The sequence below is a fragment of the Loxodonta africana genome, chromosome 11 (genome assembly GCF_030014295.1).
Source record: "Loxodonta africana isolate mLoxAfr1 chromosome 11, mLoxAfr1.hap2, whole genome shotgun sequence".
Lineage (NCBI taxonomy): Eukaryota > Metazoa > Chordata > Mammalia > Proboscidea > Elephantidae > Loxodonta > Loxodonta africana.
In genome coordinates this window covers 60,311,329-60,555,121 of record NC_087352.1, presented here as the reverse complement: position 1 = coordinate 60,555,121, position 243,793 = coordinate 60,311,329, and the positions used below count along the sequence as shown (strand labels likewise).

At 42.0% G+C, this 243,793-nt stretch overlaps 2 protein-coding genes and 1 non-coding gene across 15 annotated transcripts; 1 reads left to right on the top strand and 2 right to left on the bottom strand.

Annotated features, from left to right (window-relative positions):
* Positions 1 to 271: 271 nt before the first annotated feature.
* Positions 272 to 75,852, bottom strand: ST8SIA5 (ST8 alpha-N-acetyl-neuraminide alpha-2,8-sialyltransferase 5). 3 transcript variants are annotated; one of them, XM_023543825.2, is made up of 8 exons: positions 75,722 to 75,852; positions 41,519 to 41,626; positions 23,919 to 24,011; positions 13,452 to 13,538; positions 10,319 to 10,463; positions 6,298 to 6,410; positions 2,170 to 2,262; positions 272 to 740 (listed from the first exon to the last, which is right to left on the bottom strand). In XM_023543825.2, exons 1-8 carry the CDS (start codon positions 75,850 to 75,852, stop codon positions 272 to 274), a joined length of 1,239 nt encoding a protein of 412 aa, XP_023399593.2. The 3 variants fall into 3 exon arrangements, with proteins under 3 accessions (XP_023399593.2, XP_003406360.2, XP_023399594.2); XM_003406312.2 differs by lacking the exon at positions 41,519 to 41,626; XM_023543826.2 differs by lacking the exons at positions 23,919 to 24,011; positions 41,519 to 41,626.
* An 8,752-nt stretch (positions 75,853 to 84,604) lies between these two features.
* On the top strand, positions 84,605 to 84,721 carry LOC111749647 (U5 spliceosomal RNA). Its single transcript, XR_002784848.1, has one exon. It is a non-coding gene; the product is annotated as a U5 spliceosomal RNA (small nuclear RNA).
* Positions 84,722 to 97,068: 12,347 nt separating this feature from the next.
* Positions 97,069 to 221,630, bottom strand: PIAS2 (protein inhibitor of activated STAT 2). 11 transcript variants are annotated; one of them, XR_010323456.1, is made up of 15 exons: positions 221,493 to 221,627; positions 191,010 to 191,484; positions 185,353 to 185,437; positions 179,386 to 179,436; positions 179,169 to 179,259; positions 173,304 to 173,438; positions 171,026 to 171,131; positions 169,554 to 169,627; positions 162,482 to 162,642; positions 155,218 to 155,351; positions 153,421 to 153,592; positions 143,153 to 143,292; positions 134,672 to 134,709; positions 98,664 to 98,775; positions 97,069 to 98,546 (listed from the first exon to the last, which is right to left on the bottom strand). XR_010323456.1 is itself a non-coding variant. In XM_064294564.1 (14 exons), the coding sequence occupies exons 1-14, from the start codon at positions 221,514 to 221,516 to the stop codon at positions 123,652 to 123,654; spliced, it is 1,755 nt and encodes a 584-aa protein (XP_064150634.1). In that variant the 5' UTR covers positions 221,517 to 221,628; the 3' UTR covers positions 121,532 to 123,651. The 11 variants fall into 11 exon arrangements, 10 of the variants coding, with proteins under 10 accessions (XP_064150634.1, XP_064150638.1, XP_064150629.1 ...); XM_064294564.1 differs by lacking the exons at positions 97,069 to 98,546; positions 98,664 to 98,775 and adding an exon at positions 121,532 to 123,720 and having other exon boundaries at positions 221,493 to 221,628; XM_064294568.1 differs by lacking the exons at positions 97,069 to 98,546; positions 98,664 to 98,775 and adding an exon at positions 123,729 to 126,751 and having other exon boundaries at positions 221,493 to 221,625.
* Positions 221,631 to 243,793: the final 22,163 nt, after the last annotated feature.

Genomic DNA, 243,793 nt, shown 5'->3' with positions numbered 1-243,793 from the left:
GTGGCCCAGCAGCACGCTCTCCGTGGGTGGAGGCCCAGGAAGCTCAGTTCAAGCTGCCTGTGCCCCAGCTCCCACCCTTGCCTCCCCGCCCCCTGGGACCCACGCCCGAAGCTTAACTACTGAGGGAGGGGCTCCCTCAAGGGCAGGCCCTGCGCTGCCTGGCCTCCTGGCCTCTCCCTGCCTGGCCTGGGGCTCCCAGTCCCACCAGGAAGGAGAGGAAGGGAATTGTGGTGGCCGTGGGTGGGGACCGGGCAGCCTGGCCGCGCTGCCATCAGCAGCAGCTGCAGGTGCCCGTGTGGACGCGGAGGATGCCGCGGCTGTGCAGGTGCAGGAAGGTGAAGATCTCGGAGGGCATGGCGTGGAAGCCGGGCCGGGGCTTGACGTTGTCGTAGTAGTGGTGGGTGATGTAGAGGCCCGAGGGGTTCATGGGGTAGGCCCAGAAGCCGAAGAGGTGCACCTCCTCACAGAGCTCGAGCGCCGCTGTGGCCAGGATGAGGCCGGTGCTGATGCGCTTGGCGCGCACGCCCAGGCTGAGCCAGTAGCGCGACACGTTGACCAGGTACTGAGGGTGGAAGTAGTAGACCGCCTGCGGCGACTGGAAGTCGTCCAGCACGTACTTGACGCGGATGGACACGTCGGTGTTGCGCGTGTTGTAGAAAGCGGGCAACAGCACTGACGCGTTCTCGTACACTTGCAGCACGCGGTAGAAGGGCCGCCGCCACTTCTCCAGCTTGTGGAACCTGAGGAGGGTGACGGCATCAGGGGTCAGCCGCCCACCCCTCCAGGCCCTGGAGCCCCAGGCTTCCCCCACCCCGGCACCCTGGGATCTTTTCAAAGGACACGGGGGCTCACCACCCCTGCCTCCTCTCACCTCACTCACCTATCATGTAAACACCTGGCCTTTCTCAGCAGAGTTGTATTTTGTAAGTAGGTATTGGGAGGAGGACAATCAGAACTCAACTGTCCAGTGTTTGACCACAGGGATCGCTCAGAGGGGAAGCAGTTGGGGGAAGAAGGCTTTCCCTGGAGCCCCCACACCATTCACCTGCCCTGTCTTCCTCAAGATACCCAGTGACACACAACAAATGCAGCTGCCCTCCTGTCTCAGCCCCTCCCTCCCCCAGCCTCCAGGTGCATCTCACAGCCTTTCTTTACATTCAACAGCCCTCCCTGCTCCTAGGGCCCTGTGCCCCTGGCTCACCTCAGACCTCTCTCAGTGCCCCTTCACAAGTGACTGCTGACTGCTTCCATCCCACCTCTTAAACAGGTGTTCCCTGAGCATCTGATCCAATTCAATAACTCCCACTGTCCCTTCCTCTTACCCTCATCCGGCCAGGATGGGGTGACTCTTCCCAGGGCTGGGGTTTCAACACATTAGCCCCTTCCTCCAAAGCCTCCAAGACCCCACAAGGGGAGCCAGGATGGGGGTGGGGGGGGGGTGGTCAGGATCTTTGCATAATGACACCTGGACACACCCTGCAAAGGGGGCTGCTGTGCCCCTGGTCACACACTGGAAAACTCTCTGACTCAACTCTAGATGAAGACAGCCTAGACCAGTGCTCTCCAAAAGAAATATACTGCAGCCTACACATGTCATTTTTAATGTACTAGTAACCGCTGTTTCTATTTAAATACTATTCAATAAATATTTCCTTATATATATCATAGGTTCCCTGGGTAGTCCAAACGGTTAAACACTTCACTACTAAATAAAAGGTTGGAGGTTTAAACACACCCAGAGGCACCTCAGAAGACAGACCTGGCAATCTGCTTCCAAAAGGTCACAGCCTTGAAAACCCTACGTACGGAGCACAGTTCTACTGTGCACATGTGGGGTCACCAGAAGTCACAATCCGCTCAACAGCAACCAACAACATATTAAATAAATATTTAAATATATGCAATATTTCTATTTAAATAGAAACAGGTATAATTTTTATATTTTATTTAACCTGATATATTCAAAATACTATTTTCCACGTGTAATCAATACAAAAGATTAATGAGGTATGTTACATCCTTCTTTTCATATGAAGTCTCCAAAATCCACTGTCCGTTTTACAGATAACACATTTCGGTCTGTACCAGCCCATTTCAAGTGGTCAGTAGCCGTGCTTGACTAATGGCTACCCTATTGGATGGTGCAGCTCTAAAATGAGGACTACTGACCTCTCTGTGATGATGCTGGGGTTCACAGTGACCACGTCTGTCTTTACTCCCACGTCCACGGTGTACTTCTCCGAAATGGGGGGTAGATTGCACCTGCAGAAGAGACAAGGTCAGTAAGTCTACAGGTGATGCCGGGAAGCAGCTGACGGTGAGGGGAAGGAGGGATGGTGATCATAGGACCAAACCAAAAAAAACCAGTTACCATCAATTCTGACTCACAGCGACCCTATAGGACAGAGTAGAGCTGCCCCATAGGGTTTCCAAGGAGTGACTGGTGGATTCAAACTGCTGACCTTTTGGTTATCAGCCAAAGCCTTAAACATTGCACCACCATTGCTCTGATCACAGGGCAGAGGGCTACAAAGGTAGCTGTTGTTGTTGTTAGGTGCCATTGAGTCAGTTCCAACTTATAGCAACCCTATGCACAACAGAATGAAACACTGCCCAGTCCTGCACCATCCTTATAATCATTGTTATGCTTGAGCTCATTGTTGCAGCCACTGTGTCAATCCACCTTGTTGAGGGTCTTCCTCTTTTCCGCTGACCCTGTACTTTGCCAAGCATGATGTCCTTCTCCAGGGACTGATCCCTCCTGACAACATGTCCAAAGTATGTAAGACGCAGTCTTGCCATCCTTGTTTCTAAGGAGCATTCTAGTTGTACTTCTAAGACAGATTTGTTCGTTGTTTTGGCAGTCCATGGTATATTCAATATTCTTCGCCAACACCACAATTCAAGGGCGTCAGTTCTTCTTCGGTCTTCCTTATTCATTGTCCAGCTTTCACACGATTGAAAATACCACGGCTTGGGTCAGGCGCACGTTAGTCTTCGAAGTGACATCTCTGCTCTTCAACACTTTAAAGAGGTACTTTGCAGCAGATTTACCCAATGCAGTGCGTCTTTTGATTGGCTGTTGATTGTGGATCCAAGTAAAATGAAATCCTTGACAACTTCAGTGTTTTCTCAGTTTATCATGATGTTGCTCATTGGTCCAGTTGTGAGGATTTTTGTTTGCTTTATGGTGAGGTGCAATCCATATTGAAGGCTGTGGTCTTTGATCTTCATTAGTAAGTGCTTCAAGTCCTTTTCACTTTCAGCAAGCAAGGTTGTGTCATCTGCATATTGCAGGTTGTTAATGAGTCTTCCTCCAATCCTGATGCCCCGTTCTTCTTTATATTGTCCAGCTTCTCATATTATTTGCTCAGCATACAGATTGAATAGGTATGGTGAAAGAATACAACCCTGACGCCCACCTTTCCTGACTTTAAACCAGTTGGTATACCCTTGTTCTATCTGAACAACCGCCTCTTGATCTATGTAAAGGTTCCTCATGAGCACAATTAAGTGCAAAATTAAACAATAAATCACTTAGGGATATATCTACATGTGATAAAACCATTTTTAACAAGTAAAAAATTCAGCGTGGTGATTACCTCTGGGCAAGGCAGAGGTGGGATGGGGAAGGAGCATACGAGTTGATTAATGGCTTTGAGAATGTCTGGGTTCTTAAGTAGTTGGTTCACAGATATTCATTTGATTACTTTCCTTCGTACTTACCTATGTGGTACAAATATTTTTCATATGTATCAAATACTGGATAGTAAATGAACTAGTAAGTTTTGAAAATGAGCAGATGTTAACTGGGCAAATATGAAGGTTATAAGCATCTGTGCAAAGGCCCTGTGGTGGGAGGGAGCATGAAGCATTCAGGGAATGAGTGGCTGAAGCCTTGTGGCTGGAGCACAGAGTGAGGAGAGAGTGGTTCAAGTTGAGGTCAGAGACGGAAGAAGTGGCCAGACCATGAGGGACTGGTCGCCATGTTAAGAATCTGGTCCTTCATTCTTGGGGAAACTAGGGGTTTAACAGGACCCTTTATTCAAGGAGAAGCCATGAGTTTTGTCATGGATTGAATTGTGTCCCCCGCCAAAATGTGTCAACTTGGTTGGGCCATGATTCCCAGTATTGTGTGGTTGTCCTCCATTTTGCGATTATAATTTTATGTTAAGAAGATTAGGGTGGGATTTTAACACCACCCTTACTCAGGTCACCTCCCTGATCCAGTGTAAAGGGAATTTCCCTGGAGTGTGGCCCACACCACCCTTTTTCTCCCAAGAGATAAAAGGCAAGGGAAGCAAGCAGAGACTTGGGGACCTTATACCACCAAGAAAGCAGCACCAGGAGCAGAGCGCGTCCTTTGGACACAGAGTCTCTGCACCTGAGAAGCTCCTCGACCAGGGGAAGATTGAGGACAAGGACCTTCCTCCAGAGCTGACAGAGAGAGAAAGCCCTCCCCTGGAGCTGACACCCTGCATTTGGACTTGTAACCTACTAGACTGTGAAAGAATAAATTTCTCTTTGTTAAAGCCATCCACTTGTGGTATTTCTGTTATAAAAGTACAAGATGACTAAGTCAAGTTTCTACATGGCCTTTTCTAACAGGGCCAGGACCATCACCTGTCTCATAATGCAACCCCACCCCTGTCTATCAGACCATCAGGGAAGGCAGGGTTTATATTTCTCTTAAAGACAAGGGATGAGTCTGCAGATGACTACCGCTTATCGAACATCTATGACATGCCAGGAACTTTCATAGGATTAAACAAGAGATCAACAACCTTTGCTGTTGCTGCAGGTGTCATTTTCGACTCACAGCAACTCCATGTGACAGAATAGAAGTGCCCTATAGGACTTTTTAGGCTCTGACCTTTAGGGAGCAGATCTCCAGGTCTTTCTCCCACAGAACCATTGGGTGGATTTAAACAATCAACCTTTTAGTTAGCAGCTGAGTACTTAACCATTGCACCACCAGGGCTCCTTTCAATAATTGTTGTTGTTGTTGTGTGCTGCTGAGTCAATTTCGACTCATAGGGACCCTATAAGACAGAGTATAACTGCCCCATAGGGCTTTCTAGGCCAAAATCTTTATAGGAGCACATCACCAGGTCTGTTCTCCCGCAGAGCAGTTGGTGGGTTCAAATTGCTGACTCTGATTAGCAGCCAAGCACTTGACCATTGCCCTCAGCAACCTTAAAAAAAAAAAAAAAAAAAAAGCCCAAACCCATTGCCGTTGAGTTGATTCTGGCTCATAGCAACCCATAGGACAGAACAAAACTGCTCCATAGGGTTTCCAAAGAGCAGCTGGTGGATTTGAACTGCTGACCTTCTAGTTAGCAGCTGAGCTCTTAACCACTGTGCCAGGTGGTAGATATTAGAGTCCCTGGGTTGTAAATGAGAAATAAGACGTTCAGAGAGGTCAAGGGACTTGCCGCTATTAGGTGGTTAGAGACAGGTGCAGAACAGGCTGGTCTGGCTCCATCAGTGCTCTTTCCTGATACGATGCCATCCAGTATGACAATGCCTGGAACATGGTGAGGACTCAACAAGCTTTGGTGCACACATAGCAGGCACTCAGTAAGGCTTTGCTACTGCTGCTGCACTGCTGTTGATGACAATGTCTGGAGAAAGGGCCCATGTTACCTCCAAAACTATGTGCAAATAACTATGGACTGTAACATATCTTAGGGGGGATATTTGCTGTTATATTTACAGAGTCACACAGATAACATGGTATAGCCCCGGTGGTGAAATGGTTAAGTACTCAGCTGCTAACCAAAAGGTTGGTGGTTCGAATCCAACCAGCAGCCCTGCAGGAGAAAGTTCTGGCGATCTGATTCCATAAAGATTACCCATTGCCATCGAGTTGATTCCAACTCATAGCGACCCTATACAACAGAGTAGAACTGCCCCGTAGGGTTTCCAAGGAGCACCTGATAGATCTGAGCTGCCGACCTTTTGGTTAGCGGCCAAACTCTTAACCACCACGTCACGAGGGTTTTCCCATAAGGATTACAGTCTAGAAAATACTATGAGGCAACTCTACTCTGTCACATGCGGTCGCTATGAGATGGAAATCAACTCAACGGCACCCAACAGCAGCCACCTGATTTGATTAACTTCTTCATTTAATCCTCATACTAACCTCATACATACTGTTACCCTCCTCATCTTCCATTTCAGGAGGCAGAGGCATGGATGGTTAGGTGATATACCCAGAAGGGGGAAGGGCACAGAGGAGGAGGAAGGGGCGAGGCAGAACTGGAAGGTGCAGACCCAGGGTGACCCTTTTACCGGAACACAAAGTCAGCGCTGTTGATCTCCCGGCCACAGCGGCTGTTCTTGAGGATGCCTCCGTTGCCCACCACTGCACACTTCTTAAACTGGGACCGGTAGTAAGGCATGTCCTGGGGAGAGAGACACAGGCAGTGTCAGCCTGGCCGCCTTCATCCGGTGCTCACTGTCTGTACCACGTGCCCCTTTCATCCTGGCTCATGGCTTCACGGGACAGCCTCATAGGGAATGTGGGAGCAGAACGCTTCTTCCATTTCCCAGATGAGAAGAGCAGTCAGAGACTTGTCAGTTACTCAGGTGATGAGTGAATGTGCTGTAATTGGAGCCCAGGTCTCCATGGCCTCTTTCAATAAGCCCTGGGAGCCTTGGGTTTTTAGAAAGAAGAGCAGACAGGTTATGGCCATCCCCGCTTAATACTACAGCCTTCGGTTTTCCTAGTGTTTGAAAGGCTCAGCTCTCTTATGCCTCCGCTTATACATTTTTTAACGGTTAATGCAGATGTCCTGGGGGCAACAGCAGCAGACTACCCAGAGACAAGGTCCCTAAATCTGCCCCTCACCCCTTTCAGCTCAAGATAAGGTGCAGACCCAGCCTCTGCTCCAGGCGGAAGACCCAGGCCCAGGGCAGAAAAGTCACACAGGCGGGACAGATGCTAGGATTTGGCAGCAGCATGGGCAGGGGACCAGGGAGTCAGCAAGCAAGGCTACCATGTCAGAGGAGAGCGGTGAGAAGCTGGGATACCTGGGGTCTCTGAGGTGAGAGCTCAGCGCGGGGGGGCAGGTGTTAGCATGAGTGATGGAGGCATTCACGGGAGCACCGGGAGTGACCCCCACATGGTGCTCCAACCTTCTCACATCTCGACTGGCAGGGTTACCTTGGTCTGGGCACTGGATGCTCCCTGGGCATGCTCTCCAGGTAAGTTGGCAGGAGAAAGAAAGTACCAGCCTGAGCGTAAGAAGGCCTGGTTCCACCATGTCCCTTCTAGACCACAGTGGCAACCTGAGGCAGGTGGAGCAAGGCAGCGACGTGGTACAGGGATGAACACAGGATTGGAGTCAAGGTAGGGGGTGACCAACCATCCTGGTATGCCCAGGCCAAGGGGGTTCCTGGGATGCCAGACTTTAAGTGCTAACACAGGAAAGTCCTGGGCAAACCTGGATGAGTCGGGCAACCTAGTCAAAAGACTCAAGAGTAGTCCTGGTTTTGCCCCATACCAAATTGAGGAAACCACGGACAAGTGGTTTGAGCTCTCAGAGACTCGGCTTTTCCATCTGTAAAATAAGGATAATATCATGTGCATCTCATGCGAATCCAATAAGATTAGGTAAAGCAGAGTTTCTTAACCTCAGGACCACTGCCATTTTGGACCAGATAATTCTTTGCTCTGGGGCGGGGGGGGTGCTGAACTGTGCATTGTAGGTATTTAGCAGCATCCCTGGCTTCTACCCTCTAGATGCCAGTAGCACCCCTCCTAAGTCGTGACAATCAAAAATGTCTGCAGACATTGCCAGGTGTCCCCTGGGGTACAACTGCCCCCAGTTGAGAACCTCTGGTATAAACCAAGAGTCTACCCTGTGCAGTGCCAGGCCCAGAAGCAACTCAGCAAAGGGGACCAGGTTGTTATTATTATTAGATGGCCTTAAGGTCCCTTCCAGTTCTGACACCCAGGAGTCTGCCAGGCAGCTTTCCTCCTACATGTTCCAGCTGGCCAGCCACCACCTGAGAGGGACATGGTCAGCACCCTGAGCCTCCAGTGGGACCAGCTGCCAGGACAGGGTCTCACGGAGAATCACACTGCAGTGGGCTTACCGTTAACCACACTAAATCTAAAGGAGAAGCTCCATCTGCCTGTGTCCTTATTCATGGCTCATTTCCCCTGGAGGGACCAGCCAAGGGGGCCAGGGAACAAGGGCATCTAACAAGGGCTGATGGAGAAGCTGCACTGTTTGACTTTGACCAGAGAAAGGAAAAAAACCAAAGTCATCTTTGAAGAAATCACCAAAGGCTTATTAAGTTCTAGTCAGTGTTTCTCAAACTTCTGTAAGTTAAGAACTACTTGAGATACTTTTTGAAAACACAAATTCTAGGGCCTTTTCCCAGAACCTCAGAATCACAATTTTCAGGGTGGGAGTAGGAGCCTGAGAAGCTGTATTTTTTACAAACCCAAAGGAACGCCTGTCCTTTGGGCCACTTGGGAAATGTTATTCTACGCCACAATGCTCTAATTCAGGGGTCGGCCCGCTATGGCCTGTGGGACAAATCTGGCCTACCGCCTGTTTTTGTATGGCCTGCAAGCCAAGAGTGGTTTTTACATTTTTAAATGATCAAAAAGAAAAAGATTTCATAACATTTGAAAATTATATAAAAATTCAAATTTCAGTGTTTAATAAAAACAAAACTTTTTCTGGAACACAGCCATGCCCATTTGTTTATATACTGTCAATGGCTGCTTCTGTGCTGAAATGGTAGACTTGAGTAATTGCCACACAGATAATACGGCCTGCAAAGCTTAAAATACCACCTGGCCCTTTCCAGAAAAAAGGCTGGCGATCCTTGCTCTAATTCAGGGGCCTCAGGAGTCTATGCCTGTGGCCCATTGGACCTGTATGTCATAACCTGACTGTGTTTCACCCACTGGCATTGCCCACATGAGATGCAAGCTCCCCTGCTGTCACCAGCCTCGTGTTTCAGGCCTTGCAAATCCAAATTTGTAAAGAGAGCTCACACCCCATCAACCTTCAACAGTGACGATGTGGGAAAACATGGTTGATATCTCTCCACCTTCAGGGCCTCCTCCATACCCCCAAGTCTTACCAGTGCACCCCAGTATGACTGGCAAAATGCAGTGAGCCATGCTGGGCTTTGCTTTGTTAGCACTCCCCAGAGGAGCAGGGCAGCCCAGCCTCAGATTTCACCCACAAAGACCTGAACAAGTCCCCACTCCACATTTCTACACACTGACCCACTAACTGCTGCCCTGGGCCTGGAGCACTTTAGAAGCGGCTATGAACACCTCCCATGGAACTGTCCTTCCTCCTCTTCAGAAGCTACACCGCCACTTCCCACATGTGGGTAACCATCAGGATCTGCTAAAAATACAAGTTCTAGGTACCCATGCCCCTGAGAGACTGATGCAGCAAGTCTGGACCACAGTCAACCCAGAAGTGAGTGCAAGCACCTGAATTTCCTCTATCTGGACAGTTCACACGTGGACCACTCGATCTGCAGTCGATGATGACCAGAGAGCTGCCATGCTGCCCTGAACAGCTTACCTCCAGACTCCTTTCATGTAAAAGGGAAAAAATACATTTCTATCTTGCTTACGTCTCTGATGAAAGCCTTGGTGGCGTAGTGGTTAAGTGCTATGGCTGCTAACCAAAAGGTCAGCAGTTCGACTCCACTAGGTGCTCCTTGGAAACTCTATGGGGCAGCTCTACTCTGTCCTATAGGGTTGCGATGAGTCAGAATTGACTCAACAGCAATGGGTAAGTCTCTGATATTTTAGGCTTTCTGTTATAAGCAGCCAAACTAGCCCAACACCAATGTTACAGACAAAGAGACTGAGGCCCTGAAAGACAAAATGACCACCCAAGGTCACCCAATGTGAGAGCCACCTTTCTGTGCATTGATTTGTATTGGTTTATGATTTCTTGTGCACGCAATCTTTGCACATATTCTTTGATTCTCGTACCACCTCAAGGACACATGCCTGAGTTGGGAGGACAAATGCTTAATCATTCCCTCAGGTATCTGCAGGACGTCTTCTGCAAGCAATGCAATAACCAGACTGTTATAACCACTTTATTGTCAAAAGTCACTCAATAATAGCCAGTTGTCACTCAGTGTGCTCAGACAGGCCCCCAAGGAAACCCAGAGGGTGTTCTACGAGACCTAGAAATTGACCAACCAGGGACAAGACGACTGGGCTCAGAGGCAGAGAGTGAGGGGCGCACCACCACATGGCACTGCTCCATTGCCCCCACCCCAGGCCGCCCCTTTCCCCAGACAACGGGAGCAGCACCTTGGGGAACATGCGGAAGATCTCCTGGTTGATGTGGTAGATGCCGCTGGTGTCCACCTCATACTTGAGCTTCGTCCCCAAGGGAGTGTTCTTCTGGGTGGTGAAGAGGAAGGAGGGGGCATTGCAGCACCTGGACAAAGTAGACCTGCCGGGCAGGGAGGCAGATAGGAGACACTGGTGATGAGGGGCAAAGCAAAATCACGCAAAGAAGAGAAGGGCCATGAACTGAGGCGCCTTGGGTTTACCAGGGAGCTCCGACTAACACCAGGTCTCTGCCCGGTCCTCTTCCACCCTCCATTCCCAGGACTGTTCCCTCCTCCACACCTTTGCGTGTGCTGTTCCCACCCCTTTCAGTACTCCTTCCAGCGCCTAGGCGGGGCCTTCCCACCTCTCCTGATGCTGCTCATTCAGTGCCCAGGCCTGGTCTCCCTCCCATGAAGCTCCCAGCTGCTTCCACCCCAGCCCCACTGACCACACTCCCACTGAAGGTGTAGAGCACAGACTGTGCACCACTCACTGTCTGCCACATCCCTCCCTAGGTGGAGTGAAAGCCCCTTGATGGTGGGGACCATGACCTCTGTGTCCCACAACGCAAGTTACACGAGGGTTCAACACGCAGTTTAACACATAAGGCTAATCACCCGTCACTCAGGCTTCCTCAAGATCTGCTAGCATCCTACCACTTCCCAGAAGTGCTCTTTTGCTACAATCATCCAGTCCTCACTGAAAGCCCAGGGAAGCAGGGCCCGTCCTTAGCTTCCTGCTCCCCACAGCAGACTTGAGACAAGGTGTTTCCCATCCGGCGGGGCACAAATGAAGACACAGAGTCAACAAAATGTGTGGTCTCAAGCATTTTGAAACTGTTTTAGAAATAGGGGAGGGCCAGGAATTGGGATGGGGGGAGGGGGTTGATACTGGATGGCTCCCTGCAGAAAATGGGCTGTGGCTTCTAAAGAAGTACTTGTTAGCTGCCATTGAGTCAATTTCCACTCATGTGACTCCATGTGTTAAAGTAGAACTGCTCCATAGGGTTTTCTTGGCTCTAATCTTAACAGAAGCAGCTTGCCAGGCCTTTCTTCCATCACACCACTGGGTGCATTTGAACCTCCACCATTTAGGTTAATGGTCAAGCACAAACCGCTTGCGCCACCTAGGAATCTTTAAAAGAAGTACTTAAGAGTTTGTTTTGTTTTTTTTTTGTTTTAATTCCCTGCAGTTTTCACTCACAAAAACAAGCCCTGTTGGCACAGAGGTTAAAGCACTCAGCAGCTAACCAAAATGTCAGTGGTTTGAACCCATCAGCTGTTCCTGGGGAGAAAGATGTGGCAGTCTGCTTCCATAAAGATTTACAGCCTTGGAAACCCTATGGGGAAGTTTACTCTGTCCTACAGGGTTTCTATGAGTTGGAATCAACATGATGGCAGTGAGTTTGGTTTTTTCCACCCACAAAAACACACTTGAACATGAGCTACAGGACTGTTAAAGCTCAGATGTAGGCTTGCTTTAAAAACAGCCTCCAAGGGAGAATGTGCTTGACAAAGTGGGTTTGGGAGTCAGCCGGCCAGACAAGGCTGACTTTTCTCTTTTCTGCAGCTGGTGTTTCACTCTGCACACATTCTCCAAGGCATGCCCACAGGGCTCAGTGATGAGGGCAGATCCTGGGCATATCTTGCTCCCCTGCCCCTGGGAAACCAAAGTCCTCCACCCCAGCTGAGAGGACAGGATAGTGCCGTCAGCTCCCTGCCGAAGGCCCCCACACTGTCCCCACTTTTCTCTTGCAGCATCATTTTTCTGTTGCTGTGTTATTTCTTTAGATGTGCTCAGCCTGGACAACACTCTAGTGCCACTCACTGGCCTCAGCCATGCCGAGTGTCTTATAAGCCGTATCCTTTTTTTTCAGTGTATACAGCCTTACCCACCCCAAGCCCACACAGAAACACTTCATATGGGGCAAATCTTCAGTTGCACCTGCATCAGCCTAGACCTGCTCCCCACTCCTCCAGCACTTCACTCAAGCTCATGCTCTATTTTTCTGACAGGTAGGTCTCTGCAAACTACGGCTGGGCCTTGGCTAGGTTCCCACAGCTTCACAAATACCCCTAGTACCCCTTTTCAGGGGTTATCACTTTAAACATTTCCAATTCTCAAAATGTGCATCTTAAAACAACTACTCTCTCTAATAGAATGGTGACAGAATGTGAGGTATGTAACCCATGTCATTGAATCATACATGTCAAATTGTGAATAGGTGTATATTTGGTTGTGTACATTGCAGCTTAAAAAAAAAAACAAAACCCAACAACTGTTATTTTCTCTCTAAAGGTGGCCTGGAATTGAAGCAAACTGGAACCACTGATTTATAAAGGAAATTCAAACTACTTAGTGATATTCACTTTCCATAACCTTCCCCCATAGAGGTTAAACTAGGCCCAGTGTTGCCGAAATCCAGTTTATTCACAAATTGCCAGGATCACATCTATTCCATGAAATAAAGTCTACATGCCCTAAAATAATACCCTAAACTCAATGAATGGTAGAGATGGAAAGGACCCTAAAGTTCACCGTTAATCAAAAAGAATTGCTGGACATTTGCTATCTGCTTAGCTCAGAGACAGGAGAACTCTGGAGTTGCCTCTGTCAGCTCCGGTTAGCAAGCAATCAGAAGGTAATCTGAGCAGTGCTTGAATGCCTGGTGTGGGCTGTGAGAGCTAAGGAGCTCTGAGCAGGAGGGAGACTGGCTGCATTAGAGCCGCTGCCCCAGATGGGGAGGCCAGGGCAGTGATGCTCTGGAGGACTGTTTACAGCAGAGGCTTCTGGGAGCTCTTGAGCAAATCACTTCAGTGCTATAAGCCTCCATTACCCGGGCTGTATACTGGGGTGATGCCACCAACCTGGCAGAGCTGCTGCAAGGCCTAAGGGAGAGAATGTGGAGGAAAGCACCTGGCCAGGTGCTCACCTCACCCAGTGTGTTGAGGCAGAGCCTCCCCACAGCCCAGACTCCAAAGCCCAACCCAGGCCATCTCTGGGGAAGACGCCTGATAAGAGCTGGCCTGAGAGCATGAGGGAGGTCTGCAGAGGTGGGAGTGAGGAGCACCACAGCAGGGGCTGGGGAGGACAGGTGACTCATAGATACTTGAACTGGTTGGCTTCCGAGATGTTCATCGCCCACGTGCACATCTGGAGGCTCTTCCACCTGTCAAACAGCTCCGACTGCTTCACCCTTCAGGAGTGGAGACAGAGAGGGTATGAGAGGGCCGAGCTGGACAAAGTATCATCATTCCCAAAAATGCACCCTTCCTGCTCACCCATATGCCAACTCCTGGGCTGGTGTCTCCCCACGAGCCCATCCCCAAGGTCGGCATGCTTCCCCGGGAACATCTACCTAGAAGAGGAAGACCTAGCAGGCCTGTGAGAGGTGAGTGTCAGTAAAACATCAGCACTGTGCTCAGCACACAGTAGGGCTCATGACAAAGACATGCCCTTCTCCTTCTCCGTTCTAGGGCAGATCACAATTTCCTAACGGCAGAAACAGAAGAGAAATCCGAGACGCGCCCCTTTTCTCTGAACGACCATGCGTGAGCTTTATCCTAGTTGGTTTTTATGTATCTCCGCACTGTATCAGCCTGAAACACTCTCAGCAAAAGGAACACCTAACTCAGGTAGGCGTCTCCTTTTGATTGGAACTGGCAAAAAATAAAAATTTAGTTTTTGAATTATAAATTTATATCGATATATTTATAATTATACACAGGGTCGCTAGGAGTCGTAATTGACTCTATGGCAATGGGTTTATAATTGTTTCATGCTGCACCCCCAGCTGCTAGAACAGTGTAGAGCAAAATAAATATTTGTTGAATGAATGAATGAACCAAAGCAAAGACACAAATTCCCCTGAACACTAGCTGACCAATACGAGCTCTGTGTACACATTAACTGCAAACAGTCGCTACCCTCCCTTCTCATGAGTTTCTCTTCTCTTTTTCGGACATCACCTAAGCCCTAGGGCCACATACCAAGTTCCCTACCCCTCTCTCCCACACACACTTCAGTGTCTCTGTTACTCTTTCCCTATCTTTGGTTACTTCCACCCCATTTCAGTCAAGAGCTTCTTCATTGGGTCCTACCAAATCCCTTCCTGCTTTCACTTACACTTTAGTTTTGAGGGTGATTCTCCTGTTCTATAGAAATGCCCAGCATTCTCTTAGTCTCTGAGGGTTCCAGTGAGGCCTTGGCCTGGCAGGGGTCATAAGGTTCAGAAGAACCAGGGGATTCCCTCAACAAAGCCACCACTCACTGCTCCTCTGTGGGAGGCTGTCAGGACATGCCAAACGATTGAGCGGCTTCCTTTTGGGCACTAGACCCTCAGCAAGGAAAACTGGCGCTTCTTAGGGGAGTCATAGGGGAGGTGGGTCTCCCTTAGGCCAGCCTAGGCTCATTCAGCTCTGCTCCCTAAGGTCCTCTGCCTATATGGTCACTGTCTCAAACACCTCCCAGAAACATGGCCCTGGCAACACTCCAGGTCAGGGGTCCCAAGAACTCAATGGTTACCAAAGTATGGGCCCCTTCTCTGTGCCTCCAGTGCCCTGTCACCTACCGGACCAAGGTCAGGGCCTGGATACGGAGCCTCGAATCCTGGCTCCGTCCTCAACCTGCAATGCTACCTCACACAAGTCACTTAATCTCTCGGAGACTCAGCTGCTTTATCTGTAAGATGGGTATAACGTCAGCCCTGCCAATCTCAAAGGTTGTCAGAGAGATCAAACAAGACAACATGCGTTAAAATAGTTTATAAACTGCTTTGCAGAGATCAACTTTATTTTAAAGGTAAAGGGCTGACCCCAGACACTGATCTCTTTTCTCTCTAAGATGCCACTAAAACTCCAAAAAAGGAAGAATTTAAAAAAGGCCTAAAGCCACCAGATGAACAGAATGATTGGGCGGGGCGGGAGGGGGATCCCTCACTGGAAGAAAGAGGTCGACAGGGTTATGGAAAATTGGAGGGGAGGTAATGCAAGGAGAGGATGGCACAGTCCCCTCAGTCGTCTGCCCGGAAAACTCGGGGCGGCGGGCAGGGGGGACATGGTGCTGAAAAGAGGACCAACTGGGAGTCTGTATCCAGAACTCAGGCACCTGTATCCAGAATATCAAGTCCACCCTGACAGCAGTCAGTCAAATATTTAATGTGCAGCAGGAGTGGGAGGAGGGATGGAATCCAAGTTTGTTCCTCTCCTAAAAAATAATAATCAGTTCCCATGGGGGGAAAAAAAAAACACCCAGGCATTCTAGCAGCAAAAGGGCCAGCACAACTTGAACAACTACTTTCAAGCAACTACTGCCAGTCGACTCCCCTGCGCTCAGACACAGAACTCCTCTCAGGTTTTTATTGTTTTAATGTTAAATACGAATAGACAACCAAGGGCAACCTGGTCATCCTGAAGAAGACCAAGACAAGCCACCAGATAAAATAACCACAGAGAAAAATGACTGGAGGAACAAAATAGAACTTACCAAAAAAATTCTACTTGGTCTCCTCAGAGATATTCAAGAAGACATTACATTCTTAAAATAAGAACAGACTGCTTTGAGAACAAAGAAAAGGCTCTTGGGGGAAGAAAAGTTCATTAGAAGGGCCAGAATGTAAAATCAAGGGATTTTCCCAGAAAGTAGGAGCAAAGGACAAAGAGAAAGAAAAGATGACAGAAAAATATATGAGTGCTGGAGGAGCAATCCAGAAGTTTCCATATACAACTCTTACATGGTCTAGAGAAAGAAAACATAAAAAACAAAGAAGAGGAACTATAAAGAAATTCAAGAGAAACTTCAAAAGTTGGACATGAGCTCCAGATTGAGAGGTCCCACTGGGTGACTATCCTGAAGCACTCCACTGGGACACTTCAGAACTGTCATGATCTGAAAAGATGCCAGAGAAAAAGCAGTGAGCTTCTATTCATGGTGACAGAAATTTGACAAATTGGTGATGATTACACAACACGATTACTATAACTGATGTCATTAAATTGTACAGGTGAAAAATGTTAAACTGGTAAATTTTTTATTATATATATTTTTATCACATTAAAAAAATAAGTCATGATGGAGATGAGTTCCAGGAGAAAAAGGCAACTCCAAGAAAAGACAAAAACTGCAACAAGAAAGGAGCTGGAATCATGTACCCTCCCAGCCTTGCGGTGAACAATAGGTACATTGCCCAATAATGAAAACATTGTTTGCTGATCTTCAAATTTTAGAGTTAACCTTCAGAGAAAGCCATCAAAAGGCTTATTATGGTTACAAATAGGATGTAAATATTATCAGCACTGACATTTTAACAGTAAACTCAAGGATGATTGAAGCCAGAGGCTGGAGGGGAAGCTGAAAAGTAGGGGTGATTTTAATAGCCTCCTCTAACAAAGCACAAGGTCAAAAGACACTGTCTGTATTTGCTAGAACAAGAAATTCGGTTATTAGGTAATCTATAGATATACCTGTTGCCGTCAAGTTGATTCCAACTCCTGACAACTCACTGTGTTACAGGGTAGAACTGCTCCATAAGGTTTTCTTGACCACTGTCTTTACTGAAGCAGATTCACCAGGACTTTCTTGCAAGGCTACACCGGGTAGCTTCGAACTGCCAACCTTTAGGTTAGTTGTTGTTGTTCGGTGTGATCGTATAGGCTGCAGCTCACAGCGACCCCTACGTGCAACAGAATGAAACACCGCCCAGTCCTGCACCATCCTCACAATCATTGCTATGCTTGAGCCCACTATTGCAGCCACTATGTCAATCCATCTCGTTGAGTGTCTTCTTTTTCTCTGACCCTCTACCAAGTACGATGTTCTTCTCCGGGGACTGGTCCCTCCTCATAACATGTCCAAAGTAAATGAGGCGAAGTTTCGCCATCCTCACTTTTAAGGATCATTCTGACTGTACTTCTTCCGAGAGAGATTTGCTCGTTCTTCTGGCAGTTCATGGTATATTCAACATTCTTCGCCAACACCATGATTCAAATGCATCAATTCTTCTTTGGTCTTCCTTATCCATTGTCCAATTTTAGCATGCATATGAGGCGACTGAATATACCGTGGCTTGGGTCAGGTGTACCTTAGTCCTCAAAGTGACATCTTTGTTTTTTAACACTGTAAAGAGGTCTTTTACAGCAGATTTGCCCAATGCAATGCATCCTTTGATTTCTTGACTGCTCCTTCCATGTGCATTGATTATGCTCCAAGTAAAATGAAATCCTTGACCACTTCAATATTTTCTCCATTTATCATGTGTTGCTTATTGGTCCAATGGTGAGAATTTTTGTTTTATGTTGAGGTGTAACCCATACTGTATGCTGTAGTCTTTGATCTTCATCAGTAAATGCTTCAAATCCTCTTCGCTTTCAGCAAGCAAGGTTGTGTGATCTGGTTATTAATGAGTCTTCCTCCAATCCTGATGCCACGTTCTTCTTCTTACAGTCCAGCTTTTTGGGTGACTTGCTCAGCATACAGATTGAATAAGTATGGTGAAAAGATACAACCCTGACACACACTTTTCCTGTTTTAAACCATGCAGTATCCCCTTGTTCTGTTTGAACAACTGCCTCATGATCTATGTACAGGTTCTGCATGAGCACAATTAAGTGTTCTGGAATTCCCATTCTTCACAATGTTATCCATAATTTGTTATGATCCACACAGTTGAATGCCTTTGTATAGTCAATAAAACACAGGTAAACATCTTTCTAGTATTCTCTGCTTTCAGCCACGATCCATCTGACATCAGCAATGATATCCCCGGTTCCACGTCCTCTTCTGAATCTGCCCTGAATTTCTGGCAGCTTCTGTCGATGTACTGCTGCAACCGTTTTTTAATTATCTTTAGCAAAATTTTACTTCTGTTTGATACTAATGATATTGTTTGATAATTTGTGCATCTTGTTGGATCACCTTTCATTGGAATGGGCACAAATATGGATCTCTTCCAGTCAGTTGGCCAGGTAGCTGTCTTCCTAATTTCTTGGCATAGACAGGTGAGAACTTCTAGCATTGCAACCATTTGTTGAAACATCTCAGTTGGTATTCTGTCAGTTCCCGCAGTCTTTCTTTTCAACAATGTCTTCAGTGCAGCTTTGACTTCTTCCTTCTGCACCATTGGTTCTTGATCATATGCTACCTCCTGAAATGGCTGAACATCAACCAATTCTTTGTGGTACAATGACTCTGTATATTCCTTCCATCTTCTTTGATAGTTCTTGCATCGTTCAATATTTTACCCACAGAATCCTTCAGTATTGCAACTTGAGGCTTGAACTTTTTTTTCTTCAGTTCATTCAGCTTGAGAAATGCTAAGCATGTTCTTCTCTTTTAGTTTTCTAACTCCAGGTCTTTGCATATTTCCATTATAATACTTTATTTTGTCTTCTCAAGCCGCCCTTTGAAATCTTCTGTTCAGCTCTTTTACTTCATCATTTCTTCCATTCGCTTTAGCTACTCTATGTTCAAGAGCAAGTTTCAGAGTCTCTTCTCGCATCCATTTTGGTCTTTTCTTTCTTTCCCGTCTTTTTAATGACCTTTTGCTTTCTTCATGTACAATGTCCTTGATGTCATTCCACAACTCGTCTGGTCTTCGGACATCAGTGTTCAATGCATCAAATCTATTCTTGAGATGGTCTCTAAATTCAGGTGGGATGTACTCAAATTTTACTTTGGCTCTTGTGGATTTGTTTTCGTTTTCTTCACTTCAACTTGAACTTATACAGGAGCAATTGATAGTCTGTTCTGCAGTTGGCCCCTGGCCTTGTTCTGACTGATGATATTGAGTTTCTCCAGTGTCTCTTTCCACAGATGTAGTCGATTAGGTTAGTAGTCAAGCTGCAAACCATTTGCACCACCCAAGGACCTTCTAATTTATAGCTGGAAGAACTAAAAACAGCAATATCCCTCAACTGGGGGAAATGTGGGGAGGGGATTGGGTGTGCTATAAAAAAGCTGAATCCTTATCCACTAAAGCAGGGCATCAGTAAAATACTGTGTAAAAGTGGGAAATCTAGAAATAGCAGGATACAGATATTATTGAGAGATACAGAGGCAATTATCAGAAGAAACAGCTAAGAGCTAAAAGAAGCAGGGTAGGGGGTGACAAGGCATGGGGCAGGGTATTGCTGCTTTTTACTATAAGCTTTGGTGCTCTACTTGATTTTTCTAACCATGAGCAAGAGATGGTAACAATGGCATGATAATGATGCCCCACTTGTTTACTGGTTCCCTTCTTTTTTCTCCCCCTTCTTGTCCACGGCCTCCTGTGTTTCCACTCATTCATTTAACAAGCACATCCTGGGCACAGGCTCTGGGCCAGGCTCCTTGCCTGTGCAGGGTTCCCAGGTGCCTGAGCCCCACTCCCAGGCCTCAAGGAGCCCCAGCCTGGCAGAGGAGACAGACTCCTGTACATTGCGGAGACCTCAGCTCTACAGGCACGAAGGGCCTCCCAGCCCAGAGAGCGGCTGTCTGCCCATCCGGCCCTGGCTCCCAGCTTGTCTCTTGGCGCGGAGCTCCCAGACCCAGGAAGATGAGGAAAGAGCAGGCAGGAGAGGCTCACCAGGTGAGCTTCCAGGCATGACCCCCAGCTGGGCGTGAGCACAGGCAGCAACTGGGTTAACAATAAAGAAGATTTTAACATGTATTAGCGACTATGCGTTTTCATAATAAATCATCACAGAGTAACTCCTCATGTATTTGACATTGTCAGGTAACAAGGCATTTTTTCCATGTGGGAATTTTCCAGCTGACTGACTTATACCACTGATTTGAGCAATTTTGGATCAGAATCATTCCCAGTTGAATCATACCCCTCCCTGTCTTCACAGACAGAACACCAGCTGACATTCTGTTCGCCTGGAGGGACGCAGGTGCACCTACCAGCCCCCGGATTCACAGATGGGGTTTAACCTTTTCCCAGTGACTCAGGGTCCCCACCGTGAACACTCCCCATGGTGCTGGGCTGGAGCACAGGGAGGCCCACAGGGCCCAGGTGTCAGAACAACTGGGATCAGAGGTCAGTCTCTGGGGTCTCTGATTTCAGCTCTGGAGGACCCAGCTGACCCCCGAGGGCTCTAGGACTCAGGGGAGGAGGAGTTGGACTTGATTCTCCCCAACATCCCTCCAGGCCCACACTCTGATGCCCCACCACCAGCGCCGGCCAATCCACCCCGCTGCAGAACCCCAGCACTGCCAGGGCTTGCAGACACAGAGAGAGCAAGAGACAGGCCATGTGAGACCCAGTCAGGTCAGAGGCCACCAGCCAGGATGACTGCTCAGCCCAGGAGTTCAGTCCTAGGGAACCAGAGAAGGTGTTCCAAAGGCAGAGATGAGAACTAAAGCCAAATGTGTTGTCGTTGTTAATGGGTGCTGTTGAGTCAACTTCGACTCACAGTCACCCCATGTGACACTGGAAAGCTGCCCCATAGGATTTTCTTGGCTGTAATTTTTACAGGAACAGGCTGCCAGGTCTCTCTCTCATGGCTCCAAATACCACCAACATGAGTCCATAACAGGGGGCAATGGGTGGGCACAGGTTAAGGGAAAATGTAAGGTTCCCCTCATACCCCACAATGTTTGTGTTTTAGGCTGGAAACTAAGGGCCTGAGTCATTTCTAATTTGGTCCCTCAATGGAACCCCTGACAGGAAATGAACATCAACATACGGAAAATGTCAGAGGAATAGGAAGTTATCTGGAAGGATGACCAACACATGGCCTTAGGGCCCACACAGCTCCTAAGAGCTTCCTGCCCAGACCCTGAAGCAACCATGAGGAAATTGTCTACATTTTATAATCAAAAAAAGATCGGTTACCCTTTGAAAAATCTAAGATATGTTCCCACCAAGGGTGCTTTGGATTTCTAAAGTAGAAGAAAATATTTAAAGACCTGAAATATTTGAATTCTGAGAAAAGTTAAAGGCTCTTTGCTTATGAGTCCATGAATGTGGCTACTGACTGAGGTCTGCCCACTAAATCAGAACTCAGTGGTGGAGTGTTTCAAAACACCAATTGGATAGTGTCCCCACCCCTCTTCCTTTGGTTCAAAATCTTCCCAAGGGCTTTCTTGGACGAAGATAGAATCTAAATCCTGATCTGCAAGGCCCACATGGTCTGGCCCCCACCTGTCCCTCTCGCAACATGGCTTCCATCTTTCCCCCTCACGCTGGCATTCAAGCTGCCGAGATCCTTCAGGGCCTGGGACACAGCGATCCCTCCTGGCACAGGGCCTTTGTACAAACTGTTCCTCCATCTGGAATCCTCCTGGCCTAGTTGGCGCTGATCACCCTTCAGACCCCAGCTCCAGTGTCCCTTCCTCAGGGAAACATTGTCTGATACCCCACCCCCCGGCCAGGGTCACGTTCCCTGTCACACTTGATGCCTTAGGATGTTCAGTTATTAACGTCTGCTCCTGCTGTGGGTCTATGAGGTCCACGAGGACAGGGACCACGGCAGCGTGCTCACAGAGGGCTCAGTGGGATTGCTGGAGGGGTGAGCTGCCTGACATGTTCATCTCTAGGTGCTAACAGGGCACACAGACCACTGGTTGATAAGCGAACCATGAACAATGTCGCTGATCCCAGTCGGACATTTGCTTGCTTCCGTGGAGCTTTCCAGCAGCTGAGAAGTTTTGGAGTCTGGGAATGACAGCCTAGAAAAGCTGCTGCTGCTGCTGCTGGCTCCAGAAAGGAGCTGCTGAGCTGTCTGCTTCCACAAGCCAATCTATAAAGCAACCCTTAAAAAAAAAGCTGCCATCGAGTCGATTTGGACTCAGGGAGACCCTGTGTGTGTCAGAGCAGAACTGTGCTCCATAGGGTTTCTAATGGCTGATTTTTTGGATGTAGATCACCAGGCCTTTCTTCTGAGGCACCTCTGGGTAGATTTGAACTCCCAACCTTTTAGCTAGTAGCAGAACCACTTAGGGACTCCTTGTTGTTGTATGCCATTGAGTCGGCCCTATAAGACAGAGCAGAACTGCCCCAGGGGGTTTCCAAGGAGCAGCTGGCGGATTTGAACTGCCGGCCTTTTGGTTAGCAGCCTGAGCTCTTAAGCACTTCACCACCAGGGCTCCAGTGACTCCTTATAACCCTTAAAAGGTAGGTAATACTGTCCCCATTTTTATAGCTAAGGAAGGGCTCAGAGAGGTTAAGTAATTTGCATAAAGATACAGCACTAGTAAGGCCCAGAGTCTGCTTTCCATCTAAGATCTACCTAACCCCAGCGCCTATGTTCTTCCCATTACCCACATTACCTGGAAATCCTGCCACAGGCTCAAGAAGCAGTGTCCCTTGCCCGTGGGCCATGGGCAGAGGTCCCAGAACTAGTCAGGGGGCCCTGAATCCATGCAAGCACCCCAACATGGCCAGACTTTGAATAAACTCTATTTCTTTCATATCCAGATACAATTGTTTTCAAGTAAATATAGAACCTCTCATGACTAATACACCACAAATTCCTCTAAACAGGTTGACTGAATTCATGGCCATTATACTAGGGAGGGTTAAGCACTCATCTGCTAACCAAAAGGTTAGCAGTTCAAACCAACTCAATGGCTGTAACGGAGAAAGACCTGGCAAACAGCTCCCATAAAGATTACAGCCAAGAAAAACCCTGTGAGACAGTTCTGCTCTGTCACACGGGGTTGCTATGAGTTGTAATTGACTCGACAGCACCCAACAACAACCTACCAGGGAGGGAATGGTGAGGTAAGCACAACACATAGAAATGCTGAGCATTTAGTACACTTTCTTCCCAGAGGTTGTAAAAGAGGTATAGGTGATACACTGCTGAGTAGGGGAGAAGCACAGTTCTCTTACCATTTGTGTAAAAAAAATTAATGACTATCCACACACAGATGCTTGTGAATACACAGACCCTGAGAAGATACACAGGCTTTGGTTCCATCTTGCCTCTAGGAAGGAGAACGGGCAGCTGTGGGCAGAAATTTTCACTATAGACCCTTTTGTACCACTTTAATCTTGCATCATTTAAGTAACAAAAATAAATTAAAAAAAAAAAAGAAATGTAAAAAGGCTATTGCAAGAGAGTAACACTTAACCAGATGAACAGAATTTCAGGTAAGACATTCCTGGGCCCTCCTCTATTTCTGTACAGGAAGAACAGTGATGATAATCAAGGAGATGTAACTGAGCCCGGTAAGCAAACACCTGAGCTGCCAGACATAATCTCGCAAACTTGGCTTTTTCTCATACAAGGTGCACAATCATCACTGCGCTCCAGCCCTCCAAGGCTTTCCAAATGCCAAGTGGCCCCTGAGAAGGAGACTATGCTGTCTATGTCCTTCCACCCCGGCCTCCACCCCAAGCATCGTGCACTCCACCCTGACCCCCGGCCCTGCCCCGCACTATGCATCATGTACCCCTACCCTGATGCCCAGCCCTGCCCTGCCCTATGCATCGTGTACCCCTACCCTGATGCCCAGCCCTGCCCCGCCCTATGCATCGTGTACCCCCACCCTGATGCCCAGCCCTGTCCCCATGCATCATGCACCCCACCCTGACGCCCAGCCCTGCCATGCTTCACGCACCACACCGTGATGCCCAGCCGGCCACACTCACATGGACAGCACCTTCACTTCCAGGATTTCGTGCCTCAGCTCCAGGCATCTGGAGGAGTTATATTCAAAAGGCCCCTTGTAAAATTCAAAGTACCTGGGAACCAACAGGACAGAGGTTACACAGAGAAGTAGGCCGGGCTTTGTGGGATGAGGGGGGCTGTGGCGGCTCTTGGGGAGGAGTCTCTCCTGGTCAAATGAATACAGTACCCCAGCCCTGCCCCACCCCAGCTGGTGCCCTGATGCAGGGGCTCTGGAAGACCATGGGGCCCTCGGGCTTGACATCCCCAGGAGTGTAAGTGTTGACAGAAGAGCAAACTCTTTTAAGCAAATAGGGAAATCCAGACGCAAGTTTGGCTCCTAGTCTGTGGCTGTGAAGGAGAGAAAGAAGAGATGTCTGTGCACTATCCTCTCTCTTCCCTGTGACCAGACAAAGCAGAGAAATTTGAGTGCAGGAGGCCGCACTGGGAGTCTGGGGCGATGTAACTTCAGGCCTCCCGATCCTGCCCATGCCTTTTTTTTTTTTCCTGCCTCCTCCTCTTGGGAAAGTGTTGTACACTGACAGCCACAATCACAGCTGAGATTTCTATAAAACATTTTTGTTTCATTCGCTCACATGATCCTCACACTCCCGTTTTGGTGTACATGAGATGAACCTTTCTTTCTCGTTGGGCAGCTGAAAACACTGAGGCTAACCAGTCCGAGCCCCAGGTCATGCTGTCAGTGCAGGGTAGGGCTGGGGCTTGGCCTTTGTCCAACTGCAGAGGAGCCCAATCCCCTTCCAGCACCAGCTGGCTACAGGCATGTTACCAGCACTGCAGGGTACAGCGCGGTCTCTGGGCCCCTTCTGCCAGCTTTATACAGAAAAATAATAACAATTTCAGCCAACACTTGCTGAATGAGCCCTTACCACATGCCCAGTGCCAGGCCATGCTACAAACGGGTGAGCCTTGAGATTCTTATGCTAAGTGAAAGAAGCCAGTCACAAAGGACACATATTGTATGATTTCATTTATATGCTATGTCCAGAACAAACAAATCTAGAGACAGAAAGTAGATTAGATTGGTCATTGCCTAGGGGTAAGAACATGGGGGTAATGAGGAGTGACAGCTAATAGATTCAAGGTTTCTTTTTGGGGTGATGAAAATATTCTAAGATTGATTATAGTGCATAACTCTAGAACATGCTAAAAGCCATTGAACTGTACGCTTTAAATGGGTGAATTATAAGGTATGTGAATTATATATCAATGAAGCTGTTATTTTAAAAAGTTAGAATGTGGCTATTGTTAAGGGGTAGAGTGGCTGGTGTACCCAACACCGTTTCCAATACCCTCTACAGCGGCCTTCCACACTATAATGGCAGGAAAGCTAAAAACTACCTTTCCCAGACTTCCCTGAAGCTAGGGTTCTGGATGTGATTTCAGTTCAACCAATCTGAAGTATTTACAGAGACACTGACTGTGTTCTATGAGAAGAGTGGCAATGTTCAAGGCATTGTTTTGCTGGTGCAGAATGTGGCAAGGGTGGCATGGCTCTTGGAGGCCATCATGGTGGCAACAGCTTCCTGATTCTATCAGAGGCAGCAACTTTCAGGGTGGCCCCATTTCACAATGCAATCTTGGAAGCATTCCTGAAAGCTCAGCTAGAGTCTTCAGTCTTCCCAATAATTCTGTGAACTATCTGTACCTTTAATAAATCCTTTTCTACTTTAGCAAAAATGGATTCTGTTATCTGCAACTACAAACTGGCCCCATGCAGGAGGTCAGCCTAGGGCCACAAATAAAGTCCATGACTTTGGCTCTAACTCACGTAGTTTTCTAGTCACATAATGATAAGTGAGGCCTGGTGTCCTATCACAAAGATCATCATCCTCAACAATGTCCCTCTGGAATCCATGGGGTCTGCTGAAGTCATGATTCTAGGCTGCTGCTAAGAAAAGCTCCAGATTCCAAAGGTGCAGAGATCCTCAGGAGGAATTTATCCTAGAGTTCACAGGGAGTTAGGAGACTTGCAGTCATGTCTCGGATATGCCTCTAAATCAGCTGTGTGACTTCAGGTAAATCGCTTCCCCTCTCTGGGCCTCATTTTTCTCCTGTTTGATAAGGGGCACTGAGCTTCTGTTAAGGGTGATGAAAAAATTTGGAAATGGAAAGTGTTGATGGTCATACAACATGGAGAACATAATTAACATCACCTAATGGTTGAGATGGCAAATGTTTTCTTATATATATCTCACCATAACAAAAATTTTTAAACAAAGCTGTTTGAACTAGGTGATTTCTAAGGCCCATACGGTTCAAAGGTTACGTCAGTGCTTCCCACTCACTCACTCACAAAGCCAGAACAAAACAATAAATTGATGATCCACAGCAAACAGGAAGAAGATAGCTCAAAGGAAGCTAAACTCAAGTAGCACCTCCCCTGGGAACCCAGCCCCTATGTTTCCTCCACAAAGCTGGCCCTGACTTGCCTCTTCTGGCCTCCACTTGGTCCCCTCATGACAACTGCATTATATTGTCCCATGTGTTTGGTGGCTGTTACGTGGCAAGGCTGTTGGAACTGGGTTTACAGCCCTTCTCTGACCCTCATTAGCTGTGTTAGCCCTGTCAATTTTCTGAGCCTTAGTTTCCTCATCTGTAAAATCCAGATTAAAGAGACGGTACAACAATGCACAAACACCAGGAGATCAACTACTTAACTGGGAGCTCTTAAGAATTAAACATTCATGCTCATGAAAACACTTCACCAAAAGAGTAAAAAGAGAACCTACAGACTGGGAAAAAGTTTTTGACTACGGCATACCCAACAAGGGTCTAATCTCTGAAATCTACACAATATTTCAATACCTCAACAACAAAAAGACAAATAATCCAATTGAAAAATAGGCAGAGGATATGCATGGACACTTCACCAAAGAAGACATTCAGACGGCTAACACACACATGAAGAAATGCTTGAGATCACTTGACATTAGAGAAATGCAAATCAAAATTACAAAGAGATACCATCTTACCCCAACATTATTGGCACTAATCAAAAAAAACAGAAAATAACTAGTGTTAGAGAGGTTATGGTGAGATTGGAACTCTTATGCCCTGCTGCTAAGAATGTAAAATGGTACAATCACTATGGAAAACAATATGGTGCCTCCTTAAGAAGCTAGAAATAGATACCAGACGATCCAGCAACCCCTCTACTAGGAATATATCCTAGAAAAATAAGAGCCATTACACGAATAGATATATGTACACCCATGTTCGTTACAGCATTATTCACAATAGCAAACTAACTAACTGCCCAACAACAGATGAATGCATAAATAAATTATGGCACATATACACAATAGAATACTATGCAACAATAAAGAAAAATGATGAATCCGGGAAACATCACACAACGTGGATGAATCTGGAGGGCATTATGCTGACTGAAATAAGTCAATCACAAAAGACAATATTGTATGAAACCACTACTATAAAAACCCAGGAAAAGGTTTACACACAGAAAAAAACGATCTTTGAAGGTTACAAGAAAGGAGAAGATGGGAAGGGGAAATCACTAACTAGACAGTAGACAAGTGTTATCTTTGGTGAAGGGAAAGACAACACACACTATAAGATGTCAGCACAACTTAACAAAGGCAAAGTCATAGACACAACCAAACACCTTGAGGAACCTAATTACTGGGGCTGAGGGCTGGGAACCAGGGTCTTGGGGGGACATCTAGGTCAATTGGCATAACATAGCTCATAAAAAAAAGAAAAAAAAAAAAGGTCTACATCCTACTTTGGTAGCATTCAGGGTCTTAAAAGCTTGCAAATGGCCACCTAACATACATCTATTGGTTCTATCCCGTCCAAAGCAAAAGAGAATGAAGAAAACCAAAGACACATGGGAAATTTAGTCCAGAGGACTAGTGGACCACAGTACCACAGCCTCCACCAGCCTGAGCCCAGAACAACTAGATGGTGCCTGGCTACCACCACTGCCTGCTCTGACAGGGATCATGACAGAGGGTTCCAGACAGAACAGGAGAAAAATATAGAACAAAATTCACACACACACACACACACACACACACACAAAAGACCTGACTTACTGGTCTGACAGAGACTAGAGGAACCCCCGAGACTATGGCCCCCCAGACAGCCTGCTAACTCAAAACTGAAGCCATCCTGAAGTCCACCTTTTAGCCAAAGATTAGACAGGCCTACAAAACAAAACAATAACACACATGTGCTTCTTAGTTCAGTCAAGTACATGAAACCAAATGGGTAACACCTGCCCAAAAGCAATTAAGAGAAGGCAGGAAGGGACAGGAAAACTGGATGAATGAACACAGAGAACCTGGGGCAGAAAGGGAAAGGGGGAAAGTGCTGACACAATGCAGGGACTGCAACCAATGTCACAAAGCGATTTTTGTATAAATTTTTGAGTGAGAAACTAATTTGTGCTGTAAACTTTCACCTAAAGCACAACAAAATTAAAAAAAAAAAAAAGGCAGTACGTGTGTGACAGGGTTGAGTAAGATACTGATGTGAATTTCAGGGAAAGCACTAGCACAGTGCCTGGCACACAGGGAGAGCCCAAGAAATGTTTGTTCCTTCCCTCCCCCTTCTCCTGTCACAAAAGGACATGAGCTCCAGTGGAGGGTGCAGAGAGGCCCAGCAAGTCAAGACTTGCTCACAGTCTCCCAGCTGGTTGACAGCAGAGCTGAGTCAGGGATGAATAATTCAGGAAGTTCCTCCACCCTCTAGACTGGCTGGCATCCTCCATCTGTTGCTGTTAGTGAGCCTCTCCCCTGCCAAGAAATACAGCCAGAAACAAGGATGGCAAGACTTCATCTCACATACTTGGGACATGTTACCAGGAGGGATCAGTCCCTGGAGAAGGACATCATGCTTGGTAAAGTCGAGGGTCAGTCCAAAAGAGGAAGACCCTCAATAAGATGGATTGACATAGCGGCTTCAACAATGGGCTCAAGCATAACGATTGTGAGTATGGCACAGGACCGGGCAGTGTTCGTTCTGTCGTACATAGGGTTGCTATAAGTTGGAACTGACTCAAGGACACCTAACAACAACAACAAGTTCTGCTCTGACTTGGGACTGCCCTTGATCACTCCATCTCTGCTGCAGACATCACCTGGTACCTCAACCAAGTCATTAAAACTGCTCCATGCATGGGTCTGAAACCCCAGTTTTCCCATCTGGAAAGTGGAACTAACGGCCCTTGCTTCATTCTCCATCTTACCAGGGCTTTTGCTTTTTGTGGGTTATACTGCTCCATCTCAAGCAGTCCCTGCATGGCACAAACGGCTAAGTGCTTGACTACTAATCAAAAGGTCGGCAGTTCGAACCCACCCAAAGGCATTCAGAAGAAAGGCCTGAAAATCTGTTACTGAAAGGTCACAGCCTTAAAAACCCTATGGAGCAGTTCTACTCTTCACACATTGGGCCGCCATGAGTTGGAATCAACTTGACAATAAGTGACTTGGGTTTTTTTTTTTTTTTGGTCCCATCTCAGTCTTGAGAAAATAGGATTACGAGAAGCACAGCAACGCTAGGCCACTTCTAGATTTTGCTTCTGACAGGACGCCAAAGGACTGCATTCTGGAGTGAGCCACAGCAATCCTTCTTAGCTGTGGATATAGGTCATTAGGCAGACATCAAAAATTATGCTTCCTGTGAGCGACCATCTAAGATGCTCAACTGGTCTCACCCCTTCAGGAGTAAGGAAGAATGAAAAAAACTAAAGATATAAGGAAATATTAGTTCAAAGGACTATTGGACCATGACTACCATGGCCTCCACCAGACTGAGTCCAGTACAACTAGATGGTGCCCAACTACCACCACTGACTGATCTGACAGGGGTCACAATACAGGGTCCAGGACAGAGCTGGACAAAAATGTAGAACAAAATTCTAAACTCACACAAAAAAGACCAGACTTACTGGCCTGACAGAGACTGGAGAAGCCCCAAGAGTACGGCCCCTGGACACACTTTTGGCTCACCAACGAAGTCACTCTTGAGGTTCACCCTTTATCCAAAGATTAGACAGGCATATAAAAAACAAAATGAGACTAATGGGGCACACCAGCCCAGGGGCAAGGACTCGAAGGCAGGAGGGGACAGGAAAGCTGGTAATGGGGAACCTAGGGTCGAGAAGGGAAAGTGTTGGCATGATGTGGGGTTGTTAACCAATGTCATAAAACAATATGTGTACTGTTTAATGAGAAACTAGTTTGTTCTGTAAACCTTCATCTAAAGTACAATTTTAAAAACATTAAAAAAAAAAAAGATGCTTCAATTTTTTTGTGTGTAACGACATGGGAAGATGCTCACATGATAATGTTGCTGAAAAATGCAAGTTACAAAACTGCACTATCTCCAAAAAGAATTATACACAATAAGCGAATGTATGGGAAATGGAAGCATTATAACAGATATTAACAGTGGGTTTCTTTGGGTGATGGGATGATGAGTGATTTTTAAAATACTTTCCTTTGTCTTTTTTAAGTTTACTGTAATGGGCATATGATTCTTATTATTGGAAGTTACTAATAAATGCCCTTTTCTCTTGAATCATGACCTCCCTCCAAATATTCTGAACTTCCCCTGAACCTGCTAGACACGTGAGAGAAGCAATTTCTCTGCCCTTCTTAAGCTCTATCAGCCTCCAAGGTGAGTTAGTCACCATCTCTTCTTTCAATACTGGAAAGACTATCTCTCCCCAGTTCTAAGGGGAAGGGATGCTGGCATCACACTCAGGAATCTGACAGGTATAAATAGTCCCACGTGGTCATGTCAGGAGCCCAGCTCCTCTCAGATGCCATGGGACATCCAGCAGCCAAGTCAGATATGGGCACCAGGCTGCACTCGTCCTGCCCCCTCTGTCTCTGCACGCTCGAGGCAGGCTCTGGCTGCCTTGATCAGCAGGTGCTAGGCACCACTAAATAAGAAGACAAAAAAGGTGATGGTGGTGGTCCTGGACATTAGCTCCCCTCTTGTGGGCTTTAGCTTTGCAGGTTGAGGAAGCCTCATTTCACCCGTCCAGGGTCAAGCCTGCAGAGAGCCTGGCTCTGTAATTCCTACCAGCCTTTCCCCAAGAGCTTGTCCCACAAACAGCTCTCCCCTCTTGGCCTCATTCCCTCTCCAGAGCTTCTCCAGGGCCAAGAAGTCTTCCATGGGGCCACAGTACTCTGGGCCCCAACAACCACTGGCTTGTACAAAACGAGGCTCATGCATTCAGCTTTCTATCTCACCCTTCCCACTGCCCCCAGCCTCTAGGTGCTGCTGCTGCTGTTCAAGAGAATGGGAACACAGGGAGGTGACTGTATCACACAAGAGCACACGTCTTAGACCTCCACCAGCCCCTGGGGTACAGGAAAGCTGCCCTGGTTTAGGAACCTACACCCCAGACTTCTTTCAAGCCTGGTACAGACTCTCAGAGAACACCAAGACCTGATATTCATTCCACGCTGGGTAGGAACACCAAGAGCCCACACCTCTATTTGCAAATTCACCTCTTCCTCCAGGTGAACTAAGCCACATGACAGGCACATGGCTTGTGAAGTGAGAGTGTGCTGGATTTCAGCCTCAACTGCCCCCATAGCTGAGTGTCTTTGTTTAGTGCCCAACCTGCACAAGTGTATGTGGCAGCCCTGAAACTAGATCCTTTAGCTTTGTCTCATTTAATCCTCACCACAACCCCATGAGGCAGGCAGGTATTATTTCCCCATTTTATACCTGAGACTCAGACTGTAAGAGGTAAAGTAACTTGCCCAACAACAGTCAGCTAGTCAACAGTGTTGTTAGCTGCCGTCCAGTCGCCCCCCAAATCATGGTGACCCCATGCACAATGGGATCAGACTGTTGTGATCCATAGAGTTTACACTGGCTGATTTTCTGAAGGAGATTGCCAGGCCTTTCTTCCTAGTCAGTCTGGGTGCTTCACTGAAACCTGTTCAGCCATGTGGCGGTGCATGAGGTGCACTGGCTGAGAACTGAACCCGGATCTCTCACATGGAAGGTGAGAATTCCACCACTGAACCACCAATGCCTCAGTAAATGGTAGCACTGGAAAATGGACCTCAGACTTTTGAGACCCCGGAACACATGCTCTTAATCATTTCAGCACACTCATTCTCCCTGACTGTGACAAGCCAGGTTCTCTGGGGGTTTTCTCAGTAAGCACCCTCTCCCCCCGATCCCAAGGGCAACAGCCCTTCAGTGAGCTCAGTGCTATTTCTAGAGACACAACAGCTGCTGTCTCAAGATATCACGCTACCCATCAGAGCAAACGCGCAGGAATCAGAGTCTAAAAATTGCAGCCTGACAATTCAAAGGAACTGAAGTATCTTCCCAAATAGGCACAGAGAGAGAGGCAAGAAGGGCTACACCGGTAACAACTGCAGGTCCCAGCTGCCAGGAGAGACCCTTCTCAGAGGCCCCTGGTGATGCCACACTCTGCTCTGTGGCCCGGGATGTCACTTGCCTTCCCTGGGCCACGGTCTCATCAGTACAGAGGAATGACTACAGATGTTTTGGGCTATCAGACTTGAAAGCTAAAGTCTGATGCTCTAAATGCAACCCCTGCTGGCCCTGTGGTTAATCCATCCAAGTGTGAACTTCACTTCAACCCTGAAATGTCATTCCCGGGACGTGGTGGGACAGAGTCAGGAGCAAAGCCTGACGCGGAGATTCACTCCTCTTTCCTCCAACCAGCCATTCTGCAGGGCCCCAGATCTAGTGTCTAGCACATTCTCTGCAAGAGCACATATGAAATGGCCTTATTTTCTGGGCCAGACCAGGGAGACCTGCAAAGCTCTCCTTGGTAAAATTCAGCTTAACAGCCTGGACTGCACTGGTCAGCATTATACATTCACCGTTGAAGCTGCTGCTGGTGGCTTCTGGCCACCATCCATCCCCCCAGGTGCCCAGGCCAAGACCTACATCCTAGTTGCCTCTCCCCACTATGCCTCTTCCCAAATCTGGCCACTCCTACTTCCTCAGTAGCCCTCTTCTCCATCCCAGGGCCAGGGGCATGGTTAGGTCCTCTGCTGTCACCTGGGTTAGCCTCTCAGTCTGGAATACTCTTCCTCGCTGGGTCTCACCCATCAGAAGTCAGTCCAGGTGTCAGCTTCCTTTGGCAGCCTCTGACCCTCCCTCTGAGAGCCCCGCCCCCGGGCACACCTCCAGCCCAGCCCTTGTTATACCGAGTTACCTATGACTCTTCTGTTGCCTGTGTGTAACCCTCAATGGGTGGGGAGGACTTTTTTCTCTTTTACACGTCAACGATTTACTGATCATTTACTATATGACAGGTACTGTCTTAGGTAAGGACACACTGACTAGTCAGGCAAAGTCCCTGCCCTCATGACAGGAGACAAAATATTTATTCACGATAGTGCCAGGTAGTGATGAGCACTGTAAGAAAGTAAAGCAGGATAGGAAATCGGAGGGTCCCTGGAAGGGGTGGGAGGTCGAGAATACTTGAAGAGGGGGCACTTGAGCAGTGCCTTAGTTACTTAGTGATTAGTTATGTGTGGCTACCTGGAACAAAAAACTGGGACGGCCTTTAAGTGCCTTACCCTGTGAGTGTCCCCTGATTATCAGGGGGACACCTGGTCCTCCCAGGCCAACCCCATACCCCTTTTCTTTCCATTCTCCATCTATTCCTCTGCTCTCTCTGTCTTGCTCCTTTCTGTGGCCTCCTGCCTTTGCTAAGGGACTGGTATAAAGTGTTAAGGACAGCTGGAGGCAGCAACCACAGAAGCCATGAGGAAAGCTGCAACCCCCAGAGGAAGGGAGGAATGGGGTGTTCGGGAGCTGACCTGGGGTGAGGAAGGGGTGAGGCCCTGACAGGAGCCCTCAGTCATCAAATGGAAACTTCTCATTTTACAGAGGAGAACAAGGCCCAGAGAGGGAACGGCACATGCTCTGGATGATACCATGAGTTTGGGCCAAGCTGGGACCAGGCTCTACCTGGGAGGTTCACCCAGGGGTCCCCAGTGGTGACTGAGCAAGGCAGGAGGAAACCTTCATGCTCCTCTCAGCTCGGCTGGGGCCCATGTGGGTGCTTTAACCTCAGTAACCTAGAGCAGCTCACAGGAGAAGAACCCTTGGCCATCTAGGTCACCTGCAGAGCACGTAAGTGTCTTTTACCTCCTTTGTGTCAACCCGAGAAGTAGCTGGGATATGACTCCAGTTCTACAGATGAGAAAACTGAGGCACAGAAAAGTTTGTGTAAGTGATTCTTTGCCCAGGAGACTCCATTTGGTGCTTCAGGGCAACAAGGCATGGGGGCCGTGGGAGCTCACAATGACACCACCTGAGGAGTCTCACACACCGACGACCCTGCCTCACGGACAGCCTCCTGTCTGAAACCTTACTTCTGTCAGTCAGGCCACGAGAGGCTCCTGTCAGGTGCACGAGGAAAGGGGGAAGCCATGCCATTTTTGCTTGGCTTTGTTTTTCCAGCACCGGCCTAGAACAGCCTGCCAAACCTGACTCCCCAAATTCTTCCAGCTGGAAGGAGCCCAAGAGTTCTACCCTCCACCTGCTTTTTTTTTTTTTTTTTTTTTGTCCTTTTCCACAGAAGTGAAAATTGACCAGATAGGCTTATGCTAAGCCAGCCTGCAGGCCTTAATGCAGGAGTACACGCCCAGGGCTGTGCCTGTCCCTCCTTCAACAGCTGTCACCTCACCTGAGATTTCACCATGAAAAACTCTTTCTCTTGGGGTAATTTTGGGGTACTGGCACGTCTAAGGAAACCCTGGTATAGTTAAGTGGCTACGGCTGCTAACCAAAAGGTCGGCAGTTCAAGTCCACCGGGCGCTGCTTGGAAACTCTATGGGGCAGTTCTACTCTGACCTATACGGTCGCTATGAGTTGGAATTGACTCGACAGCAATGGGTTTTTGGTTCAGCGCTCCTAAGGAGCCCTGATGGCACAGTGGTTAAGAGCTACGGCTGCTAACCAAAAGGTTGGCAGTTCAAATCTACCAGTCACTCCTTGGAAACCCTATGGGGCAGTTCTACTCTGTCCTATAGGTTCCTGTGAGTCAGAATCGACCAGACAGCAAAGGGTTTTTGGTTTTGGAGTTTGGCACCCCTGGCTCCTCTTTGGAATTTAGAATTCCCAAGAGCAGGTGGAACACATCATTTTCAGTGATAACAGTCAGGAAAGCACTAAGCAAGGGGCAGGGGGGTGGGAAGCCGGGAGAAGGCACAGAAGATGAAAAGTGGGAAAGGGGGAGATGAGAGACATAAAAGATAATTCTGCCTAAGCCCAGCCCTGCAGCACTGACAACAATATGGGAAGGGAATATGCACATAAATTAAATTAAGTCAATATGGTCTTTTTATTCCAGCTTTTTTTTTTTAAACAACCAGGAACTAAGGGCAAGAATGGAAGTAAGAGAGGGTTTAGAAAGGAAAGCCAAGGAGACCTAACCCAGGCCTGGGTGATCTTCCTGCATCCCAGAATAATCCCTCTGTCCAACACACCAACACCTCCATTAGCACTGGGACTCGAGAGTCACACCGCATGGGGTGTGCTCCAACTCCACCACTTGCCACCTGGAAGTTACTTAACATTTTGTGATTCAGTTTCTTCATCTATAAAATGGGGGTAATGGCAGCACCCACCTCAGAGGCTTGAGAGTGAGTATTAAATGAGACAGTACAGGTAAGACGCCCAGCACCGTGTCCGGCACACAGTTAGCACTCAGTAACTGTTGGCACTGGCCGTCAAGATCCAAGCCAAGTCTCACCCCTTCACGGAAACGCCTCTGACTTCTACACTGAGCTCCCAGCACTCTCACCATCTGTACCACACAATTTATTACCTAATTATACACTTTCGTGAAATAATTAGGGAACAATTCAATACACCATAATAGAGTGCTAAACTGAATTCAGTGAAGTTCCTTCCAGCTCTAAAATATGACAACTGTAAACCCCATATCGCATGGAACATGCTAGACACATACTACCCAGTCCTCAACTCAGAGAGCAGGCTCTGGCCTGGGCACTCAACACTCACTTGGCTCATGATTCTGCAGACAGTGCTTTCTTGTGTCATCAGCTTGGGGCTTGCTCTTTTCCCCTGTGTCTGGTGCTACCCTCCCACTTAGGAAGTCACCTGTACCCCAACCCAGAAATCCACCGGGATAGACAGCTTGGGGTGGTGGGCAGCCTGGGCCAGCTCTGCTCTAGTCAGAAAGAAGAGTTCCTGGGGTTGCCTTTCCACATCTCCTCTTGCCAACCCCGTGTAAGACCAGGAAGGCCAAGGTTGGTGTGGAGCCTGGAAGAAGGAGCCAATGAGACCAGCCAGCAGGCCATCTGTGGGCTGTGCCTAAAGCTGAAGGGGCCAAGGACCTTGGAAATGTACTCACAGGCTCTCCAGCCCAGTTCTCCAGGGTGAGGGGCTGCTGGGGGTACAAGGGACACCTTAGCTAACATGAAAGGTCCACGTGTATTGGACAGAGCCCTGGTGGCGCAGTAGTTAAGAACTCAGCAGCCAACCAAAAGATCGGCAGTTCAAATTCACCAGCTGCTCCTTGGAAACCCTATGGGGCAGTTCTACTCTATCCTATTAAGTCACTATGAGTCAGAATCAACTCCATGGAAATGGGTCTGTTTGTTTGTCTGCTTGTTTGTTTTGGTAATGACAGAAACAGTCCTCCATGCACACACGTCTTACAGAAGGTAGAATGAAAGGGGAGCCTGGAGGGCTGGGGCTATCAGAGAAGGCTGCAAGGAGGAGGTGAGGCAGGAAGTGGATGCTGATGGAAGGACAAGGACTTGGACATGAAGTATGTTTAATGCGGCTGAAGCACTGTGGCCATGGGCCAGGCTGAAGGTCAGCTCTGGCTGTTAGGATAGACTCCTACCTCAGTTTCCCCCAGCCCCTGTGACCTTCCCCTGGGATGTCCTGAGGCAGAGGATACCAAGGGCGCTGCTGCCTCCCTCTGCCCTCAGAGTGTCACTGGACAAATGAGGAATCAGGACAGGCTAGAGGAAGCCAGCCCAGGGCTGGCCAGGGAGGAAAAGCATGTTCCTCACCTCTCCCACCCCACCTACCTTTCTCAGGATCTCCATGTCCCATGGGGAGGGGGGGTGTTTGGGAGAGTTTCCCAGTCAGTTATAGCACAAGTATACCATCTATCTTCACTGGCCCCTCTCTACTTTTTATACACCACCCCCCATCCTTCAGTCTCCCTTTTCCCACACAGCTGCCCCCTACCTGCTCTTCTCAAGAGAAAATTCTCTGATAAATCCAAACTGTGGATGAGTTAGTTTATTATTCCAAAGCATTCCCTCTTTCTGGGGATTAATCTTCAAAGGCAGTGCCAGGAGAGGACAAGGTTAAATCCAATGGAATAAGTGTCTAATGGAGATTCAGGGGTACCAACATTGAAGTTTGCTTTCTTACCAATAGAGTCCCTGGGTGGTACAAAGGGCTAATGCACTCAGCTTCTGACCGAAAGGTTGGAAGTTTGAGTCCACCCAGAGGTGCCTTGAAGAAAGGCCTGGTGATCTACTTCCCAAAAAATCAGCCATTGAGAACTCTATGGAGCACAGTTCTACTGTGACACACGAGGTCGCCATGAGTTGGAATGAACTCGACAGCAACTGGTTTGGTTCTAACTAATAATCTTTACTATTTCCCTGGTGAATTCATTCTTTTATTCAATTAATGTTTTTGAGCACCTACTACATGGCAAGTGCAATACTGGGTTCTAAGAATTTAAAGAAAAGAAGTACAATAGCTGTCTAGTGAAGGGCACAGAAACATAAACCCGTAATTGGAACATTGTGATGAGTACTGCCTTCAAAGACCCTCCTACTTGTTCAAAGAACCTATTTCAATGGAAGCATTTGCTGATTAAAACTATTTCTATCTGTTCATTAAAGCAGTTCCTCTAAGGGTACTTATTGGCAACCCTTTGTAGACCCCCACTTAAATTAAGGCCATACGTCAATGCATATTTCACAATTCATTCATTTTCCACTTCAGCCTGGCCCTCCGCCAGCCCTTCTCCAGTGCGAAGCTCTGACTCCAGCCTATGAGCACTGTCTGGCCTGGATTTCCTTTGGGGTCTTGTTTAGCGTTTTCCAGGCTGACCATTTGTACCTGCTCCTTCTCCTTATGGCTCCTGGTGAGAATACAGTTTATGAGTCATTTGCTTTTTTGTCCTTCTTTATCCTTTGGTTACATTTGGTACCTCCTAACTTTCCTTCAGAGCCCTGGTGGCACAGTGGTTAAGCACTCAGGTTAAGTGTTCAGTTGCTAACCAAAAGGTTGGTGATCTGAACCCACCAGCCCACTTCCCAGGAGAAAGATGTGGCAGTCCGCTTCTGTAAAGATTTACAGTTTTGGAAACCCTAGCAGGTCCACTCTGTCCTACAGGGTCGCTCGGAGTTGGAATGACAGTGGGTTTGTTTTATTGTTTGACTGTTTTTTCACTTTACTTCCCATTAATAATCAATGATACCAGGTTGCACTACACTTCAACATACCACACAACCACAGATAGCAAAATATAGCATGCACTGAATTATTCAATAGGTGAAGAATACTGCAAAGCTCTTCACGTATTCCAGGCACAGAAAGTTGTTAATTGGGATGATGCGCTTTCGCTCGGCAGAGCACTTTCCATGGTGTCCTCATTAGGTCCTTCCCTAAGCTTTGCAAATTTGCTGCCAGGAGCTGTTTCACCCATTTTAATGACGCAAGAAGTCGCCCATATACCAAGGTAAAAAAATCTCCAATATAGGGTTCCATTCTAACTACATTACCCATTGTTTCCCACATGTGGGAAATATATGTATTGTAGTCTCTCACATATGTAGGTGCTTTTGGAAACAACCAGGAATTGGGATTTGAAATGGGATTGTCCCAGGAAATTTGAGATGTGTGGTCATCACAATTATTCTGTGACTAAGGGAGCCTTGGTCAAGTGGCAGCTTTCCAGAAGGAAATCAACTCAGCTGGTACCAATGTTTGATAAAGGGCACCTGAATTCCAAAACCAAGCTGGCAGAGGCCAGCGAAGTTTCTAACCCTGAGCAACTGAGCCATCTCAACTGACAGGGCATGGGAGGCTGGCCTGAGTCATTGAGAGAGGCGGAGAGAAAGAGAAAATAAAGGGGAACAGAGATAAGAAAGGGAGTAGGAAGTGGAGGTGAGAGGAAGGAAGACAAAGAAAGTGACAGGAATAAAGGGAGAAAAGAAAATAGGCAGAGCAAGAGGGGAAGAGAAGCAAGAAGCAAAAAAGGGGAAAGAGGGAGGAAAGACAAAAGGTGCTGGCAGGAAAAGAAGTTAGAAACAGAATCTAAGCAGTGGTCTCGGCAGCTATCCAGGGACATCTGCCCAGAAACAGCTTCCCAGAGGCCTGTCCCATCTTGCTCACTTGACTAGTATTTTCTAGCCAAAACCGCAGTGAACTTTTCAAGGAGTTTCTTCACATTAGTTTCCTAGGGTTGCCATGACAAAGTACCACAAACCAGGTGGCTTAAGATAATAGAAGTTTATTATCTCACAGCCTAGAGTCTAGAAGTCCAAATTCAAGGTGTCAACAGGGCCATGTTTTGTCTGAAGTTGCAGGGGGAAGATCATTTCTTGTCTCTTCCAGCATCTGATGGTTTCCAGCAATCTTTGGTGTTCTTTGATTGGTAAATATATCACTCCAACCTCTGCCTCCATTTTCACGTGGCCATCCTGCCCTGTGTCTGTGTAAGACCAGATTAACCAGTAAGCAAGGTATGCATGCGTTGACAATAATCAAGGTACGCATGGGATTACTTGTGTTTGGTGCACAATTTCACGTGGGTTTCACCATGTCTTTGTAAGTAAGCACAAGTAAGCCCGTGCCTATCTTGCTTATTGAGCAATCCATTCCTGTGTCTGTATCTCTTCCTTTCTTTTATAAGGACACCACTCATATTGGATTAGGACCCACCCTACTCCAGTATGGCCTCATGTTAAATTACTGAGAGCATCTTCAAAGACTCATTTCCAAACAAGGTCACATTCACAGGTATGGAGGGTTAGGACTTCAACTTATCTTTGGAGGGGCCACGATTCAATCCATAACCAAGTCCTTCCCAGGGAGGTATACAACACATCCTGAGAGGCAGATACTTGCTGACTTACCTAGCTGCCAGGTAACTAAAGGGTATGTTGAGTGAGTGGGCGGGTCACCCAGTAAAAGGGTCAACGTTAGAAGCTCAACATTTGGAAGGAATAGCTCTGTGGATGCCTCACTCTCCTAGTATGACACTGAACAAGGTCCCAGAGGCCAACCAGCTGTCCAGGGCTCCTACCACAAACTTTCCAGATGGAAAGAACTGGAGTCCTAGCAAGCCATAAGAAGGTCCCTTAAGCCTGGGCCGTGGTGTGCAGTGATCTCCACACCCTCTGGCCCGTCTGTGAATGCGGCCCCTATTGGTTTCTGGCATTGGATCCATACCTTTACTTTTTCAAAGCATTGAATGAAAATACCACGCATTGGGGGTACCTGAAAAACACATTACTTCTCCTCTGCAGGTTAATTTAATGCTTTGGGGTCAAAATTAATAGCATGAAAACTCAGGCCTCTTTGCTAGGGAAATGGATCCGAAAGTTAACCTGTACTTTGAAACACAGGACAAAACAGCTTAATCAGCCCCTGGAAATCCCTTAGCTGGTAGGTTCCAGCCATATCCAGCTCCAAGCAGAAAGGGCATCCTGCTTTGTCTGTGAAAATTCCCCGCAAGGAGTGTGCTGCCCCACTTGAGAATATTCCACTCTAATTCATTCAACACATAGCCACTGAAGTCCCACTCCTGACTCTATAGAGTGCCCTTAGTTACTACTCTTAGCTTCAAACACTACAACAGATCAAGAGAAATGACCACAGATGGCCTGAATATCAAATCTCAGTGCTGTCTTGATGGAAATGATGCTTCCCCAGCCAAGGTCAGCCTCATCTGTGGGCACAGCAGGCCCTGCCTGTGCAAGAGGATTTCAGAGGAGCAAGCACCCACCCCAGCTGCCCAGCACCCACCCCAGCTGCCACCCACACACACCCACACACATTTGCAAGCTGGTGCCCGAAATCCCTGCAACAGGGGGCAGTGCTTCCGCCCCACCTCAGGTGGAGGCTTGAGACCCAGACTCCCCACCCCACACCACCAGTGCTGACAGAGAGGGCACCCAGAGACTATTACGCACAAGAGAATTCAGCACCCACCTTCCCTGACAGCAGGTGTGGCTGGGTAATCCTTTGTTGGGATGGGAACACACAGGACCTTGGGCATAGGCAAGGACAGGAAGAGGTTGGAAGATGTTCCAGAAGGGCAGGAAAAAGGCTGTGAAAGGTGGCTAAAGACACCAAGAGCGAACGTCAAGGTTCCCTACCTTGCTGTGATTGCACCCTTCCTTCACCTTCATGACCACTTACCCCTCATGTCAAAGAAAGCAAGGTGGGGTCCCCACATGAGGTGAACTTTGAGTCATGGTAACAAGCCTGGTCTTCCCTGAAGGCAGCTCTGTGGGGTAGGCAATGAGGCGTGGCTTCCCCCCTCCCTGGCCATTCATGGGGTCAGTACCTGGAGCTGGAGTCACTGCCGCTCTGCACTGCTTGATCATCGGTGATATTAAAGAGCCCCGTCCAATTGGCCAGCGGGTCGTCACTCTGCCAGCCAAACTGGAGTCCTCTGGCAAAAAAATGAGGCAGTCGGTACTCGGGCTCATTTGTGGGGTTGTATCTGTCTACCAGAGAGCCACATCCTGTCACTGTGCCCAAGTGACACAGCACCTTGACCATGCACCTAACGAAGACGAAGTTGACGACTCCAACCCTGAGGATGACAGCGGCCCATCACAAAGTTCTCTGCTCTTCTGAATCCAGCAACTCATCTCACCTTTGCAGGCAGAGCTGAGATCACACCTTTTACACAGAAGGAGACCGAGGCTGAGAGAGATTAAGTCACAGAGCTCTTCAGCCCCCATACATTGCTTCCCCACTGTCCCTGAATGCCTGCCTTGAAAAAGACTTACACCAGAAGGGCTTGAGTTCTCTAGCACTTTCTCCTCTAATTCAGAAGCCAGATGCCTTTCAAAGCTTTCAATGAAATCTGGAGTTTTCCAACATGTAAGGACACTAACCCAAACTCAAACCCACACTGTCGTGGAGTTGATTCCGACTCATACAGACCCTGTAGGACAGAACAGAACTGCCCCCATAGGGTTTCCAAGGCTGTAAATCTTTACAGAGGCAGACTGCCACATCCTTCTCCCGAGAAGCAGCCAGTGGTATTGAATCGCCAACCTTTCAGTTAGCAGCTGAGCGCTTTAACCACTCTACCACCAGGGCTCCTTATTAGGACACTAAAAAAAAAAATTGCCATCAAGTCGATTCCAAATCATAGTGACCCTATAGGACAGAGTAGAACTGCCCCATAGGGTTTCTAAGGAGTGGCTGGTGGATTCAAACTGCCGACCTTTTGGTTAGCAGCTGAGCTCTTAACCACTGCACCACCAGGGCCCCAAATAAGGACACCACTACTGGTTTAAGATGAGAGGCTGAACACACATCTTCGCCCCCTCCCCAAACCTGACTAAAATGACAGCAAAGGAATAAGTAAGGCCATGAGCATGGGAGAGTAGGCAATAGAAGGGGCTAGTGACAGAATGTTGGAAGATGAAAAACAGGTGGGTAATGACATCGCCCAGAGACAGTGGAATCCTGACTGCGTATAAAGGAGCAAATCTCGACACAGCGTACAACCCCAGTAAGGCTCAGGAACTGGACGCACCAGGCGCCACTGGAGGCAGGAGTGCTTAATGGAGCTGAAAGCGGGGGAACTGCCTGAAGTTTATATAAGAAGCATTTAGACGCCCCCGACCTGAGGCCCCTTCCCAAGCTAAGCAGTCCAGTCACTCCCCTGCCCACACACAGAAGTCAAGAGGTTTGCTTTCTGCGGACGTTGACTCAGAGAAGTTCAGCACTGTTCTCATCAAACCCAGTTGCCGTTGAGTCAATTCCGACTCATGGTGACTCCATACGCTTCAAAGTAGAACTGCACTCCACAGGGTTTTCAACAGATGATTTTTGTGGAAGGAGGTCAACAGGCCTTTCCTCCAAAGCTCTTTGGGTAGACTTTCGAACTGCCAGCCTTCGGTTAGCAGCTGACCACATTAACTGTTTGTACCACCCAGGTATTCCTCTCCCTATATACTGAGACACTAAAGTGAAAATATCTGGGTTTACCTGAAAGTCTGCTTGCTGAATGCACCGGCTTCAGAATGCTGGTACCACCAATCCAGTCCCACAGGTGAGTGTACAGGCTTCTCAGGAGAGAAACTGATTAGCTCAAAAAAAAAAAAAAGACTATGGTGGAAAGGGCTGGTGTCCACCTGATCATCCTGGGACAGGGTTTCTCAGGTGGCACTACTGATACTTTGGGCTGGACAGCTCTTTGCTGGGGGATTGTCCTGTGCATTACAGAATGATCAGCAGGGTCCCTGGCCTCTACCCACTAGATGCCAGTCGCATCCCCCTGCTCAGCTGTGACAATCAAAAATGTTTCCAGACGTTGCCAAATGTCCCCGGGGGACAAAATTGCCCCAGGTTAAGAACCACTGTTGTAGAACAATGCCTACCACAGAGCTTCCAGTAACCTTCTAGTGACTGGCTTGCCCTTGGTTTGCCCTTAAATATGAACAAGTGGTCAAAGACCATTGGCATATAAAGTTTTAACTCGAAATCAGAGAGTAAAACAAATAGGGAAAAAAAAAAACTTCAATAAATAGCCTGTAAGCCCTGGTGGCGCAGTGGTTAAGAGCTCAGCTGCTAACCCAAAGGCCAGCAGTTCGAATCCACCAGCCGCTCCTTGGAAATCCCATGGGGCAGTTCTACTCTGTCCTATATGGCGGCTACAAATTAGAATTGACTTGATGGCAACAGGTTTTGGTTTTTTGGAAGCTAAGGGATGGGACAGAAGATAGGTGTTGGAGGTGCCGTTGTATCTGCCACTAATGAGCTAAGTGGCCGGTGTCACATCTTCGCACCTCTCTAGGCCTTTGTTCCCATCTTTCAAGTGAACTTTCTAGGATGTCTCTAAGGTCCTTGACCGAAAGTATCCTGGAGCTGAGTCATTTCCTCCAATGCCCACCCATCTCCCTCCTCAGAAGTTTAATGTCTGTGCTAGCCTGTTCTCCAGACAGATTCAGGGCTGGGGAGGCCCCTCAGGCCCAATTGCAGAGGGCTGCACAAGGAAGGTGCTCCATCAATGCTGGGCCAAATGCCTGCTGACTCTCCCCTCAGACTCTCCAGTCTCCAGGGCAGAGGTGAGCTGGGATGGGAGAGGAACAGGCATAACTCACAGGACGGAGCCTGAAGCCCAGACAAAATGCTTACCTAGTTCTTAGTCCATTCAGAAAACAGCACTGCTCCAGTTTTGCTCTGATTCAGTAGTTATTTATGTTTATTTGCTTGTTTTTTTTCTTTCTTAATTTGAAGGGATTAGTTTCATCTCAGGGGGTAGTTCAGTGGAACAATTCTTGCCTTCCATGAGGGAGTCCCAGGTTCAATTCCTGGCCAATGCACCTCAAGTACAGCCATCCCCTATCTGTCAGAGGAGATGTGTGTGTTGCTGTGCTGCTGAGCAGGTTTCGGCGAAGTTTCCAGACTAAGACGAACTAGGAAGAAAGGCCTGGCGATCTACTTCCAAAAATCAGCTAATGAAACCCCTATGGATCACAACAGTCTGATCCCATTGTGCATGGGGACACCATGAGTCAGGAGCCAACAAGTTTCATATCAGAGATCAGCAAGGTATTTCTTAGAATTTGGGTTTGGGAAAGGAAGGGAAACACCATTGAGCTTTGACTATGAGGCAAGCACTTTACTTTACATACATGACCTCAATTCCTACCACAGCCTCACGCAGGAAGTCTCATTGTCTACATGATACATGGGACTCAGAGAGGTTTAGTGATTTGCTGAAGGTAACAAGGCTAACACACACCCAAGCTAAGAGCTGTCTGACTCTACAAGCCTTTACTCCTAAAAGGCTTTACCAGGTTGTCTCTAAGCCAAGAAAACAATAATATTTCCACCTGGGAATTTGCAGATTAGCCTGGTCAACATAGCACTGTTACTCTCCCACACAGACTTTCCAGTGGTGAGAATCCTTCCCATGCTTGCAGAAGGACGGGCTACTCAGCAAGCATCAGTTACAAACCTTTAGGAGGAAATATGATGACACAGAAAGGTTCTCACAATAAATTCAGTGCAAAAAAAGCAGGCTACAACAGGGATGTGCAGTTGCTGTTTGCCGTCAAGTCAGTTCCAACTCATGGCAACCCCATGTGACAGAGAACTTCCCCATAGGGTTTTCTAGACTGTAATCTTTACGGGAGCAGATGCCCCGGTCTTTCTCCCACGGAGCTGCCAGGTGGGTTCCAACTGCTAACCTTTCTGTTAGCAACCAAGAGCTTAACCGTTGTACCACCAGGGCTCCTTGGATACACAGTGTTTTTGTTGTTGTCAGGTACCTCCAAGTTGATTTTAATTCATAGATACCCCATTTGACAGAGCAGAACTGCCCCCATAGGTTTCCCAGGCTGTAATCTTTATGGGAGCAGATGGCCAGGTCTTTTTTCCTTAGAGTCACTGGGTAGGTTCAAACCGCCAACCTTTCAGTCAGTAGCCGAGTACTTAACCATTGCACCACCAGGGTTCTGTGGATGTGCAGTAGTGATCCCATTTTTTAAGGCTTTCTGCCAAAAATCTGGTTTTCTTTGAAAGGTGGGGTTACAAGTTTATTGCTTCTTTTTTATTTAGCAGCAAAGTTGTCTTGTCTCAAACATACTGTGTACATAATTTTCAAAATTTCTTGGCTAAGTGTAGGAACTGTCCATTTGTTAGTCAAATAAACCCCTATAAGGTTAAAATGGCAAATTTTACCATTTTATTTATTTTTTGTTTTTTTAATATATATTTTACCACAATAAAATTTTTTTTATTGTAGTTTAGATGAAGGTTTTCGGAACAAACTAGTTTCTCACTGAACAGCACACATATTGTTTTATGACATTGGTTAACAACTCCACAACATGCCAACATTTTCCCTTCTCGGCCTTGGGTTCCCCATTGCCAGCTTTCCTGTCCTCTCCTACCTTCTAGTCCTTGTCCCTGGGCTGGTGTGCCCATTTAGTCTCATTTTGTTTTATGGGCCTGTCTAATCTTTGGGTGAAGGGTGAACCTCAGGAGTGACTTCGTTACTGAGCTAAAAGGGTGTCTGGGGACCATACTCACAGGGTTTCTCCAGTCTCTGTCAGGCCAATAAGCCTGGTCTTTTTTTGTGAGTTAGAATTTTGTTCTACATTTTTCTCCAGCTCTGTCTGTGACCCTCTGTTGTGATCCCTGTCAGAGAGCTCAGTGGTGGTAACCGGGCACCATCTAGGTGTACTGGACTCAGTCTGGTGGAGGCCATGGTAGTTGTGGTCCATTAGTCCTTTGGACTAATATTTCCTTGTATCGTTAGTTTTCATCATTCTCCCTTGGTCCCGAAGGGGTGAGACCAGTGGAATATCTTAGATGGCCGCTCACAGACTTTTAAGAACCCAGACATTACTCACCAAAGTAGAATGCAGAACATTTTCTTTATAAACTGTGTTATGCCAATTGAGCTAGATATTCCCTAAGACCATGGTCCCCACAGCCCTCAGCCCAGCAATTTGGTCCCTCAGGGAGTTTGGATATGTCTATGGAGCTTCCACGACCTTGCCTTGTACAAGCTGTGCTGGCTTCCCCAGTATTGTGTACTGTCTTACCCTTCACCAAAGTCACCACTTATCTGTTGTCTAGCTAGTGTTTTTCCATTCCCACTCTTCCTCTCCCTTGTAACCATCAAAGATTGTTTACTTTGTGTGTAAACCTTTTCATGAATTTTTACAGTTGTGGTCACATACAATATTTGTCCTTTTGTGATTGACTTATTTCACTTAGCATAATGCCCTCCACATTCATCCATGTTATGAGATGCTTCACAGATTCATCGTTTTCTTTATTGTTGCGTAATACTCCATTGTGTGCATGTAGCACAGTTTGTTTACCCATTCATCTGTTGATGGGCATCTAGGTTGTTTCCATCTTTTTGCTATTGTGAACATAGCTGCAATGAACACTGGTGTGCATATGTCTATTCATATGATGACTCTTATTTCTCTAGGATATATTCCTAGAGGTGGGATTGCTGGAGCATATGGTATTTCTATTTCTAGCTTTCTAAAGAAGTGCCATATCACTTTCCAAAATGGTTGTATCATATTACATTCCCACCAGCAGTGTATAAGAGTTCCAGTCTCCCCACAGCCTCTCCAACATTTGTTATTTCCTGTTTTTTTGATTCGTGCCAGTAATGCTCGGATGAGATTGTATCGCATTGTGGTTTTTATTTGCATTTCTCTACTGGCTATGATCTTGAGCATTTCCTTATGTATCTGTTGGCCGCTTGGATGTTTTTCTTTGGTGAAGTGTCCGTTCATTTCCTTTGCCCATTTTTTAATTGGATTATTTGCTTTTTGTTGCAGAGGTGTTGAATTTTCTTGTAGATTTTAGAGATTAGACCTTTGTTTGACTTGTAATAACCAAAATTTTTTTCCCAGTCCGTAGGTTCTCTTTTTACTCTTTTGGTGAAGTTTTGTGATGAACATAAGTGTTTAATTTTTAGAAGATCCCAGTTATCTAGCTTACCTTCTGGAGTTTGTATGTTGTTGGTTATGGTTTGTAACCTCTTAATGCTATGTATTAGGGCCTCTAGTGTTGATCCTATTTTTTTTTCTATGAACTTTATAGTATTTGGCTTTATATTTAGGTCTTTGATCCATTTTGAGTAAGTTTTTGTATAGGGTGTGAGGTATGGGTTCTGTTTCATTTTTTTAAAGATGGACATCCAGTTTTGCCAGCACCATTTGTTAAAAAGACTGTCTTTTCCCCATTTGATGGGCTTTGGGCCCTTATCAAAAATCAGGTGATCGTAGGTGAACGGGTTTACATCTGGGTTCTCAATTCTGTTCCATTGGTCAGTGTATCTGTTGTTGTACCAGTACCAGGCTGTTTTAACTACTGTAGCTATATAGTAGGTTCTGAGGTCAGGCAGTTCAAGTCCTCCTACTTTATTTTTCTTCTTCAATAGTGCTTTACTTATCCAGGGCTTCTTCCCTTTCCATATAAAATTATTGATTAGTTTCTCCATCTCTGTAAAGAATGTTTTTGGTATTTGGATCGGGATTGCACTGTATTTGTAAATCACTTTGGGTAGAACTGTCATTTTCACAATGTTGAGTCTACCTATCTATGAGCATGGTATGTTTTCCCATTTATGTAGGTCTCTTTTGGTTTCTTGCAGTAGTGTTTTGTAGTTTTCTTTGTATAGGTCTTTTACATCCCTGGCTAGATTTATTCTTAACTACTTTATTTTTTTAGGGGTTATTATAAATGGTAGAGTTTTCCTGATTTCCTTTCCATTGTTCTCTTTATTGGTGTCTAGGAATCCAACTGTGAATATCAAATTTTAAGTGAAATTATTTTGTTACTTGCTATCGAGTTGGCTCTGACTCATGGCCACAGTAGGTACAACAAAACAAACACTGCCAAGTCCTGCACCATCTTCATGACCATTGACATGTTTGAGGCCATCGTTGCAGCCACTGTGTATTTTGAGTGCCTTCTAACCTAGGGTGCTCATCTTCCAGCACTGTGTTGGACAGTATTCTGTTGTGATCCTTAGGGTTTTCCTTAGATAATTTTTGGAAGTAGATTACCAGGCCTATCTTCCGAATCTATTTTAATATGGAGGCTCCACTGAAACCCGTCCACCATGGGTGACTCTGCTGGTATTTGAAATACTGGTGGCCGAGCTTCCAGCATCATGGCAACATGCAAGCCACCACAGTACAACAAACTGACAGACAGTGCTGGAAACTATTTAAATAAAGCTAATTTTTAATTAAAAAAAAAAAAAAACCCTGTGAGGAGAAGGTGTTTAGATGTATGAAGAAGGATAACAAAGGAAAAATAAGTGTTTTTCACTCATTCATTTATTTAACAAACATGTACTGACCATCTACTGTGTGCCAGAAACTGTGCTTAGTCCTGTGACAAGAAACAGAGAGAGCAAGCTCTAGTTTTCAAAATGCACACCACAAAGTTGAGGTGATTAAACCGACACACAGGAAAATATTAGCAGATGAGATAAGGCAAAATCAAGTGCTAAAAAGGGTGCTATATCTACTTTACATCTAATGTATTTTAAAAGGATGGGGAGAGATTTGAGATAAATACAGCAGAATGTTAACATTGTTAATTTTCAATCATGACTAGATGGTGCCAGCTACCACCACCGACTGCTCTGACAGGGATCACAACAGAGGGTCCAGGACAGAGCTGGAGAAAAATGTAGAACAAAATTCTAACTCACACAGAAAAGACCAGACTTACTGGTCTGACAGAGACTAGAGAAACCCCAAGAGTATGGCCCCCGGACACCTTTTTAGCTCAGTAATGAAGTCACTCCTCAGGTTCACCCTTCACCCAAAGATTAGACAGACCCATAAAAGAAAATGAGACTAAAGGGGCACAGCAGCCCAGGGACAAGGACTAGAAGGCAGGAGGGGACACGAAAGCCGGTAATGGGGAACCCAAGGTCAAGAAGCGAAGGGTGTTGACATGCCATGGGGTTGGCAACCAATGTCACAAAACAATGCACTTATTAATTGTTTAATGAGAAACTAATTTGCTCTGTAAAGTTTCACATAAAGTACAATTTTAAAAAGAGAAAAAAAATTACAAAAAAAGTATTCTAAAATATTTTTTTAATCAAGTTCTTATAACGGTGGTGGAATAACCTAGAAAAGGATAGTGGTGATGACTGTACAACATGATCAGTGTAATCAATGTCACTGAATTGTACAGGTAAAAATTGTTGAATTGGCCAATGTTTTCTTATACCTATTTTTACCACAATCAAAAAATTTTTCTCCCCTCCTCCCCCCACCCCCCCCCAAAATTAAATGTTTAACTCTACTAAACTTGTCATCACTAACAAGGCTTGGAGCAGGCAAGGGTGCCTTCTTGGCCTCAGTCAGCCTTGCAGAATCACCAGCATTTTGCAGGTTCATGCTGACGTTGACTGCTGTCCTAAACCTAGGAAAACAACTTATACGAAGAATTATTCAAATTGGTTTATTTAAGACTGGATTTGGATATTTATAGGCCCCAAGCACTGAAAAGTTTATGGTGCCACCTCATGCCGATACTTACTCAAAAGTTATGTGTGTGTTAAAGTTAAAACAGCTTCCATCCAGACTTCCTGATTATGAAGTGTGGGGTAAATTCACCACAGCTCGGCTTTTCTCTGTTGTTGTGGTTGTTGCTGATGACGACTCTGCTTAGCCCCGGCTCCTGTTGTGTAACCCACAGTCATGTAATTCAACCCCCTGGTCTCTTGGCAATAAATCCTACAGCATCTGAGGGTGGTGAAGGCAGCCTGGATTTCCCAGAGTTCACTACCAGGGAGAGAAGTTCAGGGCAACAGACAAAAATCACGTCTCAGTGAAGCAATTTAAAAAGAGAGGGAATTGCCCTTTAGAGAGGCGGTATCTCCATTAATTATATCCTCCCCAAAATGTAAGGAGCTATCTTATTAGAATTTATGCCAGTGGATTAAAATATATGTTCCAGACACAGGGATAGGCTTCTACGTTATCTCAAATCCTCCTAACAGCTCCATTTTCCCATTTCACAGATGATGCAACTAAGGCTCAGAAAGATTAGATTCATAACCTGCCCAGATATTATAAGGATCAGAGAGAGACCAAATCTGATTCTAAAGCCCATGCTTCTTCCTCCTCCCCTTTTGCCCCATGCTCCCCAGGTTCCTTCCAAAAATAAAACAAGTGACTTTTCCATTATTTCACTTTTGTAATATTATTTGTGCTGCTGTCATGGTTGTGGACCATTTAGTGGCAGAGTCTTTATATAAAACAAGCCATAGAGTGTATTAAGAGGAGCCCTGGTGGCACAATGGTTAAAGTGCTCAGCAGCTAACCAAGAGGTAAGAGGTTTGAACCCGCCTCTCAGCAGAAGAAAAGACCCAGCAGTCTGCTCCCATAAAGATCAAAGCCTAGGAAACCCTATGAGGCGGTTCTACTCTGTCCTACAGGGTTGCTAAGAGAATCAATTCCACACAACGTATAGTGAACATGGCAACAGAGTATAGTGAAATGGAAGGGCGCAATAATCCCTGAGAAGGCCCAAAGTCAACAGATTTCTAACATGGGGCTTCTGACACTGGAGGAGGCCAGCAGAGATTATTTTATGGGAACGGGAGTGATGCATCAGAAGCTCTCCTTCACAGTGTCTTGGCAACTGCCCAATCTGCATTTGCATGTGGCGGGTCTGGGGCCAAGCATCAGGGAGCACCCACCCAGGTGCTGGAATCACGAAGGAACGAACCAGAACATGCTGGCCCTGTGGGGCACAAGATTCCCTGAGGAAACCACACCCCTGGCTCCAGAGCCCAGGGCCCCTGGTTCAGGTGCTGATTGCTCAACCCAGTGGGGCACAGCATGCAGCCCAGATCACCAAAAAGCTGGCCAGGGCCCTCAGTACAAAATGGCAGCCACACCCCTCCTCACAAGCCACCTCTGGGGAGGCCCTGCTTCAGGTCATACAGGGTGGACTGAAGCCACTGCAATGGCTGTATTCTTCAGGACAGGACCGCACAGCAGCTGACTCCTAGCTGGTCTCCTGGTCCCTATATACTCCCAGCCCAGTGGTCCGGAATGGCCATCATAGCAGCTTCCTACCGACTGTGCTGATAGCTCCAGGTCTGCCAAGAATTCCCACTGCCCAATGCATGCAGCTCCCAACCCTCAACTCAGGGCTCCTTTGAGCACCTAGTTCCCCTGCTGCTTCATCCCACTACACCCCATGCCAATCTCAGCCCCGAGAACCTCCACTGGTGTTCCACTCTCTTGGCACCCCCCACCTGCCCTCACCCCATGTTCCCCCTTACATAAATCTAGCCCAACCTGCAAGGTCCAGCTCAAGCACCCCCTCTTTCCTGAGGCCCTCCCTGACCACCTAAGCCCTGCCCACTGGGCTGTGATACCTAGGACCCAAAATCAGTAATACCAGTTGCCGTGTAGTCGCCTCCGACTCATGGCGAGCCCATGTGTGTCAGAGTAGAACCGTGCTCCATTGGGTTTTCAGTGGCTGGTTTTTCTGAAGTAGATTACTAGGCCTTTTTTCCAAGAAGCTTCTGAGTAGGCTCGAACCTCCAACCTTTCAGTTAGCAGTGAACGCGTTAACTGTTTGCACCACCCAGGAACTCCAAGTCTGTACTTACTCTCTGACCCTTCCTGGAACCTTTCATCCTGCCTTGAGTCATCAATCATCTTTGCCTGTCTCTCTGTGTGTTTCAACACCCCTACATCTCTAGGGAAGAAACCAGGTCTTATATGTAAACCTGAGCCTTCCCAAGGTCCCTGAAGTCAGCTGAATTGGAGAGGGGCCAGAAAGGGTTATCTCAAGGCTCTAGAACTCCAGGACCTTGACTTCTGCTCTCTCCACATCCCCCTTAAAGAAAGTTAGAACAGAAGTTTTTCACCTGTCCCAGGGAAGACGAAGGGGAACAGTGGCGGGGGAGGGTCAGCTGGCCACTCACTCAGGATTTCTCACTGAGTCGAGCTCTTGGCTCCTGGATGAGTGAAGGGGTATGGAAATGTAGATTCCCAAACTCTCACTTTAAGAGACAGGTTTTAAAATGGATAACCCAAGCAGCCATCTAAGATACATAAATTGGTCTCAACCCACCTGGAGCAAAGAAGAATGAAGAACACCAAAGACACAAGATAAATATGAGCCCAAGAGATAGAAAGGGCCACCTAAACCAGAGACTCCATCAGCCTAAGACCTGAAAAACTAGATGGTGCCTGGCTACCACCAATCACTACCCTGACAGGGAACACAACAGGAATCCCTGATGGAGCAAAAGAACAGTGGGATACAGATCTCAAATTCTCATAAAAAGACCAGGCTTAACGGTCTGACAGTCATGGTCCCCAGACCCTTTGATAGCCCAAAATTGGAACCATTTCTGAAACCAACTATACAGACAGGGATGCTGGTGAGGAGTGAACTTCGTGGCTCAAGCAGACACATGAGACACAGGCGACTCCTGTCTGATGGTGAGATGAGAAGGAAGAGAGGGACAGGAGCTGGTTGAATGGGCACGGGGAATACAGGGTGGAAAGGAGGAATGTGCTGTCTCATTAAAAGGAGAGCAGCAAGGTGCGTATAGCTTTTATATAGGGACTGACTTGATTTGTAAACTTTCACCCAAAGCACAATAATTATTTAAAAAAAATATGGGTAACCCGAAGAATGTTAGGAAGGGGCACCAGGCAGGGTGGGATGTGGTTTGAAGGGCCACCAGGCCATCCCCATCCCTAAAATATCTTTCCCATTGATGTGTCATGCATACCTCCAAAAGAACGGCAGTCTTTCAATCAATTCTACATCAGTGTCTTCAGCACCATGAGACACTACTGTTGCCCTCAAGCACTGATAATTTGGCTTATCCTTAATGTAAAATCACCACCTGGGCATGAAGCGAGGAGGTGGGGTCCCGGGGGAGTACTGGCCAGAGAGTCTGAACAGGCATAGGGGTGAGTAAAAAGCTGGAGGAAGCTGAGCCAGGGCTAAGGTGACTGTGGTGCCAATCTCAGAAACTCCTAGTGCTCAGTGAGGAGTGAATGGTCCTCAAAGTGTAGAGCAGCCTTCAGTGGGATTTCAGGCACTGGCACCAGTTTGATGAGGGAGAAATTTCTGGGTGAGAAGGTCTTCACAGTGCCTCTCCATCACACACACCTGCAGCTGCTCCAGCCTTTAACAGTGGCCTTGCACAGGCCACCTTCTTTAGCGCTTTGAAAACCATCCAAGCAGGTGTCTCACCCCCAGGCAGCGCTCACTCCCAGAGAGTCCTGAATGGAGCCTCCAGAGCACACATTCCACCATTTGCTAATTGGGCCCCTTGGCGTTTAACCTCTTGCAGCCTCAGTTTCCTTACCTGCCAAATGGAAGGAATAACCCTCGATCTAAGGATTAAACAGACAGTTCACAAAAAGGACATACAAATGCTAACGCATATAAAAAAAAAAAACACATATAGAAAAGTTTAAATTTTAAACTTAAATGCACTTTAAGTCAATGTGTGCTTCCAGAGAAGATAATGGAGAAATTGGTGGACAAGGTAAGATAGTGCCTTAAGCCAATCTCTTTTGAGATATAAAAGAGAAAAGCAAGCAGAGAGACACAGGGACCTCATACCACCAAGAAAGCAGCATCAGGAGCAGAGCATAGAAGCCAAAAGGTTTTCATGCAGTTCCTCAACATGGCAGCAGCAGTGTGGGTCCCGAGCCCGCCCAATAACTGTCCTGTGTGACTCTCTCCAGTATATAACGTGGGGTTCCCGGAACATCCAAATCATGTAACGTCCTACTTTACAGAACGTATCATGGATATTAAACAATGCATACCTGTAATTCGAATACCCAGTGCTGGTCATTGATATAACCTTTCTGGAAGAGAATTTGGAAAAATTTATTAAAAGGCTTAAGAATGTGGTGATGCCCTGACAGGGAACACAACAGAGAACCCCTGAGGGAGCAGGAGAGCAGTGGGACGCAGACCTCAAATTCTCATAAGACCAGACTTAATGGTCTGACTGAGACTAGAAAGACCCTGGTGGTCATGGCCCCCAGATCTTCTGTTGGCCCAGGACAGGAACCATTCCCAAAGCCAACTCTTCAGACATGGATTGAACTAGACAATGGGTTGGAGAGGGATGCTGGTGAGGAGTGAGCTTCTTGGACCAGGTGGACATTTGAGACTAGGTTGGCATCTCCTGCCTGGAGGGGAGATGAGAGGGTGGAGGGGGTTAGAAGCTGGCGAAATGGACAGGAAAAGAGAGAGTGGAGGGAGAGAGCGGGCTGTCTCATTAGGGGGAGAGTAATTGGGAGTGTGTAGCAAGGTGTATATGGGTTTTTGTGAGAGACTGACTTGATTTGTACACTTTCACTTAAAGCACAATAAAAATTATATAAAAAAAAAAGAATATGGTGATGGTTGTACAACATGGTGAATGTGATCCATGTCACTTAATTGTATACATAAAAATGGTTGAAATGGCAAATGTTTTGTTATATACATTTTACCAAAATAAAAAAAAAAAAAGCTTAAGAACTGTTATGGATTGAACTGTATCCCCCCAAAACATATGCTGAAGTCATAATTCCTGCACCTGTGAACATAATCCTCTTTGGAAATAGGGGTTTTCTTTTGTTACGTTAACGAGATCGTAGCAGAGTCAGTTGGCTCTTATAATGGGAGTACAGACAGAGAGAGACACACGTGGGAAGACGCCACGTGAAGATGGGGCAGAAGCATCTATAAATCCAGGAACACCAAGGACTGTCGGCAGCTCCTAGAAGCTGAAAGAGACAAAGGAGGACATTCCCCTAGAGCCAATGACCTGAATTTGAATTCTTAGCCTCCTAAGCTGTGAGGAAATAAATTTATGGTTTTCAAAGCCAGCCATGTGTGGTATATTTTGTACGGCAGCCCTAGGAAACTAAGATGAGAACATTCATAGCTTTGGTCACCGGTGATACCCCTTCTGTCTTAGTCACCTAGTGCTGCTATAACAGAAGTACCACAAGTAGATGGCTTTAACAAAGAGAAATATCTTCTCTCACAGTCTAGTAGGTTATAAGTCCAAATTCAGGACTCCAGCTCCAGGGAAAGGCTTTCTCTCTCTATCGGCTCTGGAGGAAGGTCCTTGTCATCAGTCTTCCCTTGGTCTGGAAGCATCTCAGCACAGGAACTTTATGTCCAAAGGATGCTCTGCTCCCGGCACTGCTTTCCTCGTGGTATGAGGTCCCCAACTCTCTGCTTGCTTCCCTTTCCTTTTATGTCTTGTAAGATAAAAGGTGGTACAGGCCACACCCCAGGGAAACTCCCTTTACCTTCAATCAGTGATGTGACCTTAGAAAGGGTGTTACAGTCCCACCCTAATCTTCTTTAACATAAAATTACAATCACAAAATAGAGGACAACCATGCAATACTGAGAGTCATGGCCCAGCCAAACTGACACACACATTTTTGGGGGGACATAATTCAGTCCATGACACCTTCCAAAAACTTATCCTCACGAAATGATCAAAATCACAAGGAGTTATGAACCTGACTGTTGTCTGGAATCAGGAAACATCCTAAACACCCAACACAGGGAAAGAATCGTCAAAGTTGTGCTTCTAAATCGTGGGTGGCCATGTAGCCACCAAAAGATCATATTTATGAAGACATTTTAAATGACATGGGGAAATCATCATCTAATTTTAAGCAAAAAGAAAAAAATTAGGATACATGTGTGCAAACACTATGATCTCATTTATTTAAAAAATGATTAGAGGAAAACCTGAGAGGAAACATGCCAGTGACTATGTCTCCGAGGGGTGGAATTAACAAGGGATTTTCTTCTTGCTTCTTTTCTGTTTTTTCTAAAAGTTTTAACATGGACATGTATTATTTTTATAATCACATAAAAAATATATAAATGCAAAACAATACAATAATAATAAATAATAACTTGGACAACTTTATGGTTTTTTGAAGGTTCGTAGTGGGTCTCAATACATGGTTCTTGGGCTTTCTCAAATAAGAGACTAATAGATACAAGTTTTCTGGTAAATTGTTGAATGGTGAATAACTATATTTTTGCCAAAGTAAAAAAAGAAAATAAAGCAGGAAAGTAGAAAAGCAAAACAAAAAACTTTCATCACAGTCGTAGGAAAAATAATTTTAAAAAATTGTTGTGAATTTCATGAGGACAGAGACTTTTAACAGCTGAAAGGTCAGCAGTTCCAACCCACCAGCCACTCTGCGGGAGAAAGACATGGCAGTCTGCTTCTGTAAAGATTTACAGCCTGGGAAACCCTACGGGGCAGTTCTACTCTATCCTTTTTTTTTTTTTTTTAAATCCCTAAAACCTAGTACAATGCCTGGCTCAATAAATATCTGTTGAATAAGTTCATGAACATAAATGCTGATCTTGAGAAAATGGTTAAATAAGCTACGCTGCATCTATGTAATGGAATATCAATCTTGTTTTCAGTGGGAAAAAAAGCCTTCTGGTAGCCAGTCAGTGTTGCACACACAGGAGGGGTGGTAATGACAATGATAACTGGCATTCAGAAAACAAAAAATGAGAAAAACAAAGCAGGGCTTTTTTTGCCCCCCCACCCCACACTGAGACTTGACAGGTAGAGCCACACTAAAGCCTCTCCTGCCTTTCTCCAGAGTAAAACCTGCCACCCAGAGCCAATCCCAGCCCTCGGAGGTAGTGTCCCATTATGTGGGTCACCGGCCACAACCCCTTGTCCTTCCCTCGCCCCATCAGGAGGGCCCAGGCCAGTGTGGGGGGTTAGGATACCAAGGATCAGCAGCCAGAAGGGGCTGGAGCCCCTGACCTGAAAGTCACTGTTGACCTAAGTGTTGTCCAAGGGCAAGGCCAAATCTTTTTCCCTTGAGTCAACTCAGTCTCAAGCTAGCACCCAAGTTCATGGTGCTTTTATCTTCCTGATGGTCCCAGAAGATTACCCCGGCCGTGAAAGAGGCCACTCTGACTCTGACATTCAATTAGAAGGTCAGAGATGGTCCCATCATGCCTTTACTTTCCCTTGATCACCACCATCTATACTCTCCTTGGACCTTTTAGCCTGTAGCACTTCCTGGGTAAAGCAACTGTACATTAATACTTCATGTTCCTACAAAATGCTTCACTTCTAGGGAGCAAATTCAAGCCTCCAGGGGCCCGAGAATGAGTGAAGTGGAGGCAACAAGAATTTGGGGGGGAGGGGTGTTCTGCCCATGAGCCAGCCCACTGCCACTACATGGGAAATGGGCCTCGTGTTGCCACATCGTCCTCTCTTCCAGGAGATGCCGGAAATCCTGACGCTTGTTTTTAGTTTCCCAATTTGTAAATGATTTCAACTAATTCAAACACTGCGCAGACCTAATAAACCATGCTACAAGCTGTGTTTGCAGTCTGGGACCCCCATTTTGCAGCCCCTAACTTACAGCATCTGGCCCCGGTCCTGTGAGGGAGGCATAGAGTGTATCATCCATTTCAGCCGAGGAAACTGAGGCAGAGAGTAGGAAGTTACTCCCCGCCAGCCAGCTGATGGTAAAGCTAGGACTGGAAGCCAGAAGTCCTGACTCCCAGTTCAATGCTTTTGCTACCGAAGTCCCAGATCCTGTCCCGGGGTCGGTAGCACCCAGCACACCTTGGAGTCTTTCCATGTTGGGGCTCTGGGTCAGCGACCTTCAGCCTTTTTGTCACATGCACAAGAGCCGTGATTGCTATGGTGACAGGCAGCCCACAGGAAGCCCAGGGGAGCATGGTTCCAGAGCCCTGGCTGTAACTCCCTTTTTCCCTCCCACTCAACACAGCATATAATAGGAATGCAAATGACTGAACACACTATTATTACAAGGATAACCTTGAGTTTGGTCTATTTGAAAAAAATAAAAGAAAATCATTCACAAACATCTGTATTTAACTTTCATGGGAGGATAATCTATTGAATTATTCGTCTGTATTTCCCCTCCCCCATTCCAAAAAGGTAGCTTGGCTTTTGTATTTTCTTACTTTAAGGCTATCTGGGTTGTGGGGGCTGTAAGACTCCCCAGCTCACTGAGGAGACTGTGCCAGGCCACCAAGGATGGGAGCAGGAGGGTAGTGCCATTGGGTCCTGGGAGGGGTGGGGTGAAAGTGGCTGAGGCCATGGCCATGGGGAGGATTCCTCGAAACCAGGAAGTCCACGACCATGGTTTGGTTTTCCTCTCCCCACATCCCCCTCAGAAGGAACAGCAGGTCCTCAGAAAGACTGATTGGAAGGGTGGCATTGGTGGTTCAATGACAGAATTCTCACCTTCCATGTGGAAGACCCAGGTTCACATCCCGGCCGGTGCATCTCAAGTGCAGCCATCACCCGTTTGTCAGTGGTGGCTTACAAGAAGGACTAAGAAGAAAGGCCTAATGATATACTTCAAAAATCAACCAGTGAGAACCCTATGGTTCAGTTCCATCTCCAACCAATAGCATTTTGTTCTACCATGCATGGGATTGCCATGAGTTGGGGCCAACTAAGGCAGCTAAAAGGCCCCTTAGGAGATGGGACCCGGGGCCCCAAAAGCCGGGAGGGCTCAGCCGTGTGGCCAGGGAGCCTCCCCAACTGTTGTTGTTCCACAAAAACTCCCCAGGACCTTCACACAACCCTGAGGGGTGAACACAAGGTGCTCCAATAATAATAGACTAAATTTCCCACCAGCTGTCAGATGAAGGTTAGTTATTTTTCTTTATTAAAAAGATAATAAAGAAATGAGCCATTTCTCGTCAAGTTTGTGAAATAATTTATACAACCATATTCTATTACTAATTAGTAAACTGCTTGCATCATACCTCAGAGCTGATTGAGGATTCCTTTCCTTTATCCATTCATTCAATAAATATTCACCGCACAGCCACTACCTGCCAGGCTGGGTGCTGGGGCTCAACAGAGAACACACTGATGAGGGCGCTGCCCCAGTGGGCTTAGTTTCTAGTAGAGGGAGGCAGGTATAATGACAATAAACTAATAGGCAACAATATACTGAATGGGCCAGATGGTAAAAAGTGCTACAGAAAATAAAAGGAGGAGAGGGGCTAAGGAGTTTGGGGTGGGTGAGGGGTGCTATTCCACACAGGGCTGTTGGGGGAGGCTTCTCTGAGGTGCAACGTTTGACCAGGAAATGAAGTAGGTGACTGAGGGAACCAAGGTAGCTCTCTTTGGAGCCGTGTTATGGAAGATGAAGAGCATCTGCCGAGGCCCTGAGGCAGGAGGTCTGGGCTTATTCTGGGGCTGGCAAGGTGGTCCGTGCACTTGGGAACAAGCGGTAGGTGATGAGACATCAGTTCACAGAGCAAAGTCACAGTCCTGTGGTCCCTCAAAGCCATCTAGGAGGGAGGTGGGCCCAATTTCATCTTCTGAGGAGAGAAGAATTCAGCTGGGCCACCCAGGAGTCTGCGGAGGAATGGGCTGTCTTGGTTATCTAGTGCTGCTGTAACAGAAATACCACAAATGGGTGGCTTTAACAAACAGAAATTTAGTTTCTCACAGTTTAGGAAGCTAGAAGTCTGAATTCAGGGTTCTGGGGAAAGTCCTTCCCTCTCCTTAGGCTCTGGAAGAAGGTCCTCGTCTCTTCTGAGCTTCTGCTCCTGGGTAATCTTCATGTAGCTTGGCATCTCTCTTCCCCTACCTCTACTTCTTTCGTTGGCTTGTGTAATTTCTTTTATATGTCTAAAGAGACTGACTTAAGACACACCCTACACTAATCCTGTCTCGTGACTTAACAACCATTCACAAATGAGGTTATAACCACAGGCATAGAGGTTAGGATTTACAACACATTTTTGTGGGGGACACAATTCAACCTATAACATGGGCCTAGAATGTAGGCCTCCCCACCTCCTTTTCCAATCAGGTGCTCAGATTGCCCTTCCCCACCCCACAACCCCTAGCCCTTCCTAGAGCCAGGTAAGGAGTTTGGGGTGGGTGGTCAGGAAAAGTCTCTCTGAGAACTTCCCACCCCATCAAAGCTGAAATGCCTGCCAGCTGTGAAGCCTTTTCATCAGATTAATGGGCATAATTACCAGGTTCCACCTTCTCCCCTGCTAGTCCCCCCATTCCTGTCCTGACTCACCAAGTGACTCACATTTTTCTCCCTGTGTAGCTCCCTGAAGGTAGCATTCACCCCAGGACCACATCAGGGGGAAAAGGGAGTAGTCTCATTCCCCAAGGTCCACTGGTGGGGGCTTTCGTTTGGGGCAAAATAAAAGATGCTGCAGGGTGGGTGCATCGTGAAGAAGGAAGGAGGTTGGGGAAGGCACTGAGACTGCAGGTTGGACCCTGATGCTCTCCAATCCCAGAGGGGAAATGACAAGACTAGAGGGAACACTGGCAGGCATTGGAGTGGAGGGAGTCTCCAGGCAGCAGGGATGGCCTCCCTGAGAGCCCTGAGTCTGAGTACTGGTTGAACAGGCAGGCATCCTGAATTCCAAAGCCATCCCTGGAGTTAAAGAGCTGCTGGGGCAGGGCCCAGAGGAAGTCCAAGTACTTACAGTGCCAAGGCAGGGGCAGGAGAGGGTGTGTCCTGAGGGTCCCAGCCATGGGAAGGGTCCAGAGAAAAACAGGACAAGGCTCCAGGCAGAGCTCTGGGGCCACCTCACTACCTCCAGCCCCTGCAAGGCCATGTGTTGAGCCTGGACCCACAAGGCCAACCTTCTAGCCCTCCACTGCCTGCCCGCCCTCTCTTCCCTGCTCACCTCCCACAGCTCCCCTCAGGGCCACACAAGTGGGCACCCCAGTCATCTAATGATTCCCTGCGCCTTCTAACTATTGTTTGTTTAATATTAGGCCAACATTTATCTCAAGGAGGAACTGCCTGAAGGCAAGGCAGAGGAGAGGATACGGGCGTGGCACACCAGTAGTCCAGCTCTGATATGGGCGTGGCACGCCAGCAGTCCAGCTCTCCTCTGGTGCTCAGGTCCCAAAGGGTGCACAACAGCCCAGTGTGAGGCCACCAGCCTCCCAGAGCACTAGGGAATAAAAAGAAATTTAAACACCTTCAATGGCTTCCATCACCAACTCCTCCAGCCTCAACACCTCAGCCTGCTCCCCAAGCTCCCCCACAATCCAGTCTCAGAAACTCACCAGTTCTCCACAGCCCAGGTCAGGTCCCACCTGGCTGCTCACAGCTCAGTGATTGCCATCTACTCCAAAACCTACAGGATTTATAGTCTACATCGCACAGTTACGAGTTTATTTGTGTTGTTTGTTGTTGGGTGTCGTCAAGTCGATTTCCAACTCATAGTGGCCCCGTGTGGCAGAGTAGAACTGCCCCCATAGGATTTCCTAGGCTGTAAATCTTTACAGGACAGATGGCCATGTCCTTCTCCTGAGGAGCAGCTGGGTGGGTTTGAACTGGCAACCTTTCAGTTAGCAGCCCAGCACTTACTTAACTGTTGAGCCATCAGGGCTCTTAGCTTATTTATACACTGTCATATATTTCTCCAGGTCTGTCTCTTAGAGTCATCTGTAAGTTCCTTAAGGATATGTATTGTCATGGCTTGAATTATGTCCCCCCCCCGAAAATGTGTGTATTAACTTGGTTAGGCCATGATTCCCAGTATTCTGTGGTTGTCCTACATTCTGTGATTGCAATTTTATGTTAAAGAGAATTAGCTTTGGATTGTAACACCCTTACCAGGTCACATCCCCGGTCCAATGTAAAGGGAGTTTCCCTGGGGTGTGGCCTGCACCACCTTTTATCTTACAAGAAATAAAAGGAAAGGGAAGCAAGCAGAGAGTGGGGACCTCATATCACCAAGAAAGAAGTACCGGGAACAAAGCACTTCCTTTAGACCTGGGGTTCCTACGCAGAGAAGCTCTTAGTCCAGGGGAAGATTGATGACAAGGACCTTTCTCCAGAGCCAATAGAGACAGAAAGCCTTCCCCTGGAGCTGACATCCTGAATTTGGACTTCTCGGGTACTAGACTGTGAGAAAATAAATTTCTCTTTGTTAAAGCCATCCACTTGTGGTATTTCTGTTAAAGCAGCACTAGATGACTAAGACATGTATCATACCTAATAATTCTTTAGTAGCCTCTCCTCTCCTCCAGTGGGGGTGGGCAGGAGGATCTGAATGGATGTTTGTCAATTAGTAGGAAAGTCGTGGGATTCCCTTTGTATGTGTCCATTTATCCAACAATTCATGTCAGGGACTGTGCTAAGTCCTAGTAATTCAGAAATGAATCAAGCATCTCTTATGTGTCTTACAAGGTCTCACAAGATGTGCGGCCTTAAACAAGTTAATCACCCTCTCTGAGTGTCAGCGACCTCATCCATTAAATGAGAATAATTCTACCTATTTTTTAGTCCCTGAGTGGTGCAAACAATTAATGTGCTCAGCTGCTAACTGAAAGGTTGGAGGTTCAAGTCCACGCAGAGGTGCCTTGGAAGAAATTTCTGTTGATCTACTTCCCCAAAATCAGCCATTGAAAACCCTGTGGAGCACAGCTCTACTCTGCCAACAGCAGCTGGTTTTATTTCTATTTCACAGGACTCCTGTGAAGAGTAAATGAAATAATTCTCATTTAGAATCACCTGCTTAGGTCAGTGCCTGGCTCATGAACCCTTAATAAATACTGATAATTAATATCCTCCTGATAATGAATTCTTCACCTGTGTGTATGTGGGGAGTGGGAGGTCTTCCAGATAATAGTGGTAAGAGCTAAATCAGAGAATTATTGGATGAGAAGTGAGTGGACCTAGGTAAGCCAAAGAGAAGAAGTAAATACTCCAAAGAGCAAAATTTCCCTGCAAAGTACAAATGTCAAAAAGAAAAGGACTGGATGAGTGTATGTTAATGAAGGAAGACCCACTCAGAAAAGGAAGATGAGAATGGTTACACAACTCGAAGAATGTAATTGATGTCACTGAAGTGTACAAGCAGAAATTGCTCAATTGGTGTATGTTCTGCTGTGTATATTCTCAACGACAAAAATATATTACACAAAAAAAAGGATAGGAGAGAGAGATGGGCAAGGAAGAAGAGCTGGAATCCTGGAGTGAGACGATAGCACTGTGTTCCCAACAGATATTTGCAAAGGAACAGGAAGTGAAAACCCATCACCTAGTACAGGCTGGGTACACAGCAAGTCAGGGACTAGAGTGAAAGAAGCAAGGTGCCCAGGGCACATAATTTAAGGAGGCCCTCGCTCTCAGGCTTTTGCAAGTGCAGGGTGGACACTTGAAAGTGAGGGCCTCCTTAAACTGTGCACCCTGGACACCTCACTTGCCTCACCCTAGTCCCAACCCTGCAGCAGGTGCTCAATAAAAAAACCCTCTGCCCAGAAAAGCTGCAAAGTTGAAGGTTGTTCTGCGGCATGGCACACGACCAGGCTGCAGTCTCTCAGCATCATTTCTCCTCGCTAAGGCACCCTCGGAAACCCTGGTGGTGTAGTGGCGAAGAGCTACAGCTGTTAACCAAAAGGTCGGCAGTTCAAACCCACCAGGTGCTCCTTGAAAACTCTATGGGGCAGCTTTACTCTGTCCTATAGGGTCACTATGAAATCGTAATCGGCTCGATGGCAGTGGGAAAAAAGGGCACTCCCTGCCCTCATCCAGAACCGTTCTCTGGGTAACACTGGAGTCCCCACAGCCCCACTCTTCTGGGGCTGTGCCTGTTTCTCAGGGCAGTCAAACCAAAGGTTTTAGTTGGGGGGAAGCCTTTGAAGACACACATATAGGCAGCACAAAGTCAGCCTATGCTTTTCCTTGACCCAGTTTCCAATCTTCAAGTCTCAAGCCAGCACCAGCCACTCATGAGCAGCCCAGATCTGCACCCTTGAGGTGGAGGAGAATGAAAGGCTGAAGGAAAACAGAGTGTAAGAGAGTCCTCCAGTGTGGCTCATCCAGCTCAAGATGGGACAAAAGAGGCCCAGCACAAAAATATGAACAGACACTTCACTACGGAAGATATCCAGGTAGCTAACAGATATATGAGGAAATGTTCACAATCATTAGCCATTAGAGAAATGCAGATCAAAACTACAATGAGATTTCATCTCACTCCAACAAGGCTGGTATTAATCCAAAAAACACAAAAGAATAAATGTTGGAGAGGCTGTGGAGAGACCGGAACACTTATACACTGCTGGTGGGAATGTCAAACGGTACAACCACTTTGGAAATCGATTTGGTGCTTCCTTAAAAAGCTAGAAATAGAACTACCATACGATCCAGCAATCCCATTCCTTGGAATATATCCTAGAGAAATAAGAGCCTTTACATGAACAGATATATGCACACCCATTTTTTTTTTTTTTAATGTTTATTGCAGCACTGTTTACAATAGCAAAAAGATGGATGCAACCAATGTGCCCATCGGTGGATGAATGGATAAATTATGGTATATTCACACAATGGAATACTACGCATTGATAAAGAACAGGGAGGAATCTGTGAAACATTTCCTAACATGGAGGAATCTGTAAGACATCACGCTGAGTGAAATTAGTCAGTTGCAAAAGAACAAATATTGTATAAGACCACTATTATAAGATCTTGAGGAATAGTTTAAACTGAGAAGAAAACATTCTTTTGTGGTTACGAGAGAGGGGAGGGAGGGAAGGTGTGAGAGGGGCATTCACTAATTAGATAGTAGATAAGAACTACTTTAGGTGAAGGGAAAGAGAGCACACAATACAGGGGAGGTCAGCACAATTGGACTGAACCAAAAGCAAAGAAGTTTCCTGAATAAATTGAATACTTCGAAGGCCAGCGTAGCAAGGGCAGGGGTCTGGGGACCATGGTTTCAGGGGACATCTAAGTCAATTGGCATAATAAAATCTATTAAGAAAACATTCTGCATCCCACTTTGAAGAGTGGCGTCTGGGGTCTTAAACACTAGCAAGCAGCCATCTAAGATGCATCAATTGGTCTCAACCCACCTGGAGCAAAGGAGAATGAAGAACACCAAAGACACAAAGTAATTATGAGCCCAACAAACAGAAAGGCCACATAAACCAGAGACTACATCAGCCTGAGACCAGAACTAGATGGTGCCCGGCTACAACCGATGACTGCCCTGACAGGGAACACAACAGAGAACCCCTGAGGGAGCAGGAGAGCAGTGGGATGCAGACCCCAAATTCTCATAAGACCAGACTTAATGGCCTGACTGAGACTAGAAAGACCCCAGTGGTCATGGCCCTCAGACCTTCTGTTGCCCCAGGACAGGAACCATTCCCAAAGGAACTCTTCAGACATGGACTGGACTGGACAATGGGTTGGAGAGGGATGCTGGTGAGGAGTGAGCTTCTTGGACCAGGTGGACACTTGACACTATGTTGGCATCTCTCCTGCCTGGAGGGGAGATGAGAGGGTGGAGGGGGTTAGAAGCCGGCAAAATGGGCACGAAAAGAGGGAATGGAAGAAGAGAGCGGTCTGTCTCATTAGGGGGAGAGTAACTGGGAGTGTGTAGCAAGGTGTATATGGGTTTTTGTGTGAGAGACTGACTTGATTTGTAAACTTTCACTTAAAGCACAATAAAAATTATTAAAAAAAAAAAGAAGGCTCAGCCTCAGCTCCTTCTCTACCGTGCAATCTCAGAGAGCATCAGGGCAGTACTGGGCAGAAATGCCCCTAGTGCTAAGTGCTGGCAGCACAGGTGCTATGCATTCAGAAGAGGGAGCAAGCACTGTGGGCCGAGAGCTGGAAGAAAAGTGGGACTGGAACTGGCAGGGAAGGCACCACAGGTGCGGACCCATGGGCAAAGGCCTAGGGTCAAGACAGATATGACATGTGCAAAAGACCCTTGACTGACAGGAGTGATGCACAACTTTAAAAGGGGCTTCAGGCACAGATCGACCATAAACGGTGAGATCTGGGGGAGGGAGAAAAGGGGAGGAATCATTCAAGGACTTGCATTTCTGGCAAAATGGCAGTCTTAAAAATCGTCTATTTTTTTAAGGCAGACACTGTGATATGCCACCCAGATCCCTCCTCAGGGATGAGGAACTTTTTCCCTAATTTCTGGGGTGTCGCAAGCTGACAGCCCTCAGCTCTCAGCCCTCCCTGGGAAATGCCTCATTTGAGACACCTCACTCTGCCAGGGGCAGCCCTCATCCAATGACTGGCCAACACGAAGGTATAAAGATCCAGCCCTCTTACTCCAATTCTAGGGCAACTCTGAAGGCCATCCAGATTCAGAGCTCCCTGAGGGGTCAGCTAAGGCCTTCCCTGGGACTGCATTGCAGCTCCATTTCTCCCTCTGCCCAATCTTACTTCCTTCCTCTCCCTTCCCCAGGTGTCCGTCCGAAGAGCACTCTACAATAAACATCCTGCACTCTAATCTCTGGTTTAGAGCCTGCTCTCTAGGAAACCCAATTTGCAACATTCTCCCGCTAAAAAAAAAAAAAAAACTAAAATAACGGTTACAATATGTTTAAAACGCCTTTTTAAATGAACAATCTGGCAAGAATGGAAGTAGATGTGTTCTAAAGCCAGCAGCTCCAAAGGGGCATCAGCCAGTCCCAGTGACTCCCTTTAAATGACCACAAGGTCCACCCAAGGTAAAGGGTCAGATGAGAAACCTCCACCTAAAGCCACGAAACCACAAAGAAGGGAGAAAAGGTAGGATGGCAAAATACGATGGCAGAAATAAATGCTTAGGCATAAGTAAACACAATAAATGTAAATATACTGTAAATATACCCTCTAGATAAAAGGCATAAAAGATTGTCAGACTAAATATAAAAACTCTAACTATATGCTGGTTACAACAGACACAGAACAAAAAGACATGGGAATATTGAAAAAAAAGGATACATTATGACAGGCAAATACTAACCAAATGAAAGCTGGTGTCACTACATTAATATCACAGAAGGCTTTAAGGCACAGAGTATTACTAGAGATAAAGAGGGTCACTACATTATGATAAAAGATTCCACTGACTACGAACCAAAAACCAAAACCAAACCTGCTGCCGTCGAGTTGATTCTGACTCATAGCGACCCTATAGGACAGAGCGGAACTGCCCCATAGAGTTTCCAAGGAGTGCCTGGCGGTTTTGAACTGCTGACCCTTTGGTTAGCAGCTGTAGCACTTAACCACTATGCCACCAGGGTTTCTGTTGAGTACGAAGACATAATATATATAAACTAGTATACATCCAATCATATCACTTCAATATACATAAGGTAAAAGGTGACAAGGAGAAGCCAATAAATCCACTACCATCAAGGCAGATTTTAACATGCTTCCTTCAGTAATTGACAAGTCAAGCCAATCAAAAAAATATCAATAGGGATATAGAAGATCTGAACAATACAAAACTACTCATTAAACAGAATGTAAGAACACTGCACCTAATAATGAATCACCTATCTTTTGAGCACCTATATAACACTTATGAAAATTAACCATATACTAAACCACAAAACAGGTTTTAAGGAATTCATATCATAAATGCTATGTTCTCCCACCATAAAGCATTTGAGTTAAAAAATAATAACAAAAAGAAAGTATTTAGAAATTTTAAAACATTTAAAAATAAATCACGAAAGAAACTACAAAATACTCGGATTTAAAGGATAAGGAAAAGAGCTCTGGTATTTACTAGCTATGCTATATAACCTTGAACAAATTACTGTGCCTCAGTTTCCTCATCTATAAAATGAAGATAGTAATAGTACCTATGTCGCAGGGTTTTTGTAAGAATTCAGAGCGTTACTATATAAAGCAATTGGACTAGTACTTGGCACAGAGTGAATGCAACACAGTTGTTACTTGTTATCATATCATCATCATCATGACCATCCCCAAACTTAAGGGATATAGCTAGAGAAGTATTTAGAGGAAATTATATAGCCTGAAAAGTTTATATTAAAAACAAGAAAGGCTGGAAATGAAACAGAAAAGTATCCAAGTTAAGAAGTTGGGAAAAAATGAGAGAATAAAACCAAAGCATAAAAATTAATGAAATAGAAAGCAAAGACACAAGAGGGAATCAACAAAGCCAAAAGGTGGTTATTTGAAAGGATAACCTCGGGCAACAAAGGCCATTAAAAAAAATATTGAAAAGAAACAAAAACTTTTAAGACTTAAAAGGGGATCAGAACTATAAATGTAGCAGAGAGGTAGTAGAAATTATTATGAACTTTGTGTCAATAAATTTGAAAATGTTGGAAAAATTACTAGAAAAATAGAATTTACCAAAATTGATTGAAGAAATAGATAACCTAGTCTTATAACCATTAAAGAGATGGAAGTAATCATTTAAAGCCTTCCAACAATGAAAACATTAGGTGCAGACGGCTATACAGGTAAATTATACTGAGCTTTCAAAGAACAAATCCGTTCCCATTGAGTCGATTCTGACTCATAGTCACCCTATAGGACAGAGTAGAACTGCCCCATAATGTTTCCAGGGAGCACCTGGTGGATTCAAACTGGCGACATTTTGTTTGGTAGCTACACCACTGTACCAAACCAAAACTCGTTGCCATCGAGTAGGTTCTGACTCATAGCGACCCTATAGAACAGAGTAGAACTGTCCCACAGAGTTTCCAAAGAGGAATGCCTAGTGGATTCAACTGCTGACCTTTTGGTTAGCAGCTGTAGCACTTAACCACTATGCCACCAGGGTTTCTGAATACACAATCTCAAACTTGTATAAAGAGTTCCAAAGAACAGAAAAGCAGAAACACTTCCAACTCATTTATAAGACTGCTTTTAAAACCAAAGATAGCATGATGAAAGAAAATTATATGCCCGTATCATTCAAGAATATGAGATACCATCCTAAATAGAAATATTAGTCAACAAAATCCCATATCATATAAAACAATTAATACAACATGAAAAAGCAATTTATCCCAAAAATTAAAGGTTGAGCATCTATTTATGTAACTTACTACATCAAATGTAAAAAACATAGAAAAACCACATGATCATTCCAATAAATGTGGGAAAAGCATCTGATAAAATTTGCATACAAATACAATAAAACAAAACAAAACTTCTTAGCACAATTGAAAAGGAACCTCCTTTCCCTGTTAGAGAACATCTACAAAAAGAAAAAAAAGAAAAAACACTAAGCAAATGTCATACTCAATGGTGACTCTACAAGCATTCCTTTAAAAATCAGGATTAATCACACCATATAAAAAAAATTAAGTCATAATAGATCAAAAGTCTCAATGTAAGAGCTAAAACTATAAAACTTAGAAGAAAACATAGGTATAAATCATTGTGACACTGCATTATGCAATGGTTTCTTAGATATGACACCTAAAGCATAAGCACCCAAAAAAAAAAAAAAAACAGATAAATGGGACTTCAACAAAATTAAAAAACTTTTGTGCTTCAAAGAACGCTATCAAGAAAGTGAAAGGACAACCCATTGAAGAGAATTTCTGCAAATCATATCTGATAAGATCCTTGTATTTACAGTATATTTAAAAAAAAAAAAAAAAACTCCTACAAAGCAATGATAGAAATACAAATAACTCACATAAAAAGAACAGGTAAAGGACATGAATAGACATTTCTCCAAAGGGGGATATACAAATGGCCAATAAGTACATGAAAAGATGCCCAACATCATTAGTCACCAGGGAAATCAAAATCAGAAACACAGTGAGATACCACTTCACACTCACAAGGATGGCTTTTTTTTTTAAGTGGAAAATAACAAGTATTGGCGAGGAAGTGGAGGAATTGGAACTCTTATACACTGCTAGTGGGAATATAAACTGCTGCAGCCACTTTGGAAAACTGGCAGTTCTTCAAATGGTAAAACACTGAGTTACCATATGACCCCACACTTCCACTCTTAGGTGTATATCCAAGAGTAATGAAAACACATATCCACACAAAAACCTGTACGTGTATTTTCATAGCAGCACTATTCATAATAGCCAAAAAGTAGAAATAATCCAAATGTCCATCAACTGATGGATGGATAAACAAAATGTGATATAGCCATATAATAGAATATTATTCGGAAATAAAGTACTGATGCCTTAGGCTACCACATGGATGAAACATTATGTTAAGTGAAAGGAGCCAGTCACAAGAGATCACATATTGAAGCCAGTCAAAAAAGATCCCATATTGTATGATTCTACTTATATGAAATGTCCAGAATAGGCAAATCTATAGAGACAGAGGAAATCCCGGTGGCACAGTGGTTAAGAGCTATGGCTGCTAATCAAAAGGTCAGCAGTTCAAATCCACTAGGCACTCTTTGGAAACACTGTGGGTCAGTTCTACTCTGTCGTATAGGGTCGCTATGAGTCAGAATTGACTCGATGGCAACAGGTACAGAGAGAGAAAGCAGATTAGTGGTTGCCTAGGGTTAGGAGGTGTCTGGGAATTGGTGGGGGGAGGTGACAACTCAGAGGAATGGGACTTCTTTTTAGGGTAATGAAAATGCTCTAAAATTGATTTGAGTAATGGGTGCAGAACAGTCAGCATACTAAAAACCACTGAACTGTATACTTTAAATGGGTGAATTGTATGGTATGTGAATGATATCTCAATAGAGCTTTTTTTTTTTATTTTAAGAGGGGGGAAAAAATCAAGATTAATACCGGGATGTTCACTATGACACTTTCATTGAATGTTATATTGAGGGTCCTAGCCAGGGCAGTAAGACAAGAAAAATAAAGGTATAAAGTGGTAAAGAAAGAAAAATGTCCATACAGAAATCCCAGGAAAATCTACAGATAATTTATTTCATTAAGTGCATTATCAAGGTCGCTATTATAAAATCAACATACAAAAAAGTCAAAAATTTATTTCAATATACCAGCTATGAATGCTTAGAAAATAAAAATTTTTTAAAAGATAATTTTTAAAATAGTAGTAAAAATTATGGTCCTAGAAATAAATCTAACAAAAAACATTCCAAACATTTACAGGGAATTATAAAACTCCATTGAATGATATTATAGAAGAACATTCAAGGCCCACACCTACCTGGTGTTCCTCTGAGAACAAATTTAAAAGGTGAATGAGACCAAATTATAAAAAGTTGACAAAGTCCTTTCTACCTGAAGCACAAACAAAACACTGCCCTTTGCTTGCCCCTCTTTTAAAGTGTAAATACCTGAAGTCCATGACACCTTAGGGTTTGTGAGCTGATGCACTAACAAATGAGACTGAGGTCAGAGAGGGGCTTCAAGGAAGAGGGGAACATTTCCATGCTTCCCATTTTCAAAAACCCTTCTTTTAACCCTTTTTCCTTTCAGCACTGACACCTAGAAAGGGTAATCCATGCTCACTGTCCTCACATTCCCTTTCCCACCCACTCCTTCACCTACTGCAATGAGGGTCCTGTCCCCACCACTCTCCCCTAAACTGCCCTGTTTCCAAATCCAGTGAACACATTCAATCCTATTCCATTTGATCCCTCTGCAATGTCACAGATGACCACTCTCTCCCTGTTACCCTTATGCCTTGATTTCTATAACATCTCTCTCCCCTGGTTTCTCTCCTTCTCAGTCCCAGAGCTAGCTCTTCTCTTTGCTGGGCCCCTGGGGGAGTAGGCAGTGCTCAAGGCTCTCCCTGGCCAATCGGTGGAGACGCCACTGATGGAGTGAAGACACCACTCTGTCCTGGGCTACTTCATCTAACCTCATCACTCAGCCCAGCGTTTTCCAAACAAAGTGTTTCAAGCCAGTAAGTTGTGAAGTCAATTTAATGGGTTGCCCCCAGAATTTTTTTTTAAAAATGAAGTAGAACAGAAAATATTACAGCTAATTTCTCATAATAACGCCAAGTGTTGTTTCACCAAATGTTTGTTTCAGTTGGGGACGCATGTGACTGTGTTCTAGGTCCCAGGGTATAGCATATTTCTTTCTGTGGATCACAGTCGTAGAAGTTTGTAAAACACTGATTGAGATGACTAAAAAAAAGTTGCTGTTGGTTCAGAATTGTAGCAACCCTATAGGACAGAGTAGAGCTGCCCTGTAGGGTTTCCAAGGAGTGGTTGGTGGATTGAACTGCTGACCTCTTGGTGAGCAGCCGAGTTCTTAACCACTGCACTACCAGAGCTCCAAGATGATTTGTGGCTCCAAAATGTGCATCGCTAGCCTGGCTGGTCTCCTCCCCCAGTTTCAGAGCCTCCTTCCCAAACGGATGCTGGACAGCTCCACAGCGATAGCCTTCCCACCAGATCCAGACTCAAACTTGTTACTGCTTTCCTCCAGGAATGGGCCATCTCATATGTTCCCACTTTGTTCTCCATACTCTTTCCTGTCTGCCTCACCTTTTCCCCACAGCCACACGCTCTAATACTCCAGCTATACAAAATTACTCAACTCTCCCTGTACTTTTCAACTCTGTTCAAGCCGTTTTATCCCCTTTCCTTCCTCCTCCACCTGGGCCAACAGATCATTCCCCTCCGTTTAAGACTCCCTTCAGTTGCCTCCATGTACCTTGAAGCCATCTGATTTGTTATGGCTCCCTCTCATCCTCAGAGTTCCTTGTCCATACCTCCAGGCGTGCCTTAGATATGAGTTGGGTGCCTTTCTGACTTTCCCACTAGGCTGCAAATTCCCTGGGGGAATTCTGGGACTGTGTCTGTCTTGATCACCATTGTACCCTCAGCACTTCATACAGTGCTCAACACAGAGTAAATCCTCATGAAGTACTTCTTCATTCAGGAACAGACATGGGGAAGCAAAGGACATCAAGGGCAAAAGCATAGCTTTGTTTCTTGCCTTTTCCTCCTAATCCACATGGTAGGTGCTCTCTCCAATAGAGATGTTGTTGTTAGGTGCCGTCGAGTTGGTTCCAACTCATAGCGACCCTATGTATAACAGAACGAAACGCTGCCGGTCCTGCGCCATCCTTACAATCACTGTTATGCTTCAGCTCATTGTTGCAGCCACTGTGTCAATCTACCTCATTGGGGGTCGTCCTCTTTTCCGCTGACCCTGGACTCTGACAAGCATGATGTCCTTCTCCAGGGACTGATCCCTCCTGACAACATGTCGAAAGTATGTAAGACACAGTCTTGCCATCCTTGCTTCTAAGGAGCATTCTGGTTGTACTTCTTTCTTTTGGCAGTCCATGGTATATTCAATATTCTTCACCAACACCACAATTCAAAGGCATCAACTCTTCTTCGGTCTTCCTTATTCATTGTCCAGCTTTCACATGCATATGATGTGATTGAAAATACCATGGCTTGGGTCAGGCGAACCTTAGTCTTCAGGGTGACATCTTTGCTCTTCAACACTTTGAAGAGGTCCTTTGCAGCAGATTTGCCCAATGCAATGCGTCTTTTGATTTCTTGACTGCTGCTTCCATGGCTGTTGATTGAGGATTCAAGTAAAATGAAATCCTTGACAACTTCAATCTTCTCTCCATTTATCATGATGTTGCTCATTGGTCCAGTTGTGAGGATTTTTGTTTTCTTTATGTTGAGGCATAATCCATACTGAAGGCTGTGGTCTTTGGCCCTCATCAGTAAGTGCTTCAAGTCCTTTTCACTTTCAGCAAGCAAGATTGTGTCATCTGCATAATACAGGTTAATGAGTCTTCCTCCAATCTTGATGCCCTGCTCTTCTTCATATAGTCCAGCTTCTTGTATTATTTGCTCAGCATACAGATTAAATCGGTATGGTAAAAGAATACAACCCTGACGCACACCTTTCCTGACTTTAAACCAATCAGTATCCCCTTGCTCTGTCCGAACAACTGCCTCTTGATATATGTAAAGGTTCCTCATGAGCACAATTAAGTGTTCTGGAATTCCCATTCTTCGCAGTGTTATCCATAGTTTGTTATGATCCGCACAGTCAAATGCCTTTGCATAGTCAATAAAACACAGGTAAACATCCTTCTGGTATTGTGTGCTTTCAGCCAGGATCCACCTGACATCAGCAATGATATCCCTGGTTTCAGAAGAGGATGTGGAACCAATAGTGATAGGAGCCCACTAACCATCCACACTGCCCCACTTCCTCCCCTCCTGACCAATGGAGGTGTTTGCAAGATGGGTTCAGAGTTCTGACTGCTTCCAAGGGGCCTTCCCAAAAGTGGCACAGCACAGGGAGAGACCAAGGGTCCAAAGAAATAGATGCACATGGACCCACGCCCCCCAATTCCTTCTGCTGTGAAACATCCCACACCAGCAAAGGCAGAGGCCTCCAGCAGAGAGGAGGACGAATCTTTCCAAGAGGAGCTCTGTTGTGTAGTATTCTAAGGCAGCCCCCCTCCAACTTCAACACCGGTGCAGGTGACCCAAAGCGTCTGCCCTCAGCCTGCAGAGCTGACAAGCGGTTGGCATGCCGGTATATTTTCCACGCACATGGGCACCGAGGCTGCGCCTGAGTTCCTGAGTGACACCTTCTACTGGTCTTTCTCTTAATGGAGTTTTCCTGTGATGGAGAGGGGGGACCCACCAGGGAAGGAGGGACCCACCGAAGGAAGGGCTAACGTCTGCTGCAGCTCTAACCTTCCGAGCTAAAGAAGAGAACCATCTGTCTCTGCAGGGAGCAGGTTGTGAGCCTCACAGACCCAATGGCTATGGAATTATAGGAATTACCACCCCTGTCGCATCTCCCCAGCCCACTACCACCTCCACCTCACTCGACGCTCCGGGGATGGGGGGTGGGGCCTTTTTTCCCTGAAGGGTCTCCACAAAAGTTCAGGGCTCCAGGTAATTCTATCCGGTTTTGCCCTCCACCCTCGGGAGCCTCCCCTCCAACCAAACGGTCATGGAACTCTAGGTTTGGGGAACATCCATTTGACTCCCGCGACCGCTCCTGGTATTCAGAGGGTTTATCGTCAGTTTGGCTGCTCCGAATTCTAACCTGCCTCCCCATTTTTCATAGAGGAACAAAGTTTACAGGCCCCTCCGGCGGGCGCTGGGCCGGCGCTCTCCTCTGGCTTGGAGCTGAGGTGCGCTCCGGAGCGGTGTGACCCAAGCCTGAAGTGGAGGTGCTCGGGCCAAGTGCAGACCCACTTGCTGATGTTTGAGCCAACGCGGCGGCTGCCACCGAGGTACATGGCCGCGGACCCCGCACACCCCCACCCCGCTCGGACTTTCTTACCTCTTGATGTAGTTCCTGCCGTACAGGATCTGTTGCAGCAAGGTCACCAACGCGAAGGCGCAGATGAAGATGAAGAGCAAAGTTCGGTTCCCCAGCAGGTCCCGGTTGGCGGAGGGGTCGGCGTAGCGCATCCTGGCGGCGGCGCGCGCGCGGCGGGGCGCGGGGTGTCCAGGGCGCGGGCGGGCCCGGCAGTCACGCGCGGGGATCGGGGGCCCCGTGGAGCGCGTGTCCGAGCCGGCGCCTCATGGCGCTGACAGGAGGCCGGGGGACTTAACGGGGCAAGTTTCCGGCTGGTGCGGCCGGAGCTGGGGCATGTGAGCGTCCCAGCCGGGGCGGCAGGCAGGGCAGAGCCGGCGCCGGGAGCTCGGCCGCGGCCCAGTCTTCCCTCCGGATGCCTTCACCTCAGAGCTCCCGGGCCGGCAGCCGCCGATTTCCCCGCGGAGGGGCGACGCCAGGTGTCCCGCGCTGGGGGCCGCCCCTCCCGCGGAGGCGGCGGCCAATAGGATCGGGGCCCTGGCGTCGACCGCGGGTGCGGCCCAGCGCGCCGCTCACCCCACCTCTACCCGCTCTAGATCGCTGTGACCTGCGCGCAGTGCCCTGTCGGGTGGGCCACGTCCAAACCCCGGGCCCGTAGCGACGGAGCGCGAAGGTTGGCCTTCAGTGGTGCCGGGAAGTGGGTACCAGAACACCCCTGCAATCTGGCTAATGACGGGGGCGGGGGGGAAGATGAAGCCGAAAATGCCAGGTTTAAATCGTGGAATTACGAAAGGGCGCAGGAAGGGGAAACCGAGGCTGCAGACCCAGGCTCGCTGGAGGGGAGTATTTGCACGCGGCGCGCAGGGCACTGAGTCACTGCCGCGGCCGCGTCCTCTTGCTCTCCTGGCGATTTCTCCGGAGAAAACGGAGCAAGGTCAGCCGGGCAGCCCTCAAGGACGGCGCGCGCGGCGCCCGCATGCTGATGGACTGCCGGGCGGCTCGCCCGCACCCCAGGCACCCCACTCTGCAGAGAGGAAATTCAGGGACTGCCGGCCTTCTCCGCCGGCATCCTCCCCCTCCCTGACTGCAGCGTGCGGCTGGTCATCAAAGACCCTGTTGTCACCGAGACACTGGGATCTCGTCTCATCCTTGAAACCACTCGTAAATCCCAGGTCAGGCAGCCGGTCGCCTTCGGGTAACACGGTCCCAAAAAGCTTTATGTAAGTCACTAAGTCCGGAAAGGGTTGCGCTACAGAAATGCAATGTGAATGTCTTGCTCCTGGAGAAATCTTATCCCCAAATGCGCCCCCATCCCGCCCCCCGCGCGCCGGGCAACAGCCCTGTCATCCTGACACCGTAGTGTCTCTGGGCGCCTGGAGTCACGGGCCCGCGGCATTTACCACCGAGCCCTCGCTGGAGGATTCCAGGGCGGCCCTTCCCAGGACCCTCCAGCCACTCGGGCAGGTTCCAGAGTCGGATTCAACGCTAAACGTGACCGAAGCTCTAACAGCAGGGAGAAAATATTTTGATGGGTTAGCGCCTAGACCCCAAAACCCTCAACCCTGGCATTTAATAGTTTCCCTCTTTGAACTGGAAAGACCAAAGAAAGCATGATAAAATGTCATCATTCGGGTTTCACCAATTTGGAGTTTGTGTTAATTCACCCAAGCAAGGTGGAAATAGACCCTGTGCTATCTATAAGGTGTTTATGTATCAGATAAAGATTATCAGCAAGGTCACAGGTAGGCTTCTTAACCAATGAAATAACACATAAACATAATAATAACCCCTGCATTTGTTGGGTGTCTGATACTTCACAAAGTGCTTGATCCACATATATTAGTGAATTTGAGCCTTCCAACCTTTCCTAACCATTTTACAGTTCAAAGGACCAAAGCTCTGGGTTGTCACAGTAACTCACCTGGCAAGAAGTGTTTGTGATCCCAGAGGTGGCTCCTTCCCCCATTCATACCGGCAGAGCTGGTTTTATCAGTGTGCAACACGTGCGATGGCACAGGACCTGCACTTAGGAGGGCCCCCGCTTGGTTTAATGCTCTGTCCTTTCTGTCTTCCGATTCTTAATAATTTTTAAGCAAGTGGCCCCTGCATTTCACTTCACACTGGGCCAAAGTCCTTCACAAAAGTCCTAGGTTGACAAAGTACTAATATTTGACCCAGCTGGCCCTCACGTGAAGAGTTGAGGAAACACTATCATCATCATTTCAGGCAAGGCGCTCCCTTGTCTTCTTTCTTTTCCTGCTCAGTCCCCACCCTTTAGGCACCCACTCTGAGAGCTGTCTTTGGTTGCATGCTTCCTTGTTAAAACAAATCTATTTTAAATAAATCCAAATTATTCTAAAAGCTTTTTTAATTGAAGTATAATACAGCTACAGCAAAGCATGCAACTCACAAAGGTACTACTCACTGAGTTTTGACAGGCTGAACACACCCATGAAACCAGATCAAGAAACTGAACATTACCAGCGCCCCCACCACCCCAGAACCCTCCCCGGGTGCTCCTTTCCAGTTACTACCTACTCAAGAGCAGCCACTCGCCTGACTTCTAACACCAAAGATCAGTGTTTCCTGTTTTTGTATTTTATATAAATGGAATCATACATTATGTATTCTTCTGTTTGGCTTCATTGGTCAACGTCGATTGTGAGATTCATCCATGTTGTATGTGGTAGTCAGAATTCTACGGTGGCACCCAACATTCTTTACCCTTGCTGTACACACACCTTCTTCCAGTTATTCATTCAAACATCAATCTAGGTGCTCCTGTGAAGTGATTCTGCAGATGTAATTATGGCCCAAATCCGTTGACTTTAAGATGGGGGACTATCTTTTGTGGGCTTGACCTAATCCGATCAGCCCTTAAAAGGAACTGGACTCTTCCTGGGAAAGAGGGCTTTGACTGGAGGAAAATTCTTTGTTGTTGGTTTTGAAGTTAGAGGGGGCCACGGGACAAGGGATGCAAATAGCCTCTAGGTGCTGAGATTGGCTTCTAGCTGACAATTGGCAAGGAAATGGTGGACTATAGTCCTCCAATTGCAAGGAACTGAATCCTGCCATCAATCTGAATGAGTTTGGAAGAGGACCCAGAGCTACAGCCAGCCAACACCTAATTTTTAGCCTGTGAGACCCTCGGCAGAGAACTCAGCTACCTCGTGTGCCAAGATTTAGGACCTACAGAACTGCAAGCTATTTTATGTTGTTTTAAGTTGCTAAGTTTGTGATCATTTGTTTCATAGCAATAGAAAAGTAGTACCTTGTGTGTAGTTAGGTTTGTTCAATCTATGGCTGTACACTATCCCACTTATTTACCCATTCTACTGCCAATGGACATCTGGGTAGTTGCTGCCAGGAACCTCCCAGTGCATGTCTTTGGTGAACATACGCATGCACAGGAGTAAAGCTGCCAGGTCACAGAACGTGCACGGGCCCAGGGGTGGTTCAGTGGTAGAATTCTTGCCTTCCGTGCAGAACCCAGGTTCAGTTCTTGGACAATGCACCTCGTGTGCAGCCACCACCCGTCTGTCAGTGGGGGCTTGCATGTTACTATAATGTGAAACAGGTTTCAGGAAAGCTTCCAGACTAAGATGGACTAGGAAGAAACGCCTGATGGTCTACTTCCAAAAAATCAACCACTGAAAACCTTCTGTATCACAATGATCTGATCCCGTTGTATATGGGGTTGCCATGAGTCAGGGGGGCATAGACAGCAGCTAACAAGAGCGTGTGTATGTTCATCTTTAGTGACTACTGCCGAACAGTTTTCCAAAGGAGTAAATTATTTTTTCATAGGTACTTTATTCAGGCTTGTCATGACCTAATGAGAAATTGGTCTCCACCCTAGCTGACTTTGACATTAACTGGCTGTGGTGTGATGGATCACTTTTGTGCAGGCTTTCTTGCCCTGGTCTTGTAACCCCCACCCAATCACTTGTGCAAACAAGGTAATTGTGGCCCACCAAGGGGAATGGTCAGTCTTGCCATCCTGCTGGGCTTGAAATGAGCCCTCCCAGAGGCAGGAAAGAGAGGATCTCACCACAACCAAGGAAGAAGGGCCAAGAGTGGAGCGCGTCCTTTGGACCCGGGACCCCTGTGCTGAGAGGTTCCTGGAACCAGGAGAGAGAGAGAGAGAGAGCTGTAACACTGAAGACAGCGAGAAGCAGTGGCAGGAGAGACCAGCATGAGACTGTGCAGTCGGCTTCCCCGGCCCACAGAGGGAGAAAGTTGAGTGCCTCTGAGCAGGAGGCATGCTGGAAGAGTAGGGTGCCTGCAGGCACTTGGTGGAGCTAGGTTTGCTGACCCACAGAGCTAGAGCTGAACGCCTTTGGGCCAAGGCTTACTGGCAGAGTGGTGTGCCTTGGTGCACTTATCAGCAGAGCTAACAGGGCTTTGTAACACTTGCCCAAGCAGGGCAGAGGCTGAGGGGCCAGAAAGAGGCGTGCCTGCAAGCATGGCTGAGAAGAGGCTGTCCTAATGGAAGAACTGTCATGGATTGAATTATGTCCCCCCAAAATATGTGTATCAGTTTGGCTGGGCCATGGTTCCCAGTATTGTGTGACTTTCCTACATGTTGTAAATTCTGCCTCTATGCTAATGAGGAAGGCTGGGAGGCAGTTGTGTTAGTGAGGCAGGACTCAATCTACAAGACTGGATTGTGTCTTGAGGCAATCTCTTGAGATATAAAAGAAGCGAGCTGAGAGACAGGGGGACCTCATACCACCAAGGAAGCAGCACCAGGAGCAGAGTGCATCCTTTGGACCCGGGCTCCCTGTGCCTAAGAAGCTTCTCAACCAGGGAAAGTTTGAGGGCAAGGGATCTCCCTACAGAGCCAACAGAGAGAGAAAGCCGTCCCCCAGAGCTGACACCCTGAACTTGGACTTTTAGCCTACTTCACTGTGAGGAAATAAATTTCTCCTGTTAAAGCCATCCACTTGTGGTATTTCTGTTATAGCAGCACTAGCTGACCATGACAGAATTGTGGATAGAAGACTCAGAAGGAAGTGAGGAGAACTGTTAAGACCAGAGAAGGCACAGATGGTGACAAACAGCAGCCTAAAACAAGAACTGTAACCTGAGCACTCCTCGACCTGAATTGTAACCTGTTACTTCCCTAATAAACCCCGTTAATTGTGAGTATTGCCTGTGAGTTCTGTGTGGCCATTGCAATGAATTACCGAACCCAACAAAGAAGTAGAGAGTGCCGTGGGAGGGGTGGTTGGTGTCAGAATTGGTAAAGACGGCAGAGAGAGGAGGCCTGTCTGACCTCTGCCTCATAGGAATCAGCCTTGGGCTGTTCATCTTCTCTTTTCCCGTTGTGAAGTTAGAGGAGGTCAGATACCACCCCCACACCATTTTTACACTGGTTCATCTCAATAGTAAAAAGCCCAGCAAGCCAAGAGCTAAGGGAAAATAACATCTCCAAACCCCAGGGTACTCCTCAATGGCCAGGTCACGGGCATGAATGAGCAGTGAGTAAGACTGATGCTGACATTAGCCACAGTTAGAGCTTTGTGCCAACACTGTAGATGTGATGTCTTTAGATTAGTTAACATTCTCCAAATGATCAGCAATACTCCATTGTGCCTCTGCTGACACTGCTCTCCTAATGCTAATGGCATTTTAACTCTGATTATAATCATATCAAGGAGGCATCTTTAACATACACACAGACGCCCCACAAGCATCTGTGGTGGCATGTGTGATGTCTACCCCAGATCTTGAAACATGGAGGTCTGAAGCCCCTGTTATTACTGTCAGTATGAATCTAGGTTCCATTTTAAGCTGAATTCACATTCTGATTGTAGAACTGCAGCGAGCACTCAGAAGGCCTTGCAAACAAAAGAGTAAACACATGGATAACTGATCACTATGCCAGATTCAGTGAACACTATTTTTACATCCTAATTGCCAGGAACGGGGGACAGCTGCATCATTGTTTAAAACATGCACTCATGTACAATCAAGCCATGAAAAAATGTCAACACTGGCACAATCCGCTGAATTACCGATAACTGATAGGCATGACTCATGTGAGCATTGGCTGATACAAAATAGAAAGAGGTTTTTTATAAAAAAAAAAAAAAAAACTTAGAATTTTCTGCTGGCTTAAGAAGGCCTGTTTTTATATCATACTGCACAACTGCAAACTGCCGGGTTATGTAAGTGACATTCTACCCATGTATTCGAGGAGTCTGTGATAAGTACATGCTGTTCTTGTCCCCTTTACGTTTGTGTTAACAAAGCCTTTGAGAGGCTGGTTCCAGGCTTCGGGGCATTTTGTGATGAGGGTGTTTGCTGCCAGGTGAGCAGAAATGCCCCAGCGATAACTTCGTAATCCAGAGAGACAGAGTTTGCCATTGCGTGGTCTACTGTAGACATTGGACTCCACTTCAACAGTCTTATTTTTATAAATTACTATCATATAACAGAACTATAATTTAAACCCTCCATCCAGCTCCCTTAGGAAGTAATAGTTGGGTTCTAAATAATTTGATAATAACTTACAATCTTAACATGGCTATGAAGGCACCTGTTGGCTTTATATCTCCCCCCTGAAATGTACCTCCTTCTGTCTCAGCACCACCTCAGGTATCCCTACCCCTGCATTTGCCTCAATTTCTCCAGTTTGTTTCAAAGGGTAGAGACACCATCATCATGATCATCATTAATCACTAAACCACCCAAACCAACATATCTCAGCACAGAAAGATTCGGTTCCACCTGGAATGAGGTCACTCCCACTACATTTAAATAACATGGTGGCCCAAATGGACCCTACAGCCCTCTGCTCACCTAAGAGCCTAAGCCCTGGTGTAGATACACTGGGATCAGGTTCTGTTCTTTGAGGAAGAGAACTGATTCAGTCCTGGTAATTTAATGATTAAGCACTCAGCTCCTAACTGAAAGGCTGACAGTTCAAACCTACCCAGAGGCTCTATGGGAAAAAGACCTGGCAGTCTGCTTCTACTCTGTCGCGTGAAGTCACTATGAGTCGGAGTCAATGCGACAGGGCACAATCACCACCCTGATTCAGCTGAGAGGATGTTTCTCATTTCCAATCCAGTTCAGGTCCCTAGACACATTTTGTTGGTGGTCTGTATAATGCTGAGACTTTTGAAAAAAAGCCCTACAAACGTAGCTGCTTAGAAATGTTGAATGTACCTTGGGTATCAGAAAAAGACAAGTGTTCCACTGTGATTATCCACTTCTAAAGCACCAAGGTGGGTTCGAAATCCTAACACTGTGGCCACAACAAACCATATGTCATTTAACCACCATCCTAAGTGCTAAAGCCTCCGAGCGTTTGGTGGATGTGGTGGGACTGCCCCCTGTGAGCCAGGCATTGTGTGATATGCTGGAGGATCGATAAACCATAGTCTGAGTCCTTAAAGAAGCTTACAGTCCAATGAGAAAGACAGACAATACCCCAGAGTATGCCTCTAACCCAAGTTGGGGATGGGGAGGGAGGGGGAGAGATGGAGAGGAAGGTCCCCAGAGGAGGCGGTGTGTGACCTGAATTGTGGAGGTAAGGGTGGTCAGACAGGTAAAGAAAGTGGGACAGGGTATTCTTGGCAGGGGGAGCAGTGTGGCCAAAGGCTGGCAGCAGGAGGTGAGGCACAGTCGGCACAGTGTGGCTGGTGAGATGAGGCTGGGTGGGGGGCAGAAGGCAGAGTGTAGGCAGTTTGGATTTTGACCAGGGCACCATGGCAAGATTTTAACAGGAAATGACATGGTCAGGTTTGCATTTCACATAAACCAAACTGCGGGCTGGTGGTAGAAAACCTGAAAATGTTAGATGGGCCTGACTTATCTCTTTCCCCAACAGCATCATCAGACCCCGCTCCTGCCCCCCGCCATGCACACACTCTACTGACAGACAGCCCCACCATACATCACTCATTATTGCACAAACTTGAGAATTAGTTCACTGCCTCCTTCCAAGGAAGCAGGAAAATAGAGAAATATGATCACTGCTTTATAAAACCAGTCACTGTATTAAGTACATCATCATTCAATTCATTTGAGATTCAAGGAAATAGCTAAAGTATGGTCTGGTCTCCCCCTATGTGCTTATTAAGCAAAGAACCCTGGTGGTGCAGTGGTTAAGAGTTTGCTAACCAAAAGGCTGGCAGTTTGAGTCCACCAGCTGCTCCAAGGAGCAGTTATACTCTGCCCTATAGGGTAGCTCTGAGTCGGAATTGACTTGATGGCAACTTTGTTTTTTTTTTCCCTTTCTTCCAGGGGTGACCTTTCTGAAGCGTATCACCAGGCCTGCCTTCTGAGGAGATTGTAGGTTGATTGCGTATCACCAGGCCTGCCTTCTGAGGAGATTTTAGGTTGATTCAAAAGTCAGCTTTTCGGCTAGAACACTTAACCATTTGTGCCACGCACGACTCCTATGGCCTTAGATAATGGAAGAAATTTTACAAATACTGAGTTTCAACGAATTTCTGAAGCTGGCCAAGTGTCCTCCCTCTTCCCCCACTAACGCTTTTTTCTTCAAGTCTCTCTCTTTTTTTTTTAAACTCAATATAAATTTGTATTGGAGCGCCAATTTTAAAACAGATAAAGTCAGGCGTGCTGATTGGACAAGGCTCAGGTCTGTATCCCTGAAAGTCTGGTCTCCGCTCTGCCCCCTTGTGGCGGCCTCAAGCCCAGCGCGATAACTAATAACCATCGTGGATATTTGCATATCCACAATGCATTGCACAAAGGACAATTTTCGACTTTAAAACAATTAGATCCTCCTTTTCTTATGACCTCAAAATGAGGACACTCCACAGAATTATCAGGAAAAAAAGACAGAAGTCACTAGCTCTTTCGAGTGTATAGTCACCATTAGTGTATTAGGGGTAACAGTTGCCTGAACAACATGTCCCAAGGTTACACTGTATACTCTGGTTTCTCTTCAAATCGTATAAATCTTTCGCCTTTTACTAAAGATTTCCGTGGAGAGGAACAAACCTGAGTTTTTAACCAATTTTTTGAGGCCTTGCTTAATGCAAGGCTTGCAAAGGTTCTTAAAAACAGATTTTACCTGTTAGTTTCTTTCTATGACAGATAAAGTTACCTCCCAACAGTTGTTCCAACTCTGGACTCCTGTAGCACCCCCAAAATAATCCTATGCCCCGTTGGGCTTTGCATAAGGTCAGGAAAAAACCTATGCAAACCATAAGGTTGGCTTTCTACACAACGCCCACCAAATTCTTTCCATTTTTTAAAATAATATTTTATTTTTGGTGTAAGTGTACACATTCCCACTGAGCAACTTCTATGCATATTGTTCAGTGACCTTTGGTTACATTCTTCCCATTGAGTGACCACTTCAAGTGTCCAGGACTGTCTGGTGGCCATAATTCTCCAGCAACCCCGCAAAATCCCAGACCAGGATCTGCCCCCCTTCATCCTCCTCCCACCAAAAGCCACCTGTCTTGGGTCTCACTATCCCATCTCCTTGTCTTAAACTAACGTTAAGTCTGGAATCATGGCAAGAGCACAGGCCTGAGACTCAGAAACCTGGCTGCCTCAATTCAGGCTTGATTAACCCATTGGTAACCTTAGATTTTTAACTTATAAGAGCTGTGGTTTTTAAAAACTTTTCCAGCAGTAAAACTCTGCTTCAAAGCAAGAGGGTGCCCTGTGTCCCTCCTCTTGCCCTCACCCCCATCTCTCCCTAAATGGCAGCCTCTGAAGCACCACCATACAATACAAGGGCTTGTCAGAGCATAGTTTGAAAACTACTGGGCTATATGATCTGCCAAGCTCCTCTAACTCAGTCTCTAATTCAAAGATAAATGGCTTTATGTTAATATAAGAGGTAATGTAACAAATTGCCCTTATCTAGAATCACTTATGTTTGAGTAGAAATCCTCACAGCTGTGTAATCTTACAAATCAATATATAAAGATGGAATTTCAGACACCATGTATGTGAAAGAGGTCCCTGTTGCTGTTGTCAGGTGCCGTCAAGTCAGTTCCAACTCAGCAACCCTATGTACAACAGAATGAAACACTGCCCAGCCCTGCACCATCCCCACGATCATTGTTATGCTTGAGTCCGAGATTCCCTAAAATCATACCACTTGGTTCATCCACTCAGCTTTAATATAAGAGCTAATCTCTTGCAGAAGTTAATGGCATTATTCAGGGTGGTGAATGACCCCTTGGCTTCCCAATGTTGCATCAGATCAAGGGTAAAAAACACCAAGAGATCCTTGGTTAACCATGAGGCCCAAGAGGGTCAAGGAAAGGCCATTGTTCTTTCATGAGGGGAGGGAATAGAAGTTAGAATCATCTTCAGCTATGAAGAAAATAGCCCCCCAAATGACAAGACTTAATAAAGATATTCATTGTTTTCCATGTCATGTAACAGAAGTTCTGAGGTAAGCAATCCAAGGCTATGGGACTCGCTCCATTCTAAAGTCTTTGAAGATCCGGGGTCCTTCTGGCTCATTACTCTGATATCCCAAGGATGTAGTCCTCATCCTCATGTTCCAAGGCGGACGCTAGAGCTCCAGCCATCACATCCAAGGTCCAGTTAGTAAGACAGAGGAAGAGATGATGTAAAGAAGACCTTTCTCTTTTTAAAGACATTCCCAGAAGTCTCACGTAATACTTCTGCTCACATCTCACTAGCTGAATGGAGTCACGTAGTCAACCGAAATGCAAGGGGGGCTGAAGAAAACAGTCTTCTAGCTGAGCAAGGGAAGGAAGAGAAGATGACCAATGGTAGGTTCCACGCCAGGAGCTATTTGGCCACAAGGAATAGTCAGCAATTCCCAGAATTCCAATTCCTGTAATCTGTATCTTGACCTATATTCTTGGGAATTTTACTAGGATAACTTCAGATTATTAAGTGAGGTGAATATGTGCTTTTAACATACTTTTGGATTCAATAACTTTCTTTTTAATCTTTTTAGAATACATAACATAGATACAGAAAAGAGCAAAAATTAGAGTGTTTAGCTCCACGAACTATCACAAAGACACCCACGTAACCACCACTAAAGAAAAAAAACCTCCAGCCCCCAGAACCAATCTTGAGTTCTTCCCAATCTAATGTGCCCATCTTGAATCCTTTTCTCTACTTTTCTTCCCAATACTACCCTAGTGGCCCCTTCTCTTCTGCTCACCTCACTTCCCAGGCCTCCCAGGTACTCTCGGCCATTCTGCCTCCTGGCACAGTGGAAATAGCATGAACTCTAGAGACAGACTTACCAAGATCTAGATCTCGCTTCCTCTACCCACTAGCTTTGTCAGTCTGGACAGGAAATGTAACATTTCTAATACCTACCCCAAGTACAGTCTTGAGGGTCAAGTCTGATGATCATGTATTCACCACAGAACCTGAGGCATGGTCGGCACTTCTTACATGGTGGCTTGTATTACTGTCACCACATTTTTATATTCTTTTGCTTAGGTCTTTTCAAAGCCCTGCGAGGAAACTCAAGTTTCCATTTCACAGGCTTATACCTGATCCTCCAAGGAGGTGAACTGACTTGCCAACATCACACAGTGGCTCAGCAGCAAGCAAAGATCAGGCCCTGGGCTCTGAGGCTTGGCCTTGTGGGTTCTGGAGCTGCCGCCCTCCTGACCCAGAGTGTACGGAGACTGGGGAGGGAATTCAGACCTGCCCACGGCCGGTGGCCATCCACACCCTTGTTGTGCCTGGTTCTTTGAAAGGTTCACTGTCATGCTTACTCACACTTATCTCAGCCTCACCATAATGTTTCCTAAAAAGACACAAATGTGCCAACCTTTAACACATGATAATAAAAATGAACTCCCTTAGCAGGACTGGGTTCCAACGGTCCCTAAGAACAGCTGCAGAAATAAATAATTAGCTGGCCATGCAAACACACTGTGCGGGACCCTCCAGGACGGGACAGAACAGGGGGCAGTCAGGGCACCAGTGGCAGGGTCCGCAGCCAGGGCAGGCAGCAGGCAGGGCCTAGAGCTGGCAAGCATGGCACCAGGCTGGAAGAGGAGGAGAGTGAACCACTCAAAGTCAGGCCAAGCCCATTGGCCACGTGGGTTAAGGTGTCATCACTCAACAAGTACTATTGGCACTGAACCCGATACTGGTCATGATATACGGGCATGTGGTTGGGGGTTCACAGGAAGACTCCTCACCCCTTCCCAAGATGCTCAGACATTTATTTAGAAGGAGTCACGCCTTTCTCATACGCGAAACCAAAACTGACAGGCAAATACCCCTGAGAGGGGAGGACTAGGGGCGTGTCCAGAGTGAGGTACAGGGCTCAGGATCAGGGCCTTCCTTGAGAGAGGGTTCTGCTAAGGGAAGAGGTGCAGCCCTGTGGATTCTCCTTGCCCACTATGGAGGCCTCTTCTCCTCATCTGCCCTCCATATCTTGGTCCACCCTTATCACAGCTCCTTATATTCTCCATGAAGCTTTCTGAAACACTACTGATGGCTCACTGCGCGTTAGGCACTAGGTGCTTCCCTGATGGTAATTCATTCAATCCCACAATCCCGTAAGGTAGGATGAAAACTGAGAGGTTGGAGGTTTGAGTCCATCCAGAGGCACCTTAGAAGAAAGGCCTAGCAATCTACTTTGGAAAAATCAGCTGCTGAACAACTTGTACAAGGCAAGGTCATGGAAGCTCCATAGACATCCAAACACCCTGAGGGACCAAATTGCTGGGCTGAGGGCTGTGGGGACCATGGTCTTGGAGAACATCTAGCTCAAAGGCCATAACATAGTTTATGAAAAAAAATGTTCTACATTCTACTTTGGTGAGTAGCATCTAGGGTCGTAAAAGCCTGGGAGTGGCCATCTGAGATACTCCACTGGCCTTACCCCTTTGGGAGTAAGGGAAAATGAAGAAAACTAAAGATACATGGGAAAGATTAGTCCAAAGGACTAGTGGACCACAACTACCACGGTCTCCACCAAACTGAGTCTACTACAACTCAATGGTGTCAGGCTACCACCACTGGCTACTTTGACAGGAATCACAACAGGGGGTTCCGCACAGAGCTGGAGAAAAATACAGAACAAAATTCTAACTCACAAAAGAAGACCAGGCTTACTGGCCTGACAGAGACTGGAGAAACCCTGACAGTATGGCCCCCAGACACCCTTTTAGCTCAGTAATAAATTCACTTCTGAAGTTCATCCTTCAGCCAAAGATTAGACAGGCCCATAAAACAAAAAGAGGCTAAAGGGGCACACCAGCCCAGGGGCAAGGAGAAGAAGGCAGGAGGGGACAGGAAAGCTGGTAATGAGGAACCCAAAGCCAAGAAGGGAGAATGTTGACGTGTTGTAGGGCTGTTAACCAATGACATAAAACAGTATGTGTGCTGTTTAATGAGAAACTAGTTTGTTCTGTAAACCTCCATCTAAAGTACAATTAAAAAAAAAAAGGAATTTAAACAAGCAACAATAATATGTGGCAATTTCTGACCTACCCAAGTCATGCCACATGCTCAGCCTTGTCTCCCATCTCTCTAGTACCTAGGCAAACTTGCTGTGTCCAAAAAATAATTTTTGAGATCTAACTCCTACAAGAAGTTTACTGAGCGAATGTTGTACAGATTATATGTTCATTGCCTAACTACCTGTGCATGCAAATATGTGAGTGCATGTGTGCACACACTCACGCGTGTGTATGTTTGTACAACACTCCAATTCTTATTTTCAGTAATCCCTCTGTGGTCTAACTATGTTTTAAAGAAATATAAATTGAGGGAATGAGAGAACTTAATAAAGGGTGAAACACTTAAAAAACAAACAAACAAACATGCCCGGCTACAACCAATAACTGCCCGGACAGGGAACACAACAGAGAACCCCTGAGGGAGCAGGAGAGCAGTGGGATGCAGACCCCAAATTCTCATAAAAAGACCAGACTTTATGGTCTAAGACTGGAAGGACCCCGGTGGTCACAGCCCCAGACCTTCTGTTGGCCCAGGACAGGAACCATTCCCAAAGCCAACTCTTCAGACATGGATTGGACTGGACAATGGGTTGGAGAAGGATGCTGGTGAGGAGTGAGCTTCTTGGATCAGGTGGACACTTGAGACTATGCTGGCATCTCCTGCCTGGAGGGGAGATGAGAGGGTAGAGGAGGTTAGAAGCTGGCAGAATAGACATGAGAGAGTAGAAGGAGGGTGCGGGTTGTCTCTTTGCGGGGGGGGGGGGCGAGGAGTGGTTGGGAGTGTGTAGCAAGGTGTGTGGGTTTTTGTGTAGGAGACTGTCCTGATTTGTGGACTTTCACTTGAGGCACAATGAAAATTATTAAAAAAAAAAAAAAAAATCAGCCACTGAAAACCCTATGCAGCACAGTTCTATTTACTTTGACACACATTGGGTCATCCTGAATTGGGGTCAACTCAAATCAACAGCAACTGGTTATTGTGCCCATACACATGAGAAAACTGAGGCACAAAGAGGTTAAGTAACTGTCATGGACTGAATCATGTCCCCCCAAAAATATGTGCATCAACTTGGTTAGGCCATGATTCCCAGTATTGTGTGGCTATCCTCCATTTTGTGATTGTAATTTTATATTGAGAGGATTAGGGTGGGATTGTAATATGGCCCTCACTCAGGTCACCTCCCTGATCCAAGGTAAAGGGAGTTTCCCTGGGGTGTGGCCTGCACCACCTTTTATCTCTCATGAGACAAAAGGAAAGGGAAGCAGGCAGAGAGTTGGGGACCTCATACCACCAAGAAAGCAGCACTGGGGCTGAGCGCGTCCTTTGGGCCCGGGATCCCTGTGCTTGAGAAGCTCCTCAACCATGGGAAGACTGGGGACAAGGACATTCCTCCAGAGCAGACAGAGGGAGAAAGCCTTCTCCTGGAGCTGACACCCTGAATTTGGACTGGTAACCCACTAGACGGCGAGAAAATAAATTTCTCTTTGTTAAAGCCATCTACTTGTGGTACTTCTGTTGTGGCAACGTTAGATGACTACGACATCGCCCAAGGCAACACAGCTAGTAAGGGGTGGAAACAGGATCTGAGCCCAGGCCCTCTGGTTCTAGATTCCAGCCCCTCTTTCTGGTTCAGTCAGAATCTAACTTACCTGGCAGCATGCTGGTTTCCTAGATTCCTGTTGTCTTCCAAGCCCTCAGAATCACAGGGCCCAGCAGCAGGGTTGGTGTGCTCCTGGGCGGCCAGATCCTAAGCTCTTTTATACACTTTCAAGGCTCCATCACCCAGATGTACCACTCTCCCCTTGCCTGGTCCATATACTCAACGTCTAGTACTGTGGCTTGCTGTTTCCCCTCCACCTTGCTTCCTGTCATCATTTTGGAAGCCTTGAACATCCACCCAGAAGATGCAGCTTCGCAGGCAGCTTCCCGGGCTTTTATCTCCTCTGTGCGTGCATGCATGCTTCTCCACCCTTGACCCAGCAGTACCCAGTGTGGTGAAAGGCAGAAGACGGGGAGGTTAAGAACTTAGGCTCTGGAGTCAGACTGTGGTCCTAACGCCAACTGAGCCAGATACCAGTTTCGTTGTCTCAGATAAGTTTCCTGACCTCTCTGAGCTGCAGTTTCTTTATCTATGAAATAGGCTAATAAACAAAACTACCTTCCAGGGTTATGGTGATGAGTGAAATTAGACATGCCAATTGCTGAGAAGCAAGCCTGACGCACAGGAAGTACTTAGGATATATTAGTTCTAATTATTAGTATGACCAAGTCTTGTCAAACTCTGGAACAATAAACTGAGAAATTCTACTTTCTAACCACAACTTCCTGTTTTTCACTTTTTAAGTTCTTCTACCCCCACTAACCTACTCTGCTATATCAGTACCCCAAGGGCTGGAGTCCTGATTCTCAGTGTATCGCCACCTCCTGGCTTCTCATCCTTTTACACTTTGTTAAGACTCTGTGGCCAATCACTTTATTGACATTCACACAATTACCCACAGTTCCATCACACTTGGTCTGTATCTATTAAGATTAGGCTCTGGTACCTATGATAGAAAACCCAAAAGAACTTCTTAAAATGATGAGAGTTTATTTCTCTCTCACATTAAAGAAACCCAGAGGTAGTTAGCAGAGGTGGTTTGGTGGCTCCAAGTTCATCAAGGGTTGATGCTCCTCCTTTCTTACTGTTCATCCATTCTTAGCACATTGCCTCACAGTCCAAGATGGTTGCTTGAGCTCCAGCCATGATGCCTACATTCCAGACAGCAGGATGGAGGATGGAAGAGGAGGGAAGAGCAAAAGGGAGAGCCCCAGCAGCCTAGCCTCCTATTCAGGAGCCTTGCAGCCCTCTATCCAAAACCTTTCTCGTACATCTCGTTGGCCAGAACTCAGTCGCAAAGCCACACCTAGTTGCTGTTTATTTGTTGCTCCAAATAAAAAGATAAAAGGGGTGGATGATCCTACTGCTGTTCTTGCCTTGCCACCCCACAGCCAGTGATGACTTTGCCACCCACTCAGCTTCAGGCTGTCCACACTGCTGGCGAAAATAACACAATTGTGCTGACAGGCCACTCTGCAGACTCATGGTTTCCAGCCCGACTGAGCCTCCACACTCCTGGACAAACCCATTTCCTCTCTCTGGCAGCCTCATGGCCAGTATTCTAGGGATTCAATCACTTTCCTGAAACTGAACTTCCTACAACACTCTTCCACTCCTTGCTCTTGGCAGTAGGTCTTGCCTCCCACCCCTCTCTCATTTGTCTTTAGACTTCCCTCCCATTCCACTGAAGCTGCTCCAGTCCCTACCAGGGGTGACTGCCTCCCTGGCAAGAACAGGCCTCTCTTTCCCCTGCATTCCATAATAATACCTGGCACAGAGCTGAGCATGCAAGCACCAGAAACAAATCTCTGAGAGCTAAGGTGCTTAATAACCAACAGCATAATCTATGCACGCTTCCACGATGGGGATTTGTTTTTTAAACAGAGCCTTCAATGCTTCACTCCAAAGTAGGCACCAGGGGGGAAACTGGAGACCGAGGCAGGCTGGCTTGAGGACACAGGACAGTTCCCCTGAAGAAAGCTCAGCATCATTTGGCTCATCTGTCTGATCCTCTGTGCTCTGGCACTGGCACATGGATATCAGACCTCCCAAAGGAGAAAAAACGACTCAAGAGAGAAGGCCAGTATTTTCTCGTATTCTCAGGGAAAGCTCCCCCTTTGCATGTTGCTGCAAGGAGCAGCCTGTGTGCGGATTCCCTGGGCTTACAGACATGACTGTGACAGCCACTCCATTCTGCAGGCAGTGGAAGGAGACGAGAGAAGCGCTGGCATTCAGAGCCCACAGAACCTCTCCTGCACAGAGCCTCCGATTCCTGCCAGGCAGGAAGAGCTTCCTGGAGGAGAGGACTCAGGCACAGAGGGCCTCCAGGAGGGGAGGACTCGGGCATGTAGGGCCTCCAGGAGGGGAGGACTGAGGTGGGGGCTGCTCTCCAAGAGCTCACACTGGTTCTAGGGCCCCAGCAGCATCCATCCTCCTCCGCTCCCATCTGGGCTAATGAGGGCTTGGGTCAGGAAATCGCTCCAGAGCTAAGGGGTTCCTACTCCGCGTGAAAAGTCAGACTCAGGGGTTGTTATAAAAAGGAGCAGAAATAGCAGATGTGCCTCTTCGTCTGTCTTTTTGTTCCCTGTTTCATTTATCACGCACATCTTGTAATAGCTACTCATTTTCACACTTTCCTCAGTCACTTCCTCCTTCTAAAGTGAATTACTTAAAATAACAACCGCCACTCAAGGTCATCCTCATAGCCAGGCAGAGAAGGCAGCTGCTCCAGGATGAGGACTGAGCCCAGAAGAAGCCTCAGGTGACCTCTTCCTCCTCACTGTCCCTACTGACTCTTAAGCCTGTCTGCTGCACCCGGGTCTTACCTTCCATAGTCAGAGATGGGGCTGAGTGAGGAGGCCTGTGGACTCACTGCAGAAACCATGATAACATTCGAGACCTTCCTAAGACAAGATTGGTTGGGAGAACAAGAGAGAGAACACAGGCCATCTGACATGGAAAGAGCATTTGACTAGAGGAGATAGGACCTAGGCTCTGCTCCAACATACACCTGTCAGCAGGCTGTGTGGCCATGGGCAAGTTGCTTCCCCTCTCTGGGTCTCAGACTCCTCATCTGTAAAATAAGTGTTTGGGAGGGTCCTTCCAGGTCCATGCCTGAGCCTCTCCAACATTCAGTCCTAACTCCTAAATCTCTCTCTTCCAACCTAACACAATTAGGCTTGACAATGCTTTAGTTGTTGCTGTTAGCTGCTGTCAAGTGGGCCCCCAACTCATGGTAACCCCACGCACAACGGAATGAAGCATTGCCTGGTCCTGTGCCATCTCCATGATCAGTTGCGGATCAGACTGTTGTGATCCACATGGGTTTCACTAGCTGATATTCAGAAGTAGATCAGCAAGCCTTTCTTCCTAATGCCTTAGTTAATTCCCTGTTATGCTTGGTTTAATGTAGTAGACTTAGGGCTGCTCTTCCAGTCACCAGGCTCAACCCTTACAATCTCAACATTGTCAAAAGACCTCTCCTCAATGCTGATCTCACATACTGTTTAGAACCTTTCATTTGCTCTCCATTGTAGCCAACTCCTCATTGGACAGGCATGCGAGCATTATCACCAGTTTGCTCTCTCTTTCTATAGTTTGATCTCCAACTAGTCCCTCTCCCTGACCCAGCCATTATGAAGTTCTTCCAGTACAAATGTCCCACTCTTTCTTACCTCCATGATTATTATACACTGTTTCCTTTCCTTTTTCCACTGCATGCTCCCCCCTCCCCACACACACTCACTCCAACTTCATTCACAAATATTTCTTGAGCACGGTATCCTAGATTGGGCTCTGTGCCCCAAAATATATTTTGCAAATCCTGACCTCTATGCTTGTGGTTATAATTTCATTTGGGAATAGATTATCTTTGTTATGTTAATGAGGCAGGATTACTATAGGGTATGTCTCTCTTACAGGATATAAAAGGAACAGATTAAGAGAGCAGAAATGTGGGAAGACAGATGCCAAGCCACATGGAGATCTCCAGGGAACCAGGAAACCGAAGCTGAAGAGACAAGGACCTTCCCTTCAGTGCCAACAGAAAGAGAAACCCTTCCCCTAGAGCCAGCACCCTGAATTTGAACTTCTAGCCTCCTAGACTGTGAGAAAATAAATTTCTGTTAAAGCCACTCATTTGCATTCTCCACTAACAGTTCTTTGTGTCAACAGTTCTCCAATGGCTTTCAAGAAAAATATAATGTTTTTGATTTTCCAGTATTTTCTCATTAATATGGTAAGAACAGTGGCCTTTAGCAACCTTCTGCATAGAGCCCGAAGAAAAATGTCTGTTTCATATGTCTTGATAAGAAGTCTTGGTAGTCCAACAGTTAAGCGCTCAACTGCTAACCAAAAGCTTGGCAGTTTGAACCCACCCAGCAACTCTGCAGGAGAAAGACCTGGCAATTTGCTCCTATAGAGATTTCTGTTAACTAAATCCATTTCTGTCAAGTCAATTCCTACTCATAGCAACACTATAGGACAGAGTAGAGCTGCCCCACAGGGCTCCCAAGGACGGGCTGGTGGATTCAAGCTGCCAACCTTTTTGGTTGGCCGCTGAGCTCTTAACTACGATACCACAAGGGCTCCCTGTAAAGATTACAGCCTAGAAAACCTGATAGGGCAGTTTTACCCTGTCACATGGGTGGCTATGAGTCAGAATCTACTCATAATACCTAACAACACATATGTCTTGATGCTATGTTCCCAGGTACATGTAAATTTAGGATTGTTATATTTTTCTTCAATCACTTTGAAATGTCCTTTTCCCTCTACTAATAACTTCTTGTTTTAAAGTCTACTTTGGTATTTTACTTTCAATCTTTCCCTGTCCTTATATTTAAATTAATGTATTGTTAGTTTTTTTTAACTCAAGGTCAACATATAAAAATCTCTTGTATTTTTTTAACCAGCAAAAATAGCTAAAAAATTAAGTTTAAAAATACCATTTACAATAGCATAAAAATACCAAATAATGAGGAAAAAATTTAATGAAAGATGTACAAATACCTTTACAGTGAAAACTACAAAACATTTCTAAGAGAAATTAAATAATTCTTAAAACAAATGGAGACGTATCCCATGTTCACACACTGGAAGACTCCATGTTGTTAAGACATCAGTTCTCTCCAAATGGGTGATTTAATGCAATCCCAATAAAGATCCCAGCAGGCTTGTTTATTTGGTGAAAACTGACAATCTGATTCTAAAATTTACATGGCGATGTGAAGGACCTACAAGAGCCAAAACAATCTTGAAGAAGAAGGAGGACTTCACTGTCAGGCTTCAAGACTTACTGGAAAGCTACAGCAATTAAGTCAGTGGATATTGGTATAACGATAAACAGACCAATGGAACACAATAGAAAATTCAGAAACAGACAAACATAACCATGGTCTCTTGATTTTGACTAAAGCAACACTTCAATTCAGTGGAGAAGGCATGGTCCTTTCAATGAATTGTGCTGAAGCAACTGTGTATGTGTATGAACATAATGAATCTTGATTCCTGTTTCATTCTACCCACAAAATTAAGTTTATATGACTGAAATGTGAAGGTTAAAAACAATTAAGCTCACAGAAGAAAACACAGGAGAGTACCTTCATGACCTTGGAGTAGGTAAAGATTTCTTAAACAGGACAGAAAAAGTGCTATCATAAAAGAAAAAAAAAATTATAAATGGGACTTCATTAAAATTAAGTTCTGTTCACCAAAAGGTATTACTGAGAAAATGAATAGGCAAGTCACAGGCTGGGAGAAGAAGCTGAAATTCATACATCTAACAACTCAGATCTAGGACACGTAAGGAGCTCTGGTGGTGCTGTGGTTAAAAGCTCAGGCTGCTAACCCAAAGGCCTGCATAAAGAACTCCTAAAAATCAGTTAAAAAGGGGGGTGGGCACGAACAACCCAGAGCAAAAAACTTGAACAGGCATATCACAAAAGAGGAAGAACACTCATATAGCCAATAAGTATCAGGGATGCAAATTCAATTTACGTTGAGTTACCACTACACACCCATTGGAATAGCTATAATTAAAAAAGATTGAAAATACCAAATGTGGGAAAGGATGTAGGACAACTAGAGTTCTCATACGTCGCTGACGGAAGTGTAAAATTGGTTAAACATTAGAAAGTTATTTGTCAGAACCTACTAAAGCAATATATATGTCTCTTCTAAGAGCCAACAATTCCACTCCTAGGTATACCCCAGAAAACTGACTTTATATGTCCACAAAAATACCTGTACAACATGTTCATAGTAGTTTTTCTGCAGAATAGCCCAAGCTAGAAGCAACCCAAATGTCCACCAACCAGGGTTTGTCCATGCAGTAGAATACTACTCAGTAATAAAAACAAATTACTGATACCTGCCACAAAATGATGAGCCTCACAAATATTGAGTGGAGAAAGTTAGACGCAAAGGGCTATATATCATATGATTCTATTTATGCAAAGTTCAAGAAAAGGCAAAACTAATGTATTATGGTAGAATATAAATTTATGATTACTTCTGTGATGAAGTCATTGCCTGGGAAGGTGGACAAGGGAGCCTGTTGGGGCCTAGAAATATTCTTTATCTTGATCTGGGTGGGGTACACCAGTGGATACATATGTAAATATTCATCAAGCTGTGTACTTACGATCTGTGCATTTGTATTTATTATTTTTTAAGTTGGTTCATTCCAGCATTATTTACAATAGCCAAAAGGCAGAAACAAATGTCCATCAATGGATGATGAATAAACAAAATGCAGTATATACATACAATGGAAAATTATTCAACCATAAAGAAAAATGAAGTTCTGATACGTCCTACTACATGGATGAACCCTGAGAATATTATGCTAAATAAAACAAGCCAGACACAGAGGACAAATATTGTATGATCCCACTTACATAAGATATCTAAAATAGGCAAATGCATAGAGAAAAGAGTTTATTGTGACATTGAAAAAAACATTGGGAAACAGCCAAATGAGCAGATCCCCTCTGCTTATCTGTTCATCATCAGCCAATCAACTCAACAGTTCCAAAACCACCTTCAAAATCATCCTCACTCTAAAAAAACCAGTTGCTACTGAGCCAATTCCGAACCATGCTGACCCCATGTGCATCAGAGAAGAACTGTGCTCCACAGGGTTTTCAGTGGTTGATTTTTCAGAAGTAGATCACCAGGCCTTTCTTCTGAGGCACCTCTAGTGGACTTGATCACCCAACCTTTCAGTTAGCAGCCAAGTGCACTAATCGTTTGCACCACCATTCTTCTACACACTTGCTGAAAATGAAGCTCAAGAATCTTACAAAGCATCTCCTGAATTTCTCTGTAGAAAAGGCCACTCAAGACACACTTTGCCATGTCTGTGTAGACAGCATGTAACTATTGGTGAGTCAAATGATGTATAATATTTTAAAGTTTTAATAAATGAGTATAATGTTTCGAAGTCTAGGGCATTCATATGTAAAAAATAAAATGAGGTTTCTCGCCTAGACTTTGTTCGGGTAGGAGTAGGGAATGGGCTGTATAGCTCAGGTGTGTAAAGAAGACCTGGCAGGGTCCAGGAAGATAAGAAATTCCCACGTAAAAACACAGGCTTGAAGGTTGGAAAACCTGGGTCCAAACCAGACTCACTCACTGGCTGCGTGGTTCAAATTCCCAGTTCGACAACGGAGGGAGTGCAGCGATGGTGGAGCTCTACAGAAGGGGATAACTTATCCCTGATGGCTCAGTTCCCAGAGGTTCCAGGTGGTAATCTCAGTTCCAGGTGGTAATCTCAGTGTTAAGTGGTATTTATCTCCAAGAGCTTTTCCAGCTTTCATCTTGTCCCAGGGTCTGAAGGACAAGGAGATTCGTATTTCACTGGTAACAGATCAAAAAGAATCCACAGAGACATGTCAAAGGCTAACTAGTTAGGGTCCAGTGCTGACAAGTGAAAGTGGAAAGTCTCACCCCAGGAAGTCCCCCAGGGCGTGATCCTAGACTGCTTCTGATCCACTCTTCCTTCCCACAGTCCTTGGATCCTGCATCATCTGTATCAACCTTCAGGCCATGTGTTCTCCTGCTGAAGGTAAGCCATGTCAGAAAAGACCAGCATCAGATGAGGTCACTCTGTGGCCACGATGGAGTGAGACAAAACAGGCCCTGACAAACCAGGAAGCTGACCAAACCTTTCCCTCTCCTGGCCAACAGGAGTGACTGCTGCTTCTTTACTAATGACAGCTTCGGCCCAACTCCATTTCTCCTGCTTCCTAGACAAAAATTAAAATACCCAATCACATAGCACAAGTCCAAATCCTAGTCTTTCCTAACACTTAACAGAGACACTTCACAGTGCTCCCTGGTGTCAGGAATCTCTTATTACAGCAAGTTCCCATAAACTACATCGGTGGTGTTGGCAGGCTTTTGCTGACCACCATCAACACAGCCAGGCCTTTCCTAACCCTGAAATTGGACATGCTCTCTCCTACCTGCAAATTCCAATAGCACCTGAAACTCACTTTCAACAGGTATATTCCTACTACCTAGGTGAGGCTGTTATCTATTTCCCCACTAAATCATAAAAACCTTGAGGCAAACATCCTTTTTTTTTTTTTTTTAAATTTCTGTATCCTCCACAGTACCTTGCATACAGTAGGCACTAAGTAAAAGAGTGCCTAAACAGGTCAGTTCACCCATAAAGAAAAATGACCATTCCAAGATCAGAAACTACACAGCATCTTTCTGTCCCTGGTTCACCTTGGCCCACTGTTCTCTATATACGCACATGGGTAGAAAAATAATGAGGACAACAAGAAACTATGACAAAAGTATGAAGTCCCCAGAGCCTTCCATTTATCTATCCTCCCTTTCCTTTGACCTTAACCCCCTCAGTGGCCTCCCATTGTTTCCTTATCTTTCTCTTGGCAGCAGTCCAAAGAAGAAAGGATTCACAAGTGCTTTGAGTAAAGTTTATCCACACTAATGCTTGCCCACTTTCTATGCCATGATTTTCTCTTGTAAAAGAGCTTAGGAGCATTAATAAGAAGATAGGGAAAGTCTTAAGGGGACCTTGCTCTGAAACCATTCCAAGTCTAACATTAGTCTGTGTCTGTTCTCTGAGAAATGTGGGAGGGGTGATAGAGAGAGAGAACAAGAAAAATGAGACATCAGGTAAGAGAATACCATTAATTTGGAGTGTTCAGAAAGGGAGAAGATAAAATTTTTAATGTGTGTTGTCAATATGGAAACCCTGGTGGTGTAGTGGTTAAGTGCTACGGCTGCTAACCAAAGGGCTGGCAGTTCAAATCCGCCAGGCGCTCCTTGGAAATTCCATGGGGCAGTTCTACTCTGTCCTATAGGGTCGCTATGAGTCGGAATCGACTCGTCGGCACTGGGTTTGGTTTGGTTTTGGTTGTCAATATAAAAATAATATTAGCTGCAATTGTTGAGAACTGCTTGCTGTTTTTAGCAAATCCCCATGCAGCACATAAAACCCCCAAAACTAAACCTGTTGCTGTCAAGTCCATTCCAACTCATAAAGACCCTCTAGGACAAAGTAGAGCTGCCCCTTAGGGTTTCCGATGAGCAGCCTAGTGGATTCAAGCTGCGGACCTTTTGGTTAGCAGTTGTGCTATTAACCAGTGCACCACCAGGGCTCCATGCAGCACATAATAGATACATAATTCAGTGATTTTCAGACCACAGGTTTCTCTGGCAATGCTTAAGAGCTAGGCTCCAGGCTCCACCCTGCTTCACCCAGAGCCATGCCTCTCCTGTCCCACTCATAGGATTTCATCTGAAAGAACAGGTTTTACCAAAGATGAAGGGGAAGAAAAGGGACCAGGGGCAGAGGAAAAGAATCTGCAAATCACTTCCAAGAAGGATTAAATCTGGGTGAGATGAAATTTGTTATTTTATTTTATTGAACTTTTTTCTCCAATTCTGGAAAAGAAGCACAAGAGATGGAACTACCTTGACCAGATAGTAAAACGCATTATAAAGCCTCAATAATTAAAACAGCATTGTACCGACACTTGATTACTAATAGAATAGAAAGTACCGAAATAGACTAAAATATGTACAAGAATTTGGTAGACAATGAAGGTTACTTCAAATTAGTGGCAGAAATGATGTATTTAATAAGCGATATTGGGACATTTAGATTAGATATGCGGTAAAAAAGAAAGTTCAACCACGCTTCACACTGTACGCAAGATAAATTCCAAACAGATCAAAGATTTAAATGTAAATTAAAAAAAAAAAACAACCTGAAAAGTACTAGAATAAAATATGAAAGAACTCTTTTGGAGCCTTGAAGAAGGGAAGGGCTTTTTAATTATGACTCAAAGTCAAGCAACCACAAAGATTAACAAATATAAACAACACAAAAATTAAAAACTTGGTTCAGCAATTCCACTCCTTAGTATATACCCCAGGAGATTTGAACAGACATATGCACACCTCTGTTCACCGCAGCACTACTCAAAATAGCCAAAAGATGGAAACAACGTCAGTGCCCATCAACAAATGGATAAGCAAAACGTGGTACATACGTACAATAGGATACTACGCAGCCATAAAGATGAGTTCTCAAAATGTCTTGGGCCATGGATGAACCTATAGGACACTATGCTGAACAAAATGAGTAATTCACAAAAGAACAAATATTGTACGATCTCATTTTTATAAAATGACAAGAACAGCCATATATACAGAGACCAATGTTCATATGTGGTTACAAGCAGTTGGGGAGCAGGGCAAAGAAAAGGATTCATTCTCTAGACAATAACCACTTTTTATTTATAGTGACAGGAAGGTAGCATCATATGTGGGAGAAGCGTGCAGCTTAACCAAGGTAACTGATGCCACTGGGTGATACACACACACACAAAAGATGTTTTGGTAAATGCTACATTATATATTATATATATAATATATATTATACATATACATTATATATAATTTTGCAACCACCACCACCACCAAAATACACGTGTGTGTATATGTAGGTATGCAAATATATGTGTGTGTGTATGGGTGTACATATATGTGTTTGTATGTGTATATATATATATGAACATATGTGTATATGTAATAAAACAAGGGTCACAGAATCTCATACTTCTTACCTGTTCCACTGAGTCAATTCTGACTCATAGCGACCCAATATGGCAGAGCAGAACTGCCTCATAGCTTTTCAAGGCTGTAATCTTTATGGATGCAGACTGCTGCACCTTTCTTCTGTGGAGCTGATGGATTCGAACCATGGACTTTTCACTTAGCATCCAAGTACTTAACCACTGTGCCACCAGGGCTCCTTCACACTTCTTGGATATAAACAATCACCTTATAGGATTCATTTTCTTGGTTTAAAGACTTAGGGTCATAGTCTCATGGGACAACTCAGTCAGTTGGCATAAAGTTTATGTTCTATATCCTAGTCTGATGAATAGCACCTGTGATCTTGAAAGCTTGTGCGCGGCCACCTAAAGTACAACTATTTATCCTTACTCCTCTGGAGCAAAAGAGAAAGAAGGAAACCCAAGATCCAGAGAAGGAACCAGTCTACAGGACTGTCTTCATGAAGCACAGCCTCCTCTACTCTGAGACCATAGGAGCTAGATGGTGTCTGGCTACCAATGGATTCTGATAGAAAGGGAGAAAAATGTGGAACACAACTTCAATTTCTCAAAAAATCCAGACTTACTGGACTCACTGCTACAGGAGGAATCCCCCAGACTATTACCCTGAGATATTCTTCAATATCAAACCAAAACTCTCCCCTCAAGTCACCTTTTAACTAAATAGCACATTAGCTCATAAAGTAATGAATATCACTCTTGAGTACTGTGCTCTTTTAAAGAATCATCTATGTGAGACCAAATGCTCAACCAATACTGTAAAGCATAGATGAGAGGGTTGGGGGACTGTGACACTAGGTCAAGAGGAACAGAACAACTAGAGTGGAAATGAGTGCTGATACAATGTAAAGAACGTAACCAATGTAACTGAACAATATGTGTAGAAATTGCTGAATGGGAACTTGTTTTGCTGTATATACTTCTACCAAAAATATAATAAAATACTATTCAAAAAAATTAAAAGTTACTGGAAGCTCCTAAAAATCAAACACCTATGTTCATCCAAAGACTTCACCAAAAGAGTAAAAAGATTACCTATAGACTAGGAAAAAGTTTTTAGCTATGACGTTTCCAATCGGCATCTGATCTCTAAAATCTACACGATACTGCAAAAACTCAACAACAAAAAGACAAATAACCCAATTAAAAAATGGGCGAAGGATATGAACAGGCACTTCACTAAAGAAAGCATTCAGGTAGCTAACAGACACATGGGGAAATGCTCAGGATCATTAGCCATTAGAGAAATGCAAATCAAAACTACACTGAGATTCCATCTCACTCCAACAAGGCTGGTATTAATCCAAAAAACACAAAATAATAAACGTCGGAGAGGTTGTGGAGAGACTGGAACACTTACACACTGCTGGTAGGAATGTAAAATAGTACAACCACTTTGGAAACGATTTGGCACTTCCTTAAAAAGCTAGAAATAGAACTACCATATGATTCAGCAATCCCACTCCTTGGAATATATCCTAGGGAAATAAGAGCCTTTACACAAACAGATATATGCACACCCATGTTCACTGCAGCGCTGTTTACAATAGCAAAAAGATGGAATCAACCAAGGTGTCCGTCAATGGATGAACGGATAAATTATGGTATATTCACACAATGGAATACTTTGCATCGATAAAGAACAATGATGAATCCGTGAAACATTTCCTAACATGGAGGAATCTGGAAGGCATTATGCTGAGTGAAATTAGTCAGTTGCTAAAGGACAAATATTGTATGAGACCACTATTGTAAGAACTCAAGGAATAGTTTAAACAGTGAAGAAAATATTCTTTGATGGTTACGGGGGCGGGGGGGACTTGCATTCACTAATTAGACAGTAGACAAGAACTATTTTTGGTGAAGACGACACACAATACAGGAGAGGTCAGCAAAACTGGACTAAATCAAAAGCAAAGAAGTTTCCTGAATAAACCAAATGCTTCAGAGGCCAGCGTAGCAGGGGCAGGGGTTTGGGGACCATGGTTTCAGAGGACATCTAGGTCAATTATTAAGAAAACATTCTGCATCCCACTTTGGAGAGTGGCATCTGGGGTCTTAAATGCTAGCAAGCGCCCATCTAAGATGTATCAATTGGTCTCAACCTGCCTGGACCAAAGAAGAATGAAGAACACCAAAGACACAATGTAATTATGAGCCCAAGAGACAGAAAGGGCCCCGTAAACCAGAGACTACATCAGCCTGAGACCAGAACTAGATGGTGCCTGGCTGTAACTGATGACTGCCCTGACAGGGAACACAACAGAGCATCCCTGATGGAGCAGGAGAGCAGTGGGATGCAGACCTCAAATTCTCGTAAAAAGGCCAGACTTAATGGCCTGAGACTAGAAGGACCCCGGAGGTTATGGTCCCCAGACCTTCTGTTAGCCCAAGACAGGAACCATTCCCAAAGCCAACTCTTCAGACAGGGATTGGGCTGGACTATAAGATAGACAATGATATTGGTGAGGAGTAAGCTTCTTAGATCAAGTAGGCACATGAGATTATGCGGGCAGCTCCTGTCTGGAGGGGAGACGACAAGGCAGAGGGGGACAGGAGCTAGCTCAATCGACAGAGAAATACAGGGTGGAGAGAAGGAGTGTGCTGTCTCTTTAGGGGGAGAGCAGCTAGGAGTATACAGCAAGATGTATATAAATTTTTGCATGAGAGACTGACTTGTAAACTTTCACTTAAAGCACAATAAAAATTTTTTTTTTAATTAAAAATTTAGGCTTGACCAAAAAAAAAAAAAAAAAAAAAAGGCCATAAGCAAAGTCAAAAGATGAACTAAAAATGGGGAAGGAAATCCATAACTAGTTTCACTGACTGATTCCTTAAAATACATAAAGCTTCTAGGAAGCTAAGAGATCAAAACAAATAACCCAAAGGAAAAATGAGTGAAGAATATGAAGCATTCACAGAAAAAGAAATACTAATGGTTCTTGAATAAGATGCTCAGTTTTTCTCACAGTAAGATGAATGAAAACTAAAACTACACTGATACCATTTTCAACCAATAAGATTGGCAAAAATCCAAAAGCTTGATAATACTGTTGGCAGGGCCGTGAGAAAACCAGGCATTTTTGTACATTACTGGTGGGAGTATAATTTGATAATACAGATCAATATTATATGTGCACTTCCTAGTGTTTCCATCTCCAGTTACTGGTGGATCAGATTATTCAAGTCAATCCATGCAATGGTAACAACAAAAATGTTGGATTTCACTACACACACACTTGTGCACACACATACATATACACTAAACAGAGTCAGAAAGTACTAGGTCAAATTTTGCCAAAGGTTGAGCCATTTTACGTGGAATGAGATGCCCTGAATGTGAACCTCATTTTCCTCCCCTACTAGCTGTGTGACACTGGGCATGTTATTTGACCTCACCTTAATTTCTCTGTTGTGTAATAGAGACAACAGTGCCTATCTCATAGGGTCACTGTGATGATTAAATGAACTAACCAGTGCCTGGCAGACAGTAAGAGATCAGTAAGTATTAGCTATTTTTAGATACTCAATGAAGGCTAATTCCTTCGTTTTGTGGCATGAACAGGAGGCAGGAATCTGTTTACAGACCCAGCTATTCGTGTTTATTACCTTTAATTATTATCCTGCTTGGAACCCCTTTCCCCCCACCTACATGCAGGCAGAAATTCAGCCTCATTCATACAGAGAGCAGCCCCCAGCTCCTACTGCCCCCCCTTACCCAAGAAGTGCTGAGGTCAGAGAGGTCCTGGGTGTCAGTCATAGGCCCAGTCCGCACCGTGTCACCTTGGAGACACCTGGGTTCCTGCAGGCGGTTCTCAGGCATGAGCTCTTTGGAAACCTCAGGAACAGAGTCTGGCCTGGTTTTAGCCAACCCTAGGCATTCCAGTTCAGTCCTTGGGCAGCAGCCATGAAAAAAGGATCCACCCTCCTCTTCCCCAGGCTTAGAAATCATCTTAGTCTGGGTACCCATTGCCATTAGGTCGATTCCAACTCATAGGGACCCTACAGGACAGAGTAGAACTGCCCCATAGAGTTTCCAAGGAGCGCCTGGTGGATCTGAACTGCTGACCTTTTGGTTAGCAGCAGTAGCACTTAACCACTATGCCACCAGGGCTTCCTTAGTCTGGTAGGGGAAACAACATTCCTCCAAAGGGCTAGAGGGTGGGGCTGCCTGGAAGGCCAGGGTCTTCGGGCCAAGGTAGCTTTCCAACTTACCATGAACTCCCGGAGGTTGGCATTCATTCCAAGACCAGGGCAGGAGTGGAGGGAGGAGGAAGTGGGAATGGAGCTTCAGTGTATATATCTCCTGCCACTCCTATTTTTGACTCTGGTAGGCTTTCCACTGTGAACAGAATTCTCTCATGTAGACCAAAAATTATTATTTTTGTTGTTTGCTGTGGAGTCAATTTTTGACTTATACCTACCCCATGTGACAGTGCAGAACTGCCCTATAGGGTTTTCTAGGTTGTAATCTTTATGGGAGCAGATTATGAGGTCTTCTCTTCCGTGAAGCAGATGGGTGGGTTCAAACCAACAACTTTTCGGACGGCAGCCAAGTACTTAACCGTTGCACCATTTGGGGCTTGTTGTGTAGAGAGGAATAGTTAACCCTCTCTACAGGCAGGTGACTGAGCTTCAGTGAGCTGCAGCTTCCTACAGGTTCATTCACCTACTCATTCATTCCAGATAATTGACCAAAGCTGGCCTACTTACCAGGCACTATGGTTCTTAGCCCTGACTGCACCTTCAAGCCCCTGGGACCCTATCCTACAGACTTAATTGGTTAAGTCATAGGTTAATTTTTTTAAACCTTCCCAGGTGACCCTGGGCTGCAGCCAGGATTAGCAACCACTGGGCTACAATTTATGGATTTCAATGAGATAGGCGTTGTACTGAGGCATCTGAACTCGCCTAAATTCCCGAGGGATAGGAATAAGGATCAGCACAAAGCTGGTTCCTATGAGGTGCAGGTCAGACACATCTCCACTCTCCAACTTCTTTCACCATTTCTGACACCTGCCACCCCTCCTACAGAACTCTACTTCTCTGCTGGGTTTGACAATTCATTGCAACGGCCACACAGAACTCACAGACCATACTCACAGTTATGTGATTTATTACGGAAGTAACTCAGGATCAGGATCAACTTGGAAGTAAAAGGATACAACTTGGGAGACTGGATCAACTTCGTTAGTCAGGACAGCTTGCAACCAGGACAGCACTCAGTCCCTTCCTGGCCCTGCTGGCCGATGACTCTTGTTGGCCAGGCCCACAAACAGGCCCCTCTGCCAGCCATGCAAGTACCCTTCTTAGCCATGCGCACACCTTTCTCTGCTTTTGGTCTCCGTGCCATTGGCCTCTTTTCTGCTAACCAGCCCAACTCATGACTGGTGTAGCAGCCCACTTGGCTGCTGCCCTCCTTTAGAAGCTGCTTTCTGCCATCAGTGCCGGCTCTGCTTCTGGGCCCCTTTTCCAAGCCCTGTCACTGGCTCTGCCACCAGGCCCCTACCCAGGCCATCCTGCCTGGCTTGTTCTCACTGTCTCTATCAGCTGACAAGCTCACTGCCGTCTCAAGTCATCTTCAGCGTTACAGCTCTTGACCCATATTACAGCTCTTTTAAGAGGCTCTCTCCTCTTTTCTAAAAATCTCTGTGGAGTTGTCTCCTTACATAATCAAGCTCCTTGTCAATTTCTAGGCATGGCCCTCCCAGCAGGACCATAAACCAACCAATCTCTGGAAGTCACTCAATCTGATTGGATAGTTTTATGAGCCACTATTTGCATAGCCCGGGCTCTGGGGGCACAGTGGTTAGGCATTCGGCTGCTAACCGAAAGGTTGGCAGTTTGAATCCACCAGCTGCTCCTTGGAAACCCTATGGGGGCAGTTCTAGTCTATCCTATAGGACTGCTATGTGTTGGAATCAACTCGACAGCAATGGGTTTGGTTTGGTTTTTTGTTTGCATAGCAAATCAACCAGTCCCTGCAAGATACGTAAAAAAGAACAATCACAAGGCAGACTGCTGCCTAACCAATCATTTTTGGCAGAATTATAAATCCAAGGCCAGAAAGGCCATATATAAGAGAAACCCGGTACATTGCAGGTATATTATATATAAACACAGACCTTAGACTCTTCTTTGGAGCCTGCCAGCCACTAACTCCCAAGCCTTATGAAGAATGGTTACTGTTCAATCCTGGAGACAGCAGGGCCTAATGGAAAGGTCTTGAGTTGAAAACTGGTTTGGAGTCTTAACTGTTTGCTTTGGTGAGCAAACAGTTTGTCGCTTTGGAAAATGAGAAATAGAAAAAAAAGACTTCTGCCCTGTATTCTTCATGGGACTATGGAATATAGCTGTTTGAGGGAAAATGTCACATAAAAGGCTATTTTAAAAATATTCCTAATAAACTCAGTACCTACTACGCGAAACATCTTGGGTTTTTACACTCTTACCGCTCTTTGGAGTTGACAACACTTTTAAATCTAGTCTCTGAGGAGAACTTCAAAGAAAAGAAATTGGTAGGAGTACTGCCAAGTTAGTAAAGCCAATTAAAATGTAACCTTGGCGCTAGTTTAAAAAATAAGTAAAATGTAATAACTTTTTTTAAAGCAAAAGGTACCCAATTAGAAAATATACAAAAGAGCATCCAATTTAAAATAAAGTCAATTTTAAACCAGGGACTCAAAATGAGTAAAATATCTGGACTCATGTTGACAAATACATTGATGCCTTTGGTTTAAGATATTATTAGCTTGCATTGCTTCACTACTTTTTTACTTTGGTTGTATTCATGGTTCTCCTTAGGGGCAAAAAATGTTAATATTTGAGCTTAATTAGGGGTTTGGCAAATGAGAGCCATTTATTCCAACTTTAAATTTAATAATCAGATAACTTCTGGCTGCTTCCATAAATCAAAAGGGAGTAGAAAAATTGTGCTTAATAAGTACTGGGCACTGTTCTGATCGTTTTACATGTATTTTAATCCTCAAAAATGACAAACTCGAAGGTAAAGTACTCTTATTATGCTCAATTCACAAATGAGGAATCTAGAATAGAGAGTAATTAAATAACTTTACCAAGATAACACAAGCAGTAAATGGCAGAGGAGACAGAATGTGAACCCAAGCAGTCTGGTTCTGGAGTTCATGCTCTGAACCAATACCATGCTATCCCGCCAGACTCTACACTAGGCACCTTAATTTCAATTGCAAGAGACAGAGAATATCTAATTCAGGTCCCATTGATACCTCTTCCTACCGAAACGTCACCCCAAATCACAGAACGCTGGCCTTTTGTGCTTATGATGCTGCTGAAAGTGAATACCAGCCACCAGTTGGTGAACACATTAATTGATCATGTTTAAGTTTGCTATTAATAGTTCGAGGCATTTCATGCATTAATTCATTAAAAAAAATACAGAGTGCCTACTAAGAGCGGCCAGGCACTTTTCAAAGCAGGAGGGTAAAACAAAGGAGGCAAGGTCCTTGCCCTCAGGGGTTTACCTTCTGGTGAGGACACAGCTAAGTAGACAGTTATCTGTCCTGGGCAGCAGGATGAGGGAAGCACTCAGTGCTAGGACAGCTCAGAAGAGAGGGATGTGCCCAAAGCTTGGGAGGGCAGGTACTGTCAGGGAAGTTTTCCTGGAGAAGTGGTTCTTAACCTTGGCTGCATATTAGAAATGTCTAGCGGAGGTTTTAGAAAACTACCAGGCCCAGACTAATTAAACCAAAATCTCCAGGACGTTTTTTATAAGCCCCTAAAGTAGTGGTCCCTGGAAGAGCAGCATCAGCATCCCCTGGGAACTTGTTAGAAATCCCACCCCAGATCTACTATTATCAGCCCTCCAGGTGACTGAAACAAACTAAAGTTGGAGCAGTGGTTCTCAAACTTAAACAGGTCAGAATCCCCTGAAGGGCTTGTTAAAATCAATTCACCCCCAAATCAAAACCAAACCCACTGCCGTAGAGTTGACTCCTACCCATAGCAACCCTATAGGAGAAGGCATAACTGCCCCAAAGGGTTTCCAACACTGTGCATCTTTACAGAAGCAGGCTGCCATATCTTTCTTCCTTGGAGTGGTTGGTGGGTTCCAACCACCAACCTCAGTTAGCAGCCAAGTGCTTAACCACTGCACCACCAGAGCTCCTTACTTACCCCCCAAATTTCTTATTCAGTTGGTCTGGGGTGGGGACCAAAAATTTGCATTTCCAGCAAGTTCTCTTCCTCTAGGAAGGGAGGGACAACTGGAATCTGAAGGATGAGTAAGAGTTAGCAAGGTGAAGAAGGTTGTGGGGAATGGGGTGTAAACATATTCAATCATTTCACAGTACTTCTGAGCATGTGCTATGTGCCAAGTGCTTCAGGAGTGAACGAAACAGGCAAAGTCCCCACTCTGGGGGCCCACCTCCTAGTGGGAGGCTGGGATAGCATCACCGACAATAAACAGACATATCTGAGATCGACAATTACAATAAAGAAAAATTAAGCACTGAGGGGCAGAAAAAGTGGTGGGTGAGAGGCTCTTTTAGACATAGTGCTCAAGGAAGGGCTCTCTGAGAAGATAACCAGCAGAACGTTAGCTGCGCACATAGCAATCCACAATAAAAACTACATTTCTCAGCCTCCTCTGCACCTGGGTGAAGCCATATGACTCAGTTCCGGTCAATGAGATGTAAGCACCAATTTCCAACTTACAGGAACCTTCCTAAACAGAACGGGCCTTTGCACGTCTTTTTCCTCCCTCCATTCAGCTGCTTGGTTTGTGGATGCTGCCATCTTGGACCCTGAAAATGTGGGACATGCCTTGGGAATGGAAGAGCAAGTGGCTGAAAGGAACCTGGGTCCTGTAAGACTGTGGAGCAGTCTGGGTGGCAAAGGTCAGAAGCAACATGCCTCTATATTGTTTAAGTCACTGATATTTTGGGTTGCCCTGATATACGTAAGGAGCCCTGTATGCACAGTGGTTAGGCGCTTGGCTGCTGACCGAAAGGTCGTTAGTTCAAACCCACCAGCCTCTCTGTGGGAGAAAGACGTGGCAGTCTGCTTCCATAAAGATTTACAGCCTCAGAAACCCCATAGGACAGTTCTACACAGTCCTAAAGGGTTGCTATGAGTCGGAGTTGACCCTACAGCAACGGGTTTTTGGTTTGATGCTATTTATAGCTGAACCCAATGCTAACAAATTCAATGACTTTTGAGTAGAGCCCTAAGAGAAATGGGGAAGCAAATCATGCAAATATCTGAAGGAAAGGCATTGCAGGCAGAAAAAAAATAACAAGGGTAAAGAGCCCCTGAAGTGGGATCCTGTTCAGGGTATTTGAAGAACAAGGAAGCCAGGGTACCTGAACTAGAGGGAGAGTGTTGAGAAATGAGAACGGTGAGGTATTTATTGGTGGGGGATTCAGATCATGTAGTTTTTTTGTTTTTTTTTAATGTAAAACTTGTTAAAAAATGTGAACAAAATTATACAAAAATATGTATAAAATATACACATTTTAAAGACCAATAAAGCCAACGCCTGTGTAACCACTGCCAAGGTTAAGAAATAGAATGCTGCCAGGACCTTGAAAATTCCCTCTGTCTCTCTCCATGGTGCATCCTCTTTCCTGCCCCCCAGGAGCACCCATTGTCTTTGATATTTTGAGAGTAATTTCCTAGCTTTATTTTATAGATGCACCACCTATGGATAAAAGAAAAAAAAATTTTTTTTTCCTATGGATACTACCATAAAAACACACTGTTCTATTTTGGTATTTTTGAACTTCATACACACAGAACCACACTACGCTCTTTTGTGACTTGCTCCCTTCTTTTCATTAATTAGGTTTGTGAGATCCAGCCATATTTTAGAAATAGTTGTGATTCGTCTTCTTTTCCTTTCATAGTTAAGAACATTCACTTTGAATCCAGACTATCTGGGTTGAGATCTGAGCTCCACTACTTGCTAGCTGTGCAACTGTGGCAAGTTTACTGTTCTGTGCTCAGTGTTCCCATTTGTAAAAAGGGAGTAATACCACTACCTACCTCATGGGGTTGTTGCGACAATTAACTTACTTTATATAAGGGTTACAACAGTGCTTGGCACATGATAAGTGCCACACGCATCCACTCTGCTATACAGACATTTGTGTTGTCTCCGGTTTGGGGCTATTATGAAAAATGCCATGAACACTCTTGTACACGTCTCCCTACTGCACACAAGCAAAACTACATATAACACATATACCTAGGAGTGGAATTGCTGGGTCATTCGGTATGTTCATGTATAAATTGAACAGAAAAGGGCCAAATTTTTCCAAAACGTCTGCTAATTTATTCTCCCACATGAATGGAAGCTCCTTTTGCTCAACATCTTCACTTGATACTGTCAGACTTTTAAGTAAAAGTGTGTAATGGTATCTTACCTTTTTATTTTGTATTTCTGATTACTGATATTAATCATATTTGCATACATTTATGGAGAATTTCAGATACCTCTTGTGAGTTGGCTGTTCAGTCTTTCATCCATTTCTCTATGATCTTTCTTTTTATTATTCAAGGAAGTATTTATATTCTGGAATCTAGTCCTTTGCGTTATGATTATTCCAAGTATCTCCTCACAACATTAACCAGTTACCATCAAAGTGGATTCATGGCAACCCCATGTGTGTCAGGGTAAAACTGTGCTGCATAGGGTTTTCAATGGCTGATTTTTCAGTAAACCACCAGTCCTTTCTTCCAAGGCACCTGAGTGGACTTGAACCTCAAGCTTTTCAGTTAGCAGCCGAGCACGTTAACCATTCGCACCATTCAGATTCCTCACAGTATAGTTTGTGTTTTCACTCTTTCTGGTATCTCTGGATGAACCAGTCTTAATTTTAATGTAGTCAAGAGATAGATTTATCAGGTTAAGGGAACTCACTTCTGTTTCTAGTTAAATGACTGCTCAATTTTATCAAATACTGTTTCTGTATCTACTGAGATAATCACGTGGTTTTACTCCTTTTATCTGTTAATGGAATGTTGTTAGTTGCCATCAATTCCAACTTTTGGTGACCCCACGTAAGCAAAGTACATTTGGTGGGTTCGAACCTCTCGATGGTTTCGAACCACCCTCTTGGCTAGTAGTTGAGTGCTTAGTAGTTTGCACCACCCAAGGACTCCTCAACACTACTTGTTATAATTTTTAGTGACCCCAATATCTACTTGGATAGTCCTTCCAACCCTGGCCTCAGTTCCTTGGTATCCTCTTCTTTAAAATCTTAGCTCTCCTCCTCTACATCGGCACCTGCTTCTATTATCATACCTTAGGCCTTACCATTAAAAACAACGGCACTCTTAGCAAAGCTGTCAATAATCACAGTTCTACTTCCTCTCCCATCTCACGAGCCCCTCCAGTCGGGCTTTTGTCCGTACCACTCCACTGAAACTGCCTCTGTCAGGATCATCAGTGACTTCTGCACTGCCGAATCCAATGGTCAAGTCTCAGTTCCCATCTTGCTCCATTCACTCCATGACCACAACTTCTGCGAGGCTTTTGGTCCTTTCTTCTTTGGCTCAGAGGTACAGGAGTGATTTAAGAAACAATCTAGCCTCTGACAATTACAGTCTCATGAGGCTGCTTACTTGTGCATCAAACTTTGATATTAACAAATTGCATAAAATTTGGGGGGGGGAAGCACTGTGAGGCTAGAAATATAATTCTCTCTGGTGAAATACGGGCCATTTATCTCTTTAATTGTAATTTGACTTCTATTTTTGCAACGAGTATTACTGTTATATTCAGCAAAGTTAGTTTAAAATATATCTCCTCAGGCAGCCATTTGCATGAAATTGTTTTGAGATTGGGGAGGTTCAGTTCCTTAGTGGGGGTCAGGGTAGATGACGTTAAAGATTTGCACTCATGAAAAATGATCCATTTTTGCCATTTTGAGAATTTACCGTAAGGTTGCTTTGCTCTGGATTGGTGTTCATTACACATGCTCTTCTCTCCTGCCCACCCTGGCAATCTTTCTCCAGTATCACTCACCTCTGCCTTGGCTGTCAGGGAGAAGGGGGTGACAAAAACTACACCAACCTATCTATTCAGAATCTGTGATAAAGAGGGTGTAGACTGAGACTGAAGTTTAGAGAAGCTTAAAAAAAAAAAAAAAGCCACACGAACCCAAACAACAACCCACTACCGTCAAATCAACTCTGACTCATAGCAACCCTATGGGACAGAGTAGAACTGCCCCACAGAGTTTCCAAGGAGCGCCTGGTGGATTTGAACCGCTGACCTTTTGGTTAGCAGCCATAGCACTTAACCACTACACCACCAGGGTTTCCATGTGAACCCAAGATTACCAGAATTATCTCACACAATCTATTTGAGATTAAGCCACTGCTAACTCCTGATCCACTTCTTAAAAACAGTTCTGGCAATTCACAGAAGCAGTTCCCTTAGGAATCTTAGCTAACGCTTGCTATTAGGCTTCTTAACTGAGAAAACAAAACACCCTGATGGCTTTTTTAAAAAATAATTTGAATGTAATTTTTCATAACTGGCCATCAATCCACCAGACTGGCTTGATCAGAAAGATAAGCTGAAATGATGTTGAAAACATCACTAGGGCCCAAATCTAGGTGGAAGAATTTATAATAATTTTAATTTTTCTGTTTATATTTTTATTAAGGGAAAAAAACAAAACTGTTGTCATTAAAATGTTTTTTTAAAACATAATATACAGAAAATACTGCCCAGGGCTGAATATAACCAGACACTGAAATGAAACTCTTGGTTTCAGTTTTGCCTGAGGCCCTTCAAGACAACACACTCTATATTCCAATGGGAGGTGTGTTACTATCACGTAGGACTCACAAAAGGAAATAGCAGAACACTAATTTAGCTGACCTCCCACCTCCAACCTATAGACAAGCTTAAGAGTCCAAGAGAAAGGATTAGAGATTAGAAGTGGATTTTTATTGCAAGCTGTTGGTGTGCACATATAAGAAGGGGAAAGGCCTTGTTTCTCCTTTATCTCAATGACAGGTTTAAGGAGAACACTCAAGACAGCTGAATATGTATCATGCAGGTTAGAGGAATGTGTTGTCTGGTGACTAAAACCTGAGAAAATTAAAGGACAAGTAATGAGCTGGCTAGCTGCTGTGCTGGAACCAGTCAGCCCTCTTCGAGGTTGTGAGAGGAAAGGATGCAGGAGTTCTTCATGAGCGGGTGCTGGTGTGGGGCTGCCCATCAGGATGACAGAACCCCAACAGCTCAGAGAGACATTAGGTAGAGGTGGACTGCTGAGAACAGGATCTAGAGAAAGGCCTAAACGGTCACTAGGGAAGAAGAACTGCAGGTCAAAGCTGCCCAAAGCTGGGGTGGGGAGCAGAGGGGAATACCCCCTCCCAAGAGAAATTTTAGCCATCTGCCAGGCCCAAAGAACATATAGCAGCTCAAAGCCGTATTGACCAACTCTAAGTATGAACTTTCCTGCTCTCCACCAAATGAATACATGGAGCACAGGGCACTCTTAGGGCAGTGAAACTGTACAACACAAAGAGCAAACTCTAAGGTAAACTGAAGCTATTAGGATGGGGAGAATATATAGGAACTCTATACTTCCTGATCAATTTTTCTGTAGACTTGGCTCCTCTAAATACAAAATGTATTATTAAAAAAAAAAAAAAAAAAAAGAAGTATACATTTTAAATGGGTAAATTCCTTTGCATGTGAGTTACAGCTCAATAAACCTGTTACGAAATAAAAACTATATGCTGTCTACAAAAAACTCACTTCAAATATAGTGACATTGTTAGATTGAAAGTAAAAACTCTTCTAGACGCGTGAGGCAGCATAGTTAACAAAAACAAAAACCCTTGCCCTCATGGAGCTTACATTCTAGTTGACTAGTTGAGTGTACCAAATAATGTGGCTCAAGTGCATAGGGAAATGCAGGTAACCAGGCAAGGTTACACCTACATTTCCACTTACAGGGCAGACAGTTGTTCCTGGAGAACATAGAAAGAGAAGCATGTTGTCACTACAGCCAAAGAATGGAAGGGGCTGTGTCAAATGCAGATGACGCTAAAGTAAAAATCAGGTCCATGGGACTTTCCAATTATGAGCATATTTTGTCTTCAGCAAGAGTAAGGAGGGTGAGGGCATCTGAGATTCTACTGTATCAACTTCTACTTGCCAGTACCCTCAAGATGTTATTCCTGTCATTCTTCTATTGCACCCATTTGAAAAAACTCCAAACCTGAACAGCTACAGCTGAGCATTGCTGGTGAGAAGTCCCCAGATAGACTGATGTCACTGTCAATCTATGGTGTCCAGCTCACTGTTTTTCTCTAGTCCATTCTCTGATTCTCCAGGGCCACTACTTTGAACCATCTGTGCTCTCTGCAGACTTCCATTCCTATCCTCTCTCCACTTTCAGAAGTGGCCACATCACTTGGTTCTCAAATGAAAGCTAAACCATCAGATGCAAACTTTCAACTCCTTACCACATGACACACATGCCTGTGCCCATCAGTCCCCCTCTTTCCATGCCTATGATGTGGATCTCAACCTCCCCACCACCATGTTCAGGAACCTTGGTCTAGAAATGGTCTTGGTCAGCCCTTCCTGCACCCCCTGCCCTATTTTTACCTCTCCTCCACTGGTTCCTGTAATATAATATTTCACAAATGTTTGGTATCCTGACCCAGTTTGAAGCCTTGGCTAAAGGCCAGTCAGTACACCTTCTTGAATAGCTGATTAAGTCCTTTCTTCAACCTCTTCCCTATCTCGTTCTCACATTCCTGGGTCACTACACACCCACCCTAATAGCCCCAGGGCCATGTGTCCAACATCCTGGTATAGCCCTTGTACCCTAGAGCCTACAGAATTATTCAAAACACTCAATCTCAGGAAGCCCACCAAACCTAGCTAATCCCATACTGCTTGATGTAATAAACAGTCTCCTACAATTTTATTTTTTTTTTTTTTACAATTCCACCTTGTTGTTGCCCTTTCCCCAGGTTTAACCCCTAATGACGCTGTGTTGTGGTGTGCTGTGAACACCAGAGACTGTGAATATAAATTTTTAAATGTTTCCGGCCTCCCTCTCTCTTGACCTCAAACATTACTATTACCATAAACAAGTTAAAACAGTTCCATCATTCGCTGCCATTAGCATTTAAACGCTGCCATTAGCACTTAAATGTACTCAAGTTCCCTCCATGGTTAAAAAAAAATCCCTCAACCAAACACAATCCTACCGCTACAGCCTCACCATCACAAACTTCTTGAAAGAGTTGATACTTGATGGTTTTATTTATTTGCAGCCCTCATCCCACTACAACCTACATTTATCCTTATCACAAGATATGCTCTAATTGGGAAAGACAGAAATTACCATAATTCTTCAATTCAAAGATGTACATTCCCTCTCCCCCACATTTTAATAGGATACACCTTGGAAATCAATGCAATTGAAAGCAATGGATCAAAGTTAATTGGCAGGTATAGTTCTTGTTTATACAAAATTAACACGTCTTATTAACAGGTATTTTAGATTCAGTCAAATGCCTATTTTTGAAATTAAAAGTTTTAAAGAAATACTTCTTTAATATTTTCCCAGCAGCCTTTTACTTCACTGACCATTCTCTTCTTGAAATACTCTACTCTCTTGGCCTCTGTGATACCAGTCCTGTTTTTTCCTATCTCAGCTGCTCCTTCTCAGTCTCCTTGTTGTGTTCCTTTTCCAGTCCTCTTCCCACTCGGTCTTCCATGGATGAGCTCATTTACTTTCATGGTTTCAGCTCTGCCCATATGCTGTAGGATAAGCCTGTAGCTCATCTAATGGTAAGTGGGTATAACTTCCACAGACATCTGGTTAACTGACTCTTGTGACCTTCGAGAGGCTAAGGATGATAAATAAATGTGTGGTTACAATGATACTGTATAAGTCAATGAATGTGCTGTACCTGGCCAGATGAGGTGGTCCTTAGCACAAAACCCAAAGTACCTTATAGGCAGAATTTCTCCAGCTTTATAGATACACACTAGGGAGTAATACCACTACCTACCTCATGGGGTTGTTGCGACAATTAACTTACTTTATATAAGGGTTACAACAGTGCTTGGCACATGATAAGTGCCACACGCATCCACTCTGCTATACAGACATTTGTGTTGTCTCCGGTTTGGGGCTATTATGAAAAATGCCATGAACACTCTTGTACACGTCTCCCTACTGCACACAAGCAAAACTACATATAACACATATACCTAGGAGTGGAATTGCTGGGTCATTCGGTATGTTCATGTATAAATTGAACAGAAAAGGGCCAAATTTTTCCAAAACGTCTGCTAATTTATTCTCCCACATGAATGGAAGCTCCTTTTGCTCAACATCTTCACTTGATACTGTCAGACTTTTAAGTAAAAGTGTGTAATGGTATCTTACCTTTTTATTTTGTATTTCTGATTACTGATATTAATCATATTTGCATACATTTATGGAGAATTTCAGATACCTCTTGTGAGTTGGCTGTTCAGTCTTTCATCCATTTCTCTATGATCTTTCTTTTTATTATTCAAGGAAGTATTTATATTCTGGAATCTAGTCCTTTGCGTTATGATTATTCCAAGTATCTCCTCACAACATTAACCAGTTACCATCAAAGTGGATTCATGGCAACCCCATGTGTGTCAGGGTAAAACTGTGCTGCATAGGGTTTTCAATGGCTGATTTTTCAGTAAACCACCAGTCCTTTCTTCCAAGGCACCTGAGTGGACTTGAACCTCAAGCTTTTCAGTTAGCAGCCGAGCACGTTAACCATTCGCACCATTCAGATTCCTCACAGTATAGTTTGTGTTTTCACTCTTTCTGGTATCTCTGGATGAACCAGTCTTAATTTTAATGTAGTCAAGAGATAGATTTATCAGGTTAAGGGAACTCACTTCTGTTTCTAGTTAAATGACTGCTCAATTTTATCAAATACTGTTTCTGTATCTACTGAGATAATCACGTGGTTTTACTCCTTTTATCTGTTAATGGAATGTTGTTAGTTGCCATCAATTCCAACTTTTGGTGACCCCACGTAAGCAAAGTACATTTGGTGGGTTCGAACCTCTCGATGGTTTCGAACCACCCTCTTGGCTAGTAGTTGAGTGCTTAGTAGTTTGCACCACCCAAGGACTCCTCAACACTACTTGTTATAATTTTTAGTGACCCCAATATCTACTTGGATAGTCCTTCCAACCCTGGCCTCAGTTCCTTGGTATCCTCTTCTTTAAAATCTTAGCTCTCCTCCTCTACATCGGCACCTGCTTCTATTATCATACCTTAGGCCTTACCATTAAAAACAACGGCACTCTTAGCAAAGCTGTCAATAATCACAGTTCTACTTCCTCTCCCATCTCACGAGCCCCTCCAGTCGGGCTTTTGTCCGTACCACTCCACTGAAACTGCCTCTGTCAGGATCATCAGTGACTTCTGCACTGCCGAATCCAATGGTCAAGTCTCAGTTCCCATCTTGCTCCATTCACTCCATGACCACAACTTCTGCGAGGCTTTTGGTCCTTTCTTCTTTGGCTCAGAGGTACAGGAGTGATTTAAGAAACAATCTAGCCTCTGACAATTACAGTCTCATGAGGCTGCTTACTTGTGCATCAAACTTTGATATTAACAAATTGCATAAAATTTGGGGGGGGGAAGCACTGTGAGGCTAGAAATATAATTCTCTCTGGTGAAATACGGGCCATTTATCTCTTTAATTGTAATTTGACTTCTATTTTTGCAACGAGTATTACTGTTATATTCAGCAAAGTTAGTTTAAAATATATCTCCTCAGGCAGCCATTTGCATGAAATTGTTTTGAGATTGGGGAGGTTCAGTTCCTTAGTGGGGGTCAGGGTAGATGACGTTAAAGATTTGCACTCATGAAAAATGATCCATTTTTGCCATTTTGAGAATTTACCGTAAGGTTGCTTTGCTCTGGATTGGTGTTCATTACACATGCTCTTCTCTCCTGCCCACCCTGGCAATCTTTCTCCAGTATCACTCACCTCTGCCTTGGCTGTCAGGGAGAAGGGGGTGACAAAAACTACACCAACCTATCTATTCAGAATCTGTGATAAAGAGGGTGTAGACTGAGACTGAAGTTTAGAGAAGCTTAAAAAAAAAAAAAAAGCCACACGAACCCAAACAACAACCCACTACCGTCAAATCAACTCTGACTCATAGCAACCCTATGGGACAGAGTAGAACTGCCCCACAGAGTTTCCAAGGAGCGCCTGGTGGATTTGAACCGCTGACCTTTTGGTTAGCAGCCATAGCACTTAACCACTACACCACCAGGGTTTCCATGTGAACCCAAGATTACCAGAATTATCTCACACAATCTATTTGAGATTAAGCCACTGCTAACTCCTGATCCACTTCTTAAAAACAGTTCTGGCAATTCACAGAAGCAGTTCCCTTAGGAATCTTAGCTAACGCTTGCTATTAGGCTTCTTAACTGAGAAAACAAAACACCCTGATGGCTTTTTTAAAAAATAATTTGAATGTAATTTTTCATAACTGGCCATCAATCCACCAGACTGGCTTGATCAGAAAGATAAGCTGAAATGATGTTGAAAACATCACTAGGGCCCAAATCTAGGTGGAAGAATTTATAATAATTTTAATTTTTCTGTTTATATTTTTATTAAGGGAAAAAAACAAAACTGTTGTCATTAAAATGTTTTTTTAAAACATAATATACAGAAAATACTGCCCAGGGCTGAATATAACCAGACACTGAAATGAAACTCTTGGTTTCAGTTTTGCCTGAGGCCCTTCAAGACAACACACTCTATATTCCAATGGGAGGTGTGTTACTATCACGTAGGACTCACAAAAGGAAATAGCAGAACACTAATTTAGCTGACCTCCCACCTCCAACCTATAGACAAGCTTAAGAGTCCAAGAGAAAGGATTAGAGATTAGAAGTGGATTTTTATTGCAAGCTGTTGGTGTGCACATATAAGAAGGGGAAAGGCCTTGTTTCTCCTTTATCTCAATGACAGGTTTAAGGAGAACACTCAAGACAGCTGAATATGTATCATGCAGGTTAGAGGAATGTGTTGTCTGGTGACTAAAACCTGAGAAAATTAAAGGACAAGTAATGAGCTGGCTAGCTGCTGTGCTGGAACCAGTCAGCCCTCTTCGAGGTTGTGAGAGGAAAGGATGCAGGAGTTCTTCATGAGCGGGTGCTGGTGTGGGGCTGCCCATCAGGATGACAGAACCCCAACAGCTCAGAGAGACATTAGGTAGAGGTGGACTGCTGAGAACAGGATCTAGAGAAAGGCCTAAACGGTCACTAGGGAAGAAGAACTGCAGGTCAAAGCTGCCCAAAGCTGGGGTGGGGAGCAGAGGGGAATACCCCCTCCCAAGAGAAATTTTAGCCATCTGCCAGGCCCAAAGAACATATAGCAGCTCAAAGCCGTATTGACCAACTCTAAGTATGAACTTTCCTGCTCTCCACCAAATGAATACATGGAGCACAGGGCACTCTTAGGGCAGTGAAACTGTACAACACAAAGAGCAAACTCTAAGGTAAACTGAAGCTATTAGGATGGGGAGAATATATAGGAACTCTATACTTCCTGATCAATTTTTCTGTAGACTTGGCTCCTCTAAATACAAAATGTATTATTAAAAAAAAAAAAAAAAAAAGAAGTATACATTTTAAATGGGTAAATTCCTTTGCATGTGAGTTACAGCTCAATAAACCTGTTACGAAATAAAAACTATATGCTGTCTACAAAAAACTCACTTCAAATATAGTGACATTGTTAGATTGAAAGTAAAAACTCTTCTAGACGCGTGAGGCAGCATAGTTAACAAAAACAAAAACCCTTGCCCTCATGGAGCTTACATTCTAGTTGACTAGTTGAGTGTACCAAATAATGTGGCTCAAGTGCATAGGGAAATGCAGGTAACCAGGCAAGGTTACACCTACATTTCCACTTACAGGGCAGACAGTTGTTCCTGGAGAACATAGAAAGAGAAGCATGTTGTCACTACAGCCAAAGAATGGAAGGGGCTGTGTCAAATGCAGATGACGCTAAAGTAAAAATCAGGTCCATGGGACTTTCCAATTATGAGCATATTTTGTCTTCAGCAAGAGTAAGGAGGGTGAGGGCATCTGAGATTCTACTGTATCAACTTCTACTTGCCAGTACCCTCAAGATGTTATTCCTGTCATTCTTCTATTGCACCCATTTGAAAAAACTCCAAACCTGAACAGCTACAGCTGAGCATTGCTGGTGAGAAGTCCCCAGATAGACTGATGTCACTGTCAATCTATGGTGTCCAGCTCACTGTTTTTCTCTAGTCCATTCTCTGATTCTCCAGGGCCACTACTTTGAACCATCTGTGCTCTCTGCAGACTTCCATTCCTATCCTCTCTCCACTTTCAGAAGTGGCCACATCACTTGGTTCTCAAATGAAAGCTAAACCATCAGATGCAAACTTTCAACTCCTTACCACATGACACACATGCCTGTGCCCATCAGTCCCCCTCTTTCCATGCCTATGATGTGGATCTCAACCTCCCCACCACCATGTTCAGGAACCTTGGTCTAGAAATGGTCTTGGTCAGCCCTTCCTGCACCCCCTGCCCTATTTTTACCTCTCCTCCACTGGTTCCTGTAATATAATATTTCACAAATGTTTGGTATCCTGACCCAGTTTGAAGCCTTGGCTAAAGGCCAGTCAGTACACCTTCTTGAATAGCTGATTAAGTCCTTTCTTCAACCTCTTCCCTATCTCGTTCTCACATTCCTGGGTCACTACACACCCACCCTAATAGCCCCAGGGCCATGTGTCCAACATCCTGGTATAGCCCTTGTACCCTAGAGCCTACAGAATTATTCAAAACACTCAATCTCAGGAAGCCCACCAAACCTAGCTAATCCCATACTGCTTGATGTAATAAACAGTCTCCTACAATTTTATTTTTTTTTTTTTTACAATTCCACCTTGTTGTTGCCCTTTCCCCAGGTTTAACCCCTAATGACGCTGTGTTGTGGTGTGCTGTGAACACCAGAGACTGTGAATATAAATTTTTAAATGTTTCCGGCCTCCCTCTCTCTTGACCTCAAACATTACTATTACCATAAACAAGTTAAAACAGTTCCATCATTCGCTGCCATTAGCATTTAAACGCTGCCATTAGCACTTAAATGTACTCAAGTTCCCTCCATGGTTAAAAAAAAATCCCTCAACCAAACACAATCCTACCGCTACAGCCTCACCATCACAAACTTCTTGAAAGAGTTGATACTTGATGGTTTTATTTATTTGCAGCCCTCATCCCACTACAACCTACATTTATCCTTATCACAAGATATGCTCTAATTGGGAAAGACAGAAATTACCATAATTCTTCAATTCAAAGATGTACATTCCCTCTCCCCCACATTTTAATAGGATACACCTTGGAAATCAATGCAATTGAAAGCAATGGATCAAAGTTAATTGGCAGGTATAGTTCTTGTTTATACAAAATTAACACGTCTTATTAACAGGTATTTTAGATTCAGTCAAATGCCTATTTTTGAAATTAAAAGTTTTAAAGAAATACTTCTTTAATATTTTCCCAGCAGCCTTTTACTTCACTGACCATTCTCTTCTTGAAATACTCTACTCTCTTGGCCTCTGTGATACCAGTCCTGTTTTTTCCTATCTCAGCTGCTCCTTCTCAGTCTCCTTGTTGTGTTCCTTTTCCAGTCCTCTTCCCACTCGGTCTTCCATGGATGAGCTCATTTACTTTCATGGTTTCAGCTCTGCCCATATGCTGTAGGATAAGCCTGTAGCTCATCTAATGGTAAGTGGGTATAACTTCCACAGACATCTGGTTAACTGACTCTTGTGACCTTCGAGAGGCTAAGGATGATAAATAAATGTGTGGTTACAATGATACTGTATAAGTCAATGAATGTGCTGTACCTGGCCAGATGAGGTGGTCCTTAGCACAAAACCCAAAGTACCTTATAGGCAGAATTTCTCCAGCTTTATAGATACACACTAGCCTGGGTCTACAAGGGGTCACTTATGCTTTCAGGTTTCATGACACCTATTGAACATTATCATCGTCACGATGCAGTGCCTTACCCACCCACCCCCATTCCTGGCCTTTGCTCCTGTAATATTTTAGCCTTAGATCAGTGTGCTGACTTACTCCCAATTCCCCAGCACCTACCACCTCTGCCACTTGCCCCAAACATGCACCTCTTCCTGTTCTTCTTCTAGTATACATGATTTCCAGACAGCACAAGTCAAATACAAACCGTTACCCACCATTTCTTCATTCACAAATATTTATTGAGCACCTACTATACACTGCACACCATGTTAGGTTTTGGGATGCAAGTGACATAAGAAATCACCCCTGCCCTCGAGGAGCTTACAATCTAGAAGGGTAGACAGACAATACACAATGAACCAATACATGAAATAATTACAGGTTGTGATACGTGCCATGTCAGCTATAAACAGGGTGATGTGATAGAGGATAGATAGGGAACACCTACTTTTTAAAAAGAATAATGAGGAAAGGCTTCTCTGAGAAAGTGGTTAAAAGCTGGGTTTGACGCGTAGCTCCCCACTTACACGCTATATGACCTCAGACAAGTCACCCACCCTCTTAGAATCTTGTTTCCACGTTTGTAAAACGCAGCATTTTACATGGACAATCATACCAAACTCAGTAAATGCTCACTACTGCCAATGATCACGAAAACTCAGTATCTTCTGCTTTACAAGGCCTTTCATGATCTAGCTTTTGTATACTTCCTAATATTCCTTAGCAAATTTCTGGCTATTCCCAACTTTGTCCTCTCTGTACTTAACAAAGTTCTCATTAACCCTCATGTTTTTACTCATGTTAATCTAATCAGTTACATGCTCCATCTCTGTACTCCCTGTACTTCACCTTTTCACAATGTAATTGTAACCTATTTCAATCAATTGTAATATTCTACTGGAGGGCAACTTTGGTGAGGGTAGGTACCATATCTATAGTCACAGGGCCTGGTACGAGTTTTGGCACATGGTGAGACCAAAAACCAAACCCACTGCCGTTGAGTCGATTCCGACTCATAGCGACCCTATAGGATAGAGTAGAACTGCACCACAGAGTTTCCAAGGAGCACCTGGCGGATTCAAACCACTGACCTCTTGATTAGCAGCCATAGCACTTAACCACTACACCACCAGGATTTCCTGGCACATGATAGGAACTCAAATATCTGAAGACTGAAACATTTGTAAGCCAAGAGGAGAAGCAGTAGAAAAATGAAGGACATGGAAGAGGGGAAGTCTGGTGAAGGAAGGTCCTTAAGACGGGAGGCAACAAGGGTCAAAGGCCCATGTTGCTGAATTGAAACCCCACCTCCTCCTCTGAGACATAAGTAAATTTAGTTAGAATGAAGGTGGACATAGGTGGAGGGATAGGATGTGGAGAGAAACCATACTGATGGACTGACTCTTTTAATTGTAATAAGGGTGTGGTTTGAAAAGGGACAAGGGGAGTGGTAAGATTTATAATTACTGACGAGGAGAATGGGCAAAGGAACTATGTAATGCCAAGTAAAAAGACTGATAGATGACTGAGGGGAGGGGCTGAGAATACTTAGTTTAAGGTTTGATAATGAAGGAGCCATCTAAGCTGGACAACAAATATAGGGAAAGTACAGGGGGGCTGATGTATGGTGAAATGGTGCTGTGAACACCAGGGACCGTGAACATAACAAATCTTGACATGTATCCGGCTTCCCTTTCTTGATTTGGGGTGACTAGAGGTCTCAATACAAAGAATGCTACCAGTGTGGTTCATTAGAGCAAATACAACAGGTCAAGAACTGTTCTAAGAGGTTCTTAGACAGCAACTCATTCTCTGATCTCGCATGCCACTTAAACTAAACATCAAGCTCATCACTGTCTCCCCTAAATAATGAATCTTCATTCTAAAGGTCGCCTGTCTCTATAAATAGCCTTGTTATCCTCCAAGTTATCCCAGTTTTGAGAAGTAGCCACAGTCCTTATGCCTATATCCACTCAGTCACCAAAGCTGTAGTCTTCCTTTAAAACAGCTCCAGTATCCATTATTTCCTTATTACTATTGTCATCATTTGGACCCAGTTCTCATAATTTTTATGTCTAGTTTCACATACTAGTCTTCTAACTAGCCTAGCTAATTAATGTCACTTTAGTTTAGACAGAGGGCTTCTGAGGCTGGTCGGGGTCAGACTCCCAATTCCTCAACGTATTCACTGTGACTCTGGGATCATTTTACCTAAATCTGTTTCTTTATTTGTAAAATGGGGATGTCACTTTCTTTTGAAGGCTGCTGTGAGGAATGAGACATTCTTGTAAACTTCTTAGCAAAAAGTTTAATTCTAGTTAAGAATTCAATTGATCATAAGCCCTATGAAGTCTAGGACTAGATCTTTTATACTACTCTATCCCACACACACTTATTAACACATACTGAATAAACATTTCTTCAATAGTTTGATGAATGACAAAATAAGAGGTATATTCTATGTGATAACATGACAACACTCTGCACTTAAAAGTTTCCAGAGTGTAAAATAAAGACAGGAAGAAGTAGTAAAAGCCATTCAGAAATAAAAAGTAGCTTGAGAAATAATGAATATGGTATGTCAATCAAGAAAACACTATACCATGAACATTTGAAAACAGCAATCTTTTTCTTTCCCCACAGTAGTCCTTAGAGCACTAAGAATGAGATCTCATTGGAAACATAAAAAAATACAAAGTGAAACAGGCAAAGCGTTCCCATGTTTTTTGTTTTGTTTTATTTAGCCTTACCACTTTTCCAGTTTGGGTTGGGCTGCCTTTGGCTTGGGAGATCCTACTGGCTTTGGGGAGCTCAGAAAGGCCAAGATGGAGCCTACAGGAAGAGGAAAAAGAGAGCTGGCTACTAAGGGCTGGCCCTAGGCACAAAGAGTTAAAAAAAAAAAAAAAAAAGTGACAAGATTTTTTTAACTATAAATGGAAAATGTAGTCTGACAAAGCAATTCGGCTACTTCACAGCACGAGTAAAACTTTGAGAGAAATCATTTGGATAATCACATGTAGATGTTTCGAAACATGTCATGTAGATGTATTTGACACAGAGGTAGCCTGGGAAAACCTCTGCCAGTTACCTCCAAGTCAGTTAACCCAGGGCAGAAGGGCAGAGGGCTTTAGTGCAGAGGCTTGCACTGAAACAGATGTTGCACTTTCTTGGAAAATATGGTTAGTCCAACCAAAAGGAAAGATATGAATCCAAAACTACAAAAATGTTCATACCCTTTGACCCAGAAATTAAACCTCTAGGAATTCACTGCAGGATTATGAGATGCAATCTAAAAAGTCCAATGAGTAAAAGTTATATGAATCATGGCACAGCCATACAACAGAATATCATGCAATTAATAAAGGTTGGCATAGTTCTTAATGACATTAAATTATAATGCCTGTAGGTTGAGAAAAAAAAATACAAAATTATACTGAAAATATATGAAAAACATTAGTTAAAAACATGCACAAATAGCAAAGAGACTGGCAAGAAATATGCGAAAATATTAAAAGTGACACTTTTTTTTTCTGGATAGAACTACAGGTAATTGTTATTTTTCCTTACACTTCCTATATTGTCTAAACTCTCCACAATGAGCACATATTACTGACATAAACAAAAACATTATTCAACCAGGTAAGTATTAGAGGAGAACAGGCATTTTTATACAGCTTTATTCTTCTCTAGGAACAGGGGTCTGGTTCCTAACAAAAATGGCAATTCCAAACCAATCTAACAGAAGTGTCAGGCTCTTAAAAGCCAGAGACATTCTTAAATTATTTTTCACAATTTTTACCATATTCATGTAGAACTGTAGCAGAATAGCTGGTGAATCAGGTTGAATCATCAATCGCCTATCTAAATAACAACTCCATGCTCCCACACGACACAAATCCAGGGCCACCACTCCAATGTCATACCCTAGTTTAAATGGTGCACTGCTCCAAGTTTCTAAGATGGAAAGAGCTGGGCAATAATTCAATGACATTCCATAGAAATATATGTTCAAAGCTGTAGGGAAAATGTTTACTAAAAGCAAAAATTAAACTGTTAAGCGTTTTTTTAACTAGTATCTGGGGGATAGAAAAAAATGACTGGCAAACCTGAGAATAAAGCTAGAGCTTTGTAAATATCAACTTTACTTAAAAAGGCAAAGCGTAACTAATGAATACTTTATTGGCAGAAGAAAAATAAACACCTCGGTTATTAAATGGCAAATGTCCAGGATTGGTCTCAAGGCAAAAGGTCTGAATATCAAAGTTGGAATAGTCTCTGTTCAACAGTTTTACCTAAAATCCAGAGTCTTACTTTACTTCAAACTCCTTGAGACTCCATTTAAAGGAAATTATGCCAAGAGTTAACAGATTAACTTAATTATACGTGGTATCTCTCATCTATGCAATATCACGTTTTCATTTTAGCCTTCCTGAAAAACATTCCAAAAATGAAACCCGTTGCCATCAAGTCAATCCCAACTCATAGCAACCCTACAGGACAGAGCAGAACTGCACCCATAGAGCTTCCAAGGAGCACCTGGTGGATTTGAACTGCCAACCTTTTGCTTAGCAGCTGTAGCACTTAACCACTACACCACCAGGGTTTCCTGAAATACATTATGATCAAATAAATGCCATATAACCTAAATTCACCTCGACTGCTTTATCTGGCCTTTATAATTATCCTATGGTCAGAAGTGGAAATAAAATACTCTCACCTAAGGGTCAGAAAGTGAGCGTAAGCAGACATTTGGCGTGAAGCTATATTCAGCACCAATTACAGTCAGGAGTTACCAAAGCAGGAAAAGCCCTTAACATTTCTAAGTGAAGAAAGATAAAAATGCAGGCTGGTTAAGTGATTTTAAGACTAATAACTCCAAGTCCTTTCCTTGAACAAGATACCCCAGATGAGTACTAGTTGGCTGACTACAATTAACAGCTAAGATGACCCCTTCCAAAACAGCATTAAGCAGAAACCTGTCTCAGCAAAACGAACTGCTAAAAAGTCAGGGTCTTGGCAAAAATATTTAGTGACCAAACTAAACAAAAGATAATAGCTTGATAATCATGACACTGCCATAAGGCCAATGGTATAAAGTACTTACCTTCAAAGTTATGTAAACAATATAAACCCCCATTTTAAGATTATAAACTTAAAAATTTATATAAAGTGTTAGTTGCCTGTATGAGATCAATTAAAAATGTACATGTCAGTTCAGTGTAAAGCACCAAAAATGAACACTAAAACTGTTCACATAAGATAGTGGAAAGGAAACAACGCACGACTACAAAAGCATGGGAATCAGTTACAAGAACCAAGTAAACTAACTTCTATTAAGATTTTCATTTACCTTTTACAACTATGTTGGTTACATGGGGGGGGGTCTCTGAGCATCTAAACGGTAGCAAAATGATAACAGATATACATCATTTCTTTATTAACAAATTATACCACACAAATCAGTTTACTTTTTCTGGTTACAAAGTTAACAGAAATTGCATCTGTATTTAGAGCAGCAACACAAAATCTTACTAAGAAGAAATTCTACATCTAGACCAAAGGACTAGAAATCTGATGACTAGGATGGTATAGTTAGCAACTATGGTGCAACCGCTGCTGGAAGATCCCAATTTTTTCCATGACTTTAATAATCAGCAGCCCTCCCTATGAGATAATACATGAAGTAAGGGAATGATGTAGCCAAAGAAGGGATGATGTAGAAAACCCATGAAATTAAATCAAAAGGAGCACAGAAAGGCCATGAAAACTGAAGAAGGTGCAAAAGACCAAGCAGAGACAAGTCAGCTCCCTAGAGTTACATGGGCCATGAAGTCGTGTGTCCCTGTTCTAACTGAAAACAAAGAGACCTCATCTGGGCACTTCAGTTTGAGAAATCAGTTAGTTGGATAAGTGAAAAAAAAAAAGGGTGTTATTTTTCAAGGAAGTAGGCACAGCTTAGAGAAATCTAAACATCAGGAAAATATTAAAATCTTTGAGAACCCAAAAGTTCTTTAAGAAGGCAAATGAAGCAAACGGAACTTCAGATGAAAATTTTTCTGTAAGCGGAAAAATTCAGCTTCCTCAGTGATTTTTTAAAAGCAAATGCAGTACAGAAGAGTGTGTTTCAAAATGCATCTAGAACCACAGGGGCTCCTTGGAGTGTTTGATGGCAGCACAGAGCAAGACAAGTGCTCTGACCCTTCCTCACTTCAGTTAAAACATTTCTAATTATTTTATCTTTCATGGTTTCAGTAAAGATTTCCTTTTCCAATAATGAGATCTGCTGCCACCCTATTCCTTTTTTGTTTGTTTGTTTTAGTCTGAAGGTCAATTATTTGAGCTTCAGAGTATACTGTTGAGAAGTGCAATCAGTGATCTCAAACAATTTTTCCATGTCAATGTTATGAAAACCTAAAAAGTTTCAACAAATACATATTATTCAGTAAAATAAGTGAACAAACTAAGTTTTTAAGGAGAAATTAAACTGTTATTCCCACCTCCCCTAAATCTGTTCTTTGATGCCAGTAAGCTCTCATTATTTATGGAGAGTGTGACGAAAATTCTAACATTCTACCCACACCTTTCCCGCCAAACATTTCATTCAATGGGTCCATGGAATCTCCTTTTTGAGAAAGCAAGCCTTCAAATTTACAGAAAACTCTAGACTGAGAATGTACAGTTACCAAATACAACACATATTAGGTCAGGGCAGAATCTGCAGAGTGTTCTTCAACATAATCACGAATAAAGAACAGCCAAATCCCAGAACTTCATTCTGCATTCATTAACAATGTCAAAGTGTAAATGGCAATCAGGGCAAAATGCATTATCAAAGGCCATTTTCTTTGATGGGATCAGGGAGAAAACTGAAACTGCAGAAGAAAAGTGCAGCCCAAGCTTTGGCCACTTATCAAGGCTTCATTACTTCAATGAAATCTCTGTGGAAAAGGCCCATTCAGCAAACATAACTCCTTCCATTATTTTTTTTTCTTTCACATCAGGTAAGGAGGCCTGGTGGCACCGTGTTTAGGCACTGGGCTGCTAACCGAAAGGTCTGTGGTTCAAATTCATCAGTCGCTCTTCAGGAGAAAGATGTGGCAAACGTGGCAGTCTGCTTCCGTATAAAGATTACAGCCTTGGAAACCCTGCGTGGCAGTTCTACTCTGTCCTATAGGGTCACTATGAGTCAGAATCAACTTGATGGCCGGCAGTGAGTTAGGGTTTGGTCACATCAGGTTAAACATAAGTTGCTGTCATTCTAGAATAATTACATCTTTTTTTCTTAATTAGAAAAAAGTTTACTTGAATATTTACATACGTTATTGCCATTTACTACAACCAAAAAAAATTTTTTAACTAATTTGTAGAATCCATTCAGTAACATATGAAATTGAAATCCATCACTTAGAAAGATACAGTTATGGCTGAATGTATCTGATGCTCAGGGTACACCATGAATAAGAAATATCCTTGCATGTCGTTTGGTTCTTGCTGCAGTCATCTGTGTTCATCTCTCGGAAAGCAAAAGAATCCATTTGTTCATCTCTCAGAAAGCAAAAGAATCCATGTGAAATTTCAATAAATATCAAAGTAACTGCTCAAAAAATAGGTTCCACGGACCAAAGATCCAATAAAGAGCAGTTGTGATTAATGATTCCTAGAATCCAAGGAGTCCTCCTCAGTCCAATGAGATGATGTCAGGAATGTTACTTCCACTGCTGGTTATGACCCCTGTCTCACTCCTGCTGCTGGATGAGCTAACATGAGTACTGCTCTCATGGGGGCTGGTGGTGGTGACAGACGTACTGCTTGCTGTTAAGGGTGAGGTGAGACTATCCAAAAACATAGGAGGACAGTACTGCTTGAAACAAACAATGATGCCGATGAGGAAGAGGCTACATTGATTTTAAATAAAGAGACTAGAGACGGTTAGATACGCACAAGTGATAGCCACATACTTAAATCCTACTGGGATTTTAAAATTTCTCAAAATTTCACAGCTTTGGGTGGAAGGTGGCATGAATTTAGCTATTTTACATTATTTTGTGAATGCAGCATTTTCTTGATTCTCTGAAAAGTTGTAGAACTTGATGGTTGACCACATACATTGGTAAAAATACAAATAATGTCAATAATAACTGAAGTTAATATTAAATATTGGCCCCATAATTATGACTCATACGAAATCTTAATTTGCTCATTAAATGTATTTAGATGGGCTTTAAATGAACACTGTAAAAAGCTAGTAATTACTTATTTTTAATGGTATTAAGCAAAAATGCTAATGTAAAATTCAAAAAACCTTTCATAATTTAACATCAGTTAGACACTTTATGTGTATGCTCAGAACAATGATCTCATGTAATCATAAAATCTGGGAATGAATCTTAAAGACCTAATCTAATCTTCTTTGTCATGCTTGCTTGACATCCTCCCTCCAAGTGTTCACATCTCAAGTCCCCTCACCATCCTGGTTGCTGATTCCCAAACAAATTAAAAACTGAATTTAATATTCTAACATTGACCAAGAGGAGTAGAGACAGGTAAGTGCCGCAAGCTTAAGTTTACATCGCCAGAGCATATTCTATGTGAGGAACAACCGTACTGATGTTAGCAAAATAAGTGAGGTCTAGTATACACTGTAAGAGATTTCCTAAATTTCATCTTTAGTTTTATTGTATGAAAGAAGAACAGTTAGGCTATTTGATCAATATCTTTCACTCTATACATTAATCTAGCTATCATTGGATATACTGGATTAAAAACTCAAAACCAAACCCAGTGCCGTCGAGTTGATTCCGACTCATAGCGACCCTGTTGGACAGAGTAGAGCTGTCCCATAGAGTTTCCAAGGAGCACCTGGCGGATTCGAACTGCCAACCCTTTGGTTAGCAGCTGTAGCACTTAACCACTACACCACCAGGGTTTCCAATGCTGCATTACAGAACAGGAATTCAGAACTGAAGCTGTTTGGACTACAGACCTTCAAGGCCCATAAAACAGAAACAACCTCAGGTTTAAGCTGCCAGTTAGTGGAAGGCAACAATTAAAATTCAGGCTGCCTTTCAAAAAAAGTAATTTAATGTTTATAATGGGTAAATGTCTTTTGGTTTGTAATAAAATGAGTTCATAATCAAATGAGTGCCACACACAAAAGGACTCAAGTGGGAGAGGTAATTGTTCTTAAAAAGCTTCCAAGGAGCTCTAAATATAATGCATTTGTCAGGTATTAAAATTCTTCTCTTAAAGCAAACCAGTTTCCAACTTTTCACTAAAATTGGAGAAGAATTTGGCAAAAAAAAAGCCCAGTTAAATTTTTATTCCTTCTACCTCTCAAGCAATTTTTGCCTGCCTAGTAATAAAAAGGTCCTGTCTTTGATTTATAAAATGAGTGCTAAAAGCTACAGTCCCACCACCAATGAGCTCTGTGCCTTGAGTTCTTGTAGTACTGGGGTTGCACCCATTGCTCTCTCATCTCACTCTGTATTCCTTATGTGTAATGGGCACGTACCTGCACAAGGACAATGGGGACTATGGGGGCAACACAGGGGTAAAACAAAACAAAACCTAAGGATTCTAAACTAAAGGCAAAATCCCACCCTTCTGCTGACTTACCAAATAAATTAGCTTGCCATTAAGTGTGCCAAATAAAGCTATGAAATTAAAATCCTCTAGGCTCTGGAGCCCTGGTGGCAGTGGTTAAAGTATCTGGCAGCTAACCAAAAGGCTGTAGGTTCAAACCCTTGCTCCACTGAAGAAAGATGTGGCATTCTGCTTCTGTAAAGATTTACAGCCTTGGAAACCCTATGAGGCAATTCCACTCTGCCCTTTAGGGTCACCATGAGTTGGAACTGACTTGACAGCAAAGGGTTTTTTTAAGGCTCCAAGACAATTTTTTAAAAAGGGTTGTTCGCATAAAAACTTTAAGCCTGAAACATCCATTTCCTTGAAAAATACGTAGGTGCTTTTGTTATAGAATCTACTGATGTAACAAAGTCAACTCAGGTGACAAGAAGAAATTCCTCCTTTTGCACATAAGGCCCAAATTTCCCATGCTCAGTCTGTGTAAAAAGATACACAGCCTGAGAAGAGGAGGTTGGTACAAGACCTGTGGTTAGCCAATTCTGAGCACTCCGGGAAGCGGTGGTCCATGGTGCTGCCTCCAACTCTCCCTATAAACATCTCCCTTAGTTTATTTCTCTGTTTACTTTCCCCTTCCCCTTTTGCCATGGTTTTTACGTAAAGCCACCGGAATGCTAGAGTTCCTTATCTGACAGTGAAAACAGGGTGAGATACATAGTAACTACTGGGGTATCCCAAAAGTCCGAATCTTACTGCCTTTAAAATCATTGGAATATGAAACTAATGATACAAGTCTGCTTAATCAGCTATTGATTTTCTTACATATACAATGTGTTTTACAAATTATCTCTGAGAAGATTTAACCTCCAGCCATCTTGCATTGTTTCTCCTCATTCTAATTACTCAAATGCTTGTAAGAAATGACAACTGATTATTAAGCTAAATAGAATGTAATTAAAAATTCAGGTATCAAGGCCAAAATATCATAAACTGAAAAACAGAATTTTTCCTTTAAATAAAACTGGTGAAATATTTATATAGAACTTCCTGTCCACCAACGTAAGTAACTGAGAGTTGACTGTCCTGATTTTATGCAACTGGTCATTTTTAGTTAGTATGACATAATCAACAATCAAATACAAATTAGTTGCTTAAATTCAGGATACATACCTGGGGATCAACTGGAATAAGGGAAAGAAAATCCAAACCTAAAACAAAAATGCTTTGTTAATAGTTGTCTCTTTTATTTTAGAGGCTAGAATTATTTCCCAAAATCATTTCATATTTACGCTAAGCCCCAAAACACTTGGGATATGTCCTCACCACTCTGCCACATGGACAGTTTAGAGCATGACCAGTAATATTTAATGTGCATAAAACCGAAAGATGAACATATTCCTTGACAAAACAACTGGAAAAATCACATCCCAATGACTCAAAGGCAGCAGTTCAAAAATTCCAGAGAAGTAGGACTAGTCAAAGCAAATTTTTCCCCTTTGTCACTTAATAGAATGAGAAGCAGTAAAAATGACAATGATCTGGGTTTAGACCATGAAAAAAAAAACTTAGGCTCTTAAGATACTTGACGTTTATTTTTTAGAAATATACCATATTGAGGTTCATCTAAAATATCACACCTTAAACAGATGTCTATTTCATCTAGTGCTCTCTGCTTCCCGCTCCCACAGCAAGGGTAGTACAAGGTCAATGCTGCACAAAGCAAGCCCCCAGTAACTGCTGCTCACTGTGAGCTAAATCTCACCAAGGTTAACTGGGTTCTAAGCGCACGTAGCTTTCGAAACCAAAGATTTAGGATTCTTATATTACATTTTAGAAATAGTAATGTGGAAAAGGCTGCCTAATAATACCGTTCGGAAGTATTAAATAAAGCTATAACAATAAATAATAAAAAATTTTGAGATCTGCAAAGTTTAATAACAAATCATAAAGTCAGTTCCCCTAGACCTCTCTGAGTAAATTCCTTTAGATTATTTCAAATACATTTTTAAAAAATCACACACTTGGTACAGGTCATTAAGACAGGCCAATTTCTACTCAACTTCAGGAATTTTTATATGCCGACCCTGGATGTCATCCCAGATACAATAACCACACAGACTGAAAGTCTAATACTAGACTGTTACTCGAAATACATAATATTAGTGGGAACAATATAATTTTAATAACCAGTATAATTTATAACTAAAAAATGTTCAAGTATATTCTCCTATCATCTGTAAAGATGTTATAAAAATGCTTATCAAGTGATATAAGCTACAGCACCAATTTTTAAATCAATTCCAAAGTATTTTTAAATTGTTGACAAAATTTTTCATTTCATATATGGCTACCACTAGCTATATGACACAGTGGTTTAAGCTAAGACTTGACGTAGGGAACCGTATCAAGCTTTTCCAATGACCTCCCCATTAAATTGATAATCATTAAGTGACATAACGCAATAACAAGGTTTTCTCTCACATTGTTTATAAAAATTAATCCTCTTTCTGCTTCTGCTGAACACTATTTCAGTTTGTCTAGCCCTTATGATATCTTCTGAGAATCGTATATATTCAATATCTCTATTGTTGATTAAATCACAAAAACAGTTTATTGGGCTATTACATAATTGGCTTAATTTTATTTACATTGTTTTACTTCAAATGGTATGCTTTTCATTTTTATAATAGCTTCTGCTTTTTATAGTTTTATATGGTCAATCATTTTTAATGTTTGTTAGATCAGTCCATTGTAATAATTGAAACTTCTTTTATAAAGCTATAGTAAGTATCTACATTTCTGGTGGGATATTTGAAGCTAAATCACTAAAAAAAAAAAAAAAAAAAGACTCATTTTATAAGCATTTATTCCCCATATCATAATTTCAATTAAAAGACACACAACGTTTAACACATTTCAAACTGTTTTTGCAGCTCTACCACTAGAGGCTGCCCACTGAGGTCCAAAGACTTCCTATTCTCACTATTTCAAATCCTTGCTCTTCAGAAAACAAAAACCCACTGCTGTCGAGTCGATTCTGATTCATAGCGACCCTATAGGACAGAGCAGAACTGCTGCCCCATAGAGTTTCCAACGAGCGCCTGGCGGATTCCAACTGCCAACCTTCTGGTTAGCAGCCGTAGCACTTAATCACTACGCCACCAGAGTTTCCAGCTCTTCAGATACTAGTGTTTAATTCTCTTTGATGATCATTTCATGAGTGGCAACAGTTATAAAAGTCTAGTGAGAAAAGTTCTGAGAGATTTACCTGATCTCTATCTTTTGACAACCTCATCCAGGGATGACTGAATATAATGACTTATACAATGCCATAACAGAATACCAAGAAATTTTCCTAAAATTTTGGTTGAAACTCCAGACCATCTCCCTTTGTACAGGCACTGCCTATACAAAGTCTGACAGGGTTTTATTGTAAATTATTTCTCAATGAAACCATTTTTCCCTGGTAAAGTTTGATACAGTGTTTCAGATGTTATTTCTCCTAATAAAATGCTAAACTATCATCAAAGTCTTAAATTTTATACTTTAAGTAGATTATTAAAACCTACATGAAATAGGTGAGGTTTCATCAATAGTGCCTGAAATGTTACTGCCTTTTGTTTAGCAAAATGCCATTTTCTTATTTCACCACAAATTTCAATTGCAATGACAGACTGTACTGATATATTTTTATCCTCTCCTAAATATTTCATGCTTAAGAATGCTTAAATTATTTTTACCTAATGTTATGGATTGCACTGTGTCCCCCAGAAATATGTGTTGTAAATTCTAACCTCTATCCCTGTGGTTATACTATTTGGGAATGGGTTGCCTATGTTAATGAGACAAGATTACTGTAGAGTGCCTTGAGTCAATTTCTTTTGAGATACAAAAGATATTAAACAACCAAGCTAGTAAGCAGAGACAGAGTGAGACAGATGCCAAGATACATGGAGGTCGCCAAGGAACCAGGAAGCAGAAGCTGAAGAGACAAGGATATTCCTCCAGAGCAGACTGGGAAAGCCTTCCTTTAGAGCTGGCACCCTGAATTAGGACCTCTAGCCTCCTAAGCTGTGAAAAAATAAGTGTTTGTTAAAGAGGCCCACTTGTGGTATTTGTTATAGCAGCAATATATAACTTAAGACAGATTTGTTACCAGAAGAGTGGTGTGCTATTTTAACAGACACCTAAAATGTGGGCACAGTTTTGGAATTGAGTAATGGGTAAAGGCTGGTAAAGTTTTAAGGTGCCTAATAGAAAAAGCCGATTGCCATCAAGTAGATTTCAACTCGTGATGACTCTATAGGACAGAGTAGGACTGCCCCATAGGGTTTCCAAGGCTATAATCTCCATGGAAGCAGACTGCCACACTTTTCTCCCAAGGAGCAGCTAGTGGGTTTGAACCACCAACCTTTCCGTTAGCAGCTGAGCTCTCCAACCACATGAAACCCTGGTGGCGCAGTGATTAAGTGCTACAGCTGCAAACCAAAAGGTCAGCAGTTTGAATTCACGAGGCGCCTCTTGGAAACTCTATGGGGCAGTTCTACCCTGTACTACAGGGTCTCTATGAGTCAGAATCAACTCCACGGCAACAGGTTTGGTTTTAATAGTAAAAGCCTAGATTGCCTTGAAGAGACTGCTGGTAGAATTATGAATATCAAAGGCAATTCTGGTGAGGGCTCAGATGGAAGCGAGGAGAGCCACAGAGAAAAGTCTCTATTGTCTTAGAGAATACACATGGTGCCAGCAACAGAATGTTGCTAGTAACGTGGATGTTAAATGTGCTTCTGGTGAGGCTTTAAAAGAAAATGGTGGATATGTGATTAGACAGTGGAGGAGCGGTGACGCTTCTGATGCAGGGACAAAGAACTTGCCTGAATTATGTCCAAATGTTTGGTGGAATGGAGAACTTGTAAGTGATAAACTTGGATATCTGGCTGATGAGACTTCTAAGCAAGATCTCAAAGGGGACCCATGGTTTCTCCTTGCTGCTTACAGTGAAATGTGGGAGAAAGAGATGGACTTAAAAAAGAACTCTGCAAAATAAATACAGAACTTAAAAGATTTGGAAAATTCTATTGTACAAACTAAGGGCATGGGTCTTAGAATGTTCACCAAGGATCTGACTACATATAATCTTTTGTTACAGAGATTAAGCCTGTGACTGATGGCTCTAGCCAACTACCACAGCTGAAAACTCATCAGCTTAGACTGAAAGGGACAGAGAAAGAACGAAAGGAAGAATGCTGTTTGCCTCTTGGAATTCTACAGGCAGGAAACAGACCAAAGGACCTACATCTGTTGTCCTTCAGAAAAGAAAAGGGCCATCCCTGGAGCAGCTTGGGAACCAGAACTTCAGAAGGAGCATGGGAAAAAGGGCTGCACTGGTTTCAAAGCTGGAATGGAGTCACAGCCTCCTAGAGTCCTTCACCAACTTGGTTCCGGAGTATGGGGCTGTCGTTCACGGAGTGCCGGGGGATGGGGTCACTATCCATAGCTGAGGAGGTGGGGCTGCCATGCCCAAAGGTCAGAAGAAAGGGGCCTGCTGGGGCCGAGGGGGTGAGGTTGTCACTCAAATGGACTAAGAGAAATAGAGCCGCCCAGAGAAGAAGGAAACCCGGGTGGTGTAGAGGTTAAGAGCTATGACTGCTAACCAAAAGGTGGGCAGTTCAAATCCACCATGTGCTCCTTTAAAACCATATGGGGCAGCAGTCTACTCTGTCCTTTAGGGTCACCATGAGTTGGAATCAACACAGCAGCAATGGGTTTGGTTTTTTTTTTTTAAGCAGAGGGAGCAGAGTTGCCAGCCCAGTGGGCCTGGAAGGCAGACTGAAGCCCAGGGCCAAGGGGACTCCACCCAGAATCCAGAGGGCACGGCCAACACCAAGAATCTGGAGGGGAGTACCATTGCCCAGATGGTCTCAGACAACAGAGAATTATTTTCAAGCCTTGAGAGAGAATGTAAATAGTTCTGCTAAGTTTTGGACTTGCTTGGTGTCTTTTAACCCTTTCTTCCCTCCAATTTCTCACATTGTAATGGAAATGTCTACCTTTTGCCTGTTTCACCATTGTACTTTGGAAACAGATAACGTGTATTCTAGATTTCACTGGTTCACACATGAAGAGGAATTTTGTCCCATTATGGAATACGCCTAAAATCTCATCCATATTTGATTGAGATGTTTCAAAATATGAGATTTTGGACTTGGAACTGATTTAAGACTTTTGAGATGATGTGATGGAGTGAATGTGTTTTGCATGTGGAAAGGACATGAATTTTGGGTGGCCAAACAGCGGAATGTTACGGATTGAATAGTGTCCCCTCAAAATACGTATTATAAAATCCAAACCTCTACCCCTGTGGTGCAGGAGAAAGATGTGGCAGTCTGCTTCTGTATAGATTTACAGCCTTAGAAACCCTATGGGGTCGCTATGGCAGTGGGTTTGGTTTTTGTTTTGATGCCTCTGGTTATAGTCCCATTTGGGAATGGGCTGTCTTTGTTATGTTAATGAGACAGGATTACTGTAGGGTACGTCTTGAGTTATATCTCTTGAGATATAAAAGAGATGAAGCAACCAAGTGAGTGAGCAGAGATGGGGTAAGACAGATGCCAAGACACATGGAGGTCTTCAAGGAACCAGGAAACAGAAGCTGAAGAGACAAGGGCCTAATCCCCAGGGCTGACAGAGAGTAAGCCTTTCCCTAGAGCTGCCACCTTGAGTTTGGACTCCTAAAACTGTGAGAAAATTAATTTGTTTGTTAAAACCACCCACTTGTGGTATTTGTTATAGCAGCACTAGATAACACACCTAAAGAAATGTTTAAAACTCTCATTGTACATTCTAAACGTATTTTGTATTATTAACACTGATAAACTTGTGATTTTATTTTAAATGCATAATTATATGAAACTATTTAGTTTTGCTCCTTACTGATGAGAACACATTTTCTCTTCTTGAGCCATAAACTTTTACAGAACACGACTGCTACATGATCAAATATGTAGATGTTTAGCACTTCCAAATTTTTATGATACAACTTTTGAGCACCATTCACACCTGACAACATGGCACTAGCAATAATAAGGCAGTCATATTTTTTCTTGAAATAATCAAGCTGTTTTCCATTCCATAAATACAAATAATCTGCTTTATTTTGTATTCATTGTTGCACAGTATCAGAAGATGCTCCAAGCTGCAGTTCATTATTAATATGATTTCTTCTTTGTCCTCCTGCAGATTCAGAAGATTCATGTTTATGATGTTTAAAAGGAATGTTAAGAAACGTATTAAAACTTTGTCATCTCTCCCATTCTCAGTGTTCAATTTTAGTATTTTATTATAAATCCTTAAAATTTATATCAATATTCTGTACAATATGACTAATTACATAAAAACTACGCACAAAAGTAAAATCAAAGTTATTACTACTAATTACAAAAGAGTACATTAACAATAAAACCAAAGTAAAAGTTAGACTATTTTGATGTAGCAGCTGCTACATAATTCATAGATGACAATAAACAGGTAATTCTTCTAAAGCACAGAGATACACACAAAAACTGTGTGTAGCTCAACAGGCCTTGAACTGGTAGATGGTTTTGTGAATGGTTTTCAGATGCTGCTACGTGACAGGAGGCCCCATCAACAAGAGTCATCATGATATTCTATGACAAATTTGCTTAAATCATTCAGTTTATATTGCAATGCTCAGAAAACAGCTGGTAGATCCTATTCTATTCAGTTTACCAAGTGGTAAGAAAGCCAGTATCACCATACTGGTTTATGCTGCCTAAGTATCAGCCCTGGATGTAGTTAGTCTCATTTCTTCAATTAAAAAAAAAAAAAACAAAAAAACCCTTGCCATTCACTGAGTAGATTCTGACTCATAGCAACACTGCAGAACAGAGTAGAACTGCCCCATAGGGTTTCTAAGGCTGTAATCTTTGCAGGTGCAGACTGCCACATCTTTCTCCTGCACAGTGGCTGATGGGTTCAAACCGCCGACCTTTTGGTTAACAGTCAAGTACTTTAACCGCTGCGTCACCAGGGCTCCTTATTTCTTCAATACTAGCTTGAAATGCATTTTATCAAATACACAGTTCATACATATTTTACCGTATTTTCTCAAATTTATTATTTTTTTTAAAGAAAGACTTACTTTATGCCCAAATTTTGAAACAGTGTAAATCCTTCCAAATGAAAAACTAATAAGCCAGGTTCATAATTTATAGGGCAAGTAATTTGTAAATTGTGTCTACGCTATTGCTAAATGGCCAGGGTCACTTTAGCTAGTCAACAAAAAAGGTTCATTATCTTTTGAATTCAAGGTCTTTAGCAAAAATGTTCTTCTGGAATGCTTGCTTATAGCACATATTAAGATGACACCTGGACACTCTGAAACGTCAATGAATACGAGCCAAGTTACGAAAGCAATACATAGCAGAGTTAGGAATTAAGAATCTGAGTTTCCATCTTTGTCCTGGACCACAAAACCTCACTTTACCTTAGCAACAAGCTTTGTAGACAATAAATACTTCAAAATTGTTGCTAGCTGGCTTTACAAAGAACTTTTGAAAATACCAATTCCCAAACTATACATGGAGTATACATGTAAGTAGCAAAAGATATTAAAATTTTTTGATGGATACTAAAAACCAAAACCCATTGCCATCGAGTCGATTCCGATACTAGTTTTAGTATACTTTTTTCCACTAAACTTTATTCAAATAACCTGAACAAATTTCAAGTAACAAAAGTACACTGGGCCAGCTAACACAACTATCAACTGTTTCAATGACATAAATTTTGCCTAACAGATTAAGTATTATGCTTAAAATAAAATAAAGACCTCATGAAGAGGCTGAAGAAGAAATCATAAGCCAAAATCAACTTCATAACAGGACGAGGGAATTGTACTCAACTAAAAAGGTGAGAAAGGAAATCATGAATGAGAGAGACACTGGGTCTAACTTGCTCAAATGACAAAGTATCTGCCCCCTCCCCCCTCAGTGGCTATGGAGACAGGGAAGAAGAATTGGGGCACGGGAGGGGGGAGTTAAATTTTAAAATATGGCCTTAGTTGCTTAAGTCTTAGTACTAAGGTAAATCAGTAATTTTGAATTTTTCCAACTTTAGAGTTAATACGCATATAAATGGTATCTCTAAAAGTTAATTAAGTACCACTCTGGGAAAACAGTTGGTAGGTCCCGTCCTAATAGTGGGGGAAAAAATCCACAGGGTAAAGCTAGTAGCCAAATAGACCCTACACTATATCATAGCATATTCTGATGAGCTACCAAGAAGTACACCACATATGAGAAAATACTCTCCCTAACCTGTGAAGCTTCTACAATAAATAAATCAAGAAAAATTCTCCAAGTACAAACTCTCCATAAGGGAGAATAAACTCTAAAGAAAATTGTCTTCTATCCTACCGTATTTCCTATCATCAGGATCGTATAGATTGCTCTGCAGTAAAAAGAGGATAATATTTGAACGTGACATATATTAAAACAGATATTACCTTTACGTGAAATCTTTCAAATTTCCTTTGCACTCCTATTCAAAATTTTTAAAACTATATTTGCTCCACAGATTAAGATTAAAAATAAATAATAAAATCGATAAAAAGCAAAACTCTTCACATACCTGGCAAATCTGATGACATGCTTGATATTGGCGTGTGGTGGAATGGTACTGAGTAGTCTGTTAATGAAGGCGGAATAGCAGCAGGATCAACCGAAGTCACACTGGGCACCCTTACAGAAGATGGCTGATACATGAGAACCCTGTTTTAAATAGCATGGGAAATTACAAACAATCTGGCTGTTAGTTCACAGGAGAGAAGGGCTGCACCACTGGGCATTCTCAGTTGTAAGTTCACTAAGTTTTAACATAACTATATGGGAGCTACTCAGTACACAATACTCTACTCTCCTCTTTCATAACAGTCTTCATTTTAACATGAATGTATCTTGGCTCTCACCAGCAGCTGTGACGTAAGAGCAAGTTGGCATTAAAACATAATGTACAGAGCTGGAGTAATACACATTTTCATCCAAGAATAGAGATATACTTCACGTATGTTTTATTAAGGAGTCCTGGTGGCACAACGGTTTACACTTGGCTGCTAACCAAAAGGTTGGCGATTAGAACACACGCAGCAGCTACCCAAGAGAAAGGACCTGGAGATCTGCTCCCATAAAGATCATAGCCTAGAAAAGCCTTTGGGGCAATTCTAATCTGTCACATGGCATCACCATGAGCCGAAATCAACTCAACAGCACTCAAAAGACAACAACATCCTTTCATAATATATGTGTTGACACCAGTAATTTTGTCTAAAAAGAGATTTAGAACTCAAGTTTGTGTTAGTTGCTGTCAAGTTGATTCCAACTCATGGTGATCCCATGTGTGCAGAGTAGAACTGCTCCACAGGGTTTTTAAACAAACCTTTTGAAAGCAGATTGTCAGATCTGTTTCCTGAGGTGCATGTGGTAGGTTCAAACTGCCAACTTTTCACCTACTAGTCAAGCACTTAGCCATTTGCACCACTCAGGGACTCCAGAATTCAAGTAGGGGATTCTTAAGATTTGACTTAAATTTTACTATAGCTCAACCAGAGGTTCTTCAATTCAAACTTAGATTCTAATCTGGGAATCACTTCCTAAAGCCAACCGAACTATGGTGGTAGGCAGCAATCAGAAATTAGGAGGTAACTACTCAAGATTTAATATCTAATATTAAAAACGCTAGCTACCATGATGACATCACCTATTCTTCTGGCAGGGTTTATGACTTTCAAGTAAGCTGTACATGCTAAAGGTACAAATTAAACTTATAGTAAAAAATACTTATTTCAAGAATCAGTTCAATTAAACTTTTTTTTTTTTTAAGTTCAGACTTAAGGAGAAATGATTTTACATCCTTCTTATTTAAATTGCATTTTCTTTTCGCCCAAGGTAAACAACTACAAGTTTACACGAAAAACAACTTGAGTATATATAAGAAACTAAACAGTGTTACTGACCTATGGCTGATGATGGCCATGTTGCCAACACAGTGACTAAATAGGGACTAAAACATTAAGGTTAGCATCCTAAAGCACTGCCGTCAACTACCGGTACTGTAAACCTATGGACTGAGGCACAGAATTCTGCAGCAGGATAGGATGGTTACAAAGATGAAGGAAGTGAAACCAACAGAAACTTAACAAATTAGAATCATGGTCACAAAGCTGTCCTTTCCCTTACTGAAACAGACTATTATTGCTCAAATTACTAAAGAGTGGCAATAAGAAATGATGACATATTTGCATATGTTCTTCATGCCCCAAACAATTGACAGACTATTTCATTACCTCTTTTTAAATCTCAAACTCCTTAAATTACTCACAACCTATTTAGAGTTCTAAAATTGGTCTGCATCGTGAAATAAGGACCTTGTCTGTCGTTCTATACTACCTCTTAAAATTGTGGATGCCACTGAAAATGTGAAAAATAAAGTCATCTTAAGAATACATATGCTTAGGGTGGCAACTGTTAGTCTCAGAAAAAATGAGTAACACAGGAGGCATATTAAATATGTGTGAGGCAATAGCCTAAGTCCGGTACTTCAAAACATCTTCCACACGTAGATGAAGATCAGAGAAGTCATCTTTCAAAGAGGTTAGAATAGGAGATTTCTTGGCTTTCAGTGTTACCCAGAGACCTAAGACTATAAGCAACGGGTGAGCGATGCCAGAAAAGGAAACTCTAAGAGGGTGAAAGAGAGAAACTGGGATGAAATAAAATAAGCTATATTTTATTCAAAGCTCATCTTTTTCTGGAGGTTTGAAAACAGTAGTACTCTACCGTGGTGAAAGCAGAAGGGCAGGGGGTCACCAAAAGTGTTTTCTAATTGCGCATGATCCTACCTCTCACACAGGAGTGCGTGTCATAACACACTGAGGAGGGGAGCATAGTGGATAAGAGAGATGAGGTTTGTGTTAGTGCTGGGGTGGGACAAGTGGCTCTGATTATTCTGGCTGCCTCACAGTATTAATATCTTAAAGTTATTTTTTAAAGATGTTAGAGGCAAACTTTTCAAGACCCTCCCCCCACAATATACATTTTTTTTTTTTTCCACTTATTTTTAAAAGTACCTTTATCACTTTCTCTCAGCCACTGAAAAAATAGAAGAAAAATTTCAGGTGTACAAGACAGAGTCAATGTCTTCCTTCTTCCCATCCCAGCTTCTCTTCCTTTAATATTTCATACTGAAGATTTTCTTTTTGTCAATCTTGAACTGAGCCTTAACTTTGATCACATTTATAGGAAGCAACACAAAGCTCATTTTCTTCCCCCAGCCCCTTCCTTTCCTTACACTTGTAGGGGAGTTAAGTCAATGTACCAACATATTATCACCTTACCAACGACTCATTATTGTATATGTTCTACCCTCATGATATCATGAAACTTTTCTTTAAATGGTTGAGTAATGATTTCTTGTTTCTCCAAAACTAAAATGTTGACTGCCACATCATGAGAAATATCAAAATCCAGTGGGGTTTTAAGTTATTAGATCAATGTCTATAACCTCAGCAAACATTTGAAAAACTAAGTTTAGTGTTGGTTAATTATTACAAAAAAAAACAGTTAATAAGACTATTATTCAAATTTACACACCAACCATTAACACCAAAGATGAAGAAATTGAAGACTTTTACCAACTTCTGTAATCAGAAATTGACCAAACATGCTATCAAGATGCATGGTAATTACTGGTGATTGGAATGCAAAAGGTGGAAACAATTAAGGATCAGTAGTTCGAAAACATGGCATTGGTGAAAGAAACAATGTCAGAGATCCCACGAGAGAAATGTGGCGAGACCAACAACCATTCACTAGAAAAATCCTTTTTCAACAACATAAACAGTGACTATACATCTGGACCTCGTTGGGTGGAATGCGCAGGAATCATATCAACTACATCTTTGGAAAGAGATGACGGAGAAGTTCAACATCATCGGTCAGAACAAGGCCAGGGGCTGACTGCGAAACAGACCATCAATTACTTCTATGCAAGTTCAAGCTGAAGCTGAAGAATATTGAAACATGTCCATGAGAGCCAAAGTATGACCTAGAGTATATCCCACCTGAATTTAGAGGCCATGTCAAGGACAGATTTGACGCACTGAGCACTGAATGTCCAAAAACAGAAGACGACTAGGGATGACATCAAGGACATCGTATACAAAGAAAACAAAAGGTCATTAAAAAGACAGGAAATAATTAATGGTCTGGATGTGACTAGAGGAATCCCAGAGGTCACGGTCCCCAAACCTTCTGTTGGCACAGGACGGGAACCATCCCCGAAGACAATTCATCAGACATGAAAGGGACTGGACAGTGGGGGGGGGGGGGGGGGGGGGGCGGAGAGATGCTGATGAAGAGTGAGCTAATTATATCAGGTGGACACTTGAGACTGTGTTGGCATCTCCTGTCTGGAGCGGGGATGGGAGGATAGAGAGAGTTGGAGGCTGCCAAAGTTTTCGGGAAAGGAGAGACTGGAAGGGCTGACTCATCAGGGGGAGAGCAAGTGGGAGTAAGGAGTAAGATGTATATTAACTTATATGTGACAGACTGACTTGATTTGTAAATGTTCACTTGAAGCTCAATAAAAGTTAAAAAAAAAAAAAAGACAGGAAATAAAGAAGAGACCAAAACGATGTCAGCAAAGACTCTGAAACTTGCTCTGAATGTCGAGTAGAGAAAGTACAAGGAAGAAATGATCATGTAAAAGAGATGAACAGATTTCAAAGGGCAGCTTGAGGCGGCAAAGTATTTTACTGAAATGTGCAAGACCTGGAGTTAGAAATCCAAAAGGGAAGAACACACTCAGCATTTCTCAAGCTGAAAGAACTGAAGAAAAATTTCAAACGTCGGGCAGCAATACTGCAGGATTCTATGGGCAAAATACTGAATGATGCAAGAAGAATCAAAAGAAGACGGAAGGAATACACAGAGTCACTGTACCAAAACGAATTGGCCCACATTCGAACTATTTGAGGAGTCAGTATATGTTCAAGAACTGATGGTTCTAAAGGGAGAAGTCCATGCTGCAGTAAAAGCATCGGCAAAAAGCAAGGCTCCAATTGAGATGTTTCAACAAACAGACGCAATGCTGAAGATGCAATGCTCACTTGTCTATGCCAAGAAATCTGGAAGATAGTTACCTGACCAACAGACTGGAAGAGATTCATATCGTGCCCATTACAAAGAAAGGTGGTCCAACAAAATGTGGAAATTATCAAAAAATAACATTAATATCACACACAAGTAAAATTTTGCTGAAGATAATTCAAAAACAGCTGCAACAGTACATTGACAGGGAACTGCCAGAAATTCAAGCTGAATTCAGAAGAGGACATGGAACAAGGAGTATCACTGCTGATGTCAAATTGATCTTGGCTCAAAGCAAAGAGTACCAGAAAGACGTTTACCTGTATTTTATTGACTATGCAAAGGCACTCACTTATGGATCATAACAAATTATATACCACATTGTGACAAATGGGAATTCCAGAACACTTAATTGTGCTCATGAGAAACCTGTACATAGACCAAGAGGCAGTCATTCTAACAGAACAATGGGATATTGCATGGTTTAAAATTAGGAAAGGTATGTTAGGACTGTATCCTTTCACCAAGCCTATTCAATCTGTAGGCTGAGCAAATAATCCAAGAAGCTGGACTATATGATGAGGAATGTGGCATCGGGATTGGAGGAAGACTCATTAATAACCCTCATTATGCATGTGACACAACCTTTCTTGCTGAAAGCAAAGAGGACGTGAAGCACCTACTGATGAAGATCAAAGACCACAGCCTTCAGTATGGATTGTACTTCAACATAAAGAAAACAAAAATCTTCACAACTAGACCAAGAAGCAACATCATGGTAAGTGGAGAAAATACTGTTGTTAAGAATTTCATTTTACTTGGATCTACAATCCAGGGACGCAGCAGTGGAGAAATCAAACGACATTATCATATAGGGAAATCTGCTGCCTATTTGAAAGTGTTAAAAAGCAAAGATGTCACTTTGAGGGCTAAGGCGTGCCTGACCCAAGTCATAGTATTTTCAATTGCCTCATATGCGTGCAAATGCTGGACAATGAATAAAGAAGACCAAAGAACTGATGCATTTGAATTATGGCACTGGCAAAGACCACTAAATATACCACAGACTGCCGGAAGAACGAACAAATCTTTTTTGGAAAAAAGTACAGCCAGAATGCTCCTTAGAATCAAGAATGGGTAAGACTTTGTCTCACATACTCTGAACATGTTATCAAGGAAGGCTAGTTCCTGGGAGAAGGACATCACGCTTGGTAAAGCAGATGGTCAGTGAAAAAGTGCAAGACCCTCAAGTACATGGATTGACACAGCTACAACAATGGGCTCAAACACAGCAACAATTGTGAGGATGATGCAGGACTGGGCAGCGTTTCATTCCGTTGTACACAGGGTGGCTATAAGCAGGAACTGACTCAACGGCACCTAAACAATTAACAACAAATTCCTATTACCTGATCCTTGCAACCATTAACACAAACTCAACTCTCTATAATATGGCTAAACTTAGTTGTCTTTAATTGTCAAATTCCATACTGGTAGACTTTAACCAAATCTTCAAAATAATCATACTCAGATTAGAAAATGATTCTAAAGCCTATGCAAAAAAGATACATTTATAAATATGGTATAACTGGGACCATGGAGAAATGTAAATGGCTCTGTTTAGTGAAATTATGAGTGTAAAAATGTGATGCTATAAGCTAATGAAAAAAATTTTTTTAATTTGTTACTGCCTCCTCATAGGATTGGCAAATACACACAGAGGCATATATATACACTTCTCATTTAACTATTTATACACAAATTGTTTTGTGACATTTGGTTGTAACGTCTCAATATTCTCCCCTTCTCCACCCCAAGTTCCCCGTTTCCATTCACCCAGTCTTCCTTTCTCTTCCTGCCTTCTTGTCTTTGTTTTTGAGCAGGTGTTGCCCACTTGATCTCATGTATATGACTGAACTATTGTTTTATAGACCTGTCTAATCTTTGGCTGAAGCATACACTTCGGGACTAACTTCAGTTCTGAGTTAAAAGGGTATCCACAGGCCATAGTTTTGGGGCTTCCTCCAGTCTCTGTCAGACCAGTTAAGTCTGGTTGTTTTGTGTGTGAATTTGAATTCTGTTGTACATTTTTCTCCCACTCTGTCTGGGACCCTCTATTGTGATCTCTGTCAGAGAAGCAGGTGGTGGTAACCAGGCACCATCTAGTTGTTCTGGGCTCAGGCTGGTGGATGCTGTGGTACTTGTGGCCCATTAGTCCTCTGGACTAGTATCGCCCATGTATCTCTGGTTTTCTTCATTCTCCTTTGCTCGGAACGGGACAGGACCAATAGACATATCTTAGATGGCTGCTTCACAAGCTTTTAAGACCCCAGGTGCTACTCACCAAAGTAGAATGTAGAACATTTTCTTTATGAACTGTTATTCCAATTCACCTAAATGTCCCCAGCTCTCAGCCCCAGTAACTCGGTCCCTCAAAAGTGTTTGGATGTGTCTATGAGGCTTCTATGACTTTGTCTTGGTCAAGTTACGCTGACTTCCCCTGTACTGTGTATTATCTTTCCCTTCACCAAAGTTACCACTTATCTACTGTCTAGTTATTGATTTCCTCTTTCCACCCCTCCCCCCCTTATAACCATCAAAGATTGTTTCTTTCTACGTGTAAATCTTTTCTTGAGTTTTTGTAACAGTGGTCTCATATATATTTTTTTTTGTCCTTTTGTGATTGACTTATTTCACTCAGCATAATGCCCTCCAGATTCACCCATGTTATGAGATGTTTCGCCAATTCACCGTTGTTCTTTATCATTCCGTAGTATTCCATTGTGTGTATGTACCATACTTTGTTTATCCATTTGTCTCTTGATGGGCACTTACGTTGCTCACATCTTTTTGCTATGGTAAATAATGCTGCAGTGAACATGGGACTGCATGTGTCTATTCGTGTGACGGCTCTTATTTCTCTAGAGTATATTCTTAGGAGTGGGATTGCTAGGTCATCTGGTATTTCGATCATGTGTACATATTTATGTTAAAACTTTATAACTTATGCCCATAATATTAAGACACAAAAGTAAACTAATTGGAATGCTGCCAGTAGCAGGTATTAGTATTCTCGATTGTGATCTAGATAGAGGAACTGCAAGGAATCCATCATACTTGGCCCATATTTAGATATCTGAACATGGGTTGACAGTTCGATAACTTGAATTTTTATTCATAAACCTGGAATTCTCTGAGTATGCCCATTATTACTAATACCTGATGGTTCTTAATCTAGTAACATACACATTTACCTCTATTCTTTCTTTCCTGTCTTTGGAATACCCACTTATTAAGGACAAAGCAATCATTCCGTTACCAGCAGGTGGCATGGGAGAAAAATAATTAAAATTTTTTCAAGGTAAAAAGAAAACTCAGAACTTTCCTAAGAAGTCTTAGATTAATGTACCAGTTTCTTAACTATATAATACCTTGTTATTGTTAGGTGCCATCGAGCCGATTTTGACCAACAGTGCGACCCAATGTGACAGAGCACTACTGGGGCATAGGGTTTTCTAGGCTATAGTACTTTACAGGAACAGACTGCCTGGTCTTTCCTCCCAAGTGCTGCTGGGTAGGTACAAACCACCAGTCTTTTGGTTAGCACCCAAGTGCTTAGCCACTGCGCCACTAGGACTTCTTCACAAAATACCTAACACAAGTATTATTAGTTCAGTATAACTGTCCAGGATAAAATCTATGTTGTTCTTAAACAAACTATGTTCTTCTTAATGATAACAATTCTATTATCATTACAGGTTCAACCACCTTGTAACACACAGAAATGATAGTAAAAAAATTTCTTTGAAAGAGGTTTTTTTGAGTTACAAAATGATAGGTATTATACGACTGCATTTAAATACTACAGGAAGTATTCAAAGAAAGGGGCTAGAAAAATAGCCATCAAAATATTAACAGTGGAATGGCTTTTACTTTCTTCTTGGTGCTTTCTAAATGTTTATAAGAATAAAGTTTTTATTATAATAGTAAGTAAAAAAAGTAGCTGTTCACATAAATTCTGGACTACAAGTCAAAATAAGTTTTCTTGGTTTTTCATTCTCTATTCTTTCATATTTGTTTATAACCACTGACCCAGAACTCCTATGCTAAACCTACACAGCAGAAGAAAACCATAAAATTTTTAGATGCTGAGCCACAGAAGGGATGTGAAAAGGACGACAGAACAAAATCACAAAAGTATTTAAGAGTTTGAAGGGGTCACAGAAGTGATATAAACAAAGCATGAGTCTCCACTATGATTCTGTGACAGGTAGCATTCATTCTACTTCAATGACAAAACATCAACTTTCTTAGTATTCAGCATCTTTCCTCCATTGGACCAAATGTCATAACAAAGAATAAACTTAATCCAGCTAGTCAATGACTTCCTTTTATGGACTATGAAGTTGCTATAGCATATCCTCTCTCCAGGCTTAGCATCGTCAGTCCTTGGACCCACTCACCCACCATATTTACCACCCTGGTCCCCCTCACCCCTTGGGCCTACAATCATTTGTTAATACCCTTCTTGATGATCAGCAATAACTACAATGCTCTGAGTGAGAGCCATCTAGCCCAAAATGGAGCAAAACTGGCATGGTAGCGTCCTGGACCCTGCGCTTTTATTAATGCTGCCTAAGAACAAATTAAGTGCTGATCCCTGCAAACCATTCAATGAATTTTGATGTTTTGAAGAGTTTCTATCAGGAATGATTATTAATTTTATCGAATGCCTATTCAGCATCTATTAAGGTGACCAGATCCATTTTATCAATATATTTTCTAATATTAAAGCATTCCTATGATAAACCCTATTCGGTAGCAGGTGATGTCATTTTAATATATAATTGAATGATTTCCTAATATTGAATTCAGAATTTTCATTTATGTTTCTATTTGAGCCTGTTTCATAAGAGTTGTTCTGTATGGGTGCTGTGTAAATGTAGTTGACTTCATGCAATGAGGTAGATAGCTGCAATTTATACAGACTGGAACACCCAAGTTTGAAAGAATGTGTTCTTGGGATGTCAGGAGAACCTCCTACCCCCTCCTTGTAGGTTTTCAAAATCTCACTGTAAAAACCATTTATTACAAAATACCCAGAACCTGTCAGTAATGGCTTCTGCCAGATGACTCATAAAGAATACATTCTAGAATGCATTTACTTGTCCATATTTTCCCCTGGAGAGGGTGGGAAGGGAAGGGAATCAATTTTTATTGAGAAACTACCATGTTCCAGACACCAAGGCTAAGCTCTTCATTATCTCATTGAAACTTGACAGTAATTCTAAGAGGTAGGCATTATTTAACCCCGTTTTACAGAACAGAAAAAGGAGGCTCAAACAAGTTAAATATTTCATCCAAGATCACAGAATGAGTAAGTGGTGTGCCAGAACTAGAACCCATAACTGTCGGATTCCACACTCCATTACACCAGGCTTCCTCATACTTGTCTGAGATGCCAAATTTACTCCTTACAAATGGGTTCAAGAAAATGACACAAATTTCAAGTATGAAATAAATTCTCAGACATGTTAAAAGAGTGCAAATCTCACTTCCCAAAGATGAAAATATTTTCATCAAATTTGCTTTCCTATAAACAACATGCTTATTTGAAAATATTTCAACCAAACAAAAGCAAATTAAAATTACCTTCTATGGCTAAGTATCATCTCAAAAAGACATTTACAAATCTATCCCAAGAAGAGTTAGTTGCAAGTGTAATGATCAATAGTGAACTATAAATTAACAAACCCTTTGGTTGGGCTGCTTTGTGTTTCTGACATAAAGATGCATTTCCTTTTAGCAGGAGGGTCTTCCTCTTCATCGGAAGAGCTTTCTATTGTTAAGTCAATAACATCCACTTTCTTCTTGCTCGCCTCATTGGCTACAGTCACTGAGCAAGGCTTACTGAGAACACCTGAACCTGCACATAGGGGCGAAAAATTAAGGCACATGTCAAAGAACGTACATACTTTTCATCAAAAGCCAGAACTTCATAAAAATTTTCACCTTGATAAGTTGAAAAAAAAATCCCAACTTCATACCTAAATCATTCAGACACGTAAAGCTTTTCTCATCAATACTTCCTAACCAAATAGGTTCTTCTTTCTGCCCGTTAGAACAGTCTCGCACAACACATCAACTCACCATTTCAGGGAGACTGTATTAGTATAGACTATAATCTGCTTGGAAGCCCTGGCGGTGTAGTGGTTAAGTGCTACGGCTGCTAACCAAAGGGTCGGCAGTTCGATCCGCCACATGCTCCTTGGAAGCTCTATGGGGCAGTTCTATTCTGTCCTATAGGGTCGCTATGAGTTGGAATCGACTCAACAGCACTGGGTTTGGTTTGGACAATCTGTTTAGTAGAAAATGAATGCTAGTTGATAATGGAAACGCAGCAGCAACTAATCATCTAAATCACTCTTTTCCTCAAAGATGACGGAAGCTGTGGTTGCTCCAGTCTGAGATTAAATACCAATCACTGGGGAAAAATTAAAATTGGCATAAATCCTTTATTTTTTTCTCCTTTCTCGCTCTGAACACCCTATTATTCATTATATTGTTTGTTAGAACTTCAAACACAGAACAAAATTCAAATGCAGCTAGTAGAGTGTGTTAGATAAAAAGAAACTTTTTAAGTTCAATTATGGGTTTCAATTACTCAAACTGCCCTTATTTCTCCCACTCAGTGTGGACAGGTGTAGAGTTGAAGGCCAAAGCAACAATCGAATTCCTTCACACAAAGAAAACAGAAGGAAACAATGTGTTCAACTTCTTAGCAATTAACCTGCAACTGTCCCATAATTCCACTAGATGATGAGGCCTATCAAACCACACCTCCATTTGGGGTTCCTCCCACACAGAGTCCAAACAGGTACTCTAAAAACAATCCTGGAAAATTGTCCACAGAAATGTCACCTGTAACTTTTCATTTTATAACAATCATCATATGTTACAATAATTTTAGGCGATTATTTCATTTACTTTACCCATTAAAAATATATCATGAACAGGCTGGTTATAAAATGGTATAAATTTCAGCACATTTTTAAAAATTGTACTTTAGATGAAGGTTTACAGAGCAAATTAGTTTCTCATTAAACAATACACACACATATTATTTTGTGACATTGGCTGCCAACCCCACGACATTTCAACACTCTCCCCTTCTCAACCTCAGGTTCCCCATTATCAGCTTTCCTGTCCCCTCTGCCTTTCCATCCTTGCCCCTGGGCTGGTATGCCCATTTAGTCTCCTTTTGTTTTGTTTATGGGCCTGTCTAATCTTTGGCTGAAGGGGTGAACCTCAAGAGTGACTTCAGTAATGAGTTAAAAGGGTGACTGGGGGCCATACTCTCGGGGTAAATTTTAGCACATTTCTTAAGGAAAGAATAAAATTCATTTGGGGAAAATTACATATGCAACTGATGATCAAAAGATAAAGTTAGCAAACAGAGCACTAAATGGCACTCTAGTGGTCAAAGTCAACGATAAAATTAGTGTTGCACAAGTCTCACGGCTTCGCTCTCCACTGCCACTCTGCACATACTTTCTATTTTTGTACACGACTGACTGGATACTTTCATAGCTTCTTTCTTCGGTCTCATTGGACACCAGGAACCATCTTCTTGAAATTTGATTTCATCCACATCTGAACAGTCATTGAGAATTTCCATAAAAAGCCTATAAACCAATTAAGAAGTACATAAATATAATCAATGGCTTTGATCAAAGGTGAAATAATAAAGTAATACACATTACCCTGGAGGCAAACGTAATGCTATCGCAAAAATTTTTTAAAGTATTTCAATACTGTACACTTTACTACAAGTATTATCTACACCCTAACCTAGGTTTTAGATTTGTAATGGGCAACAAGAGTGTTAAGTGACTTACTGAGTATCATTCAAAAAAGCAGTGGGTAAACAGAAACAGACACCTGGAGTTTCCTAGCTGGGATTAGCCATAAGAACTACCTCAAAGCCAACACATAAAACAAACACAAGCAAACATAAATGTCCCTATACAAAAAGTAATTTAAAAGCTTCATATCAAAAAGGAAGGACCATGATGGTAGAACAGGAAGTGAGGAATGGGAACTCTTGACAACACTACAATCACACAACTTAACTAAAGCCTAGTACACTATGACAATGAGAGAGCTAGATCACTTTACAGCTTGAATTAACATTAGAAGTTAAATTCAACTATAATACTGATGCAAATAATAAAATGATCTAAAATCGCTTCAAATTTGGATTACAGGAAATAAAAATCACTAGGTAACAAAAAGATCTAAAGAAAACCAAACATCTTTGACAGCCCTTATGACCCATTATTTATTAGCTTACAAATAAGAGAAAAATAGAAACAAATTATCGTTAGACTTAACAGTATTTTATCAAAGGACGTAATATTAATTATATGCTAATTTATACTGTTCCCTGGATACTACACTTAACTCTCATATTTGATTTCATAGCCCTTTTGCAGATTCTTCATGGTATCACACTGTAAAGCACAAAGAAGACCCCTAATAGCTATGCTACCTTGGTAATTCAAGCTCTCAAATGTTCGCTTTCGACTAGAAATAAACAACTGTTAACAAGTAACAAAAGAAGTTTATTATTATTATTATATAGTACAGACAATTTAACCTCATAAGAAAACCTGCAAAAATAACTGTGAAAGTGTAAGAATGCATTTGCGTGTGTGAGAGTTGTGTTGAACCCATGCTCTTAAGAGTCAATTTTCTTATCTACAAGGGGAATCAATGGGACTTTACAGTGAAGACATTGTATAAGGAATGAAGGCTGCCAACAGGAATTTGTCCTTATATCAATGTTAACTTCTTAAAATTAGTTTATGGAGGTTATGACGGTGACAAACAAGAATGCTAGTTGACACATTCCAGGTATTTTATTACCAAGGCTTTAAACATCCTATTGTCAACTGTGTCATAGAAAACTTATTAGAACTATAAAAGGTAATCTTTTTACAATTTTCATTAAATGATCAACTAAATTGTTAATACTCGAAGAGTTGAATTATTACCAGAGAAAAAATCTTTTTAAAAAGATTATTACTGTAGAAAAAGCTTTCAAAAGAAAGGGGTCACTTTCATTTCTGGTGAAAATGGAGTAACAGGGACCAAATTTACCCTCTGGCCTTAAACAACTAAAACCCCAGAAAATAAACGAAACAATGAATTTTAGACACTGGACAACAGGCATCACAGAATAGTGGTCCCCTGAGAATGGGGAAATAAGAAATGACCCTACAACTGCCCCTATTTCCTGCTTCCCAGGGAAAGGCAGCCCAAAGGGGACGCTAGTTGTATTCCTAAATTGAGAAGATTGATTTGAGAGTAAATGGAGTCCAAGGCAGTGAGAGTTCACAGCACAGAGTACCAGAGTGAAGAAAGGTGGTCAACAGAGAGAGCTCTAAAGGTCTGTACAGGGTTTACTCCTCAGTCTTCAACAGAGTATTGACCACTGCATGTATGCAAAGAAGCTCCCTGACCATGGAAAGAACAGCCCCCAAGAAGCAGAGAAATAAACCCCTGAGCTCAGACAGGGCCAGGAATAGTTGGTGTTGTCGAAAGCCTGGTGGGAAAATCTTGCAATAGACACTACACTGGATACAGTACTCAGAAGGAAATATACAGGTGTACGACTAGGTCAAAATTTATCAAGTTCTACCCTGTCCTATTGCCTCTAAACTAAAGGGTTTTCTGGTGCCACCCAGAAAGACTTAAAGCAAGCCTTCAAAGAATTTAACTGTTTCCAAGAAACCGTAATACGTCCCATAATAAAGGTGAGAAATTTTTTTTTAAAAAAGGCTACATGAACATCCAGCACCTAACAAGGTCTAGCATCCAATCAAAAATTACCCCAAACCAAAAACCAAACCCACTGCCGTCGAGTCAATTCTGACTCATAGCGACCCTATAGGACAGAACAGAACTGCCCCATAGAGTTTCCAAGGAGCGCCTGGCGGATCTGAACTGCCAACCTCATGGTTAGCAACTGTAGCTCTTAACCACTACGCCACCAGTGTTTCCCAAAAATTACCAGGCATGCAAATAAGCAGGAAAATACAATCCAAAATAGAAAAATCATCCATAAGAAACCAAACAGGTAGTAAACTTAGTAGAAAAGGACAAAAAAAAAAAAAAAACCAAACTATTTTTCAATTAGTGAAGTACTACTGATATATTGACAAATAAATCAGTGCAAGAGAATAGAGCCCATAGATAGATCCACACGTTCACAGTCAATTGATTTTTCAAAAAGGTGCAAAGGAAATTTAATGAGGAAAAGACAGTATTTTCAACAAATGGTGAAGGAGAACTTGCATGGTCATGTAACAAAAATAATGAACCTTGATCTTTACCACACACCATATGCAAAAATTCACTTGATATGGTAACAGACCTAAACGTAAAGCTAAAATCATGAAACTCCTAAAGAAAGCATAGGGAAAATCTCTGTGACCTTGGGTTAAGGAAAAATGTCTTAATATGACACCAAAAACACAATCCATAAAAGAAAAACTATAAATTGGCCTTCATCCAAAATTATAAACTTCAGTTTTTTGAAAGACACTGTTAAAAGACTGAAAAGATAAACCGTCAGAAAATATCTGCAAATCACATATCTGATTAACACACTTGTATCTGGAACATATAAAGAATTTTCAACACTCAATAACAGGGAAATAAACGAACCAATTAAAAAATGGGGAAAAGTATGAGAAGACACTTCACCAAAGAAAACATGCCGATTGGGAACAAACGTGAAAAAATACTCAACATAATTAGTCATAAAACCAAAAAATCAAACAAACCAAACTCATCGCCATCGAGTTGATTCCAACTCATAGCGACCCTACAGAACAGGGCAGAACTGCTTCACAGCGTTTCCAAGGAGCGGACAGTGGATTCAACTACTGACCTTTTGGTTAGTAGCCGAACTCTTAACTACTATACCACCAGGGCTCCAGTTAGTTACAAGGGAAATGCAAATAAAATTCACACAGTATATAAAGGGCTCCAACTATATGCCCTCTAGAATGTATAAAATTAAAAAGACCAACAACACAACAACCACACCAAGTGCTGGTGAGCATGTGGAGCTAGTGGAGCTCTCATACATGGCTAGTGGGAACAAAAAATTGACAGAACCACTTTGGAAAGCTTTGGTAGTTTCTTTAAAAGTCAAGCATAAATCTAACATGTGACCAGTCATTCCACTCCTATTTATTTACACAAGAGAAAAGAAAGCATCAGTCCACACAAAAACTTGGACAAGAATGTTCATAGCAGTTTTATTTACAATAGCTCAAAATGAGAAACAACCCATTAACAGCTAAATGGATGAACTGTGGTGTTATCTATACAACACAATGCTGCTCAACCATAAAACAAATGAGCCATTGGTATACACAGCAATGTGGACAAATATCAAAATATCTAGGCTAAGCAAGAGAAGCTAGACAAATAAAGCACATGTTTTATGCTTTCATTCATTTAAAATTTAAGAAAGTCCAAACTAATCTATACAAACAACATATCACTGTTTATCTGGGGACAGGGCTAAGAGGAGGGATTAGAAAGACACCTAAGAAAACTACGGGTGTCATGGTATGTTCACAATCTTGATTGTGGTGATGATTTCGCAGGTGTACATATAGGTCGAAATTTATCAGATTGTACACTTTACATATGCGTAGTTCTTCTGTTTGTCAATTATATCTCAATAATGCTTATAAAAATAAATAGGAAAAAAACGCCTCCTTCATGAGAAGGTGTAATACTTTAAAGACATTTATTTTCCTGAATTATACTAAAAGCTTAACATAATTCCAATCAAAACCCAGACAAGATTGGTTTGAATAATTTGAGAATACTTTTATCCAACTGAGTATAGCAAAATAAGTTGTGATACTAGTCAAGAAAACTCTGAAAAAGAACAGCCTAATAGATATTAACACAAATCCAATAATTAAAACTTTTGTACTTGCTCACTAATACTTTGATCAATGGAACAAAATAACAGCTCAGAAATTAAATGGGTATACATAAGAATTCACTGTATTATACAGGCAGTATCTCAAGTTTATGGGAGAGATTATTCAATAAATGTTGAAACTACTGACAGGTTTGTGTGATGAGCGGTTCCTACCTTAATGCCTTTCTCTTACCCTGAAGTTTGTTCCACAGTCCCAATTTCTCTCACACAGTTCCATTCTTTACCTTCAGAGAACTTAACACAAGATGTAATTTTTTTTATTGTCTCACACTAGAAATGCTCTATTCACCACTTCAGACTCAATGCTTGACACATAGCAGGTTTTCAATAAGTACTAGTTTGAATGAATTCATGAAAGTACTTGTAAAAAGATAAAGAGAATACTTATATAAAATCTCTGGAACTTTCTAAATGTATTAAAGGCAGAAATCCAAAAGGAAAAGGCATTTGATGAAAACAAAACTTAAAGCTTCTGAATAAAAAAAAAAAAAAATCACAATAATTAAAATGCAAACTGGAAAAATACACTTGCCACATGCTTACAGAGAAATTAGTATCTTTAATATATAATGACCATTTATAAATCAGTAAGAAAAAGACAAACAGTCCCATAGAAAAATGAACAATTAAAAGGGAATTCCCAGAAGATAAAATAATGAAAAACATATGTGTGAACAAATGGCTGATAATACAAGAAACAGAAACTGAAGCAGTTATCTTTTTAACCAGGAAATTTTAAAAATAAGATTTAATAAGTAAGGTTTAGTAAAAGGGCTGACAAATGGACATTCTAACACACTGTTGGCAGGAGAATGAAATGATTTACTATGAGAATAAAACAGTTTCCTCTTTCTAGGACGTATCTTAATAATAAATACTAAAAGCCTTAAAATTATATATTCTGTTTAACTCAGTATTTCTACCTCTGAGAACTTATGTTAAGGAAAACCCCAAACACATACACAATGAATCAGCTTCAAAAATGTTCACCTTACAGGACAACTTAAAATAGAAAAAGAATAGAAATAAACATGATAGGCAATAAAAGGAAAAACGTTCCAGTCATTAGTGGTATATCCATATAATGGTATATCAAGTATTTATGAAATATTTCCTAAAATAAAGGCAAAGGGATAAGACATATGCAACTTGCTGTCAGACTACTCAAATGAATTCGGGGCGGGGGGGATCTCTCTCTCTCTCTCGCCCCTCCCCCCACACACTCACCCACCCTCCCAAAAGTGTGTATATACAGACATATTGAGAGGGAATGTGACAAAACAAACATAACAAAATGTTAACAATTGGTACATCTGGGTCAAAGTTACACAGGAAGCTCTTTGTGCTGCTGCTGCAACTTCTAAGTTTGTTATTACTTTAAAGTAAGAAGTTAAAAAGATTATAAAAATAAAAACACAGCACACCATAAATTTAGAAAGAAAAGTCAGTCACATCCACTCTTCACTGCCCTACTCCTCTCTACAGTAATAAACTCTTTGAAGAAAAAAAAAAGCTCTACAAGTATTCTTAAAAATCAAGGATATTTTTCACTACATAGTGAGTGAAAAAGTAGGTTACAAATCATTACGTAAATAAAGTATGATTTCAATCTTTTTAGTACATCAAAAACAAAGTCATTACTACAGAATGGTATTGATGATTTTTAATCTTTTTATTAATTGTACTTTTAAAATCTTACACTAGAGCATATATTACACATGCAATTTTTAAAAGTGTTATTTAAAAAATGGATATTCCACTTAATTATAATTAATGGTATGATTAATCGCACTGTTTTCTAAATTCTGACATATATAACATGATATGAGATATAATGCCTAAGAGTTTGGGCTTTAGAGTCAGAAAAACCTAGGGGTGAATTCCAGTTTTGAACTTAGCAGCTGCATAATGTGACTGGTCTATACCCTACCACTCCCTTTGCCTTTTTTGCCTAGACCTTAGTTGCCTTTTCAAAAAGTTCTAGGCAAGCAAAATGGTGTCATTAAATGGACTGGGCTTCCTACGGGATATAAAATATTATCTTGGAAAGCAAAAATAAAAGGAAACTACACACTCTTTCCCCCCAACACAAATCATATTATAAAGCCATTAACCAGATTAATCAGAAACCCTGGTGGCATAGTGGTTAAGAGCTTGGCTGCTAATGAAAAGGTCAGCAGTTCGAATCCACGAGGCACTCCTTGGAAACACTATGGAGCAGTTCTACTCTGTCCTATAGGTAGCGATGGGTTTGGGTTTTTGTTTTTGTTTTTTTTAACCAGTTTAAAAATAAGACTGATGTCCTAACACAGCTACAACATGGGATGAACCTCAAAAATAGTGTTAAGTGAAATAAGTCAAACACAAAAGGACAAATATTGGATGGTTCCACTTATGTATATAAGAAAAGGCAAACTCCTAAGAGAGAAAGTAAATTAGACATTACCAGGGGCTGGGGTGAGGGAGAAATGAGGGGTTATTGCTTAATGAATACAGACTTTCTGTTTGGGGTGACGAAAAGATTTTGCAAACAGGTAGTAGCGATGGTTATACCACACTGTGAACGTAATTAATGCCAATAAACTGTACACTTAAAAATGGTTAAAACGGCAAATTTTATGTTGTATGTGTTTTACCACAATAAAATTAAAACAAAAATAAGATTGAGAATAAGAATTAAGCAGGGAAGACATGAACATCTGGGCTTTATGTTGGAGAAGAATGGATATGAGGCTGTAGAGAACAGAGACATGATCAACAGCTGTTAAAAAGGATACTTACCCATCCAATATTAGACTTTCATATGTAGCCTTTTTGTCACACACAGGACAAATCCAGGTGGGCTTCTTCTCATTCATTTGGAGATAAAGAGCAGCATCAAAACACTGCAGATGTGTACAAGTCACTGCACGACATGGGATTGTCAGCCTCATTTTTCCTAACTACAGGACAGGGAACACAACACGAAAAATTATTTCAGCAAAGAGATCAAGACCTCAAAGGGAACACAGTCATAGATCACAGTGAAAAAGAAATCCAAATCAGAATTACTCCCATCAACATCACTACATACTCTACTTCTATTCATTGAGTGCCTTATTATTTTCAAAATATCACTTCACTTTTTCAAAATAGTTAACATGTGTAATTCTACCAGTAGAAAAAGACATTTATGGTGAAAACAAGTCTCCTCACCCAGTCCTCCAGACCCCGTTTAGAGAGAACCACTGTTGTCCATCTTTTGCATTCCCTTTTGTAGACGTTCAAGTGTGTATTTTAAAAAATATTTTCCCATAAATGGTGGCACGCTATACACAATTCTGCACCTTCTATCACATAATGTATCTTAGTGACTATTTCATACTTCAGTACATAAAAAGCTACCATTATATGAAGGTATCAATTTATTTAACCAGTTATTCTAGTGATGGACATTGAAATTGTTTCCAATCTATTATCACTACAAACAATGGTGCAACAAATATCTGTAGGAAAATTCCTAGAAGTGAAATTTTTGGGTCAAAGGGAAAGCATATTTGTGGTTTTTGTCATACTGACAAATACCTTCCACAGTGGTTATACATATGGATTTACACATAAGGCAAACATACAACCATTGCTGTTGAGTCATTTCTGACTCATACTGACAGAGCAGAACTGCCCCATATGGCTTCTTGGGAGCAGCTGGTGGATTTGAACTGCCAACCTTTTGTTTAGCAGCCTGAGCTCTAACCCACTGTACCACCAGGACTCCGATTTACATGTACACATGTATGAATGTGTTTGGTCACCCTTGACCTTGTGAACATAGTCTACTGAATTTTTTGATCTCTGCCAATGTGGTAGGTGAAAAATATCCTATTATAGTTATGAACTGCATTTCTTATAAGCGAAGCTGAGCCTCTTTTTACTACTAAGAGTCATTTGGTGTTTCTAAGAACTATTTATTCTCACTTTTTCTCATTTTTCCATTTGGTTATTAATCTTTTATTATCTATTTATAAGGGCTCTTTATAGTAGAAAAAAATCTAGCTTCACATATGTGATGTGAATTACAAATGTTTCATTTATGAAAATTTTACTTTTATATAATCAAATCTATCAAATTTTCAATATACCTTTATATAACTGTAGTGCTCTGTTCAATTCTTATTCGAACTGGTAGAGGTATACCAAAAACTAAGACATACTCAGACCCAGATTAGATCAGGTGAAGTTTTTCTGTATAACCTTTCAAATCACCCTGTGTATTTCCTTCACAGAAATTATCTGTTGATAAGCACCTCTGCAGTTATTCTGATTAACGATGTATTTCTCCCACTAGACCCTGAACTCCACAAAGACAGGGTCTGTATCTCTGTTCACCACTATAATCCCCTTGATGTGCAGCACAGTACCTAGCACATATTGCATGCTCAGTACTTGTTGGCCGGGGGTAGAATGAATAAAAGACTGGATAAGGGGCAAGGAGAAAGGAAGGGAAGAGGAGAGGACTTTTTCACATGCATTATAACGTCTGAAAGAACTCACAGCAAAATTATAGCACTGCTAACTGTCTGGGTAGTAAGATTTTTCTACTGTTCTTTTTTCTTTTGGCTTATCTGTAATTTCTAAGTTTTCTAAATTGAACATTTGGTTATTGCAGAATTTAAAAAGAAAGCAATTTAGCCAAATCATCACAACAGTAACTGATGCTTACAATATAAGGTTGATATGTTTTATGTTATTAATATTATCCCCGTATCATAAATGAGGAAACCAAGGCACAAAGAAGCTAAGTAACTTGACCAACATTACAAAGTTAGCAAGTGGCAGAGCCAACATCTGAACGCAGAAACTCTGGCTCCAGAGTCTTATCACTGTGCAATATTGGCCCTACCTAAGTGTCTAACTAGAATTCTAAAAGGGATCTTAGAAGTTACAGTGATTCACACCAGTATGTAGCACAATATAGCTCATCATTTAGAACTGAAAAAATAGAACCTGATGCAACTTCCCTTCCTGCAACATTTGCTTCTATATTTTCCCTTCTTTTAATAACAAACGATCCCCTAAATTATCTAGAATCTTACAGTGTTACTAAGAGCTTTCACGTAAATTTCATATAATCTTCATAACAACCCTGTAATTCCAGAAAGGCTGGTATCTATATTCCTATTTTTGAAATTAAGCTCCCGGGGCTACAGAAGACTAGGCAACACATTCCCTGAGATACAGCTTGGAGCTATAACACAAATCCAAACTTTTCCTCACTTTCATGACAATGCTTCTAGTTTTATTACATCACAAATGGTGCTAGCTTTTGGTTTGAATTATCCACCTTTTCCTCTCTTCCTAAGAGTTTTTGTTCTATTAGAAATGAAACTAATGCCTACTTAGCACCTAATGAAGTGATTACAAGTTTTCCTCCTTTTCAGCTATTAATAAGTTTTCTTAAGTTTTCTAGAGTCAAACTATCTTTGCATTTCTAGAATGAAGTCCTCTTTGTCATCATGTATTATTCTTTTAAAATAGTACTAGATTATATTTGCTGGTGTTTTATTTAGGAATTTTCCATAAATACATGAATTTGTTTATAAAATCAGTGCTAGGAAACAACTCACATAATCACTAAAAAGAGCTGAATGATTACTTTACACCACACCCATGCAACAAAATATCTGCAGTTGATCAAAACAGAGCTACACCTGCCAATGTATTTAAGATACACCGTTAATGAAAAAAGCAAGTCACTGAAGAGTACACATAGCATAACATATGTTTTAATAAATATATATATATGGAAACCCTGGTGGCGCAGTGGTTAAGTGCTACAGCTGCTAACCAAAGGGTCGGCAGTTTGAATCCACCAGGCGCTCCTTGGAAACTCTATGGGACAGTTCTACTCTGTCCGGTAGGGTCACTAGGAGTCGGAATCGACTCGACGGCAATGGGTTTAGTTTTGGTTTTTTCGGTATATATAAATATGTATATAGTTAAACCGACAAAGATATATATCACACTATTAGTAACAGCATTCATGCTAAATAGAAAAAACCCAAAACCCACTGCCATCAAGTTGATTCCAGCTCCTAACAACTCTAAGTAGAACTGTTCCATAGGATTTCCAAGCAGCAGCTGGTAGACTCAAACAGCCAACCTTTTGGTTAGCAGTCAAGCTCTTAACTGCTGCGTCACCAGGGCTCCTTCTGAATAGCAGACTCTGGTAAAAAAAAAATTTTTTTTTCATTTTTTATGCTTTTGCTATACTTGGATAATTTTATATTAAGTATTATTTGTCAATTTTTATAATTTTTTTTCTTTAAAGTAATGCTCTAACTCAGCCCACTGTTGTTTTCATAGGCCACTGGTTCTTACACTTTTTTTAAAAAAAAAAAACCTCAAAGAGCTCTTTATGTATGTGGGTTATACTTTTCAGTATTTGCTGTGTTACGAATTAAAACAAACATTTTTAAAACACAAGAACACATTCCGTTAGTCAGCACAGCAATGATATAATCACCTGGCAGGTAGTCTCTGTTAAACATCATTGTATAGTATTGAGAATGAGAGTAGAGAAGACAAATAACGTCTCAGTATTACTATAAAAATAGTTTTGACTTTGTGGACCTCTTCAGAGTCTCAGGGACTCCTGGATATCCTTGGACCACACTTGGAGAACTGCAACCTTTTTTCTTCTTCTCTCCTGTGCTGTCACTGTCTTTGAATTTCCACAACACACACAGTGACAACATTTAGGACTACAAAAGTTGTTGACCCTAAATTTAATTCTACTCTGGTGTCCTACAAGAGTTAATGAGCATTCCCTAAGTGTCTAAGAAGCACTTATTATTCATTGGCAAAATCTGATCGATTTCCTAATACTGACTGATTATGGCACATCTTTAAAAAAGATCTGAATGTGCTAAATTCTAATTTGGTCATGTGATATCTATTTTGAAAGGTATTGTTTTTAATGAATGAAATTGTTTCAGACCAATGTAACACTTTTTTCTTATGTTAAGAATGTTAAGCAGACAATATCCAAATTGATTTTCACTTCATTATGGAATAATTAGTATCAATCTAATTTCGAAAAAGTTCATAAGTAAAAATGGCTCGTCAGTGGTTTTCAAACAATTCTTAGCAATAATTGAACCTTAAATACATATATTACATACTATACGGCACTGGGTTTTGGGTTTATATATAATCATATGTTAGTATATTTATATACTTACATATATACACACATATGTCAGAATCCCAACCTAGCTCTTCATTATATATGCCCCAGTCACCTACCCTACCTCAGTAGGAAAGACTGAAAATCACAGCTGATATCACACTAACAAAACACTTGTATAAAATTCAGATTTTTGTTCAGGAATATAATGATGCAACTCACACGGAACCTGCTTCGATAGCTACTTTAAAATTACTTTTCTTCAGTCCAAGGGCAGAAGTTTTGGAATTTGCTCCCACCATCCATTCACATCTACTCTAAATCATTTTATAAACACTGGGAAGTATAGCTAAAAACATTTCTTGCACCATCCTAGGCTATAGTTTTCTCTCCCTGTTTTTTGTAAAATAAACCCAGGGTTCAACTCTTTTCCTTCCAAGTGTCTGTGATCCATTTTCTTCTTCTCCATCTCCACTGTCACTGTACCTGATTCTGTGTTATTTCCAACATCAACTGGTTGTACTCCCTTCTGCTTTCTTCAACTGATACTAGTATTTCTCTTCTCAAAAGCTACTTGCATCATCTAAGTTCTGTTATCCACCTGTCAAATCAGGTCAAAACACCTGTGTTTGGTGTCCAATTAATATTTATCATATACTATGGTACAGCTACCCAACTTTATGTTCCCACTTTGTTGTAGTGTGCCGTTGAGCTGATTCCGATCACAGCGACCCTACAGGACAGAGCAGAACTACTCCATAGGGTTTCCTAAGCTGTAATCCTTATGGGAGCAGATTGCCAGGTCTTTTCTCCCACAGAGTAGATAGTGAGATTGAACCACCAACCTTTCAGTTAGCAGCCAGGCGCTTGACCATGGCACCAGCAGGGCACTACTAGAGCTCAAAGAATACTGTTCACTCTTTCCTTAGAAAGAATGGCTCTGAAAAAAAACAGGATGAATACCAAGGAAGAGCTCAAGAGATACTGGAAACAGATCTGCTGTCACTTTTAAGCAGAGAAAGAAAAAACTTTAATGAACTTAAAACAAGACCAAAAACCATTCGATCTATTACTTTGCTTCTTCAAATAATTTAAAGTTAAAATTCTTAAAATGGTCAATTTTATTAAGACTGTCATGGTTGAATGAACTCCTCCCTATTCTTGTGTAGAAGGAATAACTATTCCAACATGTCACTTTTCACTATTACTGCAAGTCTGAGAGTTCTTTAGTATGTTTAGCTGTTGTGTTTTGTTTTGAATGCTCTCATGTAGAATGACACGGTCTGTTGCGGGGCGGGGGGCGGCGGTACAAGTTCTAAGAAAACAATACTTAGAGAAAATGGCGTTTTTAACTGTAGAAATACCTTACATAAATTGTGTAGAAGCACTTTCTTCCTGATAGAACAATTTGACATACTAAAACAAAGGTGACATGACCACACGGTGATTGCACCTAGGGCAAAAAACAAAACCTACTGCCATAGGGTGGATTCCAACTCACAGTGACGCTACAGGGTTTCCAAGGCTATAAATCTCTATGAAAGCAGACTGCCATGTCTTTTTCCTGCGGAGCTGCTGGTGGTTTCAAACCGCCAACCTTTCGGTCAACAGTGGAACCGCTTTAACCACTGCACCACCAGGGCTCTGTGACTTTTCTCACAAAGTTCCTCGCAGCTGGAAAGGCTCCCTGCCAACACTGATTTTAAAACCTTCATCCACTATTCCTGACCTCTCCTCTCTTTTCTTTGGTGCTCCAACAGCACAGCTATATTACAGCTTGCTTTTTCCATGTGAGTTCACTGTATCTCTCAAACGAGATTACTAACTTTCTGACAACTTCTTAGCAAGCCTTCAGTATTTTCTCCCACAATTAGCTCAGTGCCAAGCACACAGGAGAATCTCAGAGTTACTGAATGATTCTCCCCCACAGAATCTACATAAAAAATATTGTTAATTTAAAACTGTATTACATTAGCCCAAGACAGGAACCATTCCCAAAGCCAACTCTTCAGACAGGGATTGGACTGGACTATGGGACAGAAAATGATACTGGTGAGGAGTGAGTTTCCCGGCTCAAGTAGACACATGAGATTCTGTGGGCAGCTCCTGTCCGGAGGAGAGATGATATGGCAGAGGGGGACAAGAGCTGGCTGAATGGACACGGGGAATACAGGGTGGAGAGAAGGAGTATGCTGTCTCATTAGGGGGAGAGTAACTAGGAGTACATAACAAGGTGTATATAAACTTTTATATGAGAGACTGACTTGATTTGTAAACTTTCACTTAAAGCTCAATTAAAAAAAAAAAAAAAACACTATCACAAACAGATTAAGCCACACCACACATCCTCTAAGTGACAGAAATTATTAAACCGGGACCATCAATTAGCATGTATTAGGTCCTGGTAATTGCATTGTTCTTTTTCACTACCGTTTATATTCTGATAAAAGGAGCCGACTTTTAATATGTGCGTACTATTTTTTATTAGCTGTGGATTATCTACAGCATTAACTGTGGTAGATTATTTCTAAACCTGAAGCTATCGCCCCTCTTGGACAGACTTCCTTTTAGGTCTCTTTCTCGTTTAGTCATTGCATCACGATATAGCATTCATTCTCAAACTCGTCTTTATAGGAAAATAATTTATAAAAAGTACAACTCCCCAGCATGCTGTGCTGCTTTACTTACAGGACACATCAGGGACACCCGAAGGCTAGTTGTAGCAATTTCGCTATCAGGATCTGCAGTAAGTTTTTCTTTAACTTTAAAAAAGGGGGGAAAAAAATAACAAAAAAAATTTTTTTTAATTAATACTGACACAAGAATGGAATTATAGAAACACATCTTAGTTTAAAATTTCCCAAACACTTAAAATAGGTCAAAAAACTACAAAAAAAAAAAAAGGTAAAATAAACCATTAAATATAGAGGTATTAAAAGCACAATTATACTTCCAGTATTAGCTTAAAAAATTATAAACTTACAAACTCTAAATCTCATGTTTAACTGAATTAAAAAAATTTCTTTTTAAAAGTAAAATTGTAGGTAAGGAAGAATTAAGAACAAAACAACTAGGGAAAGAGCATGGATATACAATAAATACAGCAGCACTCTGAGCGTCAATGCTTTTCTAATGCACATTCCTTACTGTTTTTATTAGGCAGTGCTGGTTGTTTCCAACAACTGTTAAATCTATCAGCAGAAAATATAATAAAAATATTCTTATACTTCCTTTGACAATTGAAAACTAGTAGAGATGTGGTAATATGTCTTGTGATTTATTCACCAGGTAATGTACACAGTTTCTGTATATACAAGCTAATAAACACACACATCTTCTCCTTCAGATACCCAATTCTCGATACCATTGTAGGGAGAGCCTCGGTTAATCTTTCCAGGCAGTGGAATTGGAACAATGCAAGAAAAACTAGGAAAGGGTTTCCTTGGTTTTCAGCTCTGGGCAGGAAGATCAATTGAGGAGATGAGAAACGGCATGAGTATACAAGGCAAAGTACCATTTCAGTAGCCCTACCACCTAGAATCTTTTTTCTTTTTTGGCTAACTGGGGCTCCATTTTCAATCTAGAACTTTTTCTTCTTTCTGGTTACCTCAATGGTATGGAAGAAAAAGATCTCCTTTCCCAGAAAAATGTCTTTTCGATTAAATTCAATAACTGAGTTACAGTATGGGTTACTGAAGGCTTTTTCTCTGCCCATCATTACAAATTTTGAAAGCAAAATTACAGAATTAAACATCTCAGAAGGCAAATATTGTTGATACCAACATCTCTTTTACAAGAAGAGCTTCTTAGAATTTTTTAAATTGCATATTATATTACACACTTGAGATTCTGAAAACTCAAGTTCCTATCCTCAAGTATGCATCAAAACTATTATGCTAATGTTTACCTAAATAAGAATTTTCATAAAAAGGCCAAAGATCAGGCTATTTGGGATTTAAAATTGATCCTCTACAGAGTGCTAAAAGAAGGCCTTTTCAATTTACAAGGCTCCATTCTTAGAGCATATTTTACACAAAATTCATTTTAGGTTTTAGTCATTGCTCCCAAATTGTTACTGTACTGATGTGTGCGTGAGGCTTCACGCCCGTCCCCCCCCCCCGAAACCATCTCGTATGCTCAGTCTTACAAACATTACTTACTCAGCGCTCTGGAATGGTCAGGGTTTCGAATACCTTTCATTTTTAATCTCTGTAATAACATGGCTGATGTGAGCTGCCGTACAAGATATACAGACATGGAATAATTCTACAAAGAAAGGTAATCTGTATTAAAAATGAGAAACAATGACTCTCTATTTACATAAAATAATTGTCTTAGAAACTCTAGTTTCTAAAAGTATTCAAAATAACTTCCACAGGAAGACTAGAAGGGAACAAAATCAACTCAGCTACTTTAAGGAAGACAGAAGCGCAATCATATTAAAGGTATTTCTCAATCACTTATCACTTTTAAAACACACATGTGAGAGATAACAAAACTATAGGCCAGTGGTTTCAAACTCTGTTTCTAGTTTAGCAAAACTGGTATCTTAGCAGCCCCGTGATATGGATGAGTACCATCCATGCCCATTTCTCCCAGTATAGAGTTTAGCTACTTTAAGTAAAGGAATTCTTATATTTTCACTTGAAAAATGAGTTCCATAGTAGAAACTAAGTTTAAACACCAGCGGTCTGAATTAACATTTGGAGCCCAAAGTTCTAAAGTTCTAATTCTGGCAAAGGAGAACACCTGCTACATGGCCTTAAGCTAATCCCTCAAATGAACCCACCATCAGCTTTCTTCTGAGAAAAGCTTTGACAAACTTAGTCCCCAAAATGGAATTCTACTGGGGAAGGGGCAGCTACTGTAGTATATAAGACACACGAGATGACAAACATAAAGATAAAGCAGGGGAGTAACAGTATTCAGTGCCATGCCTCTTAAGTCTGGCTATTAATAGACCTATATCAGTAGATAAGGTATAGTTTTACCTAAATGCTAAAACAATCTATTTTATCATTACATATCATTCAACTGATTCTACAATAAACAAAATACTTTTAACAGCTGCCAAACCAAATATTTTAAATATTATTCTTTTAAAGTCTTGTTAACCAGCAACAGTCTTTTTAAATATGTGAATATCCAATATATTGTGCAAATTTTAGGTCAATTATCATTTTGATTTTAAGAAACTATTATCCCTATCATATGGCAAAATTTTAAGTCTTAATATCTGTAATCATTTATTTAAAAATCCGTAAGTTAACAATCACTTCAAAAAGACTCCTCAGTTCAAATTCCTCTCACTAAAGCTTCAAAGTATTAATGCTTGATTGTTTAATGTCATTTATATTTGTATACAACCCCCACTTTTGAGATTTTACTTAATCTTTATAATAAACTGGTCTCAGGGATTTAATAAGCAACTTTGCCGAAATCAAACAATGGCCAACCTGGGACTAGGTCAAGATTTTCAAAATTATTTTCCAATGTTTTACCACAGCACATTCAGTTCACGAAAATGAAAAATAATTAGGAGTAATCAGTGTCTTTTGATATACTGATGAGTTATCGAAAAAATTCAGAAATGAGAAATCTAGAGAACAATCATTAAAATAATGGCAATATTTTATAATCCAATAAATAATACAAAAATATTCTTTATTTCCAGCTCTGTAATTTTCTTAATGATAAAACAAAAAAAACTGCTCCTACAAACATATGCCTCAATTTCTTCATCCACAAAATAGGAATACTACCCTTCATGTCCATAAGAGAAATAGTCAAGTTGACGTTCAGAAATTAACTGAAATCTCTTTTCCCATTCTATCCCAGTCATAGAAACAAGTAACTCTAAAATGAAAATTCCCTGTTATATTGATCAGTATCTCTTACTTGGTGCAAAGCATCAATTTGAGACTAAGAATCAACAGAAAGCCAGGTTCAAAGCCAGGCGTAGAGGAAACAATATAATCCTGAGTAGATATTTTTATAGGAGATGATCACATGTTATCTGAAATATCAGTTACTGGAACAGACTATTTCTAATCACAACTTGTGTATATTTAGCCATTTCCCCCAAAGGCTGATAGCATTTCTCTTGGTAAAGAATAACATCAGCCGAAGTTCCCAGTTCTGAAAATATTACTTAAACACACATGTGAATGCACACAAACAACAATTAGCCCATTAGCTTAAGAAAGGTTATAAATATACATACATCCTTTCCAGAAAAATAAAGAGATGATGCTCAAGGAATCTTAAAGAGATAAAGCTTTTTAACCTTAAGAATCTCCACACCTCCCCCCCGAACTGAAAACTACTGCTTTTCAGAGATTACACACAGAAAACAGAACGAGCTAGAGCTAAGAAAAAGCAAATAAAGCAACTCCAAGTAAGGTCACTCTCATGCTACCCAGAGGAGAAAACCTTTACCTTTCCAATTTCTGATGCCCAAGAAATGGAAATCTGGTTTGGCACAGCTGAAGATAACCTAACTAAAGATGTAATATTCAAGGGGCGTCCGGGGCGCTTCTGTTCAATCCCATTTTTAGGTGGTGGTGCATAGCCCTGGAATCATAAGAAAGAAAAATAATTTCTTTATAAGAAATCAAGTATTTTCTCCAAGACAGATACAGAATCTTGCCTGATTTTAGTTACACCAACCTATTACTACTTTATCCTGGAAATCGCAGCCTTCACCCTAAAAGAGGAATATGGCCTTTGAAAAAAGCTAAGAAGTATTTCACAAATTCAGAAAAGTACAACGAAAAATTCATTTTCCATCATCAAAATCAAAGATAATGATGTCTTGCCATATTAGCTATGAATAGTTTTTCCTTTTTAAAAGGAAACCAGGCTTTACATATAGTCTCACAGAAGCTAGGATTTATATGCATTCAAATACTGGGGGTAGGAAAGAGGGAGTACAAACTTTGGGAATAAAAAAGAACAAGTGAATTCCAAAGGAATTAGTGAACTCATAAATTTGTTCTGAAGTCAAAGGATCTCTATTTGCAGATGACATGATCTTACACACAGAAAACCCTAAGGAATCCTCAAGAAAACTACTGAAACTAGTAGAAGAGTTCAGCAGAGTATCGGGATACAAGATAAACATATAAAAATCATCTGGATTCCTCTATACCAACAAAAAGAACGTCGAAGAGGAAATCACCAAATCAATACCATTTACAGTAGCCCCCAAGAAGGTAAAATACTTAGGAATAAATCTGACCAGAGATGTAAAAGACCTATACAAAGAAAACTACAAGACGCTTCTACAAGAAACCAAGAGACCTACACAAGTGGAAAAACATACCTTGCTCATGGATAGGAAGTCTTAACATTGTAAAAATGTCTATTCTACCAAAAGCGATCTATAGACACAATGCAATTCCCATCCAAATTCCAATGACATTTTTTAATGAGAAACAAATCACCAACTTCATATGGAAGGGAAAGAGGCTCCGCATAAGTAAAGCATTACTGAAAAAGAACAAAGTGGGAGGCCTCATGCTACCTGATTTTAGAACCTATTATATACTGCCACAGTGGTCGAAATAGCCTGGTACTGTTAAGACAACAGATACAGAGACCAATGGAACAGAACTGAGAATCCAGACATAAATCCATCCACATATGAGCAGCTGATATTTGACAAAGGCCCAAAGTCAGTTAAACGGGGAAAAGACAGTCTCTTTAACAAACCCACAGTGCTGGCATAACTGGAGAGCCATCTACAAAAAAATGAAACAAGATCCATACCTCAAACCATGCACAAAAATGAACTCAAAATGGATCAAAGACCTAAATATAAAATCATGGAAGAAAAAATAGGGACGACGCTAGGAGCCCTAAAACGTGGAATAAACAGTATACAAAACATTACTAACAATGCAGAAGAGAAACTAGATAACTGGGAGCTCCTAAAAATCAAACACCTAGACGTAGTGGTTAAGTGCCACAGCTGCTAACCAAAGGGCTGGCAGTTCGAATCCACCAGGCAGTCGCTGGAAACTCTATGGGGCAGTTCTACTCTGTCCTATAGAGTCACTATGAGTTGGAATCGACTCGACAGTACTGGGTTTGGCTTTTTTGGTTTATGCTGATCCAAGGCTTCACCAAAAGAGTAAAAAGATTACCTACAGACTGGGAAAAAGTTTTTAGCTATGACATCTCCAATCACTGTTTGATCTCTAAAATCTACATGATACTGCAAAAACTCAATTATAAAAAGACAACCCAATTAAAAAAATGGGCAAAGAATATGGACACTTCACTAAAGAAGACATTCAGGTAGCTAACAGATGCATGAGGAAATGCTCACGTTCATTAGCCTTTAGAGAAATGCAAATCGAAAACGACAATGAGATCCCATTTCACTCTAACAAAGCTGGCATTAATTCAAAAAACAAAATAATAAATGTTGGAGAGGTTGTGGAGAGACTGGAACACTTACATAACACTGCTGGTGGGAACATAAAATGGTACAACCACTTTGGAAATTGATTTGGTACTTCCTTAAAATACTAGAAATAGAACTACCATACAATCCAGCAATCCCACTCTCTGGAATATATCCTAGAGTAATAAGACACAAACAGATATACGCACACCCATGTTCACTGCAGCTCTGTTTACACTGGCAAAAAGATGGAAGCAACCAAGGTGCCCATCAACTGATGAATGGATAAAAAAAATTATGGTATATTCACACAATGGAATACTATGCATCGATAAAGAACAATAATGAATCCGAGAAACATTTCATAACATGGAGGAATCTGGAAGGTATTGCACTGAGCAAAATTAGTCAGTTGCAAAAGGACAAATATTATATGAGATCACTATTATAAGAACTTGAAAAATAGTTTAAACAGAGAAGGAAATATTCTTTCATGGTTATGAGAGTGGGAAGGGAGGGAGGGAGAGGGGTTTTCACTAATTGGATAAAAAAAAAAAATTGGATAGTAGATAAGAACTATTTTAGGTGAAGAGAAAGAAGACACACAGTACATGAGAGGTCAGCACAATTGGACTAAACCAAAAGCAAAAAAGTTTCCTGAATAAACTGAACGCTTCAAAGGCCAGTGTAGCGGGGCGGGGGTTTGGGGACCATGGTTTCAGGGCACTGGTGAGGAATGAGCTTCTAGGATCAAGTAAACACATGAGGCTATGTGGGCAGCTCCTGTCTGGAGGGGAGATGAGTGGAGGTAAGGAGCGTGCTGTCCCCTTAAGGAGGAGAACACCTAGGAGTATACCCCCCAAACCCCCATACAGCAAGGTATATATAAATTTTATGAGAAACTGACTTGATTTGCAAGCTTTCACTTGAAGCATAATAAAAAAAATTTTTTTTTTTTAAAAAGCTATGGCTGCTAACCAAAAGGTTGGCAGTTCAAATCTACCAGGCCTGCCTTGAAAACTCTATGGGTCCTGTAGGGAAGCTATGAGTTGAAATCGGCTCGACAGCAATGGGTTCGGTTTGGTTTTTTTTGCCTTTTGAGTAGAATGGAAATTGTATTCTTTAAAACCAGGTCAAGAAAACAAATAAGAATAATCAATATTTCAATTAGCATTAAATAAGCTTGCTGGCTATAATAATATTGCTATTTATGCTTTATTCTATTTTTTTCAAGTCACCAAGTGTTTGCTTTAAAATAGCAAATGTATTCATTTCAGATTCACAGCATATCCAATTCTCAATTAACACAGGGCTTTTTGGTTTAATTGTAATTTTCAAAGACAAAATAGTATATTTTTTAGAAAATTTCTTAGCACTGAAAACATCTATGTATTGAAAAACAGATATCATGTATACTTCACTGAATCTGAAACGCCACTGACTGTAATTTAATTATATACCACTGAGAAGGAAAAAACATCAAGCTACTGATTATTGTTGTTAGTTGCCACAGAGTATACGCCAACTCGTGGCGAACTCACTTTCCGCATACATAACAAGAAACTATAAGCAAAAATAAACTGGCTAATGTGTTCCTTTTAGATATACAGAAGAATCTTCTGAATCACTTCTCACTTAGCCATCAATGTACACGTCTTTCCACATGATACTCTATATGCCATCAAGAGCTTTAAAGGTAGTATTTCTTAAAACTGTATTCCACTCCTCTAATGTCTCTCCGATATTTTGCAAGCCATCAACAACTCATACAGCATGTGTAAATGCTGATATACTCTGGATCTTATGAGAAGGTATCAGTGAAAGGTTTTCAGACAACAGCCAAGATTCATATTCCTTTGTTAAAATGCCTTTATATCTAGCAGTTAGTACGTTCACAGTACAACCTATTACAAATACTCAAGGGTTAGTTAGTGCTTTGGGACAGAAGCCAACAATAACTGTCTGTATGTTAACTATCTCAGAGGCAGTGTTCAACTGCCTAGATTTCATATCTCTTAAGAGGCCTGGAAAAGTTCAAGAGCCATCCATGGTGATGCTGCAGACCTTATACATGAAGATAACACACAAAGCCACGACATGGTTGGTCCATTTGGAAAATTTTGTGGAACATGTTTAAACACATCTGTAACCACCATGTTTTCTGTACCAATGCCAAGAAGCTTAGGCAGAGCCTCACACATTTCAGACAGAGGACCCATAATCGGCATAGTCACATGATACTGGACAGGTCTTCAGGGTGGGTCTGTAGACACCAAAAAGGCCTCCAAAGTTACATCTTTCTTCAAGAATAATGGGAGAGTTAAATAGCAATGAGAGTCAAAGCTCAAATTCTGGGCAAAGAAAAGTAGATATGAAAAGGCCATGGAAAGTGTCCACAGAGCCATTTTATAATCTGTGATTTTGCCAGGCTTCTTTTGCCACCACATGTGGTCACCCATTGGCATCCTTCAGCTCCAAGTAGGGATGCTTCTTCCCTCAGTTCAGATCTGTGTGCAATCCATCCAGATAAAAGACAGCTCCTCAGACTCCTGTTGCTGGTAACCAGGAACCTAAGAGGCAAAATGTCCCACCTGAGTTTTGAACATGGATGGGGCCATGTGAGCACTCCTCCCCAACCATATCTGTATCTACTCATCCTCCACAATTTCCCTTTTCATCCCAGAGGGCTGTCTTAGTCGATTTCAGCCTCAAGACATCTTTCAGAAAAAGTCAATCAGTGGTACGGGGTTGCTCAAGCCTTGCAAAATTCATGAAAGAAGTATTTCTAGGTCTCTAAGTTCACAGGCTATATATAAGACGAATGGGACGCCTGACAACTATACAACACAGAGAAGTCAGATCCCTTTGACTACAATGGTCTGCCTGGGCCACAGGCTGTCTTCATTTTGGGGTTCAATTACAAGAACTTGACTATGGTAGAGCCCACAGTCCTAGACTGTGTTGTCTAACTTGTTTAGCTGCTCAAAGGTGTTGCTTATGTAGTTATTCTGGAGTATGTTTCATGTTCAGCAGGATGCTAAACAGCTTCCTTATATCCTTTCTCAATGGTCACAAGGGTGTCTGCTTTGCTGAAATGGCAACTTGGCAAACTGACAGGGTCACTGTTCTTATAACACCTCAATTCCAACAAATACACCTCCACTTTGTAGTCTTAACAAACAGGCCATTCGCCACTACTTTTGTGATAATGGCTCTGCTGCCCTTGTACACAGCAATACCAATTTAGTAACTTATTCCAAGCCTCAGTGGAGAACAATACACAGTCCAGGTCAACAAATAAGTGTTATTTTAAAATTTGACTAACAGGATCTAAAGAGTCCAGAGATATCTATCAAACCAGGAAAAGGCTGTATTCATTCACATTGTATGTATCTCAGCTGTGGAAGCCCATATACCACTTCACTGGTAAACAATGGGTTGTCAATCAAATATCATTGCATCCTCCCTCCAAAGTATGTGCTTCATCAAGGCTCAAGTTTAGAACTCTTGATCTGTTTCCAGTCACTCTCAGCAGTCTCTGCTTTTTACCATCTCATCCATGGCTCAGGCCCAACTAATCCAGGCATCCACCACAACATGCTGCCCTACACATCCAAGTGCCCAAGTTCTGCCTTGCTACTAAGACCACCTGACACGTCCCCAAAAGTCTCTCATGGCTTCCTTGTTTTCTGACTCAAAATGTTCCAGGTTCATCTTTTTCATCTGCCCCAGACCTGGAATCAGCCATTTCTCAAGGGGTGCCATCTAATGCATAATGGTATTAAATCTGGATACTAGGACTTTTCACTGGTACTGAGTTGTCACTGCTTCTAGGTCACATCAGTGTTTATACTAAACTTACATGCATGCCTGGTGAATAAAAAGTAACTTACAGGCAAAGGAAACAGCTTCCCATTTACTTTTATACACAGGCTATTGGGATAGTTATCTTCTTGAGGGCAACTTGTCTCTGCCAGGCAAAGTCTGCATAAGGAGGAAAAAAAAAAACTCAAACAGTGTACTCAAACATGCTTATATATTTAAAAAAAAAAAAAAACTCACACGTATTTAGAAAATGTAAAATTAAGTAAACAAAAACTTCAAACTCACCTCAGCTGAACTTGGACCGTATAATCTCTCCTTCCACCTGGCAAAAAATCCCTTTTGGAAAGAGAAAGAAATTGGGTTAAGAAAGTGCAATGAGAATTCACAGCAACATTCTCACCAGAAAAAGCATACTCCTATTTTTATTCTTATTCCTTAAAAGGTGAACATTCGCCTACCAATAACAACCAACAGCACAAGCCTTATTCAAAACGCTACAGTGATGCTAACCACCATTTACTTAACTTTTAAGGGATTTTTCATTCATAGAAACTTTCATGAAGCAACATTTACTTCAGTAGGCATCTAATGTCAAATACAGATTTGGTTAACTTGGAAATGGAACATCCTAGGATCTGAAATAGTTTAGTAAATAAATCAGTTTGCTTACAGTGGTTCTTAACCTTGGCTGAGCATTCTAATCACCTGAGGACTTTTAATATAGAGGCCCATTCACCAGATATTCTTATTGGTCTGGTGTATTCCCTAAGCATCTGCAGTTTTTAAAGTTGCTCAGATGATTTCAATATAGAGCCAGGATCAAAAAATATGGCCTAGAGTCTCAAATCCTCTCTATATCGTGGGCGGCTTCATAATTATGCATCCACTTAAGGACACAGAACCTCTTATAATCTCTAGATTAGAACCTAAGAGAGTCCATATAAAATACTTTTGGCTAGAAATGCAGGACCTCTGGGCCCATAGCTGACCTGCATATCAAAAAGATCGCTAGATGAATCATATACATATTACAGTTTAAGAAGTATTGTCCTAGACAAAAGATGAAAACACTTTAAGTGCCCATCAACAGATGAATGGATAATCAAATTATGGTACCTACACACAATGGAATCTACACAATGATAAAGAACAATGATGAATCCACGAAACATCTCACAACACGGGTGAATCTGGTGGGCATTATGCTGAGTGAAATAAGTCAATCACAAAAGGACAAATACTGTATGAGACCACTACTATAAAAACTCAAGAGAAGGTTTACACACAGAAAGAAACAATCTTTGGTGGTTATGAGGGAGGGGAGGGGAAATCATTAACTAGATAGGAGATGAGCATTAACTTTGGTGAAGGAAAAGACTGTACAGTATAAGGGAAGTCAGCACAACTTGACCAAGGCAAAGTCACAGAAGTTTCATACAGACATTGTAACACCCTGAGGAACTGAATTACTGGGGCTGAGGGCTGGGGACCATGGTTGCAGGTGTCATTTTGGTCAACTGGCATAACAAAGTTCATAATGTTCTACATTTTACTTTGGTGAGTAGCGTCTGGGGTCTTAAAAGCTTGTGAACAGGTATCTAAGATACATCTACTGGTCCCATTCAGTCCAGAGTAAAGGAAAATAAAGAAAACCGAAGATAATGGGAAATATTAGTCTAAAGGACAAACAGACCACAAGTACCACGGCCCCCACCATGCCCGGCTACCACCACCTACCTTTCTAACAGGGATCACAATAGAGTGGGGGAAAAATGTAGAACAAAATTCAAATTCCCCCCCCTCAAAAAAAAGACCAGACTTGCTAGTCTGACACAGACTAGAGGCACCCCCAAGACTCTGGCCCCCGGATACTCTTTTAACTCAGAACTGAAGCCACTCCTGAAGTTCACCCTTCAGCCAAAGATTAGACAGGCCTATAAAACCAACAGTAACACATGGGAGAAACTTTAAATCATGTATACGAGACTGAAAAGGCAAGAACTGCCCAAAAGCAATGACAAGAAGGCAGGAAGAGAGAATAATGGACGGATGGAAATAGGGAATTGGGGTGTGGAAGAGGAGAGTGTTGACACATTGCAACCAACGTCACAAAACAATCTGGGTATAAACTGTTGAATGAGAAACTAATTTGCTCTGTCAAATTTCCCCTTAGCACAATTAAAAAAAAAAAAAAAAGCTTTGCCCTTAGTCATTATCATAAATCCATAAATCTTGGGCTTTGTCAGAGAGAAGATCATTAGAGATTAGTCCTCTGAGAAACTTGAAGAAGTACAGGTTTCTAACTTCCTCTAACTGGATCAGTCTTCTTATTGTCACCAGTGTTCACTGGAAGGCAATAAAAATGTAGAACAAAATTTAAACTCACCAAAAAAGACCAGACTTACTGGTCTGAAACAAACTGAAGAAACCCCAAGAGTATGGCACCTGGACACCCTTTTAACTCAGTACTGAAGTCACTCCTGACGGTCACCCTTCAACCAAAGACTAGACAGGCCCATAAAACAAAACGAGACTAAACAGGTACACCAGCCAGGAGCAAGGACGAGACGAGGAGGGGACAGGAAAGCTGGTAATGGGGAAACCAAGGCAGAGAACGGAAGAGTATTGACATATTGTGGAGTTGGCAACTAATGCCACAAAACAGTATGTGTATTGGTTAATGAGAACTAATCTGCTCTGTAAATTTTCATCTAAAAAAATCTGTTGCCATCGAGTTGATTCTGACTCATAGCGACTGAAAAGGACAGAGTAGAACTGCCCCATAGGGTTTCCAAGGAGCGCCTGGTGGATTCAAACTGACGGCCTTTTTGGTTAGCAGCCATAGCTCTTAATCTCTATGCCACCAGGGTTTCCTAAAGTACAATTTAAAAAAAAAAAAAAACTTTTAGATCTTGAAAGTGACATAAACAAAGAAACCAATGGAGTGTAACGAACTGATGGGATACAGCAGGTAAGACTGGGTAATACAAAGAGCCCTCTGACCAAGGGGATCCCAATGCCATTAACTAAAATGGGGACTACAGGAGGAAATACACCAAACAAAAATTTCTTTGAGGCCATGTCCTGCGACCATGAACATCAAGCTACAAGCCAGTCTGTTCGTGCATTATTCTTTGAGAGCTCAAACTTTGCAGGGTCAGATTATTAAATCATTTTACAAGCTTTTGTTGAGTGCCATATATTTTAATAAAAGCGATATGATTAGTCAAAGAATCTAAAGTTCCGTCCCCACATTCATCTACACAACAATGCATCTTCAGAATGTTGGTCGGTGTTGAGAGTTGCTCAGCTTATAAATCTGATCCACTATCTTGAGACTGACACTGCACACCAACTAAAGACTTTTGAGAAGGCCTGCTATACAGAACTTATGCAATTATGTTGAATACAGAATTTCCCAAACTTATTTAAGTACCTATCTTTTTGTTTTCTCTTTCTTAATCAAAACTCAACATTTTCAGAGAAGGTGAATGAACAGTTGAAAGAAGGCAAAAGGCCTCTAATTTGTTCAACTCTTTGCTCTGCTTTTAATTCTATAATCCCGGAAAATCATTTAACTTCTAAGAGCCTCAGAGTTCTCTTACGATGGATCATGTAAGAATGCAACTTTAAAGTCATATAAAATGCTAAATTATTAACACCAACAATGACTGTACTTGTAATTATAAAAGCATATACTACAAGTTTTCTTTTCTCTTACATTTCTTAGCTTCATTTGTTCTATAAAAATGTGAATACTTTAAATTTTTTCTATTTTTCTAAATGGCAAGGCTAATAGTGCTTTCCAGAATTGCTTTCAGGTTTCTACTGGTTTTTTTGGTTAGGGTTACTAACACCTGTACTTTGCCCACAACAGTCTGTTTATGCCTCTTATCCCATCACAATTATTAGTAATATCTTTCACTCCCAAATATGCCCCGATTTGGATGACAAATTTTATGGTCAACCTATCTCTGGGTGACTTCACAAATTCCGTTTTATATTGCTATATTTGGAAAGGAGCCCTGGTGGTGCAGTGGTTAAAAAAGCAGCCACTAATACAGAACATTACTAAAATGCCAAAGAGAAACAAGATAACCGAGAGCTAATAAAAATCCAACACCTATGCTCTTCTAAACACCACCAAAAGAGTAAAAACACCACCTACGGACTGGAAAAAAATTTTCAGCTATGACATCTCTGACCAGCACCTGATCTCTAAAATCTACATGATTCTGCTAAAACTCAACCACAAAAAGACAAACAACCCAATTAAAAAATGGGCAAAGGATATGAATAGACACTTCACTAAAGAAGACATCCAGGCATCTAACAGATACATCAGGAAATGCTCTCGATCATTAGCCATTAAAAAAAAAAAAATCAAAACTACAATGAGATTCCATCTCACTCCAACAAGGCTGGTATTAATCCAAAAAACACAAAATAATAAATTTTGGAGAGGCTGTGGAGAGACTGGAACACTTATACACTGCCGATGGGAATGTAAAATGGTACAACCACTTTGGAAATCAATTTGGCGCTTCCTTAAAAAGCTAGAAAATAGAACTACCATATGACCCAGCAATCCCACTCCCAGGAATATATCCTAGAGAAATAAGAGCCTTTACACGAACAGATACATGCACACCCATGTTTACTGCTGCACTGTTTACAACTGCAAAAAGATGGAAGCAACCAAGGTGCCCATCAACGGATGAATGGATAAAGAAATTATGGTATACTCACACAATGGGATACTACGCATCGATAAAGAACAGTGAGGAATCTATGAAACATTTCATAACATGGAGGAACCTGGAAGGCATTATGCTGAGTAAAATTAGTCAGATGCAAAAGGACAAATGTTACATAAGACCACTATTATAAGATCTTGAGAAATAGTTTAAACTGAGAAGAACACATTCTTTTGTGGTTACGAGAAGGGGGAGGGAGAGAGGGTGGGAGAGAGATATTTACTAGTTAGATAGTAGATAAGAACTACTTTAGGTGAAGGGAAGGACAACACTCAACACAGGGGAGGTCAGCACAAATGGACTAAACCAAAAGCAGTTTCCTGAATAAACTGAATGCTTCTAAGGTTAGCGAAGCAGGGGCAGGGGTTTGGGGACCATGCTTTCAGGGGACATCTACGTCAACTGGCATAATAAATTCTATTAACATTTTGCATCCCACTTTGGAGAGTGGCGTCTGGGGTCTTAAATGCTAGCAAGCAGCCATCTAAGATGCATCAATGAGTCTCAACCCACCTGGATCAAAGGAGAATGAAGAACACCAAGGACACAAGGTAATAAAGAGCCCAAGAGACAGAAAGGGCTACATGAACCGGAGACTACATCATCCTGAGACCGGAAGAACTAGACAGTGACCGGCCACAACCAATGATTGCCCTGACAGGGAACACAGCAGAGGACCCCTGAGGGAGCTGGGGGAACAGTAGGATGCAGGCCCCAAATTCTCATAAAAAGACCAGACTTATTGGTCTGACTGAGACTAGAAGGACCCTGGTGGTCATGGCCCCCAGACCTTCTATTGGCTCAGGACAGGAACCATTCCAGAGGCCAGCTCATCAGACATGAATTGGACTGGACAATGGGTAGGAGAGGGATGCTGGTGAGAAGTAAGCTACTTGGATCAGGTGGACACTTGAGACTATGTTGGCACCTCCTGCCTGGAGGGGAGATGGGAGGGTAGAGGGGCTTAGAAGCTGGCAAAATGGACATGAAAAGAGAGTGCAGAAGGAGGGAGCAGGCTGTCTCACTGGGGGGAGAGTAATTGGGAGTATGCAGCAAGGTGTATATAAGTTTTTATGTGAGAGACTGACTTGATTTATAAAATTTCACTTAAAGCACAATAAAAATTATTTTTAAAAAAGCAGCCACTAACCAAAAGGTCAGCAATTCGAATCCACCAGTCACTCCTTGGAAACCCTATGAGGTAGTTTTACTCTGTCTTATAGGGTTGCTATGAGTCAGACTCAATGGCAATGGGTTTTGGGGGTTTGTTGGTTATACTTCGAATACGATTTTCACTTAAAAAAAAAAAAACCATTACCAAATGTGTCAAAAAGTAATTGAAAAGATACTCTAAGATTTATTAAAAGGGTAAATATTTTTCCTAATACACAGTATGCATTAAATATGTGGTTAACATTAGTCAAAGTATACTACCCTTACTTAAGAAGAAACAGTCCACACTCATGGAGAAGTATATTCTGAACATTCCTCTTACCTGGAAATGCATATTTCTCTAACTTGTTGAGGTGTCAGAGCAAAAATAAAAAACTTCTCTTGAAATCGCTGAATACTGCTTTGAACTGAAGGGAAAAAACAAAAGATAGAATTTTAATAAAAATCCAAGGATGTAAGTGTTTGCAATAACCAGGCACATCTGATAAAGAGCCAAATTCTGGAATCATAAGAACAAAATCACTCCTAAGTGTTTTAATTTTAAGCACTTATTATTCTTTATTCTAAGACACTATAACATAGTCAAAATATAACAAAATCCTTCAAAATCACATTTCATCCTTTACTACATATAGTATCACCTACTGAAAAATCTGAGGAAGTCAAAAATTCTTCCCAGGAGAACTCTACCTATCCAAGGATCCGAGTTTTTTGTTGTTGTTTCTTTGCTCTGTTTTGGTTTGGGCGCTTTATATCCAATTACACAGAACATCCATAAAAAAGAAAAATTAAAACTTCAAAACTTTTAAGTTGATAGAGTTATTAAGATACATAGTAAGCTGCATATAAAAGTTTACCTAGTTAAAAAAGATTACTTAGTAAAGTCACCCTTCTTACTTACCTGCAAAGAACTGAAACTAATCCTGCTACATTATTATTCAATGATGTTCTAGTGCCCATTAAAACAAACAGAACAGAATTTAAAAGCTAAGACAGAGGCCTCAAGTCTTCTACCCTTCAACAAGTACTGCAACACCACTCAAGAAAAATCAGAACAGCCCTCATGTGTTATTGCCCAGCTTTCCTGCAGGCATGTGGATGCCCGTTGAATATCCAACGTCAGAGGGCTTTGACCCATAAGTCACACCACATCAAGAAAAATACTCAACTTCCGGAGTAAAACACTCTTCTCTTTAAGAATAGGCAGTTTATTACAGCAATTATGCTCCTACAAATCATGTCATAAAGTAGTTCATATTTTCTCAGAAAAATTTTTTTAAAAAGGGCAGAAAGGGATGCTGTTTATGATAAAAAAATTTTTTTTTATGATAGAAGTCTTCAAAATTAAAACCATATGTCATAAACACGCTGTAAGGCATAAACACAAAAACATATCTACAGTAGTAAGTCCCTCCATTTCTTCAATTCTGATTCACTCCGCAACCTTTTCTTTACTGTGCAGGTCCCACTTTCCACTCTCTATTTAATATAGGAAGAAAACAAGTGTCAAAATAGTTTGTATAGTATGACTGATCCTAATGGGAAAATGAAAGAGCTGACATCTGCTTCAAACTATAACCATGTAGCTGGTATCAACCTAGGAGTCCCTGGGTGGCACAAACGGTTAAACGCTCGACTACTAATCAGAATGTTGGTAGTTCACACCCACCGAGAGATGCCTCAGGATAAACACCTGGCAATCTGTTTCCAAAAGGTCACAGCCTTGAAAATCTTACAGAGCACAGTTCCAGTTTGCAACACAGGTGGTCGCCAGGAGGCAGAATCGACTCAATGGCAGCTGGTTAGGTTTTCTGGTTGGTATCAACCTTGACATCCCATCCTAAACAACCATAACACTAGACAAAATATATGAGGCACAGGTGATGAGGCAAAACAGGCAGTGCAACCCTGCAACTCCTGAGAAAAGGGAAACCGCATGAAGGGAGCTCCACAATCACCCCAGTTTTCCACCTGCAACAATTTCCCAAATTCATCACCGTGAGCTAGAGTCCAAGCACAGCACAGCAGTCCCACAGAGCTGAGAAGGCAGAGAACAGAGTTCAGGATATGTGAAGTGGCTAGAACCTGCAAGTGAAGGTACCAGGTAAGGAATAAGCTATGGAGGGGACACATCAGAACTCAGTCTGAGGGTCCACATCCAAGACCCTCGCTGAGGGCTAGGCTGCACATGTACATGCAGAGATTGCCTGAAGGCTAACAAAGAATGGCTGCTACAGGTTTGAGAACAAAGCAGAAATATCAGAGGTTGGGCAATGCTGGGGAACACTAGCCTGGCCACAGTGGACAAGTCTCATTGTTGTTGTTAGCTACCATAAACCAAAAAGAAACAAACCTGTTGCCACTGAGCCAATTCTGACTCAAAGCGACCCTGTAGGACACAGCAGAAGTGCCCCATAGGGTTTCCGAGGAGTACCTGGTGGATTCAAACTGTCGCCCTTTTGGTTATCAGCTATAGCTCTTAACAATTATACCACCTGCTTTAAACTCCTGCCTCAGAAGATAAGCCTGGTGATCTGTTTCCAAAAGGTAGGTCACAGCCTTGAAAACCCTATGGAGCACAGTCCAAGGTCAACCCAGATAAGATCCTTAAGAAAACTGAGACCCATCACATTAAACGGGTTTAGAAAATACTTTTGAGCTTTCCACTGACATCCCTAATAACGGGTAAAACCAAGTCTATACAAGTTTAAGGAAATCAGATGGTAACTGAACTGTCCAATTGGGATGGGAATGGGGCTACACCCTCAGAGGAAGATAATCGAATCCATAATCTCTACACTGTATTACCACAATAGTTGTCTCAGTCATCCTAGTGCTACTACAACAGTAATACCATAAGTGGATAGCTTCAACAAGGAGAAATTTACTTTCTCACAGTCTAGTAGGCTAGAAGTACAAATTCAGGGCATCAGCTCCTGGGGAAGGTTTTCTCTGTCGGCTGTGAAGGAAGGTCTTTCTTTTCAATCTTCCCCTGGACTAGGAGATTCCCTGCGCAGGAACCCCGGGTCTAAAGGACACGCTCTGCTCCCAGTGCTTCTTTCTTGGTGGTATGAGGTCCCTCTGTCTCTCTGCTCCCTTCTCTCTTTCATATCTCAAGAGATTGCCTCAAGATACAATCCAATCTTGTAGACTGAGTCCTGCCTCACTAACACAACTGCTGCCCATCCTCCCTCATTGCCCCCCATCCTCCCTTATTAACATCATAGAGGCAGGATTTACAATATGTAGGAAGCTCACACAATACTAGGAATCATGGCCCAGCCAAACTGATTCACACATTTTTGGGGGCACATAATTCAATCCATAACACTAGTACGCAATAAAAAATTACTAAATATGCAAAGAAGGAGGAAAATGTGATCCATAGTAAAGATAAAAAGCCATTAAGGGAAAATGACCCTGAGATGGCTCAAGTGTTGGACTTAGCAAAGACTTTACAGCAGGTACCATAAACATTCCAATGAATGTGTTCAGAGAATTTAAGAGAAATATGGTCTTAATGAGATAACAGAGTATCAGCAGAAAAATGGAAACTACACAAAAGAAATGGAAATTCTACAACTGAAAAGTACAATAACTGAAATAAAAATTCACTGGGCAAAATTAACTAAGAATAAGTAAGTGCCAGTAAAGACAGATCAACAGACCAGACTTATTGGCCTGATAGAGACTGGTAGAACCCCCAAGACTAAGACCCTTAGGCACACGCCAGACCTGGAACAGAACCTACTCCTGGATATCACCTTTCAGCCAAACAACAGACAGGTCTATGAGGTGAACAATAATACCTGTGAGGAACATGCCCCTCAGAACAATCAACCATATGAGACCAAAAGGGCAACATATGCCCCAAAACAAAGTTCAGAAAGTAGAAGGGGTAGGAAAGATGGGTGAATGGAAACGGGGAACCCAGGGAAAGTAGGTAGAGTGCTGTCACATAATTTGTTGAATGGGAAACTAATTTGCTCTGTAAACTTTCACCCAAATCACAATAAAATGTTAAAAAAAAGTTAGACTGATAGAAAATTTCCAATCAGAAAAACAAGAAGAAAAATGAACAAGGCCTTAAGACTGCAGGACAATAGCAAAAGGTCTAACATAGGCACAAATGGAGTCCCAGAAAGAGAGTAAAAATGAGGCAGGGAAAAGAAAATAAAACCTTGCAGAAATAATGACGGAATAATCCAAAACTTTGATAACCCGCTGCCATCGAGTCGATTCCTACTCATAGCGACCTGGGGGGAAAAAAGGCTTACCAATGAAACTCTAAACGGGATAAATACAAAGAAAACTACCTAGTCACATCATAATCAAACTACTGAGATACTGATAGAACAAAATCTTGCGAGCAACCAAGAGCAAAACAACACTTTACCTATAAAAAGGGAATGACAATATGAATAAAAGCTAACTTTTTTTTTTCTCATTAGAAACAATGCACACCAAAAGACAGTGCAATGACACTTTAAGTGGTGAAAGAAAAAACCTGTCAACTGAATTTCAATACTCTTCATAAACAGGATGAAACAATGACTTTTCAGATAAACAGACACTTTATAAGAAATGTAAAGGAAATCATCGAGGCTAAAAAAATATTACACTTAATTCAACCCCAGATCTTCAGAACTGAAAAGCACTACAAACAGTAAATAAGTGATCAATGTAAAATAATATGCTATTTTTCTTTTTATGATTTCCTTAAAAAGATAACTCTTCAAAGCAAAAACAGTATTGAACAACAGGATTTATAATGGAAATAAAAGACACAACAACAAGAATGGAAGGTGAAAGATAAAATTATTGGTTCAACAGCTACGTTTTTTCCTTCATTCCGATAAGCTTCATTAATACAAATAGCTCTACAGACAGATGCACTCATAGTGTGCCAAAGATGTCAGGTATCTACACCTGCAAAGCTGGGCACAAGACGCTCAGTGAATCCACCAGGGTAAATGGCAGTATCTGAAACCCTGTATGGATGAATGGAGTCAATCCACCCAGAAAAGCTCCCATGAACCATGGGCGTTAACATTTGAAACTGTAATACTTCTACAGTCAGCATATGCAATGTATACATAAAAGTTATAGGACTTGCATCTTAATGTCAGTAGTTTGTAACAGAACAGATACATATCTTTGCTATACTTTTTACTTTTCTGACCTATTTTTGGCTTTATCACTTACTGCTAAATTTTCAGTTCAGAATATGATCTCAAATAACCATCCTGTTTCTAAAAGAAAATAGATTTGCTTTATCACTCTACAGTATAACTGAACTCCAGGAATTTACAGCAACAAAAGGTAGTGCATATATTAGTAAAATCTAATTTGTACTGATGCTTACTGACAGATTTTAGATAAGTCAATTCTGTAACAGAACACAAAGCCAAATGCACACTAAACATGGCATTAAGTCTATTAGTTAGATTGTCACTGTAATACAGATCATGAGAAAGAATGGCAGAATGTAGAGGCATCCAGGTTGACAGTTTATTTTCTCCCCATAATGTCCAAAACTCCAAAACCAATTATGCAGATTCCATATTTTTATGTTAACAACAGTAAATGAAAGGAAAAAGGTCTTGATTCAAGGAAATGAGTCAGATACACATTTTATTCAAATTCTTTCCTTTTTCAACAATACTTCATATGTAGATTCTGTTTTCTAAAGATGGCCACAACAGTACCTCCATTCACACAGAAGCAATCTCAGTTCTAAGCTAGAAGAAGCTTGAAAGGATGTAAATTAACACTTTTGAATTAGACTTCAGTCAAGGTTGCCAATATTTTTTCTAAACTGCATATTTAAAACATTTGGCATTAATGCCTCAATTTTATAATATTAACAATAAATCATTAGTCAACAGTTGAAAGCTTCTTGCTTTATTCACTCTCTTCTTAAAAAAAAAAAAATTTTTTTTTTTTTTTTTAAAAGAAACTGATTTTTCTAACACTTACCTAAACTTGTGGGCTTGATGAGAACATCAAGGACATCATAAAAGGGCAGGTTTTTTAATTGCACGTCAGGATGGACAGGAGGGATTGGGGGAGATGGCTGCTGCATCTCAAACGTAGGCTTAGTATCTTGAAGCAGCACAGAACCAACAGGAGAGGATGGTGAGTGAGGTGTAACTGAAGTGGAAGGCAATGAACGAATTCCAGCCACGGCCAAGTCCGGTTCTACAGGTGATGAGCTACCATCCAAATTGAAAACTGATGATTTTATTGTGGATAAATCAGAAAGTCCTTCAAGAGTCCGCGGGTATCGGCGTCTATACAATTCTCTGATTTTAATCTGAACCGCAGGGCTGCAGCCACTCTTCAGTAAATGCAGCGCCCTCATCAGGAGGTCATGCTTGCGTCCACTTTTATTCCGTCCAGCAAAGCCTAGTAACACTTGTAGTTCAGAAACCCTAAAGCTAGAAACCATATTCTAAAAGAAAAGAAAAAAAAGGGCATAAGCCAGTAGTCACCTTTAAGCATAGAAAAATCCTAACTCACTGAATCATAAACATAAAAACAGTCGAAATGACAAATGCTTTGTTTTATATATACATATATATACAGCCACAATAAAATTAAAAAAATATATACCATAAAATCTCACTTTTCCAGCATTCTATAAACAGGCATGTGCTAGTAACCAGCATTGTAACTATTCATAAGACCACCCTGCCCCTCAAAAATGACATTTATTTTTATAAGTTACAGTGTTAATTATATTTTGTTGTATTTTTAATTTTGGTTTTTTTTACAGTCTATTGGTTTCTATTAACCACCTCATCATCTGATTATGCTCAAGTGTAAGCTCATAACCCATGCTTGCTTTATGACTGTGAAATCTCTGTGAACGATGAAGACATCTTGACTTTCAAAGCTGAGCCCTACCAATACTCAATATAATGTTTATTACAAAAATACCACCATTAACCAAATAAGATTTTTTACGCCACATGCGTAACTTCTGATGCCGACTAAGCTACCAAAATCAAGGTAGAATTTTGATCTAAAATCCAAAAAACTTTCACTCCAACTAGAACATCAAAGAACAGACAACATAACAACAGGATATTTTAAAATATTAAAGCTAAAAATCATGTACGTCTTATTTAGCAGTCAAGCAAACTTTTAAAACAACTGAAATTCCCAGCTAAGTATACACAAGGGAAAAAGACCTTGGAAGAGCAGGGAAATGAGTGGTCATAAATCTTAAAGGGCAAGATCCCCTCCAAGCCACTCTACTGACTTATAGAGTATCAAACTAAGGTTACTACCAGTTCTTGTTTCACATTTCACCTTCCATTTATTCAATAAAACCTAATAAATACTTATACACACTTGGTGTCTCATAACCCCCCTACGTGGTGACTGTCAGTCAACTCAGAATTAGGAAGTAAACCATACTCGGGTCAGATTTACCTGTACTGCCACACAAGCACCTTTTATTAAGTGCGAAGAATAAGGCCTGCAACTGACCCAAAGCATTTTCAGGCAAACCAATGCTAAGGAAACCAATCAAGGCAGCTCCAGAATTTTCCTTCCCTTCCTGCTACTACATCTTGGGGTTTCCCTGTCCCTCCTCAGTGCTGCACACCCACAGCTGCCTAGGAATCCATCTTGCCAACACATGGCAGCGCCTGCAGCTGGTACTGCCTCATGATAATTCTTCTGTTTTGCAATTTTGTCTTAACAATAGTCTAGAAGCAATTGTTCATTGCCTTTTAAATAGATGTCGAGACTAATACTTGATAGTTTTCTAAAATGTAAACAAACTTAAATACGCCGAAGTAATCTGCATATACACTGTACTGTAATTCTATTCCAGTCACTCTATTTTGTATATCTTCATGTTTCATAATGTACAAGTCAGAAAAAATGAAGTTGTGACGCTAGCAGTCATTTTATACTCTGAATCAGCTCAGCCTGATAATGTGAGCTACAACATATTTAATCCTAAATGTTCCAGTAGCCACATTAAAACAAATTTTAAATTAATTTTAACAATATATTTTAACTTAAATAAAAAATTTCATCAGGTAACTAATAGTTTTCAAAGGTCAATGGCTGTGTGTGTGTTGAGTCTCAGATGTCCAGAGTGCATTTCATATGTAGAGTACATTTCAATTCAAACCAACCACATTTCAAGTGCTTGAGCCACATGTGGCTACCACACCGGACAACGCAGCTCTAAATCATACTCTAATAGCAACACGTATCACAATCCCATGGTCATTATATTCTAACGTGCTTCATTTCCTCCATGTGTAAGATGAAGATATTATTTTTATTGATCTTAACCGTATGCTATAGGGTCACTATAGGGTTGCTATGAGTAGGAATCGAATCGACTGCACTGGGTTTGGTTTTTTGGTTTTTTAACCGTATACTGTAGGCAACAACGATGGTAAAGTTTTTTTTTTTTTTCTTTTGGCCTATCTCATGACACACCAGTTACAGCTACTCTATCACTCAAGTTCTTATGCAAAAAAAGGACTGATAACTTTTTCAGTAACTGTCTTCTCGAGTAAGGGGATGCAACGCCTTATTCCCAAAGTCCTCGATCATAATACATACTTCGATTTGAGATTTGCTTATATTACAGTAGTATGAGTAACGCTATCATGGAAAACACTAATACCTGACTAGTTCAGGATTCTCTAGCTTGCTTCCCTCCTTACACTTATTTTCAGGTATTTTTTCATTTTAAGGAAACATGTTTTAAAAAAAAAAAAAAAAAAACATGTTTTAAAGAAATGATAAAATAGAGCACAAAGTCACCCTACCAAATTCCTTCTCAAAAAGGAATTTCTGGAAGGCCTCATACCATATACTTGTAATGGTAACATTATCAGGCAAAAGATGCTAATGAAATTAGCTCTCTTAGTTGTCGTAAATATACAAACAAAAAGGAAGAAAGAGATAAGGACTTAGAACTATGAATTCAGAAGCAAAAGAGAAATTCCCAAGGGAAACAGCAGATGAGTTTGTCTTTGCACTACCAAATGCTGCAAAGATTAAAGTACTGCCAGACACAGGCCCAAATATAATAGTTTTGACAGTCAATGGGGCCTTTTAGAAAACATCTCACCCGTAACCAGTAGTTGTAGGCCAAGTTGTGGCAGCAAGACTCAGAACCTTGAGAAAGTTATTTCATCCCTCTGGTCATCAATGTCTATTTAAAAAAAAAAAAAAAACTCACCTTTATTTAGCACTTACTGTTAAGATATTCTTTAAAGAGCTTACTAAGTCAAATTTTATGAATATGTTTTCCTGTTAAAGTTTGTTGGATCTCATTTCTTCTAAAGGTGATGCCTTTTTTTTTTTTAATTCAGTCTTCAATCAAGTCAAGTTAGTGGTTACAGTGAGTAGAAAGGGTCATGAGTGTCCTCTCAGGTAAGGTTAGCCTGCTATGAATACTCCAAAAAATAGATTTCAGCTCTTGTTCACCAACAAGCTCTGAAGCTCTACATCTTTAGTCTTATTTTTTCAAGTGGATATTTTCCACTCCACCCCGCTGTCTCTCAAAAACTTCCACAGTTTTCTCTCTAACACTTTGGTTACAATTTTTACATATTCTACAAAAAGGAACGTCTCAATAAGAGATTACCAACTGACTTGAAGGAAACTCTGACTACACTGAAATATGTTGGCATGATTAATTTAAAAAAAGAAGTCTAAATAATTTGGATTTTAAAAGAAAATCTGGTATAAATTAAGACTAGGACTTTTAATCAACTGTGTTTATCAAACTTAACACAAAATTATAAAAACGTAAAAAGCCGGGACATTACATGATTGAAACATTCCATACAGAAGTGAAGGCAAGTTGAAACAAAAGTTTAGGGAAAGAAGTCACCAAATATGTGAGAAATCATTTTAATTCTCCTGGAATCCACATTTCTGGGTCCATGGAGTTGGGGTAACCCACCAGGCCAATTGCCCTATTGAACCTTCGGCATTTAAGGAACTGTTTTCCTAAAGTCACCTTGAAGTCAAACAATAGCCTAGTAAGCAGCTTAGTGGAGAAAGTTTTGCCTCAGGCACTGGGCTCTTCTGGAGAATTATCTAGGTGCAGTCAGTTTCAAGAGGCAGAAATTCCCAGGTCTAACTGGAAGCTGTGTTTTAGGATATGTGGCATGTCCTTAATGACTGTTTTTTACAATTGACTGGCCCTGAAGCCCTGTACAAGCTCTGAGATAACAATATGAAAGGAATTTACAATCACCCTCAGGAGACTACCCTGGTGGACCCGCATACGTAACCTGTTTTCATCATCCCCTCTTCAGAGCTCCTTCCTGATACCTTTGGGTTGATGCTGCCTGATTTGAATCATATCTACTCATGATAAATACATTCTGTTACACTAATTTTTGATGTTTCTCTGTGCATTTAGGTTTTTGACATAAGTAGATATGAATATTATATGTATTCACCAATGAGTTAAAATAGTTCCATAAGACTGCTCTTCAACTATTAAACATAAGATGGAAATGGCCAAAAATAAGCTGGAATTTGGGAAAACTCTAATAGGTTAGAAGTCATGGTAAAGATCTAAACAAATTTTGTAGATACTCCATCTGCTATGATATATATAATTAAGAGGAGGAGCTGCTAAGGGAAACTGAAAAATGATATTATTAATATTGCTTATTCCAACTACAGTATTAAAACAACATTATAAGCACGAATAGATAATGAAAAACCACCAGACATACATACGATCATAATAATAAGTCAAGAGTGGCCAAGCTGACGTCATAAGAGAAACTACATGGCAAATTCAAAGACTACCCCAATTCCTAACTACTACCCATTTCAGAGACCCTGCATTCCTATGAAATCACGTATTCCTCAACATTAAACCCCCTTTAACTTAGTGATCTTAAGTGGATCTCTTCCTTACAATGCATTAAAAATAACTCCTAGGAAACAAAATATAATATATATATAAAATGAAATATCACTCAACCATAAAGAGATGTGAAGCTCTGATACACGCTAAAGCATGGGTGAACCTTTGAAACATCATGTTGAATAAACTAAGTCAGACACAAAAGGACATGATCAACAGATACAGAAAACGCACTTCACAAAATCTAACAACCATTCATAATTAAAAACTCTCAGCCAACTAGGAACAGAGAAGACCATCAACTTGATAAACAACATCTACAAAAAACCTTCAGCTAATATCACACATAATTGTGAGGAAACAGAAGTTTTCTACTAAGCTAAGGAACAAGACAATGATGTCCCCTCTCACCACTTCTATTCGCCATTATAGTGGAAGTTCTAGCTAATGCAATAAGACAAAAAAGGAAACATAAGGTATACAGGTTGAGACGGAAGAGAAAACTGTCTTTGCTTGTAGACAGCATGACAGGTTACACAGAAAAAGCCCAAAGAATCAACAAAAAAATTTCTGGAACTAGAAAGCAATGTAGCAAGGTTGTAGGCTGCAAGGTTAATATACAAAAATTAACTGTTTTCCAGTATACCAGTAATAAACAATTGGAATTTAAAATACACCACCACTTACACTAGCATGAAAAAACACTAATGTATACACTTAACAAAATATGTACAAGATTTTTATGAGGAACACCACTAACTCTAATGAAAGAAATTAAACTGCTAGATAAATAAGAGATAAAGTCCATGTTCATGGATAGGAAGACAGAATATTGTCAAGATGTCAGTTTTTCCCAATTTGATCTATAGATTCAATGAAATCCCAATCTAAATGCCATCAAAGTTATTTTGTGGATATTGGAGAATTAATTTTAAAGTTTATACGGAAAGGCCAAAGATTCAGAATAACCAACCCAATACTCAAAAAGAACAAAGTTGGAGGAGGACTGACACTAACCAACTTCAGAACTTACTATAAAGCTACAGTAAACAATAATACAACTTGACAATGGCAAAACAATAAGGTGAACAGATCAATGGAACAAGACAGAGTCTATAAAGAGAATGCACAAATATAGTCAAATGACCTCTGACAAAGCAGCAAATGCAATTCAATAGAGAAAGGATAGTCTTTTCAACAAATGATGCTTGAACTAGACATCTATATACAAAAAAACGAATCTAGACACTGACCTTGAACTTTTCATATAAATTAACTCAAAACGGATCATCCAACCAAAACCCACTGCCATGGAGTTGACTCTGACTCATAGCGACTCTACAGAACAGAGCAGAACTGCCCCATAGAGTTTCCAAAGAGTGCCTGGTGGATTCGAACTGCTGACCTCTTGGTTAGCAGCCATAGCACTTAACCACTATGCCACCAGCGTTTTCAAAAGCACAATTCATAAAAGAAAAAAATGATAAGGTGAACTTCATTAAAATTAAAAACTTCTGCTCTGTGAAAGATACTGATAAGACAATGAAAAAGACAAGTTACAGACTGGAAGAAAATATCTGCAAAGCACATATACAAAGAACTTTTAAAACTCAACAAAGAAACAATCCAATTATGAAATGGGCAAAAGATCTGCACAGGCACCTCACCAAAGATGTACAGATGGCAAATAAGAATATGAAAAGATGTTCAACATCATGTCATTAAAAAAAATAAGCAAAAAACAAACCCCACTGACACCCAGTCAATTCCAACTTATAGAAATCCTATAGGATGAGTAGGACTGCCCCATGAGGTTTCCACGGAGTGGCTGGTAGATTCAAACTGCCAACTTTTTGGTTAGCAGCCAAACTCTTAACAACTGTACCACCAGGGCTCCATCACGTCATTAGGGAACTGAAAATTAAAACAATGAGATACTACCACATACCTATCAGAATGGCTAATATCCAAAACACTTACAATACTAAATGCTGACGTACTTGTGAGAATGTAGGGCAACAGAAACTCTTATTTATTGCTGGCGAAAATGCAAAATGGTAAAGCCACTTTAAAGACAATCCGGCAGTTTCCTACAAAGCTGAACATAGACTTACACTATGATTCAGCAATCATAGGTCCCTGGTATTTATCCAAATGTGCTAAAAGCTTGTGTTTACACAAAAACCTGTACACAAATGTTTATAGCACCTTTATTCATAACTGCCAACAACTGGAAGCAGCCAAGATGTCCTTCTTTAGGTGAATGAGGAAAAAGAAATTGTGATACATCCATAAAAAAAATAATAATAAACAATAATAAATTGTGATACATCCATAACACGGAATATTATTCAGTGATTAAAAGAAATGAGCTATAAGCCACAAAAAGGCTTGAAGGAACCTTAAATGCATATTGCTAAATCAAAGAAGCAAGTCTGAAAAGGCTACATACTGCATGATTACAACTATGTGACACACTGGAATAGACTAAAAAGGTAAGTAGTTTTGCCAGGGGCCCGGGGGAAGGGGAAGATGAGTAGGTGGAACACAGGGGAGTTTTAGGGCAGTGAAACTATTCTGTATGATACTGTAACGGGGGATATATGACATTTTGCATTTATCAAAATCCACAGAACTGTACAACAGAGAGTAAACCCTAATGTAAACTGCTGTTGTGGCTGTTAGGTGCCATCGAGGCAATTTCAACCTACACGAACCCCAAGTGACAGAGCAGAACTGCCCCACAGAGTTTCTTGGCTATAATCTTTATGGAAGCAGATCACCAGGTACCATGTAGCAGGCTGGGTGGGTTCGAACTACCAACCTCTTGGGTTAGCAGCCAGGTGCTTGACCGTTTGAGCCACCAGCGCTCCTTAATGTAAACTATACACTTTAGTTAATAATAATGTATCAACATTAATTATCAATTATAATAAATGCACCACACTAATGCAGATGATAATAATAAGGGAACCTGTGTGTAGGGAAAAAAAGCGGTATATGGGAACTCTGTACTTTCTGCTCAATTCACCTGTAAGCCCAAAGTTACTCTAAACAAATAAAGCCTATTAATTTTTTTTTAAGTTAAAAAAAATTAAGTGATCCCTCAATGTTAAAAATAAAAAAAGTTAATGACAGGATATTCAAAAGAGATACAAGTAAAATAAGAGAACACAAAAATGTAAGGGAAGGGGAGATTTTAAAAATAAGGCAAAATTAACTGATCCAAAGAAAGACGGCGTAGGTACATTCATTTCCAACAGTAGTATTTAAGACAAAAAGCATTCCTAGACAAAGAGTCACTACACAGAGCGAAAGTTAATTCAGCAGAAGATAATAAGTTTACATTCCCACGTATACTAGGGATTTAAAAATTTACAAGAAAGAAAAATGTATGCAACTCAAGGAAAACCTGAAAAATCCAACACTCTAGTAAAACATTAACATACCTCTCTGCTCTCTAAAAAAATAAGGATGTAAGATTGGAACAACATAATTAACAAACCTAACTACTGGACATATCTAAAACTTTGCAACAACAATTAGAGACTACACATTCTCTTCGAGCGCAAACAAAAATAATTAAAAACTGACCACACAGTCTCAATAGATTTCAAAGGATTAGTATTATACAGTTCATGCTACCTAACCACAATGCAATTACAAATCAATAATCAAATTAACTAGAGGAACCTCCAAATGTTTAGAAATTAAACTTATAAATAACTTATGAATTTAAGAGTTCACAGTGGAAAATAGAAAAATTAACTGTGAGTATAAAAATACTCATAAGAAGAAAAAAACTTAGAAATTAAAAATAAAATACTACATATCAAAGCTTGCATGATGCAAGAAAAGCAATACATACAAGTTTATGGTCTTAATTAAATATATTAAAAATGCTGAAAATTAATGAGCTAAACATCCAACTTAACAAACAAGAAAAAGAACAGAAATAAACCAATAGAAGGTACAGGAAAATAAAGAGGAGAAATAATTAAATGAGGAAGATACAATAAGGAGCCTCAACAAATCCAAAAAGTTGATTCTCTGAAAATTCTTTAAAAAATGACAAACTTTTAGCTAAAAGTGACCAAGAAAAAAAAAAAGCATCAAAAAAATAAAATAAAAATAAAGGTGATGTTATCTACAGATACTACAGAATAAGAGATTAACAATTTTATGCATAAATTCAAGAACATGGATGAAATGGGCAAATTTCTATAAAAGTATAACCTACCAAAACAGACTTAAAAGTTGAAAACATTAACAATCCTATAACCAAAACAAGTGAATTAGTGGTTACGAATCTTCCCACAAAATAAATACCAGTAACAATTTTACAAGCAAGTTCTACCAAACATTTAAGAAACAGATCATTCTAATCTTACATAAACTCTTCCAGAAAAGAAAGAGAAAAGGTGTATTTAAAAAAAAAAAAAAACTACATAGGCCAATATTACTTATTATTAGAGGCAGAAATCCTAAAATATCATCAAACTGAGAACAGTAACAAAAAATAGAGAGAGATGGATTAGGGTTGAATTTATACTTAGAAAACAAGTTTGTTTTTAACATTAGAAAAAAAAAATCAGTGCAATTCATCACAGTAACAAATTACAGAAAAAAACATATGACCTCTCAAAGGATGCAGAAAAAGCTTTTGACAAAAATCAACATCCATTTATGATTTAAAAAAAAAAAACTTAAACTAGTAACAAAGGAACATCCTTAACCTGAAAAGATTATCTACAAAAACCTACAGCAAGCATCATACTTAACTGTGAAACTTTGAAAGCATTCCCTTTAAAATCAGGAACAAGATCAGGATGCCCCCATCACCTCTTCTATTCAACATTGTACTGGAGATCCTAGCCAGCACATTAAGACAAGAAAAAGAAGAAGAAAAAAAAAGCATAAGAATTGGAAAGGAGGAAACAAAGCAGTCATTATTCACAGATAGGACTATCTGCATAGAAAATCCAAAAGAAAATCTATAGATAATTTATTACAATTAGGAGTACTGTATAGCAAAGTTGTTACATAAAGTTAAATTGTATTTCTATACACTAGCAAGCTAGAAAATATAACCATAAAAAAGATACCATTTATGATATGCTTCAAAAAGAAGGTGCCTAGAAATAAAATATCTGTAATGTTTGAGTTGAAGAAAATCATTAAACTTTATTGACATTGTAAAAGACCTAAGTAAATAGAGATCACAATGTTTATGGTTGAAAAAACTTCTAACAAAGTGTTAGCTCTTCCAAAACTGGTTTACAGATTCAACGCATTTCTCATCAAAATCCCAAAAGGTATTGTGTGTGTGTGTGTGTGTGTGTGTGTGTGTGTGTGTGTGTGTGTGTCCTGAAAAGATGAAAGATAACTCTAAAATTACATGGAGGAGCAAACAGCCAAGACATTCCTTGAAAAACAACTACAAAGTGGGAGGACTTGCCCTTATTTCCCTGTCCCTTAGAGTACTTCAAATCAATCATACCTGTGAGACCTTAAAAACTGAACATAATATAAAAATACCTGTTTAAAGGCCTGACGTACTACAAGTAAGGACATGAGCAGCCAAGCTCCGGAAAGAAGGGAAGTCTAGGAAGTTAAACCCAACATTTAATTCCCCTGGAGATATCTGCCAATGGAAAAAGGGCAGCGGAGAGGCTAAGAAGCCAAGCAGAACTTCCAATAGATTTCTAGAGCTGGGAAAGAAGATATTTGCAAACCAACCAGCAAGACCTGTTATCTGGAATATATAATGAACACCTACAAACCGGCATGAAAAAGACAGATGGCCCAATATAAATACAGGCAAAAGACTTGGAAAGCCACTTTGTAAGATATTCAAATAGCCAGTAAGCACACACTTTCTCCTCACTTATTGACATGGTTAGGTTCCAAAGACTAGGTCATTATGCACAAATTGGTGTTATGTGAAAATGGAGGATGACTACATCATTACATAACCACCAAATTAATTATTACATAACTGTCAAACTGCTGAGGCTCATGGCCCAGCCAAGCTGACACATAACTTTAACCATCAAAGCCAGTGTTACTCTCACCTAGTACCTCAGTGTTCGTCACTACCAAATGCATGTTGTTAATGTGCAAAATAGTCAGCTAGTAGATTTTTATTATTGTCGGAAATGCAAAATGTCAGATAATGAGATAGTCTATAAGTGAGAAGTTGTATTAAAACGGGCTTAATGCTTAACACGTGGGGTCAGCCATGAGTAACCTGATGGCAATGGGTTAACATCATCACCCATTTCCAATTCATTGCCATCACATCGATTCCAACTTATTACAACCTTGCAGGACTGCGTAGAACTGTCCACAGGGTGTCAAAGGCTATAATCTTCACAGAAGCAGACTGCCACATTTTTTTCCCACGGAGCAGCTGGTGGATTTGAACCGCCTACCTTTCTGTTAGCAGCTGAAAATTTTAACCACTGTATCACCAGGGCTCCTTCGTTACTCATTAGAGGAATGCAAATTAAAACTACTACTTGCCCACCAAATGGCTGAAACTCAAAAAATGGACAAGGAAGTAGAGCAACTGGAACTCTATTACATTGGTAGTGGAAGGGAACGAACAAACTGCAACTACATACAACAATATGGATAAATCTCACAAACAAAGCTGAGAGGGAAAAAAGCCAGACACAAAAGGATATGTACTATACAGTTTCACTTATATAGAGTTCAAAAATACAGACAACACTAATCTAATATGTTAAACTCAGGAGAGTAAGTATCACTGGGGAAACGGGGTTTAGTCACTGAGAGGGAGTTCAAGTGGAGGGGTCCTCTGGGGTGCTGACAATATTCTATTTCTTGACCTACGTGATGGTTATATTTAGAAAATTCATCCAGCTGTATTCTCATGATTGTGTACTTTCTATATGTATGCTATATAGCAATAAAAGTTTATCTTTACAGTTGTTACAAAGTTGCAGTAATTAAGGTAATAGAGTAGGAAGCATACAGTCAGACTAGAGAGCCCGGAACTAAAGCCTAGCTAAACAGACAGATGAAGCTGACGTATGATGATATTCAGATCAGTGGGGAAAGAATCTACCGCATAAAAGGTCCTGAAACAATTTGCTATTCATATGGGGGAAAAACATACATCTGCTCACCACACAATTCCAGATGAATTAAAAAGTTAGATGTGATAGGTAAAAAACATATGACTTTTACAAAATAATGGAAAATAGCTTCAAGAACTCTGCTGAAGAAAAATTTCTTCAACAAGATTCAAAAGGCACTAGCCGTAATGACTAATAAATTCAACTTCTTAAAAATTTAGAACTTCTGTTCATCGAAAGACAGAAAAATTTAAAAGCGAGTCAAATTGATAGAATAAATTTGCAATACATATACACAATTACAGAACTGTTACAAATCAACAAGAAATAACCTGGTGCAAACACTGACATGAACAGGAATTTCGCAGACGAGGGAAGAAGAATGGTTAATCAGCATAGTAAAAGATGCTTTAACTTACTACCAAAAGGGTAAAAATGAAAATCAAGAGGTGCTATTTTATACTCACCAGACCGGCAAAAACTTTTAAAGTGTGACAGAGCCAAGTGTTGACAGAAAGCAGACCAACGAAAACTTCTGCACTACCGGATACAAACTTGTTGGGAACACAATCTGGCATTATCCAGCTTTGTTGAAGATGCACATACATAACGTTAAGTCCAGCAATTCTATTCCTAGAATTTCTACAGTGAAATATACAAATATTCACACTAAGTGAGATCAATAAGGAGTATAAACAGCTTCATATCAGTGCAGGTTCGGTTTTTTCACAAAATAAAGTTTGCTGAAAATTTACAATTTTTTTTTCAGAGCTTTTGGTATTTCAGAAGTGTGGATAAGAGATTTGGGGGCCTGAAAAACAGCACAAATTTCCTGTCAGCAAGAGAATGGATAAACTGCGATATCAGCACAATGGAAATCAAAAGCAATGATATGCGAACAAAAAAACACACAAAGACAAATAGAATTTTTGTAGTTTTAAAACACATAAAAAGAAATAATATTTGTATACATATAAGTATAAAGAAAGGCACAGAAATAATGAACCCAAAATTTGGCACAGTAGTTACCTTACTAGTGACGGTGAGGTATGCATAGTGGATGTGATCAGAGAAAGGCATCTGCTAAACCTAAGACAATGAACTATTTGTTAAATTGGGTGGTGGGTACATGTCTGTTTACTTACATCTTAAAAAAAAAAAAAAAAAAAAACCGCCAGTGCTACATCTTACCTGCTATAAGTAATCTTATTATTTATTTATATTTTACCTGTTACAAAAAATCATTTTTCTTCATTATATAAATACATCAAGAGATAAAAATAAACACTGTATATCCAAATACAAAAAACACTATTGTAATTACAGATTTAGGGAACTATTCCAAGAGAACTTTTAAAACACAATGCTATTAAAAAAGAGAGAGAGAAGAAAAGGAAGATGACAGAGATCTTATAAAGTATTAACTACTGAAAATCAACAGAAGAGTTGAAAGACAAAGTCAAGGAAAGCTCCTAGGATGTAAAAAAGGCAGAACTTCAGTCTAGGAAGTCCAATATCCACCTAATAAGAGTCTCAGAGAAAAGGAGAAGAAAAGTTGTCAAATAAAAGATAATTCCCCAGATCTGAAGGGTCTTAGAAATGAAAATGTATCTACCAGAAGAAATTTTTTAAAACCTACAAATAAACACAGGGCACAATACCAAATATAAAGGTTTCCAGATTGCAAAGGAGGTTACTACAAAAGATTTGCAATGAATGAACAACGAACAGACCTCTCCTTGGCTACACTGAGTGTTTCAAATCCCTAGGGCAAAGCTTTCAAAGTTCTGAAAGAAAAACTATGTATTTTAATACTGTAATTCTATAAACTTTCAGTAACGAATAAAAGCAGTATTTTCAAGCATTTAATGGCTCAGAAAGTTTATCACCAGCAGATCCTTCCTGAAACAAGGACTAAAGACTGTATTCCACTAAAACTAAAAAGGAATCTAAAAAAGAGAAAGACATGGATGGGATCCAAGTAAAAACAGACCTCGCCCAGGAATGCAATGTAAGCAATCCCAGGATGACAGCTGTGTATCAGGTCTAGAAAGCAATCTGCCCAAATTAGCACAGGAAGGTCAAGAGCTCGAAAAAGTCTACCTTCAAGAAAAGCTGAATGAGCTCTCCTCTCCTCACTCAAGCAAAACTTTATTATATTTCCTTTTTAAGAAAAAGTTTTAATAACATAGAAGCTCCTCTATGGCACCACACTATGTGATTCTACAGTGACTGATACTTGTATCAACATACATATCACAAAAGCTGGTTATTCGTATTTAATTTCCAGAATATTTCTGTAGAAAGAAAAATAGAAAACTTTAGAAGAGTTATAAAACATAAATGCTTGACAATCTAATGGTACCAATAGAAAACAAAGGCTGGAAGGGAGAGAGGGTAGAGACAGAAGAAACAAAGGAAATGGATGGGTGTCAAATCCTCTGAAAGACTGGGAACTCAAGAGATGCTAAAACACACAGATCAAGAAATAGACATGTAACTATCATAAAAAGTTAAAAATAATCAACAGCAGAATTAGGAACAAAAATCTAACTGGTAGGAATCAAAGTGCCAGAACAGGTAGAAAACACAATGACCTAAATTTCTCATCAATTAGACTTGACACCAAAAGTACACAGGCAAAAATATAAACTGGACTTTAAAAAACTCAAGAAATGATTTACACACAGTAGAAAACAAACTTTGATGGTTACAAGGGATGGGAAATGTAGGGAGGGGAAATCACTAAATGACTGTCAACTTTTGTGAAGGGAACCCACCCACTGGCATTGAGTCGATTCCGACGCATAGCGACCCTATAGGACAGAGTAGAACTGCCCCATGGATTTTCCAAGGAGTGCCTGGCGGATTCGAACTGCCAATGTTTTGGTTAGCAGCCGTACCGCTTAACCACTACGCCATCAGGGTTTCCTGTGAAGGGAAAGACAACACAAAACACAGGGGACGTTAGCACAACCTAACCAAGGCAAAGTTGCAGAAGCTTCCTAGACACATCCAAATACCTTTAGGGACTAAGTTGCTGGGGCTGAGGGCTGGGGACCGCCATCTCAGGAGATATCTAGGTCAACTGGCATAACACAGTTCATAAAGAAAATATTCTACATCCTATTTTGGTTGAGTAGCATCTGGGGTCTTAAAGCTTGCAAGCAGCCATCTAAGATACATCTATTGTTCTCATCCCACCTAGAGCAAAGGAGAACGAAGAAAACCAAAGACACAAGAAAATATAAGCCCAAAGGACTAAAGGCCTACATGAACCACAGCCTCCACCAGCCTGAGCCCAGAACTAGATGGTGCCCATTTACCACCACTGACCCCTCTGACAGCAATCACAACAGGGGATCCCAGACAGAGCAGAAGAAAACTGTAGGACAAAATTCAAATTCACAAAAAAAGATCAGACTTACTTGTCTGACAGAGACTGAGGGAACCCCCAAGACTATGGCCCCCAGACACACTGCTAACTCAAAACCGAAGCCATTCCTGAACCCCACTTTTCGGCCAAAGATGAAACAGGCCTATAAAACAAACGGTAACACACCTGAGGAACGTGCTTCTTAGTTCAACCAAGTATCTGAGAACCAATGGGCAACTCCTGCCCAAAGGCAAGATGAGAAGGCAGTAAGGGATAGGAAAACTAGACAAATGGACATGGGAAATTCAAGGTGGAAAGGGGGAGAGTACTGATACGCTGTGGAGATTACAACCAACATCACAAAACAATTTGTGAATAAATTTTTTAATGAAGAAACTAATTTGTGCTGTATACTTTCACGTAAACCACAATAAAATTTAAAATATAAATAGGACTTCATCAAAACTTAAAAAGTCTGTGCTTCCAAGGACACTGTCAAGAAACTGAAAAGACAGCCCACAGAACAAAAGAAAATATTTGCAAGCCATATATGAGGTAAAGGACTTGTATCTAGAATATATTATGTCCTTAAACCAAAAAAAAAAAACAAAACCCACTGCCATAGAGTCGATTCCAACTCATAGCAACCCTACAGGACAGAGTAGAAACACCCCATACAGTTTCCAAGGAGTGCCTGGGGGATTTGAACTGCTGACCTTCTGGTTAGCAGCCGTGGCTCTTAACCACTACACCACCAGCATTTCCATAAAGACCTTACAACTTAATAAAAAGACAACTCAATTAAAAAAAAGGCAAAGAATTTGAACAGTCACTTCTGTAAAGAAGATATACAACTGGCCAATAAGAACGTGAAAAGGTGCTCGACATCACCAGTCATCAGAGAAATACATATCAAAACCACAAAGAGATACCACTGCACACCTGCTTGGAAGGCTACAATAAAAAAGATGGGGTCAGTAACAAGTGTTGGCAAGAATGTGCAGAAATCAGAACCCTCACACACTGCTGGTGGGACTATAAAATGATGCAGCAGCTCTGGGAAACAGTTTTGATGGTTCCTTCAAAAGTTTCACAGTTATCACATAATCCAGCAATTTCTCTCCTACGCATCTACCCAAGAGAACTGAAAATATTCACAAAAAAACCTTGTACCCTTGTACATTAATGTTCACATTAGCCAAAAAAATGTAAACTCTCACGTGTCCATCAGTGATAAATGGATAAATAAAATGTGCTACATTCAGATGGAATACTATTTAGCTATAAAAGGAATGAAGTAGTGACACATGTTACAACACAGATGAACCATGAAAATGCTATGACACTAAGTGAAAGAAGCCAGACACAGAAGGCCATGTGTTATAAAACGCCATTTACGTGAAATATAAAGAACAGGCAAAATCACAAAGACAAAGGAGATTAGAAGATACTGGGGAAGTGGGAGGAATCAAGAATATGCTAATGGGTATGAGGTTTCTTTTAGGAGTGATAAAAATGTTCCAGAATTAGATAGTGGCGATAGTTGCAAAAGGAGCCTTGGTAGAGCACTGGTTAAAGAGCTCAGCTACTAACTGAAAGGACGTGAGGATGTGGCAGTCTGCTTCTGTAAGGATTACAGCCTCGGAAACCCTATGGGGCAATGCTACACTGTCCTATAAAAATATAGGGTTGCTATTTGTCAGAATCAACTCAACAGCAATGAGTCTTTTGGGATAGGTGCAAAACTGTAACTATACTAAAAACCACTGAACCGTATACTTTAAAAGGCTAAATTCTACAGTATTTATTATACCTTTAATCCACAAAAACAGAAGCAAGAATGCTCAGAAAAAAAGAAACATCTGGAGAATGCTACAGTTAGAAAATATCATCTCTACCAGAAAAGATATTCATGTTCACCAGAGGAAGGGTGCAGACCCAAGTGGCAAGCAGATGTAAAATTACCTACCATGGCTAAGAATATCTTGATTTACTGTTATGGACTGAATTATGGCCGCCAAAAATGTGTTGAAATCCTAATTCCTATACCTGTAAATTATGGCTCTGTCTGGAAATAGGGGTTTTGTTTTGTTAACGTCCATGAGGTCATACCATACTTGGGTGGGTGCTAAACCTAATTACTTCTGAATTATGAAGAGAACAGAAAAGACTCAGACACATAGGGGTAAACAGAGGACATGTGAGGACCCATCTACAAGCAAAGGAATGTCAGGGACTGCCAGCAAACATCAGAAAGTAAGAGAGAGGCTCACAGAAGGAATCAACACAGCCAAGATCCTGATTTGGACTTTTACCCTCCAGAACTGTGAGAAAATAAATTTCTATTCTTTAAAGGCCACTCATACGGTATTTCTGCTAAGGCAACACTAGGTAACTAAGACACTGGCTATTAAACCTAATTATTTCATTTCGAAGTACATATTAATTTTGAAGTCACTTTCATAGACATATCTCAGGTGAAATCTTCCTGGGTATTTTAGATGTGTCCACTAGTAATAATTTTGAATCTCATGGTGGATTTTGTTACATCTATCACATCTATTAACCTATTTCCCTGCCCAACACTGTGGGGCAGGGTAGATGAAGACCTTTAGTTTCAAATCCCCCACTAGCTTCCCATTGTCCCTCTGCATTCTAACAGCCCCTGAAGTTATCCAGATGGCAACTCTTGCTATGTGTAAGGAACCAAAGCTTTCCAGGTAGAAAACCTTCTGCTGTTGAATTACCTGTCTCTAAAGACCCAAGTCTGTGCTCTTCCAATTATGATACAGTATCAGACTTAGCCAGTTTGGTAAACCACTATTATTTTAAAAAGTTATAATCACTGGCTTTTTCAGTGGTCGAAATACACATCCAGACTTCTGTATATACATTCACTCTCATTCTCTACAAGACATACACAGAAAAAACTCTCAGTGCAGGAAAGGAAGGGAATGAGGGATATGGGAAGAAGATCCTTAAAAAAAGTTAGAATGACCCTACAATAGATTCCCCTTCCACTCATTAGGGAAGACAATTAGAGAGAGTGGTTACAGGCTAAACTGCAGCAGAGACCTTTTTAAGAGTGATTGCCACCAACAGCCCAGTATTGGAATTATACAGCTAGAGGGGAAAGACAATGGTTGCTCTGGTCTAAGAAGAGAGGGGCTCCAGAAACGCCAGCTATTTTGCCTCTCCTCCACCTGTTGCTTGGTTCCTCTACAGACTATTTTTTTTGGAGGGAGTAGGGGGGCATTCCAACCCACAGCCACCCTACAAGACAAGAGAACTGCCCCATAGGATTTCCAAGGCTTTAAATCTCTACAGAAGCAGATTTCCACATCTTTCTCCCACATAGCGGCTGATTGAGTACCAACTGCCAATCTTTCAATAAGCAGCCGAGTGCTTAAGCACTGTGCCACCAAGGCTCCTGGACAGAGGTCCTGGCCACCAGATCTTACCACTTTGTCCCAGCTCTATAGTTAATTCACAAACTAGTTTACTACCCCTTTAGCTCCCTACCAACAAAGATGCTGTAAACAAACAAAGGGTGAAATGAATAATTTCCTCTCTGGCACCTGAAAGCTTACAATATATGATAGATAATAATTATCTTGGACTGTACAGTCCACATTTTCCCTTCTCAGAGAACTTTCCCCTTCCTTTCCCTCAACCCATCTGGATAATCTCCAGTCAGGTTTGTACTACGTTGCTAGATCCCTGGCTACAGATGATTAGGACACAAGTGGTCCCTGACCTAAGCTTGGCCAATCAGACACTCTCTCCCAGAACAGGAAGAGAGGTGTGCTGGCATTCTGCTCATCACCTAAACTGAAAGGTGGCAAAGGGTAGGGCGCTGTAGAGCTGCCACATGCTTCTGTGACCAGACCAGATCTCTGGTACTGGCTCACATAGCAGTCTCAAAACGTGACGTTGTCGGGCAGTGCCTTAAGGTTCTATAAAAAAAAAAAAAATTTTTTTTAAGGTTCTATAGGAGACAGCTAATCAAATAATCCCAAACCTAGTAAATAAAAGCCACAGGAGTTACTAAACCACACTGAGGACAGCCTCAACACTTCCCACAATTCCCAACATCCAGTGCAGGAGATGGAAACACCAGGCAGATGTGAACTGCTCTGGTTATACAGGCCCCTAGAAAGTGGCCTGCAGGATAACTGAAATCTTCTCAGTGGCAAAATCAACAGCCATATATGTGGCAGCTAAATCGCTAACCATTTTCCTCTGTTGCAATTGTTCTGTGTTTGCAAGTCAATTCTGACTCAAAGTGACCCTATATGAGAGAGTAGAACTGCCCCATAGGGTTTCCTAGGCTATAATCTTCATGGGAACAAACTGCCACGTCTTTTCTCCTGCAGAGCTACTGGATGAGTTTGAAACACTAACCTTTTGGTTAGCAGCGAGCACTTAACTGTTACACCACCAGGGCTCCACCATTTCCTCTACTGCCAAGGAATTAGCCAAAAAACTAAAAGTCCATGGTTTTTGCTGATCCTCTGACCATCAGAATATATTCTGGACCGAGGACCATCATTTAGTCAGTCCCTATCAGTTTCTGGAAACCCTGGTGACGTAGTGGTTAAGAGCTATGGCTGCTAACCAAAAGGTCAGCAGTTCAAATCCACCAGGGACTCTCTGGAAATCCTATGGGGCAATTCTCTGTCCTATAGGGTCACTATGAGTCAGAACTGACTTGACGGCAATGGGTTTGGCTTGGGGTTTAAGCAGTTTTTAAGCCCGTTGCCGTCGAGTCAATTTCAACTCATAGCGACCCTAGAGAGTTGCTATGGGTTGGAATAAACTCAACGGCAATGAGTTTTTTAATCAGTTGTCCTGTTTTCCCTACACTATTATATGTCACATATGAAGGGTGTTGATTATCATTTTAGTATACACATTTCAGGATAATGGCTATATGCTCCACTTGGATCTGAAGGAGAGTACACAGAAGGGTATTACTTAGACTCTGAAGAACACAGGCCTATAAGGTCAAAAATCCCAGTTCTTCCCATCGTGAGCTCTGTGACCTTGATCAGGTTATTTAATCTCCGAATGCCTCAGCTTTCTCATAAAATTGTTGAGAGTATAAAATATGTATGTATATGTGAAATGTTCAGACCAAAACCGGGCACATAATAGGTACCACATTGTAGTAGGTTTTTGCCATTATCATCATTATACCACCACCACCACCTCCTGAGGTATCACCACACTAAGAGGATGACCGTGTTTGCAATGGTGGGGAGGGGAGCTACAATTCATTTCCAAATGTAGGGGAAGATGGGTCTCTACTGAGCAGCTGTCTTAGGCTGGGTTCTCCAGAGGAGCAAAACCAGTGAAGTACATAAACATAGAGAGAGAGAGAATGATCTCAAGAAAATGGCTCATACAGTTGTGGAGGCTGGCAAGTCCCAAATCTGCTGGACGCTTCTCCTAACTCATGTGGTTGTAGGGGCTGATGAACCCAAAATCAGAAGGTCAGGCAGAGGAAGGCTGCTGGCTCACAGGGTTGCAGGAGCTGGCAAATCCCAAGATCTACAGGTCAGGCGGAAGGCTGCTGACATCAGGGGTTGTGGGAGCTTGGAGAATATCAAAATTTGCAGGTCAGGTGGCAAGCTGCTGGCTCACACCCCAAGAATGTGAAGTCAAAGGATGACAAGTTGGATGCAGTATCCAAGACAGAGCTTTGCCAGAATATCCATGCATACACTGGATGCAGGCCACACTCCCCAAGGAAACTCACTGGCTTTCAACTGATTAGCCACTTACATCAGATCACAAAATGGAGGATAATTACATATACCTGTCAAACCACTGGCGGCGTAGTTGTTAAGTGCTACAGTTGCTAACCTGACCAAAAGGTCAGCAGTTTGAATCCACCAGGCACTCCTTGGAAACTCTATGGGGCAGTTCTATTCCGTCCTATAGAGTCGCTATGAGTCAAAATTGACTCAATGACAATGGGTTTCGTTTTTGGCCAAACCACTGAGAATCATGACCTAGCTAAGTTGACACATAATGTTACCCATCACAGTCCACCCTTTGTCAACTTGGGACCTGTATACATCTCCTTAACCGTACATAATCTAAAAAGAAAGACCATTATACTGTCATACTTGAGCCTAAAATGATACAACTAACATACGTACAGCCGAAAACGCACTAGCTCCATTTACATCTTATATTTTATAACCAGTAACGGAATAAGGAGGGGATGAAAACAAAGATATTTGATATATTTATATATATATACACACACATATATGCACCCATATTCACATAACAAGAAATACCAAAAACAATTACAGTCCTCGCTTCTGCAACTGGTCACATGGTCGTAGCTGGTATTTAGAACCACCTTCGTCCGTTACCCATTCCATATTCCCTTTGCCCTAAGCTGGTATGGTTCTTTGCCTGGTGGGATTACTCAAACCTTCATTCCTGAAGAGTCTGGGCCATTAGTAGTCATGGCAGAATTGGGTTACTATAGTTTTCCATTGACTTTAATCACAGGGCATGGTAATACTAACAGATTCCCTAAAGGATCTACTGCATTCCAGATATGCTCTTCTTTACCTTCATTATGTACTACCAATCCCATTCCCTCTTGGTAATCAGGATCAATCACATCAGCCAATATGGTAACTCCCTTCTTTGCCTGTTGATCCAGAGGCATAAAGAGTCCAAGTGGCTGGGTGGCATTCTTAACTTCTAGTTCAATGGATTCAGTGTTGCGTCTCCTGGTAGACCATTCTTCCCTCTGGAAGATCCCTAGGCACACATAGCATAGGGTTGCAGGGAAAGAAGGCAAAAATTTTGTGAATGAGTTACTAGGGATAATGATGAGTGGTGCCACTCCCATTTCCACCCCTTGATTCCATGAATCCTGGCTATGGGAGAAACAGCACCATATGTTGGATACTGATTTAAAGCACATACAACAACCTGGAGAACATTACCCCAACCCTGCAAAGCACTGCCACCTAGACAGCACCATAATTGTGTGTTCAGAAGGCATTTCATTGTTCTATCAGACCCACTGCTTCACGATGGGGAACATGGTAAGATCAGTGAATTCCATGAGCATGGGCCCACTGCCACCCTTCATCTGCTGTGAAGTGATTCCATGGATCTGAGGCGATTCTGTGTGGAATACCATGACGGTAGATAAGAGGTTCCGTAAGTCCATGGATAGTAATTTTGTCAGAAACATTGCATGCAGGGAAGGCAAATCCCTATCCAGAGTAAGTGATCATCCCAGTAAGAACAAAACACTGCCCTTTCCATGATGAAGTGGTCCAATATAATCAATCTGCCAGCAGGTTGCTGGCTGATCATCCCTAGGAATGGTGCTATATCCAGGACTCAGTATTGGTCTCTGCTGCTAGCCGATTGGTCACTCAGCAGTGGCTGTGGCCAAATAAGCCTTGGTGAGTGGATGTCCATGTTGCTGAGCCTATGTCTAGGCTGCATCCCTGCCACCATGGCCACTTTGTTCATGAGCCCATTGGGCAATGAAGGGAGAATTGGGGAAAGAAAGTGACTGGTTTCCACAGAACACATCATCTTATACACTTGTGTTATTGTTCAGGTTGTGTGTCAATGTAGCTGGACCATGATTATCATTGGTTTGGCAGTTACATAGTTTGGCAGTCCTATAATGATGAGAGTAAACCCTGGTGTAGTGGTTAAGAGCTACAGCTGCTAACCAAAAGGTCAGCAGTTCAAATCTACCAGGTGCTCCTTGGAAACTCTACGGGGCAATTCTACTCTATGCTATAGAGTCGCTATGAGTCAGAATTGACTCGATGGCAACCCGTTTGGTTTTTTTGGTTTATAATGATGTGATCACCTCCATGGTGAGATCTGATATAATGTGATGATTACTTCAATGACGGGATCCTCTATGAGTAGCCAATCAGTTGAAAAGGAGTTTCTTTAGGGGGTGTTGCCCGCATCCAATGTAGGTGGACTTTCTGGTAAGGTTTACTGGCTTTTGCTCACTCTGGATCCTGCAGCTGGCTCCTGTTTGTCTGACCTCCAGTTCCTTGGACTTGAGCTAGCAGCTCACCTGCCGTCTTGTCCACTGATCTTGGGATTTGTCAGTCTTTGCAGCCTGTGAGCCAGGGCCCTGCTGTCTAACTTGCCAATATTGGGTTCTCCTACAGCTACATGAATCAAGAGAAGTCTCCAGCCTGACCCCACAGACTTGGGACATTCAAGCCTCTACAACTGCATAAGCCATTTCCTTAATATAAATCTCTCTTTATGTATATTTATATGCTTTACTGGTTTTGCTCCTCTAGAGAACCCAGCTGAAGACAACATGATTGTTGAAATCCTCCTCTGCCAAGGTCACCTTTTGGCGAGCAAATATCTTCACCTTTTGACCCGTTCAGAGAAGTCTATCCACACACCTCTTCCCCGTATTTTTCAATCATGTTCCTTCCAAGCCCCTGACCATCCAGACACATCACTGGCCACAGCCCATGAGTCAGTATACCAATCACACATGTGGCCATTTCTCCTTCCAGGCAAAGTGAACAACCAGGTGCACTGCTTGAAATTCTGCCCACTGGGAGGATTTCCCGTCACCACTGCCCTTCGGAGAGGTCCCAGAGGGGGCTGCAGTGCTGCTGTTGTCCACTTTCCAGTGGTGCTTGCATATCGTGCAGAACCATCTATAAACCAAGCACAAGTTTTCTCTTCCTCAGTCAACTGATCATAAGGAACTCCCCATGAGGCCATAGGTACTGACTGGGAGATGGAAGGTAATGTGACAGGAGTGAAAACCATGGGCATTCAGGCCACTTTCTCATGTAACTTACTTGTACCTTCAGGTTCTGCTTGAGCCCAATCTCATATATACCACCTTCCATTTAATGATGGAATGCTGCCCGTGCATGTCCAACTTTGACAATAGGTCACATGGGCAGCCCATGCCAATGGTGACTTGGTATCCCATCATTAAGCATTCAGTCTCTACTAAGGCAGAGTAAGAAGCCAAAAGCTGTTTCTCAAAAGTACAGCGTTATCTCCAGAGGGCTGCAAGGCTTTGCTCCAAAATCCTAAGCATCTGCACTGTGATTCACCAATAGAGGCCTGCCAAAGACTTCAAACAGCATCTCTATCTGCCACTAACACTTCAAGCACCACTGGATCAGCTGAATCACATGGCCCAAGTGGCAGGGTGGCTTGAATAGCAGCCTGAACCTGTTGCACAGCCTTCTCATTGTCCGAGCCCCACTCAAAAAGAGCAGCTTTTCAAATCACTTGATAAAAAGGCCAGAGTAGCACATCCAAATGAGGGATATGCTGCCTCTAAAATCCAGAGGCTTACCAGGCGTTGTGCCTTTTTAGTTGTAGGAGGGGCTAGATGCAATAACTTATCCTTCACTTTAAAAGAAATATCTCAACATGCCCCACACCACTGTACCCTAGAAATTTTACTGAGTTGGAGGGCACCTGAATTTTTGTCTGATTAATTTCCCACCCTCTAGCATGCAAATGTTTTACCAGTAAGTCTAGAGTCACTGATACTTCTTCCTTACTAGTTCCAATCAGCATAACATCATCAATGTTATGGACCAGTATGACATCTTACGGAAGGGAAAAGCAATCAAGGTCCCTGCAGACTATATTATGACATAGGGCTCAAGAGTTGACATACCCCTTAGGTAGGACAGTGAAGGTGTACTGCTGGCCTTGCTAGCTGAAGGCAAACTGCTCCTGGTGTTCCTTCAAAACAGGTATTGAAAAAGGCATTAGCCAGATCACTAGCTGCATATTGGCTACCAGATGTATCAATCTGATCAAGCAATGAAACCACATCTGGAACAGCAGCTGCAACTGAAATCATCACCTGATTAATTTTACGATAATCTACTGTCATTCTCCAAGGTCCATCCATTTTTTGCACAGGCCAAATACAAGAGCTGAATGGGGATGTGGTGGAAATCACTAACCCTGCATGCGCCCTTCAAGTCCTTGATGGTGGCAGTAATCTCTGCAATCCCTCCAGGAGTGCACTACTGCTTTTGGTTTACTACTTTCTAGGTATGGGCAGTTGTAATGGCTTCCACTTGGCTTTTCCTACCATAAAAGCCTTTACTTCACATGTTAGGAATCCAATGCGGGGGTCCTGCCAGTTGCTGAGTATATCTACTGCAACTATGTATTCTGAAATTGGGGAAAACACTACAGGATGGGCTCAGGGACCCACTGTGAGACAGACCTGAGCTAAGACTCCACTAATAATCTGACCTCCATAAATCCCACTCCGACTCGTGAACCACAGTGACATTTTGGGTCTCCTGGAATTGGTGTCAGCTCAGGGCCCGCGTCTGGTAACTCCAAAAAAGACTAATTACTTCCTTTTCCCCAATAGACAGTCACTCCCGTAAAAGTCCATACATTCCTTTGGGAAAGGATGGGAGGAAGAATAACAGTATAATTTTTTGGCAGCTAGTGGGGTCCTTCCTCAAGCCTCCCCTTCATTCATGAGGTTGTATGTTGGTCTGTAAAGTGGCTCAAGTCCGGGAACTGATTGAGGGGCTGTGACTATGCTAGCGATTCAAGTTAGATTGACATGCATTTGATCCAGGACTCTTCCACTTGAACAGATGAAGTAAATAGTAGAGTCCCCATTTATTTCTCTCCTAGGGACATCATGACTAAGCAGCCAATGCCTTAAGTTCATACAAGTCAGACTACTCGGATTACTGCCTTGACTCTGATGTTCATTACAGTAACCACGCCCACTTTTTCTTTGGTGACTAAGTTCCACCTCTTGGCCCCTACCACCAAAGGTCCAACCAGCCCCACTGTGGTTCAAACCAGAAAAAAAAAAAAAAAAAAACTTGCTGTTGTTGAGTCAATTTCAACTCATAGGAACCCTACAGAACAGAGCAGAACTGCCTCATAGGGTTTCCAAGGAGTGGATGGTGGATTAGAACTGCTGACCTTTCGGTTAGCCACTGAGCTCTTAACCACTGCACCACCAGGGCTCCACCCATTGTAGTTCAGTGTCTTAATTCAGTTACAGCAGTTCCCACTGTCAAAACTGACTTACATAAAACAGCAATCACAGTAGTCTTCAAGGACACTAGAGCTCTCTTTATAAATTTGTTTCTCACGATTGTGATAAAACATGTGTCCTCAGGGTACTCCATGTGTGGGTCTGTGGATCCAACCTGATAAATTCACTCTAAAACCAAACTGTTACTGTCGAGTCGATTCCAACTCATAGTGACGCTACTGGCATTCTAACATGCCAATTTCCCTAAGTCTTTGGATACCTTCTTCTACAATAAACTCAGGCAGGTCTGGCATTTCAACTTGATTTAGTATAGGCCACCGCTTAATCCATGCTTTAGTGAACCAACCAAATAAGCTATTAGATCTTTTTCTAACTTCTCGAGCAAAAACAGTGAATGAAGAATCTGTGCTTAGTGATCACATATCAATAAACTCAGACTGGTCCAACTTTATGCTTTTTGCACCATTATCCCATGCCCTTAATAGCCATTCCCACACATACTCCCCAGGTTCCTGTTTGTATATATCAGAAAAATCAAGCAGTTCTTTTGGAGTGTAGCATATTTCCTCAGGGGTCATACTTTGTACTTCACTTCTTGGGGCTCACTGGGACTTGAGTCTAGTTATAGGTCTAGAAGCAAAAATGCTGGCAGGGGTGGTTTGGGGAACATTCAGCAATGTTTTGTAAGGCATCTGTCTTAGGCAACGCCGCCGGCAGTATCTCAACAGCTCTTCAGACACAGCTGGGTTAACTCAACAGATGGGGGTGGAAGGGATAATGGTTTAACTAAGGAAGGGAGCTCAGCAAACAAAGATGGCGTAATCTCTTCAGATGGGAGTAAGAGGGCTAGTTCTGTTGGCAGGAGTGATTTAATGGAATTTAGGGGCTCAATGTCCCCAGCTTCCTGATTATCTACCAATGTGCCCCATCCCACTTTTTGGGATCCCATTTCTTCCCAATCAGTGTCCTCACTTTAATTTCAGACATCATTCAAGGTTACAAATTCAACTGGCATTGTAATTCAGACACTCTTAAGACTCTGGGTTTGGCTTTTGGCAGTATCAGCTCTGTTACTACAAGAAAGGTGATTTCTTTCAGGGCTCAAGTGGGAACTTTCAGGTCTTTTATATGGCACTTATTTTTTTTTAAGCTGTGACTCTGAAGCCCTGAGCTCAACTCGTTCTTTCACCACTTTGTCCAGCAAAACCACGACCGACCAACCAGCTTATACTTCTCATTTGGATGAAACTGTAGAAAAATATCAAATATGCGATCACCCAGAACCTTATCTCTCACAAATACTTTACCATGGGTGATGTTATTTTGTGTATTTCTATGGCCACCTCATGCCATGGATTAACAGTGTCCTCTTTACTACTAGAGACAGTCATCAGCACCTTTAAGGCTAGCCAGGCTTGAGAAACAATTCAGAAAACTCATCCTCCTTATGAATTTCCCCTCTAGAACCACTCTCAGTACCAAACGTTTTTCTCCAGAGAAGAAAAACCAATGAAGCACGCATATATATATATATATATAAATTTATCTCAAGAAAACGGCTCACGCAGTTGTAGAAGTTGACAAGTCCCAAACCCATGGGTCAAGCATCAGACTAAAGGCTTCTCCTGACTCACGTGGTTGCGGTAGCCAACAAACCCAAAATTGGAAGGTCAGGCGGAAGGCTGCTGGCTCACATGGCTGCGGGAGCTAAGGAATCCCAAGATCTGCAGATCGGGCAGCAAGTTGCTGGCTCACGTCCCAAGAACAGAAGTCAGAGGATGACCGATAGGATACAGGATCCAAGAGAGAGTTTTGCCAGAACATTCATATATACATACTGGCTGCAGGCTGCGCCCCTAAGGAAACTGATTGGCTTTCGACTGAATGATCTTTCAACAAACTGGCTGTTCACATCATATCGCAAAATGGAGAATAATTACATAATACCTGCCAAACCACTGGGAATCATGGCCTAGCCAAGTTGACACATAACCTTAACCATCACAGCTGCTAAAGTGGCTAAGGCAAAGATGAACATGGATAACTTTTCAAGCATCTTCCCAGCCCATATCCTCCCCTCCTCTGAGAACTCTCCCTGGTTAGTCTCTGTCGGTCACCTGAAGTCAACTGTAAGGGAAGGGCCATCTTCTATCAAGTGCAGGGAGAAGCAAAGACAGCTGATCCACACAACAAAATGGAGAGAAAGAAAGAGGGAGAAAAGTTTCTTTGGTTTCTGACCACTTTCCAGTTCCTGGTTCCACTCCAATGTAAGCACCGTTTCTGCCCTGTACTGGTAAATAAATCCTCTGCTTTTTTGTTAAGCTTCAACAACATTTATAAAAGTCTAACACAAGTTCTGGAAAAGTTCTCATCAATAAAAATAATAGGAAGAGAAAAATTTGCAAATATTTGTCACTACACAAAAATTACTACCGCAGGTGAGAATAATTTCAAAATGCAGTCTTCTAAACCTAATACATGGATTTACAGAAGTGAAGCTCAAGCATGGTTTTTTCAAAAGCTCTACAGGTGTTAAAACCTCCAACCTGAGGTTCATCAGCCACTAAAACCCTTACTTGAACTTGGCAATATGAACATCCTTTTCTTACCATGGTCCTCTATATAAACTAGTCCAAAAACCAAAACCAGCGCCGTCGAGTGGATTACAACTCACAGCGACCCTACAGGACAGAGCAGAACTGCCCCATAGAGTTTCCAAGGAGCCCCTGGCGGATCTGAACTGCCAACCCTTTGGTTAGCAGCCGTCGCACTTAACCACTACGCCATCATAAAATGCATGAACATGGCTTTTCTACTGCATTCTAATTCCTTTTGGAGGGGGCGGGCGGTGGGGGACAAATGGCAGGCATTATGTAAACTACAACAATCTCCTTTCGACCAAAACCAAGAATATGTTCTTCTGTAAGTTACTAGCCAGGTAACAAATGACTTTCCTCCACCAGATCCCTCACCGAAAAGTAACACACAAAACTGACTCTTTTAACAGATTTTTCTTCCTTCTTATTCCAAAAAAGTAACCCTAACATCATAGTCTATATTACGCAAACTGGCTGCAGTTAAAGTTGACATTCATTCCTATTTTGAAATATATATTTTTAAGTATCAGGGTTCCCGTCCTTACATATTCCATTTACATAAACCCGGACATAAAAAAAAACATAGCGACCATAAAAAATAAATCCGGCTCATTTGTCACACTTAGTTTTCTTTCAGTTAAGGACTCTGAAGGTTATCAGTCTGAAGGAAAAAAAAAAAAATTCTGCTAACCTCCATTATACTCCATTACAAATGTCTACTATACAAAGATAACTATCAAGTTATGACCTTGCTCTAAGGCTAGGAAAAAAAATTTTTTTTCCTCAAGAGCAAAGCAAATTCACTGACAAAAAAAAAAAAAAAAAAAGCTCATGACAACACAGACTTTCTAGATTTCTTACCATGGTACCAAGAAAATATCGATTACTGAAGGCAAGGCTCCCAAAAGATCACGCTTCCAATATGTGGAGGAAACACTGGTTGGAGGAAGGGGCCTTTTCTTGTGACAGACCTGACTACACGGTATCATCTGCCACAGAGAGGAGAGAAACATTCTCGAGCGCAACTTCACCTTTCAGAAAATAGTCTTCCTCCAAGTAAGTGGCATGTAGACTTCTCAATCGCCATAGACACGTACACCCCTTGCGAAGGTGGAAAATAAAACGCTGTTTTTTACCTCAGACCTTAAACGGGGAAGTCGGGTCCCACGTGCCCCTCCCCAGGGCGGCCCCTACCCCCGCGCCAGGTGCCTGGATTCGCCAACAGGACCCAGAGGCGGGCTCGCCCTCGGCCCCAGGCCCACAGCCCCCGCACGGCCCAGGCGTCCTCCGCCGACTCGCTCCCCTCCCCCGCCCACTTGGGCGCCGGCTCGGACGCGCGCCGGGAGTCGGGGTCGGCCAACCGGTCCCGGCAACGAGAAGGTGGCAGCAGACGACGTTGCGGCTTCCCCGCCTCCCCTCCCCCCGGCCTCTGCGCTCCACTCCTGGCCCCTGCTTACCCTCAACTCTTCGAAATCCGCCATTTTATACCAGCCGCGGACGCTGCCGCTACTGCTACCACAGCACCCCCTCCCACTGCCGCCAACAACGCCGCCGCCACCAGGGCCGCCGCCGCCGCTTCCAGCACCATCCTGCACTGGGCGCCGCTAAAGACGCCGCGGCCACAGCCGCCGCCGTCGCCGCCGACGCCGCCGGGACCCTCACGTGACTGGCACGGGAGCTCCGCCCCCGGCGCGCCGCTGCCCCGCCCCCGGTCTCCCCTGCCCAGCCCGGCCACCGCCTTCCGCCCGCGCCTTCTCCCACGCTCTTGCGCGCGGCTCTCTTCGCGTTAGATCCCTCTCTCTCCTGCGACCCGCACGTCTTCTTGCGTCTGGTTCTGTCACCTTGCCTTCCTCAGCCCTCGTTGTCACTTCCCTCCACATCGCGACGCCGGTCCCGACTCCGTGAAACGCAGCAGCGACTGCAGCCTTACCGGCAGGCTTAAGGAGGATCTGGCCCGGGGAAGTGGCAGAGAGGAAGAGATGGACGGGACTTGTGACAGGAACAGTTCGGCAGAATTCTTATGGTGTCCTTCCACGCAGTGGCTGTGGACCGAGGAAGCAGCTGCAATAAAAGCATTCCTCAGAGTAGTCGTGGCGGAACAATCTGAATATGGGTGTTGGGTAAGCTATTGTTGTATCTAACGGTACAGGATTGGGGAGATCTCTTTAAACTGCTAACATCCTCAAGTAGGAACCTGGCCCAGCCTTTGAAGGGCGAGGGAATGTCATGGACTGCACAATTGAGACTCTGGGGGGTGAGGGGAGAGTGGAAGTGAAATAAGAGAGCGCTCAGAAGGGCCCTGATAAAAAGTTGAGGGGTCAGGGAAATCAGATAGCTAGGGAAGAACTAATGCCATGGCAGAGGAGCTGGAAGGAAGCTTGATGGCACCCCTAACATGCTGATGAAAGGATGAGAGACAAAGAGGATGCTGAGTCAAGCTGGTATCCGAAAATTCTCTGAACTGAGCCCAGAGTTCAAATTTTCTTGAAGATGTGGGTGGAACCCATCCAAGGAAGGCCTTGAGAACTTAGTGGAACTTACAAAGAGCCGTATTGAATCTGTCTCCTGTCTAGCTACTTCCCACTCCCCCTCACTCCAGAAACACTGCCCATGTTTCAGTTCCTCCACCAGACTTTTTTTCCCTATGTTTTAACCTCTGAATGCAAATCCCTGGGCCAAGAATAATTTCCCACTTTCATCCTCTTTTCGAACTTCTGTAAATCTTTCAGGTCTCAGTTGAAGTGTCACTTCTTCAGAAAGACCTTCCCTAGCCCCATTTTAATTCAAATCCCTCTCATGACCTCTCATAGTACCCTGAACTTTTCCTGCATAGCATTTATCCACGGTAAGTATAGGGTACAGTCAATTCTTGTTATTTGTGGTAGCGGCGTTCTATAAAATCTTTGGGAACACTGAACCATTGCTCCAGGGAAATACAGGGTTAGGTTCCTGCAAGCCTCTGGTCACATTTTCGTCAATCTGTCAATACATAACCTTGTTTTATGTGTGTTTTCTGTTTAAAAAACACCTTATTTAGTATATATCGTTGATTCATTAACACTGAACTCATGGCCAAGAGCATTATAACTTAAGCCTGAATGAAGCTCATTGACCACACGTATTTTCTCTGTAAGGCACATCAAGGCCTTCTTGCACTTAGGAACACTAGATAGCACATAAGCACTAGGCTTGGAGGCTATTTTAAACAACAATATAACCAGCCAAAAGCACAAAAATGAGAAAAATGTAGCACTAAATAGACAGCTAAAAGGACACTTGTTTACTGTATGAGAGCTAAAACAATAAGGCACAGAGTCATCTTGTTCAGTCTCAGCTAGGAATGTGCACAGCTGGTGGCTCAAGTTTTTGGCCACTTTGTACACGTTTACAGATAACCAGGAAAGCACCATATTGATGTTGGGGTTACAAATAAATTTTAGCAAATAAAATCTGCAAATAATGAAAGTCAGCTGTATTCCAGTGATTATTATGTAAATAGTAAAAATAACTGCTTAAAAAATTTTATTCTAAAAAAATTTTTGAACCCCCTGGAATGTAGTGGAAACCCTGGTGGTGTAGTGGTCAAGAGCTACGAGTGCTAACCAAAAGGCTGGCAGTTTGAATCCACCAGGCACTCCTTGGAAATCCTATGGGGCAGTTCTGCTCTGTCGTTTAGGGTCACTATGAGTTAGAATTGACTCAACAGCAACGGGTTTTTGTTTTTTAGACTGGAGTGCCTAATAAATAGTAGGCCTTGTATTTGTTTAATGAATAAAGGAGTGAATGAACCATGTGTGCTACCTATACTGTCTAGAGTAAATTCTCCACCACTAATTCTGTGATCTTGCCTTATTCTTGATTTTAGCTTGTTGTTATTATGCCTTGGTTTACACCTCAGTATAATTTATGTTGTTCAGTAGACATTAAATGAAGGCCACTGTGGGCTAGAGGCTGATAGAATAGACAGATGAATAAAACACACAAAAGCACTGCCACCAAAGAGCTTATAACCCATAAGGGAGACCAACTGAAATATGAATAAAACTGTAAGAGAAGCAAGGCCACACTGAGACTTGTTTGTAGTATACATTGTAGTCACTTCCTCAGTGTCCATTCTGTCCCTCCCCCACAGTATAGCAGCTACTGGCTAGCTTGGGTAGGTTTGACAGCAAAGAATTCTAGATGCTACCCCAGATTGTCCTAAGCCAATAAGAACTATTATGTCCTTATCACAGTGATAAGATCAGAGCTAGACAGATGAGACCAATTAGTGCAGAGCATTCCAGGCCTTGCCAAGGAGATCAAATGTGGGCCCATACCCTAAGATAACATGGGTTATTTATTCACTAATTAGAGATGCAGAAATATACTTTCTGGTATATGAAACGCTATACCCATTTTCCTACAATGAGGGGCCAACTTGAAGACCAACCCTTCTCATGAGCAGGTGTCTTAGGCTGAAGTTTCTAAAGTAGTAAAACTGTGTGTGTGTATATATATGTAAATATATACACACAAAGATATGTGTGTACATATATGTAAATATATACACACAAAGATATGTGTGTATATATATGTATATATATAAAGACATATTTATTTCAAGGAAATGGCTCACTAAGTTTTGGAGGCTGGCAAGTCCCAAAACTGTGAATCAGGCGTCAGGCTGGAGGCTTCTTCTGTCTCACATGGTTGCCTGGGCTGATGAACTCAAGATCTGCAGGTCAGACAGCAGACGACTGGCTCACATCCCGAGAATTGGAGGTCAGAGGATGAGGAGTCAGATGCAGGATCGAGAGAGGAAGAGCTTTGCCAGAACATCTATATACATTGGATGCAGGCAACACCCCCTAGGAAAAACTCCTTTCAATTGATTGGTTGCTCACAACAGATCACATCATGGATAGTGACTACATTATATCTGCCAAACCACTGAGAATCATGGCCTAACCAAGCTGACACATAACCTTAATCATCAAAGCAAGTTTCACCAAAAAAAAGAAAAAAGTATAGAATTAACATTGACACCCACCTTACCTCTATTTTTCAGGTTTCTTTAGCCACTATCATCCCTTTATTGTAAATAGTTTGAGATGGGTCTTCTATTATTTGCAGCCAAACGAATTCTGAAATATGGTGCTACTTTGTCTCTCTAGGCCGCATTACTAATTAAGCCCCTTTTCTAGACTGTGCTCCCTAATAGTTACTCAGTATTTGTTTAAAGGAGATGCTGAGTGGTTGTTGTTGTTGTTAGAGGCCGTCAAGATGGCTCCAGTTCATAGTGATCTAATGGATAACAGAACAAACTGTTGCCTACTCCAGCTCCATCTTTATGATCATTGCTATGGCTGAGTGGTAATGGGTAAAATTGCTTACTGTCCTGAGCAATTCAGCTCTGACCTAGATTTCTGTAGCCTACTCATCAAAAAGAAATCCCTGTACTCACTTAGATCAGTTTCCTTAGAATGTAGCATAACAAAATGTTCATTAAAAATATAGAAATTAAACACATAACATAGTAAATGAACATGCCCAGTTATCTCCCAAGCTCATATTCCTCAGGCTGGTTTCCTCATTCATCACAGCTGTCATGGATTGAACTGTATCCCCCCAAAATATATGTCAAGTTGGCTAGGCCATGATTCTCAGTATTGTGTGATTGTCCATTTTGTGATGTGATATAATTATCCTCCATTTTGTGATGTGTTGTAAATCCTATCCTCTATATACCACCATGTGTCTGTCATTTTGTTGTACAGTGGTGCTTGCGTGTTGCTGTGATACTGGAAACTTTGCCACTGGTATTTCAATTACCACCAGGGTCACCCTTGGTGAACAGGTTTCAGCAGAGCTTACAGACTCAGACTAAGAAGAAGGACCTAGTGGTCTACTTCTGAAAAAATTGGCCAGTGAAAACCTTATGAGTAGCAGTAGAACATTGTCTGGTATAGTGCCAGAAGATGAGCTCTTCAGGTTGGAAGGCACTCAAAGTATGACTGGGGAAGAGCTGCCTCCTCAAAGTAGAGTTGACCTTGATGACATGGATGGAGTCAAGCTCTCAGGACCTTCATTTGCTGACATGGCACAACTCAAAATGAGAAGAAACAGCCAAAAACATCCATTAATAATCAGAACATGTAAAATACGAAGTATTAATCTAGGAAAATTGGAAGTTGTCAAAAATTATATGGACTGCATAAAGATCAATATCCTAGGCATTACTGAGCTGAAATGGACTGGTATTGGCCCATCTGAATCAAGACAATCATGGCTTACTGTGCCAAGAATAACAAATTGAAGAGGAGTGGTGTCACATTCATCATCAAAAAGAACATTTCAAGATCTATCCTGAAGTACAAGGCTGTCAGTGATGGCATAATGTCCAAATGCCTACAAAGAAGACCAGTTAATATGACTATTCAAATTTATGCACAAACCAGTAAGGTCAAAGATGAAGAAATTAAAGATTTTTACCAACTTCAACAGTCTGAAATTGATCACACATGCAGTCAAAATGCTTTGATAATTACTGGCAATTGGAAAGAGAAAATTGGAGACAAAGAAGAAGGATTGGTATTTGGAAAATACCACCTTGGTGATAGAAATGATGGCAGAGATCACATGATAGAATTTTTGAAGACCAATGACTTCTTCATTCCAAATACCTTTTTTCAACAGTATGAACGACAGCTATACATGTACACCTTGCCAGATGGAATACACAGGAATCAAATTGACTACATCTGTGGAAAGAGATGATGGAAAAACTCAATATCATCAGTCAGAACAATGCCAGGGCCGACTGTGGGACAGACCATCAGTTGCTCATATGCAAGTTCAAGTTCATGTTGAAGAAAATTAAAACAATCCTTGACAGCCAAAAAAGGCCTTGAGTATTTCCCACTTGAATTTAGAGACCACCTCAAGAATAGATTTGATGCATTGAACACTAGTGACTGAAGACCAGACAAGTTGTGGATGACATCAAGGACATCGTATGTGAAGAAAGCAAGAGGTCATTAAAACACCAGGAAAAAAAAGAAAAAACCAAAATAGATGTCAAAAGAGCCCCTGAAACTTGCTCTTGAACATAGAGTAGCTAAAGCGAATGGAAGAAATGATGAAGTAAAAGGGCTGAACAGAATATTTCAAAGGACAGCTCAAGAAGACAAAGTAAATTATTTCAGTGAAATATGCAAAGACCTGGAGAGAGAAAACCAAAAGGGAAGAACACACTTGGCATTTCTCAAGCTGAAGGAACAGAAGAAAAAATTCAAGCCTTGAGTTGCAATTTGAAAGGAAGCATCAAAAGAAGAAGGAGTATACAGGGTCACCGTACCAAAAAGAACTGATCGATGTTCAACCATTTCCGGAGGTAGCATATGATCAAGAACCAATAATACTGAAAGAAGAGGTCCAAGCTGCACTGAAGGCATTGGCAAAAAACAAGGCTCCAGGAATTGACAGAATACCAATTGAGATGTTTCAACAAACAGAGGCAGTATTGGAAGTGCTCACTCGTCTATGCTAAGAGATTTGGAAGACAGCTACCTGGCCAACAGACTGGAAGAGGTCCATATTTGTACCCATTTCAAAGAAAGCTGAGCCAACAGAGTGCAGAAATTATTGAACAATATCGTTAATATCCCATGCAAGTAAAATTTTGCTGAAGAGCATTAAAAAGCAGTTTCAGCAGTACATTGACAGGGAACTGTCGGAAATTCAAGCCGAATTCAGAAGAGAATGTAGAACAAGGGATATTGTTGCTGATGTCAGATGGATCATGGCTGAAAGCAGAGAAATCCAGAAAGATGTTTACCTGTGTTTTATTGACTATGCAAAGGCATTTGACTGTGTGGATCATAACAAATGCGGATAACATTACAAAGAATGGAGATTCTAGAACACTTGATTGTGCTCACAAGGAACCTGTACATAGACCAAGAGGCAGTCATTCAACGGAATGAGGGAATACTGACTGCATAGTTTAAAATCAGGAAAGGTGTGCATCAGAGTTGTATCCTTTCACCATGCTTATTCAGTCTGTATGCTGAGCAAATAATCCAAGAAGCTGGAGCACACGAATAATGCAGCATCAGGATTGGAGGAAGACTCCTTAACCATCTGTAATTTGCAGACGACACAGCCTTCCTTGTGGAAAGTGAAGAGAACTTGAAGCACTAACTGATGACGATCAATTCTACACTTCAACATAAAGAAAACAAAATCCTCAGAACTGGACGCATAAGCAACATCATGATAAAGGGAGAAAATATTGAAGTTGTCAAGGATTTCGTTTTACTTCGATCCACAATCAATAGCCATGGAAGCAGCAGTCAGGGAATCAAGCAATGTGTCTCATTGGGTAAATCTGCCGAAAAAGACCTCTTTAAAGTGTTAAAAAGCAAAAATGTCACTTTAAGGACTAAGGTGAGCCTGACCCAAGCCATGATGTTTTCAATCGCTTCATATGCAAGTGAAAGCTGGACAATGAATAAGGAAGACTGAAGAAGAATTGATGCCTTTGAATTATGGTGTTGGCAAAGAATATCAAATATATCATGGACTGCCAGAAGAATGAACAAATATGTCTTGAAAGAATTACAGCCAGAATACTCACTAGAAGCAGGGATGGTAAGACTTTGTCTCACCTACCTTGGACACATTATCAGGAGGGACCAGTCTCTGGAGAAGGACATCATGCTTAGTAAATTAGAGAGTCAGCGAAAAAGAGGAGGACCCTCAAGGAGATGGATTGACACAGTGGTTGCAACAGTGGGCTCAAGCATAACAATGATTGTGAGGGTCTGGAGAACCAGGACCAGGCAGTGTTTTTGTTCTGTTGTATGTGGAGTTGCTATGAGTTGGAACAGACTCGGCACCTAACATCATATGTTAATGAGGCAGAATCAGTGTGTGGTGTATCTTGAGTCACAGCCTGACTCAAGTCACACCCTTACTTGAGTCACATCTTTTATCTTAAGGGAGATAAAAGGAGAGAGAAGTGAGCAGAGAGGGGAGGGACCTCAGTACCACCAAGAAAGAAGAGCCAGGAACAAAGCACATCCTTTGGACTTGGGGTCCCTGCGCTGAGAGCCTTTTAGACCCAGGGGAAGATTGATGCCAAGACGCATGGAGATCTCCAAGGAATGCCAGGCCAACAGGTATTGAAAGGAGACAAGAACCTTCAGCCAGAGCCAACAGAGAGAGAAAGCCTTTCCCTAGAAGTGGCACCCTGAATTCGACTTCTAGCCTTCTAAACTGTGAGAGAATAAGTTTCTGTTTGCTGAAGCCATCCGCTTGTGGTATTTCTGTTATAGCAGCACTAGATAACGAAGATAACCTCCAATAGTAAGCACTTTTGTAAGTGTTTGCTATGGTCATTGCTAATATTGATTGCCTTCAGGGAAAAGAATTGGTTGTCAGGTGAGGTGTGGTACTTTTCCACTGAATATTTTTTGGTATATTTTTTATTTTTTTGAAAGCATGAAAAAGAAAATACAGATTTGTGATGGGTTTTTAGCTTTTGGGAAATGATATCCATGGTTTTTCTGAACTGTATATTTATTAGTTCAATTCAATTAACTGTATGAAAAACTATATAAACTGTATAAAAAAAGAACTATATAGCTTTATATAATTGTTAGCTCTGAAAAAGAACTTTAGCATTTTATCTGGAATAAATCTTTTATTTTACACATGAGAAAACTAAGCCTTCAGTAGGGTAAATGTATAGCCCATCATCGTATAGGTAATTGGGGGCACAGTTATGTCACTGTGACTCCTCAGTCCATTACTTGCCCTTACATCACATTTATATCACTCCCTTTCTATATATAGTTGTTTATTGCTGTGTAACAAATTACCCCAAAACTTAGAAGCATAAAGCAACAAACATTTAGTTTCTGAGGTTCAGGAACCTGGGAATGGCGTAGCTAGATGGTTCTGGCTCAGTATCTTTTTTTTTTTTTTTTTTTAATTAACTTTTATTGAGCTTCAAGTGAACGTTCACAAATCAAGTCAGCCTGTCACATATAAGTTTATATACACCTTACTCTGTACTCCCACTTGCTCTCCCCCCAATGAGTCAGCCCTTCCAGTCTCTCCTTTCGTGACAATTTTGCCAGCTTCCAACTCTCTCTATCCTCCCATCCCCCCTCCAGACAGGAGATGCCAACACAGTCTCAAGTGTCCTCCTGATATTATTAGCTCACTCTTCATCAGCATCTCTCTCCTACCCACTGTCCAGTCCCTTTCATGTCTGATGAGTTGTCTTCGGGAATGGTTCCTGTCCTGGACCAACAGAAGGTTTGGGGACCATGACCGCCAGGATTCCTCTGGTCTCAGTCAGACCATTAAGTATGGTCTTTTTGTGAGAATTTGGGGTCTGCATCCCACTGATCTCCTGGTCCCTCAGGGTTTCTCCGTTGTGCTCCCTGTCAGGGCAGTCATCAATTGTGGCCGGGCACCAACTAGTTCTTCTGGTCTCAGGATGATGTAGGTCTCTGGTTCATGTGGCCCTTTCTGTCTCTTGGGCTCTTAGTTATCGTGTGACCTTGGTGTTCTTCATTCTCCTTTGATCCAGGTGGGTTGAGACCAATTGATGCATCTTAGATGGCCGCTTATTAGCATTTAAGACCCCAGACACCACATTTCAAAGTGGGATGCAGAATGTTTTCATAATAGAATTATTTTGCCAATTGACTTAGAAGTCCCCTTAAACCATGGTCCCCAAACCCCCGCCCTTGCTCCGCTGACCCTTGAAGCATTCAGTTTATCCTGGAAACTTCTTTGCTTTTGGTCCAGTCCAATTGAGCTGACCTTCCATGTATTGAGTATTGTCCTTCCCTTCACTTAAAGCAGTTCTTATCTACTAATTAATCAGTAAAAAACCCTCTCCCACCCTCCCTCCCTCCCCCCCTCGTAACCACAAAAGTATGTGTTCTTCTCAGTTTATACTATTTCTCAAGATCTTATAATAGTGGTCTTATACAATATTTGTCCTTTTGCCTCTGACTAATTTCACTCAGCATAGTGCCTTCCAGGTTCCTCCATGTTATGAAATGTTTCACAGATTCGTCACTGTTCATTATCGATGCATAGTATTCCATTGTGTGAATATACCACAATTTATTTAACCATTCATCCATTGATGGACACCTTGGTTGCTTCCAGCTTTTTGCTATTGTAAACAGAGCTGCAATAAACATGGGTGTGCATATATCTGTTTGTGTGAAGGCTCTTATTTCTCGAGGGTATATTCCGAGGAGTGGGATTTCTGGGTTGTATGGTAGTTCTATTTCTAATTGTTTAAGATAACGCCAGATAGATTTCCAAAGTGGTTGTACCATTTTACATTCCCACCAGCAGTGTATAAGAGTTCCAATTTCTCCACAGCCTCTCCAACATTTATTATTTTGTGTTTTTTGGATTAATGCCAGCCTTGTTGGAGTGAGATGGAATCTCATCATAGTTTTAATTTGCATTTCTCTAATGGCTAATGATTGAGAGCATTTTCTCATGTATCTGTTAGCTGAATATCTTCTTTAGTGAAGTGTGTGTTCATATCCTTTGCCCACTTGGCTCAGTATCTTTTATGAGTTACAGTCAATATGTCAGCCAGGGCTACAGTCATCTGAACACTTGACTCTGTTAAAGGATCCTCTTCCAAGCTTACTCATGTTTCTATAGGCAGAAGACCCAGGAGAAGGAAGAAAAAGGAAAAAGAAGAACCAGGAAAAGGGTAGCCCAGCAGAAAAGAAAACCTTTTTGTTAATACCTGCCCTATACCAGCCAAACACCAAACAAAAAACTACCCTTCTATCCCCACTGTTTCAGTGGAGGGGAGTAGGGAGCTAGCTAGATTCCAGTCTCCCCAGCAGCAGCAAAACAAGGTGAATTGGCCTTCGACTTCCCTCACCAGAGTGGTATCAGCAGGGCTGAATGGAGATCTGAACCTCCACCCAACACCTGGCGGTGGTGAGCAGGTGGGGCTCATCAGGAAGCAAAACATCTACCCTCACCAAGCAGAAAGGAGGAGGAATAAGACAGTGCAAGATGGCTCTAGTAAGCACCATACTTTCCCTCTCCTGGTGTCTGTAGGTCCAAGCAACAAACTGAACTTCCACTGTCACCTGACAGCAACAAGGCGGCGTGAGTCAGTGCTCCATTTTCACCAGGTAGAGTCAGCAAGGCCCAGCAGTGAGTTGAATTTCCAGCCCCACCTGTAGGCAATGAGATGGGGCAAGGTGCTGCTAGTTTGCACTCCTCCCAAACTGGTGTCCATGAGACCCAAGGAGGAACTGAACTTCCACCTCCACCCATAGTAATGAAGCAGAAAGAGGCAGTACATAGCAGAGCTCATCAGCACTCCACTTCCTCCGCCCCCACAATGAAGTCAGTATATCCTGAGAGCAACTGCGCTTCTACTAACACTTGGCAACAATGAGAGAAAATGAGGTGGTACACGATGATACAAGTTGGCACACCACTTGCTCCTACTCCTTGTGTCAATAGGGCCAGCATGGAATGGAACTTCCACCATCATCCAGAGGCAATAAGGAGGAACAAGGTGGTAAAAGTCAGTGCTCCAGTGTTGCCAGGGGGGTGTCAGCATCAAGCAGGAAGCTGAACATTCCCCTTCACCTGGACCTGTGCATTACAGCTAAATAGCATGGCTACTTAAAGTGCAAAAGAAAAGATTAAACAGAATCCAGAGACTCCCAACATAATTCTGCAATATCCAGGATACAATTTAAAAAAAAAAAATCACATGTCATACCAAGAACCAGAAAAATCTCTACTTGAATGAGAAAAGATAGTCAACAGATGTGAACACAAACATATTAGAATTATCTGACAAGAAGCAGCCATAACAAAAATGCTTAAGTGAGAAATTGCAAATACTCTTAAAACAGATGAAAAAAATAAAGTCTCAGCAAAGAAATAGAAGACATAAAGAAGTGGAAGATGGCTATTTTTATGAATTAAATTGTGCCCACCAAAATATGTGCTGGAATCCTAACCTCTATACCTGTGAATATAATCCTGTTCGGAAATAGAATTTTCTTTGTTATGTTAATTAGGCCATCAGGGTGTATTCTAAATCTAATTACTTCTGAGTTATAAAAAGAACAGATTAGACACAGGAACACACACATGCACTGACGGGAAGACAGATGCCATGTAGAGATTAACTGGGTGTGGTGTAATGAATTACTCAATATACGTTTTTTGTTTTAACCTTCTAGCTATGGTCTTTGTGACTCACAAACAGTGAGTCAGTGGGACTACGCAAATAAGGTATATGGAACCTGGGATGGTTGGGGTTATGCATCGACTTGGCTAGGCCATGATTCCCAATATTGTATGGTTGTCCTCCATTTTATGTGTTGCGGATCCTTACCTCCACATGTTGATGAAGCAGCACTGGTGTAGGGTGTCTCTTGGGTCACAGCCTTACAGGAAGGAGTGGCTCAAGTTACACCCTTCCCTGGGGTATGGCCTGCATCTAAGATATATGTGTGTGTCCTGGCAGGGTTCTATCTGCATCTGGATCCTGCCTCCAGTTCATGATCAGTTGACCTCCAGTTCTTGGGACTCGGGCCACAGGCCTGCTGTCTGACCTGCCTATTCTGGGATTCTCCAGCCTCTACAGCCCCCTGGGCCGGTGGCCTATCGTGTGACCTGATTCGCCAGTTTCGTCAGCATTGTGAACCAGCAGCTATGGTCTGAACTGCCAGTTCGTGTTTGTCAGCCTCTGCAGCTACATGGGTTGGGAAAAGCCTATGCCTGACTCATGAATTTGGGACTTGCCAGCCTCCCCAGTGATGTGATCCATTTCCTTCATATACTTTGTGAGTTTTGTAAGACATTGCAGCAAATTAGGGAACTCAAAGATGGGAGAGAGAGTACTGAGGGGAGAGGGAGTAGATGATGTTAGAGATGATCGAGTGGTACAGCAGCTTGGAAGAGTTCGACATCTTCAACCTCTGTCTCATAAGAACCAACTTTGTGCTGATCCTTATAAAAGAAATTACTCATTTGCCAGGACTACCAACCAGGGAGTAATTGACATGACAGAGTCCTGATTTAGACTTTTTAGCCTCCAAAACTGTGAGAAAATAAATTTCTGTTCTTTAAAGCAACTCATTTGTGGTATTTCTGTTACTTTAGCATTAGGAAACAAAGACAGATATATTAGAACTGAAAAACAACAATGATTGAATTTTAAAAAAACTAATCAGTTTAATAGCAAAATGAATATGACAAAAGAAGAAAATTGTTAACTTGAAGACAGAACAATAAAAATACCCACTCTGAACAACAGAAAAAATGGAGTCCCAAGACCCTGTGGGACAGTAATAAAAGATCTATTATTCATGTTATTGGAGTCACAAAACAAGAGGAGAATACAGGACTGAAAAAATATTTGAAGAAATAGTGACTGAAAGCCTCCCAAATCTGGAAGAGATATGAATCTACAGATTCAAGAAGCTAAATAGGATAAACTCACTGTCATGGATTAAGTTTTGTCCCCCAAAAATGCATTATAAATCCTAACGCATATACTCATGATTATAATCCCATTTGGGGATGGATTTCCTTTGTTATGTTAATATAGGGTGTGTCTTAAGTCAATCTCTTTTGAGATATAAAATGAGTGGATTGAGCAAGCAACCAGAGATGAGGGAAGATGGATGCCAGGCCACATGAGATCTCCAAGGAACCAAGAACAGAAGCTGAAAAGAGAAAAGGACCTTACCCCAGAGCCAACAGAGAGAGAAAGCCTTCTCCTAGGGCTGGTGCTCTGAATTCGGACATCTAGGTTCCTAAACTGTGAGAAAATACATTTCTGTATGTTAAAGCCACCCACTTGTGGTATTCTGCTATAGCAGCACTGGAGAACTAAGACACCCACAGAAATACACACCAAGTCATATAATAAAACTTCAGACAACTAAAGACAAATTCTTGAAAACAGCTAGAGAGAAATGGCACTTCACCTATAGAGGAAAAACCATTAGAATGACAATGGATTTCTTGTAAAAACATGGAGGCCAGAAGAAAATGAAACATATTCCAATGCTTTAAGAAAAGAACTACCAACCCAGAATTCTACACCTAGTGAAAATACCCTTTATGCATGAAGGTGAAATCAGAATATTTTCAGATTTAAAAAACTAAGAGACTTCGTCGCCAGCAGAGCTATACTAAAAGAATGGCTATATGAAGTTCTCAAAATAGAAAGAAAAAAAAAAAATGGAACATCAGGAATGAGAAAAGAACAATATACAGAGTAAAAATATATGTAAATAAAATACATTAACCTTCTCCTCTTGAGTTTTCTAAATTATGCTAGATGGTTGAAGCAAAAATTATAACTTTGAATGAATAAAAAAGTGAAAGAGATTAATCCAGGGTAATGCTTGAGAAAGGCAAGGGGGAAAGGGAACAGGAAAAGAAAGGGTGAGCCTTTAGAATGCAATGAGGGTCTGACATTAAAAAAAAAAAAAAAAATCCAAAGAAAATACCGCAAAATGTCAAGATTTAACAGAACCAGAAAGTGTATATACCAATATAATAATTCTCAATATTTGTTTGCTTGAAACTTTTCATAATAAAACCCAAAATACATCCTAAATCTGACCACTCTTCACTGCTTCCGCTGTGTTGCCACCATCATCTCTCACCTGGATAAGTGCCGTGGGCTCCTATCTCATCTCCTTGCTTTCTATCTTGTTCCCTTACAATCATTCTCCGTACCAAACCAAAAACCAAACCCAGTGCCGTCGAATCAATTCCGACTCATAGCGACCCTATATATACAACCAGAATGATCTTTGTAACATGTAAGTCAGATCACACCATCCCCCGTATTCAAAAACTTTCAAAGGGTCTACATCAGTCTAAAAATAGAAATCAAACAGATTCTTTTTCTTGCGAATTTGTGCTGAGTGATGTATAAGCTAAAGAAGTTTGCGGATGAGTCATGTTGATGGCAGGCCACTTCTGAGTGATGTGAACAGCTGCTTAGGTCTCTGAAGCTGCACTGGGCTCCGTCCTTTCTGAAACCTTGTTGCTCAACGTTTCCTTAGCTTAACTACGTAAGATACCCCACTACCCTTCCAGTAAAATCTACTCCCTTCATTTTTAAACTAATATGGGGAGATTTCTTTGTTTTGTTGATTATTCATTCTCCCGAAAAAACAAAAAAGCAATCTTTTTTTTTTTTTTTAATTCTGCTTTAGGTGAGAGTTTACAAGTTAGTTTCTCATACAAAAATTTATACACACATTGTTATGTGACCCTACTTGCTATCCCTATGATGTGACAGCATACTCCTCCTTTCCACCCCAGATTTCCCGTGTCCGTTAAACCAGCTCCTATCCATTTCTGCCTTCTCATCTCGCATCCGGACAGGAGCTGCCCGTTTAGTTTCCTGTATCTACTTGAACTAAGGACCAAACGCTTCACGAGCCTCATTTTATGTCTTTTAGTCCAGTCTAAGAGAGTCCAGAGGCCATGTGTTCTAGGGTTCCTCCAGTCTCAGACCATTAAGTCTGGTCTTTTTACTAGAATTTGAGTACTGCACCCCACTTTTCTCCGGCTCCTTCAGGGACTCTCTGTTGTGTTCCCTGTCAGGGCGGTCATTGGTGGTAGCTGGGCACCATCTAGTTATTCTGGTCTCAGGTTGATGAAGTCTCTAGTTTATGTGGTCCTTTTCGTCTCTTGGGCTAATATTTTCCTTGTGTCTTTGATGTTCTTCATTCTGCTTTACTTTAGGTGGTTTGGGACTCATTGATGCATCTTAGATGGCTGCTCACTAGGTTTTAAGACCCTCGACGCCACTCATCAAAGTTGGATGCAGAACATTTTCTTATTAAACTTTATTATGCCAGTTGACCTAGATGTCCTCTGAAACCATGGTCCCCAGACCCCTGCCCCTGCTACTCTGTTCCTCGAAGTGTTTGGTTGTATTCAGGAAGCTTCTTAGCTTTCGGTTTAGTCTAGTTGTGCTGACTTCCCCTGTATTGTGTATTGTCCTTCCTTTCACCTGAGGTAATTCTTGTCTACTCTCTAGTTAGTGAAGTCCCCTGTCCCTCCCTCCCCACCCTGGTAACCACCAAAGAATGTTTTCTTCTGTATTTAAACGTTTTCTTGAGTTCTTATGACAGTGGTCTCATATAATATTTGTCCTTTTGCAACTAATTTCACTCAGCAAAACACCTTCCAGGTTCATCCATGTTATGAGATGTTTCTTGGATTCATCTTTATTCTTTATCGTTGCATAGTATTTCATATGTGAATATACCATAATTTGCTTATTTATTCATCCGTTGATGGGCACCTAGGTTGTTTCCATCTTTTTTGCTATTGTGAACAGTGCTGCAATAAACATGGGTGTGCATATATCTATTAATGTGAGGGCTCTTATTTCTCTAGAATATATTCCAAGGAGTGGGATTGCCAGATCATATGGTACTTCTATTTCTAGCTTTTTAAGGAAGCACCAAATCAATTTCCAAAGTGATTGTACCATTTTACATTCCCACCAGCAGTGTGTAAGTGTTCCAGTCTCTCCACGACCTCTCCAACATTTCTTGTTTTGTGTTTTTTGGATTAATGCTACCCTTTCTGGGGTGAGATGGTATCTCGTTGTAGGTTTGATTTGCATTTCCCTAATGGCTAATGATCATGACCATTTCCTCATGTATCTGATAGTTGCCCAAGTGTCTGGTTTGGTGAAGTGGCCGTTCATATCCTTTGTCCATTTTTTAATTGGATTATTTGTCTTTTTGTTGAAGTTTTGCAGTATCTTGTAGATTTTAGAGGTTAGACCCTGATCAGATATGTTGTAGCCAAAATTTTTTTCCCAGTCTGCAGGTCGTCTTTTTACTCTTTGGTGAAGTCTTTGGATGAGCATAAGTGTTTGATTTTTAGGAGCTCCCAGTTATCTAGTTTCTCTTCTGGTGTTCGTGCATTGTTAGCTGTGTTTTGTATTCTGTTTATGCCATGCATTAGGGCTCCTAGCATTGTCCCTATTTTTTCTTCCATGATCTTTATCGTTTTAGGTTTTATATTTAGGTCTTTGATTCATTTTGAGTTAGTTTTTGTGCATGGTGTGAGGTATGAGTCTTGGTTCATTTTTTTGCAGATGAATATCCAGTTTAGTTATGCCAGCATCATTTGTTAAAGAGACTGTCTTTTCCCCATCTAACTGATTTGGGGCCTTTGTCAAATATCAGCTGCTCATATGTGGATGGATTTATGTCTGGATTCTCAATTCTGTTCCATTGGTCTATGTATCTGTTGTTGTACCAGTACCAGCCTGTTTTGACTCCTGTGGTGGTATAATTGGTTCTAAAATCAGGTAGAGTGAGGCCTCCCACTTTGTTCTTCTTTTTCAGTAATGCTTTACTTATGCGGAGCCTCTTTCCCTTCCATATGCAGTTGGTGATTTGTTTCTTCATCTCATTAAAAAATGTCATTGGAATTTGGATGGGAATTGCATTGTATCTATAGATCGCTTTTGGTAGAATAGACATTTTTACAATGTTAAGGCTTCCTATCCATGAGCAAGGTATGTTTTTCCACTTGTGTAGGTCTCTTCTGGTTTCTTGTGGAAGTGTCTTGTAGTTTTCTTTGTATAGGTCTTTTACATCTCTGGTCAGATTTATTCCTAAGTATTTTACCTTCTTGGGAGCTACCGTAAATGGTGTTGATTCGGTGATTTCCTCCTTGATGTTCTTTTTGTGGTGCAGAAGAATCCAAATGATTTTTATATGTTTATCTTGTATCCTGACACTCTGCTGAACTCTTCTACTAGTTTCAGTAGTTTCCTTGAGGATTCCTTAGGGTTTTCTGTGTATAAGATCATGTCATCTGCAAATAGAGATACTTTTACTTCTTCCTTACCAATCTGTATACCATTTATTTCTTTATCTAGCCTAATTGCTCCGACTAGGACCTCCAGCACGATGTTGAATAAGAGTGGTGATAAAGGGCATCCTTGTCTGGTTCCCAATCTCAAGCAGAATGCTTTCAGGCTCTCTCCATTTAGGATGATGTTTGCTGTTGGCTTTGTATAAATGCTCTTCATTATGTTGAGGAATTTTCCTTCTATTCCTATTTTGCTGAGAATTTTTATCATGAATGGGTGTTGGACTTTGTCAAATGCCTTTTCTGCATCAATTGATAAGATCATGTGGTTTTTGTCTTTTGTTTTATTTATGTGGTGGATTATATTGATTGTTTTTCTATTGTTGAACAATCCATGCATACCTGGTATGAATCCCACTTGATCATGGTGAATTATTTTTTTGACATACTGTTGAATTCTATTGGCTAAAATTTTGTTGAAGATTTTTGCGTCTAAGTTCATGAGGGATATTGGTCTGTAATTTTCTTTTTTGTGGAGTGTTATCTGGTTTGGGCATCAAGGTTATACTGGCTTCATAAAATGAGTTTTGGGAGTATTCCCCCCAAAAACAAAATTACAGACCAATATCCCTCATGAATTTAGATGCAAAAATCCTCTGAAATACCTTTAGTAGTAGTGTGTTGGAAACCCTGGTGGTGTAGTGGTCAAGTGCTACAGCTGCTAACCAAAGGGTCAGCAGTTCAAATCTGCCAGGCGCTCCTTGGAAACTCTATGGGGCAGTTCTACTCTGTCCTATAGGGTCGCTATGAGTCGGAATCGACTCAACAGCACTGCGTTTGGTAGTGTGTTAACTCTTCTCTGAAAGTTTGGTAGAATTCTCCAGTGAAGCTGTCATAGCCAGGACTTTTTTTTTTGTTGGGAGGTTTTTAATAACCTTTTCAATGTCTTCTTTTGCTATGGGTTTATTTAGTTTTTCTACCTCTGTTTGTGTTAGTTTAGGTAAGTAGTGTACTTTTAGAAATTTGCCCGTTTCCTCTAGGTTTTCAAACTTGTTGGAGTACAGTTTTTCCTAGTATTCTGTTATGATTCTTTTAATTTCAGTTGGGTCTGTTTTGATATTGCCCATCTCATTTCTTATTCGGGTTATTTGCGTCCTCTCCCGTTTTTCTTTTGTGAATTTGGCCAATGGCTTATTGATTTTGTTGATCTATTCAAAGAACCAGCTTTTGTTCTTGTTAAGTCTTCCAATTGTTTTTCTATCCTCTGTTTCATTTATTTCTTCTGTGATTTTTATTATTTGCTTTCTTCTGGTGCCTGAGAGCTTGTTTTGCTGTTCTCTTTCTATTTGTTCAAGTTCTTGGGTTAACTCTTTGATTTTGGCCCTTTCTTCTTCTTGGACGTGTGCATTTATTGCTATAAGTTGACCTCTGAGCACTGCTTTTGCTGTGCCCCAAAGGTTTTGGTAGGCTATGTTTTTATTCTCATTTGATTCAATGAATTTCTTTATTCCATCCTTAATTTCTTCTATAACCCAATAGTTTTTCAGCAAGCTGTTGTTCAGTTTCCATGTATTTGATTTTTTTTTTCCTTCCTTTTTCTCTTATTGTTTTCTACTTTTATGGTTTATGCTCAGAAAAGATGCTTTGTAATATTTCGATGTTTTAGATTCTGTTAAGGCTTGCTTTATGGCCTAATATGTGGTCTATTCTGGAGAATGTTCCATGTGCACTGGAAAAGAAAGTATACTTGGCTGCCCTTGGGTCAAGTGTTCTGTATATGTCTATGGGTCAAGTTGGTTGATTGTGGCATTTAGATCTTCCATATCTTTTATGAGCTTCTTTTTGGATGTTCTGTCCTTCACTGAAAGTGATGTGTTGAAATCTCCCACTGTTATTGTGGAGCTGTCTGCCTCTCTTTTCAGTGCTGTTAGAGTTTGTTTTATGTATTTTGGAGCCCTGTCGTTGGGTGTATAAGTATTTATGATGGCATGTCCTCCTGCTGTATTGACCCTTTAATCATTATATAGTGTCCTTCTTTATCTTTTGTGGTGTATTTTATTGTAAAGTCTGTGTTGTCAGAAATTAATATTGCCACTTGTATGAACTGAATTATGTTCCCCCAAAAATGTATGTGTCAACTTGGTTAGGCCATGCTTCCCAGTATTCACTGTTGTCCTCCATTTTGTGATTGTAGTTTTATGTTGAAAGCATTAGGGTGGGATCGTAACACCACCCTTACTCAGGTCACTTCCCAGATCCAAGGTAAAGGGAGTTTTCCTGGCGTGTCGCCTGCACCACCTTTTACCTCTCAAGAGATAAAAGGAAAGGGAAGCAAGCAGAGAGTTGGGGACTTCATACCACCAAGTAAGCAGCACCAGGAGCAGAGCACATCCTTTGGATACGGGGTCCCTGTGCCTGAGAAGCTCCCTGACCATGGAAAGATTGAGGACAAGGACCTCCTTCCAGAGATGACAGACAGGGAAAGCCTTCCCCTGGAGCTGACACGTTGAATTTGGACTTTTAGCCTACTTTACTGTGAGGAAATAAATTTCTCTTTGTTAAAGCAATCCACTTGTGGCATTTCTGTTATGACAGCACTAGATGATGAAGACACCACTCCTGTTCTTTTTTGATTGTTGTTTGCTTGATGTATTTTTCTCCATGCTTTGAGTTTTAGTTTGTTTGTGTCTTTAAGTCTAAGGTGTGTCTCTCATAGGCAGCGTATAGACAGATCATGTTTTTTTTTTTTTTTTTAATCCATTCTGCCACTCTCTGCCTCTTAATTGGTGCATTTAGTCCATTTACATTCAGCATAATTATTGATTGGCATAAGTTTAGTGCTGTCAATCTGATGTCTTTTTGGGGGGGTTGTTGACAGTGTCTTTGTTCCATGTAATTTTCTGTGCTGAATTGCTTTTCTTTGTATATATTTTTTTCCTCTTTTTCGTTGATTTGGTATTTGCTGAGTCCTTATATTTTTCTTGTTTTTTTGTTTTGATGTGTAGGATTGTTAGTTTCCTTTGTGGTTACCTTAATATTTACCACTATTTTTCTAAGTTTAAAACAATCTTTTATTTCTTTATATTGCCTTGACTTCCTCTCCATATGAAAGATCTATGACTACATTTTTTAGTCCCTCTTTTTTGTTTTAATGTTGGCATCTTTTACATAACGACATCTCCATTTCCCTGTTTTGAGCATTTTAGCTTTGATTTATTTTTGTGATTTCCCTATCTGGGTTGATATCTGGTTGTCTGTCCCATGTTCTAGTTTTGGGTTGTTATCGGATGTTGTTGACTTTGTAACTGGAGGACTCCCTTTAGCATTTCTTGTAACTTTGGTTTGGTTTTTGCAAATTCCCTAAACTTCTGTTTGTCTGGAAATGTCATAATTTTGCCATCATATTTGAGAGACAGTTTTGCTGGATATATAATTCTTGGCTGGCAGTTTTTTTTTCCTTCAAGGAAAAAAAAAATATATGTCATCCCATTGCCTTCTTGTCTACATGGTTTCTGCTGAGTAGTCTGAGCTTAGTCTTACTGACCGTCTTTTGTAGATGACTTTTCATTTATCCCTAGCTTTTCTTAAAATTCTCTATTTATCTTTGGTGGGCAATTTTGATTATTGCATGTCTTGGTGATTTTCTTTTGGGATTTACCTTGTGTGAAGTTCCATGAGCCTCTTGGATAGATATCTGCAGACAATCTCTTGATCAAGGAGACTTGGCTAAGGTGGACTTCGTCTCATTTAATGCATTGTCTCATTTAATCCTTTAAACACTATGAGATAGATATTACTTTTCCCATCTTAAAGGTAAGAAAATAAAGCTTGGACAGGTCCAATACCTTTCCTAAAATCACAGACCAGTAAGTGATGGGGCAAGATTCCAATCCTGGCCTCTGTGGCTCCAGAGAGGAGTGCTGACCGTCATATGTTACTGTAGGAAGAGCAGCGCTGGGACTATCGTGGAGATGATGGCAGAAAGAAAGGGCAAGCATTTTGACACTGTTTAGGGTAAATTTAAAAACAACACTGATAACAGTGATGGGGCAAAAATCAGATTTCACTCTGTTTTTGAATCAGATCCAGTAGAAGTATTTTATTCTTTTAGAATTTCAACAATTGTTGGCAGAGAGAAATATACCAACAAATATACCAACATAGAATGTCTGTATGATTAAAATATTCTCTCTTCCCATTGACAGAGCTAACAGTTATTAAAGAATGGCAGGATATGTTTTTTTAGATACAGAAAAAAATGGAGTTTTGACATATATGTTCAGAGATGATTTATAGTTGACTGTCACAAGATTGGAAACCCTGGTGGCATAGTGGTTAAGTGCTATGGCTGCTAACCTAAAGGTCGGCAGTTCAGATCCACCAGGCGCTCCTTGGAAACTCTATGGGGCAGTTCTACTCTGTCCTATACGGTTGCTATGAGTCGGAATCAACTCAATGGCAATGGGTTTGGTTTGGTCACAAGATTTGTCAGTCTTGAAAGCTCCCTCTCATTCTTACATGCCTAGTACTCTGCTGATGGTGGTTTGATGTGAGGTTGTGAATATAGAATTCCAAGGTTTTGGATTGAATTGTTTCCCCCCAAAATATGTGTTGGAACCCTAAAGCCTATACCTGCGGATGTAATCCCATTTGGAAATAGGGTTTTTGTTTTGTTAATGATGCCATACAAGTGTAGGTGTGTCTTGAATCTACTCATTTTTGAGATATGAAAAGAGCAGATTAGGTAGAGAGAAGTAAGCATGAACAGAAGGAAAGATACATGCCAAGTGGAGACTGCCAAGCAACCTAGAATCACCAAGCAATCAAGGAATGAAAGAGACCTTCCTCCAGAGCTGACAGAGCTTCAGTCTGTGAA

Coding starts and splice junctions, on each gene's coding strand:
- ST8SIA5 (XM_023543825.2), bottom strand. CDS start 75,852: ATGCGCTACGCCGACCCCTCCGCCAACCGGGACCTGCTGGGGAACCGA. Junction 2,263..6,297: donor AGCGCTGACTTTGTGTTCCG/GTAAAAGGGTCA, acceptor TCTCTTCTGCAG/GTGCAATCTACCCCCCATTT. Junction 741..2,169: donor CCCAGCATCATCACAGAGAG/GTCAGTAGTCCT, acceptor CACCCTCCTCAG/GTTCCACAAGCTGGAGAAGT.
- PIAS2 (XM_064294559.1), bottom strand. CDS start 221,516: ATGGCGGATTTCGAAGAGTTGAGG. Junction 191,485..221,492: donor CGGATTTCGAAGAGTTGAGG/GTAAGCAGGGGC, acceptor CTTTTCTTTTAG/AATATGGTTTCTAGCTTTAG. Junction 153,593..155,217: donor GTCGTGTACAAAAATAGAAA/GTATGTGCAGAG, acceptor CCCTATGTGCAG/GTTCAGGTGTTCTCAGTAAG.